At 42.8% G+C, this 244,233-nt stretch overlaps 2 protein-coding genes and 5 long non-coding RNA genes across 8 annotated transcripts; 4 read left to right on the top strand and 3 right to left on the bottom strand.

Moving 5' to 3' along the window:
- Positions 1–33,207: 33,207 nt before the first annotated feature.
- JADE2 (jade family PHD finger 2) lies at positions 33,208–178,633 on the bottom strand. Its single transcript, XM_081850324.1, has 12 exons — positions 177,620–178,633; positions 161,250–161,307; positions 156,428–156,513; positions 131,683–131,840; positions 96,762–96,931; positions 72,253–72,464; positions 67,091–67,258; positions 66,513–66,629; positions 58,377–58,838; positions 47,982–48,099; positions 40,501–40,629; positions 33,208–38,988 (listed from the first exon to the last, which is right to left on the bottom strand). The coding sequence occupies exons 2-12, from the start codon at positions 161,305–161,307 to the stop codon at positions 38,096–38,098; spliced, it is 2,571 nt and encodes an 856-aa protein (XP_081706450.1). The 5' UTR covers positions 177,620–178,633; the 3' UTR covers positions 33,208–38,095.
- Positions 38,997–44,834, top strand: LOC309335417. Its single transcript, XR_014153489.1, has 2 exons — positions 38,997–39,935; positions 44,687–44,834. It is a non-coding gene; the product is annotated as an uncharacterized lncRNA (long non-coding RNA).
- LOC309335404 lies at positions 60,250–66,094 on the top strand. The gene is made up of 3 exons (XR_014153477.1): positions 60,250–60,355; positions 60,949–61,101; positions 64,851–66,094. It is a non-coding gene; the product is annotated as an uncharacterized lncRNA (long non-coding RNA).
- A 3,794-nt stretch (positions 178,634–182,427) lies between the features above and the next one.
- On the bottom strand, positions 182,428–217,754 carry LOC309335406. Its single transcript, XR_014153479.1, has 3 exons — positions 217,583–217,754; positions 206,848–206,972; positions 182,428–182,728 (listed from the first exon to the last, which is right to left on the bottom strand). It is a non-coding gene; the product is annotated as an uncharacterized lncRNA (long non-coding RNA).
- On the bottom strand, positions 188,830–205,076 carry LOC309335413. The gene is made up of 2 exons (XR_014153486.1): positions 205,043–205,076; positions 188,830–190,539 (listed from the first exon to the last, which is right to left on the bottom strand). It is a non-coding gene; the product is annotated as an uncharacterized lncRNA (long non-coding RNA).
- LOC309335402 lies at positions 190,142–192,394 on the top strand. Its single transcript, XR_014153474.1, has 2 exons — positions 190,142–190,233; positions 192,301–192,394. It is a non-coding gene; the product is annotated as an uncharacterized lncRNA (long non-coding RNA).
- A 16,657-nt stretch (positions 217,755–234,411) lies between the features above and the next one.
- On the top strand, positions 234,412–237,727 carry CDKN2AIPNL (CDKN2A interacting protein N-terminal like). Of its 2 annotated transcripts, XM_081850445.1 has the most exons (4): positions 234,412–234,678; positions 236,038–236,137; positions 236,499–236,552; positions 237,525–237,727. In XM_081850445.1, the coding sequence occupies exons 1-3, from the start codon at positions 234,479–234,481 to the stop codon at positions 236,508–236,510; spliced, it is 312 nt and encodes a 103-aa protein (XP_081706571.1). In that variant the 5' UTR covers positions 234,412–234,478; the 3' UTR covers positions 236,511–236,552; positions 237,525–237,727. The 2 variants fall into 2 exon arrangements, with proteins under 2 accessions (XP_081706571.1, XP_081706572.1); XM_081850446.1 differs by lacking the exon at positions 236,499–236,552 and having other exon boundaries at positions 234,413–234,678.
- Positions 237,728–244,233: the final 6,506 nt, after the last annotated feature.

The raw sequence follows: 244,233 nt of genomic DNA, 5'->3' as shown, positions 1-244,233 counted from the left end.
ATGTTTTCAAGTGTACACAATTCCCCTCCATGTATTTAATAAACATTTTCCAATCTTCTCTTTTCCAATACAGTATTATTCTTCTTCTCTTATTCTATATGTTAGGTCTGCAAGCTGCACATATTCCATCAGCTTAAGTTGCCATTCTTCTTTAGTTGGGACCTCGCTCATTTTCCATTCTGGCTAAAGTACTCCTGACACCATGTGAGTGTAGACAATAAAAGAGCTGTGAGTGACCCAGGCATTTTGCTCAGGAGTCTATGGCCAAAGAGATTTCAGGTCTTTATTAGTAAAATAGGGTTACAGGCACAGACCCTTCACTGAGCTTTAGGTTTGAAGTCCAGCGGCGAGTTTGAAGGTGTTCCTGGGGTACACAGAGAGAAAAGAACTCAAAGGCAACTCCCTTCAAAATAGAGATTCGCAACTCAGTACCTTCATCACATGATCAAAGCTTCACTCACATGTTAGCTACCAGAGAACAACCATCAGTTAATCATTAACTCAGCAAGAGCTCAGAGTACTCTCCTTGTCTTTAATATGGCTCCATTTGGTGGGGGGGGGGGCACCAAGTTAAACCTTTTCACCAATCATTTTAGAACTTTATTAATATACAGGTGTTTTCACTTCAGTGTCAATTAAGTCAATTATACTTAACAGTCTTCACCTGCAGAATGCAGTGATCAGTTGGGTATGGAAGGGATAAAGGAATCTTTTAGGTACCCTGGTACTGAGCTGTATAAAGCTTTATATAACAGTAGCAACACCTTGAACTTAGCCTAGTGTGGATGTTTGGAGCACATGAGTAGCCAGGATCACATGGATACCTCCTGAGCAAGCATGGGCAGCCAGCCCTAAGAGACAGTGGCCTGGGTAAGTACCCACGAGTCAAACTGCTTATGAGATCCTGATTACTATAAGTTACTAATGGAATGTGTGAGCCAGCCCTGTGGAGCTACTTTGCAGTAGCAACTTTATCACAATCCTAATGGGGCCTGCCCTGAATGGATTAGCTGGGGTAATTAAAATGGGCGACACCATGCTACAACTTCCTTCTGCACAAGCAGCTTCTGCTTGGAATTGTGCCCAGGTGGTGCTGATTTATGGCAGCTACCACAACACTAGTGAACAAGGCCAAACAGGCTCTTTAGAATGATTAATGTGAACTGTCTGGTTGAGGAAAGAACATCCATATGAAATTGCATGTTCCCACCATGACTTCGTATTTCCCCAAATGATCACTGGTCACAGTGAAGTTTTAAAGGGAACATTTTCAGTTAACCAGCTTGGAGGAGAGGTCTTACACCAGGGGTAGGCAACCTAAGGCCCGGGGGCCAGATGCGGTCCAATCGCCTTCTAAATCCGGCCCACGGACAGTCTGGGAATCAGCGTGTTTTTATATGAGTAGAATGTGGCCTTTTATTTAAAATGCATCTCTGGGTTATTTGTGGGGCCTGCCTGGTGTTCTTACATGAGTAGAATGTGTGCTTTTATTTAAAATGCATCTCTGGGTTATTTGTGGGGCATAGGAATTTGTTCATTTTTTTCTTTCAAAATATAGTCCAGCCCACCACATGGTCTGAGGGACGGTGGACTGGCCCATTGCTGAAAAAGTTTGCTGACCCCTGTCTTACACAATCATTAAAAGCCCACCCACCCCAATCCAGCAGGACTGTATTGCCACATATTTTGAAGAAAATGAAGCAATACCACCTAATGAAGGGGAGTGTAAGGCAGGAGACCCCAGAGGCAGCAGGGTTAGATTACAACTTTGAGTCTAAAATTACCCAGCTGCACCCTGTTTTGGAGCTCCAGGAGAAGAGGGCACTGTGAATAGATGGTAGGAAGCAGGGAGGCAGCTGCTAGTTTTCAGAAGTTGCTGCCTCATGGGACAAGAGCCTCTCAGTGAATTAGGTATGGGGACTTGGCAATTCAGGGTTGAACGCAGTTGGTATGGAGGAAGAGAATTCTTAAAAAGAAGAGGGAAATTCTCAGTCATAATAATAATGATACAAGAAGTGGTTTTTAACTCTCAAGGCACACGCCAGCAAATAAGGCATGGTTAGAGTGAACTGCGTCCAGTGTTGAGATTCTTCCAAGATGGCTTATTTTGTGGTTTCTTCCATCCTTATATTTGCTGACCCTTTGCGGCCGGGATTTAGTTCGTTCTTTTGTAATGTTCTGTCTCATCTCTGAACATCTTAACTAGATGCTGGGAATTTGAATGCAGAATGTAATTGTGTAATATTGTTTGATGTAGAAAAGATCAGTTTGTTTCCCTGGAAACAAATGCCTTCTCATTTGTAATGCACCACCACCTGAGCGCCAGCATTCTAACTAATGGGAGCTCCCACTCTCTGTTGCTAATTGCAACTGTGGGAGATGGTCCAGGATTGCAGAGGGCGTGCTGTAATCCCAGTTGCAAACAGAATCCCACGTTTATGTTGTTTTTAAATTTTATTTTTAAGACATGTATTTATGGGACCTAATATTTAAGTCTGAAGCTGTTACCTGGGGTTAATGACAAGACTAGGGTTGAGCAAACAGTGCTTGGTTCTGGTTGTGCATTCAAGTTGCAAGCATTTGGTAGATCAGGACTATCTCTGTATAACAGCAGAGATGGGGAACCATTTTCAACCTGAGGGTCCCATCCCCTTCTGCGGGCCATACGGCATTGGCGGATTAGACCAGAGGCAAAAGTGAACAGAGCAACAAATGTGAATTTTACCTTTGCACAGTAGGCTTGTTCCTACTTGCATGCTACTCTCTATCCTCCATCCATGCAAGTGAGAAGCATTATTGGAGTTGAGGGGCACATTCCAGCCAGGCAAGAACCCTCATGGAGGTTGTAAAACAGGGCCACTGAGGGTGTGTGGCCTGGATATAGTTCTTTGGGCTAGACAGAGAAGCCTGGAGAGCCATCTACTATCGAGTGGCCCAGTTAGACCCCTGAAATTGTGTGTATCAGGTTGCTGAGAGAAGTATATTGTGGGGTGTGCTGAATGAGCTCAGAACAGTTCCTCCTGAAATCAAATATACTCATTCATGTCTCTAAGGCAGGGTGAGGAACCTGTGGCCCTCCACATGTTTGCCTGTGCCTGGAGTAGAACCTATTATGTCAGTTGCACGTGGGCTCTAGTCCACAAAAGCTCTGGCCACAACAGAGCAATTAGCCCCTAAGTTCCACAGACCTACCTTTGTTATTCTTAAAAAGATGGAGACAAATCAGCTTTTGCACAACCTCACCAGAATTCCTTTTCATTTGACAAGGAGACTGTTTGGTACCAAAGCAGCTACTGGAATTTGAAGACTTCCCCTCCTACCTCTTGCACTGCAATCCTGAAGTCTTTGAGGCACACCGTGAAATGGAGGCAGCCCTCAGGTTTTAAATGTCAGTGCTGTCTTTACAGCAGCTCTAGATGATGGATTTGTCTCCCTGGCAGTGGGAAGGGCCTTGGCACTGCCAGGGCCTGATGAGTATTGTGGAGCATTGGCGTTTACACAGCCGTTTGCTGACTCATGGACAGAAATTGACAGAGAGTAGCTGCCAGAAACTTGTTTTCCAGACCAATTTTCTTGTTACTTAGAAAATGTTACCTTTTAAGGATGAGTAATAGGGAGAGAGTATGTGTTTGTGTGTGTGTCTGACAAGCAAGGGAAAAAGAGCAAGAAGGAAAGTGATAAAAATGTAATCCAAAACAACCTGATTGAATTTCAAGTTAGATAGCTCTAAGTGTTCAGAGGCAAGTGTGTCCCTATGTAATCTTCATACGCATGTTGCATATTAACATAAATGGGTCTCTGTTACTTGAAATAGTGTTTTCATTTGCCAAGGAATCTGGTGGTAGGGGTGGCTTGTGAGTGAAGTATAAGTGTTTGTATGTGGGCTGTGTACACACGTAGCCTTTGAAAAGCACTGAGGGTTTTATTCACAACACGCCTTTGTGCATAATAGTTTGCAGTTGTACACACCTTTATGAAATCCAAAGCAGTAGCTCCTATCTGTGTTGTTTATACACACAGGTGGGCATGTTTTCAAAGTAGCATGCAAGCTAAAGGTAAAGGTTAAAGGACCCCTGATCGTTAAGTCCAGTCGCAGACAACTCTGGGGTTGTGGCGCTCATCTCGCTTTACTGGCTGATGGAGCCAGTGTTTGTCCGCAAACAGCTTCCGGATCACGTGGCCAGCATGACTAAGCCGCTTCTGGTGAACCAGAGCAGCGCACGGAAACGCTGTTTACCTTCCCACCGGAGTGGTACCTATTTGTCTGCTTGCACTTTGACGTGCTTTTGAACTGCTAGGTTGGCAGGAGCAGGGATCGAGCAACGGGAGCTCATTCCGTTGCGGGGATTCGAACCGCCGACTTCTGATCGGCAAGCCCTAGGCTCAGTGGTTTAGACCACAGTGCCACCCGCGTCCCTGTAGCATGCAAGGGTGTCCTTTATTACGCTTTCCCTCAATTACTGTTTGTACATACCATTTTTTAAAGTAATACTTTTTCAGGTTTTCCAGATAGAGGGGCTGGATACTGGTGTGTTGATATATTGATATGAAGAGGATGCACATTGGTATACAGGGGCGGGTAAGTTACCATACTCTCTGTGGACAAATGTGTGCAGCAAGTGCTTGAGAAGTGTTTCAGCAGAGTATTCCTTAGATTGACAAATAGTGTGGGGCAAGGATGACATGGGGATTATACTATGTGTATGGCACCCCCTGAAAGTTGCCTGCAACCACCTCTGAATGCCCATTATCACACAGTGTGTGCATGCCATTAAATTACCAGCAGTGTAGTTTAACTCATGCTCAGGTCAATATGCTGATTTTATCTAGGGCTTTGGTATTATTAGATTTACCTACATAAATGCATTCAGTTGTCCAAGTTATGAAACATTTATTTTTTCATCATCGCCCAGTGGAAGAACCTCTCCCGGCTGCATTCTTTCCTTGCTTATTTATTCTGATAGCCTGGCCAACGTCAACAGGCCTTTCCAAGTGAAGGCTCTTTGCTCTGGGGGTTAAACCTTTTTCTTTTTAATACTTTGCTGGTGCCAGCACGGGTGTCTATATAAATAGTTCTGGGGGAGGAGCCGGTTGTTGACTTGACTACTGCAGTCTTTATACTACTGAACCCCACGCCCCATTACATGGTGCTGAAAAGAAGCAACGAGAAACAATGTTGGGCTGTGCCTCTTGGTGATTTACTGTATTGCATGGGATTGTACCTTTCAGAACTAACTTCAAACAAATTGCATTATTTGTCCAGTCAGCAATAACCGGGTAAGATACTAGAAAGACATAGAGCTTCAATTTGAACAACAACACTGCAGCACTCTCAACCAAATAATAATAATAATAAAAAACCCCTAAGGCTGAATGCCACACCTTTGGCTCAGAAACTGCCTTAGCTATGATGGTGAATGCCAGACATAAGGTTTGAAACCAGCAGCCCTTTTTTTTTTTTTTGGTTAATGCTTGTCTGTCCATAACATAAGGAAAAATAGAACACAATGTGAACCATTTTAAAAATGAAAACTGGAGTCTTCAACACTCTTGGCCAAAACAGTCAATAATTTATTTTAGAAATTTCTCCTTTGGGAGAGATCTTCAACTTTTCTCTATGGACACTCAGCAAACACCATCTAGATGATCAGTTTTCACTCATGGTTGAATGCATAGCTGTCAAGTGTCCCTTATTTGAAGGGATAGTCCCTTATTCCAGCGCCATGTCCCGCTGCTGTCCCTTATTGATGGATGTCCCTTAAATGTCCCTTAAATGATGTCCCTTAAATTTCAAAGGAAGCAGCTCCTCTCCCTCACTCCCTGCCGGCCAGGGAGGAAGGAGGCTCCAACTGTGTTGCTTGGCTGTGTTGCTCACCCAATAAGAAGTCTAAGAACGACTGGGGGGTCGAGCTTGCATGCCTTGTGCTGATCAAATCAGCTGTGTTCCCTGGGGACTCGCCTTTGCTCAGCGCTTCCCAGCGGAGAGGTGACGGTGGTTTTCCTTGAGGCTTCATTTGGCTGCTGGCTGGGCTTTCTGCCTTTGGCTCAGAGGGACTCAGAAGTTGAACATACCTGTGCTGAGTGCTCAGATCGGAATCGGATAGATATGTCATCGACGGCCCACTCACCCTTGCCAGCGAAATAGTCTGTCTGGAGCGGGGGCACATGGTGGGGGGAAAGGAAAGGAGATCTCGTGGGAGGGGGGGAGGCTGTGTGTGTGTGGCTAGTTAATGCAAGCTGAGGGGGTTTTTGAATGCTGGATGCCATTTTGTTGCATGTGCTGCTGCAAACTTTGCAGTGCAAAGCCAGGCCGGGGAGCCATCTTAAGTTGAGGCTCCATAGGCCTTGTGGTGCATGTGATTCAGATTCTACTCAGTTGAATCTCTGGTTACAAAGTTGGTTGGACAGTGTTCTCGAAGCTACCAGCATGAGTTTGACCAGACTGCAGGAGGACAGGAAGACTGGAGTGCCTGGAACAGGTGAGGCTGCAGGTCCCTTATTTTGGCTGCTGGTCCCTTATTTTCAAGGCTGCTGGTCCCTTATTTTCAAATCTGTAAGTTGACAGCTATGTTGAATGTAGTCATGTTTTCACACTGCACAAAGCGCTAAAGGATTGTTCAGTTGTGTGTGTGTTGTAACTGGCAAGAAACTGGGAGGGTGGCCATTTTAATAGCAGTTTGGTGTGCTCCAGTAGTTCAATAAGGTTCATATTGTGAGAGATTTGCAGTCAAACCTAACAATGCTAGGCTGTATGTGACTACAGAGGACTACAGAGTTCTAAATTGCTAGAGTAGGCTCAGGAATGTCACATCCCCTCTTCTTCTGAGAGGAAGGAAGTAAGGCTTGTATCCTGTTTCTGTTCTCTCTCACACACATTGCATGTGATGGAGGCAGCCATGCCTCAACATATCTCTCTGCCTCAGGAATATATCTGAGGCTGCCTTCAGTGTATTTTTCAACTAAGAACATTTCCCTGCCTGTTATCACTGCTCCTAAGGACAATGCATGACTGTAAGTAAAGTATATTTAAAACTTACTTTATTATGTGGTCTGTTTCTCTGCAAGAGGGATAAAGGGGGCCAGCTATACCTCAAGCAGCTGGAAAGTATTAAAATAAGTTTTAAAAGCCTATTCCTATGCTTCACTAATGATTGGATTTAAATTCTGCTACTGTGGCTCTTCATGTGCAAGCCCTGTGTTTTTAGAAACAAGCACCAACTGTTTTTCTTTTGTTTCCCTATCCCACACATGTCGATCTATAGAGTATTAAATATAATTAATATATCCTGCCAGTAAATAATACCCATTAAAACATGTTGCATATGCCATGCAATGATGGGTGATATTTATTTGGTATGTGTTTTTGCCCACAATTCTTACCAAGTAGCAGATTAATCCCTAAAGTTTTCAGATTTGTAAAGTTCCTGAATAGAATTGACATGGACTTGAAACTCTTTTTCTTCGGTGTGATATATCTGAGATGGATGTAGTTTCAACAAACTGTAAGCAGGTTGGTTTTCATCCCTGAAACAAATCCTCAGTGAAGCAATCAGTTAATCCAGGTAAGGCATGTAGATGAACTAACAGATTAGTTTGAATGATTGGCATGGTTCATTAGCCTAACCCTTGAGTTGCTCCACTGTACTGTTCTTGTGTGCTTTCATTTCCATTACATTTAACTTAACAGATTACAGAGCTTGGGTGATTGGCTCTAGCATAAAAATCCAATTGCTATTCAATTTTGATGGCCCTACACCGAGTAGAACTTAGTTGGATACTACCCTTTATGTCCACCATGTTTCGAGTGAAGGTGAGGCAGAGATTTAGGTCTTTTCCAAATTAAGACCAGCACTGTGGGAAGATCATCTTTTTTGACTTCACAAGTAATTATCCAGGAATGAAACTTGGGTATAATGTGCAAGTCACTACTGCTTCTGCACAAATACCAATATTCACATTTACAAGGCTGGGAAGACAAGCCTTTGTTCATGTAAGCTAGAGAGTAATGCTCTTTTCAGACAGGATCAAAACTTATAAAAACTGAACTTTAAGCAGTGGGCAGTACTCCAGCAAGCACTAGAACGCAGAGCGAGTCAGACGGCTTTCTTACTTAGGCCTCTAGCTATTCTGTGGGTAGGTGAAGCGTCTATGAAGAGTCTTCTTTAATCTAGATGGGTTGTCGCATAAAAGAGAATTCAGCATAGCGCACATGGCTCAGTTCACAACAACGCAGTTGTAATTGTAACCAATTTAGTTCCCTTCGACCTAGTGGCCTATATCAAAAGCTCTGCTTATCTAGGTTATGAATTGCAGTGTTAAGACTGGAAGAAGCCGTTGTGCAGTTTGTAGCTAGAAGCAGTGATGAGGAGACCAAGTGGCTAGAAGCAAAGCAGAAACCATCACTATGATTTTCAACAGTAGTAATAACACTTTCCGTATGAGTGAATTCTGCCAAGAGTATTTACCTGAACAAAAATTACAGTCCTTCCTAACAAATGACGATTTCATTTCCACAATTGATGATCTTAGTACATGGATATCTGTGATCCCTTTCCCCAAACCTGAGCTCAGCTTTGGGGTGGGGAAAAACCTTTTGCACCTGGCCCGTTTCTGATGGGGCATGACCCCACAAGGCATGGCCAGATGTTTAGTCTGCCAGGCAGGGCCTGCCCTAAAATGAATACTGCCCACACCTCCATGGCCAGCTCTTCAGGGCCACCCAGAGTGTTTATGGGGCCTGGTGGAGGTGTGATGTTGAGGACCCCCTACAAGGATCTATGTTGGTGTGTCCAAAGCTAGGGATCACATGTTAGAATTATTGCATGCACAGGTTATATGTGAGAATTCTTGCTCTGAAATTAAGCAGAATGATAGGTGTGCTTCATTTCTTTTTCTTACATGAGGGATCAGGTTGTGCTTCTCCTGAGTGCCTCCTTCAATATGTAGTTCCAATGCCCTTTGGGCAGAGCTCAGTCTCATAGGTCTTCTGGTTGTGGCCTGCTGCTGGCCTTCTCCACAACTCACTCAGTAAGGCCTCATGGATTTGTAGGCCCATATTCTTTATTATGTTCAGCGCACACACAAAATGGCTCCTGCTACAAGCTCTCCTCTCTGATCTCTAGCACTCTGTCCTCAGCTACATGAAGTAGGCTCTCCATTGAAGTGATATAATTGGTATTTAAGGGACATAAACCACAGAGCCTAGGACTTGCCGATCAGAAGGTCAGCGGTTCGAATCCCCGTGACGGGGTGAGCTCCCGTTGCTCTGTCCCTGCTCCTGCCAACCTAGCAGTTCAAAAGCACGTCAAAGTGCAAGTAGATAAATAGGTACCGCTCTGGCAGGAAGGTAAATGGCGTTTGGTTGACCAGAAGTGGCTTAGTCATGCTGGCCACATGACCCGGAAGCTGTATGCCGGCTCCCTCGGCCAATAAAGTGAGATGAGCGCTGCAACCCCAGAGTCGGTCACGACTGGACCTAATGGTCAGGGGTACCTTTATCTTTACCTTTACAGTCTCCCAGACTATAGCTGCTTCTTCGGCCGCCTTCCCTTGCTGCTTTTTAAAGAAAACTGAAAATTGCTGTTGCCCCAAAATATAGAGTGGCAGTAACCGCATGACCAAGTCAAGCAATTGCCTTGAACTCCAGTCAGCTTTGTAGTATTATTTAGGCTGATATCACCATACTGTTAACTGCTATGAGGCATATAGTATAAGTGGGGCATTTGTGTGAATACCTGTAGGAGTTCTCAATGAGAACTGTCTAAATGATCCAATTTCCATTAATGTAGAAGATGAGAACTCTGCCTCTCATGAGACTCCTGCTGAAATAGTAAAAGAGAAGGAACCCCTACTATATGTACCTATCAACAATATTTCTCATTCTACATACATATTTCTCATTCTGTGGTTTCCAATGGGCCAAATGAAATTGAGGATATGGCATTTCCTCGAGATGAAAAACAAATGTCATTTTTTCCAAAGCTTTTGCTGAAAGGGCTTTAGATAAGCTGAAAAGGTGCTGGCTTGTCTATTCTAAGAGTACCAGCAAGGATTTTTGCTGCTTCTGCAAAACATTTCCAGGTGGTGCCACTGCCACTGCCAGTTCTTCGCTTGGGAGTATCAGGACCAATGACTGGAAACACTCTGAAACAGCACAAAGTCATCCAAGCATTTCACTTCATTGTGCAACTGGATAGAAACTGAATCTAGGTCGAGGCTGAACCAGGGCATTGATGCAGAACATCAGCGGATGATAAACCAAGAAATTCAGCATTGGAAGGGTGTGTTCAAATGCCTAATGGATATTCCATGGCCCCTGATGGTACACAATTTGGCATTCCAGAGATTTTCGGAGAAGCTGTTCAGAGGCAACAGAATATTTCTGTTGTACAGTTGCTCGGCAAGTAAAATAAAGAAATGGAGAACATTTGTGGTGTGTATTTTCAAAGGAGCGTAATGGTCACTGCTGTGGGAACACTATTCAGAATGAACCAGTAGTCCCAAGGAAATGTTAGAGAGCATATAGAACAGATTATTCTTCACACTGGATTGCATATCTTAATGTAAGTTGCTCTGAAAAAATGTCATTCACAAGTGAGATTTGCTGAAGATGGGGTAGATGGGTAAATGAACAGTTTGTAGTACTGTTTATTCTTATGAATCGGGGTGGGGTGGGGTGCAGGACACCCTAAATTCTGGATTAAGCTGCTGTTAGAAATTAATTAAGGTTTGGAGAATTAAAACCGGGAAATAGTCAGACTCATGTGTATTTAGGATAGACCCATGTGTATCTGAGCTGTGCTAGGCTTTGCTAATCCTTTAATTAAGCCAAGTGTCGAAAGCCAATTAAATCAGGACTAGCCTCCTGCATGAGGTGGGTTGTTAGCACAACAACCGATCAACGCGAGTGGGGCCTACAAAAAACCAGGGGTTAAGAATAGAGAGAAGTAATGCAGGCAGAATTTTAGTGAAAAGGGTTAGAAGTTAAGCAACAAAGTTAGGAAGCAGCAGGTTGGAGAGAGCCACAGTTGAGAGCAAGGCTGCTGTGGTTTACTGGAGAAACCAGAACCTCTTGGTGTATGAATGCAGTGAACCCCTCCACAGTAGTAGGCTCAGGTTGTCTATATGTGTAAATAAACCATAAAAACACTATAGTCTCTGCTATGCCTTGTTTCCCCAAGGAAACACAGACTCTGGTTGGTAAAATGTGCCTGGAACTCCTGGAATCTTGCACTACTGTGGAGATTGGGGTGGTGTGTAACAGTATTCCAGACAGATCTTGCAATAACACTGGTCAACAACAAATTTGTTGTCTGCGTTTTTTCAGTTGATTTAGGACGAATCTGATGAGCTGAATTCAAAAATCACATTGGTTTTGCTCAATCAGGTCAAGTTTTTTGAGCTATGGCCACATGACTTTTTTAATGTTTTTGTTCACATGTACGCTTGTGTGGAGCATTTTAGAAGAAGTTGGTGGGGGTAAAATGCCATGTCAAATAATTGTTTTGATTGGAAATGATTATTTTAATGACAAGAAGTATTCAGGTCTGATAGTTCTGGGTGATTATGTCGAAAAGCGATCAGTTTGAAGTCATAAAACCTCAAAATCTTCCATAAATTGGTGCGGCAAAGCATAAAGTTATTTTGGTATTAAACTTGGTGACCAGGATAAAGCTTGGGTGGCACACATGGTGTGCAAGGCATGCACTGAGACTCTACGTGGGTGGACCAATGGCAAAAGGAGTCTGGAGGGAGCCGACAAACCATGTCACTGACTGCTACTTCTGCGCTGTTGATGTGACTGGGATCAACAGAAAGAACCGGAGCAGCCTCAAGTATCCTGATCTTAAATCAGCACGTCGTCCTGTAGCTCAATGTGATGAAATTCCAGTGCCTATCTTCGGAGAACTTTCTGACATTAGTGACGAAGATGCCTCCAGTGTTGGACATGAAGAAGAAGTGGTTCTTGAAGATGATGCTCCACATCCATTTTCCCAAAAGGAGTTGAATGATCTAATTCGCGACCTCAGCTTCTCAAAGGACACTGCCGAACTGTTGGCATCCAGATTGAAGGGGAAAAACCTCCTCTCTGGCAGTGCTTGCATCAGCTTCTTCAGCAACAGGCATCAATAGTACCTCCGTTTTTCTCGGAAGAGAAGGACTTGGTGTACTGTGCAGATATTGCACAGCTTCTGCTCAAGCTTGGAGTGCCACAGTACGAACCCAAAGATTGGAGACTGTTCATTGACAGCAGCAAGCGATCACTGAAATGTGTTCTGCTACACAACGGCAACCAGTTTGCCTCTCTACCCCTGGCTCACTCGACTACACTGAAGGAGAACTATGAAGCAGTGAAGTATGTGCTGGAGAAAATTGGTTATGATCAGCACAGGTGGTTTATTTGTGTTGACCTGAAGATGGTGAACTTTTTGTTGGGACAACAGTCTGGCTTCACCAAGTACCCATGTTTTCTGTGCATGTGGGATAGTAGGGACTGTGCTCAGCATTACACGCAGAAGGACTGGCCTGTGCGGGAGGAATTGGTGCCTTGCAAAGAAAGGAACGTCATCAGCGACCCTCTGGTGGACAGAGACAGAATACTCTTCCCACCGCTGCACATCAAGCTCGGCTTATCAAGCAGTTCACCAAGACTCTGGACAAGGATGGTGACTGCTTCACTTGTGCCAGGCTTTTCCAGGATTGACCATGGAGAAGTTGAAAGCTGGCATCTTTGACGGTCCTCAGATCCGTCAGCTCATCAGAGATCCAGAGTTCGGAAACTCAATGAACGAAGTGGAACTGGAAGCGTGGAAGGCATTTGTTCTGGTAGCGAAGAACTTTCTTGGCAACAATAAGGCCAGAAACTACGCAGAACTTGTCAACAACATGCTGACTGCTTTCAGAAACCTGGGCTGCAACATGAGCGTCAAGATGCACTACCTATTTTCACATATGGACCGGTTTCCTGAGAACCTGGGTTCAATGAGTGACGAGCAGGGGGATAGATTCCATCAGGACATGAAAGAGATGGAGACCAGGTATCAGGGTCGCTGGGACGCAGTCATGATGGCTGACTACTGTTGGACTCTGAAGAGAGACCTCCCTGCCACTGAGCATTCCAGGAGTTCAAAGAAACGGAAGTTCAAGCCCTGAAGTTTGAAAAATGGTGAAGCAACATGCAATTTATGTGTACTTACCTTTATCAATGCCCACCATTCAGTTTACAGTAATCGATGTTTCTATCAGGTAATCAATATATGTTGTTGGAAAAACATTTTTTTCTCTTAAAAACATATTTAGGATGATGTGTGTTGACAAAAATCAGCTGATAATGCCACAAATATAATCAATTTTGTCACAATATCTGATTTTTTTCAAATCAACATAACACGAAAACCTGACCTGATGGAGAGAAACGGATGCCATTTCCTGATTCAGCAGTGCAAAAATACCCTAAATCAGTTGTAGAAATCTAGACAACATTCAAAAAGTAAAAAATTGTTGCCCAGTGTAATCAAATTGGAGAAAGACTTACAGAACTATTGCTGAAAAACAGAGGGAAAACAACATTAACATTAAAGACTTCCGTGTTATGATAATGGTGCCAACATGACAGGACAAGGAAAAAAAGGTGTCCAGGCAAGACTACTTACACTGAATGGACAAGCTACATTTGTACCTCGTGGCATGGGTGTCCAGCATGGGTTCAAATCTCAGCCTTAGTCTGATTGCTTGTATCAAGTGGTCTGGGATGCATGGCGTGATTTGAAGCCAGCTCCTTTCAGGCATAGAATCACAGAAGTGTAGAGTTGGTAGGGACCCAAAGGTGGCTCAGTGGCTCCCTGCCTGATGTCCTGTTGGTTTGCTAGGGAGAGAATGAACCTGGAGTTGAGGGAAAGCATATCCATCTGCTTTCAGGCTGAGGTGGAATTTGTTTCAATCCGTTCTGCCTTTCCTGGGCTTAGAATCATTTGGATGAAGAATGGTTTCTTGAGGCAGGTTTTGCTGGCTGCTCCAGTGCCTCAAGGGTGGAGCAGAGGGTGAACTGTGCTGAAATCCTTAGGCACAGTTAATGTGCCAGCAGTGAAGGGCCAGGGGTGTAGCAAGCTAACTATTTGGGGACCTCAAACCAAGGTAGCTTGCTAAAAAAAATCTGAGGAGTTAGTTTAATTTTAAAAGCTCTCAGATTTTAGGAATCTGCACTGGTAAGTAGTAATTAAGCTACTCCTCCCCCATAAATCCTTCATTATATTTGATTTAAAATGCTGCCCATTTTAAATGCAAACTGCTGTGTCCATCTCATCATTTTTGTGGGTTTGGGCACAAGCTTCTCTGACTATTTTACAATGTGGGAAGCCATAGGCGTTGGTAGCTGCTCAGTGAAATGTAAGCACAGTGAAATAGATATGTGCGCATTCCTCACATATTACTCGCAGCATGGAAGTGATATCCCCGTGGGAATTTTTTTTACATATGAAACAGCCTTTGGAGAAAATCTTCATCATTGTAGGCTTGTATATACCATTTGTATACTAGGTTGGTTCATGAAACCGCTATAATGTATCAGGCTGCAATCCTAAATGCAATGATTTAGAAGTCCCATTAGACCCCGTGGGATTTACATCTGCGTATGCATGTTTAGGATTGCTCTGTTAATTTGTTTAATTTGGGGGGGGGGGAACACAACCAGGCTGCATTAATACCACACATGGTGATCAAGACTTGCTGACTGTGTGAATCCTTAGCAATTAAGCCTATTCGTTTAGTATGGAAGGGTTGCTGTTGAATAAAGACAGAACTTCAGATTGTTTGACTGATTTGTAAATGGAGGTTTGCAACTTTCTCTAACAGGAAAAGGGGGCGGGGGTAATTCAGAAACAATGTCATTGTACACCACCCCAATCTCTGAGCGATGTGAGATTCCAGGCACTTACTCATAGTTTGTGTTTCCTTTGGAAATGAGGGACAACAGAGACTGTGGTGTGTTTAAGATATTTGGTTTATTTACACATATATACAACCTGTGCCTATGATGGAGTTCACAGCATTAATACCCCATAACGTCTTGCTTCTCTCAAAGCCCACAGCCTTGGATTCCAGCAGAAATCAGGCATGGCTCTCAATCTCTGGTTTCTCCCTACTTCTAGCGCAGCTCACACATGCAACTCTGACTTTTGTCCTTCTAATGAACAGGTAGTTGCCCGAGCCCCCCACCAAATTTGCCCTTTGGCCTAGAGCCACTTCCTTTGTTAAAGACCCATACTTAGGGGGCCATTACCAAGAAGCTTGCCTGGCTATTCCAGTAATTGAATCCTTGCTGGATCCAGAAATTAGAAAGGGACTCATGCATACAGCCTAACACCCTTCCCTCAAACTCGCAACAATATGTACAGGGTGAAACTAAACAGCCCATATGGATGAGCAGGAGACCGTTCTAGAGGGAAACATCCTTTCTTACAAGTGACTCAGAAACTGAGATCTGTTATTGTCATTACTAAATAGAAATTCTAGAAATCAGAGGTGGAAATATTACTTAGATCTCCATCTTTTCCTGCCATAACTGTTCCTGCTTGTTGCTTCCTCATGTGTTTTGTTCATTTTAGGGTTTTATGGGGAATCAAGGGGATTTCCTTCAGAAAGTCACCACTTTCTGCTTTGAGAGCAGGCAGAAAGGCATAGCTGGAGCAGGAGATGCCCTCCAAGGAAACAAGTCACTGTATGGGTTCTTTTCAGCAATGTCCATATCCCATGTTGCCCAGCCACCATGAGTGAGTGGCAGAAACCTGGGAGAAAACCACATGTTACAGGCAATGTGTGCCATGAATCCCAGAGACTATTTTTTAAATGAAAAGTAGCTTTCAGAAGATGTGATTTTGAACAGAGAAGCAGTAGGGGAAGGAGATCTTTAACCACTTCCTAAGTACCTTTTCCTGTTCCAAATCACCACCCTGCTGCCCCGCTCCACTTTCCACATGGGGTTCAGGATGTGTTTTTACCTTTGTGTAAGTAGCAGTCACCTAATAGCAGAAATGGAAGCACCTTGCTGAGTAATTTATGCTAACAGTATTTCAATGAGCATTGTGATACTGAGAGCATATGCACAAAGGTGAAATATCAATGGGGGGAAGCGGCTGCATTTGCAGCGTACTACATATGGATGCACTGTGAAAGCTTTCTGGCATGAACTCATGCAAATTGGGCTGCTCCATAAAAGAACCATAGAGAAGAATGGCACCATTCCTCATCTTGCATTAGGTGAAACTGCAGGTCTTTGTCCGTCTCTCCATTGCATGCAATGAGCCTAGAATAGAGCCATCAACTGAATTACTACTTTCCATCTCTTACCCACAGAGGCTAGTGGCGCGGGGTGCCAGGGTGCCAAGTTCTGGAAGGCGCCAGGGAAGAGGTGAAGGCTGGACGTGGCGCCTCCCAGCATCAGCTCGCTGCCCTCGCCTGCCTCCGCCATGCTGCGCCGAAGCAGCGCCACACCCGGAGCCTCCATCTGCCGTGGCCACTGTGGCACGAAGTGGCCAGCTGAGCCGGAATGTGCTGTGTCCAGCCTCTGTCTCTTCCCCGCCAGAGGAGCTGCCCTACAGCCACTTCCTGCCTCCTCCAGCCCTGCCGGCAGCGCTGTCCTCCCTAAAAATACTCTGGGAAACAGGGGTGGGGCGCGCCAGAGGGAGCTTTGCACCACGGTGCCAGATATGCTTAAGATGGCCCTGCTCATACCAGTTAATTTTTGAACTGGCGGTGCAATCTTGGAACAGATGAGTGCTCTGTCCCTTCACATGGGAATGATATTCTTCACATGCTCAGGTACACTTTGCCCATAAGTGATTTTTTTTTTTTTAAAAAAAAGATTTCTTTCTCCTCAGGAAAGAAAGAAACTCTGCAGGTACTTAGAGGCATCCAGTGCTAGGTGCTGGAGTCTCTGTAAACAATAACTGCTCACAGAAGACATTGTGAGGTTCATTGTGTTTATGAATCATAGAATTGTAGCGTTGGGAGGGATCCCAAGGGTCATCTAGTCCAACCCCCTGCAATGCAGGAACCTTGACATTCAATTTGAAACCATACCAGACCCTGCTTATGATTTGCAAATGTGCTAGCAGTTTTTTTATGGCACCGTTTTTGCTGAATGGTAGAGGGTGGCTATACAGTGGTACCTGAGGACACATACGCTTCAGGTTACATACGCTTCAGGTTACAGACTCTGCTAACCCAGAAATAGTGCTTCAGGTTAAGATCTTTGCTTCAGGATGAGAACAGAAATCGCGCTCCGGCGGCGCAGCAGCAGCGGCAGCAGCAGAAGGCCCCATTAGCTAAAGTGGTGCTTCAGGTTAAGAACAGTTTCAGGTTAAGAACAGATCTCCGGAACGAATTAAGTACTTAACCTGAGGTACCACTGTACATTAGGAGAGACTAGATTCTGGAATCTTCAGGAAGAAAGTCATTTTTGAAATTAGCACAATTCTCTCTATTTTTTTGCTATTGTTCTAATTAATTTCTGCTTTAAATAGTTGAAAATTAGTGTTTTTACCAGTCCAGTGTCAAAGTTAGATGTTTTACCAATTGAGTATCCCACAATCCTTCAGATTTGAAATCTCTGAATACAAGAAAATACTGGCATGAACATTGCCCCTTGAGGCACATTTCTTTTCTAACAACCGATTCATAGATTCTTTGGGCAGGTCAAAGCTATGGAATTACCAACTCATTTTTCATTAGGACCATACTAGATGTCAGTGAAAGAACATGTCTGTGATTGTCTCTGGTTTCCATGATCCGTGTCTTGCTGTATTAGAAATAATGTGTAAATGGAGTCAACCAAATCGAAACAAATTATGATTGACTCCCCAAGGTACAGGGAATCAAATTATTGTAACCATTCATCCATGTGCAAGCAGTACACCGCTCAAAGTATTTGCCATTTCATAACTTTCAGCATAGGTACAATGGTACCGGCTACTTCCAAGGTCATGCTGTTTGATTTTGGAGGGATGGTTGTTATGAAGGCTAGCACTGTCTGTTCAAGCACTTTCCTGCTCCCTTATGCTCAGCGTGTATATCTGTAATAAACGTATATCACAAAATGCCAAAAAGGCTCCAGTGATTCCTCTTTATAAGGAAGCTGACTCTAGGAACATAGGAAACTGCCTTACACTGATTCAGAACCCATTAGTCAATCTAGTTCAGTACTGTTGACACTGAGTGGCGGCCACTTTCCAGGGTTTCTAAGCCTGAATTGAACACTAGAAAAATGAGTAACCAATAGAAATGTAAATTAATAGATTTGCTCATCCATAGCCACAGGAAGAAACTGCAGGGAGACCCACCACACCAGTTCCGATCTTGTTCCAATAGGCCTGAGCAGTCAGGTGATATTCCCTGACTCCTATAATAGCTTTGAGGTCATACAGTGGTACCTCGGGTTACAAACACCTCGGGTTACAGACTCTGCCAACCCAGAAGTAGTACCTCGGGTTAAGAACTTTACCTCAGGAAGAGAACAGAAATCGCGCACCTGCAGCAGTGGGAGGCCCCATTAGCTAAAGTGGTACCTCAGGTTAAGAACAGTTTCAGGTTAAGAACGAACCTCCAGAACGAATTAAGTACGTAACCAGAGGTACCACTGTACTTACTTGTTGACCTGATCCAACTAGGAAGGCTGCTCTTGCTGCTTACAAACAATTTTGCGTGTTCCTTCTTTACTATATCGGAGGTGCATCTTATAAATGATGTCTGCAGCTAATACTTCATCTGCATCTAAGCATGTGGTAAATGTAGAGGCCACAATAAAAAATTCTAGACTGACACCTCTACTTGAGTTATATGAGAGAGAGAGAGAGAGAGAGAGAGAGAGAGAGAGAGAGAGAGAGAGAATAATCTAGATTGAATATCTACCCTATTTATTTGAATTTCTTTGTATTTAACTGTATATTCTGCTTTTCTTCCATGAGAACCAAGCAGAGGCTTACAATTAATGAATTCAACATCATAAAAATATCATAAAACGGCATTAACATTAAAATCTCAATATAATGTTTTTAAAACTTGGTCACTGAAGAATGAAGAGCAGCTAAACTAAAATAGATCCAATGACAAGCATATTCAATCAGAAGGGTTTCAAGTGAAATCAGGTGACATATTGTTGCACGCCACCCCAATCTCCAAGTGGTGAAAGATTTCTGGGGTTCCAGGCACTTACTCAGGGTTTGGTTTCCTTGGAATGAGGGACAGCAAAGATTGTAGTGTCTTTGTGATATATGGCTTATTTACACATATCTACAACCTGAGCCAATACTTTGGCCACCTCATGAGAAGAGAAGACTCCCTGGAAAAGACCCTGATGTTGGGAAAGATCACAAGGAGAAAGTTGGCACAAGGAGAAGGGGACAACAGAGGACGAGATGGTTGGATAGTGTTTTCGAAGCTACCAGCGTAAGTCTGACCAAACTGTGGGAGGCAGTGGAAGACAGGAGTGCCTGGCGTGCTCTGGTCCATGGGGTCACGAAGAGACGGACACGACTAAACGACTAAACAACAACAACCTGAGCCTGGGATTGAGGGGTTCATAGCATCAACACCCCAAAAGTGTCTTGTTTCTCCCAAAGTTGCAGCCTTGGATACAAACAGAAATCAAACGTTTCTCTCAAATGTTGCTCTGACTCTTTCCAGCTTGCTGCTTTCCCTCTAGGTCACAGCAATTCACTCTCCACTCCAAACTCTGGCTTTGTTCAACTAATCGTGAGCTGGGTGAGGGGGCCCCACCAATTTGCCATCTCACACAGAGCCCCTTTCCTTTGTTTCCCTTAATGCCCATCACACAGGCTATCACCTCAATGCAGGAAACTAACCTGGCTTATATTTTAACGCTTGCTGGATCCAGGGGTTAGAAGGATCTTGCATAAAGCCTACTTCCTCCACCCAAACTCATAACAGTATATATGCCAACCAACTGTGTAGTGAGCACTGATGATTTAAGGGGAAGACTTCAGAGCACCAGCTAATTTCTCGTAGGCTAATAAAATAATTTCTGGACAATTAATCTCCACTAACCTAGGATAGACCTGAAGCATACATCAAAAATTGAATTGCTGTACAAAAATTAAAGCTTAAAAAGAACAGATGGATGTTCCTATGCTTGCTGAACATTTGGATTTTGAGTGTTGGCCATGTATTTCTGAAATTCATATATATATTTGCCTTATCTTGCTGTCCCGGGCAGCTATTATCTTTTCACTTTTGTTGATTTTGTTTTGTCAATATGGACAGGATTGTACTGTTATGGACAGGATTGTACTGTTATATTGTACTGTTATATCCAGTGATGCTGCTCTGATGACGCAAAGCTTACATCAGTAGAAAGAGGAGAGGCAGCACCCTGCAGCCATCCTAAATCTGCTCTGGAGGTCCTCCAACTACTGAAGGCAGCCATGGGCAGTGTCCAACTAGCTCATTACCTCAGCTCAAGGATTGTCTCTTGTGCAATAGAACTGCTTCCCCTAAATCTGTTCTGGGTTTCCCCACAGCTGCCCAGAGCAGATTTGGGGAGGGTGTGGGGCATGCACAGAGAGAGGAGGGGGGTGTTCCATTTTGTCTTTTTTGCAAACTGATTTCACATTAGTTATCAGATGTCTATGTCTGCAAAGGATTGTTTCAAGAAAGAGAATTCAGGAAATTCTGGCACTGCAGCAGAAGGTTTTGTGCAGTGCATAAGATACCTTCTTGCTGCAGCTCCACAGCAGCTTCTCCGCTAATGCCTTGTCTGTCATCCTCATTTCTGTAGGAGGCTGCCTCTACCATAAGATCAAAGTGAGAGCTTGTGAGGCTTGTGTGTGGGAAGTGGGTGAACACTTCCACAATCATCCTCCCACAATCCACTCTCTAATATCTCTTTGCTGAGTAGTGGCACAGAAAATGGATGCAGTGTGTGTGTGTGTGTGTGTGTGTGTGTGTGTGTGTGTGTGTAGACAGCTAACCATCTTGGCAGGTGTTGGATGGACAAATCTCTCAATTTTCATTTCCCCTATTTCAGTCTTTAGTTTGCCAGTCTTTAGTCAGCTTCAGTTGATGATTTTTTAACAGTCTGTTTGCAATTAACTCGTTTTTTTAAATTCCTCAGGAAAATACTCAAGCATTTCTTCTCCTGATATGAATACGTTTTTGCGTGCAATTTTGCCAAATATACAGGGGTTTTTTGCATGCCATTTAATAAAATGCATTTGTGTATGTTCACAAATACAGGCGTTTTGATTTCTAAGGATAGCTGAATTTTGGATCTCATATTGTTCCAGGAAGTGCAAATCAGGGAGCTTTGCACTGAGATGTGAACTGGATCAAATTTCTCCCCCACCTCTTGCTAGCACATCAGAAGAATTATAAATCCAGTGGCAACTTACTAGGCAAAGATATATGCACAAGGACCATGTAAAGAAGTGCAATATAGGACCAGAAATTTGGGTAAGAAAGCAGGTTGTCACATGTGTCGTTTGGACTTTGGGGACCCAGTCAGGCAGTCAATGTGGAGGGGGAGAGAAAAGCCCATATGCTAATTGGACCTTAATTAAGATGCTTGTAAAGCAAAAGAAAACAGCAGAGAGAAAGGGGGAAGGGAAGAGAAGGAGACACAGTATAGAAGGTGTATGAATACTCTGGAAACTTGGTCGCAGTTCTAGCTCTGCAGTGCCTCCCCCTTGGATCATGTTCTATTTTCAGACTCTGGAATAAGTCTTCTCCATTTCTTCCTTGGTCCCTCCCCTTGGTTTCTTAAGCTTCCCACAGTTTGCAGGTACGGAGCCACCTTCATCTCCAAGCAGACGAAAGTGGCTGGTGTGCTGATAAAGAGGGGCAGGGACCAGGGCTGCCTGCCTCATGACACCTGTCAGATCACTGCCTGGAAAACATGGCTCATCCATCCCACGGATAGGAGAATCAAACGTGACCTTGGATGCTAGCTCTTTATCCCCCTTTGCTAAATTTGAAGCTCTAGCAATTGGGAGCACTGTGTGTTGGATAACCCTTAATGAGGGATAATGAATTGCTCGGGTACATTTGGATCAACGTCTCATTTATGTCCAGATGGATTTGCTGAGGGAGGCTCTGAAAGCAGTTATCTTCTGTATCTTTTTGGCAGGAGTTGCAACATTGTATGCATGTGTTATTTTGCTACTTAACTTGATTGACTTTCAGGGAAAATTCAGCTTTATTGATCTGACAATTTCAGCCTCAAGAGCAAAGCCGCTAATGGCCAATCTGCATGAGTGCCCTTTTAGCCTCCATCTTTTTGGAACGTCTGTTTCCCTAGTACCTGTTATAATGGCAGTAGGGTAATTCATTGTTTCAAAGGAGAAGCACAGCTGGCTAGCTATTATGACATCATTAAAACTCAATGTACAACAATAATTCTCCACTTTTTAAGCCTCCTTTATTTTTTTACTTTTTTTACTTTTTTTAGTGGTTCTTTGCTGAAATTGCCTTCTTGGAGCCTGCCCTAAATCTGACTCACAAAAATATACTTTATTGATGTGAAGAGTCGTGATGTACCTTGATAGGGTATTTCTTTTCTTTTTTTGCATGAAAAACATTAGATCATCTGCCCTCCAGCAAGTCCTCCCAAAACCTGTCACAAATAGTCCTGGGAAGCTTAGGGCTGGATATAGTAATCAGGAAGCCAACAGAGTCCAGCAAACAGAGTTAGGCACTCACATATCACCGCTGCGGTTTTCCTGCCCCATCTATGCTAATGTCTAATGGTAGCAGAAATACATTCATAATGGAAATGAGCATTGTGGTCATGGTTGGTTTAGCAATTCAACCTGAAGTTGAATTGAGAGCCCCTGGGGGTGTGGGTTGGGATGGAGGAACTGGATATAGAATGTTCACTTCTACTGGAGTCCAATGTGTAGCCTTGGACAATTGGGGTCAGATTTAGCCACCTGGATCCATTTGTGGAAGCCAGTGCAAAGACTCCTGCTAGCACAGTGGGGCTTTCCCCACTCTCCTCCCCCAACAAATACACATTGGAGGATCAGAAGAACTCCCAGAGCAGTGCATGGTGGGAGGAAAGGGGAGTTCATTCAATCTGGCAAGCAGGAATGTTTATGTTGACAGAATGATCCCCTTAGCTCCACGTTGATGTCCACCCTCTCTATCAGCCCAGGGTGGTGGTAGTGTGTGGCCTGTGAACATAATAAATATTTCAAGGCAAAAGTGGCATTTAAAATGATGCGGGATCTGCAACATAATGTTGCAGTGCATCCCTTGCCCCTAAAAGGAGTGCTTCTGTTCACAGATCCAGCCAGCCTGGAACAGGAGCCTTGTAGGCCTCTTCAGAACTTGATGGAAAGAAGGAAGTTTCAGGTAAGGGAGAGGAACACCTTTTCCTTCCCATTATATGCTACATAGCAGTAGACTTGGAACCTGAGCATTTTATGGTGTGTGTGTGTAGAGGAGAATAAAAAAGGAGGGAAATGTCATTCCTATGCAGCGGGAAGTGGGGTTTACATTCAGGTCATGCAATTCCACTACCCTAAGCCACCCTTTTCAGCCTACATGCTACAAAGCAGCTTTTCTCCCTGCTCTCCATTTCTCCCTGCTCTCCATTTAACTTTCCCACCTCCTCCACAGAGACTCTAACATGCTGCTTCCAACCATAGAATTGGCAGAGTCGCACAATCTGGTTGACTTCTTGTTCCTTTAGGCACCTTCTGCTCCTGTTTCTTTCTGGTCTTGACTGCCACCCACATTCTGCAGCTCCTGGAACCTTGTCAGGTCATTTGTTAGGGTATTTACCTTTTACCTTTTTTGCTCCTTAATTTACGCATTATATACGTCTGTGTACCTGATTAATTATCAGATGGGGGGCTGACTTGCAATTCATTCTTATAGGCCCAGTCCTCTGGGAAGTTCTCTTACACGAGTCTCCTTGACAAGAATGGGAACTTGCGCAGGACAATTCTCCTGTGGGTTGCAGCCTATGCCATGACATTATTATTACGTTTCTATCCCACCTTTCCTCCAAGGAGCTCAAGGTGGTGTACATAGCTCTCTTTCCTCCATTTTATCCTCTCTACAACCCTGTGAGGTAGGTTAGTCTGAGAGACTGTAACTGGCCCAAGGTCATCTGATGAGCTGCATGGTTGTGTGAAGCATAGAGAGCAGTGGCAGGCTGAGGAAGGCAAGGCCCCACAGCCCAGGAGGGGCTCGCTGGCTCTGGGAGGAGGGGTTTGTCATGGCTAAAATGGCCGCTGTTTCTATAATGCAAATAAAGCTGGGTCAGCATGACTCAGCGGCTTGCAGCAGGTTGTATATATATAGTGAGAAATGTTAGTTTGGTGCTGAGGCTGGTGTTTGGGTTGGTTGGTTGATTGGTGCTGGTGTGTATAGTTGTTCAGTCGTGTTTTGCACAAAGACTTTTAAGAATAAAACTCTGCAAGGATATTCTCGTGGATTCTTTTATGCAGACAAGGGTCCGAGGACCAGGCTGAAGAGACAAAGGGAGGTCAGAACCCTTTCCTTCTTTTTTTTGCTTTTTACAAACACTGACAGGGTTTGAGTCCAAAGGTGGAATGGGCTTGAAACAGGTCTTATCAAGCCCAGATGCTGCAATCCACATGCAAAGTATAAAAGGGAAGCAGAGCTGAGGTCCCATGTTGAGGGACCTCGTTTTGGATGCTCCAGGACTTCTACAGGACTGCACTTGGGGTTTGATTCTGGACTGTGTTTCCTGACTGCTGGACTTCAGACTTTGCTTACTTTTATTGACCCCCCGGACCATGTTTTCTGACTGTTGAACTTTGGATTTGACATACTGTTTACACCAGTGGGAATTTTTGCCAGGTAAGCTGGGGATTCAGGTCAACACCACCCTAGCCTGTCTAGTAGTCTGAATTCTCTTACTAAGACCATCAAGAGACAAGGCCACCGAATGCCCAACTTTTCCACCTCCTCAGTGCAGGATTATCATGTACTGCAGCTGCCAAAGGAGTGAATGTATTCTTCCAGCAAGGATCCATCTGGATCCTTGGCACCCATACATCTCGGCTGTGCTGTTTTCCTTGCTGCTGCTTCCAGCTCTGTCAAGTTAATTAAACTCCTGATAGTATGTCTTGAGCTCCTGGATGCGAGTTCCCTTTCGTTCTTTCCTGCAAGCCCCCTTCCTCCCTTATTTGCCTCTCTGTGCCAGTCCTAATCTCTCTCCAGAGCCCTTTCTGTCTGCAGGTGATCTGCCTGAATGACACAAGCATTGCTTGCTGAGTCATTCTCTGCAAACAGCCACAAACAGCAAAAGCTGTTGGTTCTCATCTCAGGATTATTCCTGTTCCCGACGTAGCCATTGGCTGACTTCCCTCACATTCTTTTGCTGCAGATAACCCTTGCATTCCATCTACGCCTCCCCCTCCATTGCTGGAGGAGAAAACATCGCCACCTGCAACGAATGAGCAAATCCACTCCTGTGTGCTGATTATTATTTGTCCTTGTTACTCTCCCATCTGATGATATCTATATGCATTTATTAAAGTATTCCAAAGGACGCACCTGGGCTCTGTATTGAGATGCTGCTTCCCATTGACAAACAGCAAGGGCATTAAGCCTTGTGGCTTAGGAGATGATAGACTTGCAAATTGTCACATTCAGAAAGGTACCCCTGAACATTTGCATGCAATCAAAACCTGATTCCTTTCTGTCGCTCCTGGCAGAATTGGCAGACTCCAACAAAAGCTTAAGTTGCAGCACATGTTTGTGAGCCAGGGTCTTTGCTTCCCCCAGACGGGATATTTCCCTTGGTTCGCTGCCACTTAATAGTAGATTTGTTTTCAAATCATCGCTTGCAAATTGCAGCAGGTGCACCTTGTTTTACATCCCTACATGGACATCCATGAGAAATGCGCTATTTTAGTACCCAGCATGGCTGCCCTAAATGGATTAATTTGGGAAGGCTAGATCTTATAATGCATATGTGTAAAATTAAATACCTTTATGCACAAGTACAGCACCATCTTTTTCACATTTAGGGAACATATTGCTTTTACAGTAGTATTGAATCAGCTGTGGTATAAAATATCTTGTGCCACTCCTTTTAAGTTTGTAAGTTCAGCATTTTTCATATTCATTGGTGAAATGGACCCACACTCACTCCTTTTATTCAAACACTTCCTTTCTAGAAGCATTAACCAAAGCTGGATTTTATTCCATTTAATTTTTGCTGGGTACTCCTAAATTAGTCAGTGTAATGCTGTGCACAACCCCATAGGCTACTCTATGCAACTTCATTGCCAGGTTCATATAAAGCTGTAAACAAAGCTGTTGTCTGGCTTTTGTTTGTTTTCTTTTCAGCAGGGGAACTTTCCTGTGAAACACAAACATTTGTGCTTGCATTTCAGAAGCCTTCCAAAACCTAGAAATGTTGTTGATGTAGTGAAAGATGCAACGAGAGAGAAAATAATCTTCCATCACGTCTGGAGGGCTAGTTAATGCTGCCTCTTATGATACCTTGTTGTGACAAGACCATCATCCAGTCTTACGTTTGCTATCAAAAAGCCTGTCATTACAACAGGTGGCTTGGTTTTATGTGCCTGTAAGCAGGGACTGCATATTGCGAGAACATATGAATGGATGAACCGCAGCAGGCAGTGTGAGGTGGAAACATGATGACAGAGCCAACCCTGGCACTTCTGCTGCTGCATTTCCACAGCACTGACCTTGCTGCCACTATGCTCCGCCTCTCCTCATCCTGCTTTGCTGCAGTGTCCCAGTGGGATGGAGGTCAGAATAGTCACACAGCCCTGCCACATCACTTGCATGCTGCTACATGTGACAGTGCCTTAGTACTGAGTTAGGTCATTCGTTCATCTAACTCAGTATTCATCTAGCTATTGAGCACCACAGGTTTGAGGCCTTTCTCAGACCCTTCCGGTGCTGGGGACTGATTCTGAACTCTCCAGCATGCAAAGCTCTACCAATGAGCTGTAGGCACATGTACAATGCCTCTCTGTATACTTTGCTCCCACCCACTCCTTGCTGATGGGGTTTAATCCATGGACAGTAGTTGGGCCTCTTGCAATAATTATTTCCCTCCTTAGAGTGCAGGAGGAGCTATTCATCTGTAAATGAAGTAAAGGGGTACAGTTGGGGATAACATTGCTTAATCACTGTTTCTATCCCTCTTGCCCTCTGAAGTCTGGGGAAAGGCCATTACCTTCTTGAATTATGTTCCAGATTGTAGCTTCCTTAATGAGAGCCACACATCACTATCTTCAGAGCCCCACTTCTATGTACTCAACAGCTCTGGGTTTGGGGCTGTAATACACACATACACACACACACGTACGTCTGAGAGATGAGATGTGGTTCCTGAATATACCCTGGGTTGGTTTTCTTTGAAAAAAGGGACGCGGGTGGCATTGTGGTCTAAACCACTGAGTCTCTTGGGCTTGCCGATCAGAAAGTTGGTGGTTCAAATCCTCGTGACGGAGTGAGCTCCTGTTGCTCAGTCCCTGCTCCTGCTAACCTATCAGTTCAAAAGCATGCGAGTGCAAGTAAATAAATAGGTACCACTGTGGTGGGAAGGTGAATGGCATTTCCGTGCACTCTGGTTTCCATCACAGTGTTCTGTTGTGCCAGAAGCAGTTTAGTCATGCTGGCCACATGACCTGGAAAACTGTCTGTGGACAAACGCCGGCTCCCTTGACCTGAAGCAAGATGAGTGCCGCACCCCATAGTTGCCTTTGGCTGGATTTAACCATCCAGAGGTCCTTTACCTTTACCTTTTTTACCTTTCTTTGAATGAAGGTTACTGGGAACTTAGTGTTTCTGCGATATGAGGTTTTATTTATGCAACTATTCAACCGGAGTTGTATAGTTCACAGCATCTACAGAACTGCTCCCTCTGTAGGTATTTTGGGGCAGCCCCAAAGTCAGTAGAGTTACACAACACCAGCCAGGGGACATAAGAAAGAGAGACATGTTGCCAGCTACTTTGTTCTATGGCAACACGTCATTTGTACTTGGCCATCTGTTGCAAAGGCCCAACCTCCCAGCATAACATAATCTGCCAGGCTAAGCTTGCTCTGAAGAGGGTTGACCTCTTCAGCAGCCTTTTTCTTCAGAATCCAGAGTTACAGCAATAGCACAGGGTCGGAGGAGACCCTGAGAGTCATTTAGTCCAACACCACTACACTACATTATGGTGGAGTGTGAGGCTACAGAACAATGTAACAGAGATAACTGTATTATATTGCCATTGGTGGTGCTTGGAAAAGAGCTCATCAATGAGCATCCTATTCGATTCTGCTTCTAATCACACTGTGCGGATTCCAGGGCTAATGACACATTCCATGCAAATATGTGTCACTGAACCTTGGTGGCTTTCTCCTTCATGAAGCCATATGGCATTGCTTTGCTTAGAGCAAGAGGTTCAGCGCTGCTGGGGGGAAATGTGGAGACCCAAGATTTGCTTGCAAAGAGGCTGGGGATTGGTGATAGTGAAATCAATGTGGGAAAGGAAACAGAGGATGTGGAGACAGCAGGATGTGAAATAGCCGGGGTGGTTGTAGGAAGGGAGAGTCAGCTGAAAAGCAAAGCCCAGAAAGAGGGGAAAGGGGGAGGTAGGGATGGATGGGCAAATCTGTCAATTTCAGTTTCTCATTTTACCAGTCTTACGTTCGGTTCCCCACATTTCCACATCAGTTTGCAATAAAACAAAAAAAGTCCCCGTGAAAATTCATCAACATTTTAGTGTTAATTTCTCCTAACAGACATATTTTTTTGCAAAGCAATTCCCTTACTAGAATGAACTTTATATGTTATTTTCACTATTATATGCATTTTAGTGCACATTTGACTCTATGCATTTTTGTACACAGTACTTGGCTGGGAAACTGCAAAATTCAGAATAGTGTGAATGTTGAAGGTTGGCTAAATTTTGGTTCACATATTGCTTCAGAAAGTGCAAAATGAAGTAGATTTGCCTTTCATTGTGAACTGAATCCCATCCCTTTTCTCCCCCATCCCTAGCTGGAGGGGGAGAAAAGGGTTGGATAACTACACGGAACCTAAAAACAGACCAGGCTGCACACTTTTAGCAAGAAGAAAAATTGGGGAAACCCTTGGGACCCATTATTGACCTGGGATGGATCTGGGATACGGGAGGCAAGATGAACATCATTTAGTAATTTAAAGTAACCACACAAATCTCTGGGAAGAATTCAGCATCAAGCTATTATGATTGTTCCATCAATGCAAGCATTTATGCTGAAATGGTCTCTCCTATCGCAGTGGCCTGTTTTGGGGATTCTCCTGCCCTCGCCCCACCCTGAGCCAATTTGAGAGGCACAGGGGGAGGAAAGGATGGAAACTCCAGTTGTGCTAGCACGACTCATTGTGCTGGTTCCCACTAGCACAACAGTGTGGTTGAATCCAGCCATTTGGCTCGAGCTCAGGGAGTGGGGGAGTCAAGTTGAATGTGCTTGCCATTTTGCCTCCAACCTGCCAATTGGAATGTCTCCTGCTGCTTTCCTGCTAATATATAGGGTGCTTTGACGAAAACCTGACTTCCTTTTGCCTTTGACTTGTTGGTTGGCATCCATCTGTCTCAGGGGACAATGGAGGAGTGTGCCTTTGGGAGTGAGGTCAAACCATTGGAGAGTTAGAGTGCCTGCTGTGGCTGTAGAGCCCAATACTGGAAAGACATGGCTTGTAGCATCCTTGAAAATGGGTGGTCATAGCCTGTTTGCTACCATTAGAAGGTTTGGTGAGAGTGTTTTTGAATCAGGCCCTGGGATGCATTCGTAGCTCTTCCAGCACTACTGATTTCAGCATAATAAAGTTACTGTTCTCTTTTGGTTAACAAAGCAGTGGTTGCAGTCATCATACTGCAGCATCTCTTCAGAAGCAAGTTACCTTACTGCATACCTTATAGACATGGCAGTTGGCCCAGAACGAAAAAACATTACAAATGTGTCCCAGACCACTTACTGTCTTATAAAAGCAGGGAGTTGATCTAGTGGGAGCCAAGGTTTACAACGGGGGAAACATTTCCTATATTCTGACACAATCAGACCCACCCGGGTAATCATCTAGTAATCTGAGAGAACAATCACATGGCTGGAAGATTATCGTTTGTTTGGGTGAAGCTGCATTTCTGTTATGAATGGAAACCATAACTGCCACTAGATGGCCATTTATCACTTTTAAAAAACTCCGCCGAATGAGTCCAGCGGTTGTCTTATGGCCATTATTCATGTTTACAGCAAAAGTAGCCAATATTTCATCTCCAATATGAGAGAGTGCAACTTTATTGTTATTTTCATTGGCTTCTGACCAACGTTGATAGCAGTTTATATGTTTCAGCTGTTTCTTTTCCATTTGGGTATTACATTAGCAAAACATTACTTTTTAATAGATTTGGTTCCATTTGTCCTAGTGTGCAGTTTCAGAAAAAGGAGATGGGGGTGTATTGCTTTTAAAAAGTTTATATTTGGTCTGGTTATTAAGACATTTGGAAGATGAACAAACGATGCCTCTGTTGAACTCGTGCTGTGGTCTAGCTATGAGCCAGCGGGAACAATTGTCTTTTACCTTCTTCAAACATACAGAAGGCGGTAGAAACTGTCCAGCACAATTCCAATCTCTTCCTAAATAGATCTTAGATTTTGTTTGCTGTCTGTCACCCAAAGATGTATCAGTGGCCACTGGATTAATGTTAGCTTTTAAAAATCTCATTCCCTCCCCACATTGAAAAATAAAGTGCTATTCCCAATCCTCCATTCCCAGTCCTCCATTCCCAATCCTTCCATTTTCTCCCAATCCTGCCTATGAACCCACTGGGTGGCCAGGGACTGGCAAGGCCCTGAAGAGTGTGTGGCGGAGGCAGCAGACCAGGGGAGTGACTCAGGAGAGGGGACCAGTGGTTTATGTGGTGTCACACCACCTGCAAGGCAGGAACCAAGGGAGGCAAAGGAAGGCATGCAGGATATTCCCCACCTTCCTCCCACCCCACTATCTATTAGAACCAGGAGGGCCTTGAAAAGGGAAGAGCAGTGATGACTTCCCTGTAGGTCTCAGGTTGTGGCCACGCATCTGTCCAGAGGAGGGGATTCTAATAGGGGACAGATTGTTCCCCACAGGAATTTTTTCCTGCTCTAAGGCTTATTATAGGCCTGACTTGCATGCCAAATTCTAGGATACATGTACCAGTAGTTAACTGCAAAAACCAATGTGGCGCTGAAAACTTATTTATATATATAAATCCTTCCACTTCCCTCAAATTTAGAAAGTTAAAATACTGTAAGAAGTATAACGGTGTAAAATTTCATGTTGAGCGCTCATATGATTTAAGAGCCACCTTCGCATAAACAAAGATCAGAATACTCAGTTTAGCTGCCTTTACAGACATTATACACCTACTACTATTTTGAATGACCCAGCATGTGAATATTGTGTTTGTGGATGCAAAATCATACTTTTCATTTATGGGATGTATATGTAAAAGTAAAATTACATAGAAAAGAACATGTAAACCCAGCTGTTATAAATGACTGTGATTTTAAGCCTCAGAGTTTTTGATATAAAATTAAACACTATGTGAAGAGCTTTGCCCTTTCGTTATTTTCTGGTATTTTGCTGGTTTTGTTTTATAAGTGTGTAGTGTGTCTTGACTTATAAGTGCCTTGTAGTGTGTGATCTTCTCCAGAACTGTACTCTTGACGAGCTTTCTTCATGCAATATTGCATGCATGTTTCCTTCAAGAATGTGGTAGGTTGCATCTTCAAAATGTGTATATCCATTTACCTTGGTGACAGTATAGGTCTCTCCAGTTTAACAGATGACAAGGGTATGTTCCTGCCATATCTAGTGTGAACTTGCTTCTAAGTAGATTGGAGTGTTCCCATATGTTTTGTGACTCCCAAGGCAATTAAACAAAACTGGGGATTCAAAGCTTAGTGGCACAATCTAGATATTCTTGATGGGAAGGAGTCATCTTAAACTTGATGATCAGGCAATGATACAACAGAAATACACAGCGGGAGTAGTGGAATCATTCTCTGTTGGGATAAAGCTACAAATACTTAATAATTTGGTCTGTCTTTCCTTCTCTTTGGGGGCTATCTGTACTTTTCTCCACTGTTGATATGTTCCCGCTATTATTATAGTCAACCATTCCTGCAAGATTACAGCATAAGCTCCAAGCCCTTACCTTAAATTGTATTTTGTGGTTGTCTCATTCAGTTACTAGACTGGAACACATAACCAATGGGGGTTAAAGCATTATGTATGGAAGCCACAGAAATAACAAGCATGTATTGAAACGACTGCCTTCCCCCTCCCTATTTCTTTGTATATTTACATACTGCATGCTGGGTGGGAAGGTGAATACATACAACATAGTGAGATAAACCTGTGTATACTTTGCACGTCAAGATGACCAGTGGCTGGGGAGTAGAAGAGACTGCTTTCATGCCCAACCAGTGGACTTTGGTCACTGTGGGAAGCAGGATGTAGTTCCAGGCACAGGCAAACTCGGCCCTCCAGATGTTTTGGGACTACAATTCCCATCATCCCTGACCACTGGCCCTGTTAGGGATGATGGGAGTTGTGGTCCAAAAACATCTGGAGGGCCAAGTTTGCCCATGCCTGCCTTAGAATTTAAATCCCTAGGAGGAAATGGCACCTCAAAGATACAACTGATTCACAGCTCAGTTTGTTGTGTTCTTACTCCTATAAAATGTTACTTTTCAGGTGTATAGCACCTGGTCCCTGCCGTGTACACCTTTGGGTTCAATGGGATTTACCTCCGGGTAAGGCTGTTTAAGATTGCCTAAGGCATTTACACTCCTGATGCTGCAGTCCTATGTGCACTTGTTTGGGAGTAAACTCCAGTGCATATGATTGCGCTGGCGGCATGCTTTGAAGGACCTTGCTCTAATAATAATAATAATAATAATAATAATAATCATAGGGATACATCCCTTTTCTACAGTGTTTACTATTCTGTAGCTTTCAAGTCCTGTGGCAAAAACAGTACTACTACTGAGGAATTAAAAAGGAACTATGCCCTCAATCTTGATAGAAACTGATTAATATTGCATAGATACTAACTAGTCTAAGGCTCACTGCTACTGAGATTTTATGGAAAGGTGAAAAAGATGACTCCTTTGGATATGGAGGTGAGTTAGTCCTGTTGAATACTCAATAGCCAAACAAAAGTACACAGAAAACACGGCTTTATTGACTGCATTTGCCAACACATTGAAGAATGCAAAGGTATTTCTTTTCTTTTTTTAGAAGCAAATGGTTCATGGTCCCAATGTGTATTAAAGCATACACTGAATCAAAACATGATGAAAATTATGGCAGACAGACCTATTCCAAAGCAACACAAACAGCATGCATAATACAGCTTTCACACAGAACAACTTTTGATACATTATATTGCTTTAAGGATTAACTAACATGGAAAATGTACAAAAGGAGAAATAGGTTTTTGCATTAATGAAAAATACATTTTTTTCTCTACAAAGGAATTTCTAATACAAGAAAATAAATATCGCAACATAAGCCAAAAATAATTTAAAATTGCTCTTTTCAATATATTTTCAATATTTCTCTTTTATATTAACAAATGGCACATCACTTTCTTTGAAACAAAGAAAACAGAAGGGTTTTACCTTCTGTGACATTCATATCGTTTCCTGTAACTGATATGGAGTGGGCCTGTTTTGCGTCTGTGTGGAATGGAGCAAAGTATACTACAGTTTCCTTAAAGAACAACCAAATTAACACACCTACCTGGTAACAGGAAACGAGTTTTTATGAGAGCTTGCAAAAACCTCACTTTGAGGAGCTCATGGGGGGGGGAGCCAGGTGGGATTGAAATCTTCTCCTTTCTTCCTGCAGAAATGGCTAATTCTCCATTGTGTTTTGAGGAAAAGCTCTGTCAAATAATAGTTTAATTTTATTTTTTAATAATAACTGTTAAAATCTTCAAAGAGATGCAAAATATGCCACAAAATTGCCTTTAGGAAATTCCGTTGACTGAACACTGATATTTTAAAAGCAAGATTTGATTCTTGTTGATGAACAAAAGAGGAGAATCGTTATGACCATGTTAATGCCAAAGCATGACGCTGCTTTTCCAAAGGAAATGAGATTCATCCTTTACATTGCAAATACAAATGCTTGCTGTTCACACATCATCTTAAAGACCGTTGCTTAATAAAATAGACCATATATGCTCTCTGTTCATCTCAAAATACATTTACAGTTCATAAAAATATTTTCCATGGGCAATTTCTTCTTCCTTTACGCAAATCTTTGTTGTTGCTGTTGTTGAGAAAAAGGCAAGTGCAAAACAGCAAAGGAAGATTGGAGTTCTTCTAAAAATATTTTTGAGCAATATGCAGATATGTCAACCGCACAGAAACGTCAACAAGACTTTAGATGGTCACTACTGGAGACCATATGAAATAATCAGAACTGGAAATGATTTAAAGTAAGTCAGAGCTGCACTGCCAGAAAACCCCTTTTCATTAGCAATGCTTTTGGCTACAAACGTTTTAGTGTAGCCAGCCAGATATATGCCAAAACTCTGATGCCAGAGGTGAACCTGGACTAACCATACGGAGCACCTCTGTGTACTTAGCACTGCATTTTGCTTGTAAGGTGGCAGCTTACATGGGCTCCTCTACAACTCCAGAGACTATGCCTTGTTCCAAGGCACTTACTGGCTGCCGCCGCCACATCTGCAGTTACGCTAGGAGCATTATTTACTGCCAGGCCAAGCACACTACAGAATCCAGATCAAGGGATTCCACAGCAGTTATACAAAAATACTAACATTTTGCCAAAGCAACAAGGTAAAAGTAGTTACGTCTTCTACCGCATGCTTGTCTACACTGAATACAGTGAATATATTTTCTAACACACAGGTGGCTCCAATGGTGTTCTTCTGTTCACATGTGTGACACAATTGTTTAAAATACTACTTCTCCCTCCCCCCCCCCCCAATCTTCATCATGGGAGGTGGGGGGCTGCATGGGGAATCTGCACCCCATACTTCTGTTTGCCCCTTCTGGATCCAAGCCAGAAGGGCATTGTCATCAACTAGTTAGGAACAATGTTATATTCCTGGCTTCCAGTAAAGTAGTCTGCATCTTTTTCTTTCATCTTTCTCCATACAAAAAGGCCAGAATCCACATACACCCAGTGTTATTCCCTGTTAGTTGCAAACGTGGATGTATTACATGGAAAGGCTGTGATCCAAGACTCCACAGGGCTTTGGTTTCCCTTTGGTTTCTTCCATTTTGTGGGGCTTCTCCTAGTGTGTAACTCCATGGTGTAATTTCAGAGACTTTGTGTACAGGGTCTCATTAATGGGATGAAGGTGCTAGAATGGGAGAAAGCATTTCTTTTCCCCCATATATTTTTAAATTTTGTTTTTGGTTCACTATTACTTCTTATTCACAGTAACAATGGGAGTGTCTCGGAGTGCTACATATAATCCAAATCAAGACGATAGGTGCTGCTTTAGTTTGGTTGTTCTTTAAAGTTTGTTCCTTTTGCTGTCCTGTACTGGTGAGCAGGCAGGTTATGCAGTAGCTGATGAACAAAGCTGTGTACAGTGAGAATTCTGGATTTCTGTTTCTTTCTTTCTCTTTTTTTTTTAAGCTATAGTTGAACTGAAGCACACGGAAGCAAGAGCCATTAAAAGGCAGCATATTGATTATTTGTATGACATAACTAGGATATTGTAGCTAAAGCCTAGCAAGCTTGATAAGATAAAACTAAGTCCTATTTACTGTGTTTAACATTATCTGAACATACCAAGCCTTAATTAAGGAGCAGAATTTACTTGCCAACTCATATGGGTTAGGCAAATACCAAATTGTTCCATTTCAGTCAGTGCTTTTGAAAAATCATTTTGCAAACATAACTTCTCAAATCAGCAAAAACACTGATGTGTGTTTGGCTCCTGATTTTGGTTTCTTTTCAGAATAAAGGTTCTCCAAGTTGTGGCTCAACTGGAGTGATATTAAGGACTTTGGAAGGCTTGTAAAATGACTGACTCTCAAAAAACCAAGGACAGCCAATGTCTGGCATCGGAAAACATAAAACCAACATTGCTCAGAATGCAATGAGCAAAGAGCATCAGAAATAAAAATGGTGGGATGTGATCCAAATGATAAAAGCATCATCTTCAGCAAGCTTGCAACCTAATGCCTCAGCTGTGTCATGAACACTGATTTAGTCCTTTTACAGCTAAACAGCTTTCATTCATTCATCACCCCCCCTCCCCAAAATGACAAATTTCCGGTTTCTGGCTGTGCTATTCTCAAAATATTCTTTGGCATCCATAAAATAATTTAACTGATTCATCTGAACAACTGCAACGTCTTCATCTCCCCCAGTTTGAAAGTGATGGATTAACAAGCGGAAGTGTCCCAGTATATATATATCTATAGCTATACGCACACGCTCACATACACACATTTAAAGTAACATACCAACAACAAAAAGTTTTAGTGAAGTTCACTTTTCTTTTTGTTTTTGTTCCCTGAGCTCACACTGGGGTCACTCCAAGAAAGTATGTAGCAAACCTTAACCATGACCTTTGAAGCCAAAACTGAAGTAATGGTGTAATTAAGTGCAAACATGGAAAACCTGTGTGACTCATAGGTAATATGAGTTTATGAATGACACTTAAGGCGTACTAGACACAATTTATGCACAACAGTATTGAAATATTAAGAACGGTGACATCTGTCTATCACTTTCAACAGCCTCCTAGTACAATTTCAGTTATGAAATGCAAGGGAGGAAAGGGTAGGAAAACCATCAATTCCATTATAAAGAAAGAAAGAAAAGAAATGGCAAAGGAAAAAAGGTTCAATCGCCTTTCGATGTCTACAGTAAAATGATTGTACAGAGGAGGTTTACATGTTTTGCTCCCTGAACAGGAGCCATAATTTGGGTATTTATGCTGAAAATGTAGACTGACCTCTTTTATGGGAACTTAAGCCATTTGATTAAAAAAACAAAACAAAACCCCAACACATTTGAGTAATATTTTTCTCAGGTCCGTGGAGTTGCATCTTCCTTCCTATTATCTCCATTGTGTTTTGGTAAGAGGCTACTTTAATCAACCTGAGAAAATTACGGGAATTGCTTCAGACAACCAAAGGTTTAGGTTTTACCAATAAATAATATCGGATGTCACTCAGGATGCATACTGATTAAAAGCAGAGCAGCTTTAACAAAGATATGTCATTCTTTATCTACCTAGACCCTTGGATGAGGGTTTATGGTGCTGCCCAGCTAATAAGTTGTGAGTGATAGGGCTAAATCTTGGTTCCTGAACCCTTGGATGGACTTTGATCAAACTGGAGGTAAAAAAGAAAAATCAAGGATTTAAAAGACCATAAATACAATGTTGTCTTTCCTCCAACCATTAAGTGCTTTCTTCAAATAAGCTTGTTGTGCTTCTTTAAAAAATTATCGCTTATTTTACTTCATAGTTGCGCGCGCGCGCGCGCGCACACACACACACACACTGACAAATCCTGCAGATGTATGCATACACGCACACACACAATTTACTTGTCCATAAGTTATGTGTATATAGTTGGCTACTACAATAGTACCCCCATTCTGCAGCCTGCTAAACAGAGGCAATACCAGGCAGACCATGAAATCTATTTGCTTGGTTTAAATAATGCCCATAAAACTGTCATCCCTGCATGAACAACAGATACTGGCAATCTCAGGCCTCCTTGTTAAAATTCTAGGATGTCCTGCTCACTACCAGCAAGCACTAGCCCCTAATAATGCACATGCTTGCATTTTGTTTCACTATGATACACATGTTTTGACTAGGAGAGGCTAGCTACTGTTACAGTATATAAGTCTAAGTCAGTGAAGCTTTGAGTCAAACAGAGAAGAGGAAAAACAACAGTTCTTTTTTCTTAAACTATACATACAAATTAAAAACGAAACGAAAAACAAAACCCTCTGTTATGATACCAGGTGGAAATTAGACATGGCAGTTGTAACTGGATTTAGGGCTCACAGAGCTGTCACAATTGGTCTATCTGGCGTATTAGGATGCCAAAATGCTCATTCTGAAATTATCCTCATTTCCTGAATCTAATTGGCTATGGTGCCCTCTGCCACTACCAGATTCTGTGTCAGAGTCACTCATTTCTGCATCTGAGAAGTAGCCATCAGTCTCATTGTCAAAAGGGTGTAAGATAACTTTTGACCTCTCACTTCCTGAAGGTCCATTAACCAGCTCAGCAGGCTTCTCGCTCTGGGATCTCTGAGTCCCTCTGCCTTCTTTTGGTAATCTGAACCTCACTACTGTTTTCGGACTACCTACTGAATCAGGCACTTTAACCAGGGGTTTGGGATCAGAAGATAGAGTATATTTCAGTGGTTCCTCCTTCTCATTGCTCAGGTTACTTATCAGGCTCTGGGAGGCATGTGAATCATTTGCTTTTGTAAGAGTTGTGGGGTGTGAAGAGCCCTTCTTAGCCGACTTTTTCACTTCGCACATCACCTTGCGCTCTGGCTGAAGTTTGTCTCCACCTTTCTCTGCTTTGCTGTTTCTTAAATCATGGGGTGAGGACTTGGTGGTGCTATCTGGCAAAGAGCTCACATTAGTCCAGTGATGTGAGTCCTCTTGTCTCTTAAAGATGGTACTCAAGCCGTTCCTTGCCACTTTCTTCTTTGTGTGCGTTCGCACTTTGCTCCTAGCTTTCTTTGCGGTGTCACTGTGCTTCAACGGAGACTTCAGGGAATGATCCATCATGAAACTCAGCAAGGTCTCTTCGTCTTGCAGAAGTTCCTCAGAAAGGCCTGGGGTGGTGTCTTCATGGTGGTCATTGTTCAAGGACCACTCGCTCATTGCCATGTTCTCAGTGGTGATCTGTACAGATTGAGCCAGCCAGCTGTTGAAGAAGGTCCCATCAATGGGAAAGGAAGTGGACAAACCTAAACCAAAAAGGAGTAGAAAAAGAACAGGACGCCTTAGGATTCAGTAAACATTTAACCGCCATCACAAAGGTAAATTCTGTTCCAATTAGAACAGTTTTATTTGTTTATAATTGTAACATTTTAATCTAATTTTTATAATTGTATATTACACTGTTGTAACTCATCATGGGGCTTTACGGTACAGGGTGGCTACGGAAACAAACAAACAAACAAACAAACAAACAAACAAATAAATAAATTTGGGTCAGTAATTAGGCAGACAGAAGTTTCAGAAAGACCAAGGCAAAATGTGACATTACATATCATTGTGTCATCTTTCTGAAACACAACACCTAAGTAGATTGTTCAGTCGGGGGAAGCCTGAATGTGAATCACACGGCCACCTATTTGCATCAAATATTTTATCATGGCTGGAAACAAAGCCCTGATATAGTAACATGAAACTCTATAGCTAGGAGTGAACAAGAGGAGAATCATTAGCTTTACAACCTAGGGTCTCCAACACGGCACCTGCATACATAATGGCACCCTTCCAATTTCTTAGTATTTTCAATTTGACATGTTCACTCCCCCCCCCCCTTAACCATGGGTGGCACTGGGCGGGACACAAGGCATCCTTGCTTTCTCCAGATTTCCTCTCGGCCCCACATGGTGGTGCTTTGTCAGTTTGTTGGGGGTCCTTTTCCTTGTCTGGGTTTTTTCCCCCCACTCTCTTTTTTGGCTGTTTCTGTTTTATTTGTTTTGGAGTGTGGGCGGCTGTTTTGTTTGTTGTTTGAGGCGGAGTACCTGAGAACTGCTTGCTTTTCTTCTGTGAAATGGGTATACTGTGGTGCCCACAACTGTTTCTTAGATTTCCAGAAGTGCCTAGTCCAAAAAGGTCAGGGATCCCTCCTCTACACAGATGGAAACTCCTAGACTTGGATGAACTCCCACGGAGTGAGTGAGTGAGTGGATTCTTTATGATCTAAATAGCCAACTCTTTTCACGAAACACATGGGGTTCACAAATACATTAGTACTTCCTCATCCTCATAAAGAATCAGTTTGGTATAGTTAACTAGTAAACCGAGACCAGAATTTATCTCAGGATGAGCAGGCGGTAACAGCTAAGGGCCTCAGTGTCACTGGCTGACAAACAGCCCTGCTAAAGGAGTCATACTGAAGATTACTTCACTAACAGTAGAACCTTCTTTCTTTAATGTATGAATTGTTCTACAATACCAATAACAATTAAGAGTTCCAGGTTGTGTGGACTCAAGACTCCATCTGCAAGTCTCTGCCATTGGGCATGCTGCACATGTGATACTCTGAGTCCTTGCTGGCCAGTGCCCACATGCCTGGGGCATAGCTATTCAGTGCAGTCCTGTTCACATGATCACTTAACATGTGAATAAAAGCTTCTGAATGGGGCAATCGTTAAACTTCCCACCCATAAGCTCCATGGGCAACATTTTTAAAGCATTTAACCTCTCCACAGGTGCTAAAGCAGCTTTTTTGAAGCCAAACTTACCCAGCTGCCCCAGCACCAACTCATTCCCCGATTTCCTCTTTTCTTTCTTCTCTGGGCTGCTTTTCCTATCATCTCTTCCTTTTCTTTTTGGGTCACTTCTTCTTCCCTTTGTTTTCTTTCCAGTTTGCTCTGTTTGGGTTTGAAAAACAGAAATCATTAATACTAAACACAACCAGCAGACACTTAGGAAATACAGAGGAAACTAAGAAGAAACAAAATGTAAAAAAGTATTACAACGGCTGCTAGTAGAGTGTGAAGTTATATGGAAAATTCATTTACCACCATTTTAGGAAAGTGGACATTGCAAACTTGCCCTGTGGCCCATGAGCAAAGCATCACAGGCTGCAATTCTATGTCACATAGTCTAAGACTTTTTTTGTTTTGAGACACACGAATGGGGTCACTGGCACACGGGTTTATTTGAATACATAAGATTTAACTCAATGTGAACCACTGAAATAAATAAGACTCCTTGGATTAAAACCAGTATCTTTTAAAGTCAAGTACCTCTCTTTGTGAATCAGACTATTAGGCTGTGATTCACAATCCACTTTTATGGTACCAGTTTTGCACATCTCTAGAAAGTTTGGGTCAGCAGAGCATTCCAGCTATTGGAGGACATAATCAACTGGTTCTTTATCTTTTACGACACTTTGCTTATCTTTAATTCCATTCAAAACAGCCCAACGGCTGTATGCAAATGCAACAAGTTCCATTTGTGTAATGGGCCTTGCCCCTTCCCCTGTGTACCACCTAAACTTGTTCTGGGTTCCCTCCCCACAGAGCAGATTTAGGGGCTGCTGAGATAGTGGTGGGAAAATGTCCCATTGTGTGAGTTGACCTCATTCCACAAATACAACAAACTAAATTGAATCCTGCTCCAACATTCAATTTATACAAAACAATCTGAATGATCCCCAGGATTTATTTCCCTTGGCTGATTCATACTAAAATAACAAGGGACTTTTGTTAAAATATTACTTTTTTCCAGCAAAGGAACTTCTCCAAGCTTTTTACTTATTCCTTGGGATACTGAGCATTCTCAGTGAGGTCCTGCCTAGAGCTCCTTCTGTTGGAGGCTGCAGAAGAGAGAAGAGCTCTTGTGTGCTCAGGTCCTGATTACGGCTTTCCATAGGAATCTGGTTGGCCACTGTGAGAACAGATCGCTGGACTTGATGGACCACTGGTCTGATCCAGCAGGCTCTTCTTATGTTTACACCTAGGACCGTATTAGGATGCCACATGAAAAATGAATTTGCACACTTGATTCTGCTTGTGGTGGACAGCTTGTTGTAATAGTGTTGTGGGAATGCTAACACCCTGCGTTTTAGTAGGCTTCTACCCGTTTTGATGTTATGTGAGATAAATAGACAGCTCATGGTTAGATTACTTGCTTAATGCAAGAGAATTGCTTCTACATGCTGGCTGGTGGTTGAGAGGTAAACACAGCAGCTACCATGGTACACATCAATAGGCCGTACTATTATGAACCTATTTCCAAGCATGCAGAACGGTCTGGTGTTAAGAGGAAGAATACAAATGGTGGTGGTGTTCAAGAACTGCTGGCTTAAACTAATTAGGCTGTCCTTGGTAGTCACTTAATAAACCCACTGATGTGGAGAATTTATGTTTCCAGGCATGCCAATCAAATACTTCCCTCCCCCCACCCAGCCCTCACAAGTACTGAACTGACTTCCAGGAAGAAAGAAAAGCAACACTGATGTTTGCTCAATTCCTGCCAGCTAACTGGAGAAGGGCAGAACCATTTTTCACTTGACTTAACAAATAAAAGTATCTGGCTTTTGTTTAGATTCTGCAATCCTTCCAAACAGCAATATGAATGTTAGCCTTTCTGAAAAGGAAGTCTGTCAAAAGGAACAACAGCTGCATTTCAAAGTGTGACAGCTAGGGGGGTTGCTTTTCAGTTCACAGGAGATAAATAGAAAACTCCCATTTTTAAACGGGCAGCCCCTTCCCACTTCAAGAGGCAATGCCTAAATAATTATTCATCGGTGGCAAAATAAAAAAGCAAGCTTAACTTTACGAGGGCCGTCTCCAAAAGTGAAGTGTGCCAAATGTGCTTCACCAAGATGTTGCTCATTAACCTCTGTGGCATACATTAATTAATAACTTGCACTGGGCTAATGATGGATGAGGAAGAATTTTCTCCCTCCAGAAAGAAAAGACAACAGAGGACAAAGACATCTTGGGTCAATCTCAACAATGCATTTTGTTCGGAAAGCATGTCGTTCCGTGCAAGGATAGTAACACTAATGACGAATTATCCACAACACTGATCCTTGTGCCCAATTAACTGCAACAGGAGTTGAGGAGATTCAGCCAATTTCCAATGGCTACCAGCTCCATGCAGGGTTTCGATTCCAAACAATGCCAATTTGGCAGGGCTATAACTCACAGAGTAACTACTTGCTGAGGAAGTGATTTCATCTTTTGTCTAATTGACCCGTAATCATAAAAAAGCAAACCTCCTCCATCCCTTGCACCCAGGAATTGGTACAGACATAAATATATTATGTGAAGTACAGTGAGCAACATATGGCCTATAGCACTTCATCTTCCAGCCCACTGCCTCCTACCAGGGCGCCCACTTCATAGAAGCTGCTGGCAGTCTATTGCTCATCTCAACCATTTCCTGCTCTGGAAACCAGAAGTGGGTGAAAGAAAAACCTGCAAGTGCCAGTTCCTGGACCAAAGCTCTGAAGAAGTCAATACCAAAACTTTGTGCTCATGCTCCTTAGAGTGGCAATTTGGTATTTTTGTGTATCTGGGGGCAAAACTAGATGAGACAAGGAAGTTGCACAATTGGCTCTTCCATCTCTTTAAATTTTGGAAAAGAGCATCTGGGGAGGGAGGTGTGATACAGACTGAGACTGTTGGGCTGGGGAACAGAGAAAAGTCTCCCATTGCCCCATGATCTATTTTCCCAATCTCTTCCTGCAAACTAGTATTTGCCCAATGGGGGGGGGGGGCGGAATACATTTACAGGCTGCATAAATACACATCCTCCTTTACCGTACAAATAAGCAGCTTCAAGAGAAATGACACGGGGGGGGGGCTATCTTCCCCCTACTCTCAGCAGCATGCTCCTGGCCCAGATGGTTATCTCCCCCCCCCCACCCCAGCTATGGTTTCTACTTGCTAAAAGATAGAGAGAGGCCAGGTAACATGTTATTCCTTCCATGAAACTTGCCTGGCTGTTCTTAGGGGTGCTAAGAGGAAATACATTAGTCAGAAACCTTGAAGGAGAAAAGTTGCATCTATTTAACTACTCCTTCAGCAGCTACAGATAATGCATTTTTTTTCCTGCTTGCAAAGTGGAGGAGGGGCTGGCAGGGTGGCCTGGCTAGTGGCAACCGCAAACCCGATTATCATGGGCCATAACCTGCGCCATTAATAGCCCTTATATAGTTGCCTATTGGAGTATCACATGAATATACAACCTACACTGTGATATATAGAACAAGCTACAAGAATTTCCATAACTTCATCTTTCACAAGCCAAGCTTCCAAAGTGACCACAAGTGACAGCACAAAAGGACACTTTAAGCACATTTCCAAGAAAACAGATTTGTTTTGGAAGTAAAGGCTTCTGGGCTACAGATCACAAGAGTGAAATGCAACTCTCATGCATTTCTTGGGGTTACTAAATAGCCTCTGTGACCACTGGGATTACAGAATGATGTGCCAAAATTAAACTCCCAGGGCAAGAGTGATTATTTATCCAAACACATTGTAAGTAGAAAGTATGTGTGAAAATGATTATCGCAGGTCTAGCTAGTGACTGCCAAAGCAGAGTGGCATGTATGTGAATGATCTGCATATCAGTCTCAGAAAAACAAAAACCTATTCCTATTTCACTTAAATAGAGGTTTGATTTGTATAAATGGGGAGACAAGCATGAGGCCCATGTATTCTTGTTATAACTATTTTTAAAAGAGGTAAAATAATTAGGTGCTCTACCCAGCTGGAGGTGGGGGAGAGGCTCTGCCTAAAGCCTTACAATCATAGAGAGCAGTAAACAAAGATGCTGCCTTATGATTGTGTTCATGGCCGAGATTGCTTTTTCTAGTGAAGCTGCAATTTCTCCTTAAATCACAGAACTGATATTTGTGGCTTGATCCCATTTCCGCATTTGTCACTGGCAAAGCTCCACTTCACTTAACAGGAAGCCGGAAAGAGCTTCTTCAGTCTCAAGTCTCTCTCAATCTCACTAGCTCTTTTGTGGAAGTCTGCATCACCTGAGGCAAGCAGTCAAATCTCAACTACAACTGAAACAGAAAAGACAACTCAGCTCCAATCACTTCAGCGCCTGTTTTTTTTAAAAAAATCAAAAATCTAAGCTGGCAAATGTGAACCATTTGGAGTAGGCGACTGAAACAAAACACCTGCACCAAAACATCCTGGCTAATTACAAAACCGGCATGGAAGCTGCCATGTGAATCAAATGGTAGCTGCAATATTCTCCTTGACAGCTTATTTTGGCAGAAACAACCGCTAGATTAGCAGGTGGGGACAGTCTTTCCCAAGCATACATGCAATATTAACACACTTCTAATCCAAATGTGGCTCATGGATAATATAGTTCAACTGAATTCTCAAGGTTACCATTATCACCCTATATAAACAACAGTTCCCTTATCTGAAGCCTGATTACATGCAGGCCTATATATACTCTGTGTAAGGAACACAAACAAAAAGCTCCGATCCAAATTCTGCAGCAAAGACAGGGGTGCCCTACTCACAGGGTTGAGTAGGGAAGGAGTCACAGACAGGATAAGGAGTCTCTGTTGTCCAACAACAGCTGGAGGTCCACAAGGCTCCTTTCAGCTATCATTAACCACTGATAGACCAATTCTTACATCAGTTTGTCAATCCTCTATTTTCCCGTTTATTTCCATTAATTGAGTGAAAAGCTGCTGTTAAGTAATGTGCCCCAATTATTGCAACCCCCCTCAATCTGGTAATAATTAAGCATAAATATAACTCCCCTTTTCTGCTATGCAGGCTCCTGTTTGACACCTGACTCCCAACCTGATCTGCAAATCTGCACAAACACGTTGAAGTGAAATATTAGCCAATGAGGAAGTAACCCTAGCAAATTAAGTCTATGAAATGTGTGACCCCCACAGACTGTTGCAGCAATAGGATGAGTCATGCCATTAAAAAAAGGGGAAACACATCGTCCAGAATCCGGCACAGAATTAGGTGACCTTAAACCCACTGGAAATTCTGGAACTTTCCTAACACTTTGTTATATCATGGTTGTTTCCTTTCAGTAAGAAAAGATAATGAAGAAAATATGGCTGAGTTTAGATTTCTTTCCTTTGTTAATGCTCTCTTTTTATAGAGAAAGGAGCGCTACACAGCAGCTGACCAAATACTGTGATCCAAACCCCCTTTGTGCTGTCCTGGATGTCCCTGTGCCAGCCCTGCTGGCCTCCGGCAGCAGGAAGTTTCCCCTTCTGCCTGTGTTCCAGGGCTGAGCCAGCCGAGACCTACTGGATGCCGATCTGGGCATGATCACAGCATCAGTCATTTGGGTGTCCCCACCCACCTAGAGGGCTGCATATCCTACTGTGGCCCCACTGCTCTGTTAAGTCCTGCCAGGCAGCAGCCAGGGTAAGAACTGCAGTTTAACATATTACTTTTGGCATAAACATTTCTGGACCAGAGCCCACTAGATGCATAAACAATGATCACCAGTTGGCAGCGAGCGATGTATGAATACTGCAAAAACTGTAAACACCATGCCTCAAAACACAAGTATACAGCAGGAGATTTGTGACATTTCTATGAAGATCCCAAATGTATACAAGGTAAAAACAGAGCGATCCATTCACAACAGGAGTCTATTCTAACAGATGTTGTTTAACCACAACTCCCATCATCCCTGACCACTGGTCAAGTTAACAGGGACTGATGGGACTTGTAAAATAGGATTTGGAGGACCCTGCACTGGTGTCCCTGATGTGGTGGGTTTTCTGAAGCTTTTGTCTGCCTATGATTGGGTTGCCATAAATGTATGGGATCTTCTGCGCACAAAGAAAGTTTGCATCATGGTCAAACAAACGTGGAACCACACATTTCTCAGGTAACACATTCCTCAGACCCTCAAAATTGAACTCGAGAAAAAAGCTTTCAGCAAAAGAGAATGTGGTCCAGACAGTCCTAAAGAAACCCTAACCATGTGATGGCTTCTGAGGAGGCTCCAAAGCCACAAACACAACAACTGACTGGAAACTCTGCCAGACAGCCAGATGCTCCTTCTGGAGAAAATGTTACATAGCTTTGAGTTTTGGGTTCTGTGTTCTTGTTGCAAAAGGGGATTTTAAAAAAAATTTAATTTATAAGATATGGACTCAACAACTATGTGCTTTTTGGCTGGGTGTGCGCCTTTTCAAAGGAGCTTATTTTTAAAATCTTCCGATGGTTGCATGCATCTTAAGGCTCTCCTTATTAACAGATAGCCACAACTTAATTTGCAGATAAAGCTAAGAGCAAAGAGGAGCAAAAAGATCAGCTGCCAGCAGTTCAACCTTTGATCCTTAATAGAGTCAGAGGCAGTTGCCAGGAAGCCAGTGTAACTGCTGGCAAACCATGCTAGTGAACCAGATGCTGCCACTAAAAACACTAAAGTCTAGAGCCTTGGGGGCCAAGATGAGCAATAATAATCCAAAGAAGGTGGGAAGCAAACAGCATGCTTCTGCAATAGGATTTCATAACAGGTCAGGTTGATTAAACAGAAATTAACTAATGCAGTTAGGATTTCTAGCTAATTTCTACCTTAGATGTGACATATGACTTGTTTGCACAGGGTCAGCAGGAGCTGCGATATCAGGCTCTTCTGCAAATCAGGAAATTAAAGGATTTGCCCTGATGTCTTGCTAACTATGTTAAGATGATTTCATACGTGTTCAGAAGGAACCTTGTTGCTTATCCCCATTAATAGCTGGGTGATGACACACTGGGTTACCTTTTAAACAGCTACAGCTTCTACTGTATAAGTAAGCTAGGCCCTGGGTAGCTAATGGCAAACCCATTAACTGTAGTACCGTTTCAGATTTTCATGGCTTGGCATTACAAATGAATAATAATTAATTATCTGGAATGGTTAGGTGGTAGTTTCCTATTATAACAAAAAAGTATGTTTTTATAAGTCATGTTATGACTTAACATAGTGACATTAAGTTTGTGTTTTTTAAAAAAATATATCCCTGACCGTTCCTTATTTAAACTGGCTTGAGGGAGTGTAAGAGGGAGTGAGTGTAACATCCAACAAAGTTGAGCCCCTGCAGCTTATATTTAGAAATTAAGCTCTTGAATTAATGCATCTTTACAGGAACACATACATACCTACTACCAAAAATAAATAAACATAGCATGTTAAAATGTCAGCAAACACATCAGCAATAATCATTATGCTGACAGTAGGCTTTTTGGGCCCCAGAAGGAACATATACCTGGGTAAAGGTCCTTCTCAATAAGTTTCATCTGTAGGTGGAAGATCTGTTCCTGGAGTTTGCAAATGGAGTGCTTCATTTTCTCTCGCCTTGTCACCATGTAACAGAGATTCCTAACCTGCAAAACAGAATAACCCCGGTTTCTACTTTAGTGGTGAATTCTGACAAAAATCCACTGGCATCTCAACTACTTAAAATGCTACACCATTTCTCTGCTTATCCTTGCCCTCTTGTTTATCGTGATCAAATCTTTCCATGGCACACTTTGTTTCTCCATCTTTCATGCCTGCATTCCTGTACACTCTGGAGGCAGTTCGAATAATGCAAATACTGCGGGCAAGAAACCACCAATAAAAGAAACATCTCCCTCTTGGATCAGTTATCAGCCCGATACCTATGAATAACTGACAATAACCTAAAGCAGGAATGGGTAACCTGTGGTTGAAATGTTGGTGAAATACCCACTATCCCCAACCATTGGCCAAAGTTGGGGTCCAGCCATATCTGGAGAGTGGCAGGTTTTCTATACCTGGGCTTAAGGCAAAGGCTGCTATAAGCTGCCTTTGACCATCAGCAGAGGCCGTCTGGCATCTAATTCATGTAATAGGCTTGGGAGGGTAGCTTATCTACCTTTTCAAGCAGCAATTGTTTGCAAAGAGAAGATGCCACAAATATTTTGTCCAGTTTTAATGTGGGAATGGAGTTGATCTGTGGAGGGCAGGAGAGAGGACTGCACATGCCACGAAGTGTGGGTTCTTCTGGTTATGAGAGCAAAAGCTATGGTGAAAGAATGAGGGAAGGTGAAACTAGCAATATTAATGAGTCACAGACTGGGGTAAGAAAACCTCTGTTGTGTCTTGAATCTTTTAATAATTATTGACAAATAAGTCTCTGCTTCTTCTAAAGAAAATTGTTTACCCTACACTTGCAGGGCACAACAAAGTTCTAGGCTGGAAGAGATGAAATTGTCTCATTTTATCCTTCTCATACAGCAACTCATATTCTTCTCATATGACAATGTCAGCCAGGCAGGGCTGAGACATAATGACTTGGCCAAGGCCACTAAATGAATGTCAAAGATAAGAAAGGATTGGACTTTGGGTCTTCTGCATCCACGTCCAAGCTCAAAATCCAGCCACTATAGTACAACCGCTCTCAAGCAGGCAACTACTGTGCCTTCAGTGACCAGAGGCAGCCCAGCTGTCCTTCCTTCCAATAAAGATTGAGCTATTGGTACAATGCATTACTTTGTTTGCGCATGGCTCTGGTAACGGGAATGAACTTTAAAATAACAACATCTGTAGGATACGTTTAATATAATTAAAACCTACTGTTTTAATTATACAGCTTGGTTCAGGATGTGTCTATATAAAATAGTACTTTTATGGAATTCTGCAGTAGAACTGCAGCAAGTTTTTCTGTCATTACGTTTAAAGGTCCTGTGTTGCTAGTAATAGCTTTGTATAGTGGAAGAGAATTATACAGCAAAGACTCAGTTTGCAGACACTGCTGGAGCCTTGAGGAGCAGGATTGATCTACAAATGTCAAAAAGATACAGTGGCCCACTTTGCATGGCATGGTAAACCACAGTTAATGGTTCACCATGAGTGCATCTTTCTGGACTATTTGTCGGCTCCCTGCTAGCACGCAGAGGAAACTCTGGCTTAGTGTTATATCCGAACCAGGGATTATGGTTTGTTTCACTCCAACAAACCATGATCGGTACACTAACAAACTTTGGCTACAGATTGTGGTTTACAAGGTGTGGAAAAACCACAACTCCTCATAGTGCTATGACAGGGGTTGTGGTTTAATACTACTGGCTTTGTTTGTCCCCACGGACAACAATCTGCCACAGAATTTTCCAAATGCTTCTTTTTAAAAAAATAAAAATAAAAAACCCCCACACAAAACAATAACACCTTTCTCTCTGGCAGGTGTACAGCAAATGACAGTGCTTCTAAAACAAACCCAGTCACCCAAAGGTCACTTCTGTCTTGCTTCCTTCAGGAGAGGAGCTGTCATTTCACCAGTGACTGATGACCCAGTTGCAAGAAATCCTCCTCAGAGAAAAGCTCCATTCAGCATAAATACTGTATGCAGAGGGAATGTCAGTGGTAAAAGAAAACCTTGTACCAGTTGGCTATCCTGTTTCGACAGCATAGCTGTTCAGGAGAGAGCAAAGCCCAGACACAGATCAAGGAGACCAAAAAGAGCTGTTCAAGTGTCAAATTACTTCCTGACACATTATCATGCTGAGGCAACTGCAGGGGTCCGAGACCTCAACCCCTGAAGTTCAAGATCAGTCTTCAAGCAGAAGCGCTCCTGATTTTTAACATTTGCTTTTCCAAATCAGTACAGGGGCATGAAAAGCCTGTTGCTAATCTCTAACAGGACTTCATTGATGATTTAAGCCACCCTGTCACACACTGTCAGAGGCACAGTGTGAAGTAAATATAGACTTTACAGGCATCTAAATATACCCATCCTCTTCTGACCTAAGTCTGCCCTGGTTCATTCATATACTAACTGGGCCAAATTCTGATTCATTACCGCCCTGTGCAATGCTGTTACACTCATGCCCATGAGCAGCTGGTATGAAAATAAAGCTTTATTCACATAACAAAAAATCTCTCTGGAGACCCCTCCTTCAGAATCCCTGCCAACTCCTACCTGCATCAAACTTTTAAGAAACTGTGCTATTTCATCAGGACCTTACCCACAACTGTGTATAACAGGCACTTGGGGGGACAGGGACCCAAAATAAGCAAAACCAAAAAGAAGTTCTGAACCAATTTAAGCACAAATTCTGTGTCTTGCTTGATGTTTAGCTCATTAAATTTGTATAGAGGTTTACATTAAAAAGTCCTGAAGCAATCTCCAAGCAAGTAAAGAAAAGGGGTGGGTGGGTGTTGAATTCAGAGAAGTATCTGCACAAGAGGAACAGTGTCCAAGGTAGGAAAAATGACTAAATTCAGCTCCTCCCCACCCACTCCAGAAAAAAGAGAGTTCCCAATAGCTATGTGTGTGCAACCCTAATAGATGGATCACAAATGCATATAACCAGGCAGAGGGCCTTTTCAGTAGTGGCACCCATTCTGTGGAATGCCGTCCCATCAGATGTCAAGGAAATAAACAACTATCTGACTTTTAGAAGACATCTGTAGACAGCCCTGGTTAGGGAGGTTTTTAATGTTTTATCAAGGTTTTTAATATAGTATTCTGTTGGGAGCTGCCCAGAGTGGCTGAGGAAACCCAGCCAGATGGCCGGGGTATAAATATACCGTATTTTTCACCCCATAGGATGCACCTAATTTTTTTGGGGGGGGGGATAAAGAAAAAAAATTATTTTCCCCCCAGGCGTGGGGCTGGGGTGGAGGACGCCCGAGCTTCCCCCGACCCCAGAACAGGCAGCTCTCCGCAAGCCTTGGGAGACCGGCGCGACTACCCGCCGGGCTCCCACGCTTGCGGATATCTGCATGAAGCCCAAACCAGGTCGGGGAACAGCAGGATGGCGGCGCTCCGCCTCTCCGCTGTTCCCCGAACTTGTGGAGCTGGCGGCAGGGAGAAACACGCTTCTCCCTGCCACCAGCCTTCAGACCAGATCACGGGACAGCAGGAAGCGCGCTTCTCCCCGCCACCAGCCTCCAAACCAGGTCGGGGAACTGAAGCCCGGGGCGCGCTGTGCAGCACGCCCCAGGCTTCGGGCGGCAGGCTGCTGCCTGCAAGCCCGCGAGAACTCCCACAGGGCTCGCAAGGCTTGTGGATAGCTTCCTGAAGCCTGCATTCACCCCATAGGACGCACACACATTTCCCCTTCATTTTTGGAGGGGAAAAAGTGCGTCCTATAGGGTGAAAAATACGGTGGTAGTAGTAGTAGTAGTTGTTGTTGTTGTTTACATCTACTTGTGTTTATGAATCTTCTTACAACTAGGGACTGTGCATGTGGAAGCTTGATTCCATGTTTGTAGGCCAATTGACTGGATTAGGCTATGTGTGTATAAATAAACAAATCCCCCTCATAACAGCATTGCATTTCTGAAGTAAAACTGTGGGATGGCGTGAAAGTAGGGAGGAAAAGTAAATTCTCACTGGAGTGCCTCATGTACAATGTCCTCAACAATATTTCCAGTAATTTATACAGACAAAGAATGATATTCACATAACATTTTTCATTCTTCCCCCTCGCTTTTTTTGGGGGGGATGAATATCCATCTCTTTAGTAAGCCTTGGATATCCATGACTATGCATCCCTTTGGTAAGCTTTTACAAAACAGTGCAAGTATTTAGGAGCCTGTGTATCTCTAACATCACATTTGATCTGCCCCTCACCATTAATCTCTGCTAGCTGGAACCAAAATAGTAAACAGAATTGTTTGCTTGTCAGAGGCTTTTTTTAAAAAGCTATATGGTGACAGAAACACCATGAATTTACACTTGCCCAATTATCTGGGTTTCTTCTGTCTTCACTGATGAATTAATGTGAGTGAGACTTTGGGCAGTGAGCTTCCTGGATCTTAATTGTAAATAACCAGCAAGACAAATAAAAACAAGGGCCTGTTCCTTATGTAATTAAGGAGGACAAACCCTGCACTCAAACAATTATTCTTTTCTCTGGGTGCAGTTAAGAAAATTGCATCCAGACTGGGTGCATTTTCACTGCAGTGTTCATGTCAGAGTAGACCTTCCAGGAGACTGTCACCTGCACAATAGTAACTGATGTCCCAAAATTTAAGGTGTTAAAATTTATGGTTGTTTCTGCTTCTGAAAGGTGTTTGGTGGGGAAAAAATACCCCTGAAATCTATTGATTTTATGCCACTGAGGTGCTTTATCTATATTAACATATCCAGGTAAAAAAATGTGCATGCAGTTTTGCAAGCAAAAACTGACCCAGTGAAGCATGCAGGTGCCCTTTTTCTGACAAAACACACATGGCTTTGCATGGGGGCTTTTTACCACCCTAAGACACAATGGTATCTAGACTGGGGTAGCGGATAAAAAAGGTAAAGGGACCCCTGGCCATTAGGTCCAGTTGTGACCGACTCTGGGGTTGCGGTGCTCATCTCGCTTTATGGCCGAGGGAGCCAGCGTACAGCTTCCAGGTCATGTGGCCAGCATGACTAAGCCGCTTCTGGCGAACCAGAGCAGCGCACGGAAACACCGTTTACCTTCCCACCGGAGCGGTACCTATTTATCTACTTGCACTTTGACGTGCTTTCAAACTGCTAGGTTGGTAGAAGCAGGGACCGAGCAACGGGAGCTCACCCCGTCGCAGGGATTCGAACCGCTGACCTTCTGATGGGCAAGTCCTAGGCTCTGTGGTTTAACCCACAGCACCACCCGCGTCAGTTTCTTAATTTTGGTTTATCAAGGTCAATAATGTGAGGGGCAAAAGAATCAAAGAAACAGGGCAGTGGAATACTTTAAAATTGTCACATCTGTGAATGGGTGGTTTTGGGGTTTTTTTCTTGTTTTTTTTTTTTTTTTTAAATAAAGGCTTCCTGGAGTAACATGAATACAAAATATGATGTCAGTTTGGAAGTAAAAGCAATCAAAAGTGAATTGAAAATATGACTAATTCCTCAATAAGTCCTAATTAGCCAGAAAAAAGAACACCCTCCTGAAATGAATGTGTGCTGTAACAGTTCAAAGGGAACTAAATATGCAAAAGCAGAGGACTTGACTTTACTGATACATGCTCATTAAGGTTTTAAAAGCGTTTGAGTAGAGTGGTAAAATGCATATTGTGCACCAAATCTAAAAACAATCATCTTATGAGGATATAATTGCAAGTTTTATTTATAATTTTATTCACAGCAGCTCTGACTGTGCTCTCCCATTGCCAAAGCAACAAAGGTCCTGCATGAGTGCAGTAGCCCGAATCCTGGATTCAATACAATGCTTCAATAATACACAGCTCCTGGATTTGGCTCCTACTGCACAATTACTTTTTAGGGATATAATCATATGCATACTTCTTTGGGAGGAAAGCCTACCGAACTCAGTGGGACTGAGTTGTGAATAAACATAGGTAGGATCAGGCTAAAAGTTTGGTTAAGCACTCACAGGATTAAGTAGTTCCTACATGGACAGCTAATCCTGAATAATAACACAAGAATCAATCTGCTCACGGGAACAAGCCTTAAATACTATAAGGTATGACACCTCCAGCTAATAGATGAGGCTTTCAGTATTTTCTAACTCCTGTGGGTACTCAGTGATCAAAGAATGCTTATTTTAAACCTATCAGTGATGTTTCTTTTGTTGTTGTTTTTTGTGAGGAGACCGATCATTGCTTAAATAGCTGCCTATTGGTAGGAATTGTGCCAGATATTCTGCCCTCCTTAACTTTAGGTTTGGGTGGATAGTCCACTTTGCTCTGTGAACTTCCCTTTCACATAGTCCACTTCTGCAATAGGTTCAAATCTGGAAATTTATACCAACTCAAGCCATGATTACACTTTGCAACTCCTTTGACACTTCCCCCAGCTGCAATATCTGTAACTGAAGACAGCCAACAAGGGGCCTCTACATGAACTTTCAGGCTGTAACCCAGGGCAATAAAGCAAATATAGTCTCTAAACTAAATACTATGGACTGCTTAGAATCAAAACCTGGTGGTGAAAATGGACTATAGAGACTGGGAATAGTGTGGTATAAAAACAGGTTAAAAGAAATGCGGACAGCTGGTTGTGAAAGGTGGGACCATTGAGGTGAACCAACAGAGGATGATGGGAGGTTTGTGGCATTAAAAAACCCCGGATGGGTCTAGAAATTGGGCGGCACTGTAATGGGAATAGCAGGTGTTAGGGAAGAAGGTTTAAACAGTAAAATGTTTGTCTTATCTGTAAACACCCTAGAAAGCAGTCTTCACACTGTCAATATATCCTGTATGCTCTTTTTGATTATCCCTAGGTGAAGTTCTCATTGCTTGCTTGGTCTTATAATGCACACATTGAAATATACTGAGACAGCTCCTAGTCCCACTATAAAACTGGTGGAGGAAGCAATAAGAAAGTGGATGACAGAGAAGGAAGTTGGTGCGAGACAATACCGTCTTATCTGCATAAACGTATCATGACTGCTCTAACAGTGATGCGCTTTCCTGTCAGACCTACATGGTTTGGACTGCAAACCCATACAAAATGTTAGTATTATCTCAAGAAATTTTGGAAGCTCCTGTTTTAGAGGTGGAAAAGTTTTTAGAAAAAATTGGTAAGAATAAATATCCAAGACTCAAGTACAGAAATGTGATTTATGCACTATATATTTTATGTGATCTATATTTTAACACACACCTTTCGATTTATTATGGTTTGAAGTGAACATCAGACTGAAATCTCTTTACAAGGGAAACAGCTGCCTCTGGCAAGATATGTGTTAGAATGTCTTTCAGTTTCTTAATTTATATGTCTAAGAGAAAAATGCTTTTTATTGGCCATGTAACTACTTTCACCAGCATTGCTAAAACTACACCACACACCATAAACAAGCTGCACTTCTCTATCAAGTAACTGAAAAATTATGAAGCTTTGCTGAAGTTGAATAAGATAGATTAATTTTTACAGCTGCATTGTTTTGAATTCACTGAGTCTCGGGGGAACTTAGGACAGTGGCTCTCAGTGGAAGATTGTTTTGCTGTGTTTGTCTTTGTTGCTAAAAACACAGCTTCAACAACCTAAAATTACAGAGATCAGAAATGTAAGCAAGAGAATCATTCTCCTATGTTACAGGAAGAAAATAAAGGGTGAAGGGAATGTACATGGCTAAAGAGCAATCTTGAAAGTCCAACACAGTTTCTTAATGCATAATCATGTCATCTGGTTCAGGAAATCTCTATTCCACTTTTAAAATCTTTTAGTCCAATTCTAAAGATATTTCAGATTGGCACAAGTTTTCCCCCCTTTTCAATCCATGCCTCATCCTGTGATCTGTCACTTACTGTTCCTGTTTAATGCAGGATCCTGCCCCTTTACCCTAGTACTTTATTAAAGAACTTGCACTATTAGTCTCAACTAAGGTGTTGTGATATTCCTCTTCTTGGCCCTGTTCTTGTGAGTTGAAATGGTGTCAATAGTGGTTTTTATGAACAATTTTGTCCTAGATGCAATTGTATCTTATGGATAAAGTTAATTTGGGTTCTTGTATAGTTTTTAATATCAATTAAAATATTTGTAAAAGAGCAGAGAAAACAAGTTTCTGACCATGAATTACATCATAAAACAGGGATGAGGAGCTTGTGGCCCTCCAGATGTTGTTGGACTGGTTGAGTCTAACAAAATCTGGATGGCCCCATGTGCCCCATCATCATAAGAAGAGATCTGGGTAGCATTTTGGGGGCATGATGCTGGTTTCAAACCTGTTTTTAAGACTGTAGCAGCAGCTGGTGCAGAAATAATAATGAGTTGGAAGAAACTTAACACTAGCTGGGTTTTTTTAATTTTTGAGGGGGTAAAAAGGTGTCTTTTTTTAAAGTGAAGCATTAAATTCCTTCATGAAGAGCAATTTCTTTGGGTCACTTCATCTCTTACATACAGAACACTTCCTAAGGCCCAGTGGCATTTATACACAAAATGCAGAAAGTCCCCCAGCTTCACATGGTAGAGATCATGAATTGCATTTCATGTGAATCTTCTGAAGCACCATATACATTGAAAAGAGTGCTGCTGAGTACTGTTTATGGTAGAAAGGCAAGCGATACATTTTAACGTAAGCACACATATAATCACAGGAGAAAGAATCAAAATTAAGTGTGAATACAGTGTTTTACAAAATGCTTTGATTCTCTCTCTGATCAGGACAGATCTTGTATTTTCATGGCTTATTTGAACCTCCAGTTTCACCTCTGAACCTGGCACAACTAGGGCAGTCAGTCACAAGGATGAGGCCTGCAATACCCTCTGTCAGCGCTTACCCCTTGTACATTTATTCCCATGCACTATTAAATCCTCTTTGCTTCCCATTCCTAGCTTTTCCTTTCTGCTTCTCTGTGTTTTCCTTTCTCAAGAGATGTTCACTAGGCAATTTGTTTTGTGTCTTCCATCTCAGTTGTTTATGCAGTGCCAACTCTGCCCCCATCTCCTCTACTTTCTGTAGCATCACAGTTGGTTCCGCCACTGTTTGTTTTTGTATGCATAGCTAATAAAAGAGAAATTTACAAGAGTCCAAGAGTTCTGGCAACGTGGAACTTCACAAAGCAGGAGTCTAATAAATTTCCTTTTACTGTCTTGCATGCGGCAGCACAGCCTGCACTAGACACAGCAGGGGGAAAGTAGGGCAAAAGAAGAGTAGATGAAGGTCTGTCATCATAAATTGTTACACTGAGCAATTTCACAAACATTGACCATTCCTTTGAAAAGATTATTAACAAAGCATTCCCTGGCCTTATCTAGAAACTGATTCCTACTATAAAAATTAATCACAAAGGAAATAATAAATTTAATGAGAAAAGATACCCTTTTGTCTATGCTATCCTAGCAGTGTGCTTTTAATTTGCTTAGGAGGGCCAAACTGTGTGGTGGGGTGGAAGGGACTGCAGGATTTATGGGCATTTGACTTCCCTACTGAGCTTTTCAAGAGCTAGTTCTAACCAAGCCAATGGGTCTGTGCTGAAAGACACCCCATGTCATGGACCTACAACAGATAGTATTGTTCTGCTCACACTCACTCACTCTCACTCTCTCTCTCACACACACGCAACAGATAGTATTGTTCTGCTCACACTCACTCACTCTCTCTCTCTCTCTCACACACACGCACACAATTCCTACCCCCATTTTTCCATTTGATTTTTGTGCTTGCTTGGTGTAAGAATGGACCCACAACTTTTGGTTTACATGGAAGTAAAGTTTGATTGTGTTCATTCCAGCCTAACCCTGGTAAATATACATAGGACTGCAGCCCTCATGGTGCCAGCCAACAAAAGTGCTTTGAGTCCTTCACTCTGTCACACAAGCTACCCAAGGAACAGGAGGAAAAGTTTGGTGCTCATTTTGGTCCCATGTGGCCAAGAGGATCCATGTGCCAGCCAAACCTTCCTCTCTGAGTTGGAGAGAGGATGGGGATTTTCTCCACTGCTGTACTGAACCCTGGGAAGCTCACTCAGCTGTGGGGACAAATTCTGCCTTCTCCCTAGCTCCAAGGTAAAGAGGAAGGCTGGGGCCTTTCTCGTTATCTTTACAAAAGGATGGTCTAGACAGGCAAATGAAAAATATGGAACTCCTTGAGTAAAAATCGTAACGAAAATGAATATACAGATAGCGATCAGAACAGAAGCTATGCCTGGGCGCTGTGAAGTTTCAGTGATTGTTAGGATAATCAGGCCACTGGAGTTAAAGAATTACTAGAAACGGTAAAACAGCAGAACATTTCACAAAGCCTGTAATTCTACTCACCCTTTCAAGATCTTGCCTGAGGTGTGTGAAGAGCTTCAAGCGTCGGTACAGCACATCTTGCTCTTGCTGAGCCAAGTTGTCCACCTCATCTGTTTTGGGCATCATTAGAGGCTTGTTGTAATTGGCTTTCCTCTTTAATTTCCAGTACTGATAGACAAAATCAACTAGCCCCTCAGTCAAGTCAAGGTTCTCAGCCACTTCAGAGGGCTTCACAAGATCATAGAAGTCTTCCTCCAACTGTTGGAGCTTCTGTTTCCTCAGCGTTACTTTTTCCATATCCAGCTTGCCTTGATCTGCATCCGCCCGTGCTTCGTCTGGTGGCTTAGTGGCACCACTGCTGTGCTCTAGACAGAAGGACTTGAACTTCACCTCATCGTTCTCTGCTAAAAGTGTCCGCATGTCCAGATTCCGTTCAAAGGCGCATGTTACGTGGAAGGCTGTGATGCAGGAAGGCATGGAACACTGCAACAGATAGGGGGAGAAAGCAGAGCGAAGACCTGAGTATTCTTGTAAAACCATTTCATGGTTAACTAGGATCACTTTTACAAGAGTACCAACAGCAAAAAAATTCCTGCCGTAATTAATACTAGCAGTAAAATTAATGGAGGGTGATGGTGGAAAGTACCACATCCTCATTACTCTCTGTTCAGACCCCTCACTTTTCTTGAGGAGATGGAAAAATACCCCTCCATAATGCCCTCTCTCACTATTCTACAGTACATTTCTATCCACTACACTACAGCTTGCTTACACACTACGTTTATGTTCTTGCTGTTTTTCCTTCATGTAAACATTCCTCATGGGATCTGTCTACTTGATTTTGCTGAGGAGATATTTAATTATACAGCACAGCTGATCCTGTGTCCCACCAAATTGGCTCAGTGGGATGGTCAGGTATTTTGCATGGCCAGGCCAAGTTTTCCCAGTTTTTTATTATATTTCCACTGATTACACTCAGAAGCCTTGTTCTAGCAAAAATAGAAGGAAAGCCCATCCAGGAAGAGGTGCTATCTGGAATGGGGTGAAGATGAGATCTGCTGTTTTCTTTGCTCTTCTTAAAACTTGTCCAGGTGGCCTCTCCTCTGGGTGGGAAGGGTAGGAAGAGTGCACTGATTTCACATTAACAAGCTGCATCCCAGAGGAAGTACAGGTCATCTATCTATCTATCTATCTATCTATCTATCTATCTATCTATCTATCTATCTATCTATCTATCTATCGGCTTGTTTATTGTTACACTGCCTTTCATCCAAAAGGATTCCAAGGTGGCTAATGCAATTTCTGTAGGATGTCACAAACATTAACATCCTGATAAGTATCAAATTAGAAAAGAAGGATGCAGGATTTTTATTTCTCCTCTCCATATTTTCCCCTGGTGACCAATTATTCAGAGCACACAAGGCGCATGCCTTTGCCCTGCTTACTACATTTTGAAAGTTATTGATACTTGAAGCCAGCGTGCTGGTCAAAAGGTCAGCTAGCTATGATATAATACTAATTAGCATGGGGTAACATAAACTATATGAGTCTGACCAAACTGCAGGAGGCAGTGGAAGACAGGCGTGCCTGGCATGCTCTGGTCCATGGGGTCACGAAGAGTCGGACACGACTAAACGACTAAACAACAACAACAACAACAAACATGAACTATGGAACTGTGGGAGATTAGCAGCCAAACGTAACTAATGCATATTCCTTGCTAGTTAGCATGAGAAGGGGCTAATACCATAGAGCTGTACTGCTGACAGGCAATTGCTGAGTGTCTACTCAGACCATAGAAATACAACTGGTAGAGAGAGCTGTGAGTTACATCATTTCCCCTCCTCTCCTGGAGAGGAAGCAGCATATAGTACTTCCTGTTCCTCTCTCTTCTCTCTTCCTTTGATTAGTGCTGGATGTAGTCATGGCCCTGCTTGCTGCAGCTCTAGGTATGGGGCTTTTGCTGCTACTGTTGCTGTGAAGCAAAGCATGATTATAAAGTAGGTAAATCTTATTTGTAAACTTACATTACAAGTTGTTGCCTGATTCTTTGTTAAGTGAGGTAAGAAGGGGGAAGCCAGCTTACTTTTTAGTTGAACTTTCTCCAAAGGAGGCCCTGCAGACTAATTCCTATTCTTTTAATTGGGGTGCCAAAGATGGGATTTTCAAACTCTGTTAACCCACACGCATGGGGGCCTGGTGGGATAAACTGCAATCAATATATCCTCTCCTACCCATTTAAATCTATCCCACATGTACCAGTTTCCAACACTGAAGAATCCTTTTTTCACTGTGACACAGGGAAGGGCAAGGAAAACGGAATTCAGTAAAAAAGTGTCGGGGGAAAAACATTTTACTTGTAATGTCTGAATGGCGAATAGAACTTTTTTTTTTTTTTGCCACTGCCAAAAAAATTGAGGATACTTTATTACATTTATACACCAGCTTTCCTCCAAGGAGCTCAAAGTGGTAAACATAGTTCTACTGGTTTCCTGGAGGTAAATACCCAAGGTATTTATATATGACACAAACATTGCTGACATAGAAAGTAATCTCCTGTTAAACTAAGTAATATGTTTAACCCTTTGAGTAGAGCTGAGTCCATGTGCCAAAACAGGGAAAAGGAACCTGTGACCCTCCATAATATGTTCTGAGGCCACAACAAACATCCACCCCAGTCAGCAAGGCTAATGGTGAGTGATGATGAGAGTCACAGGCTGTGCAACCCTAATATAAAAGGAGAAAGGTATGGAGAAGTTCTGATAAATGAGTGGGTTGCTTTTTGTTTTGTACTAAAATGCAGTAACAGTAGAAAGAAAATGGACTTTAGAGACTCTCCCCCACTCCCCAAATAATTCTGGTTGAGATTTTGCCTTTGCCTATAAAACAGAGCAACAAAAGTACTAATGGTGCCGAAGCATACATTTGCCCTTCTGAAACACTCATATTATATTATTGTGTGTTTATGAGGGTGGTGGTGAGACCAGAGTTTCTACCACATTGTTCTGTTCTTTTTGAACTACCTTAGCTAATGTGATTTTTGGGTCGCAGACTGGGTCACAAGTTCATGAATAAATCTACACTCTTGGGGGCTTGCAATGCCCCTGGAAAGACTGGACCTTTAACAGTATCTTCCCCTTTGATATATGTCCTCTAATTATATATTAAAAAGAAAGAGAACAAAAAAGTGAGCCTCAAGCTTTTGGCAAGCTAGTAACATAAAAATTAACTGATTAACGCTCATTGCAGTCGCTAAATAGCTGTCAACAGTTCTTTTAAAGAAAAAAAATCAAACAATTTTATTAAAGCCCTCCCTATCTAATTTGTTCTGTCCCCCTCCTCCCCCAGGCAGCAACATCTGAAGTGCCATTTCCTACCCAATATAACACATTCCCCAGCTAGCTGTATGTAACTCTGCTGTCTCCTCATGGATCCACCCACTATTCATTAACTGTTTTTTAATAGCTCCGAGTGTCAGGTAATTATTTCAGCCATAACCCATAAGAAATCAGTCTATTCCAGCTGCTAATGGCCAGTTAAACAGCAATAAGGAGCTGTTCTGAAGACCTTATTGCTGAAGACACCACACTGAGCAGTTTACATAGTTCAGATATATTTGTTAAGAACCATGGTTGCTCCAGCTTGAATGATCGCATTAACGCAAGGGGACACTTCCTGAAGGATTTGAGAAGCGTTTCGGGATACTACACGTACTCAATTGAGTGTGAGGGTATTTCAGGGAAGAGGGAAAACAATTTTATGTTCAGTTTTAAAAGCACACTCTGTGCAGCTTTATCTCTGCCCCACTGGTCCCTTAAGGTGCTTTTCTCCTCTGCTGAGCTCCAGGAAAAACATCTGGTGAGAGGATGCTAAGGGAATATAAGAGGTTGGGGCAAAGAGAGTTCACTTCCCCCTCACCTGAGCATCTCCCTTTCCTCTAAAAAGGCAGACCCGTATCCCTGTGACTGGGGCAGACCTAGGGTTAAACAAAGAGGTCTGATACTGACATGTCAGGTTTGGTCCTCATATTTGCAGGATCTTAAGGAGGGCAAAAGAGTCATAACAGTGCTATGGGACACTCTGCCACTTGTGGAGCTACTAACAGAAATCTGTCCAGGGTGGTGATCTGATAGCCCCTAAACAGCAGATCTAACCAAATATTGTAAACTGCATTCCATGCAGGGATAAGGTGTGGTGGGATGCACTGACGCAGACATGACCTAAGAATCGGAGTATTGAGTTTTCATTCATTTTGCTGGATGCACAGTATCAGTGCCCAGATTTGTAAAGCAATGCTGTTCTGCTATCATGCGGTTTTTATCATAGGCCTGCCTGATATAAATACCTGGGCTGGGGATGGGGGACTATGTTGAAAAGATGCAGCGGAGTCACTTTCCTAAGTGTTATTGCATTTTGAGGTTACAGGCTTTTGCCAGCAGTAAACAGCTTTGATTGAGTTTTCTTGTCCGGTAGCCAAAGCTGTAATTTTACTGCATACATAGCTAGATAGCTACTGATGGAGCCAATTGTGTTTATATTGGAGTAACATCTGGGGGTACTTTAAAATGAGTGATTGGAAAGATCCTTTGTGCTGTTGTGCACACAACTAGCTGCAGTGCTGAGATGAAAGCTGGGCAAGGACCTCTCCGGCTTAGCTAAGCTACTGAAATAAATGCATCTCGGTTTCTCCCCTCCCCTCCCTATTTGCGTCACAAACAGTATTAATATCATTATTAAATTGTTTATGACTTTTGCCAGAACAACAGCCTACACAGTGCCCTTTTATGAAGGAAAGATTATCCGCGCTACCTTACAGATAAAACAAACAGAATGCCACCCATCCTGGGTTTCCTCTGACAGATGGCAAGTAGCAGTTGTCAGGGACTCTGCCCGAAATGCAAATAGGAAATAATTAGCAAGCTGAGCTGACAGGTCAACAACGAAAAGTACCTGTTCAGCAGTAGCTACCAAAGAACCTTGCATTAAAGTGATAATGAAGACGTTATTGATGCATTATTCCCCTCCTCCAGCCCAGCTAGCAGAATAAAACCATACAGCAGAGTGGGGAGAAGAATATACTGAAAGGTAGCAAGAGTTGGGAATTGTGTTAATGTACCACTGTATAGGGTTGTAGACTTAGTCTTTTCAAAAAGGGAATTGTTTAGTACTGTCCTCTTGCACATCCCTGCCCCTTGGAAAACCAAAGTCATATGTTTACGCGTCAACGTGGTTATTGTGAATGATCCTCTGTATCACTGTTGAACCTCTAAACCAGTGTACAGTGGTACCTCGGGTTACATGCGCTTCAGGTTACATACGCTTCAGGTTACAGACTCCGCTAACCCAGAAATATTACCTCAGGTTAAGAACTTTGCTTCAGGATGAGAACAGAAATCGTGCTCCGGCGGCACGGCGGCAGCAGGAGGCCCCATTAGCTTAAGTGGTGCTTCAGGTTAAGAACAGTTACAGGTTAAGAACGGACCTCTGGAACGAATTAAGTACTTAACCCGAGGTACCACTGTAGTTGCACTGATGTTGCATTGCCTAAAGGTACTATCTCCCAGACCACCTCCTTCCCTACAGCACTTCTCAGATGTTAAAATCAGCAGAGGCGGCCTTCTTGGTAACACCACCTCCCTGGAGAGGGCATTCTCTGTGTCTGCCCCTAAATTCCCTCTTACAGAGGTGAATGTGGCTTCTTCATTATAGTGTGTTCAGAGAATGCTCAAGATGCAGCTTTGCCTGTGTGCCCAACGTACTCCTATGGCTGAAAACTGTTTTAACTGTTTTTAATTCTTAATTTTAGATTGTTGAAACTTGCCCCAAGACCTGTTGGTGAAGGGTGGGTAATAAATTTAATAACAACAACAAATGTATTTATAATAGTTCTTATCTGCCCTTCACCATAAGGTTCCAGGGTGGGTTATAGTAATATAATCCTACAAGTAAAGGAGGAAGGATTTGTATACGATTATAAAAACAAGTAACACAATTCCTAGCAACCCCATTACTCCATTACCTACTCCATTACTTTTCTCCACTAAATCCCTGGCTATTGTCACTTTCACTGAGCTGCATGAATTTTGATCCCTTTGCCTGGAAGGTTTCAGGAAAGTTACCCCCCGCCCTTGGCCAAAAGCTATTTTATAAAGCTATTGTGGAGTCTTCTATGCTAAATTTCACCTGCATAAGCAAACCCAGATGGAGATGCTACATCAACACAAATAATGAGATTTGCAATCCTAATGTGATGAAAGTGGAGGCAGATCTGAATTCTAATTCCCCCTCCCCTATGTTTCAGTTTGATGCTTAGTCATTGCTTAAACGTTTAAACAAATGAATCATCTACATATTTCTTTCATTCCTTCTTTTGGTGAAAATGTTCTCCCTCTTACGAGGCCAGCGCCAACAAAAGCTCAACTGTCAGTCTTATGAAGACTTATGAAATGTGGGATGTCAGCAAAGGAGACAATAAAACCCTGTTTTCCATTTCAGGTGACCTTTCATGCAAATCCACTCAGCTCAGAGCATTTCAAAACTAACACGTGAGCCAGAGCTAAGAGGATGAAGTCTCAGAGAAAACTGAATTCTTCCTTTTCTTCCCACCCCCCCACCCAACGCTGCCAAGTGTAGCCGTCTTGTTTCCCTGCCCTTCCGTTCTTCAAAAGCAGTTGCCATTATGACAGAATATCTCCATCTGGCAGGGTGAATAAGCAGATCCACCCAGAGCCATCGCAAATGGAATTGAATCAAATGTTGGAAAGATTTAATGAAACGTGTGTGAGAGCTTTCACTTCAGGCTAAAAGGGATTGCTTTAAAATTTCTCCCTTACAATGCCCCAAATGTTATGGTTGTGGCTTCACACTTTCTGTTCATATAGCACATGACTTTCCTTCCACCAGATAGCTGTCTCACGACAGTTGCAGCCTCAACATACAAACAATCTTTGACAGATCCTCCCTTTGGACCCAGAGATCAACACTTCGGTAATCTTCCTAGAGATCAAAGTGAGCTTGGATAAGATAAAATACTGTGATAAAAGAAGTGGAAAAGAACACTTGACTGTATTCAGTGGCATTTCTTGTTACCTGGGAACTAAAGATAAAAAAGACCAACATTCTGCTGCTATCTCCTGCAAAACCTGACAGGAAGGGAAATAATTTACACACAAACCCCCTTGACGCCATGGAGACACTGGGAGAGGAGAGGAGGGGGAGTCCCTCTCCTTTCCCTTCCAACTAAAAGCTGCACATGAGATAAAAGCCAGTGAGGTCAATGTAAAGTAACATAATGGTTAGCAGGTTGGACTATGACCTGGGAGACCAGGGTTCGCCCACTCAGTCAAGAAGGGTACTGGGTAACCTTGGGCCAGTCACCATCTCTTAGCCTAACCTACCTCACAGGGCTGTTGTGAGGATGAAAATTTTTTGGGGGTGTCAGGTGACTGCCATTGGAACAGGGGAGAGAGGCAGAGACACTGTCGGGATACAGGGAGCCTCCAATGCTTCTAAGGAGCAGTTCCTCTTCCAGCAAGGGGAAAAGCCACACCTCCAGTGGAGAAGAGAGGGAAGGGGCCAGCCAAGTGAGGAGAGGGCTCAAAGATGCTGCTGAGAGCCCAAGCACCTCACCTAGCCCGGCTGGCCAGGAGGCACACACGCCACTTCCATCGCCACACTTGCGCAGAGGGGTGAAACACAAGGAGGGGAGGTGGAGATTTGGGGTGTCTAAGTTCTTATATTGGGGGAGAAGCCGGAAGGGGCAACTCCCGGATTCTGCCTTAAGTGACTAAGACGGACATGAACCTTGTGTATCTTCACTGTAAATAGTTTGTACAATAAAACCTGTAAAAGACAGGTCAGAGTCCTGCCTGGTTACTCACGAGAAACTACCACCCAGCATTCTGACAGGGACACACCCCCATGTACACCATCTTGAGCTCCTTGGAAGAAAAAGGTGGTATAGAATTGAAATGAAATAAATAAATAAACAAAAGTTATAACAAAAGTTATAAACACCCAGCAAGGCCTAACAGGTTGCGCCTTTTGGTCGCTTGTGTATATTATTTGCCAGTGACTCTCAACACGCACTTCATTAAAACAATTTCTTTATCTTTCTGATATGGGTAGTGCACAGTTCGACTACACATAACTGCTTACCTGAATACATGTTCCAGTGCACTCCTTGCAAAGACTGCATGACAAAGCCCATCTGCTTGCTGGGATATGTGATATCTTCGTAATGGGTTCCATTTTTTCAGGGCATCCAATGCTAACCTGAGCACAACACAGAACACACCAATTATTGGCTATCATGTATCTTCTCAAACGATAAGAACAGAACTCTAAGGGTGGCTCTGATACAAACTAAATTCGACACATCAACCATGTAATGTGTGAAACAGAATTAAACTGTGAAAACTGCTACCAGGAAACTGCAGGTGTATCCATGGAATGCCTGCAATACATGTTACAACTGTAGTGTGAATAGCCCTGGGGATAATTATAGCACATTGCATGGAGAAGGTTCTGAATGTCTGAATGGACTGTTTAGAGATCACAGTGCTTAACAACAATAAGCTTTTAATTTCAGGCATCCTTAAGTCCTGTGTGCTCAACAGAATCCTTGGCATGAATGACAGGTGATGATTCTGGACAGTACCTGGCATGGTGAAATCCAAATATATCTCATCTACATCACATCTACCTACCACTTAGAAAGTCATTTAGTATCTTACTTCAGGTATCCATAAGGCACAGCTAACGTGGACCCATTTTGTCCCACTCCGGGTGGGTTTCAGAGCTCCCCCTCTCTTTGGGCAGAGTAAACACTTTGGCTGGACTCCAAGGGCACAGGTTCGGCAAAGCCAGTTTCCGATGGGAACTTTCAGGATTCCATAGCAAGCCTAAGTAAACATATTGCAAAAAGTAAGTTGCTTTTATGAGGGATGGAAAACAACACTGTAAAATACACTACAACCAAGACAGGCAAATTAAATGTGGCTATCTCTGATGCATTTAATTCCATGTGCTAAACCTGTTGGTAGACATATTGCACTTCTTACATTATTCAGTCTTATTTTCTTAGTCTTTGAGAATCCATCAGTATAATTATTTACAAAGCACTGGAGTTCAAGTCACAAGTGTCCAAATCTTAAGTATTCCAGAAGTTATGCAATAGTGTGTGTGTGTGTGTGTGTGTGTGTGTGTAGGCATGCTCCAAACACACCTTTCAGGATTCCACAGCAAAGTTTAAATGATTAATATACCAAAAGTGGCATTAACTTCCAGATTTTGTTCATTATACACCCACATATTATGTATGATGTTTAAACGGTACATCACTGTGCAATTATGCCTAGACTGAACTTCAAATAATTTACTATTTAATTTAAATTAAATAATATTAAAAAATTGTTGTTAAGATTGCTTTGAGATATTTGAAAGGAAGCAATTAATAAATTGAAATAAAAATTAAATACTGTGGACATCCCTAAGCTTAAACTGGCCCTCACCCATGATGGGGGCTGAATGATGATCTCATTACAGAGCTCTTCCTCTCTCTGGTGTTTTGACAATCCCAGAGCTTGATATCTTTGCTACTAATGAACAACTGGGAGAGGAGTAAACATGGGAGGAATGAACACAGGTACTGGGCTCTCATTTTTTTTGAGGCAGTTTAGGCAGTTTAGCATCCTAAAGCAGGGGTGCCCAAACTTTTTTCAAAGAGGGCCAGATTTGATGAAGTGAACATGCGTGAGGGCCGACCAAAGTTGTTGAACTTTCTTTTTAGGATTGAAGTTGACCCCAAGGTTGTTGAGCTGTTTTTAGGATTGCAGTTGTTGGGCTTTTTAAAGGATTTTACCCCAGGACATATACTGCTACGGGGGCTGGATTAAATCAAACGGCGGGCCAGATTAGGCCCCCGAAATGGACGTTGGACATGCCTGTACTAAAGAGTCATGGATTTCTAGAGGATAGTTTTTGTCACGTACAGCAGGTCCCAGGTTCAATCCCTGGCACCTCCTGGTTTAAAAAATGGGGGAGGGAGTATGTTTGCATTTCAAGTTAGCAAGATTAAAGAAGCCTGGGACCTGCTTGAAGCCTTGGAGAACGATGCTTCCAGTCAGAGCATACAGTCTTGGGTTAAGATTCCCCACCCCAATTTTGCTGGACTACAACTCTCATTGTCCCAGACTATTGATCATGCAGGCTGGGGCTGATGGAAGCCGGAGTCCAATAATATCTGCAGAGTCACAGGTTCTCCCTCCCCCAGCGTAAATGGACCATTTTGACTCAGTAAAGAGCAATTCCTTATGTTCATGTTGAATTCAAGCCACCTTGAAAGTCACTAAGGCACTCTTGGAGAAAGAGTAACACCTCGGGTTCATTTCCACACAAGCTACAGCAATGCTCAAGCCCATCAGTGTGGGCTACCAATACTGGAATGAATACATTAGACGTTAAAAGCTCATTGCCTCATTAGCAGGTCCCTCTGTAGGTGGTAAATTTTAAAGCCTAAAGGTAATCCAAAACCAGCTACTGATTTATTCATTTAATTGATCTGACGTGTGTGGCAAGGCGGCAGTTGATGCACGATTTAAAGTTCCTCTTGGAAAAGGTAGAATTTGTGCTCTTTCCTGCAGCTGTTTGCAATCTAACTATAAGCTCCTTAAAATTCACAATGTGTCCCAGATTGTTGTGTTCTTCCTTCCAGGTTAATTCACTTGTAGGTTAGTGTGTGAATCACATTATGGACTTTTAAAGAAAATCCAATATCATTTTCTTCATTCTGAGCTCATGTGTCTTGGAAGCACAGTGTTTAAACAGCTTTGATTTAACTGTGCCAGAGAGAATGGAGGAAGAAGAAATCCTTAGGAGCAAAGAGGAATCTATAATCAACTGCCTTCAAATTCACCTGTCATTTCCATCCCTACACTGAGATCAACATCATGCTTGTTTGGAAAGGGGGGGCACACACAAGCTGCACCCAAAGAAGTAGCAAAGGGTACTAATGAACCAAACGAAAATGTATTTCCTTCAAAGACTAGCTCTCAGCACCCCTACCTGTTTCCAATTTTGAAATTCATATGACTGTTGTTGTTTTTTAAAGGCAAAGTTTTCTCACCCGCTTTTTGGTAGAGGGCCAAAATAAGGTCGTAAAATTTTAGCGTGCGCAGAAACTGCTGGTGACACAACTTTGTGGGCAATTGCAAGGCATGCCTTCCTCGTCTGCATGTGGTTTGTATGTCATGATAAGGCAAACTATGAGCTTGCACCTGCTTTGCTCTTCCCTGGTCCTTTTAGCACAGTGTGGTGGGGCAGCTAAGTCAAGGCTTGGCTGAGCAGAACGTCTGAACCCAGGATCCTAGTTAAGGCCTCGCCTTGCTAACCATGACATGTAGCACTGCTAAAAGGACTGAGGAGGAGCAAAGCGGGTGGAAGTTTCTTTCTGAAAGCCAGCTCAGTTGCATGGTTTGGGTAAGCCATATTTCAGTTTACTGCAATGTCTTAAAGAGGCTACAGAAGGGACCGGGGTTGCTGTTGCCACTGCTCAAGACGCAGCCAGTCGGACATAGCAATTCCTGCCTTCCTGGAGGAATTCAATCATGTGCCCAAGCCTTGAGGGAGAGTAGAAATGCTTGCTTCTAACACAGTGTGAAACTCTCCAATGAGGTGCGTTAAGCACCACCTTTTTTCTGACAAAGGCTCTGTCCCATGTAAGACAAACAAAAGTTCAACACCAGAAACTTTTTCTACCATGGAAATACAGCTGTGCCTGCTGGACTTCTCTTTAAAATGGTAGCTGTTGAAAGTATTGGGGGAAATTGTGAAATCAACAAATGAGGCAATTAGACAAAACCAACAAACAAATAAAAAACCTCCCAAGGGACCATTTCTGTGTCTTTTTGCATAAATTTATTGCTCAAGCACATAAACCAGGGAAGAATTTGTCTGGATGAGGGTAAACAGATACAAAGGAGAAGTGGGGGGGGGAGAGCATGTTCTGAATTTTTTTCATGTACACAACACTTAAAGACTTATCGAAACCCTTTTCTTCCATTATATTGGATGATCCCAGGGATATAACCTGCCCACACCATATTCTGCTGTGTAAGAAATCTTTATGACTCCTGGGCCTCCTTGGCATTAGAACTCATGGGGGGGGGGGTTTAAAGCATCTTATACTGTGTCACAACACACGGAAGCAGAAAAAAGTGGCAAGAGGCTGGCTATATAAGTGAGGAGTTGTTATAGACATGAAGAGGGCAGGGAACAAAAAACAAAAGAAGACTCACTGGAAAGGAAAAGTTAGAAGCCCATAGCCTTCCTAGCACTATGATGCTGACTACTTTTTCCATATACATGAGGCTACTTCTGTAGAAATACACATTTCATTTCCATACTCTATTTAAGGACATGCACCTTTTGTACTAGAGTTGACTCCTCTTTGTAATGCTAGTCTTGTAACATCCTAAGAGTAATCTCCGGAAGATATGATAATGTTTTACTTTTAACGTACCAAAGACTTGCATAACTGTGATCTACTAGGAAATGGAAGCTGTGCCCTGTGTCCTCCTCAACAACTCTTTTTCTAAATCCCAAAATGCTCTGGTGCAAATCCTGCTAGCAAGTGACAGCACTGAAACTCCGCCAGAAGAGAAAGAGGGGAAAGCCTGTTCTCTCTGCCTAAAGGAAGCTACCTATGATTACACAGAACATCCCAGAGTCAGGTTCACACTATTGATGGCCTGACTTCAATGGATTTTCTTTCCTTCTAAAGGACAGTCGGGAAACTTGACTGGGCAGACCTGTATAGGATATTTGCTACGTATTTGTCTATTAAATTGAATGCGAGCAACTTATCCAAGATCCTCTCTTAGTCATGTGAAGAGAATCAGAACTTACAGGGTTAAACAGTTCTGAGTGACGTCTCACATTCTGAGGCGTGGCCATGTTCGCAGAGGGGAGTGTTTCTCTGTGTGTTTTTTTTTTCTTTTCGCTTTTGCGGCGAGGCAGCAAGATGTGCGCTCTCTCGCCGGGCTGATTTATGCTGTTTTTCTACACGATTAAAGACTGTTAGAGATAAGCAAGAACGCTTGCGTGCAGTCTGATTTATTACACACACACTGCAACAGTTTTCTACCGCTGCGACGACTCTGCCACAGGAAGCTGACGGAGAGCTATCCACGGGAGTCCAGTGGGGCACAGGGAAGCGTGCCGGACTCCATCCAAAAGCCACAACTCACAGCCATATTCAGCTCAGTCAAGGCCATTAAATCATCAACCAGCACTTTGTTACAAAGGGGTATGTGAACGAGTAGTTAAAGATATACCAGATTCAACTATACTTGAGTAAAAAAGGGGAAGGAAATCATGGGGCGAAATTTAAGAACTTAGCCCCATGCCTTACACCCGTTATATTACTGTTTTTATACCAGCATAAGCTATTGGTCAACACAGGCATGTGTGAATTTACTTACGCCTATGTTCAGGTGGGCCTGAAGGAAGACTCTTTTTCTTCCAATATTATGGTAAGCAATAATGTGAACACAATACAATACAAAACAAAATACAGGGAGAAATAACATATGAAGAACATAAATACCGAAGAATAAGAAATGCAAAAGGCAGTCAGGAGATTATAAGCAGGATGAGTTTGGAGGCATCCTCTATTGCCTAGCACAGTGATTCCTCTCTCTTACCTCTGAGGCAAGACTGTTGTCTCAATGCACATGCTAACTGTGAAGAAAAGCCCAAACTTTCCCATGTCATGAGAGGACGTGACAAGCCACAGCTGGAGGATGGCTGTCATTCTTGGTTCTGGTGTGTGTCAGGCAACTAAGTCCTCTGGGGGAGGGGGCTGTACTGCCTCAGCAAAGTGAGAAATGCTACTCACCTGGTGCACACAGACGTTGCATTTGTCACAGAAAACCATCTCGTTGCCATCCTCTCCTTCTGGCGAGCGGCACACGTCACACACCACATCCTCATCGTACTCTATGCCGAGACCTTCTTCTGTCTCAATGGCAACGTTCATGTTCTCATAGCACAACGTCTCCAGCTCCTCCAGTACTCTTTCCAAGGTGAATTCATCCATTTCTGGCTTTTCTAAAAGACCAAAAACAACAACGCTCAAATTACTTTAATGTCAAGGGTTCTCAAACTTTGTCGCAGTGAGAAAGGGTGGGTGTTATGTTTAACTGCAGCACAACCGACGCAAAAGGAGCACATCGTTGACAGAGCCTCATCACCTTAGCCCAATCGAAATATGTGCCAAAGCTGGGCATAGAAAAGAATGCTTGCCTCCCTTGACTATAATTGGTGCCTACTTAAAGAAACAACAATCCTGCTCCCTTTGTGGACTATGACTGTTCTGTTAACCAGTCTTGCTTTTAAGCCCTGGAAGCAACTCCCTGGAGTACCTGCCATTGTACCTGAGCTACATAAGTAACTACCTATAAAGGGTATTTTCACAAGGCCATTGTACATAAAAGAAACACTTTATAGTGTTGAATAGACAAATGGATTGGTAAAACAAGGTCTTGTTCAGAAAGCTGCTTTTGGTTCTGAAGGCTGAGTTTATGTGTCACAGTTAGTAACAAAAGGATGTGTCCATTAAAGTGGCAAACAGTGGGTAGTAAAGAGGGATGAGATCAGTCAAACCAGTGCCAATAATTTGCTTTGGCAGTATCAACATTTATGTCTTGCAAGGATGTTCTCTGTTGTTTGAACTTTTAAAAAGAATGCTTTGATGCAAATGAGCTTGTGAAAACTGATCCACTTTAACAGTAATGGCAACTGCTCACAATGTGTTTATTAGTTTGCTGTACACCCCCTGCACAAAATTTAAAGGGGAGGGGGCATTCACAAACTCTACAAAAAGTGAAAAATTAATTTGTTTTGTATTTTTTGGTATTTATGTTAACTGTATTTTATAAATATATTTTTTCTTGCACTCTTAAAATCTACCCCTTTTGTGGTAGTGGTTCTTTGTTTTCCCTAGTCAGCTGATATGCTAAAATGGGGTGGTCTGCTTACTTTTTGTATGTCTTACTTTGCTTTTTATTCTCATTATACCAGATTTCTCAGTAACAATAGCTAGTAATGTGATCCTGTCAGTGGCTGATCCACAGCAGGAATCTTTACTTTGAAATTATACCAAACATGTCTTGTTAGCAAAAGTAATTTCTGGCTGCTACCTTAGTCACGTGATGATTTGTTTTTTAATAATCGTTCTTTGGACATTTTATTGATATTTTGTTAATTAGCTAAGATATTGATAATGGGAGAGAAATGACATACAGTTTTTAAAAAGATACAAATAAATAAATAAAAACTAGCAACTAAAGCAGGAAAATCTAAAATGTTAAAATTTCACCAAGCCTTCATTCTCACCCAACTTCTTCTTTGAGGGTTTTTTTTCTTCATTCCAACACTTTTCCAAAGCCAATAGGAATGCAACCCCACTGTTCAATGGAACAGTCTGGCATTGAGCATGTACAATGAGGCTAACTAGAGCACCATAGCTCTTACCTTTAAAAACACTGAATAAGCAGGGTGTCTCAGAGGGGTACTTTGAGAAGTGCTATATTTGCAAGACACTCTTGCTGCTACACATTTTATTTTGCTAAGGGTATTTGCATCATATTTCCCCAACTGAAATCTAAATCAATAAATAAATGATGAATATGTAAAAGAAAGCAGGTTAGATGACCACAATTAAATCAAAAGTACACAATTACCACCACCTAGCTACATTTGTAGAGCGATACAGATTATCTTATTCATAAGCAGGATCATAAAAGTGATTTTCAGTTATGGTTCACACCATATGTTCACGGTACAGAATGATGCTGTGATTTATCTGCCATATGCACACATTGCATTCAGTGCAAAATCAGTAGTGTAAACACAATTGGCTAATCTCAGCGGCGTTTGATACCATCGACCATAACATCCTTCTGTACCGTCTTGAGGGGCTGGGAGCTAGGGGCACTGTCATACAGTGGTTCCGCTCCTTCCTCCTGGGCCGTGTTCAGAGAGTGGGGGGGGGATGAGTGTTCAGACCCCTGGGCTCTCACTTGTGGGGTGCCTCAGGGTTCTGTCCTCTCCCCCATGCTTTTCAACATTTACATGCAGCCGCTGGGAGAGATCATCAGGAGGTTTGGGCTGGGTGTTCATCAGTATGCGGATGATACCCAGCTCTACCTCTCTTTTAAATCAGAACCAGTGAAGGCGGTGAAGGTCCTGTGTGAGTGTCTGGAGGCAGTTGGAGGATGGATAGCGGCTAACAGATTGAGGTTGAATCCTGACAAGACAGAAGTGCTGTTTTTGGGGGACAGGAGGCGGGCAGGTGTGGAGGATTCCCTGGTCCTGAATGGGGTAACTGTGCCCCTGAAGGACCAGGTGTGCAGCCTGGGAGTCATTTTGGACTCACAGCTGTCCATGGAGGCACAGGTCAAATCTGTGTCCAGGGCAGCTGTTTACCAGCTCCATCTGGTACGTAGGCTGAGACCCTATCTGCCTGCGGACTGTCTCGCCAGAGTGGTGCATGCTCTGGTTATCTCCCGCTTGGACTACTGCAATGCACTCTACGTGGGGCTACCTTTGAAGGTGACTCGGAAACTACAACTAATCCAGAATGCGGCAGCTAGACTGGTGACTGGGGGCGGCCACCGAGACCATATAACACCGGTCTTGAAAGACCTACATTGGCTCCCAGTACGTTTCCGAGCACAATTCAAAGTGTTGGTGCTGACCTTTAAAGCCCTAAACGGCCTCGGTCCAGTATACCTGAAGGAGCGTCTCCACCCCCATCATTCTGCCCGGACGCTGAGGTCCAGCGCCGAGGGCCTTCTGGCGGTTCCCTCATTGCGAGAAGTAAAGCTACAGGGAACCAGGAAGAGGGCCTTCTCGGTAGTGGCGCCCGCCCTGTGGAACGCCCTTCCAGCAGATGTCAAAGCGATAAACAACTACCTGACATTCAGAAGACATCTTAAGGCAGCCCTGTTCAGGGAAGTTTTTAACGTGTGATATTTTATTGTATTTTTGCTTTCTATGGAAGCCGCCCAGAGTGGCTGGGGAGGCCCAGCCAGATGGGCGGGGTATAAATAATAAATTATATTATTATTATTATTATTATTATTATTATTATTATTATTATTATTATTACTACACTCCTGTAGTGCATATTCAGGGCCCAATAATTATTCCTCTGCACCCAATACAAAGTTGTAACACAGATCTGCTTCCTTTTTTCCTACGTTGAAATATTAGAGCATTGATTGGTGTCCTTTGGGCTTTTTAGGTCCCTTTGTTTAAGTTTCTTATGTTTCTGGCTGCACGACTGCCAGACATGAGAATATGACGAGCATACATATTAATTTTACGCAAATAACAAATGCCCTTTAGACATTGCTCCCCATCACTCAGATCCATTCTTCTATGCACTCCCCTTGAAACCAAATACACTGGTTACATCTGAACAATCAATGTAAGCTATCTTCAAAGGCTCTTCTGCAGGTGCTCCTATCCAAGGAGCTTCCTGTTGATCTCTAAGGTGGTACACCCTAACCTCTGGCCATGACCCCTGGGACAATGATGTGATGAACTGAATGTGAGGATCAAAAGAGGGGAGGAATAAAAGGTTTCTCTTAATACAGGCAGAAAAGTAACCACTGCAAGATAGTGTAAAGGTTGGATCCAGACTGCAAAAGGGGTAGCTACAGAATAATAGGTTGAGCTTCTGTTCCTCTTCACTTCCCATCCCCTTTTCTTTTCGTCATGTATTGAAAGCCTGGTTTGCTAGTTGTTTAATTGGGAGCTTTTCCAGTTGCAGAGCAGGAGGTACATGTTTTGAATGAATGAATGGAAATCCTGCCTTAATAAACCCAGATGTGCATGAACTTCATGAAAGTACACAGAACCCCCTTGCTGCTGCTTCACTCCTTCCTTCATGTGAGTGGGCAAAACAAAGTAGGAAGTGAAGTTTACCATAAAGGTAAAGGGTAAAGGGACTCCTGAAAATTAGGTCCAGTCGTGACCAACTCTGGGGTTGCTTTATTGGCCGAGGGAGCCAGCGTTTGTCCGCAGACAGCTTCCGGGTCATGTGGCCAGCATGACTAAGCCGCTTCTAGCGAACCAGAGCAGCGCACGGAAACACCATTTACCTTCCCACCGGAGCGGTACCTATTTATCTACTTGCACTTTGACGTGCTTTCGAACTGCTAGGTTGGCAGGAGCAGGGACCAAGCAATGGGAGCTCACCCCGTCGCGGGGATTCAAAGCGCCAACCTTCTGATTGGCAAGTTCTAGGCTCTGTGGTTTAACCCACAGCGCCACCCGCGTCCTGAAGTTTACCATAGCCATACTGCCATATGTGAACTGGAAACTAAGCAGAGGCGTACCCGGGGGTTTGTGAAACTGGCCCCTGCTGGGGGGCGCAGGCCTAGGGAGGGGGAAGAAATCACCTCTCAGATAATGGAGTGTACAATGTGTGTGTGTGGCGGCATGCCACCCCTGTCACAGTGAATTCAAATGCAGGAGAAGCTTCCAGTCCTTCCTGCACCATGGCACAAAAGTGTGCAGTAAAGTGATATTTTTCGGCGGGTGGGTGGGTGCTGTATCAGCTCGATGCAAGGGACCCTATGTATGTCTCTGAAACTAAGGTCAACGGCTTCCAAGCAAGCCAGGATTCGGAAGCCACATATGTCCTGGGGCTCATAAATCCTATTGGCAACATGGACTCCCACTTTCCCTATGATGTTAATGCCCTTGATTATTGCAGTGCTTGTTCCACCCTCCTGCTGCCAGACCCTGTTGGTGCCTCAGACTAGGAAATGCCAGCAGGAACTCTTTGGGGCTTGTCACTCTTCAGACAGCATGTCACACAGAGTGGCACGGGACTCTCTTGTGTCTCAAACCACAAATTCTAGAATTTCATCTATAAGCATGTTTTGTTTGTTTGTTTGTGTGTTTGCTCTACAGAGCCAGCAACCTAAAAGAGAGCCTAAAAAGGTGTAAGAATTTTGCCATTTCCTCCCCAGGTCTCCAAATATCCCCACCCCAATTTTTTTTCAGGGTATGTATGGCCCTGTAAAAGTGTGCATGGGGTAATGGATATATATGGTGCACCTTTAGTAGATACCCCATATAAAAGGTAAAGGTAAAGGGACCCCTGACTGTTAGGTCCACTCGCGAATGTCTCTGGGGTTGCGGCGCTCATCTCGCTTAACTGGCCGAGGGAGCCGGCGTACAGCTCATCTCGCTTAACTGGCCGAGGGAGCCGGCGTACAGCTCATCTCGCTTAACTGGCCGAGGGAGCCGGCGTACAGCTCATCTCGCTTAACTGGCCGAGGGAGCCGGCGTACAGCTTCCGGGTCATGTGGCCAGCATGACTAAGGTGCTTCTGGAGAAACCAAAGCAGCACACGAAAACGCCGTTTACCTTCCCGCCTGAGAGGTACCTATTTATTTACTTGCACTTTGACGTGCTTTCGAATTGCTAGGTTGGCAGGAGCTGGGACCGAGCAACGGGAGCTCACCCTGTCGCAGGGATTCGAACCGCTGACCTTCTGATCGGCAAGCCCCGTGTCCAGATACCCCATATAGTTACAGACAATTAAGTCTGGCAATTTAGCCTCTTTTATTCTTCTTCATGGTAATGGGCCTGCAGTCCAGGATGTCCTGACCCTGAAATGTCACCCCCTCCCGGGCTTGGGTCTAGGACCATGGTTCTCAATGTGGGGTACACGCCCCACAGGGCGGGGCAATTTGATTTTTAAGGGGGTGGGAATTCGAGAATGAGTTATTAATAGTTAATAACTCATTTTAGGCTTCCTCCACGTGAATAGGAGTTCACTTTTTAAATAATAAGAATTATATCTCACAGAGGGAGGGCATCAGGATTTTAGAGATGCTTAGGTGGGGCATGGCCAAAAAAGGTTGGGAGCTACTGATCTAGGGTATGATTATGGTACATGTAGTTACTTCCTAGTTAAAGCTATTAAGTAGAAAGAAGCTGGTTTTTTGTAGCATTGGGTGAAGCACTGCCAGTGATTGAGAGCTGGGACTTTGGTTCTCTTTTCTCTTTGCCCTGTAGCTATTCCCAGTACACACCCCTTCACAAGCGTTTAGGTCTCAGTATCCAGTCCTTTCTCTCTCTTTACTCATTTCTGTTTCCCCACCTCTTGTCAAGCACACTAAATTCTTTGAAAAACTTAAGGTTGTACACAGAATAAATTATGAAAAATAATACAGAAATCTGAGCAGTTTTGTGTTAACAGCTGTGCAGAAGACCAAGGATAGGCACAATATTAAAAGAGAGAGGGAGAAGGGACAGTTAAACATTGTAGAGAGAATAAGGTGTATGCGATTTGAACAATTTATTCAGATACCACTATCTGGATTTTGGCAGGGAGTAATTGGCTCAGAAAACATGCAGATCTGCAATGTGCTTGGACACCTGGGCAACATAAAGAGCGTCTCAAAGAGCCATCCATTTTCATGCTGTTTTCCTTGGCCTGACAAGTTTAGGCACGGATCTGGATTGGCATCTCGCATGTCTATGTCAGTCTGGGATTCAGCCAGCCAGACAACACAATTCCCTACTAGGGCTTTCAAACGCTAGAATAGTTACGCTAGAACATGCAGAGAAACCTAACAGTACCAGTTTTGCTGTTGGCAAACCTCATGGATGACTACAGGATGCTTTCAGAATCTAAATTTGATATATAATAGGAAGCACACATTGACTCTGTGTACTTCCCAAATTATAAGGCAAATAGGGGTGATTTGGGTGAGGTTTTCATAGTTTGTAGTTGGATTCTGCCATTAACAAAGCAATGGATCAGGAACTTCCTAAAGTCCCAGGTAGACCTGGGTGGCCTTTTAAAAAAAAGAAAAAAGGAAAAGTGAAGCATAGTTGATAGAAAGCTCTCTCTTTCTGTATCTGCAAAAATATGTTATGGGGAACAGAAACCCCATTAAAAAAAAAAAAATCAGTTGTCTACAATTTTGCTGGCTTAATCCATTCTGGAGAGGCTCTTATGTCTGCAATCTTCATGCACCTCTGTAAAACTAAAAAAGTTATATCCCTGTTTATATTCCCCATTGTAGTGAATGGAAAGAAAGCAACAGATTCGTTTTTCTAACAGATCTATCTGGTCTCAAATAATGTGTTGAGCTGAAAAGACATAAAAGTTGCTAAAACAGATGAGTTCTTTCCCAAAGCTACAGGTACAGGTTGAATCTTGTGGCTGGTACACAGCCTTAGTATATACTGCTTCATGGCACAGTACACACAGACAACTTTTTGAGAGGGGTTTTATAGCTACTGGCTTATACTGAAGATGGCAGTATAAAGAAGCATTGTCCAGCGAGAGCTTGAGTATGCATATCAGCACCCTTTAAAATGGTAAGCCTTTTCACTAATCAAGATCCTGAGTCAAGGAAGGAGAAGCTATGTGCATTTAGATAATCAAATCCTGGAAGGTTTCTGACCACAACACATGCCTTTTCTCTGAGGACTGAGTAGGATCACAATGCTAGAAAACCTGTTGTAGCTCTTGTGGTGCCTCTCTCTCGCTGCCTCTTCCTGGGGAGCTGCTTCTATTCCCTTTTCCCTTCTTGTTTGAGTGAAGACCAGGGTAAGGAATGGCTGGGGAAGGCCCCTTTGATCAGGCTGCTCCCCCCCCCCCCCAACCAAAGGAGCAGAGCTTATATCATGCCATTGCTGAGCAATGATGTGGAGGGGATGGCAGTGAGAAGAGAAAACGGAGTGTTCTGCACCAAAATACCTCTGTTGTGTAGGCTGCAATCCCTTTCCTATCCTTACCTTTCTGCCCCCAGATGCTCATTCCACCCACAGAACCTGCAGACACTGTTGTGCACTCCCACCACCCAGTTGTGAGAGGGAGCAAAGAGGTACCGAATGGACTAATGTTCCATTTCACTTGCACTTGCCCTGCCTAATTCATGACAGGCTGGGTAAAAGATCAAAGCTATCCTTTTGGGGAGGACTGTCAAATTTCTCTGGAGCTCTGACAAGACTGTATTTCTGACATTAGGCAGCTCTGACATGGGAACACGGAGGGAGATCTATCCCCTTCTGGATCAACAAAAGTTGAAGGGCCGTGCCTCTGGAAAATGGGGGGAGGAGGACCCTAGCCCTGAAGCTACTGGAATGCTTTCCATGAGCTGGAGAAGAACAAGTCAGTTCATCAACCATTTCAGGATCCAGTTATGTTTTGGGAAACAAGTGCCTTTCTACTTGTTGTTCACTGCTACAGAACTTGAGTGTGTATTGCAGTCCAGATGTGACAAAGCTAGCTAGCTTGAGGATTCTTTGTTTATATATTATTGGAAGTATTCTTTCATAGGACTGAAAGCATTAACTGAACAATCCATTCAAGTTGAAGCAAGGTCTGTCTAAACAAATTATTCTGCTGTGCTATTAAATGAGAAATCAGCACTTCCATTCTACAAATAACCTAAATGACACCTGTGCTGAGAAAAAACTTGTATTTATTTCAATGTAAACCAATTATTTCTATGTCAACCGACTGTTAAGTAATTCAAAGCCAGTCAACCAAACAAGTTTCAATATTTGGAAGCCCTAGTTTGCATGATTCCTGCCTTTTCTTTTCTTTTATGCAGTCTAACAGGTAAACTAAGGTGGATGACAACAAATAGTCTACCGTAAGTGACCACATTTTTCTTAATGCCCATACATTAAATCTGAGGTACAGCCAGTATAGAACAGCAATTATGGCAGTGCCTTTGCTATGAATCTGTTTCAAGTTAATGCTAAGCCATGGTTTGTTTAGCTTAACTGTGGTTTTATTTCCACATCTCAACTCACTTCCCAACGAATTAGCTATGATTTGTATGGTTTATTAGGAGCCAACAAACCATAATCTGAAACCATGGCAATCCTGACTTGCATTAACCATGGTGTGGTGTCATATCTGATCAGACTATCTTGACTTCATCCTAGTTTTCCCCCCAAATCTCCATCCCAGCCATTCACTTTGCATGGTTACAGAGGTATGGGACAACGTTTTCTGCACCTTGTCCTCACTCTACCTGACAGCAGGCTTCTTCCTCCACAAACCTCCTTGCTGACTAGCCCTCTCTCTCCAGCCTAGCTCTGCAGCACGCTTGTGGGAAGAAAAAACCTGAGAAAAACGTCGGGCCATTTTCCTAACATCTATCCACGAACGCATAATAAAAGCATAATTTTGCTCTTGGCAACTTATCCAATTTTAAAAACCAATGCAAAAACCCACATGAAGGAAGCAGACAACGCCAACCTTTGCTCCTCCACACTCAAGTGCTTTTTGCAGCTCTGCTTCTGGGAAAGCCACATTTGCGAATCCTCTGTACTTAGTACATTGTTGACCGAAGAGTGACTCCAGAAAGCCATTTCCATGGACCCAAGCATGCATGCTCCCTTGAGGCAGTCATGCTGGACCTAGGTATCAAGGCTATGAAGAGCATGTGACAGATACTGTCCAGTAAAGGACAATAAAAAAACCCATACACACACCTGGTACTTCTTCATGTTTCCTTGGAAGGTGAATAAACTTCTTAATATGTGTAATCTAAATTGGTATTCTTGGGACCTAAAACACACAGAGAGGTCACTGCCACAGCTACGGCAGACAAGACTTTCTCTCATAGACTCCCTCTGCTGCTGCTAAGGATACAAGGATTTCACAGCAATTGGCACCCCACATACATGCAGTCAGAGACTGGAACAAGGAAGAGGTAAGGATCTTTGTCAACCTGTGGAATAGACAGGAGATGCAAATGGAATTCCAGAGAATGTACTATAATCTAGTAGTATTTAGCCACCTCTCTGAAGAAGTAGGCCTACAGAGGTTGCATCGTTCAGCTCACCAGTTAAACAGGAAGATGAACACTTGTATAAAAAGAAATAAGAAAGTCACTACTCCCAATAAAAACTCGTAACAGAAGCCAGGCCTGAAATGCTAAAAAGAGGCAGGGGGACAAGAAACCAACCTCAAATGAAATAAACCACTGTTCCTTTGTTTGTCTGTGAGTGGAACCCTACTTCTTCACAAACTGTGGTTTAAACAAACTATAGCTTAGCATTGGGTCCGAACTGTTCTTCTTTCATAAAGCAGGACAAAGTTGAAGAAGGTACAGAGAGGGTTTTCAAAAGTAATGTAACACCAAGCCAGAGTTGACAAAAGCACTGAGAGAGTGCCTATTTAATTCAAAGTGGAAACAAACTTCTTATGCCTGCAACTGTATCCTTACCCTACGCCTTCTGTTACAGCCTTTTCCCTCTGGCCAGTGAAGACTGTAAATTTTTCATTGTTAGTGATACTGCCAGCTGAACCCACAAGAAATGGGACAGAGTTGCTGAAAAACCTCTTCCATCTCCTGGCTGGCTTCGCTTAGTTCTGAAGGTGAGCAGAAGACTGGAGCTCCACTGGGGCTTTTAAACAGTAAGGAAGAATTATATGCGATGCCTGCATGAACGGGAACGCTCATTGGTTATACGGCCAATCTCCTTCTCTTGTCTCTTACACACATACACTTGCATTCCATTTATGTGTAATTACATTAGCACTGTAATTAGTTTGCCAAGCTCCACTCACAAGTACCCCGGAGCCTATTCAAGTGACAAATGTACTTGATGGGTATGAGGCGATTAATGGCTTATGAATCGCTAAACGACGAGGCCTGAGGGTAAAGTTCTTTTTCCATTTATGCTCCATTTATCTTCCTCAGCATCATATAAAGTTATTGCTATTCATAAAGTTTTCTTTAAAAAAAAACAAAACCTACTGAGTGGAACTATTGGCTTTTGACAGTGCTCAACAGAGGAGCTCTCTTGGCCATCAAGTATCTTGTTCTTCACTTATGTCACAGGCATAAGAGAAAGAGAAAATGCAGAGCCAGCACCATTTCTAGACAGTTCAGTGCTTTTCACTCTAGAGCAGCAGGGGAAATGTAATATGCAAGCAGCCCCTTGAAAGAGAGCTGGAATCACTATAGCAATCCCAGACACAGTGCTAAGGGACTATGTAATTAGACTAACACAAACGAATTCAAAAGCACACGCAGGTCCTGCTTTTCAATATCCCAGGAAATTGTTTGTTAAGCGAGTGTTTGCATAATAAGTTGATGGCTTTCATTATTTCCTGTGGGGACATATCCAATTCGTGATTTGTTGGTTCTTCCTCCCTCCCTGCTTTCTGACTGAAACTGCTGCAACCAATCAGAAGAAGTCAAACAAGGGGGGGAGGCTGTGTCCGATCTCTCCAGCTCTCCAATTTGTCCGATCTCTCGTCCTCCCTCCATGCTTTCTGCTTAAAATGGCTGCCGCCAACCAGCAAAACATAAACAAGTAAGAAAGTGGCTGAACAAGTAAGAAAATGGCTGAATCAGCCATTTGTGTAGCGAGGTTTGGGTATAATTCTTTGTGTTTGGATAACTGAGATTTTGGATAATGAGCATTCTGATAGCGGGGACCTGCTACATAAAAACAGGCCTGGGAAAGCCGTGGTTCAACCACTATGGAATGGAAGCTATCTATTTATAGCCCTCCTTATGTAAAATGAGTTATGATGGATATAAATACTGCTTGATGGATGTTTCCTAATTGCCAACTTTTTTAAGAGGAGGGACTGCTGCACCTAAAAACTGCATGACAGGTAGAAATAGAACAGGTGATGCTTCCCATCAGATCTATGTTCGGAGGAAAGTGTCAAATGCTTAATTTCTGCCAGTCCTGCTTTAGGGCAAAAATACAGGTACAGGAGCAAAGCCAGCAAGAAGGTTGTCAACTCTAGTGTTTTTCATAGACAGCAAAAGGCAATGAAATGTGTCAAAACCTCACAACGGTCTAAAATAAGTAGTCATAAATTCAAAACTTACAAACAGAACTTTTCCGTTTATTTATTTATTTGGTTGGTTGGTTTGTAATTATATTTATATATCCTGTCCTTCAGTATTTCTTTTTTTAAAAAAATAATTTTTATTAATTTTCATAAACAAAAACACACAAAAAGACATACACAAACAACACATGACTTCCCCATACCTCCCCTTCACTGCACCCTTGTTTCCAATTTTTTAGCAATCCTTCATTCCATTTTTATATTTAACTTCCCTCAGGTTTTCTTAACTTAAGCATTTACAGCTGTAATTCTCTGTTTCTTACCCCTTGACATTTTATCAGTCTGAAATTTTACAGCAGTTCTTAAGATATATTTTGAATTTTTTCCAGTCCTCTTCCACTGTCTCTCTCCTCTGATCACGGATTCTGCCGGTCATCTCTGCCAGTCCCATAAATTCAGTCACCTTCGTCTGCCATTCTTCCAGAGTAGGTAATTCTTGCATCTTCCAATACTTTGCCAAAAGGATTCTTGCTGCTGTAGTTGCATACATAAAAAATGTCCTATCTTTCTTTGGTACCAATTGGCCGACCATGCCCAAGAGAAAAGCCTCCGGTTTCTTTGCAAATGTCCACTTAAGGATTTTCTTAATTTCATTATAGATCATTTCCCAGTAGGCCTTAATCTTTGGGCAGGTCCACCAAAGGTGGTAGAAAGTTCCTTCACATTCGTTACATTTCCAGCATTTATTATTGGGCAAATGGTATATCTTTGCAAGCTTGACTGGGGTCATGTACCACCTATAGATCATTTTCATTATGTTTTCTTTCAAGGCACTACATGCCGTAAATTTAAGGCCTGTGGTCCATAACTGTTCCCAGTCAGCAAACATAATATCATGACCTAAGTCTTGTGCCCATTTGATCATAGCTGATTTAACCGTTTCATCCTGTGTATTCCATTTCAGCAACAAGTTATACATTTTAGACAGATTCTTAGTATTGGTCTCTAACAATTCTGTTTCCAATTTTGACCTCTCCTTCTGAAATCCTAGTTTCCTGTCCTGCTTAAAAGTCTCATTTATCTGATAATAATGTAACCAGTCTCGAACCTTGGATTTTAGTTTCTCAAAGCTCTGTAATTTAACCTTTTCACCATCATATTCTATAATTTCACAATATTTTGGCCAATTAGAGTCCATGTTAAGTTTTTTCACCGCTCTAGCTTCCATTGGTGACAACCATCTGGGTGTTTTACTTTCCAACAAATCCTTATATCGATTCCAAACATTATACAAAGCTTTCCTGACAATATGATTTTTAAAGCCTTTATAAACCTTTGCCTTGTCATACCATAAATATGCATGCCAGCCAAAATTATTATCATACCCTTCCAGGTCTAAAATGTCTGTATCCTCAAGAAGTAGCCATTGCTTCAACCAGCAGAAAGCTGCTGCTTCATAGTAAAGTCTTAAGTCCGGCAGAGCAAAACCCCCCCTATCTTTTGCATCAGTCAAAATCTTAAATTTTATTCTGGGCTTTTTGCCCTGCCAGACAAATTTGGATATATCTTTCTGCCACTTCTTGAAACAGTCCATCCTATCCAGAATTTGTAATGTCTGAAATAAAAACAACAATCTCGGCAATACATTCATCTTGATAACAGCAATTCGGCCTAACAAGGAGAGCCTCAACCTAGACCATATGTCAAGATCTTTCTTAACTTCCGACCAACATTTCTCATAATTATCTTTAAATAAATTCACATTCTTAGATGTTAAATTCACCCCCAGATATTTCACTTTTTTTGTTATTTCCAAACCAGTTTCCCTTTGGAAACTATCTTTTCCCCCCGTCGTTAAGTTTTTTTCCAGCACCCTGTCCTTCAGTATTTCTACCCCCAGGGCAGTACTACAAAACACTATTAAAAAAGGATCCCACTTTGCATTGCCAATGCAATCTCTCCACTGAGATTAGCATCGGGCAAGGGTGAGGCTCCAATCATCCCATTGAGAATTCTCTTTCTTTGGACTCTCATCAACCACGTCTTCATAATGATGTTATGTGGTAGAGGTGTGGTGGTTTGGCATGCTCATATTAGTCCCATGGCAAGAGGATCAACAGTTTCCCATTAAATACACATTTTTCTACTTTTGAAGTGTTCTGATAATGAATTGCTTAATAAGCCAGAGAGAAATATTAACAGATGAACCACCTTGTGCAATAACTGAGACTTATTTCCAGCTAAACTGCACTTCAACTGAAATCAATTTACTGAAACCAGAACTCCTTTCGCCCTGCAGAGTATATTGGAGAGGATGATAAAATTGTTCATGAGCAACAATTTTAAGGCCACTGGCTGTGCCATTAGTTGATTCCCAACAGCACAAATCTAATTGTGTGTGCGTGTGTGCACGCACACACACACATGCATGCATACTAATATGTATAACATATATAACCACTCTTAGATACTGAGATATAATAAATATAGCTGCAATCCTACAATTTTAACAGGAAGAAACTCTACCGCCTATTTGTTTTCTTTTTTCTTTTACTCTTTTGGCAAATTTCAGCAGTAAGCATGTGGGCATCCTTTTTTTTAAACGCAGCATGAGGCAGATTTCAGAACAGAGGCAGTATTTCTTATGCACTAAATGTTTATCTTACTTTAAATTTATGACCTTTTATACGTGTTTGTGGGAGGGGGATTATTGGTTTTCTTTAGTTGTCGTTACATATTTTGTGTTGTTATTTGGTATTCTTATGCTGTAAATAAAGGGTGGTATATAAATTTAATAAATAATAACAATAGCAACAACAACAATAATGTTCTTTCTGTATATAGCTTTAAGAAAGGCACTTAAAATCTGTCTGCTTTAGTTTGAAAATGCCTTTTACCTACCCCACAGGGATGCTGCAAGAATAAAAACTATTAAAACTATCAGAATGTGAACTGGGATTTCAAAGCATGAGAAATAAATAGGGCTGGTTCTCTCCCTTAATCCCCCAAACCCTTCCTTTGGATTTTGGGCACATATGATTTTTGTCCTGGTGTGCTCTGATTGTTCAATGACAATGATACCAAATCATTTCAAATATTCCAATGGAAATTAGAGGCACAGTTCTGTCAAAAGATAAATCATGCAATCTGGCTACAGTATGATGGGGTCAGGAAATTCTGAGCTGGAAAGGGTATATTTTTTAAAACCTTCTTAGCATATAAGTTCATTAAAATCACATTTTCCAGTGCTTTCTGAACTCACAAGTCCTAAATCAAAAATACTGATGACCGAACTTCAATGTTGGTGGGGATCTCTGTTTAAGTACATGCAAGTGCTTTCCTCTGAAATCACTCAAACTTGCTTTCTGTTAGGATCAGGAGGTGAACTTGTTGACAAATCACCAGCTCTGGATATATCCCATGAACGTCAAAGGGTTAATTTAGAAATAGATGGGACCCTTCCATGCTTCCTTCCTTTCTAAATATTTACCTCTGATTTTGCTTCCTTCGTAAGAGGAATAAAAGGAACAACACAATGCTTGCTTGCTTCTTTTTAAAGTGGTGCATTAAGATGCTCAGGTGATACAGTGATGAGTGCCACAGAAACCCTTCTCCATAAATGAAACAAAATACAGCTAGCAGATGAGCCAAGCGTGCGCTATGAAGCTCCTAGATATTTCATTATGAGCACATCCCGCTAATGCACTTAAAAGATTTACAGGAACCAATTAGCACCCTTTATGCCACCCACCAACATCAATTATTTCTTAAATTTAAAATGATGGCAAAATGTTTTTAGAAGTCACTTTATAATCAGTGTGTGTGTGTGTGTGTGTGTGCGCACACACACACACACATACACACACAACCTCTGCATTAAAGCTCTCCTATCACAGGACTGTTCTGACACAACTCTGATTATGAGGCTATTTGGTTCCTAAAATCCTCTCAAGTCCGAATGCATAACTGGCTCCAGGCTTTGAGGAGGTTCTGGGCAAAGTGCCCCCAGTGCTGCCCCTATATAGCCCTATACCTGTGTGTGTATGAGGGGGGCTTACCAGCAGATAGGGGCAGGGAAAGCAGCAACTTACATACCTCCCCAATGCTCCCAAAGAAGCATTGCTCCTGTACTGGGGGCCCTGGAGTAGGATTAAATGAACGTAGAGAATTATCTAAACCTGTTTTCACTGTTTTCTCAAAGAACAGTAGTGATTGCACTAGCTGGGCTTCTCTAGGGAAGGAATGCCACAACTGAAAAGGCCCTTTTCCTTACGTTACAACACAATTCTATCAAACTGAGTTCAATGGTGCTTTTTAGTAGGATTACGTCTGTAATAGGATCGCAACCACAGGCAAAGTAAAATGATCGGAAAATCAACAAATCTGGCTTTGTCATTTTTTCTATCATTCTTTGTAAGAACATCCACTACATCAGAAGTGGTAATCCTAATGGATTTTCCAGCAGTAACTGAATCATTACTAGCTCCTCAAGTGCTGTCCCAGAGAGATCTGCATGGATTTTTAATTCTAATACAGCAGAACATTTTCCTCGAATTATGCTTCTGCGCCCCCATGAAGGCAAATATTGCAGTCAATGAGACCTCGGGTCTCTCTAGTTATAAAGCACTTATTTGTATTGATCACTTGAGGGCTTTTAAATACTTCATATTATGAACTTAATAATACATCCCACGGCTGCATACATTTGAAAAAAATCAATTTTAATAGCAATGTTGCACATGTTCTGTAAAAAGTAATAACTTATTTAATGAAAGACCAACAAAATCAGCTCTGGAATGTCCAATGGCGCTGCTTCAGATTGACAGTGGTGAAAAACTAAGTGAGACCAAGCTCCAGATCTGTTTCCAAGGCTTCTATAATTGCTAGTTCACATCTAGTTCCTATGATTGATTGCCTCCTCCATTCAAAACCGTTAACACAGTGTTAAGTGGCAGTGGGTTTACTGGTTTTCTTATTCATACAAAAAGAGATGAGAACAAAAAAATTCAGCCCTCACTTGAAGGCTTCTTGTGCAACACATGGGTTACCAAAAAGAGTTCCAAGAAAATGAAAGCTGCCTTCTAAACTGATTATAGGGTATTTCCTGCAAACTTTATCCTAAGATGAGTTCACTTCCCCTACAAAATCAAAGAGCTTGGTAACCATACATGTGGAAGACAAATGGATGAACTGACTCTTAATGGCATCCTCCTCCTGTTTGTAATATATGAATAGCAATATGTAGTCAGACATGAACAAGGATGATCTATACCACAGGAACTGGTTGGAAAGCAGATAGAAGGAAGTGGGCCTGACAATTAAAGGAAGTAGAATCCGTGCTTAAAAGGACATGGCTTCCCACATCCCACCCACAGTTCAAGAAATAAAATACACAGTGCCAAGGAGATGAAAGACGGAACAGTATTAAGCACTACTTCAGATACAATACCAATATATCAATGATTTTGATTCAGACTTCATTCACTGAAGCGCAAAAAAAGATCGGTTTCATAAATTGAAGATACCTACAAGGCATTGCAAAGACAAAATAAAATAGATTGTAACACAGCTCAGGGGAGGGCGGGAGGTTGGAGTTTAAAGAATCTTTAACCAATCCTTAATTCAATAAAGATCGGAACATGAAAAGGGCAACAGAGTAGAGCAGTGGTTCTCAAAGGGTGTGGCGTGCCGTATTGGTGTGGCAAGAAGATTCAAGGACAATCAAAGAAACATTTAAACATTTCAGTACAGTATAGTATCTGTATCTGTACTGTATCTCTATATATTTATATTAAAGAATATGGATAGGTATCTTTTCAAAATGAGAACGGGAGCATCAATCGATACTGAAGACAATCCTAGCTGTGATCCAGAATCACGGTTCAAGAGTGCTGGAGAAGACTTGTTCTTTTATACTTTCTGGATGCCCCATGATCATCTTATAAGGTAATTGATTTCACTTGTTATAAATCAAGCACTGCCAGGGGTCGTTTCTTTTTCTTTCCCAATGTATTTCTTATCAGTAAAAAAAAAATTTGGTGTGGCGTGAACAAATTTTTATTCAGACAAGGAAGTTTGGTCCAGACAAGAAAGTCTGAAAACCACTGGAGTAGGGTTTGCATTCTACTTATCCACCTTACCCATTCATAAGACACACATTGCAGAACACAGAAAGCACTAGCCAGACTACTACCCTATTCAGTGTTGGAGAACATGCTTTGTCCCCTCTGGCATCTCCAATTAGGAAACCACATAGCAAGTGATGTTAAAGATGCCTCTGCCCGACTCCCTGGAGAGTCACTGCCACGCAAAGTGAACAATACTGGGTTTGATGAATGAACAGTCTGATCTGGTAGAAGGCATATGTGCTCTGGTCCAAAAACTGAGTAAAATATAGAATACTGATGATTAAAGTTGAAACCAGTTGTAAAGTATACACATTTCTGGGTCTACAAAGTATACAAGAGAATTATTTATTTCAAAATCAAGTGCTAGCTGTTTTGTAAAAGACCAATATACTAAACTATATTTCAGGAAATTATATGTGAAACATCTCCTACAGTTCCATCTACAAGTGTATCTTCATCTCTCAGCCCCCCTCATCAGGAGAAAGCCGAACACAGAGACATTATTGACAGTGCCTCTAATCAGCTGTTACTGGCAGTACAAACAAGACTGATCAGGAAATCAACTGCTCATGAGAAGAGCTTTGCTCCCACGCACCCAAGCTCAATTTAATAACTGCTTTCCCTTCCTCCTTGAGGAATAAATAGACCTTAATTAAGCTTTACTGGAGACTGTGCATTAAATCAGGATTTCTCAAATCGGTAGGAGCCACCCTCCCCACTTGAAGGGCACAAGAGACCCTTGGGGGAACAAGGACTCCTAGCTTGGCCATTGGTACCTGAGCAGCTACAATTTTCTCCCCTCCCACCCCTCCAATATGCCTTTATTTCATTCTGTTATGCAAGTAGAGAAAGCAGCTACAAGACTCAAAGAAGGACAAACAGAGCAAGAAAAATGGTAAAAAGGATAATACAATAAAAGAGAGAAACGTAAACAGCACAGTGGAGCTCCAAATACATTGCAGCATATAACATTTTGGGAGAAAGCACCTTAAAGCTAAAATTGAAAAAGTCATAAAAATATTATGTGAGGTATACCAAAAATCACGAGTGATCACTGTCCTAAACTAAGTGTCTCCAAAGACTGAGCTGTGAGACTGAAGAAGAAGAAGAAGAAGAAGAGTTTGGATTTGATATCCCGCCTTTCACTCCCTTTAAGGAGTCTCGAAGCGGCTAACATTCTCCTTTCCCTTCCTCCCCCACAACAAACACTCTGTGAGGTGAGTGGGGCTGAGAGACTTCAAAGAAGTGTGACTGGCCCAAGGTCACCCAGCAGCTGCATGTGGAGGAGCGGAGACGCGAACCCGGTTCACCAGATTACGAGTCTACCGCTCTTAACCACTACACCACACTGGAGTTTGAATGTGCCCTTCAGATCAAGTAACAAACACCTGGGGGAGTTACCAGGTACCATTAAACTTATCAGTCTTAGTAAGATCTTTGTACCACAGGACCAGGTGTATTCAGCGTTCTACCAGGGCTAGTTGACACACTTTTGTCTACCATACTCAAGAGTGATGGAGGAATGAAAATGCCAGTGCTGGACAGTTTCTAGAATGATGGAACACTCAATAAAGGAAGATTTGCTGCAGAAAGAATGTATTTTTGAGCTGTAGACTATAAAAGGTTGAAAACCTCTGGCACAAACAATAGTCGTATTGCAGGAAAAAGCAGAGAATTCAACTCCCTGAGAATATCAGCTTTCAGCTTTAAAAAGAGTAATTTCTGCTTCTTATGGATTTGAAGATATGCTTGAAATGGCATAAATAGTGTGAAATATATGCTTTAAATTGTGCTGAGATATCAAGAAGTCAGACAGGTGATGTCAAAAATTTCCAGTGGTTCCTTGCCTTCCCCATGTTTGAATTATGCAAATTTGTTAAATTGCAAAATAAAGTATGTGAAGTTGTCCAATTTGTATAATTTATACAGGTAACAGAATTTAGCACTGATTCTTGTGAATTCTGTATTGCTTAGACATATGTATTGAAAATCAGTCACTCATATGACTTGATAGTTCAGTATTAATATGTGCGATCCTGCCTGGATGACAGACAATGAATGCTGTTAAACTTCATTTTTTACAGTACTGCATCCCCCTCTGATTGCTCTGCTACTATTGATGCTAATGGCTGACTTGCTCTCATGCCACAGTAGGCTTGTTACTCTTGCAAGTGGCCAGGTTCCTTACCCTAAAGATGCAAGGATCTCTATGCCATTAAATGCCTAAAGAAGTTCCCTAATATTTTAACTCTCCGATTGCAATTGGCTTAGCTGCTCTGATGTCACAGCATGCTTTCCAAGTCTTTGGTCAGACAGTTCAGTAGGGAAGCCTTTGACTCTGAATTCCAAGATCCACGGGATACTTTAGACAAACAATCTGAAGTGCATTACACAATGGATTTGAAAATAACATATTGTGGTCTCTGAGTCTTTCACTAGTAATTTGATATGGTTTTGTTGCCTACAGTCTACACCTACACAAACACCTACAAACACACACACCTGCATCCTATGAATTATAGCATCATGACTGAATATGAAAGGATATATGAAGGCAATCTTTAATATACAGTATCATGCCATCTTACAGTCCAATGAATATTTTTACACAAGCTGGCTTTTAAAACAAGAAGCATCTACCTTGCCTGCTTGCTGATTTCCTGTATTAGAAACTGCCAAGACACCTACTATAAATCTTTTGCTGAATCTGTGGCCCACTTATTTTATTGCCATCAAACAAACCACACAGGGCTTTCTGGTTTTCCCTTCATCAGCATTGCTGTGGTTTATTTATGTGTATTTAGCTCTTAAAAGTTCCTTTAGTCAGTTGTCCATTTTTAAAGAGCTTCCTTTGGAGACTCTGGATTCTAGGGCAAGCTGCTATTTGTGTTTTCAGACTCTGGGCTCTCTGGCTTAAAGCCACACGTTCTCTTGGGAGTCTCCCTGCTGGTTCTTTTTCTATTATTTTCTACCTTCCCCAGTAGATTATAGAGGACATTATAGTGCAGTTACATCCTTCATTACTCTAAGTTCAGAGGTATTAAAGAACAACTCATTTAGAACATGTGATCTTGCGACCATCCCTCTGGAACTGTTTCATACCCACTTCTTCTCAGGTGACTAAAGACATTGCCTACTTCCAGTTACATCCTGTAACTAATTAACAAATTAACAAAACAAAATGATCCTACGTACGTTCAAAAAATAAGCCCTAAGGAATTCAATCGGACTTAGTCCGAGAATAGGACAGCAGCCTAGGACCACCAGCATGGAATATACCTTGAAGAGTCTTAGCATTTCAATAAACAGACCAGGTAACTCTTCTAGTTAGGGCTGTGTTAAATTTTTGGAAGTAGGGCTACTTGGAAAATCTGGATTTGCAGTATTTGGGGCCATTGGGCAACTGCTAAAGAAAAAGTACCCCCACCACAACAAAAGGTGGAAGTCAGTTGGAATGATCATATCTCCTTCTTAGTGTCTGCAGCACGAACAGATATTTCCAGGGTATAATGCTTGAGGCAGGCAATGGGGTCATCAGCTTCTCAACTAGCCCCCAAGAGGTATACAAGAAAAGAGCTGGAAAAGTTGTTCTGCTTGCCTCTAAAGGCAAAAAAAGGAATAAATTATCTTACTATGGCTCTGAGCTGGGCTAAGACTTTGCTTGCAATAGGAGCTGGAGGTCCTCTTCACATATACTAGGATGGGGGGGTGGTCATTGGTTTCCCACTGTTTCTCTGTCTCTTGTGGGGAATAAGTTATGAAATGGTGTTCTTGTGAAGTAATAGTGCCCATAGCTGTTGCCACTGTGGCCCAAGGATGCCAACCACAGAGGAGGGAACAGGAGCACAAGAATATGGACACTGAAAATCTAATCTCAGTCCTATGTGCAGTGATGCAGAGAAGTTTGTGTCAAAGGAAATCGTTAGAACAGCTGAGATTAACTTTGAGATTCATTGGAAGAACCTTTGAGCTACAGGTGGAAGTCCTTGCAGTAATGGGATGATTTCACTAGATCAAACCCATTGTCTTTTTGCAAATTCTCTGAGAATATATTTGTGGCAGAAAGAGACTGAGCTCAGCTAGTGAATCAGGAGGATAAGAAAAGAAGGGGGGCTCGGGGGGGGGGAAGGAGAGATGGCTATGTAACAGCGAAGGGACTTTTCATGCCTTTGAAGTCTCACTAGTCACAACCATACAATAGCTTTGGATTAAACGGAGATCACAATATATGGCGTGAAATCTTAATAAAAACATAAATGGCCCAGCTTCTGCTTAAAAGGAAAACAGTCTTATGCTGCCTATAATGTCCTATATGTGAATGTAGTTCAGTGTTTGATCCAAATTACTTTAGACCAACTTTCTTTATTATCGCACATGGCAGCAGCAGCAACCAATAAAACCATCAGACACAGTTAAATGTTCATCACGTTATCGGTTGGCAGCTCTTTACATTGCGTATTTTCACCAAGTAGGGGAGCTGATAGCCAGCATGAGCTTCTGATAAAGAAAATGGACTTTTTCTGTTTTGTGCTTGATGAATTAATCGTACATTTTGTTTATATTGAGGCTTTTCTGTTTCTGGGTAAAGATGTCTACTTTATATTAAAAGTACTCCAGAAAAGCAGAATATTTGTTTATTTCTGGGAGGCCTGTGTAATCAGCACAGCTAAAAACCCCATCTCAGGGGTGGGGGATATAAACTAGCATGGAAAAGGCATTAGAAATTATACTAGGTAGAGCAATTCCATGTCATCAGGCGGGTGAACTAGAGGTTCTAATAGGTATTTTCCTTACCCTCTATGTAGCAGTAAGCTTCTGTGCAATTCTTCATTGTTGCTTTTCCTTTGAGGACAAGAACTAGTTTGTTTTTAAAATGGAATATACAAGATGAGGAACAGGCAACAGCCAATACACTGCCTTCCATAAGCTAAAATTAGGACCCCTATTAGGGCCCTAATTTGGTACAACTCTAAAGCTGCCTTATTTTCTCAGGATGGCCCCAATAAGGTGTCACTTGACTTCTTGGAAACCTTGCATTTTCGGACCAATGTGCCAACAAGTCCATATGGCTACAGATCTGTCCCCACACCCACTTTTAAGCAGGGAATTCCCACTGCAATATGAGAATTTCTGGAACCAGCAATGAAAGGGAAGGAAAACAAGGTACTAATTAAAGCAAGACTTTGGACACTTCTAAGTCAAAACTTCCCGGACTGCTTTACAGTCCTATTTCTACAATCTTTAATGTGGCATACTCAGAAATATGTTTGTGCAGGCTTGCAACTTTAGTGTAGGATAGAAATGTAGGACACAGCCCTAGAGAAATGACATAAATGTGTTATGGAGTTTATCACACCTTTACACACACACTGTGACATCTACCTCAACCTGATCTTTCATAATAGTGTGATTGTGGGGGCTGTGCATGTATACTGAATAAATATAGCTTAGTCCTGAGAAGGAGGGGAAACCCTCAGTGAAGGAGATATGTGGTAAATTCCCAGCTTATTTCCTGTAATATGTTTGGTAAACGGCTGTGTCAACCTTGCAAAAACTGGAGGCCACAGCACCATCTCACAGAACTGAGTATATTGAAGGCTCAGATAGGCAATGGTGAGGTATGCTCACAAATATGACCCTTCACCAGAACAGCAGGAGGCTAGAGGAAATCAGTAACATGGAGCTATCTTGCCTTGGTAACATACAGAGTCCTGGTCCATGGGGTTGTCCCCAAACTTACTCTACCCAAATCTGGAAGGAACAAAGTGATTGGCAGATATGTCCACTAGTGCAAAATAATTGTCCTAGGCAAATAATGTACTGCTAAAGTAAGAATACATCTTATATAACTTCTCCTCCTCCCTTTTTTTGCTTATAACATTTGTAGGATATGAAAGAGTCACAATAATCCCAAAGTAATGGGTGCTATTAAAAAAATATATCAGTAAGAACATAAGAAAAGTCTGCTGATCAGGTCAAAGGCCCATCTAGTGCAGCATCCTGTTTTCAAAATGGCCAACCAGATGCCTGTGGGAAACCTACAAACAGAACATGAGCAGAAGAGCATTCCCAGCATACCATGGTTTCCTGCAACTGGTATTTGGAAGCATACTGCCTCTGATGTGGAAGCAGAGAATAGACAATGTCCAGTAACCAACTGCAGCCTTATCCTCCATCTAGATTGACTTTTGCCTATTGCCTTTCAACTTCTCAAAGATCATCATCCTTCATAGACTGGGACAGTTTTTCCCTTCTTTTTTCAACAATATGCACGAAAGCCTACTGGTTGTGAAAATTTGTCTTTGGTTTAAGACTGGTGAGTGTGCAACCCAAGAGAGAATTAAAAACGACAACAGCAACAGCAACAGCAACAGCAACAGCAACAGCAACAGCAACAACACTTACCCATTTCCTTAAGCTCCATGTTGAAGAGTTCCAGCCAGCAAGCATCGATTTCATCCAGGTCATAGCGACTTGCTCTTTGGGAGTATGTCCTGGTGACATCTAAACTGTCAGAGCTGGACAGGTTGCTTGGTGAGGTTTGTGGCGATGAATGTTCTAGAACAGGAACGATCCTAGGGAAGAAAACAAGCATGGACATAAAAAAGAGGTACAGGGAGGAAGCAGTTCCTTTTTATAAGAATGGGCATTTAAATACTGAAATTTAAGAAGCCTAAGCTTACTTTATGCCTAAATGTCAACTCATCTTGATATAAAATTTACCATTTTGGAGTAAAATAATTTAGCAATATTTATACCACAAATGGAAACTGGTTTAACCATTATGGCTTTTCCCAAGGAACCTGTGAAGCATAGTTTTGTGAAGTTGTTAAAAATTCAATTAGAAAGATTATTGGCATATTCACAGAGCTATAGCCACTAGAATTTCTTCAGAGAAGGTGTGATAGTTAAGCTGGTTAAGACATGGAGAGAAAAGATGGCTAGTTTTTAGTAATTTCTGGCTGAAGAGTTCAATGAGACTCCAAAACTTGCAGATGCACACCAAAAACAAACAAATGACCAAGAAGTTAAAAGGAATCACTTCCCAAAACTTCTCAAACTCTACAGGGCTGAAGTGCCAGACTGGGAAAAATATCTGGGGCACCTGCTTATTATTAAAGCCAATTTAGAATCACCTCAAAAGTGGCACTGACTTCCAACTCTTTGAAAGACCTTTGAGGTGCTGTCAAAACCAATGACAAAAAAATAATGGTTTGTTTGGGAACTATTGAGCTTTCTGACAATCAGGAAGTGCTTTTTAAAAGACATAACATGAAGAGAATAAACTGTATGTACCAAAGACTACGTAATGGGTTTTAATAATCAGCAGTGTCAAGAAAAAGGTGTTTCTGAATGACAAGAAAGATATAACCATTCAGCACTGTTACAAAGCTCTGAGTACTTCCCCTTGACCTTGCTGATAAAACTCGCTGTTGAAGTGATTCACATGGCAAATGGTTTCGGGGACACCTTTAGTGTTGGCACCACAAGAGGTGTAATTTTCAAGGGACCATGGAACTGCTACTCAACTATTACCGTATTTTTCGCCCTATAGGACGCACTTTTTCCCCTCCAAAAATGAAGGGGAAATGTGTGTGCGTCCTATGGAGCGAATGCAGGCTTTCGCTGAAACCTGGAGAGCGAGAGGCGTCGGTGCGCACCGACACCTCTCGCTCTCCAGGCTCCAGGAAGCTATCCGCAAGCCTTGTGTGCCCGGGGGAACTCCCCCCGGGCGCGCAAGGCTTGCGGGCGGCAGCCTGCAGCGCGGAGCAAGGGGCGACCTCCGGAGGACGCCCCGTGCTTCACGCAAGTGTCCGCAAGCCTTGCGCGCCCGGGGGAACGCCCTTTGGAGGACGCCCCGTGCTTCGCGCAGGTGTCTGGAGCCTGCCTCCCGGCGGGCGAGGCACCCTGAAGCAGAGCGCCCCGCGCGCCGGACAGACATCCGCAGCGTGGGGAGCCCTGCAGGAGTTCCCTGCAGGGCTCCCCACGCTGCGGATAGCAGCCTACCGCCCGGCGCGCGAGGCGCCCTAAAGCAGGGCGCCCCGTGCGCCGGACAGACATCAGCCAGCCCCACAAGCTCATGGGACAGCGGGGAGGTGCAGCGCCGCCATCCCACTGTTCCCCGACCTGGTTTTGGGGAGGAAATAAACAAAAAAAATATATTCCTTTATTCCCCCCCCCAAAAAAAGTAGGTGCGTCCTATGGGACGGAGCATCCTATGGGACGAAAAATACGGTAAGTCACAGCTAATATTACTGAGGAAGAACCCCTTCCCAAACCGAACCTTGGGTTCTAGCATGCAACCCTAAGTGATTTAGCTGCTGTACCAAAAGGTAACTCCAGCGTTTATCAGGAAACAATTGCAAGATTATCTCTAAGGATGAGCCTGAGACCAGAGATGGCAGGAAACAGTTGGACCAAGAGGAAATCCCCTGTATTAACAATAAAATAATAAAACTAAATAATTGAATATGATGTCATTTTAGATAGGCCACCTAATCATAAAGCTAGTACAGTGGTACCTCGGGTTAAGAACTTAATTCATTCTGGAGGTCTGTTCTTAACCTGAAACTGTTCTTAACCTGAAACACCACTTTAGCTAACGGGGTCCCCTGCTGCCGCTGCTGCACAATTTCTGTTCTCATCCTGAAGCAAAGTTCTTAACCCGAGGTAATATTTCAGGGTTAGTGGAATCTGTAACCTGAAGCATATGTAACCTGAGGTACCACTGTACAGTCGTACCTTGGTTGTTGAACACCCTGGAACCCGGACGTTTTGGCTCCCGAATGCTGCAAACCCAAAAGTGATTGTCTCAGTTTGCGAATGTTCTTTTGTAGCCCGAACATCCAACAGGCTTCTGCGGTTTCCTACAGCTAATCAGAAGCTGCAATTTGGAAGTCCAATGGACTTCGGGAACAGATTCCGTTCAACTTCCAAGGTACGACTGTACTGCTGAAGGTAACTCCTTAATTTGGATTTTCTAATTGGTTCTTACCTCTATAGGTGACAACCATGCCTGGTTGAAAATATCTTGAAGTACATGCCACATAAACCTAATGCTTACAATTGCCCTAAGAGTACGGGGGGGGGGGCTGTACTATTTACAAAGAAGACTGGAAATAAGAAGACTTTATTTCTTTTCTTTTCTTTAAAAAAACAACCTACTACAATAGCAAAAAATTGAACCTCTCCAGAACAAAGGAAGCAGCAAACAAAACCCAAAAACTCTCCCACGTTGGCGTATTGCTTTTCTGTTCTAGTGCTGCATTTCTGGCCCAATGGTAATGGGATTTTGTTTACTAGAGTCTTAATCTAACATTCTTCATCTGGTGCACCAGAGGCTTGCCACAAATATGAACAGAATAGGGTGACCAGATGTAAAAGAAGACAGAGCTCAAGCACCTTTAATAGCTCTGAAGAATTGGGAACTTCAGCTGAAATTCTTCCTTCCACACATTAAAGGTGCAAGAGCTCATTTAACATCCGGCCAGCCTCCCCATGACACCCTGTGAATATATCTACAGGGATTGACAAGATGCCTTTTGGCCTTTCCTTTTCTCTAATTGTGTTGTTCTGTCTGTTACACTGGACCGAAAGCTACAAGTTTCTTTCTGAAGTAAATTCAGGGGATGATTAACTCAATTCCTGACTACTACCCTCCAGCTTCATTACTTCCCGTCCACCTGCTATGGCACACATTGCCACAGTCAACGCACAGACTGAGTCATGTCTCTAGTTTCTGCTTTTATCTCCTGATCTATGGAAAAGCTACTGGGTGCAACCAATAGTAGAGCTTGTAGAGCTGGGCCCATAAGACTGTCTGAAACTCAAATGCCTTCTGCTCACACCACAATGAATTAAAGTGGTTCTTCCCACCCTCCCACTAGATGTGATTCTTTTATTTCCCTTTTCTTGTTGTTGCTTTGCCAGCATTACTATAAGCCTGTCGGCAACAACCTCCCACATGTTTTGATTCTGAAGTCAAACAAATAACCCTACCTACGGCTAAATCTGCCTGCATCAATCTTCTCATAATGTTTCCTATGACACTGGAGGTTTTCTTTCCCCTGGAGCTTGCTGAGGATATCACTCAGAATAATCACATGTACAAACCACCACTTCAGGAAGAGAAGGGAGGGGAAATAACCATGGGATTTTTATATATGATACAAAATGATAAGTGAATACAGGCTGTTTCAGCCTCAGCTGAGGTAGGCAAAGCCAAGCAATTAAAGTCATTTACTTTGAGGGCTTCCAGAAGGAGACAATAAGCCCAAAGAATTCTGCTTCTTCTGGTCTATAAAAAATAGAAACTGACAACTGTGCTTGTTAAGGGTAAAGCACTTATTTTCTAAGCCTCCTGCCCCTTTTTCTAAAGGTGGGGAAACTCAGGAATTCTGTATTTTTTTCACAAAATGACAACTTCCTTGCTATTTAGTGTCTCCATAAACCAGTTAGCTCTCGCTGCACCATCCACCATCCTATTGTCGTCCTGGCTGTGGACATTGCCTGTTCTGTGAACTGTGGGAAGGCCTTCTCTGCAGTAGTGCCGCGTCCTGCATCTCCGGCGCTGATAATTCATCACCATCTTTTATTCACCCAGGCCTTTGTGCCATCCTCACTCATTAGAGCTGGGTTACCTATATTTATTAATTTGCTGCTGTGCTACTATGGATCTGCAAATTCTTGTTTGAATTTTATTGTTTTATTGGTTGCAATGTTGTTGTTTGATTCTATTGTTTTACTGCGCACTGTAAACCACCCTGTTGTCTTTTGATGAAGGGTTTCCTATAAACAAAACCAATAACAGAAAGCAAACTCAGCTGTTGAGTCACAATGGTTAAGTATGAGAAACAGAGTCACAGAGAAAAAAGAGGGGTGCATCTGCCTTTCTTGTGGAACATCAAGGCTGGAATACACGGCGGGCATTTTTTGGTTGGGGGTGTTCTTAAGTCCCATTTAAATGAAAGACTGGTCCCAAGTTGAATTTAAGAATTGGCATCTCATTGATTTCAAGGGGATTTAACCAGAAGTGATTTTTCTCTGGACAGCATCCTTGCCAGATGGTTAATGAAAAGGGCACAAATGTTGCCAAAACACACAGGAGACAATGGAAAGGCAAAAACAGTGTAGGTTGTCATACATTTTAGTTGTCCCATGCACAGCAACCTCATGTACAAGGTCCAAGTGCTATTGGCCCCGAGGACTGGGAAGAAGGAAGCATCAAGCCATGGGCAGGGACCATGACATCAAGCCATGGGCAGGGACCATGTTCTGTTTAGCAGCTAATTCCCTGTTGGCAATGGCGTTAAACAGCAAAAAAATCCATGCCAGGCTTGCTTAGGGATCCCAAAACTTGGGCACAAGTTGCAGGCATGTTTCAATCTTATCCCCCAAAAAAGGTTCATTTGAGAGTGTGCAAGAGCTCTGGATTTGGCTGTGCTTCCTCTGAAGGGCTGTTAATTCTGGCACATCTCTGCATCAGGATCAACTAAATGATCCAACTACACCCAACGCAGACATGCAGCAAAGTTACCCACCCCCAGGAAAAGCTGAGTGGGAGACATCGAGGCTGAAGCCGTGAATCACTGAGAGATGCAGCAGACAGGCTCCTCAGTGGGCAGGCAATTTCAGCTTGTGTGAGACTTTTATTTGATGATTACGTATGTTTTGGTTGTAGACGTTTTGGTCATTAAATCACTTCAATATGTTTCATGGGAAAGCGATTCATAAATAAATATATTGTCTATTTCTCACTATACAGTAGCAGTTCATTTGTACGCAGTATTGCATATTTGGAGACTTCTACATACCAAGTGTGTGGTACCTAGTACTGTAGACATCTGCACATGTGGGTAGCAGCCCAGATTGGCAACCGCATATCAACAGTGCTCTATGCAAGTTTTAATGTTCTCTATTTCCCAGAGGTGCTGGGATGTGGGGGATGTTTCGTAAGGGAAGGTGTCACACACATCACTCATGAAGATTGGCCTTGAACACTGAGAAATAAGGATGAAGAGAGGAGAGGGGCCTTGTCTGCCCATGTAGTTTCTGGGTGGGAATTGAATGGGCATTTGCTGTCAATTCTCCTGCTGTTTTCCAGCAGCTTGGCACCATTACGCATGACACTTGCCACGCACACAACAACAGTGTCACACATAATGATATACCATCACAGGAAGAGCTCGGCCTGAGAAGCGGGCTGTGATGCCAGCTCTGACAGCTCTCGGCACACTCAGGAGCTGAAGCTTGCCATGGTATTTGCAAAGATCACATCTCTCCCTGGAAATATCACATTGTGACACAAATGCCAATATACACTGGTGCTGACAAAAACAAGCAGAGGAAGAGCAACATCCTCCTTGTCCTTCAGGAAATAATTTGAAATCTGGGATGTTCGTGATCATTCAGTTCACGTCACTCTTACACTTTCAAGAGAGAATATGGAAGACGGGAGGAGGAGGGATGAGAAGGAAATGTCCCTCAACAGTTTCACTGAGATCTTCTGGAACAGAAGAGTCCACATAAAAAAATGTTTTGCACCCTCCAAAAAACCACTCCTGGGGGTCAAGGAACCTTCTGGAACTGCAGAGGGACTGGGGAAACTGGGATATTCAGGTTGGGGGTGAGGTACAGTGTGCAAGTTGAAGTGCCTTTCTGCTCACACAATATGCCTTTGAATCCAAGCAATTATATATTGCTACTGGGAATCCATTAGGACTGAGGCAGATTGACATGTTTTATGAGATTGCCCAGTGGAGGCAAGTTCCTGGGATTTGATGAGAGGGGAAGACATAGAAAAGAACCAAAAGTCATTCTGAGGAGACTAATGAAGGAAGTAAATGTAAAAGGAAGAATGTTTTGATGGATTCCCTAGTAGCTGCTAAAAATGTTTATGCTACACACTGGAAAGTAAATACAACACCAGATTTGAATGAGTGGTTATTTAATGTCTGGCATGTCACACTGAAATGGAAAAACTGACTTATATTCAGCAGGCTAGGGGGAAAGGCAGGGAATGTGTTTTTTCAGGATTTATGGAACATTGGTCAAAGGTTATAATGTATTAGAAAGGGAAATCTGGATAGATTCCTGAGCATTTTTTAAAAAAAGTTTAGTGTTTGTTTTCTGTGGTGTCTTTCTCATCTAAGCAGTTGGGTGGGAGTAGGATCACAACTGATGTTATTTGAAGCACTGAAGTTTGTGTCATATGCTATGTTTATCATGTTATACTGATTTTTTAAAAACTAATATTTAAAAAGGTTGGTGAAGCGAAACCTTCTCTTTACACGAATAATACTGGTTTCCATTAGCAAGCCTTGTCCTCCTAAATAAATAAATAAATAAATTTATACCCCGCCCATCTGGCTGTGTTTCCCCAGCTACTCTGGGCGGCTTCCAACAGAATATTAAAAACATGATAAAAGATCAAACATTAAAAACTCCCCTAAACTTCAGGTGTCTTCTAAAAGTCAGATAGTTGTTTATTTCCTTGACATCTGATGGGAGGATGTTCCACAGGGCCTGGCTCCCTGTAACCTGACTTCTCACAGAGAGGGGACCGCCAGAAAGCCCTCGGAGCAGGACCTCAGTGTTTTAATAGTTCATGTTTTAATAGTTCTAGCTTGAATAATGGTTTCAACCAACAGGCCTGAGCTAGGCATACTAAGCAATGGTAACCTTCCCCATACCTGAATCCATGGCTTTTATAAGGCATTGTCTCTTGAGACAGATGGATGCCAACAATTTATTGTATCTAGGAAATTTGCCTTTCTCCTCAACCTGGGATGTATATTTATCTAGCAAGTGTGACAACAGGTGAAGTCACCAGTGGTAACCAAATTCTCTATCACCACCTCAGATATAATAATTACTTTTGTCTTTCCACCTACAGCAGTTCTGTGAAGACATTTTCTAGGGTAGTAGACCAGAATATAGATCAATTCCACTCCCAATGGCTAGTTCCATATTGAACAGACCTTATTTTAGGGCTTTGTTTTAATCAAAACTATTTTTTGATACATTTGTGAATTATGCCTTTTCTCTTTTTGCCAGGAATTCACAATTTTTCAATATACAGCTTCCTGCACATATAACAAAACTGTCCTTTGTGGGGTCTTCCATACTTGGAATGCCGTCTAATAATCCTTTGCATGACTGATTCTCCAGAAATACTGTATATTGGATTAAAGAGGAAACGACTCCTTTAAAATCTGCAGGCTCAATTCTATTCTAAAGGTCTGTTGAAGTTTTAAAAATGCCACCATGATTGATTTCAGCCCTAAACACTCTCTTGGCATCTTAGTATCAGTACAATCTAAGTCTGTGTTAAATCATGAGGCAGCTACTTTAAATAGAAAGCTTAGTGCTCTTTTGCAAATTGATCAAGCGACAATAAATGTGTTGCTTTTTCACTGCCACTAAGAACGTCTGAACTGATCCAGCTACACAGCATGACCAGGCTTTAAAGCTTTATTAATCCTACTTACATAACTTGCTTACAGAACAGTCAGCTTGCAACAGGTGATAGTTTGAAATGCATCCAACTGATGATGCTCAAAAAGCACTGGGCTTTGAACCTTAGCGGAAAGAAGGTTTTATTTTTAGCCTGGCATTAAACTGCAAAGATCATTCACTGTACCTATCCAAGGCTACATTCACATGGACAAAAGCAAAGAGCTACAGATATTGCTGTAGGGTTATTTAGGGTTATTTGGGAATGACTGGTTTCTGTTTCATTTGTATTCTATGTTCATTCACCACTTTTTCCCCAATGAAAGGGGATTGTGCTTAGTGAAATTAAATGACACTATCCTGGAGGTTTGATTTCTAAAGAAGAAATGATGGTGAACAGAAGAATCCCAGGAATGAATATAGGTAACTTCCTCAGCTGCGATGGGTGGGTGTCTCTCTAACCCTATAACTTTGTAGAGTTTATGCACAGTGCCGTTTCCTGGGCTGACCTCCCATCCATGCATTACACACAGGGGAATACAAGTATAGAGCCCAACATGTGTGTGCTCAGTCCATGCAATCATTGAACGCCTCTCATGCACTACACCAAGGACAGGAAGCCTATGGCCCTCCAAATATTACTGATCAATGGCTACTGCAGTCAAACAACATCTGGACAGCCACAGGTTCCCTATTCCTGTTCTGTGCATTCGAACTGCAATGTTACAGGGCTTCTGTGACAAAACAAGTGGAGATAAGGTGTGTTAAGCATCTGTTAAACAAAAGCTAAAAGCACTTACTGGTGAGAATAATGCCAAAGAGCTTGTTCAAGTAGAGCGGTGAAAGCCTATGGAATACAGTAGCTCTGATACTGATGCAAGTGCAGACTGCATGCGTTTGGGGAAGGCTTTGAACATTGCACATATGATATTGTACCAAGATAACTGAAAGTTCAGGTTTTAAGCATTGGTGGCTTGCAGAGAGCTGTGCATGCACAACTCTTGTGGGGGGGTTGTGTGTGTGTGTGTGTGTGTGTGTGTCTCCCTGAGGGCTTCTGTTCAAAATTATCACTTCACAGAAGAGAATTTGAAATGAAGCTCTGCTGAAGTTAGAGGTGAGACACTTTCCAATGGTGAGAAATAAATCTTCACCCAGTCTCGCAATCACCTGTCTAATGCTGATAATGGCTACAAGCACTTAAAAACCTGAGGTACAGAGTAACTACAGTTAACTCTTAACTTTCTACATGTTGCTCTATGGTAGAGATAAAAAACATTATCACAGAAGAGAAGATGTGGACTGAACATTATAGTTCTGGCAGTCAGTCCTGAGGGGCTACTTTAGTTGCAAACACTGACTTATGCCACTGCAGCTAAAGTTAGCATCCTGAGCACAACAAGTGAGACCGAGCCATGCAATGATTTCTGAATTACCAGGGGAAAGACAGTGTCAGTCCAGAGTCTGTGCCTGTGCGAACGATACAGAACTGTTCCAGCAGTACCTGTGACCTGGGGAAGGGGCTGCTGGCAAACTCATCATGACTTGAGTATGCCTCTTGCATGGCCTAAAGCTCAGCAATTGCATGTTTATGCCAGTTCTGGGATGGTGACAATAACAAATCCCATGAGTTACATTTGTGCAGTGCCTAGCAGGGGTCAGGCTGTCAGTCACTCTCACTGGTAAATTACAGCCTTTGACTTTTCTTAAAATGACAATGAACTGGGACTTGTGTAATGCCTAGCAATACCATTTTTAAAAGAAAGTCTGTTTATGTTTTATCTTAAGGTTACACCCACCTCATTAATAGGTTGTTCTCCAGAACCATCCTCTCAGTTCTTTGATAGCTCCTCGTTTTGTTAATCACATGCTTCCCACAAGCTGTTTCCATAGCCCCTCTGACCTGCCTGATTAAAGATCCTGCACAGCTTCATTCTTAAAGTTTGCTCTGAATGCATCAACATCTGAAGGAAGGCGGACGCAAGTTGCATTTAGCTCATGTTTCCTGGAGCCAATTCTTATGTCGCTGTCGCATCATGAAGACCTCTTAAAATTGCATCTGAACTGTGAAAGCTTATGCCACAGCAAGCTTAGTTGTTGTTGTTGTTTCACATTGTGAGTTACCAATGCAACAGCTGCAATGTGTAGAATGGATGGATTGCCAAGTGGACCACCTTGATCACATGGGCGCATTTCCACACCAACATCGACTTCCATCAAGAATATCTGATCCAACATGGAGGCACAATGAGTCTAGTTCACACTGCAAGATTGCTTTATACCATAGTTAGGAAGCAGTAGCTTTCCAGATGTTGCTGGACTAAAAGCCCCACCATCCCTGACTCTTCCGGCTGGGAGTGATGGGAGTTAAAGAGTCTAACAACATCTGGAGGGACACAGCTGGCTGCACCCGCTTCATATATTACAGCTACCATGCAGAGCTGGCACCACACATGCACTGTTTTGGGCAATTTCCACATGACAAGTATAACCTGCACATCAATCAAAAGTTTCATACCTTCAATGCCCCCCGAATCTTACACTAGGCTTCACCAATCTGTTGCCCTCCATATGCTTTGGACCATAACTGTTCATCAGCCCTACGGGAGTTCTAGATAAAAACTTCTGGTAGTGAAGGCTGACTTACACATACTTTGCAATAGAAGTGCAGTTCCCGATCTAGAACAAAAACATTTCACTGCTGTAAAACTAGAAAATCAGTCACATTCATGTTGTCTCAGTCCTCTGATGTAAAATGTGGGGGAAGGTTTTGAAACACAGAAATCCAATGCCCATCCTGTAGTTTGGGTGTGTATAAATCCATTTATATCAACGGATAAAAAATCCACACACAAAAAAGAACATAATGTGTAACACGGCTTCAAGCGAGGAATCTTTGTGTGTATATTGGAGTCCTACATGCATAAGAAATCGCTAGATTAGGGCAAAACATGTCAAAAACGGTTTATTTGTCTCAGTGTTTCTTTTCCATATGTTACACCACAGGATAGAGTTTGGGTATTATGGCTGGCTATTAATAGCTTAATTAAGGCATCAGCCTCTCATCTAACAGCAATAATTCACAGTGCCTAATTTACAAATGTACACGAATCAAGCCTCTTGACACACTCTTAAAATAAATATCACAGTGTCCATTTGATAGCTGAGAACGTAAGTAATTGAACCGCTAGTCATAAAATGGTTAGAACTAAAAACAGCCCTTGTCTCCAAACTACCAGAATCCCGCTGTAGTCGTTTATATTGCAAACACAGCAGAAGGCTTCCAATGTTGACACAAAGCTGATGGGAGGCTACAAAAAAGGAAAGTATTTTTTCATTTCCAAGAAAGTCTCCTGAAGTGTGCAGAATTTCACAATGTCCATGTAATAGGTGTAAAGCTGTTCCCATTAGCCCAGGGCGGGGGGGGGGGGGGGGGGAGGAGAGCTACTACCAAGACCGTACATTGAGAGTAATGGATTCTGTTAAGTGCTGAGCCGTACTCTCTGTAGCATTACTGTGTGGGTTAGCTTCTCTGCTGTTGCTCAGACAGGAGGGAAACTAGGGGCCAGATCCTGGTTATTCATACACCAGTCTGAATACATGTCAGATCAACATGTAATTCATAGGAGGTCTTCCAGGTCCTGCAGATTCACAGCCTGAATTAATGCAGTTAGCTCTTATTGGAACACCTTTAAGCTGGAACATATGGGTCCTTGCCCCTGCTTTGCCCATTTCTGACCCATGAAACAGCTTTGCACATCAATATTACATTGCATCTGGTGGCTCTTGCCAGTACAACAGGCAGGTTTCCACTTTCCTCCTATGTCCCAAAGCTGTCTTGGATTACCAGCTTTACACCACTGGTTCAACAGTGTATTAAGGCAGTGCATTACACCTGATGCTGAACACATGTACAGCAGGCAGTATGTGGCTCCTAGAACTGATTGGGCTGCAAGTTTCTTCTTACTAACAGCGGTTATTTGGGTGTGTTTTTTAAATGCTTGGATTAACTACTTTTGACTTGAGCAACACATTTACACCTGTGCAGTGCGAGTGTGAAGTCCTAAATGAAGAGGGCAACCTTTTAAATATATTGACTTAGATATCTATGGCATTTATTTTACCATAGAAGCAAATCATGCCACAAAACTCTGTGATAACTAACTGTTTGGCTGTGGTGGGAGTTTTCCTAGCAATTGCCCACTGCATGAGATTCACAGGATGGACTGAATTTGTATACCGATGATGTCCTAGATGCCACCCTTTCCAAATTTACTGCACCCCGGGTGATCTGGACTATAATTCCCATCACTCCCTGACCATTGACAAAGTTGACTGCAGCTGATGGGGAGGGCAATCCACCAACATCTGGAGGGAACCAGGTTAGAGAAGGCTATGTAATGGTGAACTTAGTCATTATCCTGAAATAGTTATTATCCTGCAAAATTAGTTCTATTTAGTCATCATGGCCGATAGCCACTGACTGACTTATCCTCCATGCATTTATCTAATCCCCTTTCAATGTCTTGTATCAATGATATACAACAACAACAACAACAACAACAACAACACAGGACGCATTCACGTGACACACTCCATTAAAGCAAGCTCTGAACAAGAGCTTCTGCTTGTGAAATGGTGGTTCTGCCCCACTCTCCTCACCCCAAAAGTTGCTCTGAACAGCTCTGAAGAACCCCCAGAACAGTGTGTCGGAGGAGGTGAGGGGGGCTGTTCCATCTGGCAAAGTGATCTGCTTGAGCAGACAGAATGTTTGCGATAATGAAATGTTGAATTGAACTATGTGTTTTGTGATGAAGTACTTTCTTTGGCCTGTTCAATTAAAATTCAGGCAAAAAGTGCCAACCTGTTAACCAGCATAATTAACAACCTGAATCTTGACTATAGATTAAAACTAGATGGTAACTGTGGCCTGGGCTTTCTCAGGATTTCAGTGAGTTGTGTCCTTACACTGTAACCTCCACTTTTGTTTTTCATTGTGAGGTGAAAGAAGAAAGGAGGCTGCCAGAGTTATGCCAGGGACTAACTCCCTGGTGAAATGAAGGGAGTCTTGTTACTTTTTAGAGTCAGTTCAGAGAAAAAAATGAGAAATATCCCCCAAAACTGGAAGAGCAGGCAACTACATTTCTCATTATGTGACTGGGTTTTTGCTCCTGCTAATTAATATGAAGTGTGGTGGCCAAAGGCCTTCCAGAGCTAACATGAAACATGGTTCTGGGTCTCCTGAGGTACTATTCTGGGTTGCTGCTTTCAACCTGGGATCTCAGTAAGCTTTAACCTGTATAGTGTGCCTGCCTGGTAACAACAGCCAAAACCCTTCCCTTTTTCTACTGAGTATAAAGGCTCTGCTCCCAAGGCCCCAGAACAATTTGCTGGTAGGCACTTCCTGCTCTGGGTTCCATAGGTGAGAGTAATGGCTGCTAACACACTGAAAGTTCCCTCTTTCAACAAAGCTTATTTGTCCCAGTTGGTATCTATCTGTATTTGATTGGAAATTGTTTTTGTATGTGCAGTCATTTTAATATGTGTTGTTTTAATAGTTCTTATATATGCAACCGTTTTATCTGCTTTTATATATGCAATTGTTTTGTATATGTTTCTATTGTTCCATGAAATCACTTCAATGGAAATGATACATAAATGAAACAAATATTATCAAACTTGTTGACTCATTCTGCCTCAGGAGGTCTTAAGAAGGCACAGACAGTGGCGGAGCTTCATGCTCCGGCACCGGGGGGCAGAGAGTAGGCGGGGGCGTAGTGCGCGTCCTGGGTGGAGCGTGGCGCCCAGGATGGGCGGGGGGGTCCAGGGGCAGTGAGCTCCCCCTGCACTCCTCTTCTTCCGCCAGCGGGCACAGAGCAGTGACCACCAAACATCATGTACGTGAATTAAAAAAGAGAGAGAAGAGCTAGGGGTCGATAATTATTATCATTATTAGAAGTGAAACATAAGGTTCTCAAAGATTACCTCTTGCAACTGGTTCTGTTTACTTTATTCATAAATTATATGGAGTCAAGAGATGTACAATGAGCTAGGAAAGTTGCAGATAACATTCAATTAATTCAGGATGGTGAAATCCCAAAGAAAGTGGAAAAGGGTAGAAAAGTAGCTCTCTAAGCTGGATGACAAATCCACACAACAGCTTAAAACAGACTTTCCCAACCTGGTGCCCTGCAATCAGCCCCAGCTAGCATGAGTTGGCTGTATGGAGCTGTAATCCAAAACATCTGGAGGGCACCAGGTTGGGGAGGGCTGGCCCGTAAGAGTCAACATTAGCAAAGGCAAAGTGATGCAAACGAGAGGAGGTGGAGAGATCTAACGACATATACACTGATGAGGTCTTGAACTACTCAGGAAAAGATTAGTGGATTGTAGAAAATTCAGTGGAAACAAGGACTCAGTATACTGCAAGCATAATAAAGACAAATCCAGTGTTGAGTATAATTAAGGAATGGGTCTAAAAATAACATGCCAAGCATAACGCCCAGAGGTCCACAATTCCACCAATGTTGCCTCGTCCTTTGGCAAGTGTGTCATGACTCAACCTTCTACCAAACCATGGAGCTGGGGAGGGGATGAGGGTCCTCCCCACTGTTGTGCCGTGCTATGGAGGTGCTCAGCCCTGCATAAGAATGGGGAAGATCCCAGGACTCCTCCTTCCCAGTTCCAAGCTGAAGGAGGCGGCTGGAATTTATTACTTTGGCACCGCGAGCCTTGCTGTTGTGGAGCTGTGCTGCGAGAGCCTCATAGGCCCATTGCCAAAAACAAGCCCCACCCCTCCTTTCCAGCTCCAAAGAGGAAAGCTGAGGCTTGTTGCCTGGCAGTGGGCTGATGTGAAGTCCAGTGCCAAAATATACTTCAAGTTTCCTTGAAATCTAAAACCGAACATTATCCCAGGGATATTGTGTTCCTTACTATCACCTATGAATAGGGCATCAGAGACCCTAGGAACATATAAACGACTACCTTTCCCCAAAGTTATTTTTTGGGAGGGGTCCAGCACTATAATATACAGCACCATTGTGAAACCACTTAAGGCTTAAAAAAAAAGCCATCACAGTGAATACTGCCTGCTATAAATATGTTAACAATGGAAATAAAAGAGAGGCATAAAAGGCAGGCTAATGTACTATGGTTCAGGTGTGAAACATCATCTGGAGACAGGAAGGATGGATAGTTAGGTCAAGGGTGCTCACCAGAGGCCCAAATTCTTTTTATTATCATCATCAGTCATCTCTATAGCGTTTTCAGCATGTGAGGTGCTATACAACTATTATTTCATTCACTCTCACACTAATACCATGAGGTAGATCACTGTTATTCCCATTTTAATTATGGGTGAGAAATTAATGGGTCTAAGGTCACCCTTGTCTGCCACATATTCTGTAATAAACGTCCTCTTTCACTGCTCCTTCTCTCTATGATCCTTTCCCTCTATTCTGCCCATGTTCTAGGCTAGCGGAAGGTTCTATGAGAGTGCAATTCTTTCATGGTATCGCTTTTTAGGCAGGATACTGCAAATTTGTTCTCCCACTTATTAAAATGTTGTCTAGCTCAGAAATGGGGGTCTTGTGGCCCTCTATGTGTTGGGGCACTTCAACTCCCACCAGCCCCAGCTGGCATGGCTAATAGTCAAGAGACAATTGGAGTTGTAGTCCAACAACATACAGAGGGCAGGATGCTACCCATTCCTGGTCTACCTCAAGTCTTATGGTGGAAGTGGGGAAAGCCAAGATTTGTGTGTTTTCCCCAGCCCTCTTAATTACATTTGGTGAGGCAAAAGTTGGCCTTGTAACTTCTGAGGCAGTTATGGAATGAGTCATAGATTCAGATGTAAGTTATGTTATCGCTGTTTTCGAAAAGGAGGCTTGCTGTTATGACCAATCACTTTTGGCACTTTTGAAGAAGGCCTGTGCAGAATCTGGAATTTATCTTCTAACAAGATCTTGTGTGTGCGTTTTTAAAATATGTTGAGCACCAATTCACGTACATGTACGCAAAGTATAAGTACTTCCCTAGTACCACACAAGCCTCAAAGGATAAGGAGAGATTAAAAACTGGCAACACAACTATGGTGGCCATGAAAGACTCCTACACAGGGCTTCGCATGACTTGCTGAAATTCCCTCTTCTACATAACTCTATAAAGAGGCAGGAACCCTCTCTACTTTTACATCTGGCCAGCATGAAAATTCCCATTGACCAACAGCATTCTGGTGGCATAGAGCTATCAGGTTACAATGCAGTCACAACTGAGATCAGAAACATGATGCAGACATGCATGCTCCGTACCCCTCTTCTTTCCTTCTCCCACCCATTAATTCTATAGTTTGCTTTAACTTTATAACCAGATTCACTCATAACCAGGGTTTGCATATCCGTTTCAAACTCTGGTTTCAAATTCTGAGTATAAGGTCAATCCTAGTCAGTGATTACCACTGCTAGGGCTGATGCAAATATAACCCTACACAGTGACTTAAAGAAGATCAACAGCAAACAATAAACAGGCAGTATCCAACTCAAGCTTCCCATCCGTGCAAGGATTTACACTTGTGCAATGGCGCTTCCCCCTCTCCTCCCCCTGTGTCCTCCTCAAATCCGCTCTGGAACTTTAGAAGGCATGCAGAGGAAGGATGTTCTGTTATACAAGTGTAAACACTTCTGCTAGCAAGACACATTAGTTAGATATTGCCCAGTGTCAGGAATGTACATAATATCTAAAATGGGCCAACGAACTAGTTGGTGAAAGCCCCAGCAAAAGAAATGTGTTTTAAGAGTCTCCTGTGAGTGCCTCCTGTCTAGCAGAAGAGAAAGTGTTTCAATGAGTGGGTGCCACTACAGAGAAGGCCCATCCATGTTGTCAGCAAGAAAAATATTGTAAAAAGCTACCTAATAACAAAGCTTCCTCCACTGATCTTAACATCCTAGCAGGTCTGAGTAACAGAAGGCAATCCTTTAGCTATCCCAGTCCCTAAACCTTGAAAATAACTTGGTAGCTAACAGGCATTATTATTTGTCATGGTGTAAATGGTGAATTATGGAGAGAGAGAGATACAGAAGTTGAAATCCTTGCCATGTAATGCTTTAAAAGCATGCCTTTCCATCCTTAAAAATGATGTTCAGTCTGGGGCAACAGGAGGCGCCGAGTGTACCTACTGTAAGTGAAACACCCATTGCAGATTTGGTCTCACAGCTGCAATTTTGCCTCATATCTTAGCTGCTTCTGTTGGTATTGGGGTGGGGTGGAAAATAGGAATGTTCCAGGTTCAGAATTAAAAAGATGGGGATTTAATGTGAAGCACCAAGAGTGAACATCAAAAAGCCCAGGATGAGTGTTCTTAAGTTTAAAGGGGGGAACAATATGAATGAAACCAACTTTATGTCGAGATAAGCCTGCCACTAAGAGAACAAGATAACACTTTTGAACTTTAAAGGCTCTGCATGGTATATACAGGGAGATAAGAGAACAGAAAGAATTGATCATAACCATTGGAGGGGGTAGAAAATGTCATAGGAACTGAGTGACTCATCCCTATGTACGGAGGGAATCTTTTCAAACAGGCTAGAAAGTGGGCAGGGGATAAATACACTGAAAGGGGAAACCATTAAAAGAATAAATGCATTCAACCTAAAGGTGACTAAGTAAAATACAATAATATATGCGAAATCATTTCTCTGTTAAAATTGGGAAATTTTGTTTTTAGATTTGAAGCATCTACCTAGAGCCCAATTGCTAGGCTTGGTTCCCTCCTCCCCTACCCCAGGCAAAGATTATTGATTGTTCAAAAGTTTTTTTTAAAAAATGTTCAGTGGGCATACTGTTATTGCTGTTGTTTAAAAAAAGCCCCACATCTCTGTCATTACCATGGAAGAGAAGAGCCACATGGCTGCTTATCCCACATGTTCATATGTGGAAAGGTTTGTACCTGCAAAAATTAAGCAAATAGCCAGGAGATGCTCCTTCACTATTGCAGTCTGGTATGCTGATTATATATTTTTTCCCCTTTGAAGCCGTTTGAAGTTCGTGCCAGAGGTGGGAGTAACAAGACGAACTGAAAGGCAGAGATGAGTCATCTCAAGATGATGTTAATAAGTGATGTTAGAACAGGAAACCTCTGAGAGCTCCTCTCAGGGTGTGCAGCAAACCACCCTATTAAAAGCTTTCATTTACAGCCAGAGGCACTGGAGGGCTCCTTACTCTGGAAGCAGATATATCTGAAAATGTAAAGCCTGCACTAGAGGTACAAGATCCATTTGTTCATGCACAGTTCAGCTACATTCATCTGAATGGCCCAGATGGAGGACATCAAAGATATTCAGATAAAGTTTAAATGCATGGTGGACACGGGCATGCCCTGAAACGATGGATATGTAAATTTGGAAAGCAAGAGAACAAGACACCGAAGGCCCACTTCAAACACACAGGCGAACAACATCAAACTATGACTTTTATCACAGACTGTGAAGGAACTGGACTTTACTGTCCTGGAGTGCTTGTATATAAAATGAGAAGGCTTGTTTTTACCTGTCTGCTGATTGGGTGGCATAGGGTTAACCTGGAGTCCTAAGCGGGTGCCACCCCAGGCTCATCAAACATTAAGGCAGTGAAATGTGTGGGATGGTACATCCCAGTCTGAGGGTGAGAAAATGAAAAGCTCTAAACATTCCTTGAGCAGAGATCCCAAGGGAAGGAGCTTATGCTGGCAATTCAACCTGAGTGTATATGTGCAAAGCAAAGCTATTGCTTGTCCCACGGGAAATTGCATTCCCATGATTCCTGGTGGCATATGAATGACAAGGGAGGTCTATTAAAACAGATAGACAGCCAGGAGGCAAGTAGTTCAAGGCCGAATTCAGCATGATAAGGAAGGAAGGCTGCCACGAAAGAGTAACTTTCTGCTGAGTAAGTTCTGGTGCCTTTTAGGGACTGTGCAGCCCTGAGGTAGTGGATGCGTTTCTGTAATTTATGCCTATCTTTTTCCTGAAAACACTTATATTTAAGTATGTTTAAGGAAGGGACGGTCTTGATGGAAAGGTTTAGCGGGTAACTCAATCTACACTGTAATTCTGTTCCATGGATTCAGTTCCCACATTCAACTGCCCCATTCAGCTGTGCTGCTTGCATGCAAAGGCTACACACAAGCAGCACAGGCGTCTCCAAGCATGGTAAACTCTACAGACACTCTGCATTGCTAAGTCAGCCACTTTCTATGAGCTGGAGCAGAGACACTCCTCTACTTGCTGAGCCTTGCCACATCATACAGGGACCTGCAAAATTGGGCATCTAAATCATGGTACAGCCTCCGCTAGTAGATGAGGCTCCCCACTTTGGACTTTGCCCTCCAACTTGTCGGTGGCGATGGGCACAGTTACATAGGGGTGGGATGAAGTTCAGCACCTTGTATTTAGTTTTAAGTGCTAAGTGGCACACATGAATGGGGCTGTAGACAGAAATTCAGACAGAAATTTAAGTTCCTGAATTCAAGGTGTTAAAGAGAAGTAGTCTATTGAGCTGGTTGGAAAGCACACAATACAAGGGAAATAAATAAACAATGCACTCAACTGAGAGGAGGCAAAACCTAAATGTATTTCAGACCAGATGTGTCAAAAATATCATTTGGTTACAATCTACCATAAGTTCACCTCAGCCCACACAGCAAAAGCCTCTCTTTTAGACACAACATTGAACACTAATACCATCGGTTGGAATTTGCTTCTATGCTGTAATTTGTCATTCATAGCTTTTGTAATATGATATATCTGGAGAATAAGTGTCATATAGCAGCTAGGATGCTATAATTGGACCCGAATGACCTGGGTTCAAAATATTATTGGTCATGAATCTCACTGTTGATCTTGGCATAGTCGTGTCTCACAGGGCTGTGGCAAGGATAACATGGGAGTGACATCTGTGTATTTATTTATTTTAAAATGTTTACCCAGCCTTTTGAGCAGAGTCCTCCAGACAGCTTACAACAAAAGTTTTGAAAAAACAAGCAAACATAAAATACATCAAAACAAACAAAAAATACATCAATAAAACCAATAGCAGAAGCACAGTAACATTCTTGATTTTTCAGTCTGGGAAAGCTCAGCTGGTAGAGCATGAGGCTCTTAAACTCGGGGTCATGGGTTCAAGTTCCACATTGGACAAAAGATTCCTGCGTTGCAGGGTGTTGGACTAGATGATCCTCGTGGTCTCTTCTAATTCTACAAGTCTATGATTCTATTATTATTATTTGCCACTAAAAGCCTGGGCAAATAAAATCATTTTAGCTAGCACACTATCATCATCAAAGGGACTGTCAGGTTGGTAGGGAATTCTATAAATAGGGTGTAGAAAAGGGGAATGATCCTGCTCCTGGCAGCTGCTCACCTAACCTCAGAAGGTGGGGTTACTCAGAGCTAGGTGCCTGATGAGAGTATTAACATTTGAGGCAAATTCATATGAGAGCAGCTGGCCCTGCCTCAAGGTATCCAGTACTTTCTAAACCAAAATAGCCGCTAGGTCCTTAGAGAAAGGGTGGGGAATAAATGTGAGAAATAAATCGTTACTGCTGCAAGGTAAATGGGATAACAAGATGTACAGTGAAAAGAAGTGACTTGCCTAGTGCAATCAAAAGTGACAAAGAGCAACTTGGGCCTTGTGGCACTGCTCTGGTAAAACCAGCCTAGACTAGCAGACCAAAAAGGCCTCTGCAGAGCAGTAAGCGAACAAATCTCTTGCCAATTTGGTCACCAAATGCAGTAGTTTGGTATCAACACAGCCCAGCTGAACTCAGCAGGACTTACTTCTGACTAAATGTGCATAGAATTGTGTTCTACTGAAGTCAAAACATACTTGGGAACCCAGCAGAGAAGTGATTCCCAGATTATTACTGCTCCCCCAAAACAAGTTGCAACAAATTTATTTTATGTGTTACTCATCCATGACACTGAACATTTGTTGTGAATATTCTGCGTGCCAGGATTAAAAGCAGCATCCCTTAACTAGTAATTGGGACCTGTTCAGATATTGCTTCACCATCGAATTCTATATAGGGCAAGATCAAAAGCGGGTTCTGAACTTGTGTGCTCCCTCCACCACCTCTCTCCCTCATTAAAGGTAGAAAGTAATTAACAAACTATGCAGTAAGAGGAGCGTCAGTGTGAACAGCACTTACATTTATCCCAACATCCAACTGTTTGACTATAACTGGTGTGCCCCGAGTCATATAGATCATTTTGATTCAACTCCAGATTGACAGTTTATCCTCATAATTACAAATTAGACGTGAACTGGAGGGTTCATGGCTGAACAACTATGACTACACCTTGGGCTAAAGAGCTGCTCCATTTAACCAGGGCCTCGAACAGATGTGTGGAGACTGGTAGATTTGGAACACAGGGGTGACATGTATGGCTTAGTGATTCCAGAAACAGCAGCGTCTGAGGTCACATCTCAAGACATGCAATACTCCTTTTAAAAACTAATCTTGACCAGGGATGGCTCTCCTGGTCATGTGGAGCTACTGGAGCAGCCTCCTACTGTTGATGCTTAGCAGGAAGAACAGGAGGCAGTGAGGTCAGGACATGGCAGACACACCAGCAAAGCCAATCTGGTGCTCCCACTGCTGCTTCTGTGCAGCTATGACTTTGCCATCTCCTCAGCCCTCCCAGTCAAGGACATCGCTGAAGCTCTGCCCCCTGGGGAGCCACTCCAGCCCAAGAGACCTCGATGGAACAAATAATCATGACTTAACTACTGGCGGGGGGCGCAGTATGTGGCCGTGAAATAAATAAAGCATTTGCCTGGCTATCTGCCTCAACCAGATGCCATGGGGTTTTCTCATACAGTATGATTTGTTTTCACCTCTAGCTTTTCTTCTCCTGTAGCTGCTTCATAACACCACAATGGTTCTTTACTTTCTGAATATCTTTATTAATTCTTTTAAAATAAAATAAAATAAAATAAAATAAAATAAAATAAAATAAAATAAAATAAAATAAAATAAAATAAAATAAAATAAAATAAAATAAAATAAAATAAAATAAAATGCATGTATTCTGAAAGGTGGATAAGGGTGATTGGTTCCATGTGCCTACCGAACAGCAACTATGCAGGAATGCACTATGAAGTGCCATACAACTGGAAGCCAGCGGCCATTTCAGGCACCGTATTTTTTGCTCTATAAGACGCACCCGACCACAAGACGCACCTAGTTTTTGGAGGAGGAAAACAAGAAAAAAAATATTCTGAATCCCCGAAGCCAGAACAGCAAGAGGAATCGCTGTGCAGCAAAAGCAGCGATCCCTCTTGCTGTTCTGGCTTCTGGGATAGCTGCACAGCCTGAATTTGCTCCATAAGACGCGCACACATTTCCCCTTACTTTTTAGGAGGGAAAAAGTGAGTCTTATAGAGCAAAAAATACGGTATTTCAAATCTTCACTACACAACTGTCCTTGGGGAAACATTTGTGTGGAGCATGCAATATATGGCCCAGGATATCCAGAAAAAAAGACACAGTCGTACCTTGGAAGTTGAACAGCTTAGTTCCCGAACGTTTTGGCTCCTGAAAGTTGCAAACCCAGAAGTGACTGTTCCAGTTTGCGAACTATTTTTGGAAGCCGAACATCTGATGGGGCTTCCAATTGGCTGCAGGAGCTTCCTGCAGCCAACCAGAAGCTATGCTTCGGTTTTCGAATGCTTTGGAAGTCAAGTGGACTTCAAGAACAGATTCCGTTCAACTTCCAAGGTACAACTGTACAGACTTCTGGTCATGTTTTATGCCTTAGGCACAGCCCATTTTCCGTTGCTGCAACTAGTGATCACTTCTGGCTAGCTGTTACTATATTTGCAGACAGTGCTTGTTGCATCAAGGCCAGTCAGGGCATATTTTTGAATGGCTGCAACAGCCCTGACACACTCAACGAAACTGCAGAAGCAAAATTTTTTTCCAAATGTTAGTTTTAATAGCTGCAGGGTCACCTCATGTATGTTTCTGAGCACACACATACAATACAGTAAGCATGCACTTAACTGTGTATTGCATAAATGTGTACCATACCAGTCTGCTTGCCAGGGAACAGTTGCTGGCCAAAAATTCTGGTATTCTCTGTAACAAACCAACCTAGGCTTGCCCCTGAGTAGTAATATTATGATGTTATTGTTGTTGTTCTTATTAAAATTTATTATTCGCCCTTCACCCCAAGGTCCCAGGGCCGGTTACAACAATTAAAACACTGCATGAGAAATTGCCAGAGGCACTGGGGGGGGGGGGAATAAGCCAATAGCTGAACTATGAAGCTGGTGCGTGGTTGAAAAATGGTTCAATCCAGCTCCTGAGTATTCGGCATCATGAATGCTAACCAGCAGGAACAAATGTGTTTTCTTATTTTATATACAAACTGTTCCTCTTTAATGTGCTAGATAGGCATGCTACATCATTCCATATACTAATTCCCTTATGTAAATCCTTAATTTTATTATGGCAAATGCATTAGTCAGTCATCTTCTCTCTACCTACATTCTAGTATAAAGCCTTCGTGGCCAATGCCCATAAATAAATCAGCTTATTAAAGTGGGAAGATAGTTCTGCTAGCAGTCTTCAATGAAATCTCACATTGTTATTTACTGCCACCTTGATTCACTCAGGAATTATTTTACAAAAATAGCACAACTCAAAAAATAATAATGAGACACACTGTAAAAGGGATGTTTTTCATTTTCTGATAATTAAAGCTGCTTATTAAATGTATCTGGCAAAAAGATTTAGAGCTTTGCCAAATCTTATGACTTTCACAGACATGGGAAGGGGCTAGTGATATTATTTTTTTTTGGGGGGGGGGAGAGAGAAATCCTAGGAAAGAATGAAGAGAAATCCTAGGAAAGAATGAAAAGTTTTCCGAAATCATACCCACTGGTAAACCAACAAAATATCATTCAATGAAAGTAAAAGCTGTAATCCTATCTACAAGTAACACTCTATGGATAAAAAAGTCCAAAAGCTAGTAAGTCCCCTTGCACTGGTGGGATCTGAAGGCATGACAATGCAGCAGGTGTGCTGTTGCACAAGAAGCAAAAAAACAGAGCGGGGGGGGGTGGGGAGAGAGAATGAATCCCACACTCACTCCGATATCATTTCTCACCCTGAGAGACAACGGTATGGAATGGTATATAAAATCTGCAGACAAGGTGACAGCAGTTTAGAAACTCCCACTGAAGTCAAGAGAGATCCCAAAATGTCTGGAAACAAACATCTCTGAATCATAGCTCCCTCAACTATCGGAAGCATTCTTCTCCCACTCCCGCCCAGAAAACTCTTCTGTGTAGACAAAAGGGCAATCCACACACAGAACCCATCTCCGTGCATGAATGGCATGTACTAAGCCGCCATGACTATGACTCTTAAAATCAAGTGTTGTAGCAGGGAGCAATATAGGATTTTAAATGTTAATAAACTTTCCCATGAAGTCTTCCAACTTTTCACTGGGCATCAATAGCCACTGGTCTGTTTACATTGCAACCAAATTACAGATGGGCTCCAGCTGCCATGTATACACCAAGGACACTATGATCCCTCTTTGGTAGACATCTCACCATCTCTCCATTATTAGTGAGAATCAGTGCCATTGTGATAATTGTTATCAGAAAGCGAATTATTATAGTTTATTGGTGGGTGTGGGAGGACAGCAACACTTTCCACACTTTTTAACTGAGGAGTGCAAATGAATAGTTGTCTGTTTCATTGCTGAAAGAATTCTGAAAATATTGTTGCTTTGATAATTAGATAAATAATTCCAGATGCTTTTGTATTAGTAATTTGGCTCCAGTTAATGTATTGCTCCATCCTTCCCCCTTTCAAAGCTTATTTTCATACACTTTTGGCAACACTGATACCAATTCTCAAACACGAGCTGGCTCATTAAATTGAGATTAACAATGTGTTAGAAACCTTATCCCTCGTTTTTAAAAGAAAGAGAGAGAGTTGGCATCTAAAGTCTACTACCAGAGAAATACCTTTGGTTTGGATCACTTCCAGCTCTACCAAGAGCACTGTCTAGAATGGAATATCTCAGCTGGTGGCATGTTTGAGAGAGTTAAAATGTGATGCATTTCTGAACTCATCTCTATGCCCTATGAGATTAGGAGCTGGACGTAGGCTTATGTGCTCCCTTTCCTGCTCTGTTCCCATCCTCCCCAAGCCACACAGGAATCATAACCTATATTAGCTAATGCACATGTGTTTTCTATGCATTGTGATGAGGGTGGGGAAGAGGCGTGGAAAAGTATCATGCAAACAGTCCTGCCTGTGTGTCTCCCTCCTTTAAGACTTTGGGTCAAAAGAATTCACAGGACTACAGTAATGGCCCAAGAATTTTAAGCTGAGAGACACTGACTTGGCTCAAGGCCACCCAGTGAGCTTTGTGGCTCAGCAGGGATTTCAGTCTGCATCTCTCACATTCAGTCCCAGGACTTTATCCACTTCATCACAGGAATGAAACTTAAAACCCTTACCATGATTGTTACTATCCATCCTAGCCACAGCGAACAATGCCTGTAGAAGTGAGTCAGAAAACAGGTTTTCTCTTTTGATTTGCCTGGATTCAATTCTAAGCTGCTCTGTTACTTTCTGCAAGTCCACCACAGGCTCGCCATGGACCAGGAAAGTTTTTCTTGTTATCACATGCGCATTTGCATATGTGCACGTGGTTGTTTTAACTCATTGAAATTTCAACGCATCAAGCAACAACACTACTAATACGTGCCACAATTCTCTTCTGAATAAGAAACACAGGAGGTTCTCAGCAAGCTGCAGACTATGTCACTTGAAAAGCTGACTTCATTGCAACCTATTCCAACTGTACTAAGTGACAGCATGTGCCCCCCCCACTCATTTTGACCCACAAAAATGAACACTACAAATCCCATTATGCATCAAGCCTTCACAACAAATATTAATATGCATGCAGCTTGGCCACATTCCTATGCAGCTCTGAAAATTCCACAGGAAATCTGTTCCGGGGGAGGTGTCTGAAGATACATTTTTAACAGGTTAAAAATAAATAAACAAACAGGAAGACTAAGCTGCCATCCTAGACAGCATTCCTAAAATAGATCCCAAGCTGTTATTGGTGTATTAAAATAGCCTGACACTCAGCCGACTAGTTAAGTCCAAAAAGTGTTGGTGTTCATGCCTTCCCACTTTTAACATTTCTAGAAAAAATTGACAGGCTGAACAAATGAATTATTTAAGTCTGAACTCCAGTCCATCATCCAGAAGATAACTGCCACGCAGAGTCCTTGAGAATAAAAGCACTTGCGACCTACAGCAGTGTCTCCGAGGGATAATCGGGAGTCTATTATTAAAACACAAGAGATTAAGGGGAACATTTTCAGTATTTTATGGAATGGCTTATGGATACAAATCGAATCAAGACACTGAGCAACAAGTAAAGATTTGGTTCCATTCCAACAAAAACAAAGGGACAGATTTTTGGGGTGAGGGGATTGGATCACAAAAAGCAATTTTGCTGTATTGTAAATATCAGCAATGTTCAGTGATATTAGTTGCATATTTGCCGCTCGATGCACCAGCTGTTAATGCCTATTCTTCAGAGAAACCATTAATGAGAAAGGCCCTTCTGAGTGGTAGGAATGGATTGGGCAGTAGGGGGAACTGAATACTCACTTGTCAGGCTTTGGGACCAAGGAGATACTGCATACGTAAATCAGTTCTTGAAAACAGAGTGGAGTTTTAAGGGGGCTCTGGGTGCCAGTCATGATCTATGCCCCCTCTTTGTTGCAGACAGTGTGAGTGTGGAGTAAGGGGCACATTTCTGCATATGTGATGGGAGGGAAGCGTAAAAATTTGTCGGATGGAACTTCTCAGAGATAGTGTGCACTGCCGACAGAAGCTAAATCCAAATCTGTTTTTTACAGTCCTAGCCTGGCTGCTGTTACTGAGATCCTGGTGGCCTGAAATGTATGGCTTGTGGACTCTGATTGGTTTTTGGGGTGGGGGTGTCAAAAGTTGTGTAGGTCTGAGCTAGACCAGAGTTACTAACATTAAAAGGACTAGGATTGATTATCGAAGCAACAAAAAGTTTCCAGAAGTGTTTCAATTAAAAATGCATGCATTTGCAACCACCTATTAAAAGACAAGAGGAACTGTATTTGGTGGGTGTGCGCACTCATGCATCTGCTATGTGCTTCAAATCCTGTACAGCTGATTAGAATTCTATGAAATCTGACCTATAAAAATATTAACGAGGCTACTCACAGAGATGAATTCAGGCAAGAAATGTATATTGCCATTAAAAAAAATATGGTATCATTTGCACAGCTTTATACAGAATGGGAATGACTAGAAACAATAATTCAAACTTACATGTTTACAGGGTAGGAGAGGGAAGCTACACCCGAGGCCAGTGCATACATGAAAGCTGCAGTCCTAAGTACAGTGGTACCTCAGGTTACATACACTTCAGGTTACATACGCTTCAGGTTACAGACTCCGCTACCCCAGAAATAGTGCTTCAGGTTAAGAACTTTGCTTCAGTATGAGAACAGAAATCGTGCTCCAGTGGCGCAGCGGCAGCAGGAGGTCCCATTAGCTAAAGTGGTGCTTCAGGTTAAGAACAGTTTCAGGTTAAGAACGGACCTCCGGAATGAATTAAGTACTTAACCCGAGGTACCACTGTACATTTACTTGGGAATAAACCCCAATGAATTCAATGGTTTGAAGCTGGCCTGTTTCAAACAAACCATAGCTAAGATTGGCAAACTGGCTGAAGTTTTAGTTTGTAATAATAACAACAACAACCAGAGCAAAACCTTATAATCTGCTCATTGCAGCCATGTCTGAGAAGAGAGGAGGGAGAGTACTCAAGCCCAAGGTTTGTTGCAGATTGTTGTCATCACAATAAACAATGGTTCATCTTGATACTTGAACCACCTCACCAGTTACTAAGGTGAAATCCAAGAATTATAGAGGATACTGATTTCACAACCTGTCACACCCAGAAAAAAAGTCCTCATCAAGCATCCCTGTTTCAAAAGTATTAATACACCAGACCTTGATGCTGTTGTAATACACTGTCTAGTGAAAACACTAATCAAGAACAGTTGCTCAGTGACCCAGAATGTACTTACAAACAGATTCATACTACACATGGAGTATACACAGAAAAGGCACTGCCAGAAAGTTGCAACTGTTTGCAAAGCATTTTGAGGTCTTTCAGTACAGTACTGCAAAAAAGGGGATACTGTATAGCTATCATCAACTGCTTAACCATAAGCAGTTCCAATTCCTTTTTAACAGAAACAAGTTTCCAATTGAACATTTCCTTGCATTAATAAAAAGTCACTTTATAAGGAGCAAGACCACTGCTTCAGCTCAGTTAGACCAGGGGTCCATCTAGTTCTCTAGAACCTTAAGCAGAGGTTCTCTGCTATGGAGGTACCCTGCTATGGACATCCATTTTTAACTGGAAGTGCCAGGAATTGAAACTGGAACTTAATGTTTCCAAGCTGTGGTTTCTACAACAGCCTCTACCATTTTATTCAGTTGATTCACGAGTGGCATTCAACAAGTGCAGGTTCCCTGCATGCCCGAGAACCCTGCATGATCAGGGATCTCAATCACATGGGGAGCCAGGATCCCCACTTCAGATCTTCAGCCCTAATGGAGGTGTGGAGTGGTGAGGGCTAGGATTAGCAGGAGATGTGACTCTGGGGGCAGAGCCATGTTGTGGGCCCTACTCTGTCTGACTCTTTCTCCCCGACATGATTTGGAGAAACTATTGAAGGGGACTATCAATTCAAATTCTTGCAGCCATTTGGTCTCTTAAAAAATTGCCGTGAACTTCTCTGCAAAAAAAAATAAAGAAATAACAGAACTTTAACAGAAAAGGATGATGAAGAAACGATTGCCTAGCATGAGCAATATAGCTGTCAGGGCAGACAATCTGGAGGCAAATGGGTTCAAGCAAGACAGGTTTCACAGTGATGATACTGAATGGCGGTGGAGAGCGGGTCAGTGGGTATCATCTCTGGAATGTCAGCACAATGATGCACAGAGTAAGGCACTGGGAGCCTGCCTTCCCAAATTCATGATGTAAGACGCCTGTGCCAAAATTTTGCCAGGTAAGAGACACAATGATAATGGAGAGCAAAGAAATTAATACATGGTATGAAGCAGACTTTAAATGGGAACAAGAGAGAGGACTGTGGCTGGATCAAACGGGCTCAGACCCAAGAAAACCATCAAGAAATCACTTCTTCCTTTGTATTCAGTAACAGTAAAGGGAGCACTCTTACTTCTTGACCAAGTGGTTTCAAGGGGGCTTTCACTATCTAATTTAATTATATTTATATATCTTTAAATAAATCCTTCTTGCCTTCCCTACCCCAAGCTTCAGAATTAAGGAGCACTAGAAATATGTCCCACAACCTATTTTTCAGTCTGGGGCATGCACACCTAGAGGCAATGAGGAAGTAGGCTGTCAGTTTATAGATACCCAAGCTTAAAGATGAAAAGAAAAGCAAAAAAAAATTTCCCTTCAGAAGCCAATGACTTCATTGCTGGGAGAAGAGGAGGAACAGGCAGAGAAATTATCTTGCTTCCGTCTTTCCCTCCCAGGGGAAAAAAATTATCTGTGCATCATCTAAACATTTGCTAACTAAGGAAGATTATTTGTCTATGGCATGTAGCGGAATTATTTCCTAAATGTGTCATGACATGCTATTGCCTGTGTTTGTGGCTTCCAGACCTTGGTATGGCTCTTTTCCCCTCTAGGAATTTCCAATGTAAATCACTGTCAAGAATGACAGCATTAGCACAACAGAACACAGGGCATTTGTCTCCTTGCTGGCTTAAAACCCCACGGCCTTCATTTTCACTTTCAGAGAGGCATTTATGCTGTCCCATTATGAAGAGACCTTAAAGAGGGGGCAATTGCCCATTTTTGTTTGAGCAAGCATTAGGTCATCTGTGCTGTTTATTTGAGCAAATTGAAAAGAAAACATTAAGAGGAAGACAACCACTAAGGTCTGAGATTCCAAATGTTGCAGTGGAAGGATGTGGTATAACTGGTAAAAGAAGAAGAAGAAGAAGAAAGTTGCTACTTTGTTCATGTACAGGTTCTGTAAGTCACATATTCTTACCTCATTCCCCACATGTCACCTCAACAGTTTTAAGGCCCTCCCCAGGTGTGTATACTGTAGGAATGGGGACACTGCAGAAAAAAGGGGAGTAGTTGCTAAGTTGCATGGCAGAGCCATCCCTCTCTAACGAGTAGCCAAATCCCTCTTGTAAGTAAGGTGTGGGATTTTCCAAGGCTTCTTTGGCATGAGGGTTTTGTGACTATTTTCAGATGGCACAAAATCAATCCAAATAATCTACTCATTTATTAGACACGGGCAGCTTTGTAAAGCCTTGAAGCACCTGCTCCTTATTCAACTGGTCCAGGGTAGTCACTCTGGAAAAAAAGAAGATTAGAGTGACTGTTCAAGGGCCAACTATGTAGCTACTTCATCTTTATGGGGGAAACGTGGTTTCAGACATCACAAAGTCTCCCTACAGCAGTTCTAACATCAGCTAACCAGGACTGACTTTGTAACATCTGAAAGAAAATTTCCGAAGAGTCTGAAACCCCTCCATAAATTCAGTTTTTATTTGAAGCCTGCTTTTGAACAAAACAGAAAACATATTTCCAGGGTCTCACATGTACAGAATGTTGAGGGCGCATGTTTTTGTCATAAAGCGAAACGTGCAAAGTGTTGTTTATAGCCAGAAGTCATAAACTCTGTGTTTGAAATCCGCCTTCCTCTTTTGAACGGGACTATCATCTAGCATATGACAGAAAGTGGAAAACACCTGGACAAGTGATTATGCCCCTGGGGTATTCAGAGAAGGAACAATACATGCATACATCCCCTGTCCCTCCTTCCTGTTTGCTGCCATAAAGACAGCCGTCAGTGTCACTATTTATATTCCACACTCCTGGTTCTCTCTATTGCCTGCGCTAACTACAGTCATTTATGGCATGTGGTTATGCTACCCATTCTTAAAATGTGGTCACAACTGAGATACAACAGACTTGCAAGGCGGTAGCAACACTCCTGAAAAGTCACTCCTTTATTTTGAAACTTAGCTTAGGAGATAAAAGCTGCCTTGAAATGTTCCTATGGAAGTGGGACTCTAGTTTTTAGCCTATGAGAAAATGTAAGAAGTTGCAAACTGAAATGGCCACTTGACAGGAAATAATGGGCACTTTAGATGCACCTGCATTACTGACACAGGAAGCTGTGGTTTCCATCTCGACTCACTAATTTAGAATGATGTGCAGATGGCTGAGCAAGGATGGATGTAGGAAAGGGATAGAAGTACAGATGAACTCTGCTGGGTGGCACCCTATCCACAGCCAACAGAGAAGGGCCACGTCCTGCAGAACTGTGAAAGGTGCTCCTGTGTAGTTTGAGATGGTCCGGTCTACCAGCGGCAGACATTCTGGAGCTGGAAAGGGATTCAGGTGGCCTCCCTAAGTGATGGGTTGAACACACTGAATGACTGCAGCAGGCAATAGCATGTGACTGGCTATCTGAGAGCACCTGATTCCCAAGTGCAGGACACTTCCAGGCTGCGCTGCTGGTATCCCACATCAAACTTATTTCATCGTCTCAGACCACTGACCCTTGCAAGAGTGGCTAAAAAGTACATCAGGATCTATCTACTAGTACATTGTAGGATGATTTGTAGTAAAATTGCATTTCTAATGCCCCTAAATAGGATATCCCCTCAAATACATTGAAATCTCTCTTTTGTAGTACCTTGGATATAGATTTATACTTGCATATGGAGATTATTCAAGTGTATGGTTCATTGAGAGCAATAGTTAATTGAGGCTACCTCTTAATCACCACTTTGCTTCTGGCTCTGGCCTCTGAGCCACAATTTTGCACCTAGTTCTGGTTGATGGATCTTGGGGTTCTAGTTGCAACAGTCAAAAGTAGATCCTGCAAACCGTAGGTCTACCCATGACTGGTGTAGGAAATCAGTGCCTGGGCTTACACAAACCACTGCTTAAACCTTGGAAATCTGATAGGGCAGAACAAATGGGTTTAGTATAACCTTTGCCAAGAGTCAAGAGTTCTTCAGATGGTATTGTGAAATGCCAACAATGGCTTGATAGTGTGTGGCAGATGATTCAATTAGTTCAGAAAAGATGGTGGAATAATGAAGACTGAAGCACAACAGCCCTAGGACTGGACACATTTCCTTACTCATTTCCTTACATTTTTCTGCCCCTTTGCAACACTGTACAACACAGCTTCCATATGCAATCCCTTGGTCTCGGTATATCATTCAGAGTCCTCAGTCCAACATGGAGTTAGGAACATTTAAGCCTTGATTTCAAAGGCTTTATGGGTGCCCACCTCTGTGCTGGGCTGAGTCCAGAGCCTTTGGCTACCTCCTCAGTGGGGTGAAAGAGCAGATCACATTAAACAAACTGCTTGCCTGCAAAGTATACTTGCCCCCCCCCCCAAAAAAGTGAACCCGTTTAGTCTGTCTTTAAATAGGCACCTCCGGCCCAGGCAACGTCAGGCTATCACTTTTCATCTTGACACAGCACCAAAATCAACCTTCAGCTCTAGAGCAGGACATTTACGACTACAGACTGTGGTTGTATATCAAAGTTGGTAAAAATAGATATTCCACCCAACATTTCTTTAAGGATTAAATAAACTTCAAATTCCATTTTTATGGCTTCCATTTTGGACGCGTTTAGATTCCTCATTGAAGTTTGGTTGTTTTCCAGTCGTGTCATTCATCCCCCAACCTTCCCCAAATCCTTATGGAAGGAGATGAGTGCACAAAAGTTTATTTCATAACTTTCCTCCACCAACAGCTGTTGCTGCTGTCACTGCTGGACAAGCTGTGCTTCAGGCAGTTATTGACTTTACTGAAATATTTCCATCCTTTTTGGGGGGGGAGGGGAGGAATTTCCTGCATGAAATCTGAAAACACCTTAATGCGCTTAAAATCCTCCTGAGCTCTTTCAACGCACTGATTTTCATAGATTAACAGTGGGCTTCAGAATTACATGTAACATCTTTTAAGTGCAGAAACCCCCAGGATCTTTGATATCGATATCAAAGTTGACTTGAAAAGACACAGGAAAGAAAAAAGAAATGGCAAAATGCAGAGGCAGGGATGTTCTTGGCCAAAGCCTGCTCAAATGCTAGTCAGTTGCTTTTGCAGTACATCATGTGCAAGAGCAGCCTTGAATTAGTTTAAATAGGACCTTTTCCATTTGGGCTTCAGCGTTTAATAAGAAGCTAATAAGGATGCCAGGAGATGGGAGATTTGGGTTTGGAACTGTTCTGTGCCAGAATTCTTTCGCAGAATCTTGAACAATTACTTACTAAGAGTTGTATTCTATCATAAAGTCTTAACCCGGGTTATCACAGCACCAAGCCATAAACATCTGATCTACAAGATATACCATGAAAAAGGAAAGACAAAAGCCTATTCAACACCATTAACTTCTCAGCACCGGCCACTCACTTAGGTATGTTGTGCCAACAATAGCAATACTTCTCAAAATCACGGGGTGTCTCACAGTCAGCCTCATCCATGAGGAGTCACAGGATGCCCCAGGAAAAAGCCAGATTCCCAGTGGAAATTTGTGTCCTTGTGGCAGCACACTTGTTGTGGCAATCACTTCCCTGAAGCTGCATCTACAGGCAGCTTGGGCCACATTATGGTTTCTATAAGAATGCATTCCTGGGGATGGTCAAATGTGCAATACATGGAGAACAATTTCAGAGTTTCAAGTGACCCTATATGACAGGTACGTCCAACTTCCAAGAGACTGCGATCTACTCCCACTATTAAAAAAATGAGGATGAGCCAAAGTTGTTGAGCTTTTTTTGGGGGGGGGCATCGGGGTCCCAGAATTGACCAGGGACACCCCGCAATCAACCTGTTGGACATCCCTGCCATATAATGTATCACTGAAAGAAACTCTGAAAACAGGGAGATAGAATGCAGTTCTGTCCAGTTTGGATTTATGAAAATCTTTGAAAACAGAATTTGGTGATACGGGGGGACATTTATCACTTATGTTCAAACACACTTGACTTTAACTTACCATAGTTGTCCTGTGACTTTGCAAAGCCATCAGAATAGGAAAGATCAGGAGGATGGAAAGCATAGCAACAGCCTGGGATTCATTATCCCCCAACAGCATTCCATATAATGCAACCTGCAGTAGACTTTTGGCGGCCAAAATCCACTCAAATTATCTGGAGTAACAGCACAATTCTAATCATGTCTAGTAACAAGCAAGTCCTACTGAATTCAATTGGGCTTAACCCAGGCAAGCAGGTTTTGGATTGCCACCTCAGGGAAAATCATACCCAAGATAGATTTTCAGGTGCACATAAACCCTCTCATTAACCACTAACTCCTTTGAACCTTTTCATGCTTGCAATCCGATTTCTGCTGGTGCAGTGGTTAAAGCTGGGACTGATCCTATTCCAACAGCAGCACAGCTAAGTTAATGCTGTTTCTGCCTTCTAGCTCAGAACCCAAGTGAGTCAAAGAAGAAATGAGATTCTCTCAGGCATATCAAACAGCTCTAAATCAGAAAGCAGTTTGTTGATATCATAACAGCTATTGGAGGATGCCACATGGTGACACTGGGCCTGACTCTTAACTCCCTCACAGGAAAAGTTAACCCCGTAAAGCTACCCTATACAACTGGGATCATGTAAAGATTCCTCATTAAATCATAGGAGGCAGAACATGGCACTCTCTGAAGGGGGAAAACCAACTGAAGGTATCTCACAAGCAGAAGAACATCAGGCTTACCTAACCACTGGTTCAGGGATTGTTTCTGTATTTGCTGGCACCTGAACACCTTTCTCCCACTCTTGCCTCCAGGGATCAGCAAGGATGTAGTACTCATCTGGGCTCAGTTGGTAAGAATCTGGGATTTTCATAGCTGTTATCAGATCGGTACGAAAAACCTGGAGAAGAAGATGAGAGTGGGACAGTGAGAGGCAGGACACATCCTTGGCCTTTGGGAGTAGAAATTCATGTCTACCACCTGGCTGTACCATGTATATATGGGGGGAACCTCTTCAGGCCTTAGATAATTAAGGGAAGTTATTAGATACACAAAAGCAAATGTACCGTATTTTTCGCCCCATAGGACGCACTTTTTCCCCTCCAAAAATGAAGGGGAAATGTGTGTGGAATGCAGGTTTTCGCTGAAGCCTGGAGAGCGAGAGGCATCGGTGCGCACCGACCCCTCTCGCTCTCCAGGCTTCAGGAAGCTATCCGCAAGCCTTGCAAGCCCGGCGGGAGGTCCTGCCGGGCGCGCAAGGCTTGGGGCGGCAGCCTGCAGCCCGAAGCACAGGGAGCCCTCCGGAGGGCGCCCCGTGCTTCAGGCAGGTGTACGCAAGGCTTGGGGCGGCAGCCGCGGCTGGGGGGGGGGAGAAATAAATTTTTTTATTCATTCCCCCCCCCAAAAAAACCCGAGGTGCGTCCTATGGGCCGGTGCGCCCTATAGGACGAAAAATACGGTAGCTAATAAGTTAGCTCCTATATACATGCTGAGCTCTTACATCAGTACTGAATATTGTAAAAAGGAACCACTGTCAAGGAAACTTGGAACCAATTGTGTGCAAGTTACTCTGAAGAAAGAGTTGGAAGTGCAAAACAAATAATTTTTGAAAGGAATGTCTCTGTATCCCAGGAGGACTTATGGGTACTTGCTTCACTAGGAATCCATTTGTCAGCACAGTCTCACTCATGGAGATAACTACTGGAATTAGTACTGCAGGGTAGCTTCACTGAACCCTACTTTCTGTTTGTTTTCTTGTCTTTGTAGTTTCTTGAAATTTCCCAGCAATTCACTCTAACCCACAAAGATTGACTGATTGAAACTGTTTTCTCTGATGAGTCATCTCCTTAAGCATATACATGCTGTGAATTGTTCCAGGGAATTTTTTTTTTAAAGTCAAATAACAGCAGAGTTACTCCTCAAAAGATGCATATGCTTAGCTTGGACGCATAAAGGATTTTGACTTCTTGCTAACAGTAGTAGTAGTAGTAATACTGGTGGTGCTAGTAGCAGCTGAAATATTGTTAATATATATCATTATATTTTGTCACGTAATTATTGTTATCACATTATTTTCCAATCTTCCATCCCTGACACCCCAAGTTCATTCATTTTCATTTCCACACAAAAAGTCTAAAAGGGGGTCTCCAGTTGTTATTATCACTAAATGTCAAGAATAGTCCTCCTCCAGCCCAGTATGAAGACTTTATCTCAAAAAACCCCTCCAACATCCATTACTGGAACAATAATCCATAATTACTTGTTGTCGATTCATTAACATATACCCAGCTCCATGTCTTTCTCAAGTGCCTTCATTTGCCTGCAGTATGTCTTGAACTGCAATAATGCCTCTTGCTTGCACAGAACCCTGTGCCCTTTACACAGCTGGAATAGAGTCACTGTACGGAGGTGCACTGCTTCCTTTGCTCTTCCCACTTTTGCCTCTGGCACTACCTACTGCCGCAGTGCAACCCAGGAGGTTGCCTAGGAGTGAATGTGCCCCACCCCTGTGCTCTCTAGGGAGTTCAGAGAGATGTTTTAGCCTCATAAGGACCATATTAAGAAGTCTGCGTTAATAGACAGTGACTTCCTCAGGGCCACCCCAAGGGCTTCTTGGCCAAGTGTGGATTTCCAGTGTCCCAGCCAGACTAATGCACAGCGACACACTTCTACAGCGCAACAAAATGCTCTAAAATGGACACACAAGAGCGCAAGTGAGCCAACAGTTGGGCCTATCCAATCCACTCCCAATAACAAAAGAAGTTTGACAAGAAAGAAAGGCAAAGAGGGGAATATAGGTTCTGATATTACTGAAGAACGAGGAATGTCCTAACTAAGGCTGCCACACTGCTCATCAAATGGGTCTCCATGGGGGGAGGGGGGAGGAAAAAATATTCAGCTGAATGTCACCCAATCCCTTCCTCCTTGACACAAGGGAACAAAAAGCAGCAGTGAGATGCCAGAAGAAGAAATCTAAAAAGCTAGTGCCCATGTCCTCTATGGTGAGGTAGATAGCATTTCTGGTTCAAACAAATGGCACTGAGCCTGTGTCACTTACTGACAACACTCATCCATTATTTTGGACACCTCTCAGGATACAGCATGAACTGGTCCAAACCAGAAGTTGTATCCCTTGATGGTGTCCTGCCCCACAGTTTTTACACGGCTTGGAATTTCGGTTTGTGTCCCGCTAAACTAGCATATCTGTGAATTCTAGTTCCCAGAGATATCGGCAACGTGGTCAACTGCAAACTTATGCATACAATCAAGGAAATACAGTGTGACTAGGAATGGTGGAAATGTTTACCCCAGAGTCTGTGGGGCAAGGTTCCTGTGATAAAAATGAACATGCCACCCAGACTGATCTCTGTCCTGACGGGATTCTCCATACTGCCTTGGTCCTCGGAAAATCCCCAAAATTATTTGATGCTCACGCTATGTTCAGTTATCCTGCAGTGCTGTGGGTCCTGACAGAGGAGCAAAGTAATTAGACTTTGCGTGCCCTGTTGCTGGTCCAAAGACTAGTGGAAAGAGCATATATCTCTCCACTCCTACCACACCCACAATCGCTCAGAGGGCTCATCTACTCTGGCACCATATGGGGGGAAAGCTACCTTCAGTAGGTGGCACAATAGACACTTGGACATTTGGGAGTTGTACTGGAAACTGTTTGAAGGAAGCACACACCCATCAGGTTCTGCCAGGACCTATTCTCCTCCCGCTTTTCTTCCTCCCATCACCCACTGCTTCCTTCTTTTAGTTTTGTTCTGGTTGTATTTACTTTAACTACATAATACTGCACTGCAAATTGCTATGCTCCGTTGCTGATCTTTCTCTTTATTTTCATTGCCTTTATTCCTTGACTGTATCAAGGAAAATAAAAATAAAAATAAACAGAACTCTGAGCATGATTTGAAATTGGCATGTATGAAATGAAAAGTTACTCCATCTTACTTCTGTGTAAATCAGAGGATGAATAGGTGTTCCAAGTTTCATATGGCACTCCACATTAATATGGAAGGCGCCAGTTGCTTGAGCAAAAGTCCAAACGCTGTCCTTTTTCCAGACAATGGGTGAACTTAGTACAGCCTCAGAAACATTTAATTTAAAACTAATTTAGCAACTGAAATGACTCAGGTTTTCCACTGTGCTAGCCTTTCCTAGGGCATGTTGATGTTTTCTTTCTTGTAATTGAATGGCTGGTCCAGATAAATGCAGCAGTGCAACTGCAGTCACCTGATTCTCATACATGTTACTCTTTTATATATTATTGCAAGCAGAGCAGCAAAAAAATAAAAAAAACCACCCTCCCACACCTGGATCTTTAGAAAGCATTCTTTTCAAATCAGAGCCCAATTCAGCAACCATCAAGATGCTGGATTGTTAAACATAAGGATTAAAACACAGCAGCAACCCCACAAAACTAAAGGGTGCATTGCCTTGTTACCAGAAGTAAGCATGACTACTAGCATGCTTCTTGACTCTCCACTGGGTTTATGCCAAAAGCAAACTGGAAAAGGACCAAGCTAATTGTAGCAGTGTTAAGAAAAATGCCATTAATTAGTTTACAGCAGCCAAAGACCCCAACCATATAATCTACTAATGATCAGAAACACAAAAACTGACCAGTTTAACGCTCATGGCACAACTGTTGTACAGCCTACAAAAGGCTAGCAGAAAGTCATATCAGTTCTTGCTAGATGTCTTTCAGCTGAGATGATTGTGTTTCACCCACATGTTAAGTAGAGTGTGGCACTTGAATGCTGGCACAGAACCAGGCAAATCTTTCTAGCCTGGGTAACTCAGGTCACCTTTTACTTTTTTAGACTATGCCTTGAGGAAGTTCATGAGAGATCATATACCACTTATAATAATTAGGGTGGTTCTTACAAGCTGGTGAGGACTCAGCTTGTATTTTTATTTATGAATACTACAAATCCATGGCACTCTAGTACATTACTAGTAAATACAGAGTAATCCCTCTGAAAGAAAGTGTCCCAGGTTTACATAAATACTCTGAGTAGAATTCAATGTCATGCTGTTACAAGTGTCTCGCCTGTACAAGCATATCAGCCTGCCTGGCAAAACATCCCAGTCTTCCCCTCCCCTGCTGTTCTGGAGGTTCAGGGGGCACATGGAGGGGAGCAGGTGAATCCCACCCTCTGTCTTTAAATTAAGGAGGTGCAGATGGTTGCTAGAAGTGGTGGAAGCCTCTTCACTTTCTGACTTCTCCCATCTTAACTTTTCTGCATGACCTGATTGAGACAGAAGTGTATACAAACACCAGTGGAAATTTTAAAAGCCCACATTTTAGCGTGGTCCTTAAGGCAAACTTGTTCGTATATTTATCAGCCTTGGGAACGCCTTGTAAGTGGTGGGTTACAAGACTCCAACAACATGCATAGGGCATCCATAACATCTGTACCAGGTGTACTTGTGAACCAATACAGGTAAGTATAAATACCGCCCAATTTATTCAAACTTTATACTGTACACTGTTTTCAAGCTAGAAGGCTCACAGGGAACTAGATGTATGTGTGTACTGTGGTGGTAAGCATGCGCATGGAGTCTACCTCCACCATGAGTAGGGGATTTCCTGGCTGGTATTTGTATGAATCAACACTGTATCTGTTGAGCTAATGAAAGCTCTTTGTTTCTTCTCCCAGAAGTGAGGCCTCTTAGCAAGTTGGAAAGAATTTTCCTAGTTCCGAGTAATAATACCTAGGAACATTCTGCAGCTGCTGAACACAATGGAAGTGCTCTTACCTGTCTACAAGCTTAAACATTTTTTTTTTCTTTTACAGCAAACCTTGTTTTGAAGAAAGACCACTTCACACATTGCCTTTCTGTAGGTGACTCATGCAACTACACTTGTCACAAAGCTGTGATGTTCTGCAGCTCTTTGTTGACTGCAGATTTTATCTTCGCTTCTGAAATGGCCCAGACTGATAGGACTCGTTTGCCACAAAATATACCTCCCTGAAATCAGATCACCATCTTGACTTAAGATATAATATTAGTACTTATTAGTCACTTTTCTTTTACAATAACTCAAAAGTAATTCAAAGTGGCTTACAAAATATACATGTATTTTATTGTTTCGTTTTCTCTTAGAAGAATGGAGGGGTTATCATCTTGGGGGGGTGTAGAAAGGGAAAAGGTTATTCAGAGAAAGGGTGGGAATAGTAAACAAAATGGTAGCCATTGTCTTTCTTGACAATGTCTGCAGCCAAACCCAACCAGATTCTCAGTGACACATGAAACTGCAACACCAATATCTATGCTGAGTCTTGCTCTGATGAGAATATTTCATCCCCCATCTCCTTCCTATTTTCCTTCTACAGATTCCCCTAATGTACACTGTGAGGGTAAAAGAAATAACATCCTAACAGCAACAAGAACAACAATTCCATCATGGCAAATAATGCTTTTCTGTCAAGAATTAGCCTTTGATTTAACTACAGCCGCCTTGCTTCTCAGGAAATAAAGGGTCATTTGTAAATGAAAATGGATAATTTTGCCTTCCTTCTGCTATATGTTATTATCTGAAATGATAATCTACAAAACTGGCAATAATACTCAAATACCACCAGCTCTAATCAGTCTCTCTCTAGCGAATTCTCTGATCTTACATGAGGACAGAGCTGGATCAGGTGTTTTCTTCAGATGCCTTTTAATTTGTTTTGAGTGCTTATTCTCGACAAGCTAACTACTGCTCAGCGTGAACAGTAATAAATGATTCAAAGGCAGTTTTATACTTTCAACACAGAGCTAAAACGCTCCAGAAGTTACTTTGGAAACCAAATCTTTATAGGAAGGGGGAACATTTAACCCCAACAGAGATCTAATATTTAGGTCAGTTCGTTTAAGCCTTGAAGCTGCAGCTGATAACCCAATTAAAGCTAAAGTACAAAAACATAAGCAACCTTTTCTTCTAAAGTCAGGGCCCCCTCTTTCCACACCAGCAGCTCTTTCTGTCCTCCACATTTGTTTGGAGAACATTTCCAACCCCATCTAAACAGAGCAAAGCTGGACTGCCCAGACGCAGTCGGGATGCATCTTCCAATAAAAACATAATTAACAGCCTACTCTTTTATAAGTCTGGGCTTGAGAAAGGTCAGCTTCCTTGAAGTCTCTATCTGCCAACATAACATAATTGTTAAAAAATGCCGCAGTAGCATTTGATTGCGCTGCTGGGTGTGAAAAAAAATTAAAATGAGATTAAGATAAATGCTAATTAAATACAAGGCAGGATTTGCAAAAGATGTCAGAATCCTTGCAGTTTTGCATATCTAGTTATCAGGCAATAAGACAGCTAATAAAAAAGGAAAGGAAGCCCAATGCTAATCTAGGACTTTTTTTCTAAAACATAATGAACACTGTTGCCCTTTTAGAAATACATTCCATGTGTTTGCTGTTCTCTGTCACTAGATCAGGCTAGAGGTGGTTTTAAGTTACTGAGTATTGCCAAGTGACTATCTCCTAAAGGGACAGAGCAAACAAGATAAAGCAAAGCCTCCACCAGATGCCTAGTCTGCTAAGCGCTGCATATCTATTAGGATTGGTGACCATGACAATCTGCCTGCCCATATATTGGATGTGGTTTAATGACAGCATTTTATGCCCATTTTAAACCTTGCTCTGAAAAGCCTCCTTTAAACGCTTCAGGGTTTTAAAGACCTAAAACAAAGAAACAAAAAACAGCATCGATATTGAAACTGAAGGATGGCGAGAGGACCAGGGCTGCTTGAAGGAGACTACAAAGTATCTGACAATAACCAATGCCCGCCCCCCCCAAAAAAAACCAAGGAGAGGAAACAGATTTGCTAAAGAAATTGGGAATGTTGTCTTTGCTGTGTTGAATTTCAATGGGCAGCATGACATGAAGAAAGATGGAGGTTGTTGTTATTTATTAAATTTGTATACCATCCTTCATCTGAACATCCCACGGTGGTTCACAATGGAAGAGTTGACTTCAGGGCAAAAGCACCAGAAATTCCCACTGTCCAAGAAACAAGCTGCTATTCAATGTTAAAAAGTAGCTTGCCTCTTCTGCAGTGAGAACTTGCACACTGAAAACAGGAGGCAAAGAACTGGCCCTCTCGGTCCATTGTGGACATGTCTGGATTCCAGCCATAGTGACAACTGAGAGAGGCAGGGGTGGAAATGCAGACTGGAGACTCCTCAACATAAAGGGAGAAAAAGAAAACATCTGAAGACAAACATACAGAGTGAGAAGAGGAGGGAAATAAAGGCTAAGTTCTCTAGAGCTCCCATGGGGAATGAAAGAACCAAACAGAATTGACCAAATAAAAGGCAGTTGGAGAGACAAGAAGAGTTTTGGAAGAAGACAGCCTGAAGAAGAGAAGAATCAGAGGGTGACGTGACTGATAGCGTCCGGAAGAAGTAGAGACACCAAGAAGAAAGAAGACACAGGAGAAGCTCTTAGCTTTGTCCAGAAAATAGGCATTTTGAAACCTTGGCAAGAGCAGCTTCTTCAGTAAGTGACACAGGCAAAAACAACTGTGGAACAGGGCAGGGATTTATCACAGCAGGTTTAGCCAACAGCGTCAGTTTAAAAAGTTAACATTGGAAGCTCCCCATCAGTGCAAAACTGGTACAGAAAACAAGCAGCAAGCAGCAATGCTTGAGCAAAGCAATGTGACACGGTCTGGTCTACCTTTTTGTCTGCAACAGCAGCCAATCAGATACCCCGAGGGAGACGGAAGCAAAGCCCACTCACCGCCCCCTGGATGAAAAGTTCCCAGCATCCAATAATCAATAGATGGGTGCCTCTGGCCATGGAGGTTCCATTTATAGCTATCATGCCTAAGAGGAATTGACATACTTATCCTCTATGAATCTGTTTATTCCCATTTTTAAAGCATGCTAAATGAGAATCACATGCTACAACTTAAACAATAGGAAGGAATGACATTTCAAGTATCCTATGGTTTAAGTTGTAGTGATACTTCAGCTCTGCCTCCCCCTGCGTCCAAGCAAGGGATTGCCTGCAGGAATCTGGAATGGCTTTTGCTTTGCTTAAATGCATTGTTCCCTTGAGCTCTGCATCCTGCGCAAGTACGCTCTTGCTCTCTGCTCTCATGTTACATGGGACACTTTCAAACTTCACACTAAACCATGAGCTCGTGAGCATTTTGGTTTATTAAACAAAGATCTGATTGTTCAAACATGGTCGGTGTTACCTGCCTGTCAGAGAATATTATAGGCACTCTAGCCATGGTCCTGAAACCATCCAAGATAGTCCTGCTGATGCAAAGCTTTTGAGTTCCTAGCTCTGCCAAGCCCTTAACACCAGCATCTCAGATAGCTTCAACTCTTCACTTGCCTAACCAACCCTAACCCATTTCTACCTACCATCAATAAAACACAGAATTTGCACCCAGTGTATTAAACTCAACATAAAACACTATATTCTCATGTGGATAGTTTAGGGCTTCATGTCAGGCTAAGTTATAGGTAGGTGTCTATGAACAGAGATATTAGTAAATTTGGGTATGCAACGGCTGGGACCTTTTTATCAATATATTCTGGTGAAATGGAAGTACTGGAGCACAAGAGAGAAAACAACAAAGAATCCAGTGGTACCTTAAAGACAAAGATTTTTTATGGAATACAGTCCACATTATCAGATGCATGAAGTGTTGTCCTGAGTTACAGGTATCTATCTATCTGTACGCATGGTTGGAAGCTGCTGGTGGTTAGGAATTGTAAACAGCAAGGTCAGAGGGAAATTGTTCCCCCCCCCCCTCATTTCGGTTTTTGCTGCAAGAAACTAACACAGCTAACCCCTCTGGAAATTGTTACAAGAGAGAAATACTGTCTTGTTCTAAGATGTGGTAGAAGGAAATTGGAAATGGAAGCCAGAAATCCATACAACCAGTACTATGTTTTCACTTGCAGGCGTGACTGTAGAGGTGTGCACTACAAAAATGAAAATTTCTCAACAGAACTAAATGGTAAGCTGTTGGGCACTATATAATGCATTAGCGCTTGGGGGCTGATACTGTTTGCAGAGTCGAAAGAAAGAAAGAAAGAAAGAAAGAAAGAAAGAAAGAAAGAAAGAAAGAAAGCCACAGATGGGAATCTTCAATGGCGTGAATCACCCAAACAGTTTTAATAGGGGATCAGGAGATAAAAGCTAACTCCATCTAATCTGGCTGTCTATCTGCTTATATTGTCCCATCCAAGCAGCGTCTGAACTCCCACCCAATGAACCCCTACAAAGGGGGAGATCTCATTCACAGACCAAATGTCAGCAGAGTTAAGCGTGCCTCCGTAATCTGTTATTGTTGCAGTAAAGTGCTTTTCCTCCTCGCCCTCCCCACCATCTGGAGGCCTTTTCGGCAGAGGGTGGGCTAACGGAAGGTCATGAATGAAGAGCAGTTCGCTTAATTGACAGTCAGCTACCTGACAGTTTGCTGCTTTCATTGCAGTCCCCCTCCCTCTTCACTCACTCACTCACTCACTCCCCACCCCCAACTTCCATGCCGCAGGCACACAGGCAGTGAAGATCAAGCATTAAAGATCAAGCATTAAAAATCAATCACTTTGGGGTTCTTTTGTAGCAGCAGGTGGACACACCTTCTCCTTGACATGTGCCTGGATGAGAAAGGAATCTTGTTTTGCAAGCAAGCTCCTTACCATAAAAATGAAATGTGGTGGTGGTTGGTTGGTTGGTTGGTGTTTTTGTTTGTTTGATTGATTGACTGATTTCCAGCAGCTACCTGGCTCCACTTATTTAGTTCATTCTATGTCACCAGGATGGCTTTAATGGGGGTCATGGCTTCTCTGTATTTGAACACATGTTCTCCCCTGCTGCAGCCTCTGGCAGCAGCATCTTTGCTGAAAAGCTTACATATACTGAGCTGTATGTGAGGCTTTGGCTACCTGGTGAGCCAGGACCAATGGAAAACACGCAACAGTCGCAGGGTATCAAAGCTCAAGAGAGCTTGTAGAATCCAGAATGGATGTTTGGGACAAATATCTTACCTGAACATCCACACAGGTTGCAAGCTTCTGCTTTTTCCTTCACTAACTTACCCTTTCCCAGCATCCCCTACTCCCAAGCTGTCTCTTCTGGCTTTTCATATCAGGACCGAGACAGCAGATTAGTTCTAATATTATGCCAAATGACTGCAACTATTTCCTTGAAAATGGAAAGGCATGCACAGCCTTGATTTGTAATATTGCTACCTCACTTGTTTAGTGCCCCTCTGAAGAGATAAGCTTCCCACATTCAAAGACAAGGAAGTGTGCCACCACTCTAGTGATGATGATACATCTTCTGATGTGGAGCTGGAAATGCACAAAATTATGAATGTTCAAACTAGGGTCCTTTAGAAGTGATGGAATGCTGCAGAAAAGGCCTAAAAGAAACCACAGAAGTGGTCTGGAAAGCTACCAACAGCTAATATACTCAGACTGTAATCTGAACATTTCCCCCCTTTTGTTTCAAATTATCTAGGATTAGCGTTTGGGAAAAGACTCAATCATTCCACACAAATCCGAATTATTTATAGAAGCTAAATAAAGAATAAATTGAGCAATGGTGAACTGAAGACCTGGTGGTGGAGGGAAAGTTGCATACTGGAAAACGAGCAATTTTCTCTCAATAGCACTGTTTATTATTTTCTTCCTTCTGCAGAAATTGACAAATTATCTTTAAAGTTCTGCTGCTTAGCAACACCAGTTCCACTGATCTGCTTGGAAGATGTTAATTGCTTCTCCAAACAATGAGAAACGTTTAAAGGGATACACCTCTAATTTAATAGAATGATAAACTGGTCAGGAATATGATCGGTTAATCAGCTTTATGGCTTTAGTTTATTTGGCCTTTCCGTAGCCACAGGGCAAAAGACAATCAGGACACCCCCAAGCAGAAATTAGTTGCACAGACAGGCCTTCTCTATGTAACAAATTTCTGGAGAAGAAAGCAGAGTATGGAAGTTATGGAAGATGGAAGGTAATAGCATTTGAAGCCATGACTGCTTCTGCCATGTATTTGGGCAAAGAGATCAGCTTCAGATGTTGGCACCATGAGGGGGAAAGGATGGAACAGAAGAGGGCAGGAATTAAGTGTCTGGATAGTGCCACAAACACCTTTGGAAATTTTGCCCCAACGAGAGTTGGGCTGCATTATTTTGGCTTTGCTTGAGGCAGTCCTGGCACCCCTTTTTCCCCCCAGAAGCTTTACTCTCTACCATCAGGGATATGAGCAGTTCTTCTTTGCACAGAGTCCAGTCCAACAATTAAGGCAAAAGTGGACTGTACTCAGCTGAAGTACATTTTTAAAATTGCTACTGTGCCTGTTCAGCATTTTCCTGTACTGCGCTATATAGAATCGGGCGATAACCAACTCTGGAAAGCAGCTTGTCAAGATGTTTGTATTATTATTTTTCAGAAATGAGCTCTATTTTGAACTTGAATAAGTGTCAACTAAAGGACTGGCTCTTCTAGATAGAATCCAGAAGGAACCTACAACTAATTAGAAACACCAATTTCCCCCCTTGGTATCCACTCTTGAGAACAGAGCATTTCAGAGCTCATTATCTGACCAAGCTCTCACCAGTTTCCTTAAGAAATGCCTTTACTGAGCTGCATTTCCAAGCGACACCTACTGCAGTATTGGATGGCCGCTATAACATACTCAGACAGACTTTGTATTTGTGGTCAACCTCAGGTAAACTACATCACTTATTATCTGTTAGACTGCCCCTCATATAGAGATCCAAGAGATCACTTTCTGAAACCCTTTTCACACAAGCAAGCAGGCACACCCCAGCAGAAAGGATTTGGTTTCTTCTGAAGGAAAATAATAGCTTCGTAACACAGAGAGAGGCCATCTATGCACTGGCTGCAAAAGCATCAGGAAAATCACTATAAATTGTTGTGGTGATTCGGAGGTTTAATCTGAAATCAAGCTGGATTTCAGTTTGCTGGTGTCTCTGGAAACTTCTCTCTTACATCATGGGTGTTGGCAAGCTGGATTTTTAAAAGGCAAAATAACAGAATTTTAGCTGTCAGAGATGCACAAAGCCTTAGTTATAATATGGATTTTTATATTATGGATGTATTATTTTATTAATACTATTGCCTAATAAAAGTTTTTATATTATGGATGTATTATTTTATTAATACTATTGCCTAATAAAAGTTTGTCATGGCTGTTGGCTAGAAAAATAAACTTATGAACTGGAAGCATGTCAACTAAACCATATGGTTCCTTTGCTAATAGAGAATGAGAATGAACAACGGGTATGGATGAGGGATGTAGTTGGAGGACACACAGCACAGCACCCTCCCATTCTGGAAACAAAATTTTGGTTCTTTACAGTTCTTCGAAAATGCTTATACATCTACAACATTTAAAATATGGACCAAATGGGTGAGACACCTGGCATCGGGAATGGTCCCAGTTATCCTACTGCAGCTCCATGTCTTGTTCAAATATAATAGCAGATCATTTAATATATAGCCTCATCAGTTATACAGTCTCATCAGTTATACACTCTATTGGACTTCTATGCAAAACATTATCTACAACCAATATTAAGACACACTTGGCTCTTGGGTTGCCAACTGAGGTCTTTTCTGTTGGTTCATAGAGAAAAAAGGGGAGCGCCACTATGTAATAAATCCAATTTAGCCAAATAAATAAAGATGCAAATGTGCCTGTAAAGGGCCTGGTCTCTTTATCATGTGAAATATTGATTTGATGCCTCTTTTGGTTCCACTCAGGAGTCAGAGACTCTAGTGAGAACTTAACTGGAACACCACTAGAGGAGGAGCAATGGAATGGACAGGGGTATAAAACAACTTTTTGTCAGCACAAATGACAAAATGACTGTCTAATTAAATAGACAGTCATTCCTCTTTATTTAGCTCTACAGATTTTTATACACAAAGGAAGAGATAGACTTAAACAAAGGGATCATTTTGTATTTGTTAGCACTGGCATGGTCATCTGTAGTAAAATTCTGAAAGACACTTGATCAGCTTAGAATAGGATAGGCGACTCTCAACTTACATGAGGGTTACGCTCTGGGGACAGCGTGTAAAGCCAATGCACACTGGGTTCAATGGCAGGTGGGATTGCCAAAGTCTTTTTCCATGGACACCCAGCCCCCTTTCCTTCCCCCTCCCCTAAGTGTCAAGCACATCAAGCTGAATGCGCACAAGTTATATGTGTGTAAGTTGAGAGTTACCTGTATGTCAAATTGCCCTCCTGGGAGAAATTTCCTATAAATAAAGTATCCAAGGGGACAAAGAAGTACAAAGGAAAAATTCCTTGCTGAACAGTATGATTTCATTTCATTTCATTTCCAAACTAGGAGACATGTGGCCAGAAACTAAGGTCTGGATAGTGTGAACATGTTCTGGTCTGAGGTATTAGTCTTAACAGAAAACAGTTTGTGTTAGAAAAAAACTGAGAAAAGAGAGCATAGGAAGCAATGCTATTATCTATTTTTATTTATCTGACAAGCCTGTGAATGCACATATAAATTTAAGTTTGATAGACTAATTGTTCGCACAACACTGTATTGTATTACCTTTCTTTCCCTGTCTGTGAAGATGCTGTATTTTATTTATGTTTCCCCTGATTTTCTTATTTATGTATATTTTCTCCTGGTGTCAATAATCAGGGAGTTCCAATGTACAAATTCTGCCAATAATAAACTCAGTTGGTGACAGCTGCCAAGATAGCAGCTGAAAACTGTTTGATGCAGTGGAAGTTCCCATTAGTGCAATGAGAAGGGAGTGTATATTTTGCCAATTCACCCTCAGTCCTGCAGCCTCCTTGCACTACCACTCCCAAAGGCAGACGGAACTGTCAGTGAGAGGAGGAATCAGCTCAAACCACTTCCCTTCTGTGTTTTGCTGCCACTGGATCAATAAGCCTTTTGTCTTTGAGGGGATTCCATTGGATATAACCCTTTGACCTTAAGTTCTACTGAAAGGAACTGGACTTAAGTTAGTCCATGTGTTTTATCCACTGGTTTCAATGGGACTTTGGCACCACCAACTTTAATTGGATTAGGGCCATTGTACTGACTGATGGGTGAATTGCCAACTGGTTGCTCTAATAAAGCCTATGGTGTACCAGGGGAGCCAACTTGGGCCCCAGGTTATGGGTGCCCAGTGTATGACATCACACCCGCGCCCCCCCCCCCAGCCTTGGAACCTGACTTCTGGTACCACCAGAAGCCAGGTTCTGAAACCTCAGAAGGCCTTAGAAAGCATCTCTGAGGCCTCAGAGATGCTGTCCGAGGCCTTGCACGACCTCAGAAGTTGTGTGGGGGCCCTGTGGTGTGTGTGCTGAGCACCCACAACAAAATTTTGGTGGGTGCTCAGGCACCCAGAGCACCCCATACTTGGCGCCCCTGTGGTGCCATTCATCAGCTCTGTGTCATCCATTCGGAACTCTTCTTGCCTCACACAGTTTGTGAATGGATAATTCATTCACCCAGAGAAAAGTTCCCGCTCCCAAAGAACCTACAGCAAACATCTATAACTTCCAAAGCCAGTAAGAAACCCTGCATTAGGAAGTGCTGCAGGTACTGGACTGGCAATCTGTCCTTCTGAGTTATTGGTTCTGCATCGGCTACTGCTTTAACATGATAAATACTGTCATTAAAAATCAGCTCAATGGAAATATATGTCATTTCCACTCCTCTGAGCTCCTGAGACTGGCAGAGGCTGAATCAAATCACCACAAGTGTGTTTCAACATGCTATTTGCAAAGGTTCTTATTTATTGCCTACTTAGGAAAGTGGGTTGGTATTCTTTTTAAACACTTCTGAAGAATTAAAAGCCTTGAATCAATAGGAAGCAATAGCCCCATATATTAGCCACAGCCATAACAAAAGATAACCCAACCAGCATGACTCTTTACTTCTCGGAGCTCAAACAACCAATCACAGGTTTCGGTTCAAGGCCGAGGAAATACTTTGCTTGTGTGAACCTGAGATTACAAGAATAATCATAAACAAATATCATAAAGGCTGCCGTCTAGCTTTTCATAAGCAACTTATAGTCAGAGTTGGAAGCCATCCTATGGCTATACCTGCCCAAATATGAAGTGCTCTTTAAAAAAAAGTTCAACTAGATGTTGTATTATTTTTAAGAGACACAGAAAATGCAATCTAGAATATTAAAATCCAGTGAGATTAGCCCCTAATGGACTGCGCTCTGGAATTACCAAGCAAGAGTAAGTCAACTGGGCACTAACTTCATGAATGGTTTGAAGGCTGACAGAATCTAAAAGAAACTGTATAATCAATCAATGCAGAACCAATCAGCCACTTCTCAAAGTATCATTATTTCTAGCCAATCCACGACACTGCCATATTCTGAAATGAGACTCTAAGCCCTGATCCAAAACACACTTACTTGAAAGTTCTACTGAAACAGTGAGATGTACTTTCCAAGCAACTATGTTTAGGAGAAGTGATCATTTTCATTTTAGACATCTTAAGTAAACTGGAGGAAGTATTGCTTAGATCCGCTTTTAATTAGCAGATCAGACAGTTTTGCATAAATTTGCTTAATTTGAATACTTTATCAGCTGTAGACTTTGCCCATAAAGGAACAATCTGACACTGATGCAGGCTGTGTAGTTCTCACACTGAGAAGGCTCATTAATGTGTTGGAACAATTGTTTATGCTCAGTTCATGCTATTGCATGAGTATTAAAATGAGCCTAAGGCTATGATTTGCAGAATCTTTAGCATAGAGTACGTATACTGAAGCCACTGAGATTACTCCAAAGTAACTGACCAAAGCATAACACTCCAATCTGAAACATCTGTTCTGACTAATCTGCCCTGAAGGCCAGTATAACACTCCTTCAGTATAAACATAACGTTATGGGTGGAATTCAATGTCAAGCTGAGGCGATCAGTCTGTCTGCACAAAATTTTCAGCTGGCCAGACAGAACAATTGCTCCTCCCCCTGCATGCTGTTCTGAGGGTTCTCCCAGTGTTCCCCAGAGCCAAATTCAGAAGGGGACTGTGGGGGGACGGGACTCCATGGCACAAGTGGAATCCCTTATGCAGGATCTTTAGGTGAATCACACTCTATGGGGTTTTTTGTTCCATGGGTGTTGTGGTCAGTATATTCCATACTAAACCAAACAGTTTACAGGCAAGGACCAATTCACACACATTTAGAAAGTGCACAACTGTGCACGCACGCATCACGGCAACCCAGAGGCAACCAGGAAAGGGAGTGGAATGGGGCTTAATGGGGCAGAGCAGGCTTTGTCCGGGTCATGTGGCCAGCATGACTAAGCCGCTTACCTTCCCACTGGAGCGGTACCTATTTATCTACTTGCACTTTGACGTGCTTTCAAACTGCTAGGTTGGCAGGAGCTGGGACCGAGCAACGGGAGCTCACCCCGTCGCGGGGATTTGAACCACCGACCTTCCGATCAGCAAGCCCTAGGCTCAGTGGTTTAGACCACAGTGCCACCCGCGTCCCTGAACATGATCTGCCTCTACTCACTGGCCCTACAGGACTACAATTTACGGTCCTCAAACTGTGAGTAGAGGCAGATCATTTTCAGGCCTACTTGCATTTATACTTTGGGGGAAACTACCATTCTGCAAGGCATTCCCTTATGGATGCATGTGGTGGAAAGGCAGATGGGTGCAAATGGAATCCATGAATTGATGTTACACATGAAGCACTGCAGCTCAGTAGCAGAGCATCTGCTCTGTAGGTAGAGGTTTCCTGATTCAATCCCCAGCATCTTCAAATAGGGCTCTGAAGATTCCCACCACTACCACCGTTGTCTGGTTTCCAACTGAAAGTCAGCTGACCAACAGGACCAAACAAGTAGGAACTCTGCAAGCAATAAAATTGCCTTAAATACAGGGAAGTCAAATCAATTAAGCAGTTTAAGCATATTTGTGGCTAGCAGTCTACAGTAAGTACATACCTACCAGGAGAAGTGTCTATATGCTCTGCAAAGAGCTGAAACAAGCAGGGCTTAACCACCATAAACAGACTTCCACTGGACCCTAATCTAGAGGAAGATAATTTTAGAAGCCATTTTCTTGCTGCATTGAAGACTCAACTTTATTACCCCAGTGATGCGTACAAACAAGAGAAACCTGAAGATGATAATGGTCAGCAGTTTTGTCAGACCCCTTTGCAACTGTTGAAATTCTCCGTCTCCCATAATGTGCTGCTTTTCACTGGCTTGGCACAAAACCACTTCTGCTTCATATCTAACCACTTCACTTTTCTCTCTTCCCATCAGCCTCTTCACTTGCTTTCCTATTAATTTTTCTATATCCATTTCAAGGCTGTTTTTATTCACCTACAAAAGCTCTAGCCAATCTCACTAGAATTCAACTGGCACTTTAAACCCTCCACCAACAGCCAATGCTTTTAAAAGCAGCTGCAGATTGGCAAATCTGGTGCTGCTAGACACCTAAGCTTGCTTTAAGCGTCCCTGGGAAACACCAGAGTTCCTTCCTCTTTGGTTAACTTTTCTGTGTTTGTGTGAAATCTGCTTCTGGCTGAGATCTAAAGCTTCTGATTCTGTTTTGGACTTTAAAAGTAAAACAAAGAATAAAACTGCTTTTAACTAGAAGATAAGGCCATTTTTCATAAACATGCTTAATTTGAATGGCAATGCTTTGTTTTGCTCAAAGTTCAGGGCCTTTTTGGCAAGAAATGGGAATGTGAGTTCCAAGACCAGCATGGGCAGCTAGATAGGGACTTGGAGCCATGGGAATGAACTGGTTTTTATCTTAATACTTTCACTTAAGCTTGGATGTGTTATTCTAAAGCAGCAATGCTGCAGCAAGCAAAGGCTCTAACAGCTCAAACAGCTGCTAGTGGCTGGAAAGCCAAACAGGATGTGTGTGACTGCTGCCATGGAAACAAAGGGGCAGTCCATCCTTATTGAGCACAGGATATGAGCTCAGTGTGTGTCATATGACCTGTACAGGATGTACATAGGTGGAGTTTGGAGTTTCTCTCTGTTTTGTTGAAGAGAGTAGACATCTTGACTGTATGACTGCTAAAGACAGAAATAAAGTATGTAGTTACATTTCTGTCTGAGTCTCATTCCCCTCCCTGGGGACTATGCAGGGAGGAGGAGAAGGAGGAGAAGCAGTTGGTGTGTTTTTCTCACAGCCTGAGGAAAATCGCCGGAACGGACCTCGCCGGAGGGAGGTCAAAGGAATTCAGCCGGTGCCTGCAGATAGGCACATCCCTCTGACCGAGCCTGAATTCCAACAGTGGTAGCAGAGGATGGTTGCTTCGATCCATGGGAGTCTGCATCAAGAAGAGTGGCAGAGCTGCTGTTTCCATTGCTCCATGGAAGCCTGAAGTGAGAGGCTATTTCTCTGCAGCCAGAAGCTCACCAGAGGAAGCTGAAAGCCAAGCTACGGAGCCCAGGTATGAGATTTTCGGGCTTAGAAGTGTGAATGCAGATTGATTCATTCTCTGCTTCGAGGGAGCCGCGTTTGGGAAAAACAGCTCCGAGAGAGAAGGACTCTGCATTCCACACATTCCTGTGGTTTTCCTGTCCAAGGAAAAGGAATGCAGTTACTTAGCAACACAGGCCAGTTTCAAGATAAGGGCTGCAAGTTAGTTTTGACTAGGCCCTTAGAAAAAAACTCTTGAAAACGACATTGCAAGCGGCCAGTGTTATAGCTGCCAGGTGCACAGAGTGTAAACAAGCCAGCTATTGGATTTTAGAGGCTTGTGTTTGAGAGTCAGTGCAAAGACTCAAAATGGATGCTAAGAAGGGGGGAGCCCTGCCTTCTCCGCCCCTTTTGACCAGTGACAATTACGCATCTTGGTCTATTAAGATGAAGGCCCTGCTGCAGAATCAGAGACTGTTTGGGGTGATTGAGAACCCCATCCCTCCAGCACCAACGCTTGCTTGGGAGTCACAGGATGTGAAGGCCAGAACTGCTATAATTCTGTGCGTGTCAGATTCTCAGCTTATTCATATACAGGATTTACAGCACGCGAGAGATGTTTGGGACACGCTGAGAAGGACACATCAGAGAGATGCAGGTTCTTCAGCGTTGCTGTATTTTGAGAAGCTGACCAACCTGAGGCTTGCGCCTGATGGAGATGTTCAAGCGCAGCTGACGGAAATGAAATTTCTGCGTCAACAGATGGTGGAACGCAATTTCCGTCTGCAGGAGGAAGTGTTTTGCTTCATGGTGATCAACAGTCTGAATCGGACTTACAAAACAGTTGCCAGTCAGCTGGGGTCTCTCCCAGCGCAAGATTTAACGTCGGACAGGGTCTTTGCCGTGGTTCTTTGTGAACATGACAGACTTGCCGCCCTGGAAGTCAAGGACAGGGGGAGACAAGAACGGAGTTCTGACACCCCCACTGCTACAGCTACTCGAGAAAATGCCGTAGCTTTGAACGTTGTCCAATGCTACAATTGTGGACAAACTGGGCATCTTCAGCGGTACTGCAAGAAGCCACGTCAGAACAAGGGAGCCAAGGGCAGCTCCACGAAGTCTGAGGCGTCAGGCAGAGGTCATGCCAAGTCACTAACCTAGCTGTTGCTATTGTAAACGACCAAGGTCAGATTGAAGCTGTGTCTGAGTCAGAGACAAAGGCACAACAGGGAGTTGTTAACCAAGGTAATGCAGAAGCACTCATTCCTTGGAAGACACACAACCAGAGAGGTACATTGGTAAAACCAGTGGCGGGTAGTTCCAAGGGTGGAACTGAAACAACAGGGGAGTGTTATAAGTATAACAACTGTTTGTTTTCTTCTCTGGATGACGCTTTGCTTGCAGCACGCATTGATACTTTAGGGGGAGTATGTTATTCTAAAGCAGCAATGCTGCAGCAAGCAAAGGCTCTAACAGCTCAAACAGCTGCTAGTGGCTGGAAAGCCAAACAGGATGTGTGTGACTGCTGCCATGGAAACAAAGGGGCAGTCCATCCTTATTGAGCACAGGATATGAGCTCAGTGTGTGTCATATGACCTGTACAGGATGTACATAGGTGGAGTTTGGAGTTTCTCTCTGTTTTGTTGAAGAGAGTAGACATCTTGACTGTATGACTGCTAAAGACAGAAATAAAGTATGTAGTTACATTTCTGTCTGAGTCTCATTCCCCTCCCTGGGGACTATGCAGGGAGGAGGAGAAGGAGGAGAAGCAGTTGGTGTGTTTTTCTCACAGCCTGAGGAAAATCGCCGGAACGGACCTCGCCGGAGGGAGGTCAAAGGAATTCAGCCGGTGCCTGCAGATAGGCACATCCCTCTGACCGAGCCTGAATTCCAACAGGATGTGGGACTGGAACCTAGATTAGGCACTGAGGGCTACAATTCTACACGTCTTTATGTGGGATCAAGTCCCATAGAGCTCAACAGGACATACTTCTGAGTTCATTTATAGGATTGTGTTGTTCTCATTAGTGTGTGGTTTGAGAACTGGCCCCATTGTGAATAATTGTTCTGAATCCTATGTATTAGAAAGTGATTGATGTTTTCAACCCTTTTACTGAAAGCAGCAAGTATTGGCAATTTCAGAAGAGGTATACAAAAGGCTTATGCAGAATTTAATCCACATTCCAAGCCTCTGGACATCTTGGTCAAAACCACTGATGCACTTCTGTGAAAATATAAAAACCTCTTTTGGTTGCAAGTTAGCCTTCACTCCTTCCCGATATAATTAGTTCTGTGGGTTAATAGTGAGTTGTGTAAAAGTATCTTCTTACATCTGTTTTAAAACCTGTGTGTTTAAGTAAGCATTTCCTCATTCACTTTTGCAGTACTATGAAGATATAGTACTACCATCCATCTCTCCCTTTTGCTATCTAAGGCCCCTGGTCCATGTTCCTGGTCAATTTATTCTGCTTTATTTTCCAAAGTCTACTAAATCCTTTCCATAAGAAATCAACCAAAAATGGTGCTCAATATTCAAAAGGCAGGCAGAATATAATTGTAAATGAGGCATTATATATTCTTTACTATTGGTTCTTAGTATGCCATTTGCCCTTTGAATGGCTACATTAAGTTGATAGTTTCAGTGGACAATTTCTGGCAGCTCCCAGCTAATATGGATCCCAAACACAGCAAGGTCAGATCTAAACGCTGTTCAGAGGCCAGGAACCAGAAACTCAGGGAACAATGGGAAGGTGATGACAGAGATCTTGCAGGATTGGAAAAGGGCAAAAGAGGTTGTCACACTTAAGATCACTTAACCACATACTGTACAGTCTTTGTTTTTAGTACAGTGGTACCTCGAGTTAAGAACTTAATTCGTTCTGGAGGTCTGTTCTTAACCTGAAACTGTTCTTAACCTGAGGTGCCACTTTAGCTAATAGGGCCTCCCACCGCCGCGCAATTTCTGTTCTCATCCTGAAGCCAAGTTCTTAACCCAAGGTACTATTTCTGGGTTGGCAGAGGCTGTAACCTGAAGAGTCTGTAACCCGAGGTACCACTGTATCTGGCTAACCTGTGCTGTGGCAGCCAAAAGAAGGGTATTCCCCAATTCCCTTGGTTTTACTTCTTTACATACATATTCCCTTGGTATATGTCACTAGCCAGCTCCTGAATAAGAGGAACAGACACAGGAGAACAGTGAAAAGCCTTGCAATTCCATCCATACTACGATTTCACTATGCTTTATCACCACTCAAATACATCTTCAGGCACTCAAAAGAAATATATATATATATATATATTGTCTTGCCAAAGGAGAGCCATTATGGCACACGTTTGTAAACCACATTGCTAACACATATGTAAGCAGAAGCCTATATTATGTTAGGACTCTATAGTCTCACCATCTCCACAGATACATGGCAGCTACCTTGACTGTTTGGAACGGGCCTCAGGCTTGTTGCTGGGTGTCCTGATAATGCTGCATAATGACCTCAGTGTTGACAAAAGGCTTGGTGTGTTTTTTTCCTCTGCAAAGAAGCTCGTTTTTCCAGTTGCACTGCAAATGCATATAGCTAATCCCTTGTCACACAGCCTTTCATAATAAGCACCACTCTTGATTTAGCTAATGACTATGTTGCACTAATGCCTTTGATTCCTTATCTGTCCTGCCTATGCTTCTATCTAGAGGAAACAAGAAGGGCATCTCAGCTCAAAGATGGAACTAGAACACGGCCTCAAGAGGGACAGTCCTAGGGTTGTTCATCTTGGATCCCACGCCTTCCAGAATCCAGGGCTGCTTTTTAGTGTGCCAGAGGCGGCATCTTAGCTCATTTGGAGAGTCAATGTGGCAGAGTGGCTAAAAGACTGAGTTATGAATCAGCAGGTCCCAGAGTATTACATCTGCCGTTAATGTCTAGCTTTAGGCAAGTCATTGGTTGCTTCACAGCCTCAACACCCACATCTGCAACACAGGGCTGATAATACACACCCACCTTGCAGGGTTGTTGTAAGAGTTTCATTGTAATGGCTTGGATCACAACAGAGTTCACAATCATGGGGCTTTCATGCCTTAGCTTTCCTCTGGTGTCCCCTGAAAATACGCTCCTGGGGACTGTGAAATCTTTGGGGATGATTTGCGATGGGGGGTGCAGTCAAAAACTGCCATCTCCCTGGTGTGAATGGAGGAGCAACTTGGGATCCAAGTCACTGTATGTGGAGTGCTTGAAAGTGCTGTCTAATTCTAAGTACTTTTTAAAAAAATTCTAAAATTTAGAAATAAATATTTAATAATGCTTACACTACAGTGAAGATTCACCAGTGCTTTGACAGGAAATGTTTTTTAGATCCCACAAGGCCATGTTATTCAAGCCTGTCTATATGCTTTTGATTCCTTTCTATCTCAGTAACCACACATACAGGTGTAGCCACAATAAATAAATGTGTTAAAAGCACCCGTTATATCTTCTTTCCTGTTCACCATGAACAGCCAGTTCTTCCCACATGGCAACAAAATTCATGTTTTCAGTCTACAGTAATGTGTGTTCTCAGTCTGTGCAAAGGCATAATTCCTGAGACGTGGTATCTTGGAAAGGAATGGTATTTGCTAGAGCAATGGGGAATGACACCTCAGGCAACCAAAGAGAACAGTTTTCCAACCCTGATTTGTCATTTGAAAGGGCCAAGCTGTTTCTCCTTCAGCTTGTGATGAGTGATTCACCTCATCTCTGAGGAATCTGATTCTTCTGTTGGGTACTGTGTGTCACACACTTCCTGGGGCCCTAGAGAAATATGTATAACTAACCTTTCTTGTTAAATGAGCTGTTCTTCACCACAAGTACCAGGCAGCGAAACTAAAAAATGTAACTGATGTATAGAATTTGATCTCCGTTCTCTGCTGAGTTGTAGTTTGCTGTTTTGCTTCTTTTATTCTGTGCATTTAATTTTATTGTGCATTGCCTTAAGCAAAGTTTTCAGTGGAAACACAGCCAATGAACGTTAGAATAAACAAAATACATTCGTTCCTGCACTATGTGGAGTCTTCATCCCAAACGCCACTAGTGCAGAACTGCATCTTTAGCTGTAGTTAAAACTGGCACCACCCAAATGCACACGCAAACTGCTTTTTGTTGGGAGATGTAGGATAACTCTAAACTGTGGTCTACTGAGAATACTTGTCATCCAGTCAAATTTAGCTATTGTCTTAAAATAGCTAAAGAAACTGGAAGCCATATGGAAGTCTGTTGGAGCATTTCCCACTGTGTCAGGCTCATTCACACATTAGACTGATCCATGAGTGCTGCAAGGATGGTAACATTCCATCATCTACAAACGATATGCTCAAGGCTAGCCCTAGGTTTTAGTGAGCTCTATGGAAAGCCATTTACTGGACTGTCCCCAAGTCTTTCTGTGGATGGTCATATACCACAACTCTGGATGCCTTCTGCTTGGTCACAGCTTACCCAATAGCTCCACACCAGTGTGCAAAATTAAAATATATACATATGTAAGCATATCAAGGAGTAAACATGTGATTAAGGCTTTACCACGCCAAGACAAAAAGTGGAACCAGAATACAAATGACAGTGAATGAATGTCTGCAGAGGCTTTCATTTGTCTTGGACTCAAGTTTGGGATGAACTAGGGGTTTACCTGGATCAAAAGTGCAATGAAAGCCAAGTACTGCAGGACCAAGGACAGCAACTAGACAGACAGCTCTAGCAAAGCTCAACTGGGATCTGTCATATAGCTGTAATTCCTCGGACCAGATCTAGCCCCAGCTACAGCTGTTAGCTGGAGAGGTGTTATGAGAAGCAGAGTTCTGGCCCTGCACTAAAATGGTGCTGGATAGTCACCTAATGTGCTTTCTGCATCTTCAGATGGGAGTTCACTAGAATTGTTTATGTATTTCTAAGGAGAGAGATATGGGCTTCCTTCTAGTGTCTCTGATCCCTGCTGGTGTGTCAAGGGCTGCCCTTAACTTCAGGTTTGAGAACATTACTTTTTGTATTTAAACCTACACACACGCACACATACACAACAAATGCCAAACACAGAGGCGGAACAGAAAGATGAAATGCAACTTACCTCTGAGGGTTTCTTCTCCTTCTGTCTTGACCAACCGGATTTTGTATTTGGAATTTTGGAGCATCTTGAAGCTGATGTTGTCTGACCTTCAAACGAAAACAAAATTCATTAAGATAACGACAGCAAGACTTCCATGAAGAAAAGTCTAATCACCATCTAACTGTGTCTAACAAGAAATTTACTGTTCATTTGTTGAGGACCTATGGACTGCAATCTGAACACCAACTGTGTTGCTGAGGAGAATAATTCAATGCACCAGAACATCTGACAAAGCAACTGGGTGAAACTTAGCAGAGGTATATAAACTGGTTCTACATGAGGCCAGCAGCTTTGTTTTGCTCCTGTTGCCTCTTGTTTGAATTATCTCTTTGCTAGATGCATTATTTGATTGGACATATAGGTTTCTCCTAAATCAGCCTTTCTCAACCTGTGGGTCCCCAGATGTTGGTGAACTACAACTCCCATCACCCCTAGCTAGCAAGGCCAGAGCTCAAGGATGATGGGAGTTGTAATCCAACAACATCTGGGGACCCACAGGTTGAGAACCACTGTCCTAAATGATGCTCTTGAATATCCTGTGTAGCTATTGTACTTCAAATGCTTCTAATTTGGACAAGCATCTGGGTCTTAAGAAAATACAAATCCAGGTGAAGCATCAAGTGTTGCTTCAGTTATGGGCTAGTAGCTTTAAGCCTAATAAGAGTGGACAAACCTTAGTGGAAATCTAATAACAAAGCTGAGGTTTTTAATTAGCTCTAACTCTTTGTTGGGTGATTCCTTCCTACTTTCCCCCCTGTGCTAATAATATATCACAGTCACTGTGAGCCAACCTATGCAGACCCAAAGTGAAGGATTCAACACGGCTAAGCAGATTGCTCCATCACTGCAAGCATTTCCCAGGTTCAAGCCGCACAGGCGTCTCCAGGTAGGGCTGGGAGACAGCCCTGCATGAAATCCTGGAGAGCCACTGCCAGTCAATGTAGACAATATTGATTTAGATGGATCAATATAGATAAACTCAGTTTAAGGCAGCTTCCTATGACCCTGGGAGGAGTCTCTTGCTAGAGCAACTCCCTCAGGTGCTTTACCAAGTGACAAGAATGGCAGCTTTTAGACATGGTGAGGTCTACAATGAAGCAGCCCGGCAAGAGCCCTTGTAGCAACTCAAGTGTCATCAACAAGCCTTAATTTTATTGGTCATTGAAGTGTACTTCACATGAGGTGCTGAGTACTCACACAAGCAGTCACGGAATGGGTGGATTTTACAGGTTGCAGACATTCAAGGATTACAAACTGTTGTTAATTGTGTTAAGTCTCTTCTAATCCAATTTAAGATGCCAGCCAGGGTATTTGATAAAACCATCCATTGTTATGTGGTTCTGCTATTTAGAGGAAGGCCACAGAAACTTGCTCTTTTAGCTGTTGCTTTAAATAGTTTATGCAGAAGCTCTGTTCTGATCCTCTCTCAAGTGCTAGAGATCACACATTTACCATTTTTTAAAAGGCTCTCCATGCAGAGAGTCTGCAAAAAAAAAAAAAGAGGGGGGAAAAGCTGCTGTTGCCATTGCAGTAAAAGTCCCCGCAGGCTAAAAAGGTCCTTGTTGCTTGACTTGTTCCAATTAAATCATAACATAGAACCTTATGCTGCCATTTATCTCCTTTGGCTTTCTCGGTTCAGAATAAACTTGCTTTATTCTGTGGGTCAGGAGGGCAAACTTTCCCTCCCACATGTCAACTCCTCCTTGAGTCTGACACTTATAAATCTGAATGGGTAGACGAACTCTTTGCCAGCATGCCGGCATGTGTAATGATGCACATACACTACCTCAAGGGGTAAAAGGCTATGGAAGTAGTTCTATATAGGCCATGCTGAGGCCTACCCATGCATACTACTCTGAAAACATCTGTGTGGGGAAATCTAACCCAAAACTAAATGCAAGCCAATTATTGTACTGTGTTGTTACTCTTACATGAGTTAAAGAACACTGCAGATCACAGTCCCGTACTTGCATATACAGTGGTGCCCCGCAAGACGAACGCCTCGCAAGACGGAAAACCCGCTAGACGAAAGGGTTTTCCGTTTTGGAGGCGCTTCGCAAGACGAATTTCCCTATGGGCTTGCTTCACAAGACGACAGCCCACAGGGAAATCTCCGGGACAGTGGGGAAGCGCAGCTCGTCTTCCCCGCTGTCCTCGGACCTCCTCCGAAGCCTGGCGGCGGGGCGGGGACACCTCCTCCCGCCGCCGGGCTTCGGAAGGATGCCCCGATGCCAGGCGGCGAGGCAGGAACGCCTCCCCCCGCCGCCCGGCATCGGAACGATGTCCCGAAGCCGGGCGGCGGGGCGGGAAAGTCTCCCCCCGCCGCCCGGCATAGGAACGATGTCCCGAAGCCGAGCGGCGGGGCGGGAAAGTCTCCCCCCGCCGCCCGGCATCAGAACGATGTCCCGAAGCCGAGCGGCGGGGCGGGAACGCCTCCCCCCGCCGCCCGGCTTCGGGGCGGGAAAGCCTCCCCCCGCCGCCCGGCTTCGGGGCGGGAAAGCCTCCCCCCGCCGCCCGGCTTCGGGGCATCGTCCCGCCGCCGGGCGGCGGGGCAGGAACGCCTCCCCCCGCCGCCCGGCTTCGGGGCATCGTCCCGATGCCGGGCGGCGGGGCGAGAAAGCCTCCCCCCGCCGCCTGGCATCGGAACGATGTCCCGAAGCCGGGCGGCGGGGCCGCGAAGCCTGGGCGCGCTGGCAACTCTCCGCAAGGAGCGCTCCCGCTGCTTGCGGAGAGGTCCGCGAAGCCTGTCCTGGACCTCTTCTGAAGGCAGGCGGGGGGCAAAAGTCTTTGTCCCCCCTGCTTGCCTTCCCAGGGGCTTTTAAATCGCCCGGACAGCGGAGAAGTCCTCCGCTGTCCCGGGCGATTTTAAAATGCCGCCCGCCAGAAGAGGTCGGGGGAAGGCGGTTTCCATAGGAACGCATTAATTGATTTTCAATGCATTCCTATGGAAAACCGTGCATCGCAAGACGAAAAACTCGCAAGACGAAGAGACTTGCGGAACGAATTAATTTCGTCTTGCGAGGCACCACTGTAGCTTTTGGACGCTCTATTCTAAGAGGTGGTTGGTTATGCTTTTAAGAAAGACACTTGAGTATAAAGATGTGTATAGACATAATGAAAGATGTGTAATAATATGCTGTTCTCATTTTGCATTTAAATGTATCAAGTCCTGGATGTGTACACCCCTGTATTAAAAAGTTAAACGTGGAAGAAATGTTAAACTCCACCTAGAAGTTTGGGTCAGCAAGGGAAAATCCCCAGGAAATGTCTGATCCCAAGAGTGGAATCATCCAGCCTCACATGGCTAACTCAAGAGGCAAAGCACAACACATGAAGCTGATTCTTACTGAGTTAGAACATCTAGACCAGTACTGTCTACTCAGTTGGCAGTGTCTTGTTTAAATCAGCCTTTACCAACCTGGTGGCCTCCAGAGGCTCTGGACTACACCTCCCATCGTCCCTGACCATTTGCAATACTGACTGAGTGGGAGTTGGGAGTCTAACAACAACTGCAAAGCACCAGTGGGGAGGGCTGCACTCAATTCCCAGGTAGTGCTGCTACTGGAGATCCTTTAACAAGAGATGCCAGCCATTCAACCTTCTGCCTGCCTGGCACGTGCTCTATCCCTGAACTATCACCCCTTCCTCTCAGTACCAGGCTTTTAATTAACCCTAAAAAATAAACCTCTAAAAAAACTTTTCAGGAGAGCTTCAGGGCTCTTGAGGGGTTAAAGCATTGTTAATCACAGTATTAAACTGCACCACCTTATCTCAGTTGGACTTTGGTATTTATGCAGTAGGTGATGTTTTAACTGTTGACAAATGCTCTCCTGCAGAGTAACTGTAAACACAGCCATGACCTTCCTTTTCCAGGAAGTGACAGTAGCTGCACACTGTCACACGGTTTTAAATGCCACATCTTGTAGCTTGTTTAAAGGTAACTGAGCATGGGAAGTTACAGAGAAGAGTCCATAATATTTGCACACTAAAGTAAATTGTGTTCATGTTGCACATCCCAAACTAATCCCTACACTATATGCCCAGTTTAACCACCTACAGTTTGTTTTCATGCCAACAAACATTCTGCCCTTGAAGTGCTAAGAGCCTAAACTACACAATTTACTGATGGAAAACTGAGCAAGAACAGTTCCTATACAGTACTCAAACTTATGCTTGGAGACAGAACACTTTACTGAACATGGAAGAAGTCGTATGTCAAAATGTGTTGACCATGTTGCATCTTTCAATTAAAATGCTGTACTTCTAAGCACCACTTGGAGGCTTCGCCTCTTTTTGGCTTCCTTGTGTTTGGTGTCTTCCTCAGTTTTTGTTCCTGTAACATAGCCATCAGATAGCTTCCAGCCTTGCCAAAGACTACTTTGGTTTTAAAGTTAAGTTTATTTCAAACACTTGCTCCTTCCTGAAGCCCAGACTAAGCTGTTATGAGAGAAGATAGGTTGCAGTGTGCTGTCTAATAAGGGTTTTGTCTGAGTCAAAGTTTTATAATCAGTTTTATTTTATGGCTTCCTCTTGCGCACCATTCACAGAAGGAGAAGGACACTTAGATCAGACAAAAGGCACCCCACTGCCAGATATGCAAGTGGATATTAACGTCTTGTAGCATATTTTGAAAAGCAATCCCCAAGTACAATTTATTGTTCAGGGACTACCCAGTAAAATGTAGCTTTCCCCGGCTGTCTGCAAAGTAATTATTCAAATGCTTTCCCTGCTGGAGGTGAATCGTTTAGTTATCTTGTTCAAAGCCTTGAATTAAAGGTCTTACTGTCAGTGGTGTCTGAGTTATCACTGCTGATCGAGTACTTTCGCCGTTTCTCTTCCATCTGTAACAAAAGAAAGTGAATATTACACTTACTGTTCAGGAAACTCATTATGGCACCAAATCACTGTTATCTCAGGATATCCACACATCGCATTAACCCAACCATACCAGTGAATACTTAGCCTAATGACAAGAGAATTACCAGGGGCTTAAAGAGTGAAAAAGAACATCACTGAACCACTGCAGTTTAAGGGGCAGTAACACTTCTCTTTTAAATCCCTCTGCCACTTGGGTGTATTTTATTTTTAATCATGCAGAATTTGTGGAAACCAAAACTTTCAAACCAATTCTACAATAAATACAAATTTAAGGAATGTCCATTACTGTGGCATGGAGAACTCAAGGATACCATGCATCTAAATCTGGATCAAGGTCAGCACTCACTTATAGCCAATTGCCCAATGGAGCAAATGAGTTGATGAAAAGTTTGGGAGAACCCCTTTAGGAACCACCAGCATCGATCTTTGACTTGATTTCAAATAAAAGGTGGAAATTATTTTGCTAAGGGAAGATGTAGTCTTGGACAAGCAATAGCCCCATGGTAATGGTTTGAAAATTGAACCACATGGTGGCTGGCTCCATTCAACAAGCCACTGAAATGTAAAATGCTTATCATGCGGATTTCACCAAGTCAATAACATTTACAAGGGTTTTCACCAAGATTTTAGGACTGACATTCAGAAGGGTTTGAGGGAGAAGTTTCTGTTCCCAGAAATTTATGCTCTTGATTAAGTTTCCTGTATGAAATGGGTTAAAAGACTAGTCTCCTACTGAGCTTCTGCAACTAGGTAAAAAAAAAGGTAAAGGACCCCTGGATGGTTAAGTCCAGTCAAAGGCAACTATGGGGAGTGGCGGTCATCTTACTTCAGGCCAAGGGAGCTGGCATTTGTCCACAGACAGCTTTCCAGATCATGTGGCCGGCATGACTCAACCGTTTCTGGTGCAAAAGAACACCGTGACAGAAGCCAGAGCACATGGAAACGCCATTTACCTTGAGGAGAGGGTGACACTATTGATTAAAGATGGCACCTTGGCACAATTCTCCTCAACCCATGACCTTTTAGTGCCCAAACCAATGAACCACTGCCTGTTTAAACTAGAGGATCCACATCAGGATAGGACCCAGCACACTCCAGAAGCACAAGAAGCCACTCTGGAGGTTTATTTTTTGGCACAAACCCAATTTCATATTCAAACAGGAGAGAGGGAGGTGCACACCCCAAGATCACCACCAAATCTCTAAGATGGAAGAAGCTAATCTTTACTTCGGTTCATTTATGTCCATACCACAAGCCAACTGTCTTCCAATTATTCAAAGCCTCACTTGTGTTGCACATTATCACTACCACTCTTTCCACTGGTACATACAAAGTGGGTGGGTGTGCAAGTATCTCAATGGCCAGAGCTCACGGTAAGTGGTATTGTTTCTACATAACACTAACAAAAAAGCCTATGCGTCCCTCTCACAGTATTTGCATGCAGGTGTGGAAGTCGTTTGCAAAACAAATGATTCCCGAGAGGAAGAAGTATGCCAAATGCCATGTTACATACCAACCCACTGCATCTACATCAATTAACTCTCTGCTATGGTGCATAAGGGTGAATGCACATCTGTGCACAGGTCAGATGTGCATGGAAATCAGATTGCACTCCATATAAACTGTAATGCAGACATGGCCCAAGTTATTTCTAGGAACGCTTATTCCTAGAACTCTTATGCTTTCCTTTATTTTTTAAGAACAGTATCCTTGGTTAATTCAAAGCATTTTTCCTACTGTCCACTGAACCAAGTATATTGAGAGAAAAAGAATATTAAGGGCAGCAGAGATTCACACACCAATTGTACAGAAACCCTGCTGTGAACACACCATCACAGCTAACTGTGCTGGATGTAACTACAGTGATACGCTATGCAGCACAAATGGAGCAGTTGATCCTTACTACACCTACTCTCAATTCCTCCTCCCTTATATATTGCTATCTAGCAACAGATGGCACTACATCTAGTCCAAATTGCACAAGTCATATATCACAAACCTTTCTAGGCCCATGTGGACATTAGGACTTTTGAGCAAGCGTCATGGGTACCATCCTCCGATCCCTTCACTCCCACCTTCCTGGATGGGGGCCCCTCCCACAGAGACATAGAAAGAGAAAGCGTGCACATGCACACACATGCCTTACATTTCCAAGCAATGCAGGTAAACGTTGGATCCAGTAAAATTAATCTGAGCTCTTCCAATAACTCTTCCAACTTCCTGCATTAGCTCTATGTACTTCTCAAGAGAGAGGAAAAAGGTAAGCACCCTCAGCCTTTGCAGACGTGGGATGGACACCACAGAAAGGAGATGGCTTGTCCATGCCCAAACAAACATGCATACATTCTTTATACACAAAGCAGCAAACGTCACTTTGTCTAGGCCTTCCCGTTGCTTCACCTGCCCAGATGAGGGCATAGGTGGCAAATACCCAAGTCTGACAGATAGTTCCCCTTTTCTGGGCTCAGAGCCCAGCACCCCAAGCCCACAGATAAGGATAACATCAAAGCAAGCCCATTAACTTATATCAAAGCAAGTGAGTATAAACATATATGAGCTCATTGCTGCAACAACTACCAATTAATTGTGGGGTTATCTTGACTACCAAGATGGCATTAGTTACAGATAGGTAGCCGTGTTGGTCTGCCATGGTCAAAACAAAATAAAAAAATTCCTTCCAGTAGCACCTTAAAGACCAACTGAGTTAGTTCTAGGTATGAGCTTTCGTGTGCATGCACACTTGGTCTTTAAGGTGCTACTGGAAGGAATTTTTTTATTTTGTTTTGAAGATGGCATTAGTAAATCTTCCAGAACGGTTCACCTTTGGTTGAACGCAAACAGGCAGAAGCAGCTCTGGCTACCTCTTTTCTCATGGCAAAGGGGGATTTAAAACCACCCACATAACCTCTGGGTCCTGATTTGGCAAACCCTAACAACAAAGGCCTTATTTTTTCTGCTGCTTCTGTGCATTTTCAGATTTTCCAAAATACGCCTGGTTTCATCATAACAAAAGCAGTATAAGCATATTTTAATCCCCAAGTACAACATTATTTCACAAGCCGCCACCATAAGAAATCATAACATACAGGGCAGGGGTTCTCTAAGGTACCAATGACTAGATACCATTCACCACCACCACCACCCTGTTTTTCTTCTTCTAGGAATGAGGAAGGAAAGAACAAAACTGTGGAAAATAGTTTTGTTTGTGGTTTAATCACAAGAGCTATTAGGAGAAAATTGCACTTGATGACAAGACCACAGGATGCTATTATCCTTTGGAAAAGATGACAATCCGCAAAGGAATTCCCATAAATACTAAATCATAAAATCCTAAGCACTGCCTTCATTTCCAGCACATGTGCAATGTTTTACCATGCCACTACGAAGGATAATAACAGCGAAGTAACATAAACATTTTTACTGACAACGCTGTGGTAAAGAATTGCCCTGTCAAAACATGATTAAAATTACTTCTTGACAATATGGCTATATCAATACTTTTCTCCAGTAATTCAGGGGGAACAGATGTTATTAAACCAGCCTTGCACTTCAGGGCCATTAGATTTCAGGGAGAGAGAAAGATGCCGCAGATGGATTTGAAGACAGTTTATGAAGCTGAAATTCCAACTGAGCATCTTCCTAATGGGGTTTTGCTGACCAGGTCAGTTTAAAAAAATAAATACTTAACAGAGCAGCTTCTACTCTTTGGAACTAAGAATGGGCAGAGAAAGATTCATTTGAGGACTTGATATTTGTCCCTCACAAGCTCTCCTGCAAAAAAGTATTTGTGGGGCAAATTAAATGCAAAAATATCCTGAAGACTCAGAGCTACAAAATTCTGCTAAGTTCCACTTAGACTTTTACTTCTTAATATTGTTGCCACCTGTGGCAAAGTTATTTGTGCCAATTCAGAGTCCCCTGTGCCACTTCAATGGCACAGGATGCTGTCTGCCCAGTTCCTCGGCAGTGAGTTGAAATGGAGAAACGCTTGTAGGTGTAGGACGTCCATGAGCATGCACTGCACTCCAGAGCCTAGGTCGCTGAATCGGGAGTAAACAAGTTACCTGGCAGAGATCACCAGGCTTCTTCTAGGATACTTAAGCTGTCAGTTGTAAAATGATGCTAGTAAAGCCTGTCTCCTCCCCTTTTGCACCAAGCTGAGAGGCTAATGTTCTTTCATGCTGCTCCTATAACGTGTGAAATTATGGTGAAGTCCTTCTAGGTTAGCAAACAGTCACAATATAATAATCAGCATTTATTTAAAAAACACGCTTTAGTGCTCAAGGTGCACCACATGCATTCCTTCAGTATACAACACCCCTGTAAGGATGGCCAGCATTATTATCCTCATATAGCAAATGGGGTCTGTGGTTGAGTGCTCACGCCTGCCTAATGGCACTGAGTAAGTTTGCTGCACAGATATAAAAATTCTAGAAGAGTGGCCATGCTAGTCTGTTGCAGCAAAAAAACAATAAAATATTGTGGCTCCTTAAACGCCAGCACATTTGTTAAAGTGAGATTTTGTAGGCAAGAGCCTGGTTCATCACATCTACTAACTAAACTTGCCAAAGATGATTAAGCATCTAAGAATGTTTTTATAACCGTCCCAAGGTACTCCTCAAAATCTATGTGCAACAGAATGACAACTATGTTTGACCTTTTTATATTTCTTGAACAACTGAGCCATAGGCATTTATAAAGACCTGACATGCGGTGGGGGCAGTGGACATTGCACAGCCCAGGTGCCACACACAGGGATGGTAAGGGAAGCCCCGGTGTTGGCAGTAATTTTACTTTATGTAGAAAGCAGACCACCAGTAAGCAAGCTAATGTTATTAGGCCTGGCAGATAACTGCAGGAATGTGGGTTGAGAACTTTATTCTTCCAAAAGGAAATTCAGGATGAATGTTCTTTCAAAGGTTTTCTTCAAAGAGCCTCCTAACAGCAAGCTGCATTGTGCTCTCCCCTTTTCCCTTGGAAGAAGAGCTGAGTCAATCCTGCCAGGCTTTGGATGTTATATGCGGTTCCAGAGTCTCTAAATAACCACAACCTGCTGATTAGATTACTAGGTTACCCTATCCAGCAGGGGAAATGACATTCTATGCATTCCTTCCTCTGCTTTACGCATTAGCTGTGTCATTCTCTCAGGCGTAGAAAATTCTGACTTCCAATGGCCTGCTCCCTCATTTTATTTGAAAACTTTCACTTGTGGACATAAGCATTTTCTTGCTGGATCATTACAAGCTATCTAGTTCAGCACTCTGTTTTTGGTCTCAGCTAGCCAGATACTTATGAAGGCTCATAGCAAGTTACAGGAGGTGATAGTCATTTGTTTGGCTTGAACATGGAGAGCCCACTTAACTTTCATTGCCAAAAACCACTCATAAACTAATCCTCTATTTACATTATTTCTACACACACTTTTTTTAAAGGTTGATAACGTGCATAAACAAGTCACATATGCAAGCCCAGCAGCCTTGTCCCTCAGAACCAAATAGCAAGTTCTACAACTTTTCAGAAGGCACAACATTATTTTGTATGGCGTATATTGCAAGGATCTGGCAGAATTCTGGCATAAATTCTAAACTAGCACACCTCTGCATTAACTTTCCCACCCCCCACCCCCGCTCAATCAACCAGCCTACCCAGTGTAGGAATAAGCTTTGCAACAGCATTACAATCCACAAAGCCATTGCCTCAAAGTGATACACATACGCGTGCGCGCGCGCGCGCACACACACACACACACACACACACTTTAAATTGACAATGCTAACTGCAGGAGGCAACTTCTGAGACTCCCCCCTGTGGCAGGTCACTAAGAACTTGAATAAAATGAGATGCTAATAAGATCTAAAGTACTTTTGCCTGGAAAGTCTCTCCCAGAGTGGCACTCTTTAACATGAAAGCGAGAATTATACAGCAATCGTAATGTGCAAATGCCTAAACCACTCCAACATGTGAATGGAATCTCTATCTTTAATATCACTAATTTATTCAAATACCGTCTTGGGAGAGCAAATTGTAGAAAAGGAGAAAAGTGTTTGGTCATCAGATAATCTGCCTTTGGAATGCCTTACTTAACAGTGTCCCATTTGGGGCTCAAATTTCCCCATCCCTAGTCATTTTTTATCCTATGGTGGTCAAGGGAAACGCACACACTGAATTCTGTGTTCTCTCAAGTTGTGGTATGGCTGAAAGAAACCACATTCCTGTTTGTTCTTCCTACATACCTGAATAAAAAAAAGAAAACAGCACCCCCGGTGGCATGTTAGGAATCTTCTTTCTGAATCCGTAATTCTTCTCTAGCAATCCATTTTCAGACACTTTTCTTTTTGTCAGCTAAAAACACACGGGACAGTTCACTGCCTTTTAGATTTCATGGAAACTGCTTGGTAACTTCTAGAAAATACAGCTAACCTTTTTCCTTAAAAAGTATCTTACTGATCCTTGGGTTTTCATTCTCTTCTTTGTATTTTTTTTGCTCCGTGCCATAAAACATTCCCCTCTACAGTTTGTGAATCAAAACTATGTAAGGCCTAGGTAACCCTAGGCTGCATCACTTGATTGAATACTACTCTATACCAAATAATAATAACAACAGATTTTTTTGGGGGGGGGGAATGACTAGAACTATTTGCAGTCATACAGCATTCACAGCTGTATAAAACTTCACTTGCACTATAAAGTGATCCAAGACCCACATTTAGTACCTGAGTAAAAACTAGGCCTCATTCAAGGTTCAGACAAGAGGGCTTATTAATCTGAAAAGAATGAGTCCAAGTCAGGTGCTCTAAATTCCTCTTCTACAATAAAAAGCAAAGAAGTCGTTCTCATGGTTCTCAAAGGCTATCAATCAAATTCAGATTTCTGGGGCTTTTGTGTATGATAAGAGCCCACAATGTGTTCAAAATACTCTAAGCCCATCTTCAAGCCTGAAGCTAGTAAAGCAAATGAGGTTTAAAGCTTTTTAGTCATGCCCCTCCACACCTGCTCCATCGACTAGTGTTTGACTAGCTTCAAGTTTCAAAGTGATGGAGCACTGCATGCGAGAGGTCCGATCCCTGTTGCTTCCAGGTAGGACTGGCGAAAGAAAGCTTTTGCTTGAAACCTGGGAGAGCCATAGGCAGCCAGTGTAGAAAATACTGAGCTAGGCAGAACCAGTGTGGTCTGACTGTGCTGCTTCCTACACTCCTAAGATTGGCTCAGAGCACATCTGAAAACTAAGCTCCTAGATCTCATTTTATCATCTTTCTGACCAAGCTGACATTTTGTTTAGCTTGTGCTCTGCATTTTTCAAACTTCAGGTGCTGGGAAATAATAATATAGCTAACTTTTCCATTCTATTATTAATATTAATATTACTACTACTACTACTACTACACCTTTCCCCCTAGCACAACTTTCATTAAAAGCAGTCAGTTCCCAAAAGCCTGTTGGAACAAGAAAGTCTTCACCTGCTGTGGCAAGAGCAACAAAGAGGAGGCCAGTCTAGCTTCTCTAGGGAGGGAGCAGTTACCGAGAAGTCCTGTACCTGCATCTCTACCAATTGTGCCTGAGAGGGTAGAGAAACTGAAAGAAGGGCAGGTTCCTATGAGGGAATATGGTCTTTCAGAGAGCTTGAACCTAAGCCCTGTAGGCCTTTATAACCAAAATGCTGAACTGTGCCCAGAAACAGACCGGTAGCCAGTGGAAGTGTTGTAGCAATATACTTCCTCTAACCAGCCCTGGTCAACAATCTGGCTATTTTGATTGGTTTTACCTGCACTGAACCAATGGGAAGTCTTAACATTTCCCTCCGTGGCTAACAAAAGAGAGGCACATTATGAAAGAAGAGAAGAAGTGACCTTCCAAAAAGATCTTTAGTAATATAAAGTTTGGGATTCTTATGTACTAAGTTCAATACCATGGAACAGAAGGAGATACACAAGCCAATAAGCCAATAAAATATGGATAAAGTTCCCTCTATAGTATCTATATGGTTCAATAAATATTTTATTTAAATGGTTCAATAAATATTTTATTTAATGCATAGAACTGAATTGGCACTCATTATGTTTATGTTCTGTACTTGTTAGTATTAAGATGCTTAACCACACTTAGGATGTAATCTTAACCATGCTTTAAAAGTACAGTCCTAATCTCATTAATATGGGAGTAAACGCCATTGAACTCAATAGGATTTACTGCTGAGTAGATATGGTAGGACTGAGCTCTTTGTTCCCTGTTCCTTCCACATATCTAACTATCCTAGTTGGTTTTCTCTTGGATAATTTTTATTTTTAGGATTCTACTTATTCCAAGAAAGAGAAGTTTCCAAACTGATAAGAAGGCCCTCTACTGGAGGAAAGAACAAAGTTTAGAAGGGGACTAGACTAACTAAACAGATTCAAAAAGAAACTCTTGCATTTGCACCATCAAGCATGACACACACACTGGGTGATACCTTGCACCTCTGCCATCGGAGAGTGGTTTTCCTGGTGCTTACCATAACTGAAAAGCAAAGGTGGCCCATCCCCCATGCTGTATGCACAAAGTTTTGGTTTTTGTGTCCAATAATTCAGTTTTCTCTTTCTTTTAAAGAATCCTGTGAATTCTAGTTCTCATTTTTAAGTTACTTTCTAGTTTTCAATGAGAAATATGCCATAGAATCAGAGACACAGAATCAAACCAAAAAGCTTCAATTGTTTTTCAGTCCCTGTGTTTACATATCGATCATCTTCAATACTATACTCATTTTTTCCCATTTGAGGCAAACAACTTCAGAATAACAATACAAGACTATAACTGCAGCATTCCCATTAGTTGTGTGTGGGGATCCTGTGGAAAGGATGTGCAAATTATTGCCTTCTCCAGCCTCAGATACAAAACCCCAGCATGACTAGACGCTTCCCATCCCTGGCAGAAACGCTTTCACTAAAAAGTGATCAATTTCCCTTAAAACTACACAAAGTAGTAGTTATGCACATATCTGAATATGTAATGCACTACACGCTTCAACATCTAAAAATATGACGGACCTGAATACCTGAGGAAGCAGCAACTAATAAAAGACCATGAAGGAAAAGTCCCATTATATTTAAAGCCCTGCACTTACCCTTGCTTTTGGATTATCTAGAAACTGAATGGGAGATTGGCCTGTGTGGGAAGTATGGAGTGCGTGCCTCCTGCAAACATTTTCCACTTAATAGGTCCCATTGAAAAGGATGACTCCAATAACTGTAGTCATCTTTCTAAACAAAGATAAAAGTTACTTCCTGCTTCTTCCTCTGCCAGCTCCAACATATGAAAAATCTAAATCCATTAAATCTAGCTTCACTCGTGGTTTTGACACTGAAACAGCCTTGATCACCTACACAAGTGAAAGGACAGGGAGGGCGAAGCCCTTCTAATTTTCCTGTACTTCAGTGACCAACTCTGCTTAGTTTCCAGACAAACCAACTTCAGAACACTGGCTATGAAGTTGGCTTGTTTAATTATGTTGGATGCAGCTCATGTACATAGTGATAAACCACAGTATAGGATCACAAGCTAACTTGGCCAGTGTTAAGGCTCAATAACGGACTAGGTCAGCAGAACCATCATTTTCATGACAACCCTTGTCACAAGTCTGGCAAATCTGGAACTATACTTCATAATCTGACAACACTGATGGTCTTTACTTGGACTTTGGTTTAACCCATGTGCAACTGTATTCATTCTATGTGCCTATTTTATTGCTTTGTTTTTCATCTTTTGATTTTCTTCTGTTGCTATAATTGTTCTTTACAAAATATTATAATAAAATAAAATAAAATAAAATAAAATAAAATAATAATAATAATAATAATAATAATGGACCAGGCAAGAAGCAATACACTTGAAGCCAAATTGTGACAATACCCATTCTGGGCATGGTTACACCCACCTGAAGAATCAAGTTTGTATTTTGTGGGTGCCGATAGATCTAGTGTTGTCACTGGAGGTCACATTATGCACCTCCTGCCATCAGCTTCAATCCCTGCTGGCCCAACTACAGTTATTCATGTTCCAGTAGTCTCTAAATTAAACAGGCAACTACTTTGCAAATTTCTCAGAAACTTTAGTTATTTCAAAATACAGCAACTATGCTGCTAACCGAGACTGGCTATAAGAAGATTGAGGGTTGCTTACAATCAAGCAGTGCCTAAGTTTTATTAAATGAATGAATGAATGAAGAAAACTGTAAGTTGCTTGTCCAGCTAACAGTGGCTGCCAGTCAGTTTCTGGGCACAAGTGGTGGTGCTAGCCTTTAAAGCTCTAAATGGCTGGGGACTTGGGTTTCTAAGGGGAATGAAGGATAGTGAAGTGGTAAAGAATCTACTTTGCATGCAGAAGGTCCCAGGTTCAATCCCTGGCATCTCCAGAAACTCCTGTCTGAAGCCCTGGAGAGCGGCTGCCTATCAGTGTGGACAGAGCTGAGCTAGATGGACCAATCAGTTGCCACCCAGTTGATGGCAACTTTCTATGATCCTAAAGGGCTGCCTCCTTCCACATGAGTCTCCCCAACAGTTGGCATTTGTCACCTGAGGCTTTTCTTCAAGCCCCCTTCTTCTGAAGGTGGTAATTAGAGAGGGGGCCTTTTCAGCTGTGGTGCCCCCACATTTGGAACTCCCTTCCCAGGGTCGGCTCACCTAGCCCGATTCCAGAATACATTTTTATATGCCCAGGTCTTCTAGGATGTCAGCTAGATGATTTTAAACTGGTGATTTTAACTGTTATCTGCTGGTTTTGGATACTCTGCATTTTTGTGCTCTGCTGTATTACTTTACATAGCTTTAATCATCAGCAGCTATATCAGCATTGGATTTGTTCTATTATCTTGCAAGCTGTTGTGCGAGTTTGCTGTCTGAAGACGGCATGTAAACATTTTATTTATTTATTTAGCAGAGCATCAGTATAAAAATGCCGCTTTGAAAGCATTGTTTGGCCATATTCAGAGGTCACCGAACACCACATATTTTCTCTCTCTCCTACCCCATGACTCATGCAGCTTCCATCTGAAATTGCTTGGTCTCTGGTATCCAAAAAGCAGCTGGTAGATGGATCCAGTGAAACTACTCTACATTTTTGTCTGTGCAATCACCCAGCAAAAAGCTACCAAAGAGTTGCATTCAGACATTTCAAGATGCAACAAGGGCTCAATTACTCTGATTGAGGGGTTAAACTAGCACTGTGTGCTTTGATCAACACGTACTTCTTAGGGTTGGGTATTTTTGATTTTGCTTTAGCCATGCTCACTATCTTGGTTCCTGGAGCAACTTCTAAGCTCATTTAAATTTAAAACAAAACTCTCGTGTTCACTTTGTCTGCTTTGCATTTTTCCATATCTAGGAGGATTTTTTTTATCACACATATTTATGATCCTACTTTCCCTTTCTGACTCTCTTTATTCTGCTAACCCTTTGGTTATCCAAAGACATATCCAGACAAACTAGCAACAGAGACAGACAAGAGTGGCTGGAGAAACCCAGTCAGATGGGCGGGGTATAAATAATAAATTATTGCTATATTATTATTAAGTTAATGACAACAGATGTTAATCTAGATACAGGGAGGAGAGATGGGCATCACCAACATAGTAATGTCTAAGCATAATAATAAAATACAACTAAGCATATCCCACTCTAAACAGAATTATTGAAAGATGGTGGGTAGCAAAATACAGAATATGCATGCTCCAGGCCTTAATTTTGGAATCCTACAATAACTGGCAAATATGCACCTTGAAAATGATTTGGCAACCAACTTCCAAAGCCAACTGCTGGCTGCACTACTAGCAAAGGGAGAAAAATAACTTCTACCGTCTACAGCTTTTAACTGAAAGCTATCTATCAGTGAAGTCATAGTGCTTAATCTGTGAGACTAGGACCTGGGAGACCAGCGTTCAAATCTCCACTTGGCCACGAAACTCACTGGATGACCTTGGGCTAGTCTCAGTTTAACCTAACTGACAGGGTTGTTGCAGAGATTAAAGAAAGAGAGGTGAGAACCAGCTATGCCACCTTGAACTCCTTTGAAAAAAGGTGGGATATAAATGGAATGAATAAATAAAATAATAAATAAACTCAAGAGTAGTAACCCTAGCAGCAAATTTATCTTCTCCACAGTTATCTGTGCACTATTGTCCCAAACTATTCAACATCTTCCCCAAATCAGAAGCAGCTCCAACATATGTATCTGACAACTGACAACTTAAGTCATACTTCAGTCTTCTGTTCCCACAACTTCCCACCTCCCATTTTCTGTTATTTATAGAACAGGAATTCTGTTATTTATAGAACAAGATCAAAAGGTTAATGAAAAATGTGTGTTAGTGCCAGAGGATACGCAGGGCTCCATTCACACAGCCAGATTTGACAGGTTACAACTTTCATTACTCATTTTTAACTTCATAGAAATAAGGTTAAGGCAGGGTAAACATAGTCAGGCCTTAAGATTCTTGGAATCAGAACAGAAGTTAATGCGACTTTAAGATACCTATTTGGACTAGCATGACAAAAGTCCAAAGAAGTCAAAGTTTCAATATTTTCAATAATTATATAAACAAGGCAATTTCAGCAGGGACAGCTTTTCTCAATTCTGCATGATAAAAGCTTTTCCTGACAAAACTTCCTCTTTTACCTAACATTAAAAGTTCTGTCCTCCTCAACATCTGACCATGTTAATGCAGGCAACTATAGTTATTCCAATTATATCCTCAGTGGCAACAACCTTAGGGAAATTTTGAGTAAAGCCAGCCTCCATAAGCAAGGAATATGTTTACCTTCCTGCCCTGTTTCAGCAGCCTTGGCTGTCAAAACCCAAGCTGAATTTTCCTACAGCAAACTTGACCTTTATACAAACTATTTTTCATTCAGTCTCAAATATGCTTCAACTTCAGGGGCCAGCAAATGTTTAAAGGTCAAGTATAGTTCTTAAAGGCCAATATTGCTTAACCCCAGTGAGAAGATGAGGGAAGTGAACTGCTGCCCTATCAGGAACCAAAGACTCATTTGCAAAGGTCTTTCTGATATTGTTTTGCATGTAGATTTACCAAATTAGTGCACTGCGTTTAATGACAGTTGGAGGAATAATCAATTGCCTGTTTGCAAACAGCTGCTGCTGCTGTGCATAAGGTTCACAGCACCTAGGGATCTATATAGCTGCATCTGAAATTCAGTTGCTTTTTACAATGATCAGGTGCATTTTCATCTTCCTCAACTTAAAACTACAAATGCAATTTCTAAGAGGGGTGCTGACAGATTCCCTAGCATCTGAAAAGGCAATTAGGATATTATATTCAATTTAGGTCTAAAATTAAAATGCTGTTAGCCGCACGATCAAAGACGGGCATTTGATTTGTAAGAAAAATGTGCTCAAAGTTTCAAGGGTGGAGGGCAAAGAGATTAATTTATATCCCAGAGTGACAGCTGGGAGGCCCCAACAATTTGCAAAGCTACTTGAAGAAATCAACCTTCTGGAGATTATGTTTTTTCTTTATGCAAACATAAGCAAGGAGAGATTAAAATGTTTGCTTCTATGAACTCAATTCCACAGAAGATGAAGGAGAGTAAGCAAGACAAAATGAGAAATGAGAGAGACACGTGGAAAAAGCAAGGACCATCAAGCATCATTTACTGAGGAATGAAGAGTAACATAGGAGTAACAGAGGAAGCTGACTGAGGGAGAAACAGGCAAAGAGAAACTGACTATCTCGAGATGCTTTGAGGGAGATTAACCAACAGTTAACACAGTTAAATGCTAACCTGCACTTCTGTTTACTTATAAGTTTCTGGACAATAACCCAGAATCTACCAAGCAGTCCTCATGATTTATGGTACTTCCAGGTGTTCACAGTCCCACCAAAGGAAGGCGGCATCCACATATCAACAAGTAGCAGACAAAAAGGATGAGGATTGCAATTAAGAACAGGAATACAGAGTGAGCATGATCGTGTTGCTGTGGGGCTTAATGAAGCTAGAGAAGATGGGCACCTGGGCATCTTTGAGGGCTGCTAATACTATTAAGGACTATAGGAGAAGCAAAGTTATACAGGAGAGACATAGTCCCAGTGTGCCAGCAATGGAAAAGTATCAAAAGAAGGTATGACTGTCTCAGTGGCACAGGAAAATAGCAAGGGGTGTGTGTGACAGAATAACTGATAACATAACAGAGATTCAATGGAGATTCCATTGAAGCATGGGTAACAGCAAAGTGCAGAATGCATCAAAGAATGTTAAAGAGGCAAGAGAACAATCTTGGGTAAGAAGCTCAGGCACTGCTACAAAAATCACATGTACAAGGAAGTCAAGCCTAAGAGTTTGGAAAAGGAGCAGAGAAAAAAAGGGGAGATGGGATGGGGTAGGCAAGCTGTATGGGAAAGTTTGTTTGTTTTAAAAAAGATTAACACTCATTTTAAAGAAGTGTTGAATGAGGCCTAATCTAATCCCTTGGGAAACACAAGAATAAAGGATTGGGAGGGACGGGATGACCTATGTGTTTATTTTCATTCCATGTTGATTCTGAGCATCTTCCGACACCCAAATTAGCCTAAAGATTCCCAGCCATTTGTTTGCTTTCTCATTCACAAAGTATTCAACCTCCCACCATGATGAAAGCTCAGGAGGCTGAAGGCCAGAGGTAGTTCACATAGTGCCCTACAGACATTGCTGAACTACAATTCCCATCATCCCTGACCTGCTGGCTGGGACTGGTGGGAGCTGGAGTCCAACACCACCTGTGGGGCCGCAGGCACCTCACCCCTGCTGAAGGGTATCTCCCCCTATTCATAATGCCTGCCCTCAGCCTGGAAAAGATGACTGACCAAGCCCGGCAAAGACAGAAAGGTGTTCAGCACTTGCGGGGGGGGGGGCACAGAGAGTATAAGCGGCACCTGTAGCAGAGAAGACTGTTTGAGTGAAGAAAGATCTGCAGGGGTTAAGCTGACAAGAGGACTCAGCCCTAGAGACCAAACGACCATGATGGAAGAAAAGGCCGTGGGGGAGGTAGCATCTGTCCTCAGGGTCATGTAAACCACAACCAGCCCACACACTTCTGGGACGAGGGGTGGGCTTCCAGGGCAGAACCTGCGCCTTGCAGATCTCTGTCCCTCTGACTCCATATAAATGCACTGTATAGAAAGCAGTCGCAAGCGGGGCATCGGGTGTCCGCCCGAGGAGTGGGGGCAGCAGGGCAGGAAAAGAGGATGCGCCGCCCTCAGGAGCAATGCCCAGCCCAGCCCAGGCAAAGTGCAAAGCCTGCAAGGAAGTGCAGGGAGGGCGGCAGGGTGAAGGAGGGAGGGATTCAGTGGCAGAGATGGAGGAAGAGCTGAGACGCCCCCGGAGGAGCCCGTTGGGAGCCGGGAGAGTTTGAGAAGGTAAACAACAGCCACGCCCCCTACAGTCCTTCTCCCCACCGCGCAGCTCCGTCGCAGCCGTTGCCTGTACATTTCCACTCCCAAATCTCTCCATGCCCCCCAGCGGCGCGACTCTCGCCCTGCCCCCTCCCAGCCCGGGCAACCGCCCACCGCCGTCGCTGGGCTGTGCAGCCCGACTGCAAAAGCCACCGGCACCCCGGAAAAGCCTGCGCCCTTCCAAGCCCACCCGGGCTCGCCCACCCTCGCCAAGGAAAGGCGCCTCTTCTCCTCCTCTGCCTGCCTGCCTCCTGGGCGCATTGTTTGTGTCTGTTGCAGGAGCTGGCAGGGACCCCACAAGCCTAGCACGTGAGAGGAGCGGATCATGTGGGTGCAGCTTCAAGACATGCAAAGGCTCCAAAACGTGCTGCGTATCAACAAAAATGAAACTCGTGTCTCTGCTAATTGCCGCGCGAACCTCTTTTGACTCGCGGATACAGGGCACAACACACACACACACACACACACGCCGCGCACTTTTCGCCCGCCACCCTTTTTTGCCCCTCGAGCGCCTTCTTCCCCCTTCCACCTCAATAAAACGTGTCTAACTCCCCTCTCCCGGCCACCCTCTTGCTTCGAGACCTTTTGGGGTTAGCTCTGCCGCAGTCATTAATTCGAGGAAACGTTTCCTGAGGCTTCTGATCCTTTAAAAAGTTGTTGTTTACATTCCTGCCGCCTCCCTTTTAAAACATGACTGACCAACATGCGCAATCCATGTCTAAAAACGCTACACACTCTTCCACCCCCCATCCTCCTTTGCAGGCAGCACAGTCAGGGAGCAGTAAAACAAATGCAGGGGGGGGGATCGAGAGAAGCTGCAAAAAAATAATTTAAAAAATGGAGCAATTCTCCACCCTTTTTACCTTGCCTGGGAAAGAGCGTCCTCCAAGAGTTGAGACTGTCCCTCGGGTTACCAGAGAGGTGTGGGGAGAGATGCTCCAAAAACGTAACCGCTCATGGAATCTCCCTTTGCAAAGACTAATCCGGCACCATTGCGCAGGGGGCAAACCATCCCCCTTGTAGGATCCGAAGATGATGCCCTTCTTTTAGGAGTAGATACAAAGTAACTCCATGGATTCAAAATTAAAAACAAAAACAACAAAAATCAATTCCAAAGAATTGCTTCCAGCTGAGATGGCCGCTCTGTGCAAAATCCAGCGAGCCCTGCGTGTTCCTATTTCTTTTTTAAATCCAGACTTCTTTTCGGATCTCTTTGCAATTGCCCGAAATCCTGCGACTGCCCTTTTTCTTCTTTTCTCTTCCGACCCCCCTTTTCCCCTGCTGGCGAAGAAGGGACTTCTTCAAAGGAGTAGTATATAAATTAGGGTGATGCTGGCGGTTTCACCCCACCTTCTTCCTCCCCCCACGCCCCCTCGCCCCCCCTTCCCTCAATTTCTTATTTTCTTGTTTGTTGTTTCTCCCTGACGAGCAGCAGGTCCAGGTGCGGCGGCGGCGGCGGCAGTAGCAAACGTGGGTCCCATCCCTGATTGTGTTCGGCATGTGTTGCCTCCCCCCCCCACCCCAACGCACCGCTCACCCACCACCCCTCCCTCGCCTTCACCTCCCTCCGATGCGCTGAGTCCCCATCTCTTTTCTCTTGTGCCCTGGGCAGCTGGAAAGAGGTCGGGTTGCATACACGGGCTCGCTCTCCTTTTCTCCCTCTCTCCTTCTCTCCCTCTCTCTCTACAAGCCTGATCAGGTCACTTTCGCAATGATCTTCAGCCTCGCGCGCGCACACAACGGCGGCAGCAGTGCACACACAGATCACAGAGCTGCAACACTTTCTTTGCTTCCTCCCCTTCTCATATATACACACTCCCCCTCTTTTTTCCCCTCTCTCTCTGCGCCCCCCCCCCGCCGTACCGCGCCGCTTTCACCTCCCCGGAGCTATGCACAGGCGTACACACTAGCCTGCTGCTGCAACCTTACAAAAAATAAGCTTATACTTAACAAAATCTTTTGGCGCCATATTAATGACGTACTTCAAATTTGCCATTTCTTCCTGCGTCAAAAAGACGTTTCTTGCAAATAACAGATGAGGTGCAAGGCGGGCGGCGAGGGATATTAAGGGGAAAGAAACGCCGACCAAGAAACCTCTTCCGCGGAAAGGAGGAAAGAGACCCTCGCAGCGAAAACCGCGCGTGGGGACTGGGGGGGGGGGAGCTCGCATTCACTAGGAGGGCACGGGAGGTGAGGGAGTGAAGCAAGCCGGGGGGGGGGGGGAGGTTGCAAATCGAGATCGGAACAGAATCGTTTCCCCGCGGGTCACAAAAGTTACGCGGCCACCTCTGTGCTGAAATACTACCACTCTGGAGAGAGACGGGCATGGGGGGGGGTCGCTTTTAATTCAAATAGTTATCCAGATCACTTACAGCCGGGAGCATGCTGACGTTAAGCACTTGCTCCTTTTCAGCAACCGTGCCAAAAGGGGGGGGGGGAGAGAGAGATTGAAAGCAGGGGTTGAACGGCATGATTCGACACCCCCTCCCTACGCACAGATATGGGAGGGAGGGGAGCTTAACATTTTGCCCCATTGAGCCTGTTTGTTTCGATCCCTCCAAATGCCCTCTTTTACTACCAAAAGGTTTCCACAGGGCAAAGAGGAAAAAGAACTTTGCACAGTTTGCACAGGAAGAAGAGGAGCCAGGTCCGCCCTCCTGTAGTTCTCGACTTGACCTTGTGATGCACAAACAATACACTTCAATCCGTTGCTGGAAGGGTGTTTGTTGCTGTTGCTCTTGCCTGTCTGTTTTCTGTGGTGGCGGCGGCGGCAGCAGCAGCAGCAGCCGCCGCTGAGAAGAGCTCCAACATCCAGCTGGCCACACCCACCGCTGCCTGCTTGAGGCAGGCACCTACTTCTCATAAAATAACAGTTATTTCACGCAGGGGAGGCCTTCTGCCTGATCAACTGTCCCCCACTCAAGGCAGCAGCCTCCCCCAAGTGCCTCCTTAAGCATCGCACACCACCACCACTTGTTAATAATGCTTTGGCTTTCTAGAGTGGTTCCCACTTAACTAAGAACCTTGTGCATTTTCAAAAGTTGAACTTTCCTCAGGAGCTGCTGCTCAAAGCTCTGGGTTCAAGATGTAGGCTTGCTAAGAGATTTTACACTGGTACATGTGCAAGTGTTATTCAGATGTGGTAGGAAAACCAGATATACCTCCCAGCATAGGGTTTCTTATTGAGATGATAGCTACATTCTCCTAACACTCAACACTGCAGTATTGTTGTGGTTAGGGGAAACATAACGTGCTATGCTGTTGCAGTTCAGGCAGCATCTCCAAGATATCAGACAGCGCTACCTAGAGATGCCAGGGATGGAACCTGGGACCTTCTGCAAGCAAAGCAGATGCCCTATCACTGAGCTACCACCCTTGTCCTAAAATATGAAGGTATTTATATATTTACCTCATGTATTGGAACTATACATTCTAGGGTTTCCATATGTCTGGGATTTCCCGGACATAGCTGGAATCCAGCTGTCTCTAGCAGTGTTCAGGAGGAATTTGGGCTAATAATAATAATAATAATAATAATAATAATAATAATAATACTATTTATTTCCCACCCATCTGGCTGGATTTCCCCAGCCACTCTGGATGGCTTACAACATCTATAAACACACAACCAAACATTAAAAAACAAAATATCCTAGTATACAAGCAACATAGAAAACCAATAAATCAATAGAAACCAATAACAACAATAGTTTACAGTTATACCAAAATTAAAATAATTGCCAACCCCAACTAAACATTTAACCACCACCACCCTGACAAAAACAAAACAGAGGAACCAAAATTAGAACCGTTTAAAACATTTCAAAACATTTCAGCCAGTTGCCCCAACTCAAAAATTGTTCCAGCAATGTCCCAATGGCCTCCCAGGAGCCTTTTAGCTGTTCAGGGTGAGTCAGGTGGAAATGGGCCTTGCAGCAGGGAGCAGGTCTTCCTTCCAGCATTCACAGCAGCAGCAAATGTCCGGGAAAATCCAGACGTATGGAAGCCCATGTCACAGTGCTGTTTTTGCCTTTTTTTAAAAAAAAAAAAAGCTCAAAAACTGCATTGTTTTGCAATTTTGCCAAAATAAGGTCAGCAGCTTTGCAACTTTTCTGTCCGGATGTTCACTGTTTGAACCCCAATACATTCAAACTATCTGGGGATGCCTCAGAGCCACTGCAAGATTCAGGGGAGTTGCCATTTTAGGAAAACCATTCATGTGTTTCCCAGTGAAGATTTAAAATAAATAAATCCCAGAGTTAACACACATCCCTCAGCAGTTATATTAAGAAAAGTGATCATTAGGGTATATTCCACAGGGAACAAATGGAACTTAGCCAAATGAATGAGGCCTTCATAGTAGCATTCAAACTGTGTGCTTAGTTTTAACTCTGTGGTAATATTACCACTTAGTTTTAACTCTGTGGTAATATTATTATAAACTTTTAGACCCTGGTGCACTTCTTGGGCAGAGTATCTATCCTCTTTTGTGTTTTGAAAGCCTAAGTCTCTACAGATCACTGTGTTCCATTCATTAAACCATGCTGCCTCTGATTTATTGATGACTAACTCTCTAGCATATGTACATTAGAAGTGCGATAGTAATATACGGTAAATTGCTGGTGTATTTTAGAACCAATGAAGCCACTGGGGTGCCTCATACACAAGTTTCTAGGTAGATAGTTTGGCAGCCAAATGGGTCAGTTTATCACCTTGTTCCCACATTTGTGTTTAGCCTCTTCTGTTCTGCCAGGCTACAGAACCACATGCCATGGAACATACCACATTGTTTTTGGCCCTTGGAACACACATGTCCTGTGCCAGAAAAAGGGAATAATTAATGTAATACAATTAACATTGATCATATGCTAGATATTTTGGAGGGATCCAGTGGAGTTTTCAAGCCCTAATCATAAGCATGGTTTGCCTTCTGTCTGGCATATGGAACAAAATATCAAAGTGTACTGAATTGGCATGATCATCAGCAGGTCATGACAGGGTGAAGAACTGGATGGGCAGGATAGTTTAGCTGCGGCACATATGCTTTGCATACTCCAGTATGCAACTGAATACATCAACAGCAGAATCACAGTCTCCATTTTGCTCTATCTCTCACACTTGTTTGAACTAACTAGAGTTGTTTTTACTAAAGCCAAAGATTTTATCAATAGTAGATTGTCTTCTACTTTGTTGTTGTTTAGTCGTTTAGTCGTGTCCGACTCTTCATGACCCCATGGACCAGAGCACGCCAGGCACTCCTGTCTTCCACTGCCTCCCGCAGTTTGGTCAGACTCATGCTGGTAGCTTCGAGAACACTATCCAACCATCTCGTCCTCTGTCATCCCCTTCTCCTTGTGCCCTCCATCTTTCCCAACATCAGGGTCTTTTCCTCTTCTCATGAGGTGGCCGAAGTATTGGAGCCTCAGCTTCACGATCTGTCCTTCCAGTGAGCACTCAGGGCTGATTTTCTTCAGAATGGAGAGGTTTGATTTTCTCAAGAGTCTCCTCCAGCACCATAATTCAAAAGCATCAATTCTTCGGCGATCAGCCTTCTTTATGGTCCAGCTTTCACTTCCATACATCACTACTGGGAAAACCATAGCTTTTACTATACGGACCTTTGTTGGCAAGGTGATGTGTCTACTTTTTAAGATGCTGTCTAGGTTTGTCTTCTACTACTCATGGCTTTTTAGCAATCATAAGCAGCATTCCCCTCTCACCCCGCCAGCCCATTTCCACCGGCTTCCCTTTCAGAAATACAATCCCTCATCAGGTGTTCTGCATTTGTAAAATAGTAAGACCAGTGGCCATGCTGGCTGGGGCTGATGGGAACTGTAATACAACAACATCTGGAGAACCGCAGGTTCCCCATCTCTGATCTACAGGTTGCAGCAAAACTGTTGAGAAGGAGGTCTTCATCTGGTCAGTTTCAGTAACCATGTGGGAACTCCATGTATTGTTCCTTCAGCTTCCTAGGAGACATAAAGACACGCTGGTGTACTGAATAATTAGACATTCTAGAAAACAATTATTAGATTAATAAATAAGAAACACAGTTTACATAATACTGAAATTGGGGCGGGAAATGCAAAGTTCAGCAAACATTTGCTCACTGCAGAAATGAATATAATAATAAATGTAGTACAGTAAAGGGACCCCTGACCATTAGGTCCAGTTGTGACTGACTCGGGTTGCGGCACTCATCTCACTTTATTGGCCGAGGGAGCCGGCGTACAGCTTACAGGTCATGTGGCCAGCACAGGTCATGTGGTTCTGGCGAACTAGAGCAGCACACAGAAATGCCATTTACCTTCCCACCGGAGCGGTACCTATTTATCTACTTGCACTTTGACGTGCTTTCGAACTGCTAGGTTGGCAAGAGCAGGGACCAAGCAACGGGAGTTCACTGCATAATATTATCTCTTCTGAAGCTGGGGTATCAAATTCAAACATAAATTCAATATACTAAATGCTCATATACTTTAAAAAAAAAAAAGCCCTTACCTTTTTATATAGGATTTGGCCAACTATCCTTGAACAATTTACAGAATTGAGATAATAGTGAAAATGTTATATACACACATAACGCTTTGCTCCGTTCTGATAAATTCCATGCTTTGATTCATTACAGTGCATCCCATTTTACTCCACAAATGTGGAGAGTGGACAAATCAAATGTGCTATTCTATTTACCCTTCCCTCGTGAACTGAACCCCCACCCCCCAACACAGAAAACCCTGTCCATATATTTCTTTGAGATAAATGGAAAAGCAATAACCCAAAGGAAAACCATGTTGCTAAATTGGAGTGGGGATGGAGTAGAGTGAAAATCTGATGCAGTCTCCTGTAGCAGCAGCCACTGCTGAATCTGACCCCCTGCCCCACTAAGAACAACCACATCCTAACCCTGAAGATGGTTCAGTAATGTGAATGGTGTATGGTAGCGGTGCGGTGCTGTACTGTGCAGACTTTACTGGGAACCCCAAAAGGAATTCTCTCTACTGAAAGGGCAGAACGATGCACTTAACAGTTTAATACGTAAGAAATTTTATCTCTGGAGATGATGTCTGCTTTATTCCCCCCCCCCCCATCTTTATTCACTAAGACCATACTCCCACTTGCATTTGCTTATCTGGAAGGAAAAAGGGAAATAGCCTTTGCATGATGAAAACACAAGTGGAATTACCAGATGTTTTGTAACAAAGAGTTTATCTTTTATTGGGTTTTATATGGTCTTAAATCAGTAACTAAAGAGAACCGCAAGATTCTTACTTACTTTTCCCATAAATATTCCACAGACTGAGACTGCTGAAGGCTTGAACAGGTGCTGCTCACACTTTTACTTCTTTGCATTTAGTCATAATTGCACCCCCCATTTTTTTTATTTCTGCAAATTAATACAACAGTATTAAATCAGCATACATAAAAAACATAAAATTACCTTGCAATAACTGCTTGCAACAAACCCTGTTAGCTGGATGTAAGAGCCACTAAATACTTCAAAGCGGAGGAATTTTGGGAGACAGAAAACTAAATAAAAGCTGCACCAGCTTTCATAGTAAGGCAGCTCCAAACACTCAAATAACACCTGTGTAACTTACTACCACATATGTTAATTAGGCTGTGTATACATTCTGATCATAGTTTTATTGTAAGGACAGAAGCAGCCACAAAAATCAGGAAGTGAGGTAATGTTATATATAATGACTGAGGATGTGAGGACTATGCGGGGTTCTTGTCAGGAACTGATGGAGTAGGAGAGTATAATCCAAATTTGCTTGTGGGTGGCATGGATCTTCTTAAAGGTAAAGGTAAAGGGTCCCCTGACCGTTAGGTCCAGTCGCAAACGATACTAGGGTTGTGATGCTCATCTCGCTTTACTGGCTGAGGGAGCCGACGTTTGTCCGCAGACAGCTTCTGGGTCATGTGACCAGCATGACTATGCCGCTTCTGGCGAACCAGAGCAGCACATGGAAACACCCTTTACCTTCCTGCCGGAGCGGTACCTATTTATCTACTTGCACTTTGACGTGCTTTCGAACTGCTAGGTGGGCAGGAGCTGGGACCGAACAACAGGAGTTAACCCCATTGCAGGGATTCGAACCGCCGATCTTCTGATCAGCAAGCCCTAGGCTCTGTAGTTTAGACCACAGCACCACCCGCATCCATGGATCTTCTTAGAAGCCCTAAATGAGGACATGAAGGTCCTATGACTGCCCTCTTAGGGCTTTCTTGTTACTTCATACCGGGATCCTTCTACATCTCAGTATTATCAATGCTTGTTTCACTTACATTTGCTGCACCTCCTGGGCTCCTATTTCTTCCTGCAAACAACTTCTAATCCCTTACAACTTTGCACTCTCAAAACCTTCACTCATTTGTCAAACTTGGATTTCAGATTCTGAGCTTTGCCTGCCACCTTTGTGCTTGTTTGCCTTGTGCAGCCTCCGGTTCAGAATAAACTCACCCATCAGCTCCTGATCCTGCCAAGAGTGCTGCCTAAAATGCAGTGCTGCCTGGTTAAGAGTTTAATTTTAGTTTATAAACAGAGGCTTTGTGCAATGAAACAGCTACATGAAAGGCAAAAATTGGTTTCTCCCGACACTGGCCACACTTCCACACAACAATTTATTGTGGTTTTAGTGCTGTTCATGCATGCATGTTTTTCTACAGCATTGCGTGTGTAGGTCCCCAGACCACCCCTCAATTAATTTCACACATCACACATAATTTTAGTTTTGGTTTTTGGGCACTATTTTGGTCACAACTTTATTAAAATACAGAATCAGTGAATGGTTGTTTAGACATTGGTTATGACTATCTGTCCCCCCGCCAGGGACAGAACTGACATTCCGAGCTCCGATCGGAAGCCAGTAGAAGGGAAAGTCAATGTTGGGAATCAGTTGAGCGTCTGACGCCGCCGCTCACCCAACCAGCTCCCCAAGGCTTGCCGGCCCTGGTCCCATGACAGGGATTGGACGAAAACGTGGCAAGCCCCAGGATTCCTTTAACGGAATTCCCTTCAGTGCAATTGGAGGGGCAGGCACAGCCTATCCTGACCCCTCCACCACCAGCTATTTATAACCAATGCCTAACCGCAGCCTTACAAGTTGTGACGAATTGCTAAGTAGTAGGCAAAAACCAAATGGCATCAGCCAAATGGCAAAATTCCTACTAGGCCCCTGCACCAAGGCAGACGACCCCATGACAGGCAAAGCAAGGTCAACCGGAAAACAGGGCGGGCAGGTGATCTGATGCACTCTGCAAAAGAGAAAGGGAAACCAAAGAGCCCCGATATTTAATGCCTAATGGTCCCACCCACCAACTTGCAACATGCAATTTACCCCAGCAACCCAGTTATCCAATCAATGCCCCAGGCAGTAGCCACAAACCTGCCCGGCAACACAGGGCTGACCTGGTGGTCCACACCGCAACACGCACTCTCATTTAATTGGAGAATGCGCTTTCTCATAAAAATCCCATTCCATATCCACCACCTCATCTCCATTTAATATACTGTGTTCTTAAGGTGTTTTTTACTGTGGTTTTTTCTTTTTTTGCGGAAATGGTAAATCCAGATTAAATTGAGAAATAACATGGGACAGCATTTTTATGAGGAAGATATGTGGAAGTTGTGCAAAAATTTGCAGCCACAATAAAGTTGCATTTCTTTCGTCTACCCACCTGTTGTAAAGCTTTCTCTATTACAAACACAGAATTTCTGCCCATTAAAAGGTGACAGCCCCAATTCTAACAAACAAGAAAAAGTAATTAACAGTCACAATGGTAGAAGAAAAGGCACCTTACAGTTTCATATGTATATATAAAAGAAAATGCAAATGCTTGTCACAAGCTGCAAATAAATGTTTTGTGTTGTTATTGTTTTATCCAACACCATTCTCTGAATCTCTACAAGTCATCACTACAAGATTTACTTATTAAAAGAACTTCCTGCTGGGATATACTGTAATACTTTGCTACTTGTCCTTCCTTCCAGTTGTTACTCACAGCCCCTTTCCGCACTTAGACCCCAAACAGGCTTTTGTTGAGACAAACATCTTAGAAGAATGAGGGGTTCTTCTTTTTTTACTACCACCTAACCAAAAAACACTAATGGGGAGTGGGAGCTGGAGCAGTACCAAAGTTTCTCAAAATTAAACTACAGTCTAGTTCATAGCACAGGCCAATGGTGCCTCCATTATTCAACAGTCATTCAAACACCCCTTTTACAAGAATTAATGTTCCCAACCACAATTTATCCAAAAGTTCAAGATCCCTTATATTTTGCACCGCTTCAACATGCCCCCTTAAAATATCAAACGTTTAATGTGCAGGCTTTCTTTTTAAACATTTGTTCCTACACTAACTACATAAGAGGGCATTCCAGAGGCCTGCATATTTACATGAAGCTAAGGAAGGTGGGAGAATGCTATTTTTAAAATAAATAAAAAGACACCTTCTCTAATGTATTAGGCGCCTATTGGCCAATATAAATGAATAAATAATAGCAATGATATAATTGGGGACAACTTAAATACTGCAAACCAGGTATGAGGAACCTGTGCAACCTTTGGATGTTGTTTGGATGTTTAGGGAAGTTTTTACTGTTTGATGTTTTATCGTGTTTTTAATGTTTTGTTGGGAGCCGCCCAGAGTGTCTGGCGAAACCCAGCCAGATGGGTGGGGTATAAATAATAATAATAATCATCATCATCATCATCATCATCTTCATTATTACAACTCCCATCATCCCTGACTGTTGGCCTGGTGGCTGGTTTGAGGGGACTTGGACTCCAACCACATCTGGAGGGCCACAGATTCCTTACTCCTGCTGTAAACGCAAAAGGTTTTCAGCTGTGGCTAGAAATTTTTACATCTACCACAAAGGATCTCATTTTGCTTGCCCTTCTTTTTTTATAGCTAACCTCTTTTTACTTAACTGTCTCTTGCAAGAAGAATTTTCTTACCTATTTTGTACAAATGCACCGGAGAGGAAATTGAAAATAAATAAATGATTGTGTAGCTAAACTAAAAAGCATGTAGAATCAACAACTTGGTGCTGGTGCCACTGCAGCTATAGACACAACCTGAATCTTGTAAGTAGGATAATGCCAGATGGCATTGTGCACTGCCATAGAGACTTTCCTCCCATTTTCTAACTTAACAGGGTTGTACTGGTGACAATGACTCAGCCTAAAAGGACCAGAAGTTGCCCCTTAAAGAGACTGTCATCAGCCATGCCTTCCCATTGCCATCTTGACAAATGGCATCAACCAAGATGACCAAAGTGGCTTCAGTGTCATGACTGGGCTTGAAGCCAAACTAAACTGTTACAGGTGTTGAGTAGAGAGAACCTTACCACAATATTAGGATTCCCACAACTGATCCTGAAACTACATATATTGCATGTATTAAAACTGTATAGATTCAACATGTTATATAGATTTCCTTCAGCTGCTCAGTGTATAAAGCACTTAGTCAATTTCCACAGCATTTCTCCTGGGAAACAGAGGAAGAATTCCATTTTAAAGCCTCTAGTTCCCAAGGGAAAAAATTACCAAAAGCAAGTGCCTAATTTACTGCATGACAGAATGGAGCAGTATATACAGTATATGCACACATGCACACAATAAGCAACAACTAGCTAGAATGACATTTGTTTTCCGCAAGTACTGCATTTTAGAAGAATTTGCTTTGGCTTAGAAGTGCTATTAAATATATCTGCATTATAAATTGCAGCTGTGTAAGTGATATAGCTATCAGATGACACTTGAATAGTTTCCTGTTGCACTATCACCACTGAGGCACTGATAAAAAGAAGAAAGAAAATTTAGTAGTTTCTAAAATGTAAACCGTTATCTTGTGTTTAAAGTGTTGTTCTGGTGATTCTGTTTTCATTACAACAAATATTGACTCAGTAAATATCGTGGAAAGCAGTATTCTACCAGCCTGGAGATAATAATATAGGAATATATAAGAGCAGTTTTATAGTTGATGGGTTCCTTAGCAAATTCACTAGAAGCATGGTTCACAGTCAGTGTGTTTTAGGGCCCCCTCAAGAACAATTTGCACATTTGGGCAGTATGTTTATTTAAGGCAATACAGCAAACCTGAATATGGTAGGAACATCATCAACATACTCAAACATTGAAGAACAGGAGCCTGGTCTAGGTTTTCTGTTTGCATTTCAATACAAGAATGGTTCGCAAACATTCTGTACACTCATTCTACAAATCCAAAATGATAAGCTTCACTCACTTTCTTTACAAGTTATAAAGACCCATTTCAGGAACTCATTAAAATCTGTGGAAGCAGAATTAAGCCCTAGAAGAAATACTGAAAAAATACATACTGGTATATAGTATGTTTTTGGGTGTAAGAGTGCAATGTGCTTAAAATATAATCCAGGAGGAGGTGAAACACTCATGACCCAAGTATCAAAAGGTGGTGAACCATTCCTCTTGTCACCTTTAAATCATGCCAGCGCCTTCAGCACAGGCAATGGGGGAAGAGTTGACTCATATTTCCAGCAGGCTTGTGGCAGCTGCCTTTTCCTTCAGCCGGTGGATCACCTGACTCATTTGCCTTTATCTGCTTTTACCTGCTGCCACCAAACCACAGCAAGGTGGTTTGTGGCACATCAGGTCTAAATGAGCTCTTGGTCCCTGATGGTAGCAGGTAGCGCGGCAGGAGGAGGTAGGAGGATTTCTGTTTCATTTTATCCAATTTAATTTTGCTGCCTGAGCCAAAGGAGAAGACGGGCACCCCTTTGCATTCCATGCGCGGGAGCTAATCAGACCAGTAGCTGAATCTGACTGTAATGCTGCTGATGGGAAAGCCGTCTTCCACCACAAGCTTAGAGGGCACAGGGCATGCTGTGTGGCACACACAGCTCTGAGTATCAGCATCTTGCTTCCACTCTCCACATCTGCCATCTGAGGTGGCTTCCCTCACACTACCTAATGGTAGGGTCAGCCCTGATTTCATCCTTAAACACAAAGAACGCAATGGTTCCCCAGTGAGGATGCCATCTTGCACAGCCAAATCCCACTGATTTCAAAGGTTGACTTATTTCAGCTTGTTGATTTAAATAAACACAGCCTTGGTTTCTAAGAGACAGTTTTTTGGGAGTTGTAAGTGGGATATAGGAACGGCCTCAAAGGGACAATGAATGGAGCTTGATTTGTTATTGGACAACGTTTATATATAACTAGCTGTTGCCTCAGAATGGTGGCACCAATAAGGCAAGGCAGAGAGCTTTCACACAGATGCACACACAATCCTGAAAAAAAATAACCAGACAAATATAGTGAGTCACAATGGAAACATGGCATGTGAATGTGACAGGTACTTAGACAAATAGATTGTTAACACCCAGACAGACAGAGCTGATAAGCCTCTTCAGCCAACTGGACGCTTCTTTATCCTGCTAAGGAAGAGGAGGAAAGACTTAGCATGATGAGCAAAAGTAGACCTGGTAAGCTCTGACACATTGCTTCCAGACTCCAGTCCACACCCATGACAAACAAAATGTGCAGCGTCTCTCAGCAAAACCGCTTTATGTGCTGGAAGGCTGTAAATATTATTCTCTGCTTCTGTGCCAGATAATGATGTATTCTGTAGGCCAGGGCAGATTCCTCTGCATCATTTCTGGTTATGGCGATCAGGCTTTCACAAATAAAATTTTCATTGATGCTGTAGTAGTAGTAGTAGTAGTAGGGTACTTTGCAGGTGACAGTCATCTCTTTGGAGGAGTCCTCTATTTGAAATGCTATTTGAAATGCTGTCCATTGTAAAGATAAAGAACCATAAGAATGGGCCTCTTCTGCGTTGGCTCCCTGTTCGTGGAATGCTCTCCCCAGGGAGGCTTGCCTGGCACCTTCGTTACATATATTTAGGCACTAGGCAAAAATGCTGTGGATATACAACCTGACTGTCTGTCTCCCGGCACTGGTGATTGTCTGTACGGGATTCTCATATGGTGGGGTTGATGTTGCCAGCCTACCTGTCACATTTTCAGGCATTAAATCAATCAATCAATCAAGTAAGAAGGAAGAGGAGAAGACTTGAGGGGGCCTATTAACAGTTAGCACCGGGACAACTGAACAGGCGCACAAGTCACCTGGTCACAGTCTTCCTCACCATAGTAAAATGTATTGTATTTCTATTTAAATTACAGTAATTATTTCTAAGTTTGCATATATGCAGTGCTTTTTTCTGGGGGTACACAGGGATACGCATACCCTAAACACTTTGTGAATCTTTGTACTTTTGTCCATTTACAGGTTTTTCCCCCTAATTTGAACTATAAAATGGTGATTTTTCTTGAGTCAAAATGAGAGTACCCCCGAACATTTTTTAAAAGAAAAAACACACTGCATATATGCATACAAATTAGGTTCCCCACTCCTGCTCTACAGCAAACCCTATTGGTCTCTTGAGTCACATGACTGCCTGCTAGCTGCAATGTTGTCCTCTTGCCTTCAGCAGTGCTGGCGCTGAAGCTCAGCAACTCCCTCTTCTAGGAAGCTACTAAGGTGGCAAAGAGAATTAAGTTGCATTCTCTTGTTCCTAGAAGGGAGCTTTGAGACTCCCTGGGCCATACAATGTACATGGCAAACAAAATAAAGGTAATATTTGTTTGGAGAGAAAGCTTGAGAAAATTTGATTGAAGCCAAATGTGTGAAAACACCTTAGAAACCGAAACCCAGTTATCCTTTTCCAGGGTGTGCGATTTCAAGGGTAAACTGCTGTGTCATCCATCACAGAAGAAACACAAACACATTTCCTCCAGGTCCCTATCAGGAGGAAGACTCATGTTCCTCCCGTAAAGAGGCAACTACCTGTTCTGATAAAACACTTGGAAGTTAAAAGGCACTGATACTTGTCTTCCACTCCATCTTGTCAGACTATAGACAGAGGAGATCCGGACATCACTCTTATCAGTCTCAATTCACTTCACAAGATAAGAGTAATGGCGGGGGGGGGGGGCGAGTAACAGAGCTGGCATTCACCAGGAATGTTATTCCCCCTTGTTAGACATGAGCAGGATACAATCTGGGTCCTTAGACAAAAGACAACCCTTCCATTGGCAAATCCCATTCAACAGTGAGGCAAGAACAGCTGCAGATTCCTTTTCCATAGCACAGGGGTGGGCAGCCTGTGGCCTTTCAGGTGGTTTGTGGACTATAATTCCTGAATATCAGCCATGCTGGATGTCCAAGAGCATCTTGAGGGCCATAGGTTCTGTAATATGTTAAGTATTACTGTCTCTAGGAGATTATTGGAATTTCTTGGAAGGACACGTCAGAAATACACTAAAATGCTAAGAAGTCAAGCACCACACAAAAAAATGTAAGTAATAATAATTATTATTATTATTATTATTATTATTATTATTATTATTATTTTGTTTGTATAAAGCAAGGCTGCCCATGCAATAAGGTAGAATTAAATGGCTGCATTGGGCGTCAGATTTCAGGAATTATTAAAAGGAAGGACATTTTTGATCAATATATTGTTTAAACTATTATTGTATTTTCAGCCTCAAGACACCAAAATGTTCTGGGCCAGCCATAGGCCCAAGGCTCTCTTACTTCAGTTGTAAAGTGAAAGGAATAAAAGAAGTTGAAGCAACAGCTCATATTCTCCGGTTCTCAATGCTGGTCTAAGATTGGACTCTGCCCTTTTGTTGTGAAACCCACAAGAGAAATGGGCCAATGAGCACTAGGTGCTTACCTACACTGTGTGGCCTTTTTCTCCATCATTTAATAAGCCTGTGAAATTCATGTTGAAGAGTTACCATTTTTTGGTAAAAAGAATATGACAAGTCTAAGTGGGACCCACACACTATACTGTATATATTGGCAGTCCAGGGCATCTCTTGCCTCTGATTGAGGCAGGACTGCTGTGTTTCTTTGTTGTGGCTACCCAAAAACACCCAAAGAGAGGACCTTCTTAACTACCTTGTGGGGTGTGCATGTAAAGGGGTGTTTCTATTCATGCAAGTAGGCATTTGGGGAATCCAAGTTTGCACCTCATTGATTTCCAGAATTCCGAAAGCCAGCATCTGGGAAGTAAGAGGTACTATAAAGAACAAACTGAATAAAAGTCTTTGCAAATTCCCAGCTATGGTGCAGCAAGGGAAGTGATCTAAGCCCTCTTGGACAGGACAAATTCAGAGAAGGAACATTTTAAGAGCAAAGATAAATAATGATTATGCAGAGAGGGGCAGCCTAAAGGGTTGAGAGACTTGTTCCAAGAGACAGACACTGTATATTTTTGTGTGGCGTTTGGAAATAAATCTCCAGGCACATAACATAAACACTGATGGAGAAAAACTTAAAATAACTAATAAAAAAATGGAATCAGTCATTAAAGTAATCAGTCATTAATTAAAATTTATGTATATTGAGTTTAAAGGTAAAGGGACCCCTGACAGTTAAGTCCAGTCGCAGACGACTCTGGGGTTGCAGCGCTCATCTCGCTTTACTGGCTGAGGGAGCCAGTGTACAGTTTCCAGGACATGTGGCCAGCATGACTAAGCCGCTTCTGGCAAACCAGAGCAGCGCACGGAAATGCAGTTTACCTTCCCAGCTGATGACATGGCTCCCCAAATCTCTTTTCTGATGAGAGCAGCTTTTGCATCTCATTTGGAAACCAAGGATCCAGAGTCTGGAGGAAGAATGGGGAGGCACATAATGCCAGATGCTTGAAGTCCAGTGTGAAGTTTCCACAGTCTGTGTTGATTTGGGGAGCCATGTCATCAGCTGGTGTTGGTCCACTGTGCTTCATTAAGTCCAGGGTCAACGCAGCCGTCTACCTGGAGATTTTGGAGCTCTTCATGCTTCCTTCCGGAGATGAGCTTTATAGGGATGCTGACTTCATTTTCCAGCAGGACTTTGGCACCTGCCCACACTGCCAAAAGTACCAAAACCTGGTTCAATGCCCATGGGATTACTGTGCTTGATTGGCCAGAAACTTGCCTGACCTGAACCCCATAGAGAACCCATGGGGCATTGCCAAGAGAAAAATGAGAGACATGAGACCGAGCAATGCAGAAGGGCTGAAGGCTGCTATTGAAGCATTCTGGTCTTCCATAACACTTCAGCAGTGCCACAGGCTGATAGCATCCATGCCATGCCGCATTGAGGCAGTAATTAATGCAAAAGGGGCCCAAACCAAGTACTGAGTACATATGCATGCTTCTACTTCTCAGACGTCCAATATTGCTCTATTTGCAGTCCTTGTTTTGCTGATTTCATTTAATATTTTAATTTTCTGATCTTGTTAATTTGGGGTTTTTATCAGCTGTACGCCAGGATCATCGCAATTATAACAAATAATAGCTTGACATATCTCGCTTGGCATGTCATGAGTCTATCTCATATATTAGTTTCACCTTTTAAGTTGAATTACAGAAATAAATGAACTTTTCCACGATATTCACCTGTACCTCGAAAGTTAATATATTTTGTGGGGTGTATGGGGTGTTAGGGGAGGCATAGTACTTCTGGTGGGGGACACATTGTGCTTCTTCTGGGGTAGCTTATTCACCTTTGGTCCCCATCCCGCACTTAGCTCTCACCTGTGGCTCCTAGAAGCTGCCAGCATGTGACAGTGGCCACACCCCGGAAAACAGTCTTGACTGGTTGCCTACACCAGGTGAGGGTAGCCAGTGGGTCTCAAACCCTCGGTAAGTTAGGGGCTTTCCCTGCATGCAAAGGCAAGCTCTGGAGGACTGATAATTTCTCAGGATTAATCTTTACTAGCTCTTCTAAATTATTTGTAATCTATATTTCTAAATACCTTTTTATTTCCCCACCCACCCACAGCTGTGGTAATTAAATCTCCGGAACATTTAAGTTACCAGTTTACCCAAACACCTAGGTTTTAACATGAAGCGTGCGAAGAGAAGTGCGATGTTCACATTCTCACCATAAATAAAGAAGGTATATGTACTCTGGGCTGCATGTGCAGGAATATCTTTGAACAAGGAAAAAGAATAATTGCATTTGTTGCTTCCTAGATGCTGCAGGAGCTGATCGGGAAAACCGCTCGAGGGTTTTTGTCATTAGAATTTTGGTTTACAGTGGCTACAATTCAGGTTGTTTGATGGAACAATTCTCTCTGAGCTGGAGCCCATAGCTCTTGGGTTAAACTAAATCTGAAACATGTACTCATGTCGCTTTGGAACTTGAATCACCCAAGGGCTTGCTGCTGTGCCCTTAAAATACCTGGTCAACCTATGCATCTCTGTAAACAGTTGCTTAGAAAGAAGAAACAGATCCACACATTTAAGGCACATTTAAAACACATGACTTTCCGCAGTTTCCTGGATTCTTAGAGGGAAGCCATATGCTTTAAATGGGCACTGGATGTGCTTTAAAGGTGTGGTGTGGATTTCCAGGGTTCTTTTCCAAAGGGAACTGAGCATGCAAATGCTGTCCTGCATTTGCCACTGGTCGGAGGAGGAGGTACAAAATCAGTAATGTGGTTTATCTTTCGTCCTGCTCAGGGACGAAATAGAACACAAAAAGCTCCACCCTCTCCATTCGTGTTTCTTACCATAAGCTATGCCTGCCGCTCTTTCCCCGCTGGCTTTCGGAGCCATGGCAGGGGAGGAAGAGGTGTCTGTGGCTTCCTATTGGCTGCAAGAGCTTCCTGCAGCCAATAGGAAGCCGTGGCTGCGTTCCGGAAGTCAGTCCCTGCACGGAGATAAACCGGTGCGCTGTGCCAGTTTAGAGCTGCGCAGGGACTGACCGAGCAGGCAGCAAAGGCCGGGGGCCAGTTTAATGGCCCCCTCAGGCCGTAGTTTGCTGACCCCTGAGGTAAAGACAGCCAGCTACACATAGCACTTCTGTATTCTCTCATGTGCAGTCCTTGGTATCAGCATCAAGGTGAAAGCCAGCCATTCCAATACAATCATCAAATTCCAGAATGTTGAAGGTGGCTTTTGAAACCCATCCGAGGTTTCGAAATGTCTCTGCATGTACCAGCACCAGATTTAGGGCGGTGCAGGTGGTTCCTCCACAAAGAGCACTGAGGCAAGGGAGCGCAAAATTGAGAAGATCCATTTGGGGGCCTCACACAGGGTGACATATTGCAAAAGATTGCCAAAGTCCCTCCCCGCCCCCCGCACACACACAGATTGTGCCAATTCCAGCAACTGAATTCAACTTGATAACAACAACAACAACAACAATTTATTATTTAAACCCTGCCCATTTGGCTGAGTTTCCCCAGCCACTTTGGGCAGCTTCCAATCAAGTGTTAAAAACAATACACCATGCTAAACATGATTGGTATCACTTGCCATTAGTGGCTTCTCATGCACTGAAAGGTCTCACCATGCTACCTTCAAGAAACACACCACACCACTTTGCATTGCAGCCTCTTGCAATATTGAGACACCTATCTCTTTGTGTTCATTTTGATTTCTTTTTTTCCTTTCAGAGTGGGGTGTCTGATAGGAAAGTCTGCTTTCAAAAAGCCTGCAGAAGACAATTAGGGAGCTGGAGGGATTTCCTCTTCGTCCCTCATAGAGCAGAAGGAGAAACAATAGAGAACAAAAAATAGAGAGGCGACTACTCAAAATCATCCTGGCACCCTTTGGACTCCAGGCAACCATGCGTCAAAAGGCGAGCCCAGCCCTTCCCTTCTCTAGCCCCAGTTTGGAGGCCTGTGGTTTCTGTAGCCAGTTGGGAATTTATTCACCTAACCCACACTCTGGAATCCCACATTGCACCAGCCAGCCAGTCCTGGTGAGGAAGGCTACTACCTTTTCTCTCTAGCAGCATCCTATGACTTTAACAATGAAACAGAGAGGCAGAAATTCAACCGGAGCACATTGTACCTCTATGTTGGAAAAGCTGCACTGGCTGGATTTCTGCCTATCACAAGTTGGTAAAAGTGGAGAAGCCCTGCCAGCACCAAAAAAGGAGGAATCAATGCAGATTTCAAAAGCAGAAATTAGATTTGCATGCTTTCAGTTTATCCAAATGAAGAGCAAAAGGGAAAAGCAAAATTGGAGTTTTCTTTTAAAAAGATAAATCAATCTACATAATTTTTTCTGAGTGCATAGTATAAATGTCATTGGCATGCAGCTTGGATTCTATGGTGTATCCAATAGCCATGGATGTAAAAAAAAACAAACACAAAAACAAAAAACCTTGCTACCTCTTCAATATCCTTTTTATCCAGTCCTAAGATATGAATTTTCTTTTTCTTTTTTCACCTGTTATTTTCCATGCATTTAAATCAAACTGTTTTCTGAAGACATCACTTGATTGGGTCTCTTCCATCCCCCCAAAAAGCTTATGACTTGATAGCTCAAAATGTCAGTACTAATTAAGAAAATGGAGCTGTGCGCAAACCCCCAAGAAGTGCATCTGCTGTGGAGAGGAAATATCACTATCTTCCCCAGAAGCAGGAGTGCAGAGCAAGTATTTCTCCATAAACTGATTGTTAGCCAGCGATTTGGTAACCTCTGAATTATATGCTGAAGTACCCAACTTCCTCTTGTGGTTATGAGGAATAATTTTATATTTTGTGAAAGCAGAAGTTTAAAAGTAGCCACAGCTATGAATTTACATAAGACACAGCCAAATCCCATTCTGATTTATACCCTGTTCAAAGGCTACTTTTGATTGGGTCAAGGGGTACAAAAAAAGGGATCCCTCCAGCCATTGCTAATGATGGCTATTGCTACACTGTGTTAATAACCATGTAGCTTACATTAGCCTCCTGCCACAAATGCCCCCACTTCTTTTGCATTTCAAATTAAACCAATGTGATATTAGACTGATACTGGATCTCAGCACTAGGCTGCCAGTTAATTTATCAGCAGCCCTGAATAAAACTCAACATGTAATTTTCAATGCAATTTGACTGATCAGCAATAACATAATTGGTTGCAAATGTCTCTCTCTTCTGTTGGTTTTGTCAAGTGATACTTTCATTAAAGTGACAGCACCAAAAATATGATCTGTATTCTTTTCTTTTAAATCAGATCTTGGCAAACAAAGGTTGGCATGTTAATGAGAACTCAGGAGGGGTTATCTGGTTTTGCCTACTTAGCATTTACTGTTCAGATAATCCTTGAGATATTGTTGGTTGGTGGCATTGCCCCCTCCCCACGCGAGAGAAAGTTTCAAAGCCAGAAAGCTGGGGCCAAGAGCAGGAGCATTAAATGCCAACACTGAAATGAAAACTTGGAGGCAAATTCTGTCTAATGGCAGAGGAAACCTTTTAAAGCCTGGACTAAAGTTAGCTTTCATGGCCTGATGTCTGGAGCTGTTGCTACAAGGACAAGGGCATTCTCCCTGCCTATGAGGTCAGAGGGATTTTAAGTTTGTCGCTTACAAGATCAGTTCTTTGTTCCTTGCTAAGGTTGCACCTTATCTAATTTAGAAGGACCAGAGGAACTTACCCCACCCCAGTGTACGAAGAACTGTCAGAAAGAATGCAAACTGGGATCCTGTAACTCTATTTTCTTATGAATGAGGTTGCCAACTTTTTTTTTTTTTACTAGTTTTGAAGCTGTGCCTTTAACAGCAGACTGGCAAGCAGAAATCAAGCTTTTCCAGCCACCAAAATAAGTGAAGGAATCCCCTTCGCCTAGGCTCAATTTTGTGCATGTTAGGTTACAGTTCAAGGCCCAGGACCAAAACTGAGTCAGCACCAACCAACGTCAGCAGCTAAGATGGTCAAAAGCCAGTTCCCCCAATATGAGTAGCCTGATATGCAATTACTTGCTAATTATGCAAATCAGGCACATTAATGTATGCATTCTCTACCAAATGCTTTGTGTTTTGCTCCTAGCAAAGACCACAAAAGTCCAGGAAGGAGCAATTAGCAAAGACCACAAAAGTCCAGGAAGGAGCCTCTGCCAGCACAAAATGGTCTCTCTCATTGGCTCAGTTCTCATGTAACCCCCAAGCCAAACCATAGCGTAGTGCAATGAATACAAGCACGTGGGTTCCTAGAGAGGCGGCTGTGCTCCTTCCTCAGTCCTGCTGCTGCTGTGCTACACAGCACTAAGCCATGGTTTGGCTTAACATACCATCTGAGCCCAGGCTCATAGTTTGCCTCCACCAAACAAAACCATGAGTTTCAAACCAATTAGAAAGGTGCAAAAAACTCTAGGGCAAGGGGTGGCTACACTGTGGACTTCCAGGTGTTGCTGGACTCCCCACACCCCTCACCATTGACCGTGCTAGCACGGGCTGATGGGAGTTAGAGCCCAACAGCATCTCAAGCGCCACAAGTTAGCTGCTCTAAGTTATGTGTCTTAGTTTACATGGTCTGTAGAACCATATCAGCGTCAACCCCCTGGCTTGGAATCAATAAGATGTGCTTCAGAAAGAGGCCAGTCCCTGGAGCCTATTAGGCAAAAGAACAAGGCAAGGCTAATGGGCAAGATTAGCACAAATCTGTGGGGTCAGAGGTCTCGGAAATTAACAACAGGCCTTGAGGTAATTTTTCCTAGCAACAGGCCACGGACTGAAAGGAAAAGCTTTCCCACTTCTTTTAAAAAACAAAATTAAAAAACACTTGCTCTTGTATCTTCCGTAGCAGAGAGTACTTTCTCTTCCACTAAGACAGGCATGCGGAGCCTTTAGCCCTCCAGATGTTGCTGAACTACAAACTGCATTATCCCTGCATTATGCCTGATGGGAGTTGTAGTTCAGCAACACCCTCACCCCTGCGCTAAGAGAGGAGCCCTCAGATGCAGGATTAGGGATGGGAAGGTCATTAGAGGATCAGCCATCACTATAAGAGTAATCAGTCTAATGGACTAGACATTCTAGCATGGAACAAGACTGGCCCAAGACATTTTGCTGCGCATGGCAAAGGACAAATTGGCACATCCAGAAGCTGACCAGACTGGTACTTGATTCTTACTTTTAAGAGCTCTGTCTGGCAGAACCTGAGATTCTCCCCCGAAGTCCCGATGCTGCAAACCATCTCTCTCCCATCCAAGGCCACTTCTTTGGCAGGGTAACATATATGGCACCACAAAGCTACCCTTGCGATTAAAGGCTCCACCACCAGATTTCCCCAGCTCACTAATACAAGCAGGAAACAGGCACTTCTCAAAGGATAGGCCTTCCATGTATGCTCAGAGGCTCCCAGCTTTGAGTTTCTGAAAACAAAACTGTGACAACCTGATTCTTCTTTCAGATCACACCCATAGCACTGCATCAGTCAAACAGTTTAGCTTCAGGTTTGGGAGCAGTGGGGCCTGTTTGTGAAGCTATTATAATTCACCCCCCCCCATAATATCGCCTGCAGTGTTTGAGGATGAAAACAAGAATTTGATCAATAACATTCATGTTTGGGGGTGTCAAGGAAACCAATCTTTCCCTTCACAGGAATAAACAAGCATTTAAAGTCAGGGGAAACAAACAGATCCAAGCTCTGACCCCCCAGTTGCACAGCTGGACTGAGCACAAAGCACCTCCCCAAGATAAAGTCACACAATCCTTCTAGATAGTAAATGTAATACAGTAAGATGCATTGCAAGCAATTGAAATTAGCACCAGATATTACTAAGCAATCATTGTGAAGTCTTAATTCTAAGGCTGAGTCTAGAACAGTAGTGGGGAACTAGAATCCAACAATGTGTGAAGGGCCACTAGTTTCTTATCCCTGGCCCAAAAGGAAAGTCATCCTACAGCCACACATCAAAATCCAGTTTCCTTCCTTTAAATTCTGTCCAATTAGCAGAGCTATTGCTGCTTTCTTCTCCTTGATCAAATAATCATTAAATAGCGGTTTCCATTCATTGGGTAGGATGCAGGAAAGCAGGAGCAAGCTTGCTTCATACTGAAAATGTGAGCAAAATATTGTCTGCATGTTTTCCCTTAATATATCTGGAAATATAAGGGCTAGAGGCTTAAATTTTTTTTTTATAGAGATGCCACCTTTTTCTGGTAGCATCCTCTGTGCCTTTAACAATTGTGCAACAGCTAGAATTTGAAAAGGTGCTTTTTTACCCCACAACCTGGAAATGCAGCAATCAGGAATTGGACTTGCTGAATCTTTGCCCATTATATAATTGTTAAAGGCACACAAGCACTGTTCCCCAGGCTAGATATACCGTAATCTTGGTGTGTGTGGTGGTGGTGGGGGGAAACATGTAATACACTTTCATCCCTGGGAAAGGTTATGTGAGTCAAACCTCATTATAAAGACCACAAGCAGCTTTGATGAGTCCTGGTTTTCCTCTTGTGTACGCCAATTGATATGATTCCTTTCCACCTTCCTACTCCACTGTGCTGAAAAAGGCTGTTGCTCATGCCAGGCTAAACGAGTTACTAGGTAAGGTGCTTCAGGAGTACCCTCTTGCTGTTACTGACTAATATGGGCACACTTCTGGAATTCATATTAGAATGATGAATCACAGCTACAAGTAACCTACTTACACAGCTCACAGATGCTGTCATCAAATTCAAAGGAGACTATTCTGCTGAAATGTTCTTAGTTTGGGGGCAAATAAAATATGTGAACTATAACATGTCATCACATGTCTTTCCCATTTCCTACTTGGCAATGTGTATATTTCTTAGCAAATGTTTTAATTTGTGAATTAGATTCAGCAGTACTGAGGTCTCACTTAACTTCTGCCAATCACATCCAAAGCTGCAATTTCTAGCTTCCAATTCTGGAGTTGGAGAATAGCATAGAGGGGAGAAATGCAGCTTATCTTGTCTACTGGCTGTGATCTGAGGTCTATTTTTTTAGTAATAGCTTTGAACCACTAACTATCCTCCCCTGCCTGCCCCAGAGGAGGGGGGGAATATCACTTTAGCAGCTCAGGATGGAACTTCAAACTAGCCCTTCTCTGAGTGTTGTAAGATAGGAGTGTGTAAGCTGGAGAGCTGTAGCATTGTTGAATGTGGACAGGTGATGGGGCTGCAAATGCAAACATTCAGGCAGGTAGCACTTGTCAGAAAGAAGTAAGACCAGCTTAGAATCCAAAAACTACTTGCTTATTTCTTGGCAAGAGAACCAGCATGATAGTATTACTAGCATATTAATCTATCGGACAATGATCGGGGAGACCAAGGCAGGTTCAAATCCTTGCTCTGCTATGAAATTCACCTTGAGTCAGTCAGTCATACTGCCTCACAGGGCTATTGTGAGGATAAAGTGGGGAAGAAACTATGTTGAAATAATAATAATAAATACGTTCTCCTATATTAAGTAAAACAGATTGCTGCTCCACAAACCCAGGGTGGGGAACATTGGGCCTGGAAGCCAAGTATGGCCCTCCTCCATGTTTGGTCCTCAGGACTCTCTCCCAAACCATGCCCTTCCCCAGCCCTGTTTTTTTGTCTGGCTCTGCTCATGCTTATTGAACTAGACCAGGCTTCCTCAGACTCGGCCCTCCAGATGTTTTGAGACTACAATTTCCATCATCCCTGACTACTGGTCCTGCTGGCTAGGGATCATGGGAGTTGCAGGCCAAAACATCTGGAGGGCCGAGTTTGAGGAAGCCTGAACTAGATGAAGGGATGTCTGTGCATGAAAGAAACCAGGGCTGGCCCAAGACATTTTGACACCTGAGGGAAATCACATAATGGCATCCTCCCCTGCCAGGGAAGAAGGGGTGAGTGAAGATCTACATTAGGAACAAGGGGAAGAACAAGGGTAGGAGGAGACCATCAGCACTTATTCACCACGAGGCCACTGTAGATGAAGCATGGGGATGGGGGGTTGCTGAGGAGGTGGCAGATCTGGCCTCAAAGGAGCTATCACTGCCACCTCACCTGTGGCAGCAGCAGTGAGCAATGCATTCCTTGGAGGCCGGATCTGCTGCCCCTGCCAATCCTACCACCTGATGCAATCACCTCATCTTGCATCATTGGTGGGCCGGCCCTGGAAGAAATGAGTCTCCTGCACAAAGGTAGAAGTAACATTTGTTGCTCTTCCTACTTTTGTCCCTGGCCTTTCTCATCGCTGGTTTGTGTTGGGGGACCCTTTAACCAGCAGGGAATATGGCCCTTCAACGGAAAAAGGTTCCCTGTCCCAGGCACTGCAGGTGAGGGTAAGTCAAGGTACATTCCTTTAGTAAGGGCTTTAAAGAAAGGTTAAATTGCCTGCTAGCACCCTTTGTCTGACAACAATGACCAAGCCATACCAACAGCTTTGCATAACAAGGCAGCAGGCCTCTCAGCCAAATGTTTCAAGATAGCTGTTAAGTCTTCACCAAATTGTCCACATCCTTCCTCTGTGAGGTAATTTCCATGCACAGATTTACAATCCTTTTGTTTTCCTACAAATAATAACTGGCTGAAGTAACTAAGCCTAGAAATTCCAAATTAGTAAGGGTCTCCTCAGCCTAAAAGTAGGGCATCTTAACTGAATTGAGCACTTTTTCCCCTCATCAGAGCAGATGAAAAGTGACAGATTAGTTGCAGAGGATTTTGTGTACTTGTTTTGTTCTTTGGCTGGACTTCAGGAGAAAAACAAGTCTCCTTTTTGCAGGTAGCTGAATTTCTGTGCATTGATTTCATAAGTTTATTAATTTATTTACATCCCACTTGGGGCCCCTTCCAACTCTACAATTCCATGAATCCATGATTGATAGTCCAAGGATCTCAAGGCAGCATACATGCCCCCTGTCCTCACAACAGCCCTTGTGAGGAAAAGTTGGCTGAGAGGTGATGACTAGCCTAAACTCACTCAGTGAAGTTCACTTTTGCATGGGGATTTTGACTTAAGTCACCCAATCCCTTTGTTTGATGGTCTGACTGCTACACCACAGTTCATCTGCAGCCATAGAGGAAGACCTTTAGGAAGTTGGTCAGTCAGCTTTCTCAACAGCAGGGCAGCTGCAACTTCTTGGCAGAAAGTGCTGTAAAGGAACGCTAAGGAGTGTCTCTTTTTTCACACATAAAAAGCAAAGCTAATGTCAGTGACTAAGCATTTTCTATAAATCAAGCTGAAACAGCATTTGGAAGCCTAGTAAAAACCTGCAGATATATCGGGGGGGGGGGGGGAGGACCGGAAAAGTACTGTAGTGACTTGAGCATTAAATAGGTCATAGATGAAGTATAATGGTTATTATTCGGTTTAAACTTGTACCTTGAATGAAAAAGACTTTAAAATTCAGTTTGATGTCTCCACTTACAGATTTAGAAACTAGAATGAATCAACTTGATTAAAAACATCCAGGGTTGTAATTTGGGGTTCCCTTCCTCCCCTGTCCCACTTGCTTTACTCTTTCACAAGCCTACTTTTCTTAATAGTAGGAAGTTTCAGAAGCAACTTTTACACAGGACCAGTTCCCTTGTGAATATTGAGGACTTCTGATGTTGTGGTTTTTAAAGTTTTTTTACAAAAATGCAAGTTAAGTACAGAGCAGCAGGCAGACACCTAGACAAACAAAGCTGGTATTTAAAGCAGCATCCGTTTCCCCAAAGGAACAGCACGCAGTCTACACAAGACTGCTTCTTTTCAGAAAGCTGCAAACTTTCAGACTTATTTCTCTTTTTTCTGGCTGTGTTCAGAACAGTCAAATGGCTTCCTTCAGTCCCCAGTACCAGGTGGGTGTCCAATAGCTAGTAGCCACCAGCCTTCCAAGGCCATTAAGCAAGCACCCTCAGATAGAAAGCTATACAAAAGCTTCACAATAATGTCATTTTGCATCTCTACGGAGCAAACTGTCAACAGTTATTAAGTGTGGCTTCCAACTCTCATCCATCAACATTTGGATCACTTAATGCTTTTACCCATTACATTTCAGTTAACTTTATGCAGTCTCACCTTGGCTTTTGGCTGCTCCCTTGTCCAAGGTGTACAGAGAACTGCTCCAAAGTGCAAGCTGTTCACACAGCTGCAAGACAAGAGGGTACAGCAGCCAAGTTGCTTGTCAAGCTAGGCTGAGCAATGCTTAATGGAATGCGGGAAATGCTGTAATGCAATAGTGCTAGCACAGAAATTTATCAGCAAGCGTGAGAGACTGATCTTGTGGGTGCTCACTCAAGATCACTTATTGCAGGTTACATATTCCATAACAGACTTTAATCACCATTTTTAATTCTTCACACAATTCAAGATGGTTAATGACAAGTGACTGAGTCATCCTTGCCATTGCTCTTCTCCCCTAATTCACTGCTGATTTGTGCCATGGCTATTTTAGTCTCCTATTCCACTTTATTGATTTTGAGGTCAGGTTCACACCATAGTGTGATTGGTGTAAAACAAAACCAATCACCTTCATCAATCCATCTGTTTGGGGGGTGGGGCTAAGCTCTGGCCCTCCATCTGGGACTTACACAAAGAGGCATTTTGTAGACCAGCCCTAGATTTGTGGAGCTTCCTTCACCTATAGGTTAACAGAAGAGAAAACATTAAAAACCTTTGTGTTCCAGTAGGCATTTGGAGGCTTGGATTAAATATGGAGTTTGGTTTATTTTAACATACACAATATTTACTTTTTCAACCATACGTTTCTTTATGCTTTCAACCAGACTATTTCTTCACTCCACTGTAACATATATACCAAGCTCAAATAATATGAATGTTAAGCAATGTTATTTTATATTCATGCCACAATTTAAGGAAGGCTTCCTCAGTCATTTCAGGCCTAATCTTGAATCCTCCTGCCACCATTTCAATAGTCCATCTGGCATTTTCACTGGGTCCTTGCAGTCTATGCTACTGCCTCCAGTCATACCTCCTCTCAGTGTTTGAACACAGAGACATGGACACACAACAATATCACCCCCCCACACACACCACTTCACATCTTTCTCCTCACTTCTCTCTTTTGATTAGTTTACTCCACTGTCTTTATAAAGTTCCAAAGAACAAAAAGAAAAGCAAGTAAGTGGGATTCTCACTTCTTAGGAATGTCACAAACTCCTCATAACACACTGTATTTTATTTTAGTTAGTTTAGTTTAGTTTATTTCAGGATATATTTTAGCCTCTTTAAAAACTATGTTTACTCTCTTTGCCTATTATTCTCTGCAAAACAGCTGCAATCAATATACCTTTGTCTAAATGCAAATATCCTTCAGGAAAGCCTGCCAGTAATAAGAGAGGGGGCGGGGATGTACTTCCTGGAAACAAGGACATTTATAATTACTTTCCTCTGCTTACAAGCCCCGAAAAAGGATACAGCAAAGAGACTGCCTGATGTCAATAAGCAGGGAGTTCCGAAGTATGAGTCTGTCACACTAAAAGACTTATTCTTTACAAGTGCAGAATGAATACTGCGTGGCACATATAACAATAACAGTTACAAAGAGTGAAGTTGTTGTGTGGGCATATCCCTCAAGGAAACTGATCCCAAACTGTTACGGGCTTTATATACTAATAGCAACACCTTGAACCTGGCCCAGTAACAGACTGGCAAACAATGCAGATCTTTGAGCATATGGGGATAACAGTATTTGGCTTACCTTACAGCAAGGGTGCTAATCTGTGCCCCTTCTGATGTGCAGAAATGCCCAGCCAAATGGGCGGGGTATAAGTAATAAAATTATTATTATTATTATTATTATTATTATTATTATTATTATTATCTGGCCTAGTATGTCAGAGTTCAAGGATGGTGATCTGCAAGGCAGCATGTTCACATTGTAAGACTTACAGGGGCATGTAATCAGTGCAATAGTGTACAGTATCTGAATCCCTTACATTACAAAGTGCTAAATTTGGAGTATACATATTGGGAGGAAGTTGTATTTTAAACACTGAGAATTAAGTTGTTCACTCCAGTGCTTAATTGTGTTACAGTTTTAATAATTTTATTTGCTTTGTTTAATTGTATATTTTTATTGACGTTGCTTTGTAATTTTCATTTTCATTGTAAACCACCCTGGGATGAATATTTAGAAAGGGTGATAAACAAACAAAAAATTGTTATTTTTTATTGTTATTTAATTAAAGGATCAGGAGATAAGCTTGATTTCTAGCTATGAGCCAATGGTTCTGTCTGTCATAACCTGAATGGGGAGAGAAGCCTAATTAATATAATATGTTTGCTTGGGAAAATCTGTTTTTCTCCATAAAACCATCTGTGCTAAGTGGAATGTGGTGCAATAGAATTGCTGATGGAAGCTTTAAAAACTTACAGTTGCTGATGCAGAGTTCTGATGCTTGGATTTCTGTTTCACTGTATAAAAGAGTTGCTAGTTGTCCTTTGATCAATACTTTGTATTCTAAGCTGACAAATTATGTTCTTAAAAGTAGCACAGATCTTTGAAATAAAGAGGAAACAAGAAGGAATTAACATTTTAAAAATGTATGTTAGAAAGGAATCTGAATCCATGTGGCAATCTTCACTCCTAATTGTGTCTGCAAATTTTAAAAAAACAACAAACATGAAGATAATCAGTTTATGTATATATTGGGGTGGGGGAGGGAAGAGGAGGCTGCAGCACCCCTAAAAGTGTACAAGCTTTGATCCTGCTAATGTATAAAGATCTAAGCACAAAGTGACAGGGCATGTCTGAGGGTTTCATCAATGCAGGCTTTGGAGTCTCAAAGCCCAGGTGTGAAGCTGCTCCTAAAAAAACCCTCCTTGGACAATGAGGATAATTATTATTGGTCAGTCACTAATACCGTATCCCATTTTTTGGTGCTCTTGGATGAGAGTGATTGTCTGGACTAATTTTAATCTGATTTCAGGTCAGATGACTGCCTTGGACACCAGATGGAATAAACTATGCCAGAAGAAGGACATTTGCAGAGAGCACACTTCTGCTAATTCTCCAGTCTTTCAATAACATTGACCATGGTGCGCTTCTAGATGGGCTCTCTAGGTTGAGAGTTGTAGACTTGGCGATAGGGAAATTCTACTCCTGTCAATTTCAGAAGGTGCTGCTGCTCAGCCCCATTGCACTGAAGCTGTCTTGTCCCCCCAGCTTTCAAACATTTACATGGAAATGCTGGGAGAGGTCATTTTGGGATTTCAAGTGAGGTGCTATTAGGATTAAGGTGAGCAAGTGGAACAGTAGAACCAGGGCCTGGAATCAGCAAATCGGCAATGAGCTGGAAAGACAACCCAGTTCTGTGGACAGGCAGTGTATTTGTGGAGAGAAATTATATTCAAGCTGTTTCAGATGGAGTTATACTCCTCCTAAAGCAGGAGTGGCGAACACCAGATCTGACAGCTGAACATTGTCCTCCAAGACCACGCCTCCTCTCCTTAAGCTCAAAGGTGGAGAACTGGATCTGGTCCATTGGAAGGTCAAGTTTGACAGGCAGGTGGGATCACCCATTTGTCAGTCACCTGATATCACAAGCCCCCCCCCCTCCCCGGCTACGCTCATGGGCACACTTATCCATGCTGTAGTGATATCCAGGGACGACTGCTGCAATGCATTATGTCCTCTTGACCCTTGTCCATCATGATTTATAAAAACTAGCCAACAGGGTGTGGCTGGAAGGGTCTAGGTAGTGCTGAACGCTGTGTTGCAGGGCAGAGGGATTGGCCCTTAAAAGAGGTGGTGGTGTATCCCCTTCTCAATTAAAGCTCCTAGTAGCACAAGAACTGATGGTGTCCCCAGCCAGTTCTTCTTCCGACAGTACTGAAAGACCTTGCTGGTTTCCACTTCTCTACCAAGCCCAATTTAAGGGGTCAATACTGTCATATAAAGCCCTACTCTAGCCCAACATGAGCCTTCCCAGCAGAACAGGCCCTATTGGGAGTACCACCACCCTCTGTGGTTTTAAGAGTGGTGGCACACGAGAGGGCCTTCTCTGCGGTTGCCCCCATGTTGTGGAGTTACTTCCTCTCTGAGGTGTGTCTTGAACCATCACTGTATGCTTTTCAGCAATTGGTCAAGTCTCACCTCTTCACCAAAGCCAGCGTGGTGTAGTGATTAAGAGTGGTGGACTCGTAATCTGGTGAACCGGGTTCGCGTCCCCGCTGCTCCACATGCAGCTGCTGGGTGACCTTGGGCTAGTAACACTTCTCTGAAGTCTCTCAGCCTCACTCACCTCACAGAGTGTTGTTGTGGGGGAGGAAGGGAAAGGAGATTGTGAGCCGCTTTGAGACTCCTTAAAGGGAGTGAAAGGTGGGATATCAAGTCCAAATTCTTCTTCTTCTTCTTCTTCACCAGATCTTTGGTAGAGTAGATGGCTTTCCTCCTCCTGCATTGCTGTCCACTACTGTTCGGTGCTACTGTTTGTTACTTTGCTATTGGTTGTTATATGGTCTTATTTTAAGAATATAATGTAAATTGTACTTGCTTTTAATTGTGATATTTTTGTAACTCACCTTGGGGTCAGGTGGTGAAGGGCCGGTTGTAAGTATAAATAATAAGTAAATAGGCCCGCCTTTGAAGCCTGTTCAGATACTTCAAAATGCATCCACTGGGCTCTGCACTAGGCTTGATCTGTGGGAACGTACGCCTCTGGTATCGAAAGAGAACAAAAGTATACACAATGAGGGTCCACACACACAATAACATGAACAATAGGACTGAATATAGATTTTTATAGTTGCAGTGCACCATATAATGAATATGGAATACTGGTAAAAGTCTGTTTCGACTAGATGCAGTCTTTACCAAGTTGTATAACAAAGTCCTAATTTATTGGGAAATATTTTCATGCTAAACTCTAATAAGAGATGCTGCCAAGTTGTAATCCACCCACTTGTGTGAAGATAAAAGAATTCTTCCTGTTGTGAAGCAGACCTCTGAAAACATATACTGTAGCTTACCACATATCCCATTAATTAAGAGTCACAAGAACCAAGTACAACCTGTGATTCTTACCATAAGCGTGTCACTTGGATTTTTATTAAAACCTGGCCATCTGAAAAGTTCTCTGCCTTCCATATCAGTTCCAGGAATGGATAGATGCAGCTCCCAACTGATGTTAATTAATACTTGCTGCAAAAGTATCTATTTTCATACACTCGGAAAACACAGCAAGTTGGAATTGTCCCAATGGAAAGTGCTGGTTCTTGCCTCCAAACCTTTACATGGTTTGTGAACCAGGTACCAGAAGAGACACCTGCTCCCACACCAACCTGTCCATGCACTGAGGTCATCCTTGATGGCCCTTGCATTGAGATCATATTCTTCCAGGTGCATTGAGATCATATTCTTCCAGGTGCATTGAGATCATATTCTTCCAGAGAGATGGAGAGTCTTTTCAGTGGTGGAACCCTAGAGAAGACTCTCCTTTTTGACCAGGCTTCCTCAAACTCAGCCCTCCAGATGTTTTGATACTACAATTCCAATCACCCCTGACCACTGGTCCTGCTAGCTAGGGATAATGGGAGTTGTGGGTCAAAAACATCTGGAGGGCCGAGTTTGAGGAAGCCTATTTTAGACTCTCCAGCAAAGATGTTTTCATTATCATAGGCTTTAAAATGTATTATTAGATATTAGCTCTTTTTAACATGTTGTTTGTTATATTTAATATATATGATATAATGTTTTTGTAAATTACCCTGGAAGTTCAATGGAAGGGTGCTTTATGAAACTTTAATTAAAGTGAATTCCAGCTATGTCTAGACTTGGGTGCCAGCCCCAGAACTGGATGCTTGCTACCCTGACTGACAAGTTGTTCACATTCCTTGTTATGTATATTTCCCCTGAACCTGACAATGAGCTAAAGTGAATTTTTCCTTTACTGGTGGCGGGTGGGTGGGCTATGAAGTCTACTGTAGTCTGCTGAGGATCTCACACATGCTATGCTGCTCATGTATGCTGGCATGGGTTTTTTAAGTCCTCCAGATGTTGCTGAACTACAGCTCCCATTGTCCCACACTGTTAGCCATGCAGAGTGGGGCTGATGGGCTGACAACAGCTGAAGGGCCACAGCTTCTCCACCCCTAGTTTAGAGCATTGTTCCTTCCCCAACCTGTTGCCCACCAGATGTTTTTGGACTACAACTCCCATCAGCACCAGCCAGCATGGTCAATGATAAAAGATGACAGGAGTTGTATTCAAAAATGTATGCAGGTCAGTAGGTCAGAAGAAAAGTAGGAGGCATATGAGAAGACATATATAGGTTGCTGGGTCAGTACTGAGAACATTTTGAATCTTCAAAGAAGCTCACATGGAAGGAACTTCCTTCATGGAAAGCAAAAGTCACTCTGTTAATAATAAAGCTAACATGGCTCTACAGTTAAGGCATACTTTATTAACTTCAGGTCTTCCTCTACTGTCTCTCATTTCTGTGGATCAGAATGTTGATTTCTTGGAGCCTCAGGTAAAAGGAATCTCAGGTAATCTAAAATGTGATTGAATAAATCTTTTCATTTTGATATCTCTATATCAAAGACAGCAAAGACAGGAGTGCCTGGCGTGCTCTGGTCCATGGGGTCATGAAGAGTCAGACACGACTAAACGACCAAACAACAACATATTGTATTATTTCCCCCCTCACAATTCTGAAGGGCATTGTGCCTCCTCTGAGACAGACCGAACAGATTTTTAAAATCTTCCAAGGAGATTCTGCTGATTATACCATGTTCAGTGCATTATCACTTGGTGACAACATGGAAGCAGACCTTCTCAGTGACAGCACCGTCCTTCTGATGTCCTTTCCCTTTGGTAATTTGTGAGGTCAAGACAGTAATGACATTTAGATATTTCTTAAGAATCTACATGCTTCCCTGCACTCTGACTTTTAGGGGGTAATTTAACATCACACTCTTCCAATTCTTCCATCTGCGCAAACATTTCAGCTTGCCAAATGGAACAATCCCCCCCATGCATGCTATTTTGGGGGATCTCCTGACCCCGCAAGACAATTTCAGGGAATGGGGGCAGTTGAGGGGGGCAGAAAGCCCCTTTGTGCAAGTGGAGTCCTTGTACAGTGTTTCTGCTGACAGGACTGTTAGGTGAAGCCCACACTACTGTTTTGTTTTGTTTTGTTTTGTTTTGTTTTGTTTTGTTTTGTTTTGTTTTGTTTTGTTTTGTACACTGCTGGAGTTTATTTGTGATAGACAGCTGCATTTTGTTTTAATCTAGCTCTTAGGACTCTTTTGTTGAATGTAGTAGATGTGTTTTTATTGCTTTCATGTACAATGCTTATAGATTTCTGCTATATTAAGTTGTAGAAAAATGTGGGTAGCATAATTGCAAAAATGTCTGGGCCCTTCAAGTGAAGAAGTACTAAATCACGAATCTCCTGCATAATATGTAGTTTGTCTCTTTGAGGTTATTTATAGAACTATGAAGAGAAGCATTTGGTCAATTAAATCTAGAGTTCTCCTGTACTCTGTTCTACCAAGTGAATCCATAAAAAGCAACAGCCCATCTAAATGTGCTTAGTAATAGCTAGAAGAGACTTTCATAGCTATGGTAAAATCTGGGGATCAGCAACAATGGCTTCTTCTTCCTGCCCAACTATTTTAATTTGCATCACAAATATTAAGTTTCCCCACATTCTTAGCTCTGTTGCAAGAGGGCCTGATAAGAATAAGCCCTTTTAAGCTCCTTTAGTGTCTGAATGGAAATACATAGCATAAATTCAAGTTAATCTGGCCTGATGAAGATCAGTAATGTTTGGCAACCATAAATAATGTTCTCTGGATGAGGTACTTGTAAAAGAAACAGAGCTGTATTGCCACCATAAGACTGGGCCACTTCTTTCCATGCAGATCAAAGACAGATTCATGCTCTTCAAAGACTGGCAGGAGTTGCTTTGTACAAGGGAATAGGAACACTCCTCAACATATGGGGAAAGGAAGGTTGTTTCAAGTTGTTACTTAAATGGCTTAAAACAATTCAGATGTGAAACCATATGGGCCTGGGGGCTCCCACTAGACTGTACATTTTACTGCAGATAAAGCTAATGGTCTGTGTGATGACTCAGCTTTATGCTCAAGAGGTAAAAGTTTACATGACCAAAAAATCATTATTATTCAGTGTTACAACAAGGGAGTATCTAGAGACAATGGTGCTTGATATATTGAACATATTCAAAGTGCTATTGCACTTAGTCTCTTGCTGATATTACAACAGTTAGCCTTAATTCTGTGCTCCGAAGGATTTGTATATTAGTTTTTGTTTCAATTAGTGATGACATTTAAAACATAGTTCTAATGTTCATCCCAAATTATGGGTTGTATCCAGTACTAGTTCTACTCAAAGTAGACTTATAGATGTTAATGGTCTCACTCAGTAAAGGTAAAGATAAAGGACCCCTAAATATAGAGAATGCGTAAAAATGAAAAATATGGATGATTGGTGGAGAAGCTGGTGGAAGTCCAAAAAGTTGAAATTTGTGAATAATGTTTGAGATGGCGAATTTGTAAAAGGAAAAATTTAATAAAAATTATTATTAAAAAAAGATAAAGGACCCCTAGACGGTTAAGTCCAGTCAAAGGCGACTTTGGGGTGCGGTGCTCATCTTGCTTCAGGCCGAGGGAGCCAGCGTTTGTCCACAGACAGCTTTCTGGGTCATGTGGGCAGCATGACTAAACCACTTCTGGCACAACGGAACACTATGACAGAAGCCAGAGCGAAATGAAACACTGTTTACTTTCCCACCACGGCGGTACCTATTTATCTACTTGCACTGACGTGCTTTCGAACTGCTAGGTTGGCAGGAGCTGGGACAGAGTAACGGGAGCTCCATTGCGCAGATTTGAACTGCCAACCTTCCGATCAGCAAGCTCAGTGGTTTACACCACAGTGCCACCCGCTCCCTCTTCTCACTCAGTAGAAGGCAGCTGACTATGCTCTGAAATGGTACAGCCCACTCAGAGTTTGTGAGGCTTCATAAAATTATTCCATGAGCTACAAAGGTGGGTGACATTTATTTCCTTAAATGCTGCTGACTTTCAGAACGACACTGATCCAATTTCTTTGGTGGTGGTGTTTTTTTTTTGGGGGGGGGGATGTTGAGCTTTTTGTGTCTTCTGATATGATTGTTGTGGCTTCAATACAATCCCTCACACTTACTAAAATATAGAGATGATCGAGAATGTAAGATAAATACCTTTTTGTTTGTTTTTTTGCCAGACATTGAAAAGAAGGAGGGCTTTAAAAAGAAGGGTTGAAAATGTTATGTGCAGACAGGACTGTGGTAAAGCATGGAAGAAAACTGTATTGATTAATTAATCAATTTGAATGGTCCCCAGCCAGGGTGGGCCAAAATGGTGGCCTCTAGCTGTTGTTGGACTACAATTCACATAATTCCTGGCAATTGGCAATACTGGCTAGGGATGATGGGAGTTGTAATGTACAAATACATCTGGGGGGCATCACATTGGCTACCCCTGCTCTAGCGCTATTCCAGAGCTCCCAAGGGTGAGGCCAACTGGTCTAGGGAAATAATTTCAAACATTTAAGAGTGAGACAGGCTGCCCCTCGGGTGCAGGGGCATTGCCAGAAGCTCAAAAGACCCAGGGCACAGGGTTATGACATAGATTTGCAAAGGCTGATTTATATAGCTGTTTTGAGTGTGCTGGTGTTGGGTAAAGTATATGATGTGGCTATATGGGAAAGGCCCTTCTGTGTGGGAATCTCCCTCCCTTTGAAGCTGCTGCTGGTGCCAACGCTCCGTCCCTTTCCTCTTTTTATGAAGGGTTTTTATTTATATGCAAAAATAAAATAAAATACAGAACATGAAAATAAATAATGACACAGAATTATCGAAGATATTTTTTAAAAAATCTGTAGTTCTTGGGTGTATGCAGTTTTTCTATTTTAAACAACCTTGGTTACAAACCTTCTGTATATTTTGACACCAACTGAAAACCGCACTTGTTTCCTCTTGCTTGAACCGCTTGAATTTAGGTAGCTTCCATCAGCCTTACACTGTTTTGCCCATTCTATCGGTATGTAGAAATTGGTGGTTTTAAGTATTTTATTACTGTCATAGAAGTAATAAATAGAACAAACAGAAGTTTGATAATACTGTTAGGTTTTTGTGGCTGTTACTGGCCCTTAGATCATCTGATGAAGTGTGGGCTAAGCATATTTGAAATAAATAAAATATGTAAATGTATGTATAAAATGTAATGTATGTATAAAATATAAAAACTATATGTCCTCTGAACAAAGAAAGATGGTCAGGGTTTGGAGTCTCACTTTCACTTTCCTTTGCATCATGCCCAGCTGCTCTGTAAACAAAGTATTTGGGAAAAGGAAGGGGCAAGGGATGGGGAGGGGGGAGACTGGGCCAAGGATGCCCCTGCTTGGATTGTTGATCCTGAAGAACCATCTCTTAGACGGGGTGAAGGATCACATTCTGGCATTGATTTCATCTGCCTGTATACAGAATGATGGTATCTTTAGCAAGCCCATCCTTTGAGTGTTCAAGAGCTATTGCTTCTAATGGAAACAATAAGATGTACTCCAGATGTATATTTAAGCTGGCTAGGAATCCGACTGCTCTGCTTCTTCATTCATAAAATTATAGTTCTCAAAAGGAAAATGCAGTTTTATGTGTGTATTTTTAAGATGACAGAGTATCATTCAAATGCTCTTTTTCCTTTTTCTTTTTCACTCAATAGTTTATAATCTGGTTTGGCATCAGTCGCCATTGTACATTTCATCTCTCCCAGTGTCAAACTGTTTTATGTGTCTGATTGGCCATCCCCACATTACATGGGGGGTTGGGGGATTGGAACCCCTGTAATGTGCCTACACAGGAACCCAGCTGTCCTTCCTTGCTGGGGAGGGCACATGGCTCAAGCAGAGATGCTTTTCATGTAGTGGTCTGTGCTGACCCCTATTGAGCAGGTACTCCAGACATATTAAAGCTCCTCATCTCTAAGCCTTCAGTCAAGAATTCCGTTCTGCCTAGCCTGGGATGCAGTCACCAGCACTTTCACATTCAAAAGCTTGTCAAAACCACAGGACCTTTTGCAGAGACAATTTAACAAGATGTGGAAGATTTCAAAGCCATAGAGAATGTTTCCATGTTACAATATACATGTGGTTGAAAATAAGTGAGGCTCAGCATCCTCAGAACAATTTCTGTGCGGTTTGGCTTAAGCCACATGGACATTAGTTTGTGAGAAGCCTCTGCCACAGAGGAGGGCTTGCAAATCAAGTGAATTTGGGAACAATTTCATGGTATTTTCAAGACTCTGTCTGCGGTTAACACATATTCCCCTAATATGGGAAAATGTAAGAGCAAACATCTTCAGGAAGAAGGAAGAGGCAAGCATGCCAGGGCAGGCTACTTAGGGCAAAGGGCAACTGTACCCAAATTTGTACATGGATGGTGCTTTGGGTCCCTAAATGATTTCAGGAACCTGGTCTATTGACCAGGGCAAGGCAGACCAAGGTACCAGTCTTTATACCAGACCTGACCATTCCAATAGTTGCATGCAGCCTGCCAATCCCAGGAGCCTATGCTGCACTAAACATCTCTGTTTGCCTCTTGAAGAGGGGTTTGAGGCCTGGGTAACACAGTCAACTTGGAATGGTAACTCTGATGTCCTTCATACTTACATAATTTTATTTGTGTGCCACCTTTCCATAGCAAAAGTAGTCACAAACAACAAATAAAACATCAAAAAGTACACAACCAAATTAAAGGATTTCCACATAAATCATAATAAGATATAAAACAAAGATACAAAAAATTAATATCAAAAACATGCACATGGTTAACTCAGTAGGCTGGGCCAGGCCTTGTTGCTCATTTCAGGGAAGGGTTCCTTATCCAATTTTAAATTTTTAGTATTATTGAATAAGGAACCAGTCCTTTAAATAAGGAACAGGTGGTAAGCCAATCCACTAGGCCCAGTTCCTTTCCAAGGCCCACAGTCCCTTATTGAGCACTTGCCTGGAAAAGGACATGCAGACTCAGGCACCCTGCAGTCTCTATCTCCATACTGCAGAGGCAGGAGGAACAGGAACCAGGATTACTAACTGACAAGGGAGGGAGAGAAATGTATGTTGAAGGACAATAGGAAGATTGCAGAGAAGCTGAATTAATTATTTGCGTCTGCCTTCACTGTGGAAGAAGTAGGTCAGATACCTGTGCCTGAACAGACTTTCTCAGGAAGGAAGTCTGAAGAACTGAAGCAAATAGACAGAACAAAATATTAAATCCTAGGACATTAACAAATTACCAGCTCCTGATGACATCAAGCCAAAATTTCTTAAAGACACAGGAAATGGTCAGTCTTCCTTAAAATAATAATAAGAAGAAGAAGCTACAAACAGTCTGCATACCAGGGAGCTGAACTGGTGTTTACAAACTAGAAGAGATATATTTGTGTCATAGTGGACATCTGAATGAAAAATGTCAACTCATTGTGCAGCAGTTATATAAAGACCAATTCTATGCCTGAGATTACTTGGAGAAGAACTGAAAATAAATTGCCAGAATCATAACACTCTCAGCACAAATCTATGATATGGGCATGCTTGGAGTACCATGTACAGTTCTGGTTAACTCACCTCAAAAAGAATATTTAGAGTTGGAAAATGATTAGGGAGCTGTACCCTTTGCCCATGAGAATAAACTACAACAATTGGGGCTTTTTAGCTCAGAAAAAAGTGAGTAAGTGGGATATGACAGAAGTTAAATTATGTATAATGTAGAGAAACTAGATGGAGAGCCTTTCTTACTTCCTTTCTCATAATACCAAAACTTTGAATTGTCCAATGAAATTCATTAGCAGAAGGTTCAAGACAGACAAAGGGAAGGACTTAGTCACACAAAACATACTTAACATTGAACAAATTCACAGAGGATAAAGCTATCAGTGGCTCCCAGTCATTATAACTTTAGGTCACCAAATACTCATTCATTGAGTTAGTAATGCCTAACTTGATCCCACTGATCAATCAATCACCAACCCTGATGAAGCATGCATATGCCATCCCAACAGTCCTGCAAAGCAAGCAAGTCTCACAAGTGAACATGCCATACCTCGTCTTTAAAAGCTTGGCAGCCGTGGCATGGAAACTTGTTGGGACATCTTCATTGATTCCGTCGAGTTCTAAACTTCTTGCCCTGCTCCTGAAGTCCTGAATCGTGACCCCTCAGCACTCTGTCTGCTGCTGAGCTTGTACAGCTCATTCCATGAATAAAGGTCTCTCTCTTTCTTTCTTTCTTTCTTTCTTTCTTTCAGGTAAGAGCCTCTGCTTGCTTGCTTTTGTAGCAAGAGGCAAGAAAGTGACTCCCCAGACCCAAAATGGGCACAGCACTGCTGGAGGAAATAGAAGGATTTTATTGATTAAGATCACAGGGCAGTTCACAATATAAAAATACAAAATGAGAATACAAAATACATAATAAAAAATAAAATAAAACCAGTAACACCCCTCTCCCACAAACAGATTTAAAATGACATAGAAGGTTAAAGGGAAATGTTTTTTCCCTGGTGCCAAAGGATGCAATTTGCTAGATTTTCTTGCTGCTCAGAAAGTGTACAGTGGCCCAAGGGCTTGAGGAATTTCCCCAGGAATCATGGTAGTGGTGGAAGATAGCAATGTAGAATGGTAAGGATTATCAACTATATGCTGTCATTACAAGTGCTAGTTGTTAAGCTTTTCGTTCATCTATGCTTTTATGTGGCAGGTTGCAATGTGGGGACACCTGCCCATCTTCAGACTAATGAAATTGTCAGGATAGTACACCTCACCTACAGAGATGTTTTCAGACAACATAGTTCAGATGAGCTTATATGTAGTGGTAAAAAGGTAAAGGGACCCCTGACCATTAGGTCCAGTCGTGGCCGACTCTGGGGTTGCAGCATCTCGCTTTATTGGCCAAGGGAGCTGGTGTACAGCTTCCAGGTCATGTGGCCAGCATGACTAAGCCGCTTCTGGCGAACCACAGCAGCACATGGAAATGCCGTTTACCTTCCCACCGGAGCGGTACCTATTTATCTACTTGCACTTTGACGTGCTTTCGAACTGCTAGGTTGGCAGGAGCAGGGACCAAGCAACGGGAGCTCACCCCATCGCGGGGATTCAAACCGCCGACCTTCTGATCAGCAAGCCCTAGGCTCAGTGGTTTAACCCACCGCGCCACCCACATCCCATATGTAGTGGACCCAAGGTAAAATACCAAGGCCTTAGTTGCTACGGTAGGTCCTATCTGATTGTTTAGACAATGTTAATTTTACTTTCAAACACATTACAAATTTGGTACTGCCAATGCTTCTATATTAGCAATGCTTTCTAAAAACCACTTGGGACTATACCACTGGAAAACACCAAACATATATATAAAACACTGTTTAAAAATGTGTATAGACTAAAAAAACAATTTTAGTCCCACCAAAAAAATCACCATGAGAATGTGAATAAAATTACTGGAATACAATGATAAAGATATCATCTGTCCAGAATGATGCATTTGCATCAAACTGACGTGACAGACAATGCCTAGAGACCAAACATGCACAATCCTCCTCCACCCCAACAAATTTGGCCAACAAATGTTTCAGATGGAAGAGTTTCCTTTGACCAGCTGTTGAAGTTGAACTCTGTTTTAGGAGCTTACAGGGATACAAGGGGCATTGCCAGATCAGGCGCTGGAGAGACCAATGGAAAGGATGGGACAGAGTACAGCAGGCTTCCTCAACCTCGGCCCTCCAGATGTTTTTGGCCTACAACTCTCATGATCCCTAGCTAGCAGGACCAGTGGTCAGGGATGACGGGAATTGTAGTTTCTGGAGGGCCCAGGTTGAGGAAGCCTGGAGCAGAGCAATGAAAAGGGAGTAACAGATGCAAACAAAGCAGGCAGGTTTAAGGATACAGGAAAACTCCACTTACAAACTGCTGAGGAGCCTAAAGGTAGTAAGAGATACCTCCTACCTTTTACAGGGGCTAGCGAGAGGCCGGGACCAATGAAACAAATGAGCCCCCAGTGAGCTTTGCAGCTGAAAAGACTTTGGGGCAGGACTGAGGAGGAGTGATTCCTGACTTCCTGTTTCTAGAAAACTCTCTGACTCACCCTCCTTCCCAGATATCAATACTGCATTCTCCTACTTGCACTGCTGGCTGCCCACCTACAGGGATTTGGCAGCTTGATGCCTACATTCTCAGGATGTGACACATTGTTTTCTTTAGCAATCACTGATTAAACTACTGTTTTGTTGTTGCGGCGGCTTTGGTGAAATTCTGAGGAATTGAATGTGGAGTTACAGTTCAAGGCATAACCTCAGGTTAGCACATTTGTATTTTTATCAGAAGCCACAGATAACGACAACCAACCTTGTAAAGTTTATTCCTGGAACCGCTATTGGTGTGTTCTGCTTAAATAATAAATAATAATAATAATAATAAATTTTATCTATATTCCGCCCTCCCCAGCCGAAGCCGGGCTCAGGGCGGCTAACAACACCAAAACAGTGCAACATTATAAAAACATTATAAAAGTTAATTAAAATCCAAATTGATGGCAACCATAAACCAAAGTTTTGTAAAGATTGCCAAAGGAGGGGGTCAGGCTGCGCCCTGACCAAAGGCCTGGTGGAACAGCTCTGTCTTGCAGGCCCTGCGGAAAGATGTCAAGCCCTGCAGGGCCCTTGTCTCTTGTGACAGAGCGTTCCACCAGGTTGGAGCCGCAGCCGAAAAAGCCCTGGCTCAAGTTGAGGCCAGCCTAACCTCTCTGTGGCCTGGGACCTTCAAGATGTTTTTATTTGAAGACCGTAAGTTCCTCTGTGGGGCATACCAGGAGAGGCGGTCCCGTAGGTACGAGGGTCCTAGGCCGTATAGGGCTTTGAAGGTTAAAACTAGCACCTTAAACCTGATCCTGTACTCCACCGGGAGCCAGTGCAGCTGGTATAGCACCGGATGAATGTGATCTCGCAGCGAAGACCCCGTAAGGAGTCTCGCTGCGGCATTCTGCACCCGCTGGAGTTTCTGGGTCAGTCTCAAGGGCAGCACCACGTAGAGCGAGTTACAATAATCCAGTCTGGAGGTGACCGTCGCGTGGATCACAGTGGCTAGGTCAGGGCGAGAGAGGTAAGGAGCCAACTGCTTAGCTTGGCGGAGATGAAAAAATGCCGCCTTTGTTATAGCTGCAATCTGCGCCTCCATGGAGAGGGAGGTATCGAAGATTACACCCAAACTCTTAACGGACGGTGCTGGCACTAATTGCACCCCCGCAATTCAGAACATCATTAGCTTAGCCTCTCTGCTTTTTAGGAATCAAGGTAAACTGGATAAAAATAGGGTAACCAATTCAGATGTATTAAAAAAATTAGTATATATCTGAATTGGTTACCCAAACTCAGACTTCTACTCAATGTGGCATTGTGCCAACTCTTGAGGTCCCTTCAGCAGCACCCCCATAAAGTATTTGAGGGGCCCACACACTCCAAAGGTAATGGACATTGCCATTCAAATGGGGTGCAAGTGCTTACCCCCCATATTTTATTCCAAGTTGGCACCCATGGTGCACTTTCACTGCTTATCAGGAGAGAATTTAATGTGTGGGTCAGGGTCCATCATGTCTTTACTGGCCACTGGAAGAGGGGAAGATGGCCATCAGAATAACTACACATCAGACTCAGATCTGACTGTGTAAAGGAGCGACGGAACACAACAGGAATGGATGAAGCAGCCCCATCTCAGTCTCACCAACGTAGCTCTTGGAACATATGTCACAGGTACATTAATACCTCTCCACACCTTTATTCTGATTACAGGTAAAATAGCATCATTACTCTTAATCTTAGGTTCAGATACAATTTTCTTCATCGTAAGACCCTATTTTATCATTGAAAGATAATTTGGCACATGCACAAGGGCCTATAGCAGACTCCATATTCCTCTTTCCTCCCTGGTGGGTGGGATTCAAAAGAGTTGTTGGGAATACGGAACGGGGTCCACTCGCACAACAGAACTTTTTTGTCCTCCCCCTCCTGTGGACCTTAAATATGCTCTTGAGGGATGGGGGAACCCCTGGACAGGTTCAGAGGGTGCATATCGGGGGAGGGAGTCTCCTTGTGTGAACAGACCTCCTTCCCTGCATGCAAACCCCACTTAGCATTGTACTGAATTCTACCCAGTGGTGACACCCAGGAATTCCAAGGCATACAGCCACATTGGCAGCTGCTTCTGCAGCATCAGGGCCAGCTCAAGACATATTGCTGCCTGAGGATAAAATGGCACCCCACCACTACCACTCTATGTACAAAAGCCACCTGGACTGGCAGCTGGCAATGAGATAGTATAGTTGTGCGCCACCCCAGTCTCTGAACAGCGCAAGATTCCAGGGGTTCCAGGCGCTTACCCAGGGTTTGTGTTTCCTTTGGAAATGAGGCACAGAAGAGATTGCGGTGTCTTTATGATATATGATTTACATGTACAACCTGAGCCTACGATGGAGGAGTTTGAGGCATTAACACCCCAAAATTGCCTTATTTTCCCCATAGCTACAATCTTGGATTCAAACAGAAATCAAACATGGCTCTCACTCTCTCCAGCTTGCTGCTTTTTCCTCTGGCTCACATCACTGCCAAACTCTGCTCTCAACTCTGGCTGCTCTTTCCAACTATCAAGCATCCCACCTTTGCTCATGTCAGATTGAGATTAACTCAAAAGGTGATCAGGAGTGTGTTGCCTTGAAATCATGGCAACTCTTCAAAGTGAAAAACATCCCTCCTTTTGCAGTCATTCAGTTCAAAGAACTACCCAGCATTAAATATGCTCGTTTCCTAATGAGAGGTAATGCATGCATATTAGAAATCTGCTCCTCTCAGCGGGAGAGGGAGAAGGGGATGCCTGTGCCACATTTAATATATAGCTAAAACATACCATCCTGCAATCTAATTTTTACTTAGTATCTTAATAATAAAAAATACTTAGTATTTCTTCCCCACATCCACACCCATCTTGAAGAAATGGGTGATTTTTTACTGCTTGCACCCTGGATAAATTAATGTTTCAGACTAATTTGCTTACACAGAAGCTTTGCATTTTGCCTTTTCCTTGATCGTAGAATCATAACATTGTAGAGTTGGAAGGGACCTGAGGATCATGTAGTCCAACCCCCTGCAATGCAGGAATCTCAACTAAAGGATGAACCCAGGAAGCAGCCCCTATATGTAAGGTTCTGTTTGGTCCACTTCCTGAGGAACTGAGAGGCAGAATACAAGAGACCTCTGTGGATAGCCAGTTTGCCCTGTATTTCTTCTGCACAGAAATACAACTTGAACCCCAGCCCAGAAGTTGAGTTGGGGAGGACAGACAAAAGAAGATGTAAATAAAATCACCGCTTTGGGTATCCCTAATTTTGAAACTATTAAAGGAAAATAAATATGTGCCTCAGGCCTAGAATTGCTGTACTGGAGAGATTAGCAAACCAAATTGCTTTAAGAAAGAGAGGGGAAACCTTCTGGGCAAAACTTAAATCTGAAATCCTTTAGATTCTCTTTGAACACCTGTGTAGTAGTAATTGGCAGCTGCTGTGCAGAAGAGAGATGGGAAAGCAGAGATATTGTGGGTCTTCATTGCGTTAAAACACTGAATGAGATAAATGATGCCAATGACCTAAAGACAGCTGTCAGCCAGCCAGTGCTCTACCAATCAAACCACGAAAATGATGTCATGCTGGGTAACAGCAATAAGGCATTAAAAGCCAGTATGTTTCTAATTAATGGCTGTGCTTCATGGTACTGAACAAACATAGCCCATGATGAGAGGCAATATTGAGCAGGGGGCAGTCATCACCCCCCCCCCTTCAGGTCACCTAAGTTTTACTCAGAGCAGACCCATTGAAATCAATGGACCAAACTTAGCCACGTTCATTAATTGCAATGAATCTGCTCTGGATACAACCACCCATGGAACTGTCCCTCAGGAGCATCTTTGTCTCAGGCAAGCACAGTGGTATGTCTATGATGTGCAACTACTATTATAAACAATATTCAATTCCTCCATACACTAGTCCCAAGAGACAAATCCCTTGGTGGTTGATTTTTCTCAAGAAAGAGGGAAAGAGTAACTATCTTATGCTGATAATATTCCCATAGGTACTGTGAGATACACGAAAAAGCAAAATCACAATAAATATTTGCAATTCAACTGGCATAAGAATATGACAGCTGTTCTCGTTAGATCAGACCAAAGGTCCATCTGGTTCTACATCAGTGGTGGACATTGAGCTTTCAAATTTCAGCGGTGCCCTGGACGATGCTAAAATTCGGCACCCTCTGCCTTTCATGCTCTGTTCTACAGCATTGTTTTGGCACCCTCTGCAGCACGGTGCCCAGAGTAACCGCACTGGTTGTGCCACCCTAAAACTGCCTCTGCCAGCATCCTCCTTCCCACAGAGGCAGCCACCCAGATGCCTCTAGGAAACCCACATCCCATTGGATTTCAGTCCCTTCCTGAAATCTGACATGGCACCCATCTTTGTGGTATTGCTGGCTTTGCCTATCACATCCATGTCTAGGGTGTGCTGGTAACTATCCCAGTATGTTTCCCTGAAGATCATAGGTTTCAAATAAAGAAACCTGAGAGAGAGAGAGAGAGAGAGAGAGAGAGAGAGAGAAGCAAGGTCCCACCCTGAAGAAGTTAACCAGATGTCTTTTTGGGTTCCTTCTAAATTTTTAACGTTGGTTGGAATAACATGCAGCACTTCACATATTTTTTTGGGTGAGCAGCATGCACTCTGGAGTCTGTATTAGTGGCTCTCTGATTGCCTTTGCTGCACAATGACACGGTTTTGCTCTTAACTGCTCACAAACAGCTCAAGTAAACAGGGCCTTAATTCCCCATTGCTTTTGCTCTCAGTGGCATTGTGAGGCTTTGTTCATTAATGCTTAGGATGCTCTCGGGTCTTCAGTCAAGGCAGAAGGTAGCATCATTAGGGGTGTACAAGTCAGTGTTTACCTGCCACCTCCTGCTTAATTACAGAGCCAGCCTAAGAGCCAAGAAGAAGGGGTGGGATGCCACCAGAGCTTGAAAACAGTGCAGTGCTGCCAACCTGATTTGCCACACCTGAAGGGAAGGTGTAGAAGAATGCAAAGGACTGCTCTATCAAAGCAGCACAGCAGAGAGCCCATCCCCTGGGATAAGCAGCAAATGTAGGAGTGCTCAGAAATAATTATATTGGAAAATAAGCAACTGCGTTACCGGGGCTGTTTTAGTCATTAGCTAGCACAGATGAAAAACTGACGTACCAATGAAAGTGCTGGTAGCAGCACTATTGCACACAACACAAAGGTTATCAACCAGGTTGGGAGCAAGGCTGCAAAACACTTCCAAATTGTCATTGCCTCAGCAGAAATTTGGGGAGAAATCCAACCGATTCTCTTTTTAAGCAATTGTTTCCAATTCTTCCCTCTACTCGCCAGCTCTAGCCAGCGCTTTCTTCCAGCTGAATAGAAGAAGCTTTTTGCTGATTCCAAACACGTCTTTCCCCGTTCATTCTCAGCACAATGCACAGAGAATGAGGTACACAATTCCCGTTAACAAGAATGGGAGATTGCTCCCGTCTCCTGCCTTCCTGCACATCATGGGATAAATGAGGGTAAAGTGTTCAGCACAGAATGCTGGACACACAACTAGGCTTGGTTAATGGGAGTTGACGACTCTGCTTTTTTTGTTAAAAAAATAGATAATAAAAATCTTACAGCAGGGGCAGTAATCCCAAGCATGGCCACGACTCTTACCTGGCATTTCTAAGGCTACTGAAACAGCCTTGATAAGCGAGAAATGAAAAGCATTTCAGTTTACTAGCTGCATGTTAGTAATATATGCAATTGTTTTAATCTACGTAACTTTTTTATGTAAGTTACATCATAAATCATCTTGGGGTGCCTCGTGGCAAGTGATTTATAAATGAATTGATTAGATGAATAAATAAGAGGAAATGGTAATGACAATCTTCCTTGGTATATTTTTCAAGAGGTTTCCAATTGTGTGGCCTGCTTTGATGCTTATGGCCTCACCACTTACATTGTTACTGTCTCTACTCCAATCTATTTCTCATAGAGGCCCTGCGGCAACCACACTAGTCTACAGTATCTCTTAGTTCATATTCATTCTCATGGCCTCAGCTGCAACCTTTACATTGGTGACATTCAAAACTGTGTTTCTGCCCTTTAACCACCACCACCCCTTATTTCAGCCCCTGTATCTTTGCCATCCCCTTTCCTTCTGGATGACACCAACATCTCAAAGTGAACTTGGAGAAGTGAACATTCTCACCATAGAATCATAGAATTGTAGAGTTGGAAGGGACCCAAGGGTCATCTAGTTCAACCCCCTGCAAATGCACAAATTCTGCCCATAGCCATCTCTGTGTAGGCTCAAACCACCAAGAAACCACTCACATAATTATAAAACTGATTTCAGGATAGAGGATGACCTAAGCCTGTAATCTATTTTGCCATCTTATTTTCAAGTGCCAGGTATCTAAATCCACAAGGACCATTTTTAATAGGAAGGTTGAGGTTTTCTGTTATCTGTCAAGGTCCCGGAGGCTGCACAAAACTGCTGCAAGTAGTGTATTGTTTCTCACCCCATCCACATTCTTACACATTGCATGCTTGCTCTTCAGAAATTGTCATAGGAACTGTATGGCCAAATTTAATTTCGACGAGATTTATGAAACAGTGTGATGACTAGCTCCCCAAACGTAGAGGATGCACAACTTCCACTGAAAGCTTCCTTATACTTTCTCTAAATGGAGTGAAGCCATCAATGGCATATTAGCATCACACCTAGCTGTAGTTTATGTGATGAGTCTGAATTCTTCAGCAATCTAGGGCAATCAATATTTCAAATACACTGTAAGCATTAAGCATATATTTGATTTCATTTGCATCAGCAGAAGGAAACACCTTCCCTACACACCATTTATTTTCTTTACAAGGGGAGGGAAATGTTTCCCCCACTACAAAATGTAACACAAGAATGTCTTCTGTTGGGGATGATGTTTGTTGGTACAGAGTTTGTTCCTCATGCTGTTGGTTGGTCCTCTGGTTTGCTGCCAAAGGTTTTGAAAGAACAGTGCAGATTTTAGCCAACTACTTCCCAAGAACTGCATATGACAGTTCTGCACAACACTGTAGAATGAGAGGTTTTCTTCTGTCTACTTTTCCCAGAAAACAGTAGGAGGTACTTTTTTTTTTTATTCCCAGAAATTTGAAGTTCAAAAGCTTTTGTTTCTCCCACTAACTATAACAATGCTCACTTCCTCCAGCACCTCTTCATCAAAACACAGAAACATTGCATAACAGCTGAACACAGGAAATGAATGATCACAACCAATTCTGGCTAACAGAATGTAATCACAGAAGACCATATTCCTAAACCACTTGGAGGGCTTCCAAGCCAGTCGCCCGGATGGTGAAAATGCAGCAGCAGCAAAAGCCACAGAACTTCTTAAAGTTGTTTCAGCTCCACCCTATCACAGAAAGATGTGAACTCTGTCTTATTCCAAGTCAGATGATGGCTTGTCTAGCCTTGTACTGTCTTGCTTCAGATGCCAGCAGAACTCAGCCAGAGGTAGTTGTATTTATACCATCAGGGTTCAAAATGCAGCAAACCAATTTTTATTAACTATTTACAAAATGAAGCATTAATAGAAAAACTATAGTCACTGCCCCCAGATCATTTCCTACTGAAGGCTGTTTTTGGATCCCACAAGCAATACATTTAAGCATAATCCTCTTAAAGTGATAGTGTCTCCCACATAGAGGTCTCTTCCTAGTGCAGCTATCCAAGATATTTTGAAGAACATAAGAGCCCCATTGGATCAAATGATGTAGTCCAGCACCCTGTTCTCACAGTGGCCAACCAGATGCCTATGGGAAGCACACAAGAGGACAATGAGCACAACACCACTCTTCACTGGTATTCCCCATCAACTCACAGTCATGGGTATAGTGTCTCTAGCCATAACAATGAAGCAGACTGTAGTCTTCGAAAGCTTATGCCACACTAAATGTGTAGGTCTTTAAGGTGACCCAAAACTCACTGTGTTGTTTAGACCATGGATATTTCCCTTTAGCCGTATCTTTGTCTAATATACCACTTAATCATCAAAAACCTCTAAGCGGTTTATGTAGTACAAGATTAGAGTGTTGGACAAGGAGCATGTCTCATGTCTCCGCTGAGTCCCGAAGCTCAGGATGTGACCATTGGCTAGCTACAATCTCTCAGCCTACAACGTTGTTGTGAGGATACAATGTGGGCAGAGAGAACCACCTATGCTGCCCTGAGCTCCTTGGAGTAAAAGGTGTGATATAAATGCAATTAAATAAATATCACCAGTAGCTGGAATGGGTCACCCATGCAACTTGCTCATACCCAGTCCTGGAAACTTGAAAAGATCCAGGAACCCAAGCTCAGCTCACACAGTTGTCCAGCCAGGCTAAGATGCAATACTTCAGGAAGGTGTTATTTGTAGCAGGGGAGAAGACAAAGGGCTGATGAAGCCATTCCTCCATCTATAGGTTGCTCACTGCAAATCATTCCCCTACCTAAGCAGCTTTTCCTCCTATAAGGTTCAAGTCCAAGGTTCTATCCCCAACCTGCCAACTCTAGGTAGTACTTGGAAAGGCTCCTGGCTGAAATCCTGGAGAGCCACTACCCTATCTGGTATTTAGAGGATGCTGAGCTAGATGAGACAGCTTCCCAGGTTACTAGAAACCTAGGCTCCTTTGTGCCCCTGGCAAGGAGCTGTATCTGCGCACCTCACCCTGGTCTCTTGCACCCCTGGCAAGGAGATGTATTGACACACACACACACCCATCACCAGGAGGAGAAATGATGTAATTCAATAATCACAAATGACTCTTAAACTGGGCATTTAACAGCATGATCCTATAAATGTCTAGTCAAAAGTAAATCCCACTGAGTTCAAAGGGGCTTACTCCCCAAAAACCCAGTACACAGGACTGCAACTTAAATCTGGAAAGCCAGAGGCAGAAACCTCTGACAACACCTTGCTTGCCTTTTTGTTACTTCTGACAATGCGCCAACTTGGAGGTTGTGCTCCAGTGCACACTTTTCTCAGACGTAAACCCCACTTAAGTCAATGGCTGTTGCTCTCTGGCGTAAACATGCAGCAGTGTGCATGTTGGAAATTGGTCAAGGCGGCAAAGAAACCAAGGAAAAGTGACTCGGCTGTGGTAAAATAAGAGCCTTACCTAATGTTTCTCAGTCACCATATCAGCTGAAAGGCCATTCTTGGGGCAAGGAGGAGGAGCGGAGGGTGGGGAGCAGCACCACATGAGAATGGAGTGCCAAGCAGTGGTGTCCTCACTGGGAGCCCCATTGTGCAAACTAACCACCAGTGCTGCTGGTGGACTGGGGAGGGGACTCTGCAGGGTTGCTGTGACGGCCCATATCAGCACCCAGATTCCCCAGTCAAAGCAAAAAGAGAGACACAATTTTTGCACTTTCTCCCCTGACCTGCCCCCTTGGCGGAGGCCAACCTAACCAACCACTAGGTACGTCCCTGACTAGAAAAGCCAGAGAACTAGACCAAGAATTGCTCCACCTCCATTTAAGAGCCTTTTGTTGAGCATAACCCTAAGCATATTCACTCATAAATTCACCGTGTTGCTCTTAATCCCAGCTGAGTGTGCAGGATTGCAGCCCAACAGCACAAGCCTATGCACGTTCGCTTAGTTCTAAATTCTGCTGTTTTCAAAGGGATTTACCCCCCTTTATGTGTGCATTAGGAGTCCATCCTTTAATATTGTTTGCCTTCAGTAAAATTCATTTCCTAGTTTCAAATGTTTAAACTACATGAAAAAGCCATCCCATATTTTTTAAAGAATGATTTCTCTGGCCTACAAAAAGTATTAATCAGCTAGCAGTTTGGTTAAACTACTAGAAACCCCTAAGAGAAATATATGAAGACACATAGATAATCATCACTTTTGTCAGTCTTCTGCTGCTTATGTTACAAGTGCTTTGTATCAACCCAGAGATGCCATTTTAACAGACATATAGATAACGAGATGAAGGACCAGAATATTAATTTTCATTCAACAGCCAACAAAATATACTGCTTTAAAAATGCAATGGGGGTGGGTGAGAGACAAGAATGACAGGAAATCTCTGGGGCATATGATTGTTTCTACAGTCTTATGATGTTAATTACAGCTCTTATCTTTAAAAGTTTTTTCCTTGTGTATGTTCTTTGCTCATGGTTAAGTGTGATACGAAAGATGCAATACAGCAAAAGAAACTGCTGGCAAACTAACAGCCCTGAACATACATATTATCTTGAATAAGTGTCAAAACTGACAGTGGTTTTCAGGACTAGACAACATCCAGTTTGAAGAGGCCAAGGTGCACCCTCTAGAAGAAGAAGAGGAGGAAGAAAGAACTGGAGGGAAGATACAGTGCAGTGCCAGACAGCCACAGTAGAGAGAGTGTTGCAGATTGCCTGTATAGTGTTGCAAACACACTCTTCCTTGTTTTATACCTACAGTCATAGGTTCAGCAGACATGAATTTAGGAATAAAGTCTTCTCCAATCTGTCAGATTGCTCAGTACAACTGATCTCTTGGCTGTAAAGCTGTGGAATGCTACCTACACAAATCATTTAGAACATATTTTTTACCCCAACACATGCTTTGTCTCTCTCTTCCCCCCATTATCCCTAATAATGCTATTTGCTGTAGTAGTTTGTGCTACAAAAAAACTACAAGCAATGTCACCCGACTTTCTTGATGTTTATGGGGTTGTCACCTTTTCACCTTACAGTGCTCCTCCTTTGTATAACAAACTGCAATTCTATTCCTACTTAATTGGGGTCATGTCCCAATGAACTCAATGGGGCTTCCTTCTGAGCAGACATGCACAGGACTGTGTTGTACAAGGATTAAGATTTTTACCTTTTTGTTTCACCAATAGTTCATTTTCATTTTTCCAGGGGAAACCACTTGCTACGTTTCCGTGGGTCAGGCAGAAAAGCAACCCTAGGAAATGGCATTCACAGCTAATCCAACATTTCTTCTCACTCCCCATTCCTCTACAGTCCCAAGTATGCCCCACCAAGTGTATTTTGCCACTTCCTTTTCTCCTTCTAGGTATCATCCCATCCCTAGTACTGTCCAGCTAATGCAATTGGCACTCAATGAAAGCAAGAGCATGGAAACTGCATCATAGGCTTCCACATCAATATAGGTCATTCTGCTGGTTATTTGCCCTGAAACAGGAAGTTCCTGTACACTTAGGCACTATCCCAAGTATGCTAGAGGGAATGGGAATATTCCTAGCCCACATATTCTTCTTGGCCAAGATTGGGCTACGTAAGCAAACAAGAAGAGAAAACCGGGAGCTGAGCTGGATAGTGTTTGGAAGTGAACTGCTGCAATGTAGGCTGAGGGCTTAGCCACACTTCCTCTTTTCTTGCAGCTTTCCCCTGGGGAAAACTGCTCTTTACCTCTCATTCAGAGCAAACGGCATTTTGGGGTTTCCCCGGATTGACATTTTGCTCTGATTTAGAGTTAAAGAGTGGATTTTCTCTGGGAAAGTTGTGGGACCAATGGAAAGCCTCTCGGACCAATGCTTTCTAGGCATGGGACAAGTGCAAGTATGGACTAGCCCCTAATGTACTAAGGCTAGGCAGATGACTATGAATAAGGTTAAAAATGGCAGCAGGTAGGTAGAAGGCTGTCCTAGCAGAATACAATGTCTGCATGTGTGTGTTTTTGTAATTTGGGAGAAACAGAACTTGGAATAGAAACAGGCAGGCTTAACAATAGGAATGGCAAGGTATGCACATAGGCAACCAAAATGGCAGTATCTGCAACCAAACACAATCTATTTTTAGGATGCTGTCAGCTAGTCCTGAAAAAGGTTCCAACATTTATTTATTTTTGTAAATGTACCCTCATTCCTATATATGTCTACTTGGAAGTGAGTTCCAGGTGAGAGCATGAATACAATTTCAGCCTTATGCCAATCTATAGTAAATAAAGATGCATGCAAGCCTGAGAATCTGTCTTTCTAAAGACCAGTTTTTTCATAGATAGGCTTAAAATGCAGACTGGCTTAAATCACATTTTGAAAAATATGACACCCCCGCTTATGTTCTGCATCTCTGACAGACAGCACAGGAATCAGAGTGCCCCACATGGAAGACAGTGGTAAAGAATTGAATCCAAAAAGGCAAAGCAGCAAGGGAATGCTGCATGAAGCCACTCTTTTTAAACTGAAGCAGATTCTAGAAATTCACCCCCTCACCCCAACTGCTCAGAATACAATGAGAATGGAAAATGAAACCCACATCCATTTCCCTGTTGTTGTTTTCTAAAGGCATCTGGAAGATGCCTGTGATTATTGTGCCTGGGTTGCTCCAGTACTAAGGGAAGCCTGCTGAACATTCTGCAACCGTCAAATACTATAAATATTCAACTCCAGACATTGCTAACTTGTATCTACATGCTGTGTGAGGATTTATTTTTATTGAGCACTGGCAACAGGAAAACAATAATTTGGACCAACTCGTATGATACAGTAGTTCAACCTCAGCTCATCTGAAAAATGACAGTCCTTGCAAGCTGCTGAAGTTTGTGCAGCCCACTTACAAGCATTGTTATTCAGAAAGAAATCCCACTGAATTCAATAGGACTTATGCCCTAGTGTTTAGGATTGCTGTCTTATAACACAAGTAAGTAAGCACCACAGAAGTAAGCACTACTGAGCTGGATGGGACCTACTTTCATGTAAGTGTGTATTGGATTGCAGTCTTAATTAGCTAAAGGGTGGGAGATGGGACTTTTATAGGAAATGAGACAGAAGTGGGAAGCCCATCAGCATAATACAAGGCTATATAGAGAAGGACTACACAGCTTAAATAGAGGGGGGGAAGTCATCATACTACAGTAAATGGGGAAGGGGGGTGGCATCATGTTGATAGAGATTGGTGCAAAGTAGCATGTTTTCAATATAAAAGGACTAGTAAATGGGGTAGCCAGTCTAAACTGAAGCTCCTGCTGTACATTAGGGGGGCTCAACAGAGAACCAGAAAGTGCTCATACTCCCCCTTGATTCGTCCCTTGATGTATTAGCTGGAATGTGCTATAAGGAAATCTATTGGCTTTGCAGAGCTAATTACACTATAGAACATGGCACAGCCGTGTAGTGGCCCCAAGTGTCTTCTTCTCTTCTCAGATATTTCTGTTAAATTAGGCCTTGGGGATTTAGGGGACAGTGGAATGATAGTGGAAATCAACGAGGAGTTATTTTTACCTGAACAAATAGGGTTTCAGCAATAGGAGATCTGGTGAGGCTCTGGAATTAGTTTAGTTTCAGGGATTTAGGATACACTTTGCAATAATGGGCTTTGCGTGCACATTAGCCTCTGTAATGTGTGTGCACTAGCCTCTCTAAGTACAGTTAAGAGGAAGGGAAAATAATTAAAGGCCATGTTTTGACTATGCCGTTTTAGATTATTAAGGATAGGGAACCTGTGTCATTCCAGATGTTGTTGAACTCTTAACTTCAATCAGCCTCAGCCAGCATGGCTATTGGTCAGGGATGATGGGAGCTGCAAACCAACATCTGGGGGGCCAGAGGTTCCCCATCCTTGCCTTAAAAATTAAAGATGTGGGCAGGAAGATAAATGGCTGCCATCCAATGCACACTTACACCTGAGTAAACATGCATAACCGTGTGCTATGAAACAAGGCTTGTTCATGCATAATCTAATCCCCAAACCACATCATATGGTTTAATTCCCTTTCAGGGATGATCATCTAATGCTGTATGAAGTACATTGGAGTAAACTGTCACTCTTGAACCTTGTGGGGCATTTTGTCTTTGCCTGCCTAGCTAGGCTTCCATAGGATGGCCTGACTACTCTGTAGGAACAGTGGTTTTAATTAACATAATAATTTCCAGTGCTTTTTTAATGAAAAAAGCTGCCAATACTCACCATGAAGTTGTTACAGTTTACAGTTAAATGCCACACTTTTAACATTTTGGAAAGAAAGGTGCCGGTACTGTGTATCCTTGAGTACCCCCGGAGGGGGGGAAGTACTGGCCAGTTGACATTTAGAGGGTAGACTGTCTGTCTGAAGCAAAGATCCAACTCGGGATACTGGGTTCGGGGGATTATAATCCCTGTGGGGGCAGATTCAGGAGTGTGAGCACAAGCGCGGGCATCGCCTTTCTGTTTTGTAGTTAGAATTGGCTCTCTGCATCAAGGTTGACGCATAACGTGTGCAGGCACATCATGGGCTCACGTTTCCCCAGAAGCTAAGCCCCTCAGAGATCAGTGAGTGAAGTGCTTTGGAGGACTCTGAGGCTTTAGGGCCGGGGGCGTTAAAACACGTAATCGGCACATTCCTTTGCGTGGATCTGGCGCAGTCCAACGCAGCCCCTCTCGTCCTCCTGTGAGGCGACGCAGAGAGGGCGGGAAAGGGACGCAGCGCAGTTGGCATCCCGATGACGTCAGGCGGGGCTATGGATTCACCAGAGTAGGAAAAGGAAGCCGGGGACGTAGGAAAACACAGGATGGGTGGGGGCAGTTTCATGCTGACAGCCGTGGGCGTGGAGGGGGGGGGTTGAAGAGATGTAAACGACGTCCATTTGAGACGCCTCAACTGAACTCGCGATCCCACAGCCCCAAGCGAGCTGGGGAACGGAAGATGATCCCATACGGCCCCATAGCGCATGCGCGACCTGACCAGAGAGCGGGGGTGCGGGGCGCATTGAGCAGCCGGAGGTGCACTGGAGGAGTCGAGAGGGCAAGGCCAGAGCGGCAATGTTATTCTTCCTGTTTTCTTCCCCGCCCTCGCTTTCGAACGGGTGCGTCATATCCGTTTCCCCGCAGTTCTCCCCCCCCCCTTTTATTTTCTGGCGGGCTGTAGAGGACGGAAGAGGGAGAGGGATGGTGAGCGACGACTGCGAGGCCGAGTTCCCCGAGCAGTTCCGCTCCTACTCGGAAAACGACAAGCACTGGCAGGCGCGGCGTGCCTTCATCGTGCGCAATTATCCGCCGGGAGATGGGGAGGCGCTCTCTCCGCTCCGTGTGGACCAGCTGCTCTCGCTCTCTATGGTTTGGGCCAATCACATCTTCATGGGATGCAGGTACCGCCCCATCTCCCTCCCGCCTTCCAGAGGACTAGCGTCATGTGGCGGCAGAATCTAACTTCCGCTACCTTGGTTTTTTTACTTATTAAATGTATATACAAAACACATTATATAATAATAGTAAAAAAGGGGGGCAATATCCACCCCACGTGCTTTTACAGGCACGCACACATGGTTCCCTTCCATATTTGCCCACCTGCGAGTTTTTTAACAGTTGCTGATGCTGAGAGTTGCAGCTAACGTGTCTGTTTCTGTCCGTGGAAATCCCCTTGCTTCTGTGGCCATATTGTAGGTTTTCAGTATAAAAATATTATGTGACTCAGGTTTTGAAAGGCTCCGATGCAGCAGCAGCAGCAGCAGCAGCAGCAGCAGCAGTATCCTATACTTGTTTAGGATTTTCACCTTCTCACCCCTTGCTTTTTCCTGTTAGACCTATTGCAGTCGTTAAGAGTCGTCAACAGGCTCATCGCAGCTATCTGCCAATCACCCATTCCCACCACCCTTCTGAGTAATACCCCTCCCCACCTTCTCACTATATAGAAAGGTCCGGTGACTTCTGTTTCAGTGTATCTGAAGAAGTGTGCATGCACACGAAAGCTCATACCTAGAACTAACTCAGTTGGTCTTTAAGGTGCTACTGGAAGGAATTTTTTTATTTTGTTTTGTTTACAGTACTTAGAAGTTACAGCAAGCCTCGATCTTGCTGTGTTTAAAGGAGAGGGTAAAGATTGCAGCCGCAGTGGCAACAATATTTCCCCTATTAAGACTGAGCAGATACATTTCACACTTCAGTAATCTGTTCCAGGCGTTGTTAGGAGAAACTTAATAAAATTTACTTCCTAACTGCTTGGCTTGGTGGGGGAATAATGGGAGGAATTCAGTGCACTGCTAAACAGGTTGCTCAGACCAGCGCAAGCATTTCTGCTTACCTGATGAAGCAGTGTGCCCTCTCTTGGCGGTTTTCCTGACACCCCCACCACCACCAGCCAATTGTGGGTTGGGGTTCGAAGGAGGAAACTCAGTTGTGATAGTAAAGGTCCCTTGCACACAGGTTTCCACTGGCAGGACTTGTTTGTTGAATCCGTTCCTACATATATAAGTGAAGCACACAAGGGAGGTTGGTCTTGCAATGCAATTAAAATCCAAGAAGACGACTGAGTTGGTCTAGATAGAAGAACCCAGTTTTCCTCACTCACCCTTTCAGCCTTTTCTACCTTTAATGTATGCTGCAGTTTCAGCTGCTAAAATTACAAGGGCTAAACTTTTTTAAAATCATACATGGATTGTGAGTATTGAGAACCGAGAGGAAGAGCAAAATATTGGACAGATATTCCATTTACTCTTCTTTTTATTCAGCTACAACAAAGATCTCTTGGAGAAGGTAACTGAAATGGCTGAGGGAATTGAAGTTGAAGATGCACCACATTTCACAACCCGTGATGAGATAATGAAAAAGGTGAATATTCATGATTTGGGAACTCTTGGGGTGGGGAACCTGAAATGCTGAAGGGACCTACTTTTGAAATTACTGAAACTGGTTAGGATCAGAATAGGATCTCTTAATACACATAATTAATTCAATTGGAAAGAAAATGTTGTGATCCGTTTTTGAGTATTTTATTATAACTCCCCAAAAGTAACCTAGTTCTCTCTTGATCTTAGTGTTCTAGTACTTTGGAAAAACTGCTTTCATGCAGCACATTTCATTGCTAAGCCACCACTGGATAGAATCCTTTGACTTTATTTCATTAAGAGCTGTTAACTTATGTAACCTGGTGCCATTATAAATTAAACATTTTCTGTCTTTATGGTTGCAGGGAAAAGTGTGAATACATGCATGCAGCTTTAGGGAAAGCTGAAAAAAACTAGAGGTAGGTTAAAGACTACCAACATCCCTAGTTTCCCTTTGCCTAATAGTTCTTTGACTTCCTTTACCCAAATCCTAGTTGTCTTTATTTTCCAAAGCTCTATTCCACTAGATCAAATCTTAACTATTCACAAAATGTGCAATTTTGAGCAAATTTTGCACCTAATTGCATTTTGATAATTGCATGGCACTACTGCTTACTAAAATACTATGGAAAATTCTCCCTGTAGACAATACATAGTATTGTGCTAAGCATATGGTAGAGGAGGTGAAAGCCAGTTTGATCTGTTGTGACTTAAGTGTCAGGAAAAGAATCAAAACTATGTAATGTGACAGGTATGTGCTGATCAGACTGTCTGCTTGGTTGTATTTAAAAAGTCATTAAAATCTGTTTTAGTAACGCTAACATATGATAATGCAGTGTCCCAGGGCTCCCTTAAAATCATTTTAATATATAGTAGCCATAGGGGAAAGCCAGTGCTGACTTCAGCAACTCAGGTCATGGCAAGATTTATTATTTATATTATGCATAGTTGTGTGCACATGCCACTTAACACCCACAGCTGGCCTCACACAACTGTAATACAGTAGTAACTAGTGTTGATGTTGATGGCCTATGCAGGTTGGAGCTGATGTGTGTTGGAGTACCACAGCATCTGGTAGGTAGGCCAGCTGCCAAGGGCTAAAATGGTTGCATTAATTAGTCTGGACTTATTTACTTGTTAATGACTTATTTTAGAATCGCTTACAAGTGAGTAAACTGGGAGTACGGCTTTTGTTCATCCTGCAGGAGATACATAATAGATTACAAACTTTGAGAACAATCACGCCTTGCTGCAGGATTTCTTATTGCTGAGGTGCCTTATTTAATGCATGACTAAACTAAACATTTTAAATAATAATTTCATTATTTCAGATAGATGCAATTGTGATTGGCTTAACTGCCCTCTACTGCACACTTTTCTTTTTCTTTTAGAATCAACACTAGTGTCCAAGAGAAGAGATGTCAAGCTTTCATTATGCCACACCATCGGCTTAACGTGGAAGACTGCAATCCTGACACTGCAAGAAGGATCACTTCCAAGATGCATTTTAAATAAGGCTATATTTACACTGGATACTGATTTTAATAGGGGTTTTTTTATTAAAAAAATGTATATCTTGATTCAGATTTTAAAAGGTACTAAAGACTCTTATTCTCCTTTTGATCACCCGGCACAGAAAAGCCCTTCCAGAAATTGGTATGGGGGCCTGGTTCAAAGGTCTTCCCCCAGGTTCAAGAGTCTTAACATGTAACATGTTTAGCAGAGTGTCTTCTCTGTGCACTGGTTTGCTAAAGATGAGGAGAAGGACCAGCTGCTCAGAGCAGAGAAGCAAATACTGTATCTAGAGCAGCCAAAGTGCAAATATGCCTGTCTGTCTCTGCTTTGTGGTGGCAGGGAGAGTAGGCACTAGGATACAAGTTGTGCCTGCTCCATGCCCAGGTTCTTGACAAGATCAATATGCCTGCTCACTTACTGGAGACCAGCAGTTATGTGGTGGAGAGATGGCTAGATGGGGAAGTAGGTGTCACCAGAGGCTTAATTTGGCAGATGGCATCAGCAGTAGGAAGGTGGTGAAGGTTGGTGTCTTTTTGGTTATCTTGCCAAGGTGGCACAGGAGCATGGTCATAGGATCGTGAGAATACTGAGCACGAAACAGTGGCTTACTGTGTCCTAGGTGGTTTAGGCATTTTAAAGGATGTCATCAAGGGACTTGTCAATGTTTCTGTGACCCTTGGGGGGATAGAGTGTAGAGCAGAGCTTTCCAAACTTTTCATGTTGGTGACACACTTTTTAGACATGCATCATTTCGCGTCACAGTAATTCAGCTTTACTAGCAAATCAGAGGTCAAACTAACTCCTTTCCAGCCCTGCGAGGAGTGTGGGGAGCATTCGTGTGACACACCTACACGCTGCAGCCGACACACAAATCTGTCGCAACATACACTTTGGAAAGCTCTGATGTAGAGCATTTTGACCTGCTATCTGGCTAACCTCATTAAGCAGGGCCTTTGACTTGCTGGGTACACAAGGTGCATATCTGACTAGATGTAGCTATAATGCTTAAGGGTTCTGTGATCAGGATGAGAAGGAGCAGGCTGCAATCCCTCTCGCATCAAGGAACTACTTACTTGTCATAAAAAAAATGCACACACAACCAGGAAACAAAAATTACAATAATTCGTGAACAATTAAAACACCCAACAGCAACCAACAGCAAACACCTGCTGGTTATTTCGCAACAGTGAATCTCTTGAGTAAATGAACTGTATTGTCAATTAACTGCTTTTATTTAAGTGACAGTTTCTGTCTTTGGTCTTTCAGAGTTCACTTTTCTGTGTGCTCTCTCTCTACTCTTCCTTCTTCTGTATCCTCCATTAGATCCCTTTTTCCATCTTCTTTATAACTTTGCTGCTTCCCCTTGTGTCTTCTCTCTGGCCTCTTACTTTGCTCTGCCCCAACTGTGCTTCCTTCACTGAGACTCACTTCCACCACCACCATTCCATGCCCCTCCCAGACGCATTGCTTGTGTTCTAAAGTCCTTAGATTTGCCCTGCTCTAATGATACCTGTCCTCATGTATCCCGCATGACTGTGTTTGTCCCTTTAAGCTAGTCAGAGCCACAACTTATTCCCTGTCATGAACAAGAGGTTCCACCACTCTCATGAACTCTAGAGGGAATGTCTCTTTGGGGCTTCTTGGAGTGCCAAAGACTCTTGTCTCAAAGTCAAAATCAGTGGAGCTAACCCTTTGTCCCCTATTTGTAGGCATCCCAAACCATTGCTTTGTGGGAATTTCACTTAAGGTCACCTTGACAGCATTACGATTCTCATAAGAACCTAATAATACCCCTGCTGAATCAGTGGCCCACCTAGTTCAGCATTCTGTTCTCACAGAGACCACTCAGATGCCCATGGGAAGTCAGGAAGCAGGACCTGAGTGCAAGCACACTCTCCTGTGGCTTCCAGAACCTGGTATTCAGAAGCATATTGCCTCCAACTGGGGAGGTACAAGATAGCAATCGGGGTCAGTAGCCTAACTTCTCTTCCATAAATTTCTGATCCTCTTTTTTAAAAGTCATAAAGCTGTTGGCCATCACTGCTACTCATGGGAGTATAAAGAAGTAGCTTTATTTGTCCTGAATCTTTTGATATTCAGCTTCATTGGATCTCCATGAGTTCTAGTTTTATGTGAGGGGGAAAATGCTGTGATCCTCAATTTTCTCCATGTTATGCAACTGTTATGTTGCCATTTACTTGCCTCATCTCTAAACTAAAAAGCCCCAAATGCTGTGATCCTTTACTCATATGGGAGTTTATCCATTCCCTCAGTCATTTTGGTTCCCGTTTTCTAAACCTTTGCCAATTCTAGGATACCCTTTTTGAGGTGAAGCAACCCAAACTGAGGCAGCCACTTGCAGTACCACACCTTTTTGCTTCTTCTCAGTACATTGCACCTGCTTGCTGGGGACTTTATTTACCTTTGTTCTAGCACCCAGCTGTTCTTCCAGTTGTACTGTCCTTGCTTCCAGAACAGTGATGGAAGACTTGTATTTAAACTTTGGAGCATTCTCCATTTCCTGCAGCTTGGCCTTAAACTCCTTGTTCTGATGCTGAAGCTGCTGGTGAGCATTTTCATTCTTTATGGGCTTTACTATCCTCTATGTCTAGGTCTGCTTTTATCTGGTCAATCTGAAGATCTGCTTCCTTTAGATACAGCTCAGTATTGAATTGTTCTTCCTCCAGTCCTTCTTCAAGCAGAGCTATCCAAGCCTTCAGGCACTGCAATCTCATCCCTCTCTTGCTGTGCCTGACATTTAGCATGTTCAACAGCTGCAAGTTCCTCCTTCAAACCGAATAATCTCTGCTTCCCTGAAAAGGAGTGTGCCAAATGTCAGACGCAGCAAGAGAGGGATGTCTTCTCATCCTCAATGGCCTGTGTTAACATTTCATATAAGTATCATTCAGCTGTGCATTTAATCTTTCATTTGGGCCTGCAATTTGCAGTGTTGTTTGATGGCTGCCTCATGATTCTTGCTAGCAAAGTCCCTTTGGGCTTTTAGATCCATTATTACATCTGTTTCCAGCTTCCTGGCAACCACAGCCATGGAGTGCTGCTCCCTTTCCTCTTCCCACTCCACTTCCATGTCTTGCACCTGTCTCATCAGCTGCTCCAGAGCAATGTTCGACTTTTCCAACTAATGAACACTCTTGCCAGCATCATTTTTCTCCACTGGCAATGTGCCCTGCTTTACCACATCTTTGGCAGATAGGCCTGCCATCTTCTTCAAGTTTATCCTGTAACCAACAGTCCCTTCTGCTGTGTCATGGCTCTGTTCTTCAGCCTTGTAAACACTGTGCGTCAGACCTGCTTTCAACTTTTGCATCTCCCTCTGTATCTTTTCCAGCATCCTCTTCCTGCCTTCAGTTGCTTCAGCTCCTTCCATCTTGCCTCTTCCTCCTCTCCATCTGTGCACAATCAGCATTGCTGGACTTTTGCTGCAATGCACTGATACAGTCAAAAGCCCTGGCAAGATTCTCTACAAAAGCCTTGTTTTGTTTTCTGTAAAGCTGAGAAATCATTCTCCTAAAAATCCCAGAAGGATGTTTCCCCATTTGCCAAAAGAGCCATTTTAGTAATGCTATGCGGAACACAAACCCCTTCCAGAAATCTCTCGACCATTTGTTGTGCCTTTGGTCCTCACTTGCTTCCAGCTATTGAATTGCTCCTAAAGCCCCCAAAAGCCCTGGGGCCTATTCCCTCAAATGTTCAGTGGAACCCTGAATTGTTAAATAGAACCTTTCAAACACACACACCAGACACTTAAAGATGTGTTCTGCCATCTCCTTTTGATTTGATGGCCAAGCTAACACCACCCTGCTTCAGTTGGCAACTCATGAAACCAAAGCATGCATTGCAGAACAGCTTTAAATTCCTCAGACACTGTCTTGTTCCCTTGCATATTTTACCATTAAAAACCTAGGGTACCCTAAAGAAACAAAGGAAAGTTAATGGAGTTTGTTCCCTGTACCCTTTCTGCCTTGTCACCAGTGTTCTCACCAGCAAGGCTCATGATGCCTCTGAGATGATTGTGCTCTTCTTCACCTTCAGTTTTCTCAAAAGGGAAAAAAAGAAGGAAGTTGAGGGACGAAAGAGTTCAAAGTAAAGCAAACTGATAACTGGAAGACCACAGACAAGAACTGTCACCTGAATAGCATTAGTTAACTAACATTATTGAGTCATTTATTCAATAAATTTGCTGTTATCAAGTAAGTGGGACAATGGAGTGTTTTAAATTCCCGTTAATTGTAGGTTGTCTGTGTTGAGTTTTTATTTTATTTTGAGAGAAAGAAATGTGTGCATGTTCTGTAACTTCAGAGTGATTGCAGCCTGGTCCTGATCACAGAAATGCAAGGCATTAAATTTGGCGTCATCAGTAGGATTGAGGAATCTAAAAAAAAAGAGCACAATCATCTCAGAGGCATCATGAGCCTTGCTGGTGAGAACACTGGTGACAACAGCCCTGTGAGGAAGGATAGGCTGCGAGACTGTGACTGACCCAAGGTCGCTCAGTGAGCTTGATGGCTGAGTGAGGATTTGAACCCAGATTTCCCAGGTCCTAGTCCAGCACTGACCACTACACTGGCACCTGAGGAGTTAGTATCCTGCCCACCAACCAAGCAGGTCTTCTTCAGGACCAGGAGCAGTTTTCCACACGTCTTCAAAGTTGGCACTCTCTTTTATAGTATTTTGTGAGGAACGTTTGGCTATTTTGCATAACAGGAAATGGTCGATATGAGATGATATGAGGCCAGTGTTGTGTTTTAGGGTCAGATTTTCTCTTACTAACCCTGTACATAATTCAGAGCTGCACATTTGGTAATCATTTTCCAGGAGCGAAATAAACAGACCATTTCCCACTAATGTTCTATACAAAGTAGTATAAAATGTTTACTGAATACTTTTTCACAAAGCTAAGAGATGAAAGAAGAGAAATGCTAGTCAGCTTTTTCATTAAAGCACTTTTCATGTCAAAATTTAACTCAAGAAAAAGAAAGGGGAATTTAATACCAGTGTCACGCCATCAGTTTTTAAAGTATATATCCAAAAATTTACAAAGCATCCCCATCTGTCTGTAAAAAGTTGCCATACATTTTCTTTACTTGCTTTCATCACTTTTGAGATAGAGACTCTATATTAGAGACGGTGAAGCATAGATCAAAAGAATCACATAGACATCCTAAGAATACACACGTTGTAGTGGGAAATGGAGCCATGTTCTTTTTGTAGTTTGTCCTCATGTTACAAAATTCTTTTTGCCAGCTGATCCCCACAAGAATACAGGTTCACAGGCCTTTAAGCTGTTGTGTAATGTGTTCTTTTTAAAACAAGCTTGTAGAAATATTTTGTGAGCAGCTGTCTCTCTATACTGAACTGAATTTTGTGTGTGTTTTATAATAAAATTGTAGCATTTTTAATTGTAGTGTTTGCAACTGTGTTTTAATATGATAGCTGTCTTCAAACCTAAAAGGTCTGTTCTTGTGTTGCTGCCCTCTGGACCTCTCATGGAGGGGGCACCCAAAGAAGGACTCAGACGATGAGCACAGAGTCTGGGGTGGAGAGGTGGTCCTGAACCATTTAAGGCTTTATAGCACTTTGAAATGGCCCTGTAAACTACGTGGCAGCCAGTGCAGTTGAACCAAGATTGGCATTGTATGCTCAAACCATCTTCCCCTGGTCAGCAGCCTGGCTGCTGAATTCTGCACCAGTTGAAGTTTCGGAAACTGTCTTCAGATGCAGCCCCATGTATAATGCATTGTAGTAAACTAACGTAGAGGTTACCAGAGCATAGAGGACAAAAATTAGGCTATCCCTGTCCAGACAGGGATGGAAGGCACTCCCCACCACTGAGGTCACCTGAGCCTCAAGTGACAGTAATGGACCCAGAAGAACCCTCAAGCTGCGTACCTGCTTCTTCAGAGGGAGTGTAACCCCATCAAGTGCAGGCAACCTCCGATCCATCTGGTCTAGGGAACCACCCACTAGCAGTGCCTCAGTCTTATCTGGATTGAGCTTCCGTTTATTGGCTCTTATCCAGTCCACTACCAAGGCAAGACAACAGTCTAATACATACACGGCCACACCTGCAAGTGTAAAATAAAGGTAGAGCTGAGTGTCATTAGCATATTGCTGACAACTTACTCCAAAACTCTGGATGATCCCACTCAGCAGTTTCATGTAGATGTTAAACAGCATGGGGGATAAAATCAAACCCTAAAGAACCCCACATTGAAGGGTCCAGAGCAGGGGTAGGCAAACTAAGGCCCAGGGGCCTGATCCATCCCAATCGCCTTCTAAATCCAGCCTGCGGTCCGGGAATCAGCGTGTTTTTAACATGAGTAGAATGTGTGCTTTTATTTAAAATGCATCTCTGGGTTATTTGTGGGGCACAGGAATTAGTTCATTACTCCTCCCCCCAAAAAATATATATAGTCCGGCCCCCCCACAAGGCTTCAGGGACAGTGGACTGGCCCCCTGCTGGAAAAGTTTGCTGACCCCTGGTCCAGACGGCCAAAAAGCACTCCCCAAGTATCACCCTTTGGAAATGACCATCCAAGTAGGACCAGAACCACCACAAAGTGG

The sequence above is a fragment of the Podarcis erhardii genome (assembly GCF_964252035.2).
Source record: "Podarcis erhardii genome assembly, chromosome: 2".
NCBI lineage: Eukaryota > Metazoa > Chordata > Lepidosauria > Squamata > Lacertidae > Podarcis > Podarcis erhardii.
Note: the sequence above shows the minus strand (reverse complement) of the source record. Positions and strands in the feature narration are given on the sequence as shown.

Coding starts and splice junctions, on each gene's coding strand:
- CDKN2AIPNL (XM_081850445.1), top strand. CDS start 234,479: ATGGTGAGCGACGACTGCGAGGCCGAGTTCCCCGAGCAGTTCCGCTCC. Junction 234,679..236,037: donor CACATCTTCATGGGATGCAG/GTACCGCCCCAT, acceptor CTTTTTATTCAG/CTACAACAAAGATCTCTTGG.
- JADE2 (XM_081850324.1), bottom strand. CDS start 161,307: ATGGAAGAGAAACGGCGAAAGTACTCGATCAGCAGTGATAACTCAGAC. Junction 131,841..156,427: donor AGGAGAAGAAACCCTCAGAG/GTAAGTTGCATT, acceptor CTTCTTCTCCAG/GTTTTTCGTACCGATCTGAT. Junction 38,989..40,500: donor GTTGGTGCTGGGGCAGCTGG/GTAAGTTTGGCT, acceptor TTTTTGGTTTAG/GTTTGTCCACTTCCTTTCCC.